Source organism: Hemibagrus wyckioides, linkage group LG06, assembly GCF_019097595.1.
Source record: "Hemibagrus wyckioides isolate EC202008001 linkage group LG06, SWU_Hwy_1.0, whole genome shotgun sequence".
NCBI classification, from domain to species: domain Eukaryota; kingdom Metazoa; phylum Chordata; class Actinopteri; order Siluriformes; family Bagridae; genus Hemibagrus; species Hemibagrus wyckioides.
In genome coordinates, this window is record NC_080715.1 from 12,420,423 (window position 1) to 12,704,886 (window position 284,464).

Here is a 284,464-nt window from a genome sequence, read left to right on the forward strand (position 1 = left end):
GGACTACTGGAAGCTATATGTATATACAATAACAACAGCAAAACGACCTGCTGTATATGGTTCATCTGCCTGAAAAAGGTAGAACATGCAGTTCCTGATCTTATTATAGCTCAGAAAAAGGGCAACACATGCCAAAAAAAGATACATATCACATATAAACCTCATTCGAAAAGGTCATCTGAGATATAAGCAATACTGTATAATTTTTTAATTATGCAAAGAATAAACTGGGTTACTGGTAATCCAGTGGTCGGGTTAATGGGTTATACTGATGGGTTATTTAAACAGGAGTGATGCCTGCTGATAGGATTCCTCTCTCAATTCTGAGTGCAGGTTCCTGTACGTGTCCCAGTAGGTTTTCTCACTGTCCTTCAGTTTTCTCCCATATCTGGAAAGCAAGGTACTGGGCAGATACTCTAAACTGCCCCTTGTTGAGAATGTGTGTGCATGTACATGTCCCATTCAAGGTGAATTCCATCTCACACTCAGGGTTTTTGTGATAATCTCCAGATCCTGATGAAAGCAGTCTTATTGGAGATTGGAAGAGTTAAGGACAAGAAAATCCTTGTCATTCCCATGCTTTTGAGTGTAACCACATAGCCTTACAGTTTGGCTCAAACTGTACAGCCATCCACTGTCACAGCTTATTTCATTTTCCTTGTGGATTTGTGGACACTCCACAAATCAGATAATAATAATAAGAAACAAGATAATTTGATTTCCTTCTTACTTGTCTGCCCTTTCCATTCTAAGTCTAGACAAAAGGCAATGAGTTTGCCTGAGAGATTTCAACACTCCTCTCTCTCTAGATGCCACTCACAGTGCTTGGGAATTAAAGCATCAGGTCAAATGTGGACCCTTTGCTCTGACTCCACCTTCTCAGCAGCAGTAATTACTGATTCTGACAGACACAGTATTGGTCCAGCTGAAGCAGCATGGCTAAGCTGTGGCTTAGATCTGAGCACTTCTTCTTGAGATCCCAAAACATCAGAGGAGTCTTTCATTTTACTAATTAAAAAGATGTAAATTAGGGCTGTAGCACAAGCAGTCTGAATCCTAACTTTGCATTAACTGTAGAAAATATTACCAGGACTACTGGTTTTATTATTATGGTGTGTGTATGTGTGTGTGTGTGTGTGACTGACTGTGACTGTGACTGGCATTGCATCCAGAGAGTAAGCCTGCCTGTGTTCACTGCACATGATAAAACATTCACAACTGAATGAATGAATGAATGAATGAATGAATTAATTAATTAATTAATATATTCAGTATTTCATAGTAAAAAAATAATATGGATATGCTTTTGAAAACAGGTTATTCTATAATTTAGGTCACAGCCAAAATCGTAAGGTCACTGCCTATAACCACACACACACACACACACACACGCACACACACAGTTAATTTTGTAATTTTTTTCTTTTTTATAGTTCTGTATTCTTTCTTATAGTTTTTGCTTACTTTAAAGTTATTATAGTTTCTTCATAATATAAGAAGATATTATGATGGTGTTAAGAACCAGGATTATTAAGTTAAGTGGAATGTACCTGTTTTGGCATCTGACAAAAAAATATATATATACATACAGTATATATACACTATATTGCCAAAAGTATTCGCTCACCTGCCTTGACTCGCATATGAACTTAAGTGACATCCCATTCCTAATCCATAGGGTTCAATATGACGTCAGTCCACCCTTTGCAGCTATAACAGCTTCAACTCTTCTGGGAAGGCTGTCCACAAGGTTTAGGAGTGTGTTTATGGGAATTTTTGACCATTCTTCCAGAAGTGCATTTGTGAGGTCACACACTGATGTTGGACGAGAAGGCCTGGCTCTCAGTCTCCGCTCTAATTCATCCCAAAGGTGTTCTATCGGGTTGAGGTCAGGACTCTCAGGCCAGTCAAGTTCATCCACACCAGACTCTGTCATCCATGTCTTTATGGACCTTGCTTTGTGCACTGGTGCACAGTCATGTTGGAAGAGGAAGGGGTCAGCTCCAAACTGTTCCCACAAAGTTGGGAGCATGGAATTTTCCAAAATGTCTTGGTATGCTGAAGCATTCAGAGTTCCTTTCACTGGAACTAAGGGGCCAAGCCCAGCTCCTGAAAAACAACCCCACACCATAATCCCCCCTCCACCAAACTTTACACTTGGCACAATGCAGTCAGACAAGTACCGTTCTCCTGGCAACCGCCAAACCCAGACTCGTCCATCAGATTGCCAGATGGAGAAGCGCGATTCGTCACTCCAGAGAACGCGTCTCCACTGCTCTAGAGTCCAGTGGCGGCGTGCTTTACACCACTGCATCCGACGCTTTGCATTGCACTTGGTGATGTATGGCTTGGATGCAGCTGCTCGGCCATGGAAACCCATTCCATGAAGCTCTCTGCGCACTGTTCTTGAGCTAATCTGAAGGCCACATGAAGTTTGGAGGTCTGTAGCGATTGACTCTGCAGAAAGTTGGCGACCTCTTCGCACTATGCGCCTCAGCATCCGCTGACCCCGCTCCGTCAGTTTACGTGGCCTACCACTTTGTGGCTGAGTTGCTGTCGTTCCCAAACACTTCCACGTTCTTATAATACAGCTGACAGTTGACTGTGGAATATTTAGGAGCGAGGAAATTTCACGACTGGATTTGTTGCACAGGCGGCATCCTATCACAGTTCCATGCTGGAATTCACTGAGCTCCTGAGAGCGACCCATTCTTTCACAAATGTTTGTAAAAACAGTCTGCATGCCTAGGTGCTTGATTTTATACACCTGTGGCCATGGAAGTGATTGGAACACCTGATTCTGATTATTTGGATGGGTGAGCGAATACCTTTGGCAATATAGTGTATATATATATATATATATATATATATATATATATATATATATATATATATATATATATATATATATATATATAGCAGAAGAACAGGACATGCTGACATGTCAGAGTTAGAAATAATGATTTGGATGGAAATGATAAATGTTTTCTTCAAACTTTGCCTTCATCAATTGCAGCAATTACAAACTGGGCATTCTAGCAGTCAATGTTTCAAGATAATCTGATGAGATTTCACCCCATGCTTCCTGGAGCATCTCCCACTAGATGGATCGGATTGATGGAGTCTTCCTCCCTAGCTGAAATATGCAAGTGATCCCAACGGTAGTGTATATATATTAATAAGAAGAATAAATAAATAACAACAAAAAAGTGCCTGACTGCATAACTGTTGTGGGAGAATTGCCTTTCAATATACAATATACGCATAAATTTCTGCAAAAAGTATTGTGCCTATAATCTGGCAGTGTGATACCTGTCTTTTTTTTAAACTTACATTAATTCACTGTCGCAAAATTGGCTTCAAATATAGGTAACACTGATAAAAACTGACACCTTCATGTTTCATGCCAGTTCGAGATGTCCTTAAAGTACAGACCCTAATACACTGAATCCCAAAACATTCCGTTAGAAGACTGATATCCTGTTCGAACTTAATAACACCACAGCTAATCCAGACTAAATGACATCTGAAACCTTCCTCTTATCCGTGAGGTCATGGCTGTCTGGTTCTGTTGGACAGTGTGATACATACCCAGAAAACATGCTGATTGCTCAGTCTCTTCCATGCCAACACCACGACTGAACTCTGCTTTCACCACATGTACAGACTAATTAGATCTTCAAGATGTGACATTACTAAGCATTATGCCAACTCAAGCTGACATAGAAACAGATGTTGCAATTATCAAGTTTACAATTTTAATACTGGGTTTGAGGTGCCTGAAGACAGAATATAAGTTTGACAAACTGTTTGTGGAAGAACTTCTGACAGTAAAAGTGACTTTGCTCACTGTTTGTGTTGATTTCATCAGCTTCTGTCCAGTCAAATTGGAGTTTGTTAAATGATGATCCGGTGTTTTGTTTTGTTTTTTTTCCCTGAACCGACAATCTGTTTCTACCAAAGCCACCAATGTAACTGAATCTCATCACCTGCTGCACTATGCACATGCTTAAAGGTTGACAATAGAAGTATTTATAAATGTGAAATAATTCATATGAACAGATGACTCACAATACAAAGCTGTCATGTAGGCATCCTAATAGAAGCAGACGTGTCTAGACAGTGTACTTTCTGCTTGAACAAATCAACAGAAAATAATGATATCATTTGCTGATTTTATTTTATTTATTTATTTATTTTTGGTTAAGGGCACAAACTCAGTGTGCATTGGAAACCTTAGAAAAGGATAACAATCATCTACTTTTTTCTTTCTCTTAGTCTTCATTACATGTTATTAAGCTTCATTATTTACTACTTTTAGATTAGTCACTTTCCAAGTATGCTAAATATTTGACTTGGCAGGACACTAAAGGCTTTACTTGCCTGGTGGGGTAGCTAGTAAATTTAATGTTTGTCCATTGCTGTAGTAAAAAAAAAGAAGCAGAATCACATTCTGGAGCTAAAAATAAAGTGATCAACTTCATATGAAGTTCAATCGTGTAATGTGCTGTTTGTTATTATTTCTGACTGATTTCTGTTTTTTAGCTCTTATATGTTATTTTTGGATTATTTATTTGGATCTGCCTTTTTAAAAAGTGACAATAATAAATAAATAAAAACACCGATCAGGCATAACATTATGAACACTGACAGGTGAAGTGAATAACACTGATTATCTCCTCATCATGGCACCTGTTAGTGGGTGGGATATATTAGGCAGCAAGTGAACATTTTGTCCTCAAAGTTGATGTGTTAGAAGCAGGAAAAATGGGCAAGTGTAAGGATTTGATGAAGGGCCAGATTGTGATGGCTAGACCACTGAATCAGAGCATTTCCAAAGCTGCAGCTCCTGTGGGGTGTTCCCGGTCTGCAGTGGTCAGTATCTATCAAAAGTTGCCCAAGGAAAGAACAGTGGTGAACCGGTGACAGGGTCATGGGCGGTCAAGGCTCATTGATGCACGTGGGGAGCGAAGGCTGGCCCGTGTGATCAAACTGCGGATGAAGTTAATGGTTCTGATAGAAAGTTCAGAAGGGTCAGAGCAGTTTTGGTAGCAAAAGCGGGACAAACACAATATTAGGCAGGTGGTCATAATGTTATGCCTGGTCAGTGTAAGTGAGTAAATAAGTGGATAGATAAATAGATAAATAAATAAATAAATGAGCAAATTAATTAATAGCTTAATATCAACCTGTTGGCTACTCCTTCTGTATCTTTGCATAAACGCCTGCTCTTTTCCAGTTTGGTGTCTTGCTCTAGTCTGTGTGTTAACCTGTATCCTTTTGACCCCTCTGCACATCATTTGGTATTTTGACTCTCTCTCAGTGTGTCTTTGGATTGTTTCCTTTTTTTTTTCCAATAAAGCCTTTGAGTTTATCCTGGATCCACCTTGGGTCACATTGTCTGACAGGAGGACGTTCATATTTCAAAAAGAGAAACTACTCAATTAATAGCAGACATTGTAGCTGAAAATATGTTCAATGTCATGAATAATAATCATCAGTACATCTGGTGTGATCCTAGGTTTAGTCCACTGGGCCTCAGTTAATGATAGAAACTAGTTAGATGACTCATCCTCACCATTAGTCTGCCACCTTGTTGCTCACTGCATTTCACTTCGAAGCTTTAGAAACAGCTTCCAACAAGAACAAAAATAATAATTAATTAGGAATTGGATAATGTCTAACCAATCAGAGTAACAAAGGATAATTAAAACCAAGCATCCTGCCTCAGCATGCTGGATCTGAAACCAGCAAACCCCATAATTTTCAAGAATAAAGCTACCTAAACTCTCTCTCAATAATGCAGGAAAGTGTTTCAGAAATTGTACCTTAAGAAACATCAAGACGCAGAAAGGACAGCTAAGCTAATCAGGAATGTGTTTGATCAAAGATCTATTTAGATATCTACTGTTCTTTCAGGTCTTCGTCCAGCCATTCAAATAACTGTAATCACTGGTGTTTGCTTTTAATTTGATGAAGCCCTGTTCATCTTTTTGACAGCTTCTCTAAAAGCTCATTGGCATGCCCTGCTGAATTCTGCCATCTCAGCCTGAATACCAACCAGCTCTAGCTCATGGATCCAGCACCGGCTTTTCCTTCAGCCCCTGGTTCAGAAGCAATTAAAAGCAAGAAATTGTGAATTAACTCATAGTAATGGGGACAAATGAAGCCAAGGTGCACTGACACTGCAATTTGCACAGTTCAGCTGCTCTCATTAATGAGACACAGTAGGTCATTTGCAGTGCTTCAGAGTGCTTCTGGTAGAGAAACAAGACTGCATGAGTGGCATTTTCCACATACTTACTGCTGGGGACAATACCTCATTCATATGGGACTCAGTGGGGGGACACCAAATGTGTCTAGGTTGCATGATTTATCCAAGAATTGTAGTATAGCGGTGAAGAAACAAGTAGCTTTGCTGTTTCACAGCTCCAGGGTCAAATTAAAATTTTATAAACAAGCATACACAGAACAACATGAGGTGAAATGCTTTTTCGTCTTAAAAAGATAATCAACATAGAACAAAAATAGACCAGGAATAGAATTACAATAAACTAGAATTTAACTATAATGTAAATAGTTTGAAAAAATGTAAGGAAATATCTAAAAAATTGTAATTTTTGCCAAATATATGCAAAATATGCCTCTGGACTGTGGTTCAGATTTTGTCATTTCTCTGTAGTTTTTCTGTGGTCCATTTGAGCTTCTTCTCATTTCTCTGGATTCCTTCCACCCTCCCAAAACAACACACTTGTAGAAAGATTTCCTACTGTAAATTGCCTCTAGGTGTGATTGTGAGATGTTCTGTGATGGACTGATATAATATTCAGGGTATATTCCCAATGTATTATTTCCAGGTTCTCTATTTTCTCTGGAATCTCTGGTTTCACTGCAACTCTGACCAGGATAAAGCAGTTACTGAAAAAGAGAAGACTTAAACCATGTAAGTTTCTACATAGTTGTTTGTTTTTGTTACAATGTGCTATGACGTGACTGACAAAAACTTCTTCGCATAAATTGTTTCTGCATATGATTCTAATTACACGTGTAAAATAAAGTCAACACGAATGACGCTTAATAAAAATGAACAGATAATACATTATGAATCTCTCGTATACACCATTGTAGCACCGTAGGCAGTCTGGAGCGCACAGCTAGAATTGCACAACGCACCCCATTATCGTAAGGCTAGATAGAGAAATGCACTGATGATTCTGAACTGTGCAACACACAACAGTTCATTAATTTTAATCAGTGAAATGTTCAGAAGACTAATGAGAGCTGAGGAGAAAGCTCACTGCCAGTTTCACTTCACTGTGCTGTGTGTATGCGTCTATATTTGTCACTACAAACCAGTTGATTGCAATATTGTTTTTCTTATGAAACTCATTTGGATAACATGTTTGATGTTCCTCAAAGGTTAGAAAAGTTCTAACAACCTCGATTTGTAAGCGTTAATAATGGAATGTGGCACAGAGTGGCACGCAAAGTTAACTAACTAATGTGAAAAATGTGAGAGATTTCACAGCCGTTTTATTTCGGACCGTCCTTCGGTCATCGAAAGCTCTTGGCGAGTGACTCTCACATATGCAAATGGAAACTAATTAACAAGGCATGCACAAATTTTTCTCCAACTTTTCCATGTTTGTGACACACTCACATCGGTATATAAGGGCAAAGAAACACAGAATAAAACCCAAATCATCTTTTACCACATCAATTTGGCAATGATTCTAAAGGTATTTGTTAAAGAATAACATTTTTATTGTTTATGGTTATGTTTAATGTTCCACAAGACACGTTAATTCCTGTTATAACTAACGTTATAGCAACTACAAACAGTCCTTTTCTCTTTTGAAGTTAATGAAGCACAGCTTGTCATGTTACAGAGAAACCAGACCTCTGTCTTGAGGACATTCCAGTGTCTGGAAACTAAAAGGAACCATTTTTTTTCTGAAGCTCTGACACTAGAGACTCCTTTTATGGATGTTTTCCTTTGTTAAGTGACAGCAATTTTAGATGCTGTGAGCATCTGTCATAAGTCTCTGTGAATTAGCTGCTACTATAGAAACAATGTTTATAAAACTTTGTCCGAGTGTTATAGACAATTATTTGAAATCTTCTCACCAGGTCCAGTCCATATATTGTATGAATCTACAAATTGGTAGATGTCACACCAACTTTAGCAGTCACTTAAATTCTTCTATCTCCCAGAAATCAGACACAGTGTAGGTGATGTTAACAATAACAACAAAATTTTAAAGTATCCGTCATCCAATTATGACTGTAGGGATGGTTAAAACAAAACCATTATCTTTTCTGTGGCATGTGCTTGATAGAGCTGAATAAAAATGACTTCAGAAGAGCTTTTGTGAATAAATGATGCAAGTCTTTTCCCCAGTACCTTTCAAAACAGAGTTACACCCATGCACTGATTGATTCATGTCTGCTTTGATAAACAAACACGAGTTAGTCATAGTCTACGGCTGGTTTGCAGAGGGCCTCTGAAACTCATTTTGATTTAAAGCTTGAACCTGTGAACACCCTTGAGCCATATCAATCAGTTCAGTGGGGTGATGTTGGGGTTGTATTTGGCCAACGGAGAAAGAAGAGAGAGAAGTTAAGGAGAAACTGTTCAATAATATATCAGAGACTCGTGAGAATACTCTTCAACTCCTCAACACCCCGTCCTTTCCTCTCCTTTACCCTCACCTTCCCTTCTCTCCTCCTCTCTTCCACTTGCCCTCTCTCGTCCTTTGCTCTGATGGATTATCCAGGCCTTTCCCTCAATTATTCAGCACAGGGGACTCAGATGGGATGCTGCACCAGTTTCTGGAACAGGTCATGTGTACTCCATCGTTTCTTTCTTCTTCACAGACAGGAATAACAAACTGCATCACAGGTATGAAACATAGCGTGTAGATTATTAAAAAGTGGATGAACCTGACAATCAATTGATTTTTACCAACATGTTGACCGATTTTTTTATGCCATGCAATATTAAGAGAGACCACAGAGACTGAATTTGAAATTCTAATTGAAGCAGGGATGATCTACTAAATATCAAGAGCTATAAACTGGACCATCTGAATAATGTGTGTTTACTACTACTAGACATCATCATCATCATCATCATCATCATCATCAACAACAGCAACAACAAAACAATCAACAATAAAGTTCACAGGATTTATGAGCTAAACATATTGTTGTGAAAAAGCTTAGGGAGGCTGTCAACAGCCTCAGAGCTCCACAAGAAAGGTTAAATTATAGATTTTATTACAGGCAAGTATAGTTTAACTCAGGACATGCTTCATTTTTAGATTAAATTCCTAATTCCTCTTTATTTACATATTAATGGAGTAAAAGGTGAGTGAGAACCACAGAATTAACATGCTCTACAAATGAGCTCAGAATCTCATCACAAGCAAATCAGACTGAACTTGAATCTTGCAGCATAGGGCTTCCCAAATTATCCTTAATGAACCTGAAAGCAAGATGGGGGAGTTCCAAATATTCCTTCTAAGAATCTATATTGTACATTTAGCATATAGCGCTCAGAGAGAAAACAGTAAGACACACATTTTACAGTACAGTGAAGCAAATAATGGTCTTTGTGCTTTCTGGTTTTATTTCAGGCACTATCAGTCTTTACTACTGCCACTGCATATTAATAAAACCTGTTTATTTATATGGTTAAGATAAATTGACCTTATTTTTCATTGGATGATGCAAACTAAAAGATCATTGCTTATCTAGTGTTGTAATGGTCAGTCATGTTTCCACGCAAGTCTTTGGAAAGAAGCCACTCCTGAACTGTAAAAGCTAGGTGAAAAAAAATGATCAACTCACAAGCAGCTACAGAGAGAGAGAGAGAGAGAGAGAGAGAGAACAAAGTCATCAGGAAGTTCTCCCTTCATACCACTGATTCACCAAAGCGTAAAGATTAATTCAAGAACAAGGAAGAAATACAATCACTGTTTGAGATTTCTCAGACTTCCTTATAAATATACCTTATACACCTTAATATGAACCATAATATCACATGAAACATCACAGATCCTAAATGCAACTTGATCTATCTGCCACAAGCAGTCATGATGCATTTCATGTCCTTCTTTCCCTATTTCATGGTTCATAGGGTATTCATACAGCTTCTTACCTACCTCCGAGTGAGATGACTTACTCTGACAAGATGAAATATTTCCCACTTCCATATTTCCCTTTTTTGTGCAGGAATTTGTGTACTGCAACAACACCATGACATTGATGACATATTTACTATGCTCCATGCACTCTTGTAAAAAAGAAGGCTACACTTATCCCTCTAAGAAATGCATTAATTCGTAATGCAAGGGTATTCAGCTAAAATTTCTGAGGGTCCAGCCACACACACTACATTTCCATTTTCACAAAAGTCTAGATATGTAACTATAAAATATCTTTTGGTAAAAATTATTTTAAAAATGCTTAACCATTAGTTCATAGCTATAAATGGGATAATATGAAGTTGTTTTGTTTTGCAATGATAGTTCATGTCACCACTGATCTTGAGATCTGTGAATAAACACCTAGTTCTTTCTCCACTACATTTTTAAAAATCCTCTTTTTCTTCATCAGCTTTTCTTTCGGAACATGCCATGTCATCACTTCACTAATCAGACCAGAAAGGGGAAAATCTGTGAATATAATTGCAAACTCTTCCCCTTCTCCATGAGCTGCTCTCAGCTAAATAATTGCCAGCGGTTTCTTAGTAGATGATCCCTGCTCTAACAGTACCCTTAAAGTGTGTAGAACCCTACAACTGTGTGACTTTCAAGTAGGAAGCCAAAAGTGTTTAAGAATTTAAAGTATCTCGCAATAAACACTTGAAGAGTGTTTTTTCCTCTGTGTTTTAATACACTCTGTGCAAGCTAGCATACCGACTGTGGTGCTGCTTCATCAGATTCCTATTGATTAACCATACAGCAATTCCTATTTAAAAGTATCCTTCACACACAAATGTTAATTTCAGTAATAATGAGGACGCATTAGTGATGAGTATTCATTTAGGAACAGTGGTGAGAGGCGATAAAAATCCCAGCAAATCTCTCCTACACTGATTAGCTAAAGACTTCTAATCACCTCACTGCAGTTATCACTTTCTAATCTAAACCACAGACAGCCGCAACTCACCCAAGGTCAAAGAGATGGACTGCAGAACTTTTAATCAACACCTTTAATTGACTACGGCCAATGACTAAACTGAACATAATTAATGAGATCATTGTAAAGCATATATGGGTAATAATGACAGAATGCTTGGGTTATACTTGTATTATATCAGTTGTTACTTAAATCTATTTTAATTCATAGTCATTGTTCATGGTCATTGTGTGGGCCATTGCACATGTAAACAACGTCAAAGAAGGACAAACACAATAACACAGACACTAGTCAGAAAGCCGAAGAATAAATGCTCAAAATTGCATGAAACTATAGGCAAGACTTTGCAATGAAATACTGAGCGAGCAGGCTACAATTAGACAAATAAATTGAGCATCCGAACAAAAACAAAAAACAAAAATTACAAGTAGAATGAATGACAGGTAAATTGGGACAAAACGTTTTTATAGGAGCTCATAATTTCCTTCTTTACTTTGGGTGAAGAAATTGAAGCTTATATCAAATTTTATTTAGACGGATAGTTGCACTTTTACTTGAGTAAAAGCTTTTACCCTCTCTATTACAGTCCTCAATGTCATCATACAAAGACTGAAGTAACCCAAAGCTTGCAGAATAGCAAAAACTGCACAAAGCACTTAGTTGAATATGAAGACCCATATAAAATATTTATATAAAACTGAGAATATGTCTGCCTTCACTTGCCTGTGTTTCAGAGATTAGCAGTCAAAGTGGTATTTCTGTAGGTTACAAGTATGAATATCTTACACTAAAGTTAAAAGAAGCCTCAGAAGCCATTCAGAGAGCTCTTTAAAGCAAATGATAGGCTCTGACACAGCTCTTGAGAGCAGCATTATTCTATTCTATCAGCTGAGTGCACAGGGAGTTATGTAAAGCACTTATGTTAACTGATATCTGGCAGATAAGTGTCCCTTTTCTCAGAGAAACAATAGTCAATGAGGTGTTCATGATTCTACTGATTTTTTATTTTTTTGCAATTTGGCTACTAATGACTGATCTCAGTTTCATTCAGTGTTGCCCATGGTAATTTTTGCTCCAATTTTGCCCCATTTCTGAAATGTTAGAGTAATATTTTCCATGAAAACAACAATATCTTAAACAGTAAATATCCCAAACCTATTTAGCTTTACACACTGGGCTAAAATGTCTGTAAGAAATTTACTGTGATGAACTTTCCTGAAGGAAAACTTTATAATAGAAATTTTAAGTCGTACATATTGCATCATTTGCATCCTGTTGGAAAAAAGTAATAAAGTAATAATAGGGGGGGAAAAAACTACTTACCAGAAGTATTTATATTTCAATATGGACAATGGTACAGCTAAATAAATTCCTAATGTTATCTGAGTAATTAAAATGTGAAGTGTTAGTGTGAATGCTCATACATTTTGGGTGGGTGATAGACAGTAGTAGAAGCAGAGAATTTGTCGGTTCATTATGTCACTCATGGGTCATTCATGTCACAGGAATAACTTTAATAAGCACAGGAATTAAAATACCCAGTTCCTAAAATGCCAGTAATAGTAGGACAATGACAATGGTCAATTCTGATCGGATTCGTTTTTGCCTCCAGCAATAAACATTGTCAGTGTTTCCTGTTTTACTACAGCAGCTGGTGGCTAATAAACTGTGATCAAACAAACGAATGGCTGCATTCAATTGATGTCTGAGGCAGTTAGATATGGAGAAGTTGTAATAACGACTTTGTTGACTTTTTTAAAAACATGCATTCACAGTCCACTTTATTAGGAACACCTGCACATTCATATCATTATCTCATCAGCCAGTCATGTGGCAGCAGTGCGTGTGGAGGAGCTACTTTAGGTCCACTCCTCTCAGCTAAGAACAGGAATCTGAGGTCAATATGGACATGAACTCACCCAATCCAGTCTTTAAATTATATAGTTTTGGTGAGTATAGACAACTAGACTATACTAGTCAACTATATCCCATGATGGCCTCAGATTCCGCTCAAGTGGTTAAGGCTCTGGGTCGTTGACCAGAAGATCAGGGGTTCAAGCCCCAGCACCGCCAAGTTGCCACTGTTGGGCCCTTGAGCAAGGCCCTTAACCCTCTCTGCTCCAGGGGCGCCGTATCATGGCTGACCCTGTGCTCTGACCCCAACCTCCAAGGATGGGATATGCGAAGAAAGAATTTCACTGTGCTGTAATGTATATGTGACAAATAAAGGCTGTTTCATTTCCTGTCTTTGGCTGAGTCCATTGTCCATCCACTTGAAGTTTTGAAGTGTTGTGCATTCTGACATGGTTTTCTGATCATCACATTTGCAATGAGTGATTATTTGAGCTACCTGTCAGTTCAAACCAGTTTGGTCTCCTCTGGTCACTCTCAACAACAAGGTATTTCACGCTGCAGACCCTGTGCACTATTGTGTAAAGGCTCTGAAAGATCACAGACGATCAGAAGTTTCTAAAATATGAAAAGATAACAGATAAATGCCACAGATAAAGTCACAGAGATCACATTTTAACAGAAATGCATTATCCATTATCCACAACTGATTATCCATTGTGCTGCCTTTACATGGCTGAATGAATAATGGCATAAATGAGCAGGTCTGCTGGTGTTTCTTTAAAAGTGACTGGTAAATGCATGTAATCAGCTGTGTTTATGGGTTTTATGTTAATCACCCATAAATATTATTATTATTGTTATTGTTATTATTATTATTATTATTATTATTATTATTATTATTATTATTATTATTATTATTAGGGTATGTGCATGCATTGTATATTCCTATCACACTCACTAAATCAACTAACATACTGTTAAAAAGTGAAAACTGGTGCTTTTACAAATGACATGAAGTAAGAAGCAGATGATACAAACAGTTAGGACAGGAAGATAAAGATTCTCTGGAGGCACCTTAAAGCCCAAACAAACAGTATCTTTTGCTACCAGGCTGTCATTGTTTTAGTCAAATTGTTCTGGGATCTGGCAACCCTGTAACATCTCTAGCACTGAGCATCCTCAGGTCATGACTTTATTGAGCAATAAATAAATGAGCAATTTATAATTTTCGATGCTCTGCTGCCTGCAAAGTGAATTGTAATTTTAGTGAAAACAATGACAAACCTTTATTGTACCAACTTACCCCACCACCTCTACTGAGACCATGTCTGCCTTTTAATAAATTTGTCTGAATTTTAATAAATACAGGAAGGGCTTAGCATCTCCAGTTTGTTTCAGGGATACAAGAAATGTAATAAAAAGAACTCAGATCAGTTATAAGGTAACAATGAAATGACAAGATTTTACAAAATCTTTGAAACCTTAAATACATGAATTAAGTTAAGTTATTAAGTTATGACCCTATTTTCTCCTTGAGGTTTGGTTGATGTGATTTGGTCATAGTTTGTACACATCTGACCTTGAAACAGTGGCTGATTTAACCGCAGTACTTTCACTAGTCAGGGTCACTGCTTAGGCACTTTGCCATCTCTTCTGCATCTCTTAGTTTTGTTTATTGTTTGTTTTGACTTGGTGCATTCACACATTTGCTGGTACGAAACCTCATGTATGTTTGCATTTGTGACTGATTAAAATCACTGCTTATTGATGTTATGATTCTGTATTTCATTTTTCTGCCAATAAATTTTCATTCTAGTATACCCAGTTATGTCATCTTCCCTTTATACTACAGCCAGGTAATATAACAACAACTATTTAAGACACTGGGGCTATAAAACTATATGTAAAAGCCTGTTTATGAACCAGCAGAATACTGTATTGTTTTAGCCTCGGAAATATAAAACACATGCCGATCCTTGCCTTGTGCCTTGCCTTGAATCAGTAACCAGGGTAATGTTGTTGTTTTTTCAGCTGCTCCCTGTTTGGGGTCACCACAGTGGATCATTTGGCCCAAGTGTTTTAATGTGGCACAGGTTTTACGCCATCTTTCCTGGTGCAACCCTACCATTTAATCCGGGCTTGGGACTGGCACTGAGAGAGTTAACTCACCCTGCCTGGGAATCGAACTCAGACCGTGGCAATGAGAGTGCGGGATCCTGCCGCTGGACCACCAGGAGGCTAGTAACTTGAGTGATAATCGTTAAAAAGATGTGACATGGAAAAAATCAAATCAAAAGCCTCTATCAAAAGAAAAAATAATCTACGATTAAGCTTTTATTACATTTTGGACATATGTAATGCGATACATAGACTGGGACTGAAGTGATGTTTAACAGTGATATTTATATGCTGTATGTGTTGAATTATGTCTGTAGTGTTTTCACAGATGTTAATATTTATTCATTAAACTTTTTTACAGTGTTGCACAGTGTCCAGCTGGAACACTAAACAGAAAGAGTATAAGTGCTAATTTACACAGTAGGAGTACATTCAACAATGAGAGCTCCGTGATACTTTTTAATTTAGTTGAACTGAATGAGATAAGGATAAGAGAGAGAGAGAGAGAGAGAGAGAGAGAGAGAGAGAGACAGACAGACAGACAGACATCTGGATGAGACAAATGGAAAACAATCAATTGTATTGTTTCTAAGACTCCATATAAAGGCTGTGAAGCTATTTATATTGCTAATGTATTATGGGAATGAGAATCATAAGCAATTAAAGTGCTATTAGTAAAAGTGTCATGTTGTTAGTGCTAAAAGTAATGCTTTTAAAATGAACATTTGTAAATAAATAAATAAATAAACAAACAATGTTGAAGTGAAAAACAATATAAAAAATGTAAAAGGCTTTATATCAGGTAGACATTCCTGCTCTAGTAAGCAATAAACTGATGGGCAAGAGATTTTACTCTGATTACAGGACAGCACTTCTATAGGGCATGCAAATTCCTACATTCCCACTGTAAAAAACAATAAAAGGCACAAAATAAAGACGAATCATCGTGAGATATACTGCGAATAGATTGAAAAGTATTACTAGTACTTTCAGCACAAGAAGCTTATCAATACACAGAGCAAATGCAATTCTGCATGGGATTTGCACCCAGTCTCTGAATCCAATCAGTGTGTGGACAGCCACTTATTGCTCTTCAGGGGGCAAAAGGAAATGGTTAAGCACAGAGACTGCAATGAACTGACTTATGTCGACAGATTTCAATAAGGCTAACTGGAATCCCTCGCGGAGGTCTTTCAAATTAATAGTCCGGGTGAGGAGTCAGAGCAATCCTTTTCCCGGAGCTGTCAGCAAAAGGGCTGCTGCATCTGAATAATGGATGTGCTGCGCTGTACGGTGGAAGGAGAGAAGAGCTCAGGCAGACAGCACAGCTCGCAGAGGCCTGATCCAGCTGCGCATCTGTGACCTTCATGAACTGCTGCCACTGCAGCCATGTGCTCACCAGTGCCTGTGTTGCCCTCCAAGAAAGGAGACTCTTTACATTCAGGGTAATAATGTCTTGAAGGAATTGATGCATCCACATCCAGACATATAGGCTTTAGGAGATTTATTTTGCTGAGTTAAAGTCAGGAGAACAACAGTAATTATCTGAGACTACATAGTGCAGTCTTTAGTCTGTAATTGAAGTGCGGAAATTCTGCATGTCATATCTGATGTCTTACCGTATGTGTCCTCTTGTATTTGTTTCACTGACCGATTGCCGGAACCAAGGGGCACGTTGTTTTTCTGATGTGCAAGAAGCCTACATGGTCTCACAAAACTATAACATTGTGTATAAAAAAATGACAAGAAGCTTGCGGCCAAAAAAGTTTGCAATATTCTTAACATTTTCCTACAACTTAACCCTTTCATGCATAGTGTCATCCCCTCACATAGACAGTCAGTTCAAATATTCCTAGAAAGAAGATGTAAATCACCTAAGATCACTTAAGAGCATGATTTTTAAATTATTGCAAACTTCTTTAGCTATTTAGATAATATGTCTCAGTGTCTACTAAATTTCTATATAAAAAACATAACAACAAAACAATGGTGCCAGACTCAAATTACTTAGACTAGGGTTGTTTATTCTTCCTTGCTTTATATAAAAATCATAAACCGAGATCATTTTCTATGTTCAGAAATAATCAATTCTATAGATTTATTTTTATTCAACCTTACATATATTAGACCTGAATGTTACAAACTGTAGACATAAAAATATTTCATTTTTGTATTAGTTCGGGTATACTGTTTTAGCCTCTCTCTTTTTTTTTTTTACTCAACCAGTATCTAATTACTTTTTAAAATGTAATAATATTTAGACAGAATCTAAATTCATGTGTGAAAATAATTAATAATTTATTAAAAAATAATTTCAATTTTAATTGTATAACACTTTTAACAATGGACGTTGCCAGAAAGCAGCTTTACACTAATACATACATTCAGGACAGGAACTCTAAATTCCAAATTTCATCCCTAATGAGCAAGCCAGAGGCAATGGCTTAAATCCAACCACATCCAGCTAGAAAATTACAAATTTCTCATGAGATCAGTTTAGTGCAGTGAGTATTGTTCAGCCAAGCTTAACACTGTGCCAATTAATAGATGCACCGTATTGTGTAAATTGTTCTGTAGCATTTTTTTCTTCAATCCTAATGGGTTGTCATTGTTTTGACTTCATATATTTGGTTATCATGTTCATATTACACCACCAAGAAAAGTGCAGCACCAATTAGCTATCTAGTTAATACCACTAACCAGATTGTATCTGCATTTGTCAGTCAGAATATTTTGAGGTTTTAGGCTTCAGGCGGGATCTCAGGTGTCACTCTTTATCAGCCACAATGATAAAGCCACAGCCACACAAACATATCCGACCGTAGTTCTTCCGCCATGGGAGAGATATGAATCTAGAGACATCTGTTATCACAAACCACTGTATGCAACCTGATCCAGCTCCCAGGCAGTGTTTGCTCTGATCAGACATCCTCTTCACACACCGCTGAGAGCTTTAAGTTATGGCCACTACGGGCACAGCAGGAAAAGCAATAGCTTCCTATTTCTATACAGCTGTCCTTCTCTGCCTGTAGCTACTCATCTAGTGTCTGTGTCTTTCATTTATTCTTTTTTCCCCCCTGTCACTGACAGGCTGTTAACAGAGGAGTGGGTCCTAGTCCTCAATGGAGCAGAGGTTAAAAGAAAACTTTACAAGGGTTAAGAGCAGCTACTGAAGTATTCTACTGAGGACACTCACTAATTAAAGAGGTCAGGCAGTGGAGGACATCTTGTTGTAGAAAAGGTTACATAGCTAATGATAATTGAAACTACAACAAGATTGACTGTTCAAAATAGCTAGGACAAACATTCTGTTTCAAACAATTTTTCATCTCCATAACTAATTTTCCTTCTTCTTCCTCTTTTGGCTTTTCCCTTCAGGGGTTGCCACAGCGACCTGTCCAGTGTGTACCCCTGCCTTTCGCCCTATGTGTGCTGGGACAGGCTCCAGCAGACCCCTGAGACCCTAATTAGGAATAAGCTGGTATAGACAATGGATGGATGGATGGATGGGTTGCCACAGCGAATCATCTCTCTCCACCTATCCCTATCTTCTGCATCCTCAACACTTACACCCACTAGCTTCATATCCTCATTTATTTCATCCATATACCTCCTCTTTGGCCTTCCTCTTTGCCTCCTGCCTGGCAGCTCCATGTCCAACATTCTCCTACTAATATACTCACTCTCCCTCCTCTGAACATGTCCAAACCATCGTAATCTGTCCTCCCTAACTTTGTCCCCCAAACGTCCAACATGAGCCGTCCCTCTGATGTATTCGTTCCCCATAACTTATTTTCCAATTTAAACTAATTCTCAAATGCACAGACAGCTGTTTTTATAATTATTTTGTTGTTGTTGGGTTTCAGAGCTGAGTTCAAACCTGTGCCATTTTGGTCAAAAGCCAAGTTTCCTAACTACTATGATTCTTGGACAAAACAGAGTGAGAGCTTCTTGTAGGGCATATACCTCCGCAAATGTCTATGTAAAGGTTACAATTCATTATTAAAGGGCATCTATTATTCAGTAAAATGGGACGTGTGTGGTGCTTTCACAGAACTGGATCACCTTACACCCATCAATCAGAACAGAATAATGTTGTAAGAAGCTACAGAAGTGGTTACTCATGCATAAGCAAGTCAAAATGCAATTAATTGAAGCTCCAAATGACAAAATATTGTTCAATTTCACAGCAATTATAGGAATAAACATTTTTATACTTCGGGAACCGGTTTGTACAACACCCACTACCTCAACATATATTTTTGTTTGTTTGTTTTTTTTTTTTTGCACAGCATATATTGTATATTTATACTAAAACTGGAAATAATTGCGCATATCTGCATTTTACTCATAAAAGTCATACTGTATATGTATTAACATACTCTATTTTCTACATATATTTTCCCCTTTCTTGATTGTATAGTTAAATCCTCTTTTTAGTATGATCCTATTCTTAGTCTATTCCATTTGATCCTATTTTTATGACACAAACAAAGCATTTCACTGCATTTTGTACTGTATATGATTGAGTAAATCTGACTAGTAAAATTTTAATTTGAAGTTTATAAAGTTCATTATTTCTATATAATTTAATATAAAATGTTCATCCATTAGGATTCTTTATCGGAAATAACACATTTTCTATAAATGTGTTCATGTACTCCATACATACATTTCTCTGAGTCCTAAACTTTAATTAGAAGCAGTTTAAAGAAGGCTACATGTCATCTTCATAAGGCCTTTGTGACATAACTGATATAGCACCTTCATAAAAATCTCATTAATAAATAAAAACTAATTTAATTCACACATGACACTGTCATAAGCATTCCCATAACCATAACAACATAAATGTAAAACTCAGTTAATGAATATATATTAACTTCACATCAAAATGGACTAAATCTGTCTTTATGTCAGTTGATGTCATTTGGAATTCTGTTTTAAATGATTGTGTTGGTTTATGTCTGTTGTCATAAGGGTATTGTGTAGGCACCTTATGAACACTGCTCCTAAGTAAAATGTACCTCTGCACAATTTCTCCTTCTTTTTAAACTTTCTTTAGATTTAAGGCTTGATGTTGGAAATAAATAAATAAATAAATAGATAGATAGATAGATAGATAGATAGATAGATAGATAGATAGATAGATAGATAGATAGATAGATAGATAGATAGATAGATAGATAGATAGATAGATAAATAAATAAATAAATAAATAAATAAATGTAAAAAGAAAAGCATCTCTTTCTGTTTTCCCAATACCTAAGAAGGATGCAACATTTTTCATTCGACAAGATAGTTGCATCTACAAGAGCTCATTTACGTTACCAGATTAGCGTGAAGTCAGAAAGCAATAATGTTTCCAGGGTTTCATATAACCGTTTTGTCCTGAGTGTGTTCTACAATCTGGATTTCGAATCCCCGTGTGGAGATAAAAGATAAGCCATCCTTGTAAGCACCCAGCACATACAAGGTTTAACTGGCAACAAAGAAAAGCACAGATGCGCTTAGATAAATGTGATTAAACACATGGCACAACACATCAGTAAAATCCAGCCAGTAGCAGTTAAAAGAAAGCTGTTGAGTCGGCACTAACGCGCTTGATGCCACACATGGAGGACGAATCCTCACTGCTGAACCTGCAGAAACACACCTCACAGTTTACAGCTACAAGACAACTTGCGCATATATGGCGCCTGTGTCTTATTCTGTTCAACCGTATTCATATTATTCATGCGTGTCAGTGTCAAGTGAATCATCTATATATTCATTTATACTCTAAAAATCATAGTTGTGTTTTTCTCACCTTTCCTACTTACAGATGATTCTCTGTGACACTCCTACTAGTCATTAACATTCATAAAGTGAACTCCCAATGTTCATTAATATTTATTAGCTTGCTAATAGCTTTCTCACTAAAGAGAGAAGAATTTGACATTTTTTTTAAATCAGTGTCAGATAACTTGTTGCTGTTTCCAACCTAAGCGATAATTTGTTGATTTGTTATTTAATATTAGGAAACAATGAGCTATATTGCTTGATAACCTGAGTAGTTAGTGCTGCCCTGGAGAGAAATGGTTTCAGGAGAGTAGGGAGTAGAGTAGGACAATCTTCAAAAAATGAACAAAGGACAATATGATGATAAATTATTATTTTTTAATTTGTGCAAAGCTTGATAAAAATGTTGTATACTAGTCATAGATCGCAGCATTTCGTCACACCCACAACAAAGAAAATCCTCCCAGCAGAGGTCCCCACTGCCATCAATAGATTATTATTACAATAATTACATATTATATAAACCCCTATTGTGCATTAAAGTCTGATCTGGGTTACTGTGTGTGTCATGATATTTCTGATGTCTATTTTTTTTTGACACTGTTTTCTAATTTTGTTTTTTGGACTCTCACTTTCCGTTTCTGGAAATAACAGATACATTTTGACCTGGTTTATACATTTAGGTTTCAACTGTGGGATATAGATTTTGTAAATAAGTGCTCTCATCACAAAGGGGAACTAATTATAGTGCTCCAAGTCTATGAAAGTCACTGCTGCCGAAGCCTTCCTTATTCACATGAAACTTTACGCAGGAAGCTATTTGAATGAAGCATGTTACTTAGCATGAACAGCGAAGAGCAGATCACCACAGTCCACCTGCAGATAAGCCACAGTTCGCTGACCATTGTTTATAACTGGACCATGAAGCGGTTCTCTGGACTGCTCCCAGGCTTTAAAACAGCTTTCACACTTCAAACATAACAAAATCCTGGGGCAAAAGGCTAGAGTCTTTGTTTGAAATATCAGATAGATTTTGTCTGATCTCTATTTTTAATGTGATCCCTACTGTCATGGAGGCCCAGGATTGTGGATGCAAAATCTAGCCAATAATAAAACCAAATTTTTATAAAGCATGCATAAATATCCAGTAAAACAGAGTGATAGAAACTTTGAAGCATATCAACATGCTAATCAGTGACAGACCACAGGCATTGTGCGATAAGAGTATAAACTTCTCACAGGAAATAAGATGGCTGTGAAAATATGTTGCCTCAGTTAGAGCAGTTTTTTTTTTTGTTCCTGTTTATGCAGTTTATTTTTATTTGGGTTTGCACCAGCCTACATAATTTTCTAATGAATTAAGTTTCTAAAATATAAACAAACTAGTTTAAACCACCATGACCCTGACCAAGCAGCTACTAATGATGTATCAATAAACACAACACAACATGCAAATGCAGCAATTCAGGTTAACTTTAATAAATGTGGTCTTTATCTGACTGTATGACAAAATTGTGGGGTCCAAATTAAATAAAATGATTATTTGTTTAGAAAACATTGTCTGTTCATTTCAAATAATATATTCGTTTTCAGTCGCATCCCACAATGAAGAGAGTCCAGTGAGGAAATCTGTTGATGCTCGGCTTTAGTTAGAGACACAGCTTCGAACTGCTCTTTTGAAATTAGACCAGTCCCCCTCATGTTGCTGCAAGGTAAAATTCACTTTAGTGTCAATAGGAATGCTGCACATAGACTGAATCCCCTTCTCAGTAATTGAATTGATCCAATTAAACCTCCCTGATAGGAGTTTATCTCCTGGGCAGTAACAAGCACACAAGACACTTTCAGTATGAAACAGAATAGAAGAAAGAGCCTGATTTCTTATATTCAACCACATACCTGAGATCAAAAATGTAGGGGTAGATGGGATATCTTGAAGGATAGAGCCCTACTTCTGAACTATCTGACTGTCTGCTTTATCCAAGGACCCGGTCCTAGAGGAATGCACAATGTTTCCAGTGTCTCTTCTGCTCATTTTATCATGTCAATATTACTAAAAGTCAAGCTTTGCTGACCCAGTTTAGCTGCTCAGTCAGAGAAGCTTATCCATGATAGTGTGTATCAGTCCCTTCAAATGCCCCCCATCCTGGTTTCCATTTCAGTAGTAGATTGCTTTGACGGTTTCCTGCTGCGGGTGGCAGCAATACGCTGATGTTCAATATTTCACTGCACATCCTGTCATAGTCCTCTCCCTCACCATCTCTAACCTGCCATCACATCTTTGATCTCTTTAACACTCTCACCACCCACATGTCTGGCACATAGAAAAACATGTTGCCTTCCTTAAACAAAGCGGCATACATTTGACATACTTAGGTGTTAATACCAAGTTTAAACCGTATGTTACTTTCTCAAACTTCTGGAAGGACATACATCTTGGGGCGCAGGGAAGAATTCAAAATTTGTTCCTCTGATCCCAAAATGTGTATTATGTGCCCGTTGGAAACATGTGTTGGAATCAAACAGAATCAAAATAAACTTCCATAAACTTCCCTTGTTCTGTTTGAATAGGCAGGAACATGGGCTGCTGTACATTTTATTAAATACACAGATTAAATGCACATACTTACACATACGCAGAGAGCAAAGATGGCCAAGGCAACGTAAAGAAAAACAACACTGCAAAATGCATGAAGTGTGTGGGCACTGTGAACGTGTCAAAAAAAAAAAATTAAACAGTTGGTTTACACCAATGTGCAGCACTGCTTCAGTGGACCAGTTCGATGTTGAGCTTGGGTTACTGTCTGTATGGGGATTCTGTGCATGTTCTCCCAGTGTATGCACAGTGGATGGACAGTGTATGGGTTTCCTAAGGGTTTTCTGGTTTTCTTCCAAAAACAGCAGGTGAATTAATTGCTCTCAACTGCAAATATATATATGAATGTGTGTGTGTGTGTGTGTGTGTGTGTGTGTTGGATTCTGGTTTAGGATCTACCACAACCTTAACCAAGATCGAGAGGTTGCTGAAAATGGTTGAAATTGATGGATGGATGGATGGATGGATGAATAGATGGATGCATGGATGGATGGATGATTAATGAATGAATGAATGAATGAATGAATGAAATATCAGTATATCATGCTGGAAGAAGCATTATATAACCTATAGAATCAGTAAGCAGCAATGCTTCCTTAAGAACCTTGGTGGAATGATCCTGTTACTGAAGACACTTCGAGATATCACACCATGGAAGAGATGGACACAATGTTCATTATGTTTTCCAGTCAGTCCTGGTGCTGGCCGTCCTGACTAATTTCTTGAAATCCCCCTAAAAAAAACACAGATGCAATTAAGTTATTATACTGTTGTCTTGGCAATAGACTACTAACTATAAATGAATATATTTCCTCTGTCATACAGAAAGATCAATCACCCTACACACCATAAAAGTAATCTCAGAGCTCCATTCTCTTTAATAACATATACGTACATATGCACTCAGGTCCATAACGATGGATGAAGTTTAAGGCATCTAATCAGTGTAGTAGTTTTTAGTATGCTATCTTTATTTTATGTATAACAAGGACACACTGGAAAAAAAAACTTGTGTACCAACACTCTATAGCATAGTAGTCTGTTTTTTGACACTGCATAAATGTGTGATATATTATTGGTATTTGGTTCTGTTTTCCTCAAATCAAAAGAGAAAAAATAATCTAAGAAATAGCCCTTAGAAAAGCCTCATAGTGAAATATAAACTTCACTTCTTATTGGTTCACAGCCAAGTTTTGTAGATGCACAAATAATGCTTATTAAATCTATGTCAACAGCAATGTTAAAATTAAAAGGTGTGAAGTTAATCAAGTCCAATTCAAACAAACTTTCATACTCAAGATTCAAGATTCAAGAAGCTTTATTGTCATTTCAACCACATATAGCTGACGCAGTACATAGTGAAATGAAACAACGTTTCTCCAGGACCTGGTGCTACATAAACATACAACAACAAAGTTCAACATAAAAACACCACCACAGAGCTAGGACAGAAGTTTGTCTTAACCACGTAAAGTGCACAGTGTGCAGCTAGGTGCAAACAGAGCATAGACAAGACAGTGCAAAAGACAATAAATACAAGAAAGACAACACAAAAGAACACAGGACACTTAGCGCCGAAAAGAAAGAAAAGAACGTGTACTGGCGTGCCGAAAAGAAAGAAAAGAACATGTGTACTGGAATGTAAGTGAAATAAGATAAGATAAAGTGAAATGATGTAAAAAAAGTATTGTGCAAAAATATTGTGCAAAAATACACAGCAGCGGTTGAGGTAGTGCAAATAGAAATAAACATAAATATGACTATAGCAGCGGATGACAGGTTGAGGTAGTGCAATAAGTAATGAACAATATAAATTATGTGTGTGCATGTCCACACAGTCAAGAGAGAGTGTGTGTGTATCTGTGTGTGAGAAAGACAGAGAGTTGATATACAGTTCAGTCCTGAGTGAGAGTGTGTGTGTGCATGTGTGTGTGTGTGTGAGAGAGAGTGTAGAACAGTTCAGTCCAGGGTGTTGAGGAGCCTGATGGCTTGAGGAAAGAAACTGTTAGACAGTCTGGTTGTGAGGGCCCGAATGCTCCGGTACCTCTTTCCAGATGGCAGGAGGGTGAAGTGTGTGTGTGAGGGGTATGTGGGGTCGTCTACAATGCTGTTGGCTTTGTGGATGCAGCGTGCGGTGTAAATGTCCGCGATAGAGGGGAGAGAGACTCCGATGATCTTCTCAGCTGTCCTCACTACCCGCTGAAGGGTCTTGCGATCCGAGACGGTGCAGTTCCCAAACCAGGCAGTGATGCAGCTGCTCAGGATGCTCTCGATGGTCCCTCTGTAGAACACAGTCAGGATGGGGGAAGTGAGATGGGCTTTCCTCAGCCTCCTCTGAAAGTAGAGGCACTGCTGGGCTTTCTTGGTGATGGAGCTGGTGTTGAGTGACCAGGTGAAGTTCTCCACCAGATGGACACCAAGGAATTTGGTGCTCTTGACGATCTCCACCGAGGATCCGTCGATGGACAGTGGAGAGTGGTCACTGTGCTCTCCTGAAGTCAACAACCATCTCTTTGGTCTTGTCAACGTTCAGGGAGAGGTTGTTGGCTCTGCACCAGGCTGTTAGATGTTGCACCTCCTCTCTGTATGCTGACTCATCGTTCTTGCTGATGAGACCCACCACGGTTGTGTCATCAGCGAACTTGACGATGTGGTTGGAGCTGTGCATTGCTGCACAGTCATGAGTCAGCAGAGTGAACAGCAATGGACTGAGCACACAGCCCTGAGGAGCTCCAGTGTTCAGTGTGGTGGTGCTGGAGATACTGCTCCCGATCCGGACTGACTGAGGTCTCCCAGTCAGGAAATCCAGGATCCAGTTGCAGAGAGGGGTGTTCAGGCCCAGGAGACTCAGCTTCTCAATCAGCTGCTGAGGGATGATTGTGTTGAATGCTGAACTGAAATCTATGAACAGCATTCGAACGTAGGAGTCTTTACAGTCCAGGTGTGTGATGGCCAGATGGAGGGTTGTGGTGATGGCGTCGTCCGTGGAGCGGTTAGGATGATATGCAAACTGCAAGGGGTCCAGCGAGGGTGGTAGCTGGGATTTGATGTGCCACATGACGAGCCTCTCAAAGCATTTCATCACGATTGGTGTGAGTGCGACGGGACGGTAGTCATTGAGGCAGGAAACCGTAGACTTCTTTGGCACAGGGACGATGGTCGTTGTCTTGAGGCACGTAGGGATGATGGAGCTGCTCAGCGAGATGTTGAAGATGTCAGTGAAGACATCTGCTAGCTGCTCTGCACACTCCCTAAGAACTTTGCCAGGAATGTTGTCTGGTCCAGCAGACTTCCGTGGGTTAACTCTGCATAGAGTTCTCCTCACATCAGCCGTGGTGAGACAGAGCACTGGGTCATTAGGAGGAGGGATGGTCTTCCTCGCTGTTATGTTGTTCTGTGCCTCAAACCGATCGTAGAAGTCGTTCAGAGCATCTGGAAGGGAGGCATCACTGTCACAGGCAGGTGAAGTTGTCCTGTAGTTGGTGATCGCCTGGATGCCCTACCACATGCGCCGGGAGTCTCTGCTGTTCTGGAAGTGGCCGTGGATTCTCTGGGCGTGTGCACGCTTCGCCTCTCTGATCGCTCGGGATAGTTTGGCCCTTGCTATTTTTATGGCCGCCCTGTCCCCTGATCTGAAGGCAGAGTCTCTCGACTTCAGGATAGCACGCACTTTTGCAGTCATCCACGGCTTCTGGTTGGAGCGTGTTGTGATGGTCTTGGAGACGGTCACGTCATCGATGCACTTCCCGATGTAGCCGGACACAGATGCCGTGTACTCCTCCAAGTCAATAGAGTCGCCGTTGGTTGCAGCCTCCCTAAACATGTCCCAGTCAGTGCACTCAAAACAGTCCTGAAGAGCAGAGATGGCTCCTGCTGGCCAGGTCTTAACCTGTTTCAGAACCGGTTTAGAGCGTCTGACGAGTGGTCTGTATGCTGGAATCAACATAACAGAGATGTGGTCTGAGTAGCCGAGGTGGGGACGGGGCTCTGCACGATACGCGCCGGGAATGTTTGAATAAACAACATCCAGCATGTTCGTCCCTCTCGTAGCAAAGTCCACATGCTGATGGAATTTAGGGAGCACTGTTCTGAGATTTGCATGATTGAAATCTCCGGCGATGATAAACAGTCCGTCGGGGTGAGCATTCTGCAGCTCGCTAATAGCTCTGTACAGCTCACACAGAGCTCAAATTACTAAAGATTACTAAAAAATTAAAGTCTAGATTTAATGTGTACTTAATAATACATTCTTATTTCTTGTTTACGCACACATCTGATATATTCACAAGGCATAAGCGAAGAAGGAAAATAAGACGTAAAGCAAATGGTTTCAGTGAGATCGATCGGATACTGGTTTTCAGACTTCGTTTTGCTCTGACCTACACCACTCCGTCCATGTAACAGTCAGCTGAGATGATCTCTGTTGCTCCAACTATGCAAAATTCCCTTCCAAGGTAAAGTTTGGCATAGTCCATTAAAATGGAAAAACAATCACGAGATGGTTGGTTATGAGGTGTAGAGCATTTATTGCGCACTATGGAGCAAAACACTAAAAGTCTTCATTCCTCCCATCTGAGGTAAGACAATTCCAGGAAAAGAGTACAATGTGGACATGGCTGAACTGTGAGCTTCTGTCTACAGTGAAGTAAATAGTCATAATCTCTTATGCTCAAAAAAATAAAAAAGAGAGCTATAAATCTAACAGTGAATGGCTTAGATGACAAACTGAATTATCAATTTTAAAAAGTAATAAATTACAACAGTAGTCAATAAACAATTACATTACAAGGGTTCAGTAAGTGCCAAGACTCTTGGTCAAGTTGGCATATGAGCATATGCTCCACTTTTATAGCGTTCATAACCAGTCATATGAAAGACTTTTCCTTAGTGAACTGTCATTAGGAAAAAATGATCAGGATGCTGAAAACATATTTTATTTTTCCGGCTTGGCATTTACGTTCCAGTGTAGTCCAAAACAATCAAGTCGATACACTGTGTTCCTAAAATCCAGATGAATGATTCTGGGGGCTGAACATAGACAGCATGTTTCTGAAATATGGAGTATAAAAATTCTTCAATTATTTTTGAGGGGGATTCTTTTCTTCGTTATCCGGACTGGTCGATAGGATATTTTCTAGGTTAATCACGTAACTTTCCGCACTGCTACCAGTGTTACAGTTCATAAAAAGGGCATTTATTCTATGAGCATTAATTAATGTTTAGCAATTATATTAATGTTTGGTGGCTATTCTGGTAACTGCAAAGACACAACGCAGCTATATCTGCATATGCGTGAGTTTGATATATTCTCAAAAGAAAACCCCAGTAAAAATAGCCACTGCTATCAGCACTCTCACTGTCAGTGGAATTAAGGCAATGTTGTTGCATGAAGCACTAATTGCTTGACTTCCTGATAATCAATTCATAATTAGTGTTATGATCAGGATATTTTAATCTGGATAAATAGGCAGCTTCTGAAGCAGACCATCGCTCCGCTGTCCTCTTGGGACATTTTGAATGCACCACTGGGCAATCTGCAGCACTGGCAGAACATGACTAAAAGCGTCCCAGCTCATCTAAAGCACATCAGCTGTAATGAAAAATCTCTGTTGCAGATGCTGAGTGAATTGGCCTCAGTACCTCGGCACTGTCAGACACCAATCATCAGGTCAGTCAGCAAATGTGTGTATTGATGAACTCTTACAAGTGTGTCCTGATCAATGACTGAAGCTCGCTGCTCATGGAGACAAAATACAAAACACCCATTTCAGCTTTGTAGCACAGGGACTAAAATAGCATCGCTCAGATTTCTAAGTATTATAACCAAGTGAACAGCCTGCTAAATGGACCATACACACATTATCATCTTACTGGATAATTATAACTGGATTTATTATTCACTGGCCATCCAATAGGCATCTGCACCTGAATTATGACACTGAACCTTAAAGAGACATATAAACACTAATGCAAAATGCACTGTTATTAATACAGAGTCAATTAATTTGGCACAAAATTGCAAAAAATTTGTTCTGACAATTATGCACTGTTCAGCAGCAATACTAATGGATTAGATCAGGAGTGTCCAGTGTAATCTGGACACAGCCAGTGAGGGTGCATGCTTTCATTCCTACAAAGCAGAAGCCACATCTGAGACTACTGAAAGCCAAGACTAACTGATTAAACTATCAGGTCTGGCTCCTGCTTGATTGGAATGAAAACCTGCACCCACACCAGCCCTGTCTAGATAAGATCCCCTGGATCAGAATGTATGATACACATTAATGGGTGATTGCAGTTAAGCTCTGTGTCATAAGACACATTGCTATGTCATAAATATATCAGGGCAAATGTCATTTGTTGTCATTTGTGAGCTGTCAGGTGCAGTTGTATTGTACTGCATCGTTACACTGACTCATGCTGACAATGCTGTCCTGAGTAACCCTATAAACATAAAACGGTGATCTTATGACATCTTGCGTCACATGTCAAGTTACACTGAGAATGCATGCTTTGTTGCGTTATAAATTACATTATAACAAGTATTATTTCGTGCTTGACACAATGTTAGGTCCATTCTGAACCCAAAGATATCACTTGACTTACAGAACTTCATGCATTCTTATGTTAAATATCACTTCATATGTTAAATAACAAAGTATGATGTGTGTCACTTTCTCATCTTTGTTCCACATATAGAGAAAGTCACAAAAAACTCAAATATCACCTTTTCTCACAAATTTTCCCATCATTGTATTATGCAGGATTTATGTAATGCTTATAAAGGGCCTGTATAGTTATCCTCCAGATAAAATGCTCCCAAGGTGTCATATGATAGTTTTCCTTAAGTATGTATTGTTATAAAGAATACACTTAGCAATAATTAGCCTGAGAAAACAGGCTGTCACGAAATCAAGCATTGTTAACGACAACACAGCACTCTTCTATCACAGGAGATAATCTTTCATGATGACTCACGATGACATCTTCCATAACACCTTAACATTTGGTTCACATAAGGCGTCACTATTAAAGCTATCACAGATTGTGATATAAAAAGACAGAAAATTTGCATATAGAGAGGCAGCATATTTGTGCGTTTGTGTATATTTGAGTGTCTCTGTGTGAAACTGTTGCTATTTATATCATGTTTAGTAGCTACAGGCAACAACCACCATCTGTATTAAGCACAGTGAGATGCTGGCATTAGCCAACACAACCAGCGAGAAGAGAAAAAAATATCAGCACATACAAGCACACAAACACAAAAAAAAACAGTATTAATGATTAAGAAACAAAACGTATTGTGATTGTTAGATGACAAATCAATATAAAAGACTTTAGTGATTCATTACACTGCAACCATTCACAACAGATTAATTATCTGAATATTGTTTACAAATGTTGCGAGAAAAGAGTACACAGATGCATGCACTGTTGGCAGAACATTATCATATCACAGTAATACCTCCTGTATTCAATGATTCCTGCAATGCACAAGCTGCAGAGTCGCAATCCGTCTACAGCTAGACCATTCGCTTAACGCATGGGCTATTTATACAGTGCCTGCTATTAATAGCGCTGTCCCTCGTGCTCACACTGCTGAGCTCTCCTACTGCAGGCCTGCGGCATGCTCTGTTCACTCACACACACACACACAGACACACACACACACAAACACACTGCAGCAGTACTCTCTATATAAAGAAATGAGAAAAATGAAAGGACAGGGATAACGAATGGAGAAAACAAGCGAGGCTAAGCAAAGATTTGGAGTGTTGCTAAAGGATGCTGCATATGCTTTGACTAGAACCTCTTCAGCATTTTTTAGCCTCTTATAGAATCAGTGGAATAGCTCAGGTATCCCACTGACAGCACTTCATTACCCACAGGATTCTCCAAGCCTTCTCTATGCCTTTCTGAGCATCTCAGCTAAGGCTTGCCACACTTCTGCATCCTTGATCTCCCCCCTGAGGGAATGAATTTACCTCCATTTGGAAGTGCAACCACATCTCTTTCGAGCAAGAGCTGCTGCTCAGGACCTGCCTGCATCGTGAACAAAAAGTCAAACACTCAGAATGCCAAGAGTGAAAACAAGAGCCAACACTCACACATGATCTAACTGCCACATTAGTATGTCAGGTCTGTAGTCCAACAAACCAGTGGAACACAGAGCATAGATGTCAGTATACATAATTCATCAGGCCGATGTTATGGAGATATATTTATTGAAATATCTAAAATATACAGTATTTCATAGTTTAATTGGGATGCATGAATTTTACTTCCTATTCTCAAAATATTAAGCTGGTCTATACCCAGTGCTGATACCCAAAGCTAATCCAGTACCTTTTAATAACTGAGCTAGGAATCATGTTATGTTAAACAGCATCAAAATCTTGGAAAGTTATTTATAGGTATATATTTATTATTTATTTGTCATATGTTCTTAGTTTATTGTTCAGCAAGTCATGTACATAGTTAGTCCTCCCTGTTGCTCTTGTGTTGTTGTTTCGACACCAAGTTTACCCTTAGAGATTAATTTAATTATATACTGTATTACTCTCCATCTCTGTTTTCGCATGTCAGTAAAACAATTTGGGATAGTCAGCATTGTATCTGTTTACAGTATAAAATATGAAAGTAGATCAGAAAATATTGATTAGAAATTTAACTGTCATTATTTATTTATTCATACATTCATTTATTTTCAGTAGCAGCTTCATCCTGGTTAAGGTTACAGTAGATCCAGGGTTACAGTGGATCCAGAGATGTAGAAGTAGAAGTAGTCCCTCCCACACACACACACACACACACACACACTAACATGCTCATTGAACCCAAGGAGCAATTTTGCATAGACAACCTACCTACTGGCATGTGTGGGAGGTGGGAAGAGAAAAGAGAACCAAGAAGAAACCCATGCAGACATTGTGAGAACATACAAAACTTCACACAGACAGTAACCCAAGCTCAGGACTAAACCTGGGTCCCCGGAGCTAAGAGGCGGCAACAGAACCTGCCATCAGTGTCTGCCTTATGATAACTGTATCATCAATACACACCAGCAGAATTAACTGTAACAGTGCAATGTTATACTACTGGTTAACAAATGGAAGACAAAGCCAAGCCATTAGTGGATCCATTAGAGCCAACCCATTGATTTCATTTCAAGGCTTATGGTGTTTGAGGAACTGACAGCTCCAATGTTTCCCAAGCTAACTTAAGAAACCTCTGTATGACTAGTGAAGCTTCAGAATTACAGCTTCCTTCTTTATTTACATTAATGTTGACAAAAAGATGCGCTATATACTTACCTAAGGCTCAACTGCCCACTCTCCTAATTAGTGTTGTCAGTATTTAAATATTTAAGGAAAAATCATGTGAATACACTGCATTGGTTTGACATTCCAGACATCTTGGTTTTTTTTAGGTTTTTTTAATCATCAGTTTGGGGAAGGTTATTTGGGGAAGTTTTAATATGACAAAAAGCAATGCAGAGAAAGGTGTTGTAATGGCAGGAAGCAGGGGAGGGTGCGAGGGTGTGGCACAATGACCATTCTTTATTTAAGAAGAAATACAGGACAAACACATATGCATATATTTTTAGTGTAATATATATTGTGTTTATACAAGTATATACAAGCTATTATAGTATACTTTATATCAGATCAGATTGTACATTATGATCTTGAATTTTCTAAACTATGTGATCAAACCTTAAACGCAAATGGCAATTTGTTGCCTGTTAAAATTATGCCATCTGGTGGCAATTGTGAAAATACCCAAAAGATTTACACTAGCTCTCTACCAGCAATAATCTACCACTGGCAAATACCACATTAACATATTACTATTACATATCATTGCAGCAATGGAGAAGGGGAGAGAAAGATGAACAAGGTTTTAAACAACAGGTGATTTTGGAGAGCCCCTGTCTGAGCACTGACCTGCTTCTATAGATATATATATAAAAGTTTGTCACTGTTAGCCAGACTCTGAAGTCAACATTAAGATTGAGACTGGGCTGGGATTAGCATTTATTTATCATTATTCATTCAAGATTGCACTAAATCCAAGCTCCTGTTTTGCATAATTTATATGAATTAAGCAAATTTCCAGGTTCCAGGCACCAAACATGTTAGAGCACATATAGCTATAGTGTATTAGTGAGAAACAAACTATCCAAAGACACATTTTAAGTACATGCTTAATCCAATCTCTACACAAGAGTGGACAAAAGAGTACTTGCGCAATAGAGTAAGGGGGTTTGGATCAGTTGTTGAGCTCTGCATGCACTAATAATGTAACAGATATTTAAAGTTAGAAGCGAAAGCATTTGAATTGTATCTCTCTTAGGAAAATAAAAAGAAGTGAAGAAATTATTTTTAATAATGTAAGTAGAGCCTATTAGTACTATACATTAATATTTTGTTTTCCTCATGTGGTTTATGTCAATTTTATATAGAATTTCAAATCAAACTGTGCTGTATTCCATATACTCCATATATGATGCTGTGTTACTGAAAGTTATCAAAGATAGCATGTCCTGTGTGTGTGTGTGTGTGTGTGCGCTCCCCTGTAAAATGAAGTTTTGTTTTAGAAACAGAGTGTAGTGTGTAAAGAGAACACAAAAATTTAAGCATTAAAGAAAGAGGAAATAGACTTATTCAGTTTAAGCTAAATTTAGGACACATTATGCACTATGTAGTAGGTCAGAGGAATAGGAACAGATCATTTTAGCATGAGGTTAAGTAAGAGGATATTTATAAATTTCAGCCTCCAGAAGGGGTGTGAATTTAGATGGGCGTGACTGTGTGACTGAAATCTGTATATATGTGTATATATATATATATTGCCAAAAGTATTCGCTCACCTGCCTTGACTCGCATATGAACTTAAGTGACATCCCATTCCTAATCCATAGGGTTCAATATGATGTCGGTCCACCCTTTTCAGCTATAACAGCTTCAACTCTTCTGGGAAGGCTGTCCACAAGGTTTAGGAGTGTGTTTATGGGAATTTTTGACCATTCTTCCAGAAGCGCATTTGTGAGGTCACACACTGATGTTGGACGAGAAGGCCTGGCTCTCAGTCTCCGCTCTAATTCATCCCAAAGGTGTTCTATCAGGTTGAGGTCAGGACTCTGTGCAGGCCAGTCAAGTTCATCCACACCAGACTCTGTCATCCATGTCTTTATGGACCTTGCTTTGTGCACTGGTGCACAGTCATGTTGGAAGAGGAAGGGGCCAGCTCCAAACTGTTCCCACAAAGTTGGGAGCATGGAATTGTCCAAAATGTCTTAGTATGCTGAAGCATTCAGAGTTCCTTTCACTGGAACTAAGGGGCCAAGCCCAGCTCCTGAAAAACAACCCCACACCATAATCCCCCCTCCACCAAACTTTACACTTGGCACAATGCAGTCAGACAAGTACCGTTCTCCTGGCAACCGCCAAACCCAGACTCGTCCATCAGATTGCCAGATGGAGAAGCACGATTCGTCACTCCAGAGAACGCGTCTCCACTGCTCTAGAGTCCAGTGGCGGCGTGCTTTACACCACTGCATCCGACGCTTTGCATTGCACTTGGTGATGTATGGCTTGGATGCAGCTGCTCGGCCATGGAAACCCATTCCATGAAGCTCTCTGCGCACTGTTCTTGAGCTAATCTGAAGGCCACATGAAGTTTGGAGGTCTGTAGCGACTGACTCTGCAGAAAGTTGGCGACCTCTTTGCACTATGCGCCTCAGCATCCGCTGACCCCGCTCAGTCAGATGGCCTACCACTTCGTGGCTGAGTTTCTGTCGTTCCCAAACACTTCCACGTTCTTATAATACAGCTGAAAGTTGACTGTGGAATATTTAGGAGCGAAGAAATTTCACGACTGGATTTGTTGCACAGGTGGCATCCTATCACAGTTCCACGCTGGAATTCACTGAGCTCCTGAGAGTGACCCATTCTTTCACAAATGTTTGTAAAAACAGTCTGCATGCCTAGGTGCTTGATTTTATACACCTGTGGCCATGGAAGTGATTGGAACACCTGATTCTGATTATTTGGATGGGTGAGCGAATACTTTTGGCAATATAGTGTATAATATATATATATATATATATATATATATATATATATATATATATATATATATATATATATATATGTATACAGTATCTAAAAGTGAGTACACCCCTCACATTTACCCAAAAGCCATACTTGAGTAAAAGTACAGGTATTTTGTTAGAAAATGACTCAAGTAAAAGTTAAAGTCAACCATTATAATTCTACTTGAGTAAAAGTCTTAAAGCATCTGAAATAAACTGTACTTAAGTATCAAAAGTAATATTTTCATGAATGTACTCAAGTATGGAAAGTAAAAGTAGAAGTAGATTAATAAAAAAGCAAGACTGTAATAATTTGGAGAATTATGAATTTTATTCTGTATTGCTTTCTTTCTTAAACTTCTCACCAAAAAAATGAGACTTACATGAAAGAAAGAAGAGGCCTTTAGAACTGTATTGTAATGAAGTATACAGTATCAGTGTTTCCATACATGTGCACTTATAACTAAGGCCATGTCCACTCGTAGGTGGGGATTTTTAAGAAGGGAGGTTTTTCTGTGTTTTGACCTTTCGTCCACATGCTAATGCAGTCTGAGGTCGTGGAAAACGGAGCTTTCGGAAAACTCCTTCCAAAGTGAAGATTTTCCAAAACTCACCGTTTTCAGTGGTGTTGTGTGGACAGGGGAAACTGAGATTTTGATGATTTGACGTCATTCTCTGTGTGCCGGTCTCCTTCATTTGATGTCAGCTTCGTTTATGAAGATTTTTTTGCAATAGCAGACTTATGTCAGATGTAAACTACTGAGTGTGTTAACGTTGTTTACTTGACTTTATCCATGTGTGCACATACACGCACAGTTACTCACACATTATGCTCATGAACAGAGGGCTGGAATGTAATACGAAGCTCACTGCTGCTGCATACAAAACTCCAACAACACACACAGCGATGGCAGTTCTGGACGAGACCCGGTCGGAACCGGTAATAATGTTTTGTCTAGGCATGCTCCTGACAGCACTTAACAGGTCGTTTTGCGTTTTCATGTGGATAAAGATATTTTTAATACGTAGGTCATGTGGACAGAATTACAAAAAAACAAAGTTGAAAAATCTCAATTTTTAAAAATACCCAGCTACATGTGGACATCGACTCCAGTACATCTGATTAAATGCACATTATCATCTAGTACTGCTAATATTATGAAAAGCAGCTACGCTAATGCTGTTCCTTTGTTTCCCTTCTTCTACCCATCCTGAGGCGTACAGAGACTGCGCCGGCTCCAGTGGCATCCGGAGATGGACCAGCTCCAGCCGGGTTGTGCTTGTGAGGATTGGGATATTCAAGCAGCACTGTGGACAACAACCTCCTTATTGATTTACATAACATTATACACATGCTGTATCGGCATCACACAATTGTCACCCAAATGAGGATGGGTTCCCTTTTGAGTCTGGTTCCTCTCAAGGTTTCTTCCTCATACCATCTAAGGGAGTTTTTCCTTGCCACAGTCACCTCAGTCACCTCAGGCTTGCTCACTTGGGATAACATCTAGGACTGTCTGTCTGTTTGTCTGTTTATATATTTGTTGTTTTCTTATGTTGTTTCTCATGTAAAGCTGCTTTGAGACAATGCTCTTTGTTAAAAGCGCTATACGAAATAAATTGAATTGAATCACTAACCACAAACTTCCTTTACCACAAATTTGGACTTTTTGTAGAAAGTAACGAAAATGCCGAACAGAAAATGTATCGGAGTAAAAGTATCGAATAAAAAAGTAGTGAAGTAAAAGTTGACAGAAATATATAAAAACTCGAGTAAAGTACAAAAAGTCTCAAAAAATACTTAAGTACTGTAACGAAGTAATTTTACTTCATTACATTACACCACTGTAAAGTAGTGAGTGTACAGCCTGTATAACAGTGTAAATTTGCTGTCCCCTCAAAATAACTCATCCACACATCCATTAATGTCTAAACCGTTGGCAACAAAAGTGAGTAGAGCAACAATTCTTTTTTTCAGATCCTCAGAGAGTTCTTTGCCATGAGCATGGGTGTCGCTAGGCCATTTTTAGGCCATCTTTAGTCCCCCTAACATTTCTACTCAGCCCTCCTAAAATTCTGCAATTGTCCATAAACTGTGCACAAATTCGCCTCAGTCCCCTTTAAATTGAACATGAAAACGGCGGCAGACTTCGGCTTGTCCCGTCTTTCAGCACGGACTGAAAATCCACAGACTGCGGTGTCTCAGAGAGAGGTTCAGAGGATAAGTGTGTGTGTGTGTGTGTGTGTGTGTGTGTGATCAGGAAGACTCATATTTGGCTTGTTCAGTACTCAAATGTTATACACATCTATGCAATACAGTGGAATGCTACAATAAGTTTACCATCCTACCCTGTTTATTTTATTTGATTTTATTTATTTATTTATTTATTTATTTATTTTTTTTTTAGTTTTTACTATTATACTCTCATTGGGGGCTAAGCCCCCCTTAAATGAAAATCCTAGAATCGCCCCTGGCCATGAGGTGCCATGTTGAACTTCCAGTGACGAGAGTGTGAGAGCGATAACACCCAATTTTAACACAACTGCTCCCCATTCACACCTGAGACCTTGTAACACTAACGAGTCACATGACACCGGGGAGGGTAAATGGCTAATTGGGCCCAATTTTGGACATTTCCACTTAGGGGTGTACTCACTTTTGTTGCCAACAGTTTAGACATTAATGGCTGTGTTGTTATTTTAAGGGGACAGCAAATTTACACTGTTATACAGGCTGTACACTCACGACTCTACATTGTAGCAGAGTGTCATTTCTTCAGTGTTGTCACATGAAAAGATATAATAAAATATTTACAAAAATGTGAGGGGTGTACTCACTTTTGTGAGATCCTGTATATATACGATTATATAATCAATTCCAGTGGGGATTTTTGTAAGATCAACAGACATTTAATGTCTTTAAAAAGGGTTTTAATGTAGCAGTGTTTAATCTAGCCATGGGGGTCACAGTCCAGTGACTTCTGTGCCGGTCCCAAGCCCGGATAAATAGAGAGGGTTGCGTCAGGAAGGGCATCCGGCGTAAAACATTGCCAAATTTAACCATGCGAATCGTCAGTACTCTAAATTTCATACCGGATCGGTCGAGGCCCGGGTTAACAACGACCGCCATCGGCGCCATTGACCTACAGGGTGCTGGTGGACATTGGGCTACTGTTGGTCGAAGAAGTAGAGAAGGAAGGAGAGTGCGTAGACAGAGAGAGAAGAGGAAAGGTAAGAGTTTAGGACTGAGAATAGGAACTCTGAATGTTGGTACTATGACAGGGAAAGGTAGAGAGCTGGCTGATATGATGGAGAGAAGGAAGATGGATATACTGTGTGTACAGGAGACCAGGTGGAAGGGTAGCAAGGCTCGTAGTATAGGAGCAGGATTCAAACTGTTTTATTATGGTATGGATAGTAAGAGAAATGGGGTAGGTGTGGTCCTGAAGGAGGAGTTTGTGAGGAATGTTCTGGAGGTGAAGAGAGTGTCAGACAGGGTGATGAGTCTGAAGTTAGAGGTTGAAGGGGTGATGTTGAATGTTGTTAGTGGTTATGCCCCACAGGTAGGTTGTGAGTTAGAGGAGAAAGAGAGATTCTGGAGTGAATTAGATGAGGTGATAGAGAATATTCCAACATTTAGACAAAAGTTGAGGCAGGCTCTGGGTGGTCAGGTAGTGCTGCCAGATGACTGGGAAACTACAGCAGAAGTGATCAGGGAGACAGGAAGAAAGGTGCTGGGTGTGTCATCTGGAAGGAGGAAAGAAGATAAGGAGACTTGGTGGTGGAATGAGGAAGTTCAGGATAGTATTCAGAGGAAGAGGTTAGCCAAGAAGAAGTGGGACATGGACAGGACTGAAGAGAATAGACAGGAATACAAGGAGTTACAGCACAGAGTGAAGAGGGAGGTGTCTAAGGCCAAGCAGAAGGCGTATGACGAGTTGTACACTAGGTTAGACACTAAAGATGGAGAGAAGGACTTGTACAGGTTAGCTAGGCAGAGGGATCAAGATGGGAAGGATGTACAGCAAGTTAGAGTTATTAAGGATAGAGATGGAAAGGTGCTCACAAGTGAGGAGAGTGTACGGAGGAGATGGAAGGAGTACTTTGAAGAGCTGATGAATGAGGAAAATGAGAGGGAACAAAGAGTAGAAGGGGTGAACTCTGTGGAACAGGAAGTAGATAAGATTAGAAAGGATGAAGTCAGGAAGGCTTTGAAGAGGATGAAAAGTGGAAAGGCAGTTGGTCCTGACGACATCTCGGTGGAGGTCTGGAAGTGTCTAGGAGAGGCAGCAGTGGAATTTTTAACTAGTTTGTTTAACAGGGTTTTAGAGAGTGAGAAGATGCCTGAGGAATGGAGAAGAAGTGTATTAGTGCCGATCTTTAAGAATAAGGGTGACATGCAGAGTTGCAGCAACTATAGGGGGATAAAGTTGATGAGCCATACGATGAAGCTATGGAAAGAGTAGTGGAAGCTAGGTTAAGGAAGGTAGTGGAAATTTGTGAGCAGCAGTATGGCTTCATGCTCAGAAAGAGCACAACAGATGCAATTTTTGCTCTGAGAATGTTGATGGGGAAGTTTAGGGATGGTCAGAGAGAGTTGTACTGTGTGTATGTAGACTTGGAGAAAGCGTATGACAGGGTGCCAAGAGAAGAGCTGTGGTACTGTATGAGGAAGTCAGGAGTAGCAGAGAAGTATGTCAGAGTGGTGCTGGACATGTATAAGAGGAACAGGACAGTGGTGAGGTGTGCTGTAGGTCAGACAGAGGAGTTCAGAGTGGAGGTGGGACTGCATCAGGGATCGGCTCTGAGCCCCTTCCTGTTTGCTATGGTGATGGCCCAGTTGTCAGAGGAGGTCAGACAGGAGTCTCCTTGGACAATGATGTTTGCAGATGACATTGTGATCTGTAGTGAGAGCAGGGAGCAGGTGGAGGAAAACCTGGAGAGGTGGAGGTTTGCGCTGGAGAGAAGAGGAATGAAAGTCAGTTGTAGTAAGACTGGGTACATGTGTGTGAATGACAGGGAGGGAAGTAGAACAGTAAGATTACAGGGTGAAGAGGTGAAGAAGGTACAGGAGTTTAAGTACTTGGGGTCAACAGTCCAGAGTAATGGAGAGTATGGGAAAGAGGTAAAGAAGCGAGTGCAGGCAGGTTGGAATGGGTGGAGAAAGGTGTTGGGAGTTCTGTGTGACAGAAAAATTTCAGCGAGAATCAAGGGGAAGGTGTTCAAGACAGTGGTGAGACCGGCCATGCTGTATGGTTTAGAGGCAGTGTCACTGAGACAGAGACAGGAGTCAGAGCTGGAGGTAGCAGAGCTGAAGATGTTGAGGTTCTCTTTGGGAGTGACGAGGTTGGGCAGGATTAGGAACGAGTACATCAGAGGGACAGCTCATGTTGAATTTTTGGGGGACAAAGTTAGAGAGGCCAGGTTAAGATGGCTTTGACATGTCCAGAGGAGGGACAGTGAGTATATTGGTAGGAGAATGTTGGACATGGAGCTGCCAGGCAGGAGGAAAAGATGAAGGCCAAAGAGGAGGTATATGGATGAAATAAATGAGGATATGAAGCTACTGGGTGTAAGTGTTGAGGATGCAGAAGATAGGGATAGATGGAGAGAGATGATTCGCTGTGGCGACCCCTGAAGGGAAAAGCCGAAAGAAGAAGAAGAATGTAGAAGTGTTTAAAACTGCAGAGGACAGGACAAGTTTCTTTAATTTTATTATCTTTCTTTTTAGAAGCCATACAAACATTTATGGAAAGCTAGTTATTAAAATATCAACTTTAACAAAAGTAAAATTGTTCCATTTCCATGGAATGATCCTGCTAAAATGTAATCCTTTTCCAATTAACTGTATTCATAAAGAAGAAATAGACAAAAGTTTGACAGCCCACAAATAGAAGATTTTGAAAAAGGAAAACATTAATAAAAGATGAGATGATAAGTTGATGAGTAGCTTGTACAAGAACTGATATCCACGATAGGGGGTAATGAGGAAAAGAGCACAAAGAAAGAATTTAGCATAACTATTAGAAATTATTTAAAAATTTTAGATCGTTAAGCATTAATAGGCTACATGGGTTACAAAAATGTGGTCTATGAATGGTTTGTTTGATGCAGTGTGTAGGAGGAACTTCTGCTAATTGTATAACAGGAGCAAAAACATGGCCCTTTTCACCCAGTGTTGTCTATGATCACAATTTGTTTCCGTGTGATGGGAGAAAAATTAGGAACTGCAGAAAACCACAACATTTATTTCAAGATACTGATTAACACTATTATCAAAATGATGTACCTGTTTTTATGGGGACTGCAATTTTAAAACAGCATAAATTCTAACTGCATGCGACTGTGAAGACAATGGCGAGAGTCATAAACGATGCATCCTGTATTTATTAATTTTTCACTCTAAACATGGTAGATAGTTTTCATCTTTATTATTTATCTATGAGATAAGGAAGATGGTTCCTTCTTTTTACTTCCTCCACAAAAATAACTGAACATACAGTATATTAACATATACATTATGTAAGGCATATTAATGTCAGCTATGAGAAGGGATCTGTTCATAGGCTCACTGTAATTGTGAAGCTGAAGATTGCAAAATCATCATCGTCTTTAACTGTACAGATTTCATTAAGTCAGTGCACGCTAGCTTCTGTAGCACTGCAGCTTCAATGCCTTCGAACTGTAGAGAAATACCATGCACTAAGGGCTGAGTATTCAGAGCCAGCTGAATATTAATATTTGTGACAATGTCCATTGTTAAAAGTGCCTTTCTTTCTTTCTTTCTTTCTTTCTTTCTTTTCCATTCATGTAAGTAAAAAGAATACATGAAAATGCAATACAAATAGTGACATTCTTTAGGACAGGCTTATATGGAAGGCATATTATGAAGGTACACTATTAAAAGTCATTAGGATGCCTATGAATATATAGATTGTAATATAATTGAAATCCCTGCCTGAAAGATTTTGTGCCAGTCTGCTTTAAATTTTCTGAAGGCAAGGATGCTTGCAAGTGTCTTAATTGTTGCTCAGGTCAAAAAGTTTTTTTTGTTAAATGTACATAGCTTCCTTCAATACCTCACAACGCAGCTTTACATTCAACCAGTGAAATGTCAAACATCATTCCCTGCACACTGTTTCTGAAGCTCATCCTGAACATTGTTCAGTAGCTTAAGAGTGTGGCTTTGTGGTTGTGTTTGGTTGTTTAACAGTCTGAAATTGTACACTTTCTTTTTCTTTCACTTCTCTGTGACGTTTCCCTCCCATCTGTTGTTAAGGGTGAAGGCTCCTTCACTTCCTTTTTGGCTGCATTTCTACATTTTTCATGTTGCCTGCTAAAGTAACAGTCATTTGTGACAGGAAGTGAGCACTGCATGTGAACTTCTGTCTTAAACGAGTAATTCCAGCATCTGTAAGTAAGAAGTTTATAGCTGTATATATTTTCGTTATATAAGTTTGATATATCTGGGTGTGAATACTGAGTGATAGTAGCTTAAGTGCTTTCATGTTATTTTCTTTTTGTTTTAGATAGGAATTAGATAATAATTCCTAGATATTATATAGTGGTTGAGTTCTGAGTTCTCTGTCCACTTAATAATAACTGTGTGACATTCTCTTCACTCACAGCCTTTATATATATATATATATATATATATATATATATATCTATGTATATGTATATACATATATATATATATATATATATATATATATATATATATATACATATATATATACATATATATATATATATATATATATATATATATATATATATTTTTCTCATCCAGATGTCTCTGTCTCTCTCCTTCTCTCTCTCTCGCTCTCTCTCTCTCATCGTATTATACATTACATACACATCTCATGTTCAGGTTTTTTTGTTTGTTTGATTGTCTTACCAGTAAAATGTATGTTCACCAAGGCTATATATAAAATAGTTTAATTGGCAGATGTTTGTGGTGTCTTGTTTATTGGTGGTGATTGTGGCTCAACATGTCATTCGGTGATGGAAAATGATCAATGGAAATTACGACAATAGAAGAAATATCAAGCTATAAATGTCTGACCAGCTTCCTGTTCACACTTGCGATGTGCAGAGCAGAACTTTATAACGCCCTTCTTTGCAAAATGCAGTTCTGACACTTCCTACATGCAATAGTGTGTTGCAAAATCATTGGTTACCTCCTTATTTAGAATTATAATCTCCTTGCAAGGAAATTTTTAAAATATATATTTATATATATATATATATATTTTTTTTTTTATGAGGAATTGGAAAAGTTTTTAAATGATTCGTTGCTTTCTGTGTTGATCTCCACAGAAACTTATGTAGTTAAGTAGTGGATATATTTTTTTTACATTTCATATTCTCATATCCCTTCTTTCTGTCTGTTGCTTCCTCTTACACACTGACAACCACAAAAAATATCAGTTAACAGCTGCTAAGCTCAGTCCAAGTCCAGATGTTTTTATAATGTAATAATAATAATAATAATAATAATAATAATAATAATAATAACAATAATGGCATTTATCAAAGGATGGTGCTGGTTGTATCATAACCTTACTTCTACACCACCTTCAGTCAAATATTTTAAAGTGTTTCTACAGCATATGATTTTATTGTAGCAATAATCATTTATTAATGAGGTGTAATAGCTAATTATTCTGTTAGAAAGGTTGGTTTGAGCCAGCTGAATGTCAAATGAAAGAGTTACATGTGATGTTTATGAGGTGTTTGGTACCTTAAAGGAGAAGTTCACTTCCAGAACAAAAATCTACAAATAATTTACTCACCCCTGGTCATCCAGGATGGTCATGTCTTTCTTTTTTCAGTCGTAAAGAAATGATTTTTTTTTGAGGAAAACATTTGAGGATTTTTCTCCAAATAGTGGACTTCAATGGTGCCTGCGAGTTTGAACTTCCAAAATGCAGCTTAAATGCAGCTTCAAAGGGCTCTAAACATCTTATCTAGCCAAACCATCGGTCATTTTCTTAGAAAAATAAAAAAAATTGTATACTTTTTAACCACAGAAGCTCATCTAGCACTAGCTCTGGGACGCACTTCCATGACGCTCTGTACTATGTAATCACGTCGAAAGGTCACGTGTGACCTAGGTGGATTTTTGTTCTGGAAGTGAACTTCTCCTTTAAGATTTGCACATTTAAATTGGAATTTTGGAAAATAGATATAATGGGATTTTAATCTTCGTTATGATATTATCATTACTTTATCTGCTGTTTAAATGTAATATAATTAATGAACTAGTGCAGTTTTTCAATGTTATCATAAATATTATTATCAGCCTCAAGTTGCTGTACCTTATGTTAAGAATAGGGCTGGGCAAGTTAACGCGTTATTATTGCGTTAACTCATTAATTTATTAACGCTGACAATTATTTTATCGCGCATTAACGCAGTTTTTATTATTTTGTAAATTATTTTAAAAGTCTGTTGCTCAGCGGCTCTGAATACACACACAGACAAACCATGGGTGACGGGAGGGGTGGGATCTTGATCCGTATTGGCTTGGGATAAACGTTATGACGCATCTCAACCAATGAGAGCATTTGGGATAAGCATAAGACTGGCGTGGGGCTGAAAGGAAGCGGAAAAGAAATAGAACGGGCGAACAAACACGGAGAAAGGCACGGAACACAGAGAGAGAGAGAGAGAGAGAGAGAGAGAGAGAGAGAGAGAGAGAGCGTTAACGCACGTTAACTCATGACAATCGTGATAAATCGCGATTAAAAATTTTAATCGTTGCCCAGCCCTAGTTAAGAAGTGATGGATTATTATAAAGCACAAGAATCTTATCCAATAATAAATTACATTATGATTTTTTATGAAATAATAAGAAAGTGTTCTTCACTAAAGCAAGTTTTGTAAATAGTTAAATGCACCTTTGTTGGGAAGAGGGGGTTTTTTTTCAGTGTAGAACGTGGACTGTTAAAGATCTGTAAATTGCTGTTGTTGTATCATTAATATTAAAAAATGTGATGTTTTCCATCAGAAAATGCCACAGGCATCGAAGATCATTCTCCTGCTGTTATTTGGACAATATGGTAAAGTTAAATTGATATGAACATGAATGAGATAGTTGTGCATAATGCATTATTTGTTTGAACTAACTGGGGAAATGCATATTATTTTATGTCAAGAACACCTGTTTGATTTCTTTATCCATGTCTTTTTTTTGTACCAGTCCACTCTCAGGAGGAATGTATAAAATCAGTAGTGGTGTCATGTAACGACTGCATTAAATCTGGACCAGGATGCACCTGGTGCAAGAAGTTGGTGAGTAACACCAAGGTGTTTTAGGATAAGTTTTAGGATTCTGCTCAGAGGGCATAAAATGAAATATAATAAAAATATTATTTTTTTACAGAAATTTCTACCTTAGTCTGACTAAAATGCATTACGATCATGAAGAGCTACAAAACAACCTCATCACTGATCATTTTATCAAAGCTCCAATCATGTATGCCATGACAGTCCAAGCCCAATCAGTTTCTGGAGCCAGTCAGTGTAGTACTACATAACAATGCTCTAGAAATCCACATGGAGCACAGTTATTTCACTGCCACAGTTATTTCACTGATTACAAGCTACTTTAAATGGCATGGATCTTGCATTAAACATGGCTCTTGATGTTTTCCTAACACAGAATTTCACCAAGCCAGGAGAGCAGGAAGCAGTACGATGTGATACCCAGAAGAAGCTTATAGAGAAAGGCTGCCCAGTAGGGGATATAATCAACCCATTGAGTGACTCGAGAAACATTCAGAACAAACCACTGAAAAATGCTACGGGGGATAATAAAACACCAGTTCAGTTGCAACCCCAAGAAATTGAAGTCGATCTGCGACCAGGTATGTTTTCTTAAATGATAGAAAAATATATAGATCTACTTGAAGACAGGGCCATCCTATTGCTGAAAAGGGATGTAGGCAGTGTGATTATCTGGAGTTATCTGAAGGTATGTTAATTAAAGAACGAAAAACTTAACACTACAGTAAACTCTTGCAATAAATTTTGTTTTTTCAGGACATGCCTACACATTTGAGGTCAAATTTAAAAGGGCAGTGGGTTACCCTGTTGATCTGTACTATCTAATGGATTTGTCCTACTCAATGGGTGATGACTTGAATAATGTGAAAAACCTGGGAATACAGATACTTGAGAAGCTGCAGAGCATAACTGGAAATGCAAGAATAGGTAAAAGAACATATGCTGAGTACAGTAAAAGAAGACTTCACCCTGTAACACATTAAATATGTCTACATTAAAATGTATGTGATGTAGTTAACAACTTTGGTGCTGTATTTTTAATTCAAGTTGTGTGACAAGTTGTGGAAGTAATCTGCTGCACTCCCATCACAGGAAGACATTGATAGAGAAGTTGCAATGGAGATTAGTAGGAAGAAAGTTTTCTCAGACATAAGGGATAACCCTTAAGTTTCGCTTGTAGCTCCTAATCCTAAAGAGCTTCTTTTCTCATTAATTTCTCACCATTTCCCAGCAAACTTGGGAAATTTCGCATTATCCAACATATAAACAGTGGGGACCGAGGATACTGGACCCAAAGTCCCAGAATACAATGCAGATATATGACACAGTTGCTTTAATTTATAATGAGTCTCAGCTCAGCTCATCAGCAATTCACAAGTTGACAAGAACGATAGTCTTTACAATTGAGGATGTGACAGATGTAGAGCTGCTGCACTAAAGTGGTGTCAGAAACCATTAAACACATGAAAACTGAACAACACACAGACGGACATGCAAAACATTTAATCTAAAATGGTCAATTCAGAATTTCATTTCAAAATGAAACTGAATGAATGAGAATTAAAACATTAATTCTAATGTTGTTCAGGGTGGAATCTTCTTTTTACATGACTATATCTGTTTTAATCTTAAGATACCTGATGCATTAACATGTCATTTCTTCATGCAGGCTTTGGCTCATTTGTTGATAAAACGGTTCTTCCATTCACGGACACAGCAGAGGAGAAGTTAAAAAAGCCTTGTCCAGCCGCCGAAGAGAAATGTCAGCCAGCATTTGGCTTTCAGCATGTCCTTAGTCTAACAAATAATAAGGAAACATTCACTACTTTAGTCTCCCAACAGAATATATCTGGCAATTTGGACATCCCGGAGGGAGGTCTTGATGCCATGATGCAAGTTGTCACTTGTGTGGTGAGACATCACTTATAATACTTTTTTATGTTTCAGTAATGTATACAATTACTTCATGTGTGTCAGGCCTTCATTTGGTCAAAACAGGACAATTTCTACACATACACACACCTGTAAGTTACAGTCAATTTTCCAGTCATTCAGTCAGCCAATCATGTGGCATCATTGTAATGCCTAAAAGCACGCAGATACAGGATAACCATGAGATAACCAGCTTTATGTATTTTGGAGTTCATATGTACCAGCTTTACACACAGTTAAGAAGTGATTTTGGCCCATGTACTTCTTGCCAGATTTGCTCCAGGTTGGTTGGGGGATGTTCGTTGGCTGCTGTAGGACATTTATCTTTTGTTATTCATTCATTCATTCATTCATTCATTCATTCATTCATTCGTTTGTTTGTTTGTTTGTTTATTTATAAATTCTTTTTATCATGCACAGGATCAGATTGGCTGGGGAAACAGCACACGGCTGCTGGTGCTGGCCACTGATGCTGGGTTCCACATGGCAGGTGATGGGAAACTTGCTGGCATCCTGGAACCCAACCAAGAGACTTGTCAGCTGAATAAAAACAACTTGTATAGCAAGAGCAACACCTGGGTATGACTGAATACTTCTAAAGTAGTGGAGATAGTGGAAAATAGAGATTTTTGAAAGCTACACTGCTTACTTGAAAGTATTTCCTTAAATAAAATAGGCATTTTGATTTAACTGTCTCTGTCAGGATTACCCATCTGTTGGTCAGATTGCAAGGAAGTTGGAAGAGCAAAATGTGCAACCTATTTTTGCTGTAACCGAAGATGTGTCACAGATATATAAAGTGAGTGTTATTCTCTTACTTTTTAATTGACTTAATGATGCATATTAATATTAGCAATTTCCTTTGTGATTATAAGAATATTTGTGATATAAGGATGTTTTCTTCTCAAGGAGCTGAGTAAACTAATTCCTAAATCAGAAGTTGGAGTACTAAGTAAAGATTCAAACAATGTGGTAAATCTAATTGTGGAAGCATACAATGTAAGGCATGTTTCTTTTTACAAACCTTCACATAGAACTAGTGACATTTCTTTGCAATAACTATATATAACTATATATAGATAGAGTTAGTGTATTCCTGGATTCATCTGTATTTATTTAATAGAAATAAACTGCAAGCAAGTGCATTTTTGTTTGCATTTTTCTGATAATATTATTTTTACAGAAACTCTCCTCTAATATAATTATAAGCCATGATGGACTCCCAGAAGGCATATCAGTAACATTCACATCTAATTGTCCTGAAGGACAAAAGTCTAGTGATAAGGGGATATGCAATAATGTCGCCATTGGTCAGGAGGTAACGTAACACACAGCACACACACCAGCATACAGGGTATTAATAAATCTCTCATTTAATTTAGTAAAAAATTCACATGTAAAAGTGAAGCCCAATTACCTTTAGTGTACGTATTGCACATGCATCATGAATTATGAACATCCAAAAGTATATCATGTCATATCCTGCTTAGCAGTGTCCTTGTTTTTTTTTCCTCTTCAGGTGATTTTCGTTGTGACTGTAAAGGCAGCACAGTGCCTTGAGAAAGCGACTTTCAACATAAGTCTTTTGGGGTTCAATGAAAAACTAAAGGTTGAGGTTAAAACACGATGTGAGTGTGAATGCGACAATAAGGCTATCACGCATGAGTACTGTAATAACCAGGGCAAAGTTGACTGTGGCATGTGCAGGTATGGGAAGACTTTTCTTCTGTTGTTCCATTTGTTGTTGTTTTTGGTGGTGGTGACATTTTTGTTCTTGCTGGGTCTGCTATTTTACAATTAGTGTAATGCACAATTAATCTCATTCACATTTACCTCATTTAGCTGATGCTTTAGTACACATCAAGATGCTTGTGTTAAACATGGTACATGGTAGCTTTGGTGGGAAACCAAATTTGAATTTTTTAGTTGACGAAAAAGTAAAAGTACAGGAACAGACAGCTTAACAGTAAATGAAAGTAAATAACACTTTATATGTGGTTGCTTTATTACACATATCCTTTGCTTGCAAAAACTACATCAAGTCAGTGAGCCACTGACAACCACAAACTGATATAGCATTCTAATTTTGTGATGCTTGTCCAGGCTTGTACTTCTACAGCTTCATTCAGGTGTTCTTTGTTTTGCTTTCACTTCAGTTTCCTCTTCAGGATGTGAAATGCATGCTCAATTGGGTTTGTTGATTTACTTGGCCAGTCTAAAACCCACTTTGTTGTATTGGCAGTGTGGTCTTATAGTCTGTATGCATAATGAAATTCCATCCCAAAAAGATTGGATGCATTTCCCTGTAAATTATCAGGCAAAATCTTTCTGAAGTCTAATGCTACCATCATGAATTACATCATCAATAATAATCAGTGAACCCAGGATCATGTTTACTTTTGAAAAAGATACGCCTCCCTGTCTCCTCCCTACTAGTCAACAACTCCTAAACTCACACCTGCTTACCATCCCTATCTTATTCACAATGTACAAAATAAATGACACAACAGCATTTATATGTAGTACGTTATGGTTCTCTCTTACCACAGCTGCAATTCTGGTTACCTGGGGCAGCGGTGTGAGTGCAAATTGGGCGAGAAAGATGAGGCCGCCCTGAAGGCTCAGTGCCACAAAGATAACGGGACAGAGTGTGAGGGCCGTGGAGACTGCGAGTGTGGATTGTGCAAGTGCCATCAAACCGAGGGGGGCAAATCCTACTATGGTCTTCACTGTGAATGCGACGATGAACACTGCGAAAAGTACCAAAACAAACTGTGTGGAGGTACTGATACACACACATACATGCCATAAGAGGTTTCACACCCAGCACTGCAAACATGCATTCACAATGAGTTTATGAATTTTCCTCAGGTAATGGGGATTGCAGGTGTGGAGAATGTAAATGCCATGCAGGCTATGAAGGAACAGCCTGTCAGTGCAGGAAATCTGATGAAAGTTGCCTGACAGGAGAAACCGTGTGTCATGGACGTGGTAAATGTGTGTGCAACCAGTGTATTTGTCAGAGGGGATACAAAGGACTCAGGTGTGACAATTGTCCCACTTGTGAATTACCATGCCAAGAGTCGGGGTAAGAGAAACATCAGACTACTGACAACATCTAAGGCTCCTTCACAGCCTTTCAGCCTTTTACATATTAAAAGCATAACACTTGACTTGGATAGTAGGGATCTTTGATGTCCTTTCCTTTTACTTTCATCTGGGTGAATTTTTTTTTTTCTGTCTATATACTTTTAATAGGAACAGTGTTGGATTATAAAAGAGTAGAATAGATTAGAATGATATGACATCTTTTTACATGTTGCTGAAAATTTTGTAGAACATCTACAGTGGACTATCTAAATAGGATATCACTGTTCTATGGTGTTTAATCATTCAGATTAGTTTCAGATGTTGAACAACAGTAAGTCAAGATTCATGAACTGGACCCATCTATGGACCTTCATTATTTCTACAAATGTTTCATGCATTCATTTCAAATACTGTTATTAACATCCCCGTATTAAACATTAGGCGCTGTGTTGAATGCATGGCATTTGGAACAGGGCCATTTGAGAAGAACTGCTCAGCGTCCTGCAAACACCTTCAAGTTTCAGTCGAGGAAAAACTGGCAAGAAAGGAGTGTCTAGTGAAGGACAGCCTGGGTTGCCGTATCGTCTTCTCAATGACTGAGCTAGACGGATTTGACAAATATTCTGTGAAAGTCCTCAAGGACAGGGGTAAATCTAATCAGTGACTGTGATCATGTTTGTAATTGTGGCTTATTATCATCAAATGGTGGCTATTACATTTTCCAAGAATGATGTGCAAAATGTTAAGCAGCTGTCTGTCACTAATACTTAATTAACACTTTACTATTTAATATCCAAAAGCTATATCCAGCTGTCTACCATTAATATAGCTTCAACAGTATTCAGCATCAGTAGTAAAGTCTATTCTCTTTTTATTTTCATGCTGTGAATCCCTACGAGCTGTACTTTATGTGTGTAATATGAGTTTATTATTATTATATTTACTATTACCAGAATGTTTCACATTTCTTGACATTTCCACATTTCTTTAGTACAGTGATTGTAGTTCAATTTTTAAATGCAGCTCAACCTATGATATTCTTTGTAATAACACTAAATAGACTTTGACTGAATGTCTCTACCTTTTCCTGTATTGTCATATGCCAAGATGTCATTTTATAATCTATGTACAATGTTGTATATTAGAATGTCCGCAGGGGCCGAATGTTGCACTCATCGTGGGCTCATCTCTTGCTGGTGTGGCACTGATTGGACTTTTACTCCTCATCATCATTAAAGCAATATTTTATTTAAAAGACCTCAAAGAGTGGAGGAGGTTTGAAAAGGAAGCGCAGCGCCGTCAATGGGCAAAAGTATGTTGTATTTTTTGGGTTGTATAATGCTTATTAATGGTACAACAACAACAACAACAACAACAACAACAACAACAACAACAATAATAATAATAATAATAATAATAATAATAATAATAATAATAATAATCTCTCTCTCTCTCTCTCTCTCTCTCTCTCTACAGAGTGAAAATCCATTATTCCAGAAGGCAACCACAACTGTGGCAAATCCAGCATTTACTGGAGACTCTTAAGGTAGTAGTGGATCACTGAAGGAAAACCAAGATGTTAATAATAATAATAATCCACTGTAAATGTATTACACATTACTAATCTAATACTTAAGTATGCTCTTCCAGTCCACATTTTTGCACCATCCACTATGCTGGATAATTAACACTGTTGCTTGAACACCTGACCACAGTAATCAGGGTTCTGTAGCCCATGGGACTTGGATTGGGATCCTCTGAGGATTGATCTGTGGCTGTGAAATTGTATTTCGCTCATGTGTTATCGCATATTCAGCATATCCATATTTAGTGTTTTAATCATGCATTGCTAAACTGCAATTCAGTATTAGTTCCATGTATATAATTGACAGCTATGACTTTTATGTATGATCTCTTGTGTGTACTAGTAATTTCATGTGTGTGTAAAGCAAAATTATTATTAAATAAAATGTCCGAGTCGAAAGATGGTTGGCGTTTCAGCTCCAGCGGAGAAGGGTTGTTGTTCTTAGATGATAGAATTCAGAAAGTCATAAGATTCTTTACACCATGACACTTTACTCCAGTAAACTCAAAGTTTAATATTTAGTTATTCCTCTTAGCACATATTATCCAGTAACTGTTATGAATTAGCCAGTGAAAACTAATCAGAAAGGTGAGGAATTTACTAGATTAAAAACATACATATACTAATGAATTAATTTGCCTTCTGCTACTTTTGCGGAAATAAAGTGTTTGTTAGGTTTACATTCTACATTGATGATCACATCTCAGTTCAAAACACACAAAAAGAGAGGCATGAAGCTAATGAGTGAATTCTGTAATGAAAGGGGAGAGGGTCTCTGAGGCACCAGTGACCAGAACTCAGCAATGAGCCCTGCCCTGGCAGTCCTCCACAGCAGAACTCTTTAATGAATCTGAGGATCAGGAGAGGAGCAGTGGTGTACTGGAGGCTGAAGTTCACAAACAGGGAGTGAAACTAGCTGAGCCTCTGCTGCCAAGGAGACACACACACGCACACACATTCACTGTCCCAGAAACAGGTAGGATGATTTTCATATCATATTGGGAAAAAGAAATTATAGGTCCAAAAAAATGGGTTAGCATGTTTTAGTACAATTAGCAATCGCTATGGTAAACCGTTTACAACAAATGAAGTCCGTGTATGTGTGAGTACTTATCAGGTTGTGATCATTCTAAGCTTTTGTGTCCAACTTCAAATGGGTGTGTATGTGTGCATTGGTAAGTTCAGAGGTTGCTGGATAACTTGCATGTTATAAATCAGAAAATATACTCTCTCTATGTTTTCCGAAGCACCTCTCATAAACAATGTCATTCACAAGGGATCTAGTGTTGTCATGTTCAGGTTGCTGCATGAGTTAGGCAGAACAAAAGCTGAAGCAAACACACTGCACATCTCACAGATACACAACCAGACCATTTTAAACAAACTGTTTTCCCAACTGAAGCCTGAACCATACATAAAATTCTGAAGAAAGAAAGAAAGAAAGAAAGAAAGAAAGAAAGAAAGAAATATATAAAACTGGGGTGAGTTATTCCTGACTTAATTCCTGAGGCAAATCAGGCAATGGCATGGTGATATAAATGACTAAAATTAGTAAGTTAGTGTATCTTAAACTGGTCTAAGCAAGCCTTGTAATTCTACAGACTTTGCAGAGGAAGCGTAAGAACTCTGATATATCACTAACTGCAGACTTGACCTAGCATTTGAGTGCATTTGTGTATGTGATCACATACTTAAATATAGAATAATTAGAATAGTGTTAATCAGGTTGTAATACCTACATAAACATAATATGTATTCCAATGCACTATAGTTTGCTAATCAGAAATTCTGCAAATACTAATCATAGCTTGAAACTTTGAATGAAGTTCAGGAAGTGTACAGTAGGGGAAGGGATAAACATTCCTGCATTCCATTCAAGATTTAAGCACAAAGCTTTTCTGGGATTTTTTTGTTTGTTTGGTTTGGTTTGGGTTTTTTTCCTTGCCTTCATGGTTGGGCCTCAGGTTGGTAACTGTAAGTATGTAAGCCTTTTACACCTTGAAAGAAAGACATAACTGGTGCTTCAAGGCATCTTATCCAAAATTTCTTCAGAAATGACTGATTCAACCCATATTATTAACTGCCTACGAAGATCCAATCCTGGATCTGAACAAACATTTATTTAAAGAATAAAAATGAAAAAACAAAGGCCTTTTGGCTTTATTGCTAATTGCAATTACTGTAGAGGCTATGAGGCTCCTAGCTGTCAATAAACACACACACACACAATACACACACACCTGTATGCAGATCCCGTACACTAACCATAAAAGGCAAGCATCACCCTGAGTGGTTGGAAAAAGACAGCCAGGCCGAGAGGCAAAGTGCAGGGGCTGTAAAGTAGGGAGTAAGCATTACAGCCACTCCGAAACCATCTGCTCAATCCTGTAGCACTTCTCTTTTGCCTCTCTCTTTCTAGGTAAGTGTCTCTCTGCAGGTGAGTCCACTTCTGTGGTGCTCTCCAAACAACATATTTCTAATAGTTTCTAGTTAGCTTAATGATCACTCACATCTAGAGATACATGCATGATTACATAAGTATCGGATGTGCTGATGGGAATGCACCCTAGAATATTGGAATAGCTATCCTGCATGTGGTTTCAGGTGTTTGTTCAGGAAAACTGAAGAAGACTTTAGAAGTTATTTCCATTTTGTTTAAGGCTACAAAAGGTCACATCAGCACTAACTCAATATTGCAATCATAAAATGACGATCATTATCTATGTGGTGCTTATATGTGGTGCTGAAACTGTTATATTAGTCTCCGTTTTGATATGGTGTCGAATAAAAAACAATACCGCTGTCAGCACTCACAGCTTTTGAACACCATTTGTTAAGGGTGCGGCTATGCTGTAGTGTTACAGAGTCTAACATAGCAAATGGACAACAATTAGCTTTAAAAAAATTAGCTGGGCTATATCTTAAAGAGCTAATACATAACTCTTGTACATTTGGGCTTTCAACATAAACTAATGATGTGTATTTAGGAAGAACTGGAATTTAACGCTTATTTAAAGTCCAGGTGAGAATGATTGAATGACAAGATGGAGGCGGCGGAAGGACATCTAGGTAGCAACCAGACCAGATCGCATCCACTGGCAAACGTAGTAACCTGACAGAAGTATACAAATACTGTTTAACTGTGTATGTGAAATATTACACAAAATGTAGAAGTCAAGCATTTCATCGATCATTACTTCAGCAGCTTGGTCCCTCCCTCATTAGAGAGAGGCTTCCAATGCTACTTTAAGAAGATCAGCCTACTAATGAGTCACTGCAGCCAGGGTAGTATATAGTGGGAAGAGTAATTAAACCATAAAGGTTATCAGAATCCTAAAACTGAACTTGATGGCATTGTTCTTGTGTTACGCAAGATGGAATATATTACATTTTGACCGTACTCCTAGAGTTTAGCTGTAATTTGTGACACCAAAATGTGACATTCTCTAAAACATGAATGGAATCAGTGATTGTTTAGTGTAGTTTGACTAAAAAGCTGTCACACTTTATCAGCGAATAAGCAGTAGGTCTAAATTAGCAAAATCCTTATGCTTGAATTTTAGATCAGATTTTGGAATATATAATCTCATAAAATACAACATAGCTAGATGATGCCAACATTTAAACTTTAAAACCTGGAGGTCAGATATGTCCAAGACAGTACTGGACAGCTGTCTCTTGTGAGCTTCTGACTAATGCTGTGCTGTCACAGTCATTCCACGAACAAAGTGTGACACACCATTTAGAGAACAAGTTGGGCTTTGCTTGTGGTTTTGAGGCCTGAGGGCAGTGTAAGCTAATGTGAGAATAAACAAGAGATGCAGTGTAGGCACTATTAAATTATCTATTACTAAATATATGACACACAACATATTGAAACAGCTGGGTAGTGTGTGCACACAAAAGGGACACACTAAACAAACACAGCAGTAACACTTTACAACTTTCAGTTTATCATCAACTTCACTTCCTGTGAAAGATGTTCACATACTGCAACTTCCTCCTTGTGTGTGGGGTTTTTTTTTTTGTGTGTGTGTGCCAAATTTGAAAAACTTTACTTACATGTGTATTATTTTTATATTTATCATTATACAATTATGATTATATAAACACACCTTTTTTCATCATTTACATCTATCATAATTACATTAAAACAGGTGCAAATGTGGCCTAAATGTGGAAGTTAAAAGGTTATTTCCACACTCGGACCAGTAGCGCATTTTTGCCTGACTCATAAAGTACTAACTGTGCTGTGATATGGAAACAAGCTTAATAAAATTACACATGGCAAAGACATTTCAAGAACAGAGTAATACTAAAGATTACAGCGAATGTTTCACTTCTACTTTAAGATGCTGCACTCTTGGTCATCATCCCACATAGAGACCATAAATACTGGACCTTCCCAGAAACTGAATACCAAGATTAACCCTTGATTCTACAGATAATCTCAGCTGCATACTGTAGATTTGTTCCCTAGAACTGGTGCTGTAATCTCCTGTGCTCATCTTAAGTCACAATATGCTTATACTTAACCTCATTTCAACACACTCGGTATTGTTTGCTGTTACTCTTCTACACCTGTGTACCATAATGATTTAGAATCCCACCATATAACGTCAAAAAGACATTAGGGATCTAAAACTACATAGCTATTGTACAAATGGTATATAAATAAAAACAAATCAGTATTAATATCATGACCTCCAAACAATACAAACAGTTATGGACAGAAATGCTATTGTTAAAAAAAATGACTTAATCACTGTCAAATTAAATGTACTTATTATTTGACTCTCTCTGAGTTCATTTTTACGATCAGTGGAAGCAGGATCATCACTGTGAGGAATGAGAAAGGCCTTACATCCAAGCAATTAAAAACTGCTAGAGTAAAACTTTAGCCTGGAATACTAGTATTTCCACTCATGTTCTTGAACATTCAATTCCTAAAAAAGAGTTCTTATCAGTGTAATGCATTTCTCTCATCCTATCTCAGGTCCCTGATCCTGCAGCTGGCATCATGGCACAAGTCCAAGTAAAGAGCGAAGTTAAAAAGGTCCTCAATAAAACTACACCAGGTCTGCAGATATGGAGAGTGGAGGTGAGGCTTCATACTGCTTAGTCATTACAAAAAAGTTTTTTGTCACTTTAACACATCACTTACAAGATCTCTGTTTTGTCATGCACAGAAAATGGAACTAGTGCCTTGCCCACCTAAAACATATGGACAGTTTTATGAGGGAGACAGCTACTTAATACTACATGTATGTATTTACTGCAAGATATCAGTCAAGTAATAAACATGATTAAACAAAAGCAGTGCAAATCCAGTGAGAATGTCAAATCCTGACTGTGCCATGTCTTTAATCAGACTCAAAAGACCAGCAGCACCTTCACCTATGATATTCACTACTGGCTGGGCAAGGCGACCTCCGTGGATGAGCAGGGGGCTGCGGCCATTTATGCTACCATGATGGATGAGCACCTGGGGGGCATTGCAGTGCAACATCGGGAGACCCAGGGCTATGAGAGCCCTACCTTCCAAGGCTATTTCAAACAAGGCATTATGTAAGGCTTTTCATTGATTAGACTGATTGATGTATTTACATTTATATTTAGCCACTGGATAGGTGCTATTGTACTTAATGACTTGAAAAAGCAGGATGCACCAATAAAAAGAATCTGTAGGGATTTATAACTTCAAAGTCTAATGCAAATGTTTAGACATTTAAATAGTTTAATGAAGAAACCTTAGATGTCTAAAATGCAAGGACATGCTGTAGGCACACTGAAAAGTAGAGTGATCCAATCTGAAAATGAAAATGAGAATTCAAGGCATTCAAGAATTCGTATTAGATAGAATAGTAGAGAAAGTTACATTCTTCAGATACTAAAAAGATGAAGATTTGTGAAGATTCATGCAGATTGCAGCTGATGAATTGCAGTTGGTGGAACTGGGCTGACTGTTGCCGGTGACTGAAATAACCAGCAGTCCCTCGGTTCTATTCTGTAAATTCTCAGATTCAATTTATTGTTCTTCAGTCACAAAGAGAAACTGATATGTTTTATATGCCCTGAATTTAGAAAAAGGTGGGTTGAGAAAAAGAGAAGTTGTAAATCATCCCACTGAAAACAGTCACAAGTAAGATCCAGAAGTATGACCATTGGGGTTTCAAAAACACAGCTATATATAGTATATATCATGATGAACACTCGCACCAGATGACAGTTCAGGGAGTTCTCATTTCCGAGCCATGAATTCTGCTTTTAGATCACTGTGACAGAAAATGTTAAGCTTCAAAATGATTATGTAAAACATAAAACAAACACATTAAGATACTTTATCTTCTTTCCTACAGTTATAAGAAGGGTGGAGTAGCATCGGGGATGAAGCAAGTAGAAACCAACACGTACAATGTTCGCAGACTGCTTCATGTCAAAGGCAAAAAGAATGTGGTTGCAGGGGAGGTGAGATAAGTTCTAAGATCTAAAAACAGGAAGTCAAAAGTTCACAGGGCATGTCGCCAAATGAGTAGACCTAAGTTCATACTACAATTAATCAAAATGTCTTGATGATTCACATATGGCTTTTATTTAACACTGTTTTCACTTATTTACATACATAAAGAAGAACAGGCCAGAAAGAAGAATATTTGAAAATAAAGGAAACAGCTCAGTGATGAATGACTATTAAAGATATACACATAATTATATTTAATCCTCTATTTGATCCAGCAATTGTCATCTAACATATTCAATTAAAATGAAAATGGAGGACGTAATGTGTAAACCTGTTTTGCTCTGTGTTCAGGTGGATATGAGCTGGAATAGCTTTAACAAAGGCGATGTGTTCCTGTTGGACATGGGGAACATCATTATCCAATGGAATGGCCCGAAAAGCAATCGGATGGAGAGGCTAAGGGTAAACAACCACTATTAATTCAGCAAGTAATAAACAATATGTGTTGGCTATATATGTTGGATTTAAACAGTAGAAACAGAAAGAATAGGAAGAACTCAAGTCAAGTAAAGACAATGTTCAATCTCTGGTGTCACAGTGCTAGTGAATTAAATGTTCATGTCCATGTAGGGTATGAATTTGGCGAAAGATATTCGTGACCGAGAAAGAGGGGGTCGAGCTCAGGTGACAGTGGTGGAAGGAGATAACGAGGATGCTTCTGAGGAGGCCATGAAACTGATGAAACAGGTTTTGGGTGAAAAAAGGAACATTAAAGAAGCCATTCCAGATGAGGTGGTGGATGAGAAAATTAAGTCCAGCATCAAACTATTTCAGTAAGTTTATTAAAACAGCACTTTACATTAAAAAATCGATTTTTAAAAATTATCCTATGTAAAGGTCCACTGAGTACACTACTACATAGTTATTATTCCTAATTCCAGACCAATCACTCATTAATGTCAGTGGTTAATAAAGACTTAAATGTCTGTTTCTGATGGTCAGTATTTCAGATGCTGAAGGCAGTTTAGTAGTACAGGAAGTGGCCATGAAACCACTAACGCAAGACCTGCTAAATCCAGAGGTAAGAAATGAATCTTCACCTAACAGAAATGTGTAAAAGTGTTAATGGTTTTTAAAGAGTTTTAAAGGTGATATATGGCATGGAAAGAATTCATCTCAAACTGAGACAGTGGTAGTGTTTATGTCCATGTATGGTATGAATTTGACAGAATATGTCTCTAACTGAGAGAGAAGGAGAGAGCAGTTTATTTGCTATTTGCATAATATTTCAAGGCACGTGTACATTGAAATGCCTTGTCAGTGATATGTAACACGAGATATGTAATAAATAAATAAATAAATTAATTAATTAATTACTTAATTAATTACTTACTTACTTAATTAAATATATACAAAATGCAATATATGTAAAAGTGTCTGTCATCTGGACTTGATAATAATGTTGTCTTTCACAGGATATTAATATTTAATAATATTGTAGACATTATTCTATAACCCACTCCATGCATACATTCTTGACGCCCTCGTTTTTTGTGAGGGTACAGGAAGTAAAACATAATAGTATATGGCAATGTCATATTGTTACTTTGCTGGGGATCTGTCCTATTTTCCGAGCACCTGCACTGACATGACTGGGGCAAAACAATAAATTGCATAACAGAAAATATGCTGGAGCAGCAGGATTTGCCAGCTCACTCTGGCCCTCTTAAGGCAGATACAAAGGCAAAATGGTATTTTATTCAGTTCAGAGAGAACATTGTTTGTATCTTTTGTGACAATCTGATTGTGTTTCACTAGGTCAATAGGGTATTAAATACAATTGACTGGATTGTTCGACATAAAATATCAGATCAGCTTACGTAATATAACATTACATAACATAACTCCTGAAGTTGAAACACTGATGGTAGAATAGCATTCATTAACTAATTAAAACCCAGATTATACAAGTGTAGGACCATTATAGATTTGAGGAATTAATAAATACACGTTGCAAATAAAAACATGTACAGTATAAGGGTTTGTGAGCACCAACAAAATGGCAGAAAAACAGGCAACACATTTATTGTTATCAGCTACGTGTTTGTATATAAAAATATCATAGTGAAATCAAAATTTAAAAAAAAAAAACAGCAAATTAACATTTTAGGGAATTGTAAGCAGCTGATGTGATTGGATATCTCAGTAACACTTCCCACACCTCTTTATGTTGTATTCATTTTAACCCTACCCCTTGTTTTACCATCATTGCCAGATTATGGCCTGTACTTGCACAAAGAGCATAAAAATAGAGCCCAGTATCCAATTGCACAATAGGTTTAAGATTTCGAAAATGTTGTTCTAGTATTTCTCATACAACGGAAGATGTGAAACAATTTGTCAGGACCCTGTGTGTTTCATTTCACAATGTAGTAGTAGGTGTACAAACATATTGAAGAGAAACTACTTGATCAGATTATAGCTGTGTGTTTTTTCACTGTACTTCACCAGCTCAGGGGGAGGGAACAACCCTGTGCAAAGGCCACTCTGATATAAATGCCTCTAACGCTGCATAAAAGTCAAACCCTGTGAATATGTACATGCATTTTCGAGGGTTCCAAGGGCCATAAAGTAATGAGGAGATTGATAAGAGCCCTACCTCAATCAATGATAGTATCATTGTAAAGTTACAAAAGATAGATGGTCTCACAAGATAAGTCTCAGCAGAAAGGAATTGAAACAAACGTACTTCTTCTTCGAAGCAGTGCTGTGGTAGATAAAGTCAAAGTTAAAAACGAACTAGTGGGCATCAGTGAGAAAGAGTAACAAATTAAGAAGCGAGACAGGGAAGCAAAACTAGGTTAAAGGAATAAGCACATTCACATTAAGCACTTAGAGATGTACTTGTGTTTCCTTGTAATGGTTCACACCATAAATGTTGCAAAATATCACAGGAGATCCATATGGTTGACTGAATAAAAGATAAGCATTACCCACCCACGACAATATCAAAAGGTATAAACAATGTCCTTGATTACTGAACTTACATACTACATACTATCTCTTTGACAGGACTGTTATTTGCTGGATCAGGGTGGAATACGTATCTTTATCTGGAAGGGCCGGAAGTCATCCAAAAAGGAGAGGTCAGAATCACTAGAGAAAGCTGAGGTGAGAGACATCATGCCCTTAACATCTAAATTACTGACTCACATACTGTAGTGAGTTTGCAAATTTTATTTTTAAAATGATTTTCCATAGACCACTTAAATACAATCCCATACTATGCTAAGACATATACAACATTTTTTTATTTCCATATATTCAGGCATACAAAAAGGCCAAAGGTTATCCTCCATCCACGTATGTGGAGACAGTAAACGATGGCTCAGAGTCCTCAGTGTTCAAGCAACTCTTCCAGAAATGGACAGTGAAGGGCCAAACTACTGGAATGGGCACAACACATACTGTGGGCAAAATTGGTAAGAAAAACACAGCTTAGATATTGAGCAGAAAATAATATCTAGTGCACAAATCTCACCAAAAAATTCTATATAATCTTTATAATTATTTTTCTCTGTAGCCAAAGTTGAACAGGTAAAGTTTGATGCCACATCAATGCATGCCAGACCCGATCTAGCAGCTCAGCAGAAAATGGTGGATGATGGGTCCGGTGAAGCTGAGGTTAGTAACCACTGAAAAAATATAACTCTAGATTTTGATAAAAGTTGAGTAGCTTAAAAGTAGCTTACATTTATAAACTCTGATTTGAATGTATCACAGGAAGTGTCATCATACTCATTATTACATAAGTGTCATGTGACATTAACAAAAGGGGAAGTGGATGTGTGTTAAGCACTATTGTGAAATCAGTCTAGAAGCAGTTTATACAAGTAGTAATCAAGTCCTTTTTGTCTTTCAGGTATGGAGAATAGAGGACAATGAACTTGCACCTGTGGAGAGAAAGTGGCTGGGGCACTTCTATGGTGGTGACTGCTACCTCATCCTCTATAAATATGAAGTCAACAACAAAATGTACTACATTCTGTACATGTGGCAAGTATGTGTATATGTTACCCCATACCTGTCACAGTGCAATATCCGTTATATTATTTTTGAAATTCAATAGTCAGTCATATTTGTGCAAGTCATTTACAGACTGTACTTGTATTGGATTGTTTCAGGGTCGCCATGCAAGCACGGCAGAACTGACAGCATCTGCATATCAAGCAGTCATTCTGGACCAGAAGTATAATGGGGAACCAGTGCAAGTTCGAGTGCCTATGGGGAAGGAGCCCATGCACCTCATGGCTATTTTCAAGGGCAAGATGGTGATTTATGAAGTGGGTATAAGCCTTTTGGGAGGTTTCAATACCACAGTGACTCATTTTGTCTTAGCACCTCCTCTGATGTGATTGAGAGGAAATCCGAATAAACAACTACATTTGATACATAGTTTTTACATTTTGTTTGTTTGAAGCCATTTATGTTTTTACTTGAACTGGCCATAAATCCCTCAAATCCCTCCGGCAAATAAAAATTGATTACTAACAGGTAATATAATGTTTGCTGGGATTTTATTATAGAGTTATTTAATTGATTGTTTTGAATGTTTCCTTATACATTAATACTGATTAAACAACACACGTGAGAAAATCAAAATCGTCATAGCCTTCAAGCTAGTGTTTTCTTATCCAATTTCCCAATTTTTAGACTGTATATACTGTAGTTTTAATTGTATCCTATGTTCTGTTGATTCATAGGAAGGCAGTGGTAAAGATGGCTCTTCTTCTGGTCCATCAGGACCAAGACTGTTCCACATTCATGGCTCAAATGAGTTCAACACACGTGCAGTCGAGGTTGCTGCTCGCTCTTCTTCACTCAACTCCAATGACGTGTTTGTGCTCAGCACCCCCAACTGTTGCTACCTGTGGTATGGAAAGGTGTGTCGATGCCAACTTTGTCTTAAATACGACTTGATTCTTAGCTCCAACACCCAATTGATCCTAAGTGTAAATGAGTGTGTAAGAAGGTATGTTCAGTGGCTGCGATGAACTGCTGTCTCTTACAGGGTGTTTTAGGGTTCTGATTCACCATGAACCAAAACAGTTATCAAAGATGACTTCATAATAAGCTCTAAGTATAATCATATGACGCTCATTTCCTGTAGGGCTGTAGTGGGGATGAAAGAGAGATGGCTAAATCTCTGGCTGACATCATTTCCAAGAGAGAAAAGCATGTCATAGCAGAGGGTCAGGAACCTGCTGATTTCTGGCTGAACCTTGGCGGAAAATCCCAGTATGCCAGTGGCAAGAGGTAAAATGATATAAAATAGTCAAATATCGGCAGATATTCCTAATATCTGACATTTTAATTAAGCTCTGTTTTCTGTTCTCATGACTAGACTGCAGGATGAAACCAATCAGATCACTCCCCGCCTCTTTGAATGCTCCAATCAGACTGGCACATTCGTTGCAACTGAGATTACAAACTTCAACCAGACTGATTTGGATGAGGATGACATCATGTTGCTAGATTCTTGGGATGAGGTAAGTGGTCCTTTCATTGATAAAAGCCTTTTTCATTCAAAGGTCAGGAGTATGAGTATTTGGTCTTTGAAGAAAATTATTTTTGTAAAAATCCTGTACTTAAAAACTTGTATTTGTGTGCATGTTTGTATACATTTTAGTTTTGTGCATTAACCAAAAATAGCTGAAATATGATAGGGTTGTGATAAAACTTGTGTCATCAGGTTGTAACTGAAAGCTCTTCTCCATTGATCAGATATTCTTGTGGATTGGTAAAGGAGCAAATGAAAAAGAGAAGACGGATGCTGTAGTTACAGCACAAGAGTACCTGAAAAGCCATCCTGCTGGACGTGACCCTGACACACCAATCCTAGTGGTCAAGCAGGGGTTTGAGCCACCGACCTTCACTGGCTGGTTCCTTGCCTGGGACCCTCACATGTGGAGCGTATGCACCTTTGAATATTGTTTAACACTTGCTAAGATGATTTATAAGTTGAACATGATTGAGTTGAGTAATCATCTCAAACTGAAAGTTGCTCTATTTTCTCAGGGTGGAAAGTCCTATGAGGAACTGAAGTCTGAGCTTGGAGATGCAACCGATGTTATTAAGATTACAGTGGTGGGTTATCATGTGTTTTTTCTTTATTAAACTTGTCCAAAACTTGCCTCTGGTAACCATCAGAAACTAAACTGTGTGTTGTAATTTTAGGACCTGACCAACTCTCACACCAACTCAGTGAATTCCGGAAAGGTCCCCCTGTCCCCCACAACACTGCCACAATATCCAGCGGCAAAGCTGGTGAACTGCCTAGTAGAGGAACTGCCTGAAGGTGTCGACCCTTCCAGAAGAGAGGTATTTGCAAGAAATACCCATAACTGAATAAAATCCTACTGCATAATTAGTCATAACCTTTATGCTTTATGTGAGTCATAAAAAACAACAGGACCTGCTGTTATAAACAAATAACCATTAATTAAATAAATAAATAAATAAATAAATAAATAAATAAATAAATAAATAAATAAATAAATATTGAAGGGGTGCTGTCACACTGTCACAAGTTTTGACTAGACCAGTATGTCTAAAATTCTTTATTTCAATATTTCTTTCTTGATGCCCAACAAAACATACATTTACTTATTTTATGACTTACGTTATAGCAACAATAAACAGTCATTTTAACTCCGAATTTCTCCATAATTAATCAAATAAACAGCGCTAGTAATGTTACCAATAAACTGAACAAATAAATCTTTTTAATATTAGCCTTAGTTTATGTGGCACATCTGCCATATAAGTCCCTGTGAATTAGTTATTATGATGGGAACAATAACGTATTAAAATGAGCACAACCTGTAAGTTACCTAGTAAGCGGTGCTACTGTGAGAGCTTCTGTTACAGAAAATGAATAAACACTGAACCCATCAGATTTGAGAATTTAACTGCAGTGTGAAATAAAAATAATTACCCTTCTGACCATGAGATTGCATCCCACTTTGTCTCTGTCCTCAGGAATATCTCTCTGAAGACGACTTCGCTTTAGTCTTGGGTGTTGCACGGATGGATTTCTACTGCATGCCCTTGTGGAAACAAAAGAACCTGAAAAAAGAGAAGGGCCTGTTTTAAGAGAGACAACCAGGAATCCTTTATCAGTATGAATGTCTAATTGCCAGGGCACTGACATCACATAACAGTGTGCCTGACTGCCCCTTTTGTGAAATTATAAATCTGTTTGTTTACATACATTTTATTTTAAGTATCATATAGAAAATTAAGTAACTTAAGCACAAATTTGAAACTAATAAAGTTATTTGACTAGTCTGACTTTTATATAGATTGTTTAACAAGATACATAAGTAACGGCTAGTAATTGAATGAACTATTTAAGAAAAACTATTTGGTTGATAGGCAGCTTTTTCACAGCACTGTCTTTCTTACATTCATGAATTTATGCTGAAATATATGATGAATCTGCATTTTCATTTCAGTCCCTTACATATTTCAAGGACCTATGTCATATCATTGTAATGATTGTTATGCTAAATAAATGTTTAATATACACTAAAGGATATCAATATTTTCCCACACAACTGCCAGGTAAAAATACTACTATAATGGTAATACAAATCATTTTTATGTGATTAATTATAGCGTACTGTGTTTTTTTTTTTTGTTTGTTATATCACAAGCACGCATTCATAGGTTGCACTTGATATCACTTCTTCGATAGTTACACACCCTCATATTACAGTATACAAAAGATTAAAGCTTTATTGTCATTTCAACCACATATAGCTGACGCAGTACATAGTGAAATGAAACAACGTTTCTCCAGGACCTGGTGCTACATAAACATACAACAACAAAGTTCACCATAAAAACACCACCACAGAGCTAGGACAGAAGTTTGTCTTAACCACGTGAAGTGCACAGTGTGCAGCTAGGTGCAAACAGAGCATAGACAAGACAGTGCAAAAGACAATAAATACAAGAAAGACAACACAAAAAACACAGGACACTTAGCGCCGAAAAAAAAGAAAAGAACATGTGTACTGGAATGTAAGTGAAATAAAATAAGATAAAGTGAAATGATGTAAGAAAAGTATTGTGCAAAAATATTGTGCAAAAATACACAGCAGCGGTTGAGGTAGTGCAAATAGAAATAAACATAAATATAACTATAGCAGCGGATGACAGGTTGAGGTAGTGCAATAAGTAACGAACAATATAAATTATGTGTGTGTGTGAGTACACCCCTCACATTTTTGTAAATATTTTCTTATATCTTTTCATGTGACAACACTGAAGAAATGACACTCTGCTACAATGTAAAGTAGTGAGTGTACAGCCTGTATAACAGTGTAAATTTGCTGTCCCCTCAAAATAACTCAACACACCCTAAACTAAACTAAACTAAACCATTGGCAACAAAAGTGAGTACACCCCTAAGTGGAAATGTTCGAATTGGGCCCAAATTGTCAATATTTTGTGTGGCCACCATTATTTTCCAGCACTGCCTTAACCCTCACAAAAGTGTGGCCACCATTATTTTCCAGCACTGCCTTAACCCTCTTGGGCATGGAGTTCACCAGAGCTTCACAGGTTGCCACCGGAGTCCTCTTTCACTCCTCCATGATGATATCACAGAGCTGGTGGATGTTAGAGACCTTGCGCTCCCCCACCTTCCGTTTGAGGATGCCCCATAGATGCTCAATAGGGTTTAGGTCTGCAGACATGCTTGGTCAGTCCATCACCTTTACCCTCAGCTTCTTTAGCAAGGCAGTGGTCATCTTGGAGGTGTGTTTGGGGTCGTTATCATGTTGGAATACTGCCCTGTGGCCCAGTCTCCAAAGGGAGGATCATGCTCTGCTTCAGTATGTCACAGTACATGTTGGCATTCATGGTTCCCTCAGTGAACTGTAGCTCCCCAGTGCTGGCAGCACTCATGCAGGCCCAGACCATGACACTCCCACCACCATGCTTGACTGTAGGCAAGACACACTTGTCTTTGTACTCCTCACCTGGTTGCCGCCACACACGCTTGACACCATCTGAACCAAATACGTTTATTTGAACACACAAATGAATGTGTTTGCATCTGGTGTATAACTATATAATCCTGACGGTCTGTATTGTTTTATTTGTTAATAACATACAGCAGTCATTAAAGGACCCCACACAGGATCGTTACATGCTCTTTTGTACCTAGTTTTGTTATACTTGTAAATTAAATAACACATGCAAACAAATGTACACAGAGTTCATAGACAGTAAGAGCCTACCTAAGTCATGATCATTAAGGCTGTATTTAAGTGTTCAACTAACTGGATTAATGCTTAATGTGATTTCCCGTCTTATTGACTTTTTATTTTGTGTTTTTCATGAAAATAGTTGAATGATCTTACGTATTGTGAATCTTGCTGTTAACTAAAAACAGTGGGGCAGTGGTGGGTTAAGGCTTTGGGTTGTTCATCGGAGGATTGGGGTTCAAGCCACCAAACTCCTCTGCTGGGCAATTGAGCAAGGCCCTTAACCCTCTCTGCTCCAGGGCTGCTGTATCATAGCTGCCCCTGCGCTCTGACCCCAACTTCCTCAGCTGGGATATGTGAAGAAAATTCCACTGTGCTTTAATGTATGTGTGGCCATAATAAAGGCTTCATGCCCTCAGTTTAAAGATTACAAGTAAAAGTGAACTGTACAATAGCGCCATCTGGTGAGATACAGTATAATTTTTTCTAGTAACTGGACTCATACACAGGATCACGTTCTGTAGAAAGTTTTCTGCTGGTGCCTAGGATTTTTCTTATATGTTTTCATTGCACCTTTGAAAATAAATACAACCAGTGGAGAAATGAGCATCTCCAATAGACTTCATTTCTTTATTTTTCATTTCATATAATTACAAAATATATACTGCACTAATAATTATTCTTCAAATTGTTACCGTGACAAAACTCTAATCTTTCATGGTTCAACATTCAGGGAAAAATAATAATAAAAGCAGTAAACACATCATGTTCTTTATGGACAGATGCTTTAATGGCTTAATGAGAGTAATGCTTAATGAGTCTCTGTGCTTCTCTGATCCCTGACATGTAGGCTCCATGGGTGGTGGTGTAGAAGTTCTCATGAGTGGCTTCACCTGCAAACAGCACCTGCAGAGGCTTCAAACACACACCAAATTTCACATGATCACTGATCACTGAGTTGACTATTAACATTAACGTTAACATTTCGTTCTACTGTATATTATACTGCAGCAAGGTTGCATGATACTATTCAATGCCTTAAGACAACAGGAGCCAGATACTTCAGTAAGAAATAGATAACAGAAGAATAGCTCTTTAGTTTGTCCTTCTGGAGGAAACCTTAAATGCTTCATGGTGGACCCTACAATAGTGGTTTCTTTAAAAATAGAAATTTCCAGGAGTTTTCAGGCAGAACCCCTTTCAAATGTTTTCAACTTTATTGATGCCACAGCAGTGCTACAAGAATCTTAGTCAAAAGAGTGGAGGCTGCGATAACAGTAAAAAGGAGTCCAACTTTATCAGATGTCCACATACATTTGGCCATATAGCGTTTGTGCAGCCTCAGACTGTAAGTTGGTATCAAAACCTCTGCAAAAAATCTGAAACCTGTCATTGTATGAGTTTTTTTTTTTTAAACATGTTACTGCTTCTAGGATACAAAGCTCAAATTTCAAACAGTGATGAAATAAATAACAGTGCATTAAATAAAAGGTATTAATGGCAACAGTACTAATAGAAATTTTGATACCGTAATGTCTGAGGCTTTTGCCTGAGGAGGAAGAGGTGTTGCTAGTGCTTTCTGCTTTGACGTGCCGTTCACTCCTTTGGGAATGAATGTATAAGAGCCGTAGACATTGGAGTCATGACCCCACTTTGTGATCAGAACTTTGGACACATCAGGAACATGCCAGCCAGTGAAGGACCTGAGCAATCTTTGGGAAACAAAATGACTATTTATAAGTATACTAGTAACAACAGTCATATTTCTGTAAGATAATTTCACATACTGTACCTCACACAGGTGTCTCCAACCTCACTGTCCGGCAATGTTTCCATATGAAGAGCCTCTCTGCCTGTGATCCAGCCGCAGAGTACTTTAGGGTGACGGGCAACAGCGTCAAAGCCAGAAATCTTTTTAAACCATGTCTCTTTCCAGGTATCTCCTTGTTCGTGACTGCTATAGACTGACTTATCTTCAGGTCCCTCGTCCCATGTAAGTTGGATTCCTGCACAGTCTTCTGGCCAAAATCTTTCATTGAAACACAGGAAGATTTTGTCCACGGTGCCAAAGCCAAGCTTGTCAATAGCATCAAGCTTTGATTTTGGTAAGGCAGGTTCAAACATGGTTCTGGCGTGTTGTTTTAAAACCCCCAGAGATACAGTCACAATCACATGATCAGCATCAAAGATGTGATCATTTTCACAGATCACTTGGACAGCATGGTCCTCTTCTTCGTCCATGTCCCACTTGATGTTTTTCACTGCTGTGTTGTTCAGAATAGTTCCTGAAGGTAGATCATTCAGAAGAAGATCTAAAATTGCTTGATAACCCCTCGGACCTAGGCTATTAAGAAATTCCCCATCCAGTGTGATGTATTCACTTTCCTGAGATGCAGACACTTCATACAGAGAAGATACAGCCTCATCTGTGCATTCATTTCTTTTACACCATTCAAAAATTCTTGATCCATCTTTAGCCTTAGCTAAAGCTGATTCAGCAAAGGACACATCAAGGTAATCTCCCAAAGTAAGGTCACGATACCTGCGTGCCAACACTGTGTCAAATGCCTTGGAGGTGAGCTTTTCAAACAGAGAGGTGACCCCATCAGCAAGTTCATCTGGCAAGTGTTTTCCACCCTCTTTAAAAAAGTAGTCTTGAGAACTCTCAGAACTGTCTCGCAAAGCTTTTTCAGCTAGTAGATTATGTTTTTTTGCTAGTTTGTAAAGGTCATTTCCCTTCTGTCCATGGATCCAGTTTGCACCAAGTTCAATAATGTTCTGTGTAAATGGTTTAGTAGTGCAAACTCTTCCTCCAACCCGCTCTTTAGCTTCGAGGATCTTGACATTCTGAAATCCAGCCTTGATCAAAGTGGCTGCTGCAGCCAAACCTGCAAATCCTGCACCAATCACCACGATCTTGGCATCTTTGGACATGATAATAATTGAAAACTATAAATTCTACTCACATCTAGTTGATTCCTTCAACAGTAAAGGTGTTGTCTTTGCACCAGTTTAATAGCCTTTGTGCTCTTCTGCTGAGTTTATACCGGTTTCACAAGGGGAGAAACCTGCCTTTGTTATGCCATATAGTAGACTGTAGCAAGGTCATGTGACACTATACCACGCCTTAAGTCAACATGATCCATGTACGTCAAAACATCTGCTGTACTGGTTTGCATATATATGTATGTAGCACTGATTATGTTCCTAACAGATTGTTTTTTGCTGCAAATAAGCAGGTTGTGGCTCATCCACCATAAAGTTTGATGTGTTATGTGTTCTGAGATGCTTTTCTGTTCACAGTGGTTGTAAATGGTGTTTGTTTGAGTTAGAATATACTTTATATCAGCTCAGACCACTTTATTCATCTTCCTGTGATCTCTCTCAACAACAAGGTGTTTCAGCCTGAAGACCCTCCGCACACAGGATGTTTTTTTTTTGTTTGTTTGTTTGTTTGTTTGTTTATTTTTTGCAGTTTTCTGTGTAAACCCTGTTTAAATGTAAAGATTGCTGAGTGTGTAAATCACCGAAGATCAGCAGTTTTTTTTTTTATTACTCGCACAGACCTTCTTGTACCTACAACGTTCTGTGTAAATGGTTTAGTAGTGCAAACATTCTGAAATCCAGCCTTGATCAAAGTGGCAGCTGCAGCCAAACCTGAAAATCCTGCACCAATCACCACAATCCTAGTTTCTTCAGACATGACAGATGATTCACTCTTGCTCTGAAAGCAATAAAATGATTGGGTTAAGTTATGATATATATATATATATATATATATATATATATTTCTCAGTGCAGTGTAGGTGGTTAATAATTCAAAAATAAAAAATCTACTCACACCCAGTTAATTCATTCAACAGTAAAGGTCTTGACTCTGCAGCTGTGCTCTTCTGATGAGTTAACACCGGTTGTCTGTCATGAAATATATATATCAGTGGTGGGCCATCAGGGCCAGCAAGGCCTTCTCTGCTGGCCTAAACAGCAGTGATCTGAATAACTGACTTGCATTTTAATATATTTAATATATTTTTCCATGAATGTGTATTAAATTATTCCCAATAGTCTATTCTCTACATTTTATAGCTTTTCTCTCGGTTGCGCTGCTTCCAGTAGTGTATATTTATGATAAGAGTATTTATCCAATCATATTTCAGCCATTGGCTGTCATCATGTGTCGCCAGAGTGAAAATCTGTCTTAAGACCTTCAGAATCAATAGTGCAGGCGCCTGTAACTTAAAATAAGTGGCAATGAAATTGTTCCATTAACCAATCAGATTTCGAGTTGGCGTCACTGGGGCCATCTAGCAGGCATACGATTACGTCAGCAATTTCCCGTCCTTTGATTGGATAATTGGAGTAGTCGAAGGCAGCGAACCACACATATATAGTGTTTCTATATTCGCTGCATCTCATTTCGGATGCTGCGTCTTCCGGAGACTGCAGTTTGCTGCATATGGCATCAAGAATGTCTTTATTGAGAAAGGTAACCATAATAAAATTGACTATTCCTTGTGAGGTGTGAAATACTGTAGACTAATTTCTTTTTTACTTTGTTATTTAACGGTTGATTAGTATCTATTGCCGTGGCGTCCAGGGGCGATTCTAGGATTTTTTATTTTTAAGGGAGGCTCAGCCCCCAATGAGGGTATAATAGTAAAAAATAAATAAATAAAATAAAATAAAGGTTTGACTAACAGGATAGGATGGTAAACTTATTGCAGCATTCCAGTGTATTGCATAGATGTGTATAACATTTGAGTACTGAACAAGCCAAATACGACTCTTCCTGATCACACACACATACATACACACATCCTCTGATCCTCGCTCTGTGACGTTGCAGTCTGTGGATTGAAGAACACGCTGAAAGACGAGGAAGAGCCGAAGTCTGCCGCCGATTTCATATGAAGTTTAAAGGGGACTGAGGCGATCACCAATTTGTGTACAGTTTATGGAGAATCGAAGAATTTTAGGAGGGCTGAGTAGAAAATGGCCTAACGCCCATGATGGTGTCATAATGATGGTATAGAGGTGGATTAATTCAGGAAGGACACCAGTGAAGGCCAAGGTGTGAAATGCACAGCCCGCCACTGATATATATGTATATTGTGTGTGTGTGTGTGTGTGTGTGTGTGTAGCATGAGCAAGCATAATATTATGACCAGGTCAAGTGAACAACGTTGATTATCTCCTCATTATGGCACCTGTTAGTGGGTGGGATATATTAGGCAGCAAGTGAACATTTTGTCCTCAGAGTGTTAGAAGTAGGAAAAATGGGCAAACGTAAGGATTTGAGCGAGTTTGACAAGGGCCAAATTGTGATTGCTAGATGACTGGATCAGATCATCTACAAAATTGTGGGGTGTTCCTGGTCTGCAGTGGTCAGTATCTATCAAAAGTATCCAATAAGTCTTGTTAGCATCCTTTGAGTCCTGTAGGTATCCTTTAAGTTCTGTATGTTGCAAGGTGGGGCCCATGGAGGCCCCACCTCACAGCTTAGAGGACTTAAAGGATCTGCTGCTATCACCTTGGTATATATATATATATATATATATGTATGTATATTTCGCAATGCAGTTAGTTGGTTAATAAATCAAAAATAAACATTCTACTCACACCCACTTAAGTCATTCAACAGTAAAGGTCTTGTCTCTGCAGCTGCTTAACTGCCTTTGTGCTCTTCTGATGAGTTAATACCAGTTTAACAATTGGAGAAACTCACCTTTGTTATACTGTATATTATACTGCAGCAAGGTACCCCAGCCACTGGATGCAGTGCCGGTCCCAAGCTCAGATAAAATGGGAGGGTTGCGCCAGGAAGGGCATCTGGCATGAAACCTGTGCCATGTTGTTGTGTGGACCAGTTGGTCCACTGTGGCGGCTCCTCACACATGTAGGGAGCAGCCGAAAGATCAACAACAGCATACTGCAGCAAGGTCACGTGATACCATTCCACGCCTTACATTTACATTACATTTACATTTCTGGCATTTGGCAGATGCCCTTGTTTATATACTTTGAATATATCTTGGCACACTCTGCCCTAGGCTGACTGTGTAATATTGTTTCTTTATGGTCTCATCTTATGACGATGATATACTTTGTTTTGTCCTAGAAATTCTTTCTGTTCTGTTTTGATGAACATGTGCCGAACAGACACTTGCTGATAGTTTCTTCATCTGTAATTTAGATTATAAACTCACCAAACCATGAGTGAACACATCAAACACCACATCTGTTTCTGCTAACACCATTCGTTTCTTTTACACCATTCAAAAATTCTTGATCCATCTTCTTCATCAGCTAAAGATGATTCAGCAAAGGACATATCAGAGTAATCTCCCAAAGTAAGGTCTTGGTAATTTTGTGGCAAATCTGTGCCAATGCCTTGGAGGTGAGCTTTTCAAACAGAGAGGTGACCCCATCAGCAAGTTCATCTGGCAAGTGTTTTCCACCCTCTTTAAAAAAGTAGTCTTGAGAACTCTCAGAACTGTCTTTCAAAGCTTTTTCAGCTAGTAGATTATGTTTTTTTGCTAGTTTGTAAAGGTAATTTCCCTTCTGTCCATGGATCCAGTTAGCACCAAGTTCAATAATGTTCTGTGTAAATGGTTTAGTAGTGCAAACTCTTCCTCCGACACATTCTTTAGCTTCAAGGATCTTGACATTCTGAAATCCAGCCTTGATCAAGTTGCAGCCAAACCTGAAAATCCTGCACCAACCACCACAATCTTGATATGCGGATATATATACACAAATGTATATATGCCTGTTGTGATATATATATATATATATATATATATATATATATATATATATATATATATATATATATATATATATATCACAACAGGCATTTTATTGCTTTCAGAGCAAGAGTGCATTATCTGTCATCTTATATAATGGTATCACATGACCTTGCTGCCATATAATATAAAGTACAACAAAGGTGAGTTTCTCCACTTGTTAAATGATACATATACATATATTTTACAATACAGTGTAGGTGGTTAGTAATTCAAAAATAAACATTCAACTTACACCCAGTTAATTCATTCAACAGTAAAGGTGTTGTCTCTGCAGTAGTTTAACTGCCTGTCTCTGTGTGGTTCTTTGGCATTTCCTTGATAGAGACAGCGGCAGCAGTGCGGCTCAGGCTTCTTCTCTGAGTGAACCCAAAACACTTATCCAGAACGGCTTATCCAGAACGACGTACAATAGTGCTTTGAAGGCTCTATCAGTGAATACATTAACACTGGTCAATGGGTCGCAGCCTTAGGATGCCATCTGCCTAAAAACTCTGTTGGGAGGAACATATCTGTGTTCCGAGGAATATTTTATTTTTGTTTTTCCCCAAATACAACATACAACAATACATAAAACAAACTGGGAAAATTAGAGCTAGTTTAAGTGTTTCAGGAAGAGGTAGGTCTTCATCCATTCTTTGAAGACGGCCAATGACTCAGCTTTTTGGACATCTAGGGGAAGTTCATTCCACCACCTTGGTGCCTAAACAGAGAAGAGTCTAGATGTATACCTACCTTGTACCCTGAAAGAGTCAACCAATGCTAGTAGATCAGAGGGAGTGTGGTGCAGTGCAAGGAGTAATAAGAGCTTTGAGGTAAGATGGAGCTGGTCCATTCTTTGCTTTGTAGGCAAGCATCATTGTTTTGAATCTGATACGTGCAGCTACCAGAAGCCAGTGGAGGGACAGTAGCAGTGGTGTGGAGTGTGAGAACTTGAAAAGGTTGAAGTCACACAGCTGCATTTTGGTTCATTTGCAGAGGATGAATTGCATTCAGAGGTAGACCTGCCAGTAGAGAGTTGCAGTAGTCCAGTCTTGAAATGACAAGAGACTAAACAAGCACCTGAACAGACTGTGTGGATAAAAAAGGCCGAATCCTTGTTGTACAGAAGAAACCGACATGAGCATGTGACATTAGCAACATGGGAGGAAAAGGACAGTTATTTCTCCAAGGTTACCCCAAGATTGTGATCAGTGGCCGAAGGGATATCACAACATTCTGGCCTGGGCATGAATCAATTGGGATGACCAGCAGTTCAGTTTTGCTGGGATTGAGATCCAGCTGATGAGCCATCTTCCACAATTTTGAGATCTGTGCGGAAGCCATGGTATCTGAGGGAAGGAAGAAGAAGATAAGTTGAGTGTCATTGGTATAGCAGTGGTAAGAGAACCCATGTGAGGATATAACTTTGCCAAGAGAGTGAGTATAGAGGCAGAAATTTTGAAAAAGTATTGATCCTTGTGGAACTCCTGTGGAGAGTCTGAATGGAGCAGATGTCGATTCCCTCCATGTTTCCTGATATGAGCGACCATCCAGCTAGGAAGCAAACCATTCCCATGCTGTTCCTCGATTTCCAAGACTTCTGAGGGTGGACAAGAGAGTCTTGTGGTTGACTGTGTCAAATGCTGCTGAAAGGTTAAGCAGGATGATGACAGGTTACAGCTTGGCCAATCTAGCAGCATGTAGTTTCTCAGTGACAGCCAAAAGGGCAGTCTCTGTGGAATGTGCTGCTTTGAAGCCAGACTGGTTGGGATCTTGGAGGTTGTTCTGCGAGAGACAGTCATTATAAACAATGAGTTCAAGGATTTTAGAAAGAAAGGAGAGAAGTTATACTGATCTGTAGATGCTGATGTCTGGGGGGTCCAGAGCAGGTTTCTTCAGGATGGGGAAAACCCTTGCTCTCTGGAAAGTAGTTGGTACATGGCCAGATGTTATGGATCCATTGATAACTGTGGTGATGAATGGCACTTGTGAGATGGTCTGGAGCGTAGTGGAAGGGATTGGATCCGGTGGGCAGGCAGGTAGTAGGACTTGAGATGAATACTGGATGATTTGCAAAATCTCTTCTGATGCTATGGTTGAGAGATGTGACAATGATGGAGTAGAGGAGTCCTGGCTGTGTAATGTAGGCATAGTTGGGGCAGAAGTGACGGTCTGGCAGCTTCAGGCTTTTCCTTGTAGAAGGTAGTCTTGGTAGAAGTCATGTCCAAAGAGAATTTGGACAGGAGAGCACTGTAAGAGGTGATATCTGCATTGATTTGTGATTTCTTCCACTTCCTCTCTACTAATCATAGTTCTTTCTGATTGCTGCACACCACATCTGACAGCCAAGGAGCAGGACAAGAAGTCTTTCTGGGTTTAGTGGACAGAGGGCAGAGAAGGTCCATGGTTGAGGAAAGAGAGGAGAGAAAATTTCTGTAGCTGAGTCCAAGTGTAGGGTGGAAAAAGAGTCATGGTCAGGAAAAGATGAAAGTGCAGAAAGCTACAGAGGAAGAGGAGATAGAGTGGAGGTGCCAACAGGTAAGAGAGAGATGCTGGAACTTTGTTTAAGGTAGGATAGGGAGAGTGATAGTGAAGGACACCATGTGATGATTGGAGATGTGCAGTGGGGTAGCAGTCATGTCTGTAGCTCGGGAAGGAAGGGTGAAAACCAGATCCAAGACGTTTCCTCTCTTGTGTGTGGGAGGGCAGCTGTTGAATGACAAGGAGAATGAATTTAGAAGATTCAGAAGGCAAGAAGACTGAAGCTTATCAGTTGGGAGATTGAAATCACCAAGGACTGTCAGAGGCATGCGGTCAGAAGGGAAGGCACTGACGAGTGTGTCCATTTGTATGAAGTCTCCTAGCGGAGCAGGAGGGTGGTAGATAATAATGATGAGGTTGATTGGAGAGATAACTAAAACTGCAAGGAATTCACAAAAAGAGATAGTTAGATGAAACAAGGGGAGAGGTGTGAAAAACCATCTCAGTGACAACAGCAGACCTGTACCACTACTGCTGCCTGTTTCTCATGGTGAGTGAGAAAACGGCTTTCCTTACAGCAGACTGGCAATTCCTGAGTCCACCTACCACCACTAATAACTTTAAGTCAACATGAGCCAGGTAATTCAATAAAACAAAACATCTGAACTTGCAGATATATGTACTGTATATAGTTCTGATTATGTTCATAACATAACCCAATGAGTAATTTATTGATGTTTGTTTGATTTTTTTAAGAAACAGGTCACTTGATTAGATGCCCAGTTTGTAGTGTAGCTTACAAATGGAAAATTGATACGCTTTCTATACCTGTGATCCAATTTGCAGTTCTGAAGGGCCAGAACCCTGAACAGATTGGTTTTTCACTGCTCTGTTTAATTCTGTAATGCCTGTTAATCCCAGAAATTAACTGTGAATCTGCTTTACAATGGGAGAGCTCCAAACTGTGCTGAACTCAATCCCTCCCAGACTGAAATTAGAGAATCTTGTTCACAGAATGAACAAGAATCGAACAATACAGAAAGAACGGCCACAGTAGTAAAACATTCATTTAAAGTCCATCAACCAAGAAAGCACAAGCCTCCTCTGGAATCTTCTTCTATGACTGCAATAATAACCACAAAATAATAAAGGTATATTTATTAGCAACTGCTTTGCAAAATCTCAAATTACCAATGACTGCTTCCACTGCCTGAATACAAATGTACAGAAGTCTCTCCTTGTCAATTAATATGTCATGCAGTGCAAACCGGAAGTGTGGGTTAAATAAATGGGGCATTTCCTTGAAAGCCTTTCCTGATGGCAACATCCACATTAATAGGAACACCTATACACCTGCTTATTTCTAAACTTATTTATATTCAGTCAGTCAATATATTCAATATTGATAATATAATTGTTAATATAACAGTCAATATATTCAGCTCTTGGCCTACATTTCCATGATTCTATACATTATGCTGCTGCCGCATGATTGGCTGATTAAATAGCTGCATAAATGTGCAGTTGTTACTAAGAAATTTCTGACAACACTGATTCCTCTGGCCAGAAAACTGCTGCACAGTGAGCTTTACTTCTGCGCTATTATAAAATGAAGATAAATAAATGCGTTAAAAGAGAATGTTAGACAATGAGTACAGACAATCAAATAGCAAATCTACTGATTGTCTTTGTAATGTAATATGCTAATACGACTGCGGTTAAAATGATAGTAATTGTATTGTATGCAACCGACATTCAGCATCAGACCAGCTTTTTCAAATAAATATGACCAGCCAAGGACTCTCTGGTTCAAAGCCCAGGTAAAAACCTTCCCATCAAGTATAATCTCTTATCTGTAGCTATGCTCATAACCCTCATATCTCATGTTTTATTAATGCTAAGAAAACAACAAACATGTAAATAAATATTATCATTCATGTTGATGAACATCATAGCTCAGTGTTCAATTCTAATTTTATCCTCTCCATCCCAAATTTCAATGTGTTTCAGTGTTTTAATGCATCAATATATGGTCAATAAATGGCTGGCATAGATAGCAGCAAATGAATTAATAATAGTCAATACTGTATATTGCAGTTTATTGTTTTTTTTTTCTTTCAAGCATGCTCATTGCAACTTTATGTTCATTCACACCATCAATAAAGTCAATCAAATAGCTATAAATTACATGTAGTATGAAATAGGGTTTACAGGTTCATCCATAGAGGAGATAACTCTAAAGTAACAGATTTGTCTAAACAGATAGAAAACCATAGACCCATAGAAAGTGGTTGAAATATAACTCAGTTAACTTAATATTTACTCATATCTTTTCACCAGGTAGGAAAACACTACATCAGCGTTGGTCCAATGAACAGAGTGTTTAATCAGAGTAATGGTTAATGAGTCTTTCTGCTTCTCTGAGCCCGGACAGATAGGCTCCATGGGTGGTGGTGTAGAAGTTCACATGAGTGGCTTCACCTGCAAACAGCACCTGCAGAGGCTTCAAACACACACATACACAATCATCCATCTTAGTAATGGTCAGAATTATATGAAATGTGTACGTCATTCAGCCAAAGATAGCTACATACAAGTATTTCCAACATTGTAACCCCATGCCATTTTGCTAAATAAAAAAAGCTAAAGTTGTACCTTGCTTTCTTGACTGCAAGAAGGAAGAGGTGCTGCCAGTGCCTCAGACTCTTTCACCCCATTCACGTGGTGAGGAACAAATGTATAGGAGCCTTGTACATGTGGGTCATGACCCCAATTTGTGATCAGAACTTGGGACACATCAGGCACAGACCAGCCAGTGAAGGACCTGAGCAATCTTTGGGGGGAAAAAGTACTATTTATAAGTATACTATTAACAGTAGTCACATTTCTGTAAGATAATTTCAATTTCTGTACCTTACACAGGTGTCTCCAACCTCACTGTCCTCCAGTGTCTCCATATGAAGAGCCTCTCTGCCTGTGATCCAGCCGCAGAGTACTTTAGGGTGACGGGCAACAGCGTCAAAGCCAGAAATCTTTTTAAACCATGTCTCCTTCCAGGCATCCTCTTCGTCTTCACTGCTATAAACTGCCTTATCTTCAGGTCCCTCATCCCATGTAAGTTGGATTCCTGCACAGTCTTCTGGCCAAAATCTTTCACTGAAACACAGGAAGATTTTGTCCACGGTGCCAAAGCCAAGCTTGTCAATAGCATCAAGCTTTGATTTTGGTAAGGCAGGTTCAAACATGGTTCTGGCGTGTTCTTTTAAAACCCCCAGAGATACAGTCACAATCACATGATCAGCTTCAAAGATTTGATCATTTTCACAGATCACTTGGACAGCATGGTCCTCTTCTTCGTCCTTGTCCCACTGGATGCTTTTCACTGCTGTGTTGTTCAGAATAGTTCCTGAAGGTAGATCATTCAGAAGAAGATCTAAAATTGCTTGATAACCCCTCGGACCTAGGCTATTAAAAAACTCCCCACCCCGTGCGATATATTCACTTTCCTGAGATGCAGACACTTCATACAGAGAAGATACAGCCTCATCTGTGCATTCATTTCTTTTACACCATTCAAAAATTCTTGATCCATCTTCTTCATCAGCTAAAGATGATTCAGCAAAGGACACATCAAGGTAATCTCCCAAAGTAAGGTCTTGGTAACTTTCCGGCAACTCTCTGTCGAATGCCTTGGAGGTGAGCTTTTCAAACAGAGAGGTGACCCCATCAGCAAGTTCATCTGGCAAGTGTTTTCCACCCTCTTTAAAAAAGTAGTCTTGAGAACTCTCAGAACTGTCTTTCAAAGCTTTTTCAGCTAGTAGATCATGTTCTTTTGCTAGTTTGTAAAGGTCATTTCCCTTCTGTCCATGGATCCAGTTTGCACCAAGTTCAATAATGTTTTCTGTAAATGGTTTAGTAGTGCAAACTCTTCCTCCAACCCGCTCTTTAGCTTCAAGGATCTTGACATTCTGAAATCCAGCCTTGATCAAAGTGGCTGCTGCAGCCAAACCTGAAAATCCTGCACCAACCACCACAATTTTGGTTTCTTCAGACATGACAGATGATTCACTCTTGCTCTAAAAAGCAATAAAATGATTGTGTTAAGTTATGATATATATATTTCTCAATGCGGTGTAGGCAGTTAATAATTCAAAAATAAAAAATCTACTCACACCCAGTTAATTCATTCAACAGTAAAGGTCTTGTCTCTGCAGCTGTTTAACTGCCTTTGTGCTCTTCTGATGAGTTAATACCGGTTTAACAAGTGGAGAAACTCACCTTTGTTATTCTCTATATTGTACTGCAGCAAGGTCACATGATACCATTCCACGCCTTACATTTACATTACATTTACATTTCTGGCATTTGGCAGACACCCTGATTGACATATTTTGAATATAGCTTGGCATGCCCTGCCCTGGGCTGACTGTGTAATATTTGTTTATGATCTCATCTTATGACGATAATATACTTTGTTTTGTCCTAGAAATTCTTTCTGTTCTGTTTTGATGAACATGTGCCGAACAGACACTTGCTTCTTCTGTAATTTAGATAGCCATTTTACCATTTAACCATTAACCAACTTGCCAAACCACGAGTGAACACGTCAACCACCGCATCTGTTTTCGCTGACGTCTTTCGTTCACCTATAGATGACACTGAATATTACACCTTTCTTCTGTATAAATGCTCCCTGTTCATCTCTGTAAATTTCAAAGGGTTTTGCTATACAAGCACTGTCCCTGTGTGGTTCTTTGGCAAAGGCTCCATTCACATGTCACATGATACAATTCCACGACTTAAGTCAACATGAGCCATGTACGTCAATATGACAAAACATCTGCTGTACTTGTTTGCAGATATGTGTATGTAGCATTGATTATGTTCATAACATAACCCAATGAGTAATGTTTTTTTTGTTTTTGTTTTTTTTTAAGAAACAGGTCACTTGATTTGATGTCCAGTTTGTCGTGTAGCTTACAAATGGAAAATTGATATTGTATCTCCATGATTCTGAAATATCACATGAAGACAGTAGCATCATGCATAAGATTATGATGAATAAATTAATAATGATAAACCCAATTAATTAATAAGTCAATGCAGTATATCTTTCGTTTTCTTTAGAAAAGTCATGCACCTAAACCAAGTTCTAACGATGACTGCAAATACAAATCAACATCAATTACTATTTACATAGTGAGTCAAAAAAAAAAAAAAAAAATGCACAGAATCAGTGAGCAGTTTATTGTCTTTTTCTTTCAAGCATGCTGAGTGCAGGTTTACAATTCAGATACTTGAGTTCATTCACACCATCAGTAAAGTCATTTAAACAGCTATCAATTACATGTAGTATGAATTAGAGCTTACAGGTTCATCCAGAGAGGAGATAACTCTAAAGTAACAGATTTGTCGAAATGGATAGAGAACTGCCATAGAAATTGGCTCAAATATAACTCAGTTAACATCTTATCATCAGGAAGGAAAACATTGCATCAATGTTGGTCCTATGAACAGAGTGTTTAATCAGAGTAATGGTTAATGAGTCTTTCTGCTTCTCTGAGCCCGGACAGATAGGCTCCATGGGTGGTGGTGTAGAAGTTCACATGAGTGGCTTCACCTGCAAACAGCACCTGCAGAGGCTTCAAACACAACTTAGTAAAGGTCAGAATTATATGAAATGTGTACCTCATTCAGCCAAAGATAGCTACATACAAGTATTTCCAACACTGTAACCCTGTGCCATTGTGCTAAATAAAAAAAACCTTAAGTTGTACCTTGCTTTTTGAAACTTGACTGCAAGAAGGAAGAGGTGCTGCCAGTGCCTCATGCTCTTTCACCCCATTCACCCACTGAGGAACAAAGGTATAGGAGCCTTGTACATGTGGGTCATGACCCCACCTGGAGATCAGAACTTGGGACACATCAGGCACAGACCAGCCAGTGAAGGATCTGAGCAATCTTTGATAAAAAAAAAATGTACTATTTATAAGTATACTAGTAACATTAGTCACATTTCTGTAAAATAATTTCAGATTATAATTATAATAATTATAATTATACCTTACACAGGTGTCTCCAACCTCACTGTCCTCCAGTGTTTCCATATGAAGAGCCTCTCTGCCTGTGATCCAGCCGCAGAGTACTGTAGGGTGATGGGCAACAGTGTCAAAACCGCAGATCTTTTTAAACCATGTTTTTTTCCAGGCATCCTCTTCGTCTTCACTGCTATAGACTGCCTTATCTTCAGGTCCCTCATCCCATACAAGTTGGATTCCTGCACAGTCTTCTGGCCAAAATCTTTCACTGAAACACAGGAAGATTTTGTCCACGGTGCCAAAGCCAAGCCTCTCAATAGCATCAAGCTTTGATTTTGGTAAGGCAGGTTCAAACATGGTTCTGGCGTGTTGTTTTAAAACCCCCAGAGATACAGTCACAATCACATGATCAGCATCAAAGATGTGATCGTTTTCACAGATGACTTGGACAGCATGGTCCTCTTCTTCGTCCTTGTCACCCTGGGAGCTTGCTTTCAAGTCCCACTGGATGATTTTTACTGCTGTATTGTTCAGAATAGTTCCTGAAGGCAGGGCTTTCAGAACAATGTCCAAAATTGCCTGATAACCCCCAGGTCCGAGGGAGTTAAAAAAACCTCCCTCAAGAGCAATGTAATAACCAATTTGAGATGCAGACACTTCATATAGAGAGGAAGCAGCCTCATCTGTGCATTCACTTCTTTTACACCATTCAAAAATCTTTGTTCCATCTTCTGAGGTAGCTAAAGGTGATTCAGCAAAGGACACATCAAGATAATCTCCCAAACTTAGGGCTCTATGTTTATCCTCCAGCTCTGACTCAAAGGCTTTTGAGGTGAGTTTACTGAACAGGGAACATACCGGATCAACACGATCAGTTGAAAGCTGTTTCCCACCTTCCATGAAAAAGTAATCACGTGGAGTAACAGAGTGGGGCAAGCACATGATCTTGCTTACTGCTATGGTCTCAACCAGCAAGTCTTGCTCTTTGGCTAACTGGTAGAGGGGATTCCCATCCTGTCCATGGATCCAGTTAGCTCCAAGTTCAATAATGTTCTCTGTAAATGGTTTAGTAGTGCAAACTCTTCCTCCAACACGCTCTTTAGCTTCGAGGATCTTGACATTCTGAAATCCAGCCTTGATCAAAGTGGCTGCTGCAGCCAAGCCTGCAAATCCTGCACCAACCACCGCAATCTTGGCGTCTCTGGATACAGTATTCATGTTAGCTATTCAAGGGAGCTATAGCAGAAAAGGAAATTGAGGTTTAGTCTAAGCGTGTAATGTATTACACTTGACACTTTAGTTATTTGTTTAACTTAAAAATATATGGTACTTACATAAGGTTGCAATGAACAATAGTGTTTGCACTTCTCACAGCGAATAAATCTTCCCACCTCCAAAATGACCTTTGGAATTTAAAGACTGCACCCTAAGCTATATATATATATATATATATATATATAAATAAACTTTATGCTCGTGACATACTCATAGCTAATGATCTACCAGGGTTCCCTTTACACTAGTTTTGGCCATTTTTTTTTGTCTTATGAATTCCTGCGAGTTCCAAGCAGAAGAAAACTCTGGATGAATCAAATAGCTCCAGAGGATGAAGAGTCATATAACAGTGTTTCAGGATCAGGCATCAAAACTGTAAAAGTTCAATGGCAGAAGTTTTCCCATCAATGTCCATCCAATTTCCATCAATTTAGGGATTCACTGGGTTGCCAGATGTCGAGTAATCCTACAAGAACAATAAATAAATAATCTTGATCAGGTTCTTGTCCCATTGCCATTCCCATAGCAACAACACATGGAGGTCCATCATCCAGTAAAAGTTTTCTTTATTCATTTATTTTTCCTTCCAGGTGGGGTTAGCCATGGCAACAGGTTTGAGTAGCAAATATTTATTATGCTATATTGGTGTTATTGTATTGCAATAAATTTGCTTTGAGTTTCGCTGGAATTACTTTTCATTTTTAACGAAATATCCCCACCATATTCAGCAAGTCCTACTTCCGGTCCGTACATTTTCGGTGAAACAAAACGTTCTGCCATGAACGTTCCGGTTATGCGGAATGAAAATATCTGGTTTTTAATTGCTCTTTCTTTTTGCCTGAACACACCATACATTTCTTTTTTCTTTTTTTTCATACAGTGCAGATATTTTTTCCCCTATAAAACAGATGCATACACCTGAAGCTTTTATGCATTAAGTCACCCTGTGAGCCACCATGCGGATGGGTAGTATTACCGAGCAATGACTGCCTCACTGATCACTTTAAATATTTATAAAGTGAAGCGTTCAGTTTGTTTGTTTGTTTGTTAATAATGGTTGTACTTCTGAGAAATCTGCAAAACGTTGTTCCGATTCGTCGTGCCAGGCTGCGAAAAGATGTGGAGATGCTGAAACGCATTTTGGGCGTTCAGAGGTTTGACATGGGCATCGTGTGTGTGGACAACCGCAAAATCCAACACATCAACAACATCTACAGGAGAAAGAACATGCCTACAGATGTGCTTTCATTCCCTTTTTATGAGGTAAAGCCTCCCATAACCAAAACATGCTCGTTTCTCAAATGCCAATGGTGACTTTCCTTAAATAAAAGGCGATTCTTTTCCAAAGGACCTGAGACCAGGGAAGCTCCCATGCGCCCTTCACAGAGATGAGTATAATCTAGGAGATATTTTCTTGGGAGTAGAATATGTAATGCAACAGTGTCAAAAAAGATCCTGGGATTTCTATGGAACCCTCACAGTAAGCATATTCTATGTCATTTTATAATGAGAGAGAGAGAGAGAGAGAGAGAGAGAGAGAGAGAGAGAGAGGATATATAAAGTGTAAACCAGCTTGTCTGTTGTTGTTGTTCTCCACCAGGTAGTTACTGCACATGGAATCTGTCACTTGCTTGGGTACCGACATGAGACTGAGGAGGAGTGGGATGAGGTGATAAAATCACACACACATACGATGAAAAATCTTCCACACAAAGCTTAAGAGGATGTCCTCAGATTCCCAGAGAATTCCTTTTCCATCTTGCTGCAGCAGAACAACCATCATATCAAAGAATTAAAGAGAGACTAGCTGTTATAGGGAAATAATTTGACAAGACAGTGTGCAATAGCATTTACAAATATCAGTTTATCAATAATACTCCCTGCTCGAATGAAAAAGCCACAAGTCTTGGTTCTCACCAAGAAAGATGAACGAAGAGAGCTAACCCCTGTTTACCATTTAATCTACATCACTACATTGATTTATAGTCATGAGCTGTGGCTAATGAGCAACTAAGTCATGAGTAAATTGAGGCTCCTCTTCAAGGTTGTTCGGTGTACTCTCCTTAATGGGATGAGTACAGGAAAGCTATTGCTTTTGTGGCTCCTGATAGAGCTGGATATGTCCAACACTGCACAGTAGCACTGGGGCAGACACAATACCTGCTGAGAGATCATATCTCACAGTTGGCTTGGGATCTTGCAGGAGGAGCTAGAACCTGTTGCTGGGGATAGAGAAATCTGAACTGAACTTCTCAGCCTGCTGCTAACACAACTGAACGAGGAAGCAGATGTGGGGGGAAAAAATTATTAATGAACAGGTCATGCTTTTAAATGGTTACATTTAATGTTGTGGAATGCCCCGTTTATAACAGCTGGTCTTCCACCCCAGATTACATATTACCAAAGAAACTCCCATGTAGGAAAAATACTTGCTGTAACAAGTGGAGACACTGGAGGCTCAAATATTGAAAACCTACCTACAGGACATTTTATTGATTATACACATGTATTTGATAAATAATGGCATATATTTAATCTGTTTATATCAGGGGTGTCCCAGTCTTATCCAAGATGGGCTTTTGTGGGTACAGGTTTACATTTAAATCATGCAGGTGCTACACCTGGTTCCACCCATTTAATCAGTTGAGTTTGGCCTTCTGTGGACTCAGATGTGGCTTCTGCCTCATATTATGTGGCAAATTTTTCATGCACATCCCTCTGAATGTGATGTGCACATGAATATAAACCTGTGACTTAGAAATAGCCTTTTATTGGTCACATATACATTACAGCACAGTGAAATTCTTTCTTCACATATCCCATCCTTGGAGGTTGGGGCACAGAGCGCAGGGTCAGCCATGTAGCAGAGAGGGTTAAGGGCCTTGCTCAAGGGCCCGACCGTGGAAACTTGGCGGTGCTGGGGCTTGAACCCCCCATCTTCCGGTCAACGACCCAGAGCCTTACCCACTTGCGCCACCCCCCCCACTCAGTGACTTAGTGGGAACTACTGTTAAAATTGAGAATTCAAGACATTTGTAAAACACTTGAATAATTAACAGCATGTTAAAGTCGCTGGTCATATTAAGGAACATGACAAGTGGTGCTAAATGTTCTGTAGTTTGTAAATGTTAATTTTTTTTTTTCTATTGACAGATGTTTCAGAAAGAAAATTACATCCTGAGCGAGTTCAACAGACTAACCGGCAGTCATCTTGAGCCTTTAACAAAGAGATGCACAGGAGACGGGTGACACTGGAAAAATGACACTGAGGACACTGGACTTTAAAGCAATGAATAAGACAATCGCCTCCATTGAACTTGCTGTGCTACTAAAACTGACTTAGTTAACATTAAAACAATTGTGAATTCCATTTATAAATAAATTTTATTTTTAAAATGCATGTTAGGAAGCCAATGACTGAACATTAAGCAACTAAAGCATCTATCACTGTTTTATGATATCTGTACCTTAAAATATGACAGAGGTCACTACTGATGATATGGAAAGCACCTGGACAGGTAAAGTAACAACAGAAAGTTTAAGTACATGTTCTGAAGCTTAAGTTACCAGAGAAAGTAAAACAGGAAAAAAATAGAGCCAATGACAACTTGTGGAAATTATAAGGTCATGAAATAAATATTCACATGGTCTGACCTCACAGGAATAGCTTAAAGGCTTAGGTATTGTTTCAGTCTTCTTTCTGAGAAGGATATACTACACAAAATGGCTGTGCAACATCCACAACATAAAGCTCTATGCAGAAGGGGAAGAAATATAACTATTAATCAGAGGGTCTTAAAAGAAAAAGAAAAAAAAAAAAAAGATCTAGTCATTTAACTTGTTAAATTGTATTTATAAAATAGGATTAAAATAACAATAAACAGTCATCAGTAAAGCTGTGAATAGAAATGAACTCCTCTCCCACTCATCGCTATAGGACAAACATATAAAAGCCAACAGGCAAAGTAAATATTGCACCACATTTTCAGCTGCATATAAAACATGAAACAGACACCCGACATCACTCAGACATACAAGAATAAATCTTTATATTCAATAGATTCAATAAAGAATTGTGGAAAACTTGAAAAAGAAACTGCTCAAGAGGGGACATACAGTTCCTGACCCTCAGACATTTTGCTCTAAATTTAATACATGAAGTCTCCTTCTACACTAAGGGACTTTATTAAAGGCAATTAATCAGCAAGTAAACTAGCAAAACAAGAAATGTCTTGAGGCTGAATGTCATAACTTTCAGCAACCCAAAATGCTTTCGGTTTCTTCATTTTATTTACTTTGTTTACTTTTTTTTTCCCATAAACCTTTATATCTACATGGACTTTAAGAACATTAATAATCAGACACTCTAGAAACAGCAAACGGAGTCTGACAGGGGAAAGAAAACAGAAAAAAAAATAGAAGAAAGTGCCTGAAAGAGGTGTGTGTCTGTGTGTGGTCGATCAGTAGTACTGGACGGAGGTGTCATTTCCACCCTAGACTAAGCTCATCCGTTCGTTGCCACAGTGCAGGACTCCAGCTGAAGCCTGATATACGGAGCTACTTATAACGGTTGCAGAACTGTGCGGCTAGCATCAGTGCTTCCTCCTGCTTTCTCGAGCTCTGACAACTCCTCAAATATGTTCCTGAGGACAGTACAGAAATAGTCATAATAGGCATAAACAAAAAATAATAATACACAGGACCATAAACGGTTTAAGCAAAGAAATATTTTAGCCTCTATTTAATTTGCGGTTATTTAATCTGCCCATCAGAACAATGCATAAAATCATGCAGATACGGGTCAAGAGCTTATGTTCATCTCATACATCAGAATGAGGAAAAGTACGATCTCAGAAACGTGTGTAACTCGTAGTATGCACTGAATGCTAGTTAAAATGTTTAACATAGCCTATATAACAGAAATGAATTCATTAACCTTTATGATTTCCATTGAACACAAACGCACTCGGCCACATGTATGCAGGTGTTCCTAATAAAGTGGACGGTGTATGTATATTAACAGTACTTAAGCTGTGGAAATGGCCAGAATACTAGTTCATATGTTGAGTCTACAATAATTAATATGAAGTGTCTTTCCAGGTGGGTGACACAGATAGTCTGGTTACTTGGGCTGGGAGGAGTAGCACATGGAGCTGCAAAAGGAGCTGTGGTGTCACACGCAGCTCCAGATTAGTGATAGCCTTGTGTCGCTGCTCTTAAAGTGAAAACTGTGTTACAATGACAAACACTTTAGGGAAATAATGGGGTGTTTAATCAAAGCCTTACTTGTGCATATAGAAGAATATATATCCACTCCTGTCTCTGTCTCTTTGAACGGTGGACTCCTGTGTACGGGACACATCTAAATCATTGTAGGTGAGCCAGGACTGCTTCTTCATGTCATAAACATCACTTATGTAGTGGCCTGAACAACGGATGTAAAATCATTTTAGCGATGCTGAGACTAAATAGAAGTTAACTACTTCAGTAGCTAGACTTGAAATTGCTGACAATTTATTCTGGGATATCTAAATATATTAAACTGATATTACTAGTATAGTAACCAAACTGCACACAGGTTTCCCCATACCCGATGATGAGCTGGTACCAATGTGACTGACCACGCTGATAAGCCTGAAGGAGTTGGCCAGCTCTCCACTCTGCAGCAAAGAGATTTACAGACATTGGAAACAGCGTCTTATTACAATCATATGTTTGGTTGAATCAAGAGGAGAAATTTTATGTTTGTAAACTGGTTATATACCTCAGCATTTCTTTTCAAAATCTCTGCTTCTGTTTCACTGTATTCCATTTCTAGAGCATCCTCATTTCCAGAGTCATCATCAGAGCACAGAAGATCAGGAAGAGAGTTGTTGAACTCTGGGAAATCCAAAATGTCAGGTAAATTGAAAAAATAATTCAACATGCTAAACAGTGTGCATGCATTCAAGGCCATCTTAACCACAATTTTATATATTCAGTACTCCTTTACCTTGTAAACTGAGCTCTGTTGCTCTCTTCAAATCATCATCCTCCCTCATCTCCCTTGCCTCCTGTCCATACAACATATTAATATTGATTTGTTACTATCTATTTAGGACTTGTATCAAAGACCCAACAGCAAGAGCCATATGAGTGATGAGGTTGAAAAGGATCAAGACATACATGTTCCTGCAGACTCTGAGCAAGGGCCTGCTGTAACTCCTGCTCCTCACGCTCTTGGTCCAAACTGTATTGCTGTGCCCAGTCCAACTCACCCTGGCCACCATCTGGAGTCTGGTTCTCTTTGTTGTCATCCATGGTCAGGTCCAAAGAACCCAGCACATCTGAGTTACACGATCAAATGCATTACAAGTGGTTTTTTGCTCAACAAACCATCCAGCTGCAAGGTGCCAACATCTGTACTTCATAAAGTTTGAAAACCGAACACTACTCACATACCACAAAGCAAAAAGCATTTTTGGCAGCAAAACTGCATAGTCTCTGTACCTCCAGATGCTTTATCTCCTTCTAGAAGATCCAGATGCTGAGTGAGCTCCTGAGCATCTGTATCTCCAAACCCTGTGTCAGGGCTACTGGTTGGTTCATCAATATTGGGGCCAGCATCATGACGACTCATCTCAAGTACTGCAGCCAGCATCTCATCATCATTCATGCCAGTGAATTCTGATTGATCCAGATGACTGCTCTGCTGCACCTAGACATCAAGACAGCCATTTCAATCACCAAAAAGCCAAGACACTTAGAAACAAAAGTTAATGAGTCTACACAACCTGAAAGAAATAACTATACATTACATAACCAAGCATTAATCAAATCACAATGATCCACAGCTACAATCTAGCCCTATATTTAACAGAAAGTATTACACATTTGACTGCCCGCTAGCTCACCTCCTCTGTCCTGTCATCGTCTGCGAGACATTCACTCAGGCGATGTTTGCGGGCAACTTTCCTAGTCAATTCCTCTTCGCTGTCCGAGTCGCATATGATGATTCCTGTGTTTTCACATTTTACTGAACCTTTCCTGTGAAAACAATATCCAAGGTTAAATGTAACAAAATCAATTTAGCATTTGAAGCATTATACAAAAGGGAAAACAAGTACCAGGTTTGTCACCTCACCGTAGCGTAGAGCTGTTCACAGATTGTGACGTTTTCAGTGTTCTAGACCTGCAAAGAAATGGACAGTACATATAATAAAAATTTAAAACGCAAGACACCAATAGAGTAAAATCCAACAGAGTACAAATTTTACATTGCAGCCGTTTTCTCAGAATATTTGTGAAATGTGGCACATGCCTATGGGTAATTAGTAAACTAATTAATGATTGAATTCTCACAGGGCAGTTTGGACTCTCCAGCCCAAGGTGAGAGGGGGCCGTGTATTCTCTGTGCAGTGGGAGAGAAGCGTGAGGTACTTTGGGATGAGAACCTGCTGTCCCAGCTTGCTGTTCAGAGACAGCTGTGCGTTGTAACTGTACCGTTTCAGATGTAGAATCAGCACCCTGAGAAAGAACAAATAAAGACAGCTCAAAGCTTAGTATTCAGGAAGATATACTGAATATCATGTATATAATTATAATATATATAATGTATGTGTGTATATATATATATATATATATATATATATATATATATACACACACATATATACACACACATATATACACACATACATATATATATATATATATATATATATATATATATATACACACACATACATATATATACATATATATACATATATATATATATATATATATATATATATATACACACATATACACATATATATATATATATATATGTATATATATGTATATGTGTGTGTATATATATATATATATATATATGTATGTGTGTATATATGTGTGTGTATATATGTGTGTGTATATATATATATATATATATATATACACACATACACACACATGTATATATATATATATACACATACATACATACATACATATACACACACACACACACACATATATACATACATATACACACACACACATATATATATATATAAATATATAATGTGTGTGTGTATGTATATATATATATATATATATATATATATATATATATATATATATATACATATATATATATATATATATATATATATATATATATATATATATATATATATATATATATATATGTGTGTGTGTGTGTATATATGTATGTGTGTATATGTATGTGTATATATGTATGTGTATATATATATAAATAAGATTTTAAATGATAGTTATATAGTTTACCTGGGGAGTCTACTGAATTTGTGTGTGACCGTTGCAGATTTCCCATTACATTTCTCACATGAGTATTCAATTTCTTCCATCTAAAAAGTAGGCAGAAAAAACAAAGTTTAAAGATAATTCCACAGTACTGGAATATAACACTAAAAAAAATAGTGGGGATGTTCCTACACCATCTTGTAAATTCTCTGATGTAAGTGACAGCATATAATCCTACCCTGAAAAACAGATCCAGCGAATCCTGGATGGATCTTAGAGGAAGGGTTTTCTTTTTACGAGGCAGGTCAATCGAGAGATCATTGAACTGTTCACGTTTTGTTATCGCCTCCCCGCAGCTTTGCATGTGGACAGAGCAATAGCAACATGGAAAATTAATCCACTTCTGTTTTGTTTTGGAAAAGGTCTGGAAAAACTAACTATAAAAAGTCCATCTTAATGCCACACACAAACTGCAAGCACTGCACAGAATAAATGGTCAAAAATAGACTTTGCGGCATTTTAAACTTCATGGCTTTTTACCTTTAGTAAAAGTAGCATGCTTGTTACCTTTAATATTTAGTCTAAGTAAAAGTAGCAAAAACGTAATATACAAATGTTTTCTTCCAAATAGCTATTTAAAAAAAAACTCCCACCTTTTGCAAGTGATGGTGTGTTGCACTTCAAACTCCATGTTGACGGTAACAGGACATGTGTATATGCGTGAGGTATCCACATCCTCCATAAGCCGTGTGCCCTGGGGCTCATCCAAGGCAGAAGAATCGCTCCTACAGCTCTTATTAACCTTTTCTACATCTTCCTTTAGCTGATCCAGACACTGGCTCAGGAACTCATGGGCATCCTAGAAGCAAAGAGTTAACCCTTTGATTTAATATTCTTAATCTGCTTTTCTAAATGTTCTAAGAGCCATAAATGTTTTCTTAATTTGTAGTTAGACGGCAAAATTGCTAGAGACATTAGGAAATGGATAGCAACAAATACCAAGCTATTTCATCACAAAACCCACAGGCCTCTGTCAGACAAGTGATGAACATTTTCACAAATCCACACCATCAAAGGAAAAGCTTCAGAAGATGATCAGTGTTCCAAAAGGCCAAGTCAGAGGCCACATCTGAATCTTATAAAAACCTGTGAAATGAATTAAGTGCTGTGCACAGGACATCCCTCACAATGATAGCTCCGGAGCATTTATCAAGACCTTTAGAGGGACTCCGAGATGATTGTTCAAGAGGAATGGGGCAAAACTAAAGCTGATAACACCCGAGTGTAGTTGTCGTAAAGCTCTGTCTCTGCAACAAGGTAGTAATGTTGGTAATTTGTGGTATCTGAATACTGTTCCAACTAGCAATTACATTTTTTAAACATATGCGTGGTTGCTTTGGAATATACATATTTTTTTTGTTCATACTGATAAGTAAAACTTCATTTGGTGTGTAAATCTGAAGTGGATATATGCACTGGACGCATATTAAATAACCAAAAATATCTGAACACTTTGTATTTCAGGCAAAAGATGTGGCCTTTCATGTCAGCAAATAAATAAATACTTACATTTTGCATGTACCCAGAAAAACGTTCAGCAGTAGAGGAAATGGCATTCTTCACCCTCCTCAGCAAATCTTTCTTCACCTCTGGAGATGAAACGTCTTTTTTCAAAAGCAGTTGAGCAAAGCGCCTAATAGAAAGATAACAATTATAACACAGGATGTCTGAGACAGCCATAGAAAAATGAACAAAGACTATACAAGAGGTACTAACAGTACCTCAGAAGAGCATTCATTGGAACCCGCTTCCATTGGATACCCTGTTTTAACAGGTCATTTGAAAAAGATGGCAGGCTGAACAGTGACTGCAGTATGGCATTCATGTAGCAAGTGTTTCCCAGGTTGGAGAATCTAAGGTAGAGGGATTTGCAAATGATTTAGCAAAGAAACGCAAGAAATCCCAATAATTAATTGATAAAATTAAAGAGCTAAAGGAGACTAACCCTTGCAATGGAGGCTGAGGTTGTGTAAGAGCAGAGGGTCTCAACTTGTTCCATCCTCCATAATCCAGAGACGATCGGACTTTCTTGAAGGGAGTTGAGTGATTGGGCAGCGCCAGGCTTCTTTTAGCTGCAGGTGACTGGTTTGTGCTGGCAGGCCTTTATTGAATGATACCTTATTTAATCTTTCCCCCATTACAATAATACCATGCACTGTAAAGGCTAGCCAGTAATACATGTGACAGTAGAACAATTAAAATAAAGGTCAAATAATATTTACCTATCCAGTAGGGAATGTGTTTGTGTGTAATCTTTAGTTCCTGTTCTGCTGCCATAAAAGGATGATGGTTGAAGGGGTGCAGAGCCAAGGGGAGCTGATTAGGAATAAACATCACAGAAAATAAACATGAAAAACACTGCCAAACAAACTTGCAATGACCATAATGTGGACAAGCACCAACCTGAAGCCCTGTTCTCCTCAGACTGTTTCAGCTTCTCTTTGTAACTGAGGAGAAACTTCCTCGAAGAGTCCGAAATTTTATTGTTGCTGAAAAGAGAAGTTAAAGTTAGGTGTGCAACCCTTACATAATACCAGTATATACTTGTGGAAGCATCTACAGAAGTCACAGCATCAATTTTACATTAAGCATTACAAATTGCCTTCACTAAAATACAAAAACTTACTCAAATTAAAGCAAGAATAAAAAGGTTTATTTAGGTTTTGTGATCCAAAATGTATAAGCACACACACACACACACTACCTAGATGAGTCGTTCTCTTTGGGGTAGTCCTCGGTTAAATCTGTATCAGAGTTCATCAACCTTTTCCTTTTCTCGCTCCTGAAGAAAAACACATCCATGAGCTTGGTTGTGTTAAGTCCTAGTACCATTTAAAAAGAATTATTCAGTTACACATACCCATGATTTAATCAATTTGTTTAGTACAACAAATTACATTTTGCAGAACTAAAATTTCTAACAAAAATCTGAACAGGTAAAGATGGAATTTTCTTAAAGCGTACATCAGTACACACAACAACAACTTCATGCAAAAATGAAGAGAAATGTTCGGCGAATTTGCACTTAACTGAAATCTGAAGAGGTTTTTGGATTTATAAAAAACTAGCATAAGAGCATAGCCTTAGGTAATTCACCCCGGAAAACAATCCATACTAACTTGATACAACATAGTACCACACAGAGCCCAGAAGGTAAATTTACATAAGAAATGTGCAATTTGTTTTCTTTTAAAATACCCATGCATTTTTATTAGGGCTGTCAAAATTAACACGTTATTAATGCGTTAACGCAAATTCATTTTAACGGCACTAATTTTATTAACGTGCGATTAACGCAGCGCGCATTTTCTGTTTGAACCTCGGCCTTGCCCGTAGTCTGGGAAATGGGAGATGCAGCAGCAAACCGAAACTGAGAAAGAAAAGCGTCTTCTTTATATATAAAACGATGTCTGATGGTTCTGTCGACAAGACAAAAGTCTGCATTTATTGTGGATGTGAATTAAGTTATCACCGCAGCACGTCAAGTTTAAAATATCACTTGATGGCGAAGCATACAGCTGAAGCAGAGAGCTCTCCTGCCCCTCGCCAAAGGCAGACAACACTAGATTTTTTTTCAGCAGAGACGTAATGTGAACCTGTGTTGTGTTCTTTTCTTCATGTGTTTGCCATGAACAAATTATTTGATAAACATGTCTATGTTCTTTATGCTCTATATTTAAGGTGGTTTCAGTAATTAATGTAGACTTTGCAGGTTTAGAAGAAGTGATCTGAAAATGTTAACAGGCTTGTGTAAGTAAATAGCTCAGTGCAAAGAAGTAATTGTTTTCTATGTTCTTTTTTTCATATGTTTAATAGACATGAACAAGAAAAATATCTATGACCTTTGAAACATGTCTAGTCTTCATGTTCTATGTTGAGTATGGTTTCACTAATAATAAACATACATTTCAATATTTGTCCATGCCCATGTTGATTAGAGTATTAAAAACTAAAAAAAGTATTAATTTAAGGTACATTTAGAATGGATAAAAATGTGCGATTAAGTTGCGAGTAATCGCGAGTTAACTCGTGACAATCATGCAATTAATTGTGATTAAATATTTTAATCGATTGACAGCCCTAATTTTTATGCATTTCATCTAATGGCAGAATCCTATTGTGTATGCATTTCTATAGAATTGTCAGTTAATGAGGATGAACAATCCAGTGATGAGTTCTGTGATCCACCACAGCAGTGAATGCTGTCCATTTTCCAAACTATGACGGTTATTTCAGTTATCAAATTTAGAATTAAGATAATCCCAAAGCAGCTGGTGGTGTGATGACGGTATAAGAAAATAAAGTGGGAGCTCCCCAGTGGCGGAACAAGAAAAGCATTATTTCAATCGAGAGATTTCAAATCAAAATCTTGACGAATCAAATCCAAAGCCACAGCCATCTGTAGTCAGGAGTCCAAGAAAGCAACATTACTTTCCTGTCAGTAGTGATTGTACTAGCCAGTCATGAGTGTCTATGAGCTCATATATATTTGCATGCAAAAGTTTGATCATCCATCATTAGAGTACACTCTCTGCCTTGAAAGTCAGATAGATAGACAGAAAGACAGACACAGACAGACAGATAGCCTTTTTACAAATATATTTTGTTTATACAAAGTTTCTGCAAGTATTAATAGTTATGTGACAAACTTGAAAATATTTTTAATTGTTTGCTGCAGCAGTAATTACTTCAAAAGTCAATAAGATATGTAATTTGGTCCTTTACATACAACTGCATGCTAAGGACAACAGGTAGCGAGTGTGTTACGCTTCATGAGTAGCAGTTCAAAAAGATGCTGAGGTTGACTTCACGTGTCTACGACAACACAGGTTAGCCTTAAACCTCCCTAATCTGTAGCCGTCATATGATGGGGAAGAGCTAGCTGGAGAGTCGGAATTGGCCAAAATTCAATTAACGAGAAATGTGTAAGGATCCAAAAATAAACAAACTGAAGCAAATTAACAGCAATATAGTTTTCACTTCAGATTGGCTGACATTATTTGCTCTGTACGAAGATAACCCGTGAGCCCTTCAGCAGCCACGGGTGTATTTTTGCGCCTACATTTGCACTGAACATGCTTCACTCAATTCACTCGAGAGAGCACTACGAACCTGTTTTCTGATAATCCACCTCGTACAGGAGTTGATGTGACTCTGCTCGGACTCCCAAGAGGCTTCCGTGGCGTGCTCTCTTCTCTGTTGTCCAAACTCGACCTGCGTGGCGTTATCTTGAGAATTAACAAAAAGAGGAAGACTTATGATAAGCCAGCAGGTAGTGATAGACATGTATTGCCTTCAAAAGACAGTTAATAAAGAAGCAGTACCTGCTTTTCTGATGAAGATAAACCTGGGTCATTCTGGGCTGCTCGGTTCCCAAGAACTAATCCAAAACTAGCACTTCCCTGATTTGACTTATAAGCTAAATGAATGAACAGATTACATTTTAAAAACACACATTTTCTTAATAGAATCTATAACTAAACATAAAAAGGAGTAACAAACTCTAAATCGCACAACACATATTTAAACACACCTGTTTGCTTTCCTTGTTTAATCGTCTCCAGATATTCCTTCAGTTTTTTGGCAACCGTGATGGTCAATCGTTCCAAAATGACAACACTTGAGTCTTTCAGTGTCACCGACAAACGGTTTTGACTGTGGATGGGCCCCAGAACAACATTCTTCACATTGTGGTTCAACTGTGTAAAAAAAAAAATAATAATAATAATAAAAAAATAAACATGTCTATGTACTAAAACTGAGGTAAAATAAGTTTGATGTTATTCACGCTGATAAATCGGTCTGAGATTTGTACCTGGAAATTTTTCGGTGCTCCGCCACTGTTGAACTTCAACACAAGATTGCTTTTGTTGTCTTTCTCGTGGACCTCAAAAACTCCCTCTTTCCATTTAGTTGTGCCCACATCCAGACTGGTGAAGCGGATGCGGACGGCACCACCGCTGCTTAACTTGGGCAATGAAACAGCCATCGGTGCGGCGAGTGAAATGGCTCTGAGGATGAACAGGTGAGTCCAGTGTCTCTAGCAAAACAAAGCCTTAATGATGGAGAGAAAAATGAGCCGAGTTACGAATCCAGAAATCACATTCACATGATGAAGCAAGTTCACTCAAACCTGGGCTGAAGTGATGCGGACAGACGTCTTCGATACAACCTCATACCAGAAACCTTCTTCATTCATGTTAAATAATAAAATTTATACAACATGATGTAGCTCAGATGTCATAATACAAATCTTTTTTGAAGTGATTTCACTGCAAAATGAGACAATTAACTTCCCTATGCTTTTATTTAATGAACCATGAACCTTATAAAGGTGTTATAACTTCACCTGACCTGTGTGTATACATGAAGCTGCTCGTTCAATAAAACTATAAAAAGCGTTTTAACACAAATCCACTATTCACATTATAACACAACGAAGAAACCAAATAACGCCTGCGTTTCCTATTATAAATCTGAAGTAAATATATTTACTACCAAAACAGTATTCTAGACAACTTAGTAAAAATGCTGTCTGATGTCTTGCTAACTCCAGTCCTCGAATAATATTTTGCTATGGGGAGGGGGGGGGTGTTAGCAAAAAGCAAATGTTTGTCAACCAACCAGTGAGAAAATATCCGCGAAGCTATTAATATTCCCACATCCCAGCTTAGTAAAAACAAACAAACAATTCATTCAGAAGTGTCCGTGTTTCAGAGACAGAACTTAAACCCCGTACGAGTGCCTAGCTGCTAGCAGTTAGCGTTAGCGCTCTTGCTAAGTCCATACAGAAGATAGAGAAGTTAGCTTCGAGCTAAGAGGTTCACTGGTGCTTTATCTGCTTGCTAGTAAACTGAGTGCAGGGGGAGCAAAGTGTGCCGGTTCTTTGGAATAGAAATTCTTACATACCTTTTTTCCAGGCTTGAAAAACTCAGGGGAAACTCTTGAACGGAAAAGCAGACCCGAATGACTTTCCCAAATAGTCTAGCTCTTCGCCGTGGACTAAATTTTGCCGGCATGCGGCGGCCCTGTGTGTTATGTTGTTGTTGTAATGGCGGGAATGTGAAAATTCACACCGGAAATAGGCGGCGAGAAGACGTGCCCACTCGTCACGCGAGAACTCGCTCTGTTGCCGCGCATGAGGAAAGTGTCCTACACGACATTGCCAAAAGTTTTCGGACACCCCTCCAGATCATTGAAGTTCCAGTGAAAGGAACTCCAAGGCATTTTTTGGACAATTTCATCCTCCCAACTTTGTGGTGGGAACAGTTTGGGGATGACCCCTTCCTGTTCCAACATGACTGCTCACCAGTGCACAAAGCAAGGTCCATAAAGACATGGATGAGTGAGTTTGGTGTGGAGGAACTTGACTGGTCTGACCTCAACCTGATAGAACATCTTTGGGATGAATTAGAGTGGAGACTGTGAGCCAGGCCAAAATTGGGACGTCTGCATTTACATGCACATGAATTTAATATGGAGTTGACCCGCCCTTTACAGCTATAACAGCTTCAACTCTTCTTGGAAGGCTTTCCATAAGGTTTAGGAGTGCGTTCATGGGAGTTTTTGACCATTCCTCTAGAAGTGCATTTGTGAGGTCAGGCACTGATGTTGGACGAGAAGGTCTGGCTCACAGTTTCCACTCTAATTCATCCCAAAGGTGTTCTATTGGGTTGAGGCCAGACCAGTCAAATTCCTCTACACCAAACTCGTTCATATACTATAGTATAGTATATTACTATAAAGTATTGTTTTGTTTAGTAAGCTATAACTGTGAACAACTGTGAAAAAAAAAAAAAAAAAAAAATATATATATATATATATATATATATATATATATATATATATATATTTATATATATATATATATATAATGGGACATATGGACATACATACAATAATACACCAGTAGGTGCAGATTATTCATTTCAATCCACTTACATTATAGAAACAAAAATGGTGGGTGCTAGCACTTTAAAACTGTAAAGTTTCATCTGTGTCCATAGCTCTAATAGTTCTGGTGAGTATTCATGTTTGTCCTTATCCTTTAGTTTTGCTTTGATTTGGTTTGGTTGGTTGGTTAAAAAGAGAACAGATTAGTATGAAAAGCCTTTGTAATCCATCTGGTCTCAGGTAAACTTCCATTTTTGTATGCTGATGTTTTGTTTTGTTCTTCCAGGGCATGACTATAACTTTTTACCCACTAGATGTCAGTGGAGTTCCCCACCTAAATAAATGTAAACAACCAGAATTAAACTATATGTATTTAAAGGTGCACCATTAAGACAAAATCTGGATACTATACGTATATACATACAATCATTCTAAAATCTATGGTTAGTAACACAGTAGTAATCTATGCACAGTTACAGGAGAACAAGCTGCTGACTCAGTGATGAGTGGAAAAAAAAGAAAGTAGGAGTGGTGAGGATGGAGTGTGAAGGAAAAGGAGGAGGGATGATGGGGTGAAAAGAGACTGCAGAGAGAGGAAGCGTCACTGAGCACACTTAGCACGCTCAGCTTCCCATGTATGGGTGTGTGTGCACTCAGACAGGCTCTCGTTGTTGTTTCTGGGTCTCCAACACAAATTTGGCTTTCTTTTCCCCTGCAACACATAACTGCTTCAGGAAGGTACTTTCCCATTAGGTGAGTACCTTTTGCTGTTTTTCCTTTTCGCTGTTTGTCTTTAGTTTCCATTTGTAAGGATACAAAAATCAGCAACAATTTTCTGTCTGTGATTTAAGGTTCTGAAAACACTTTCTGTTCAAGCAAAGCCATTCTCTGTTCCCCTTAAAATCAGCTGGGATTCAAGTGGAGGTCATTAGGTATACAGGGGAAGTGTACACAGATACACTATGTGATGACATATGATACTGTAGACACAGCACACTAGCTTTCATTCTTGATTTGGAACATGTGAATCACACTGGAAAGTTTTCTGCATGGTTTAATTGTCTCTGATTCAGAAGCTGATTCTATGGCTCTGCACTCTTTTGCTTGGTATGTTAGCTGCATGTGCCCTTGTATTGGTTTCCTTTTTGAATCGAGATAAATTCAGATATGATACTTGTAAAATTTTGCCTAAGAGTGAATCTCCTGTATTTTGAATGTTACTGACTACTGAGTATTTATTTACTTTACCAGTTCCATTCTACAGTATTTAGTTAACATAATTAAATACACACTTAAATATGAAACAGATCACAAGAAAAATAATAGGACTCTGGGGTGTAAACATACACCATACTCTTTGTAATGGGTATGGTGTATGCTCATTCTCCATGAATTCTTCATGTCCATGATTGCTTCTGTGCTAGGTAGTCAGTCTGAGGGTATAGATAGACTGAGTATAGATTAAAGCTGTGATTATGTGTCTTTCCGACAACCATGAAGTCATACTAATTTAATTTTACATTATAGGTGTCATCCAGAATTTACATGACAGTTAATGATGTATGCTAATACCCACAGATACTTCATATTTGGGAAATGGAATGTCCACAGAAAGACTGTAAGTTTGTCCTACTAAAGGCCATCCCATTCATTTTCTCTCCTTTTTGGCATTATTGATCCAAGTACTGTGAAGTGACCATTATTATTTTATGTACATATTTTTTTTTATCACATACCATTTCAGGTTTTCAGAGTAATGCCAACCTTGACATCATGAAGGCTGGAAGTGTCCTGAGAAAGGCAACATCTCGGATGTGGAAAGGACAACGTCACTACAAACTGCAGGACGACTGCAAGACTATCATGTACAAATCCAGCTGGACTCTAAACTCTTATTCAACCAGTAGGTACTCACATAACATGACAAATTTACCTCAGCGAAGATTGTTATTATTATTATTATGCGTGCCAAAAACCATCCTGGCTTACTGCTGGATTTCTAGGGACTAATTTAGATCACTGTGGGCACCAGCTACATATGATCAAAATCAAAATCAAAATATATAGAGATTAAATTTGAGGATTATATCCGCGAATTCAAGTGATTATCAACGTAAAGTAACATGCTATCATTTCATTTATTATAATGCTGTGGACTTATTTTAAACTCATGAACGGAATAAATATTAACCAATGAAAATGTATATACAGCATCGGTTAACTTAATTTATCATTTCTTACAGTTAATGTTAAAGTTCATTGTTAATGTTAAGCAGTGTAATAAGTAACGCTGGTTATGGGAATCTTAATTTAAAGCATTACTTTGAATTGATTTTATTTCATAATTGTAAAATGTAACTTATATCAGGTCCATTAGTATAAAAATATCTGTCAAGTAAGTATTTTGGATTTATTAGCATTTTGCTACTTTAAAATCTTTTAAAAGTATTACTTATCATCTGTCTAATAAAGAAAACTTAAGGTTTTGGCCACTGTGTTACATTTTATAGGGCTCAGTAACATTTCCTTACCATTGTTGAGAACTGAATTTGATAATACTGAAACTGGACAGCAGTGTTCCTATATTGTTGGCAGTTAAAGAGGAACCAATCAACCAACAAATTGTAATGTAAACTGGAGACTGTAAAAACAGTCTGTTTTTACTGTGAACTTTCTTACACCTACCATGGTACAACAATGCTTGCTGTAGTTGATTGCTGTAGTTATACATGCAGCTATAAGCAGTGAAAGTTGGCTCGGGAAGGCGGGTGTGTGGGTAAACTTTTGGACTCCTGATGTAAATGTCCTATTCCCCTAGTCTCTGTAGGGGATGTGGAGGCAGTGCGGGAGGGCCATCAGTCTGAAGTGTTCCTCAGTATGCCAGATGAGTTTCCTCCAGAATGCTGCTTCACGCTGGTGTTTCGTGGCCGCCGTGGGAACCTGGACCTTGTAGCCTCATCAGCTGAAGAAGCTCAGGCTTGGATTCAGGGTATGCAGATGCTCATTGAGAACCTGCAGAACATGGATGAGTGTGAAAAACTTGACCAGTATCCTTTTTATGTACATCCTATACTAATATTTATATAATATGTATATATATAAATTATATATATATATAGTTTTAAAATTCCAAGATTGATTTGAATATGAATATTATCAGACATGTGAAATGATTTTCCTTGAACAACTTGTCTACTCAGATGGGTCTCTGATTTGTTTATGAGAGCAGACAAAAACAAAGATGGAAGGATAAGCTTTAAGGAGGTTCAAAAACTACTTAAGCTCATGAACATAGACATGAATGAGCTCCATGCACATGCTCTTTTCATGGTGAGGAGATATGGCATGCCTAAAGAATGTTGTTGTTGTTGCTCTTTCTGCTGGTCTCTGTTCAGGGTTGCCACAGCAGATCATCTGGTCTACATATTTGATTTGGCACAGATTTTATACTGGATTTTATTCGGGCTTGGGACCGGCACTGAGAATTAACCCCTCTGTGGCTGAATTAGTTTCCCGCCCTGGAATCAAAAGATTTTAAACACGTGTAATTGCTGATATGATGAAGTTTTCTAAGAAGAGATTTAGCATTTCTTTATGATTTATGGAAGGGGTCATGAGTGTCAAAGCTTTTTTATAAAAGTCAGTGTAAAATCTGTGTGAATGGGTTTGCAGATTTTCCATAAAATGACAAGTTTCATTGTTTTACAAAATTCACAAGAGAGTAAAAATCTTGTTTCATGAACAGTACCCAGTATTAAGTGTGACTATAAATGTATAAAAAAAATAAAAAGCTCTGCAATGGGCTCCAGCACATCATCTCGTCATTTACTGGCTGTTATCAATAGTACCTCTTTCTTAATACACTTGGCACATGATTGAGAGAATCTACTCATCTACCTTGAACCTAACAAATGCTTACAGAACTTTGCAAGTTTATTATAGCATAAAAAAGGTCAGTTATCCTTATCTGTGCTTTTTCCTTTGCTCTTGATATAGATGTCTGATATGAGCGAGACAGGCATGCTGGATGCAGAGGAATTTGTCCACTTCTATAAGTTGCTTACAGAGAGGAAGGAAATTCTGGAGTTATTCCAGGAGTACACCAGTAATGGACAGGCACTTTCCCACTGTGACCTGGAGGAGTTCCTGAGAGAGGAGCAGCTGGAGGGCGAGAGGAGTCATGAACATGCGCTTGAGCTGATCCATCGATATGAACCCTCAGATACTGGTACTGACACCCAAGTGCATCTTAGCTTTAGTTTTTGCATGATTTGCTATTGCAAATAAAATAACAATAACAGCAATAATAGTTAAAAAATCAGCATAAACACACTTGCATAACATTTGAAGTCTGTAACCTGTATAATGCATGATGCTAAATATTTCCTGATGTAAGTGCTTAGAGTAAACAGTAGTAATGTTTTCTCTTCCATTAAGCCAGAACACTTTATAATGTATTTAGCTGAAGTGCTTTATTGATTTTTTTTTGTTAAACTTGTCATGAAAGTCTTTTCACTCTTATTCGGAACAGCTAAAACCCAACAAATCATGTCAGTTGATGGATTTCTGATGTACCTGACCTCTGCTGAAGGTTCCATCTTCAACCCAGAACATCAGTGTCTTTATCAGGATATGACACAGCCTCTCAATCATTACTTCATCTCCTCCTCACACAACACATACCTATTAGATGACCAGCTGAAAGGGAGGAGCAGTGTGGAAGCATACATTAAGTAAAACATACCTTATTCACTTAAAGTGGACTATTGGTTGCTGATTATGTTTAAATAACTCCTATAATGAAATGTATCAACCCTTAATACTCAATATTGTTTACGATATTTATAAATGACATGCTATACTTTCACACACACACTTACTGAACACTTGTAATCCTGCTTATCTGTGCAATTATACATCAGTCAATCATGAGGCAGCAGCACAATGCATAATACAGTTAAAGAGCTCCAGTAAACGTTCACATCAAACTTGGGCAAATTAGGCAGCTGAGTATTTCTCTAGATCTAGTAATCTAGTATTTTTCCAGTGTACTGGAAAGAAGGTACTGTAAAGTTTTTGCAAAAAGGTGCCCATGATTTTGGCCCAGCATTACTATCAGCTAATACCAATCTCTCCATTCTCCTCTGACCTCTGTCTTCAAAAAGGTGTTTTCGAGCAACAGAACAACCATTCACTGGATGTTTTTCTCACATTTCTTTACAAACACTAGAGTGTGAAAATCCCAGGAGATCAACAGTTTCTTAAAAATACTTAAAAAATAGCAACTATGCTTTAGTTACCAAGATCTGCCAGGGATTTTTTTTCCCATTCTGGTGTTTGATTACCTGATGCTCTCGACCTGCGTTTACATGATTGTATGCATTATGTTGTTTCCACATGATTAGCTAATAGCATGATTGAGAAGGTATAGTGTATGTGTTCCTATTATAGTAGCCAATTTAACTTAAATTTCCTGCATGTAGGGCTTTGAAACGAGGCTGTCGCTGTGTGGAGGTGGACTGCTGGGATGGTCCAAATGGAGAACCCATTGTTTACCATGGACATACTTTCACTTCCAAGATTCTGTTTAAAGATGTTATCTCTACAGTGGCAAAATATGCCTTTGAGGTGATCTGAGAATTTAGTCAAACCAAGAATACGTTCTGGCACTAGTACAAGCTAGATTAATAATTATTTCAATCTGCCACTGTATTTTAAGGCATCAGAATACCCACTCATTTTGACAATTGAAAACCACTGCAGCGTTGAACAACAGACTGTCATGGCTGAGCATTTAAAGAATATCCTTGGTGACATGCTGCTGAAGATTACAATAGATGGAAAGGTGCCCAGTGTGCTGCCATCTCCAGAGGTGAGCTACAGTTCAGCAACTCTTTTTTTTACCTTGGGACGTTTTTTCTACTTACTGTCTTTTTGGATATCTTATGTAAGCTTCATCTAGAAATTGGTGACATGATATTTAGTAGTGATGCACTCATCTGGTATAAAGTATCAACAATGGGACTGATGTAACGTTCCTTGTGCCATGAATATCTGCTATGTTAACTGATTTTAAACAGATTTTATAAACAGTCAGGACAAAATGTGTTAAAGCAGATTCCTATCACAGCTATGAGGTATCCACATAATGATAACAATAGGTAGCAAAGAGTATTGTATCAGGATCATGTATCATAAGCTTTGTATTGAAAATGACAAAAACCATGCTTTAATGTTCTAATTTATTATAAAGGTTTTCCTCAGTATTATCAACTTAAAGACTTTCACTAAGAAACCTTTGAGAGGCCTGGCACAGAAATCCGAGTTCTTAAAAAAAAAAAAAGTGTTTTGGTCCCAGCATTATTTAACAGTCAGAGTCTATATAAAAATAATTGTTATCATACAAATGTTTTCTCAGGAACTTAAGGGGAAAATCCTGTTGAAAGGAAAGAAGATGGGAGAATTGGAGGAGTGCTCAGATGTAGACAATCTAGAAAGCAGTGATGTGAGTGATGGTGATGATGATAAAGCTGAGGATTTGGACAATCAGGCCACAGAGAGCACGGTAAATAAATCTGCACATTGTCACTGTGAGGTGACATTATATTTATTTGGATATGAAGTTAATCTTATATATATACAGGAAGGATTAAAAGGTTATATTCTTTATATTCTTTATATCTCTGAAGCCAGACACATATTGACACTGGTTGCATGTTTAAACAGTTAAGCATTATATGTGATACAGGGAGAAATGAATGCTTAGTGTTTCATGATACTGATTGAAGAGACCGGGGTACAGTGGTTGTACACTGAACTGTCACAGTGGCCATCTCATAGCTCCTGGACCATGGTTACAGTCTCTGAGGAGTTAGTCTCCTTGTGTCCCAGAAACGTGGCAGTAGGTGGATTGGCCTTTCTAAATTGCCCCAGGTGTGAATGAATATGCATACTGCCCTGTGATGAACTGGTATCTTAGAATAGGCTTCAGATGTCCCTGACCAGTATGAAGTGGTTACTGAAGATGAATGAATCAGTCACTGTTTGGAATATTAAACTATTAAATAGTCAATTTACCAAACAGTCCAAGAAATTATTTTTGACCTTGAGCCATTATAGTCTGCCGTACATTTTAAATGTTGGGTTAATTTTCTATGTACATTTTCAATATAATCTCTGCCTGAAAGTGTATCAAACCGCAGATTTAGAATTATTAGTTTTTTAAGACATCTGTATCCCTAACTTAAAGATTATACCATGCAAGCACAGAGCTGTGCAGTAGCTGATGTTTCTTACAGTACTGTTTTTGAACTTGCACACATTCATTAGCACAGAACAGTCATGAATGCACTGATTTTAATGTGGAAATGTTGTATGTTGTTGATCAGAATTCAAAGGAAAATCTATCCAAGGAGCTTTCAGACCTTGTCATATACTGCAAGAATGTTCATTTCAGCAGCTTTGAACACTCACGAAACCACAGCAAGCCTTATGAGATGTCCTCCTTCTCTGAGTCCAAGACCCGCAAACTTATCAAAGAAGCTGGTAGGCTCATAATATTGAAAATAATAATGTTTGTAAGTGCTACTTTACCATTTTATATAGAAAAGTATTGTTAAGTATGAAATTATTCAGTAAATTTATTTGTATCCTTAATAATAATTAAATATCTGGTGTGCTTACAAAATAACTAAATTATAGACAATAACCAACAAGAATGTCATTTAACTCACGTTACACCAATCAGCCATAACTTCAAAACCACATGCCTAAGTTTTTGTGTAGGTCCACCTTGTGCCACCAAAACAGCTCTGACCTTCCACAAGACCTATGAAGGTGTGCTGTGGTATCTGGCACCAATATATTAGAAGCAGATCCATTAGGTCCTGTTAGTTGCAAGGTGGGGCCTCCATGAATTGGACATGTTTGTCCAGCAGATGATCCTCAAACCATTTCTGAACAATGTTTGAAGTATGGCAGGTTGCATTAACCTGCTGAAAGAGCCACTGTTATTAAGGAATACTGTGTACCTGGTATGCAACAATATTTAGGTAGGTGGTTTGTGTCAAACTCACTTTTCCCAACAAAACATTGCCCAGAGCATCACACAGCTTCTTTCCAGCTTGCCTTCTTCCAGTTATTCATCTTGGTGTCATCTCTTCCCCAGGTAAGCAATGCACAAACCCCCAGCCATTCACAGGATATAAAAGAAAACAGACCAGATCATGCCACATTTTTCCATTGCTCCATGGTCCAGTTTTGATGCTCACGTGTCCATTGTAGGTGCTTTTGGCAGTGAACTTGGATCAGCATGGGCACTCAGACCAGTCTGCATCCACACAGCCTGATACACAGCAAATTGCGATGCACTTTGTGTTCTGACACACGTCTATCAGCGCCAGCATTAACTTTTTCAGCAATTTGTTCTACGGTAGCTCCTTAGTTCCCATGTGCATCAAAAAGACTTGTACATGATCCTGTCACTGGTTCGCCAGTTGTCAATTTTTGGACCTCTTTTGGTAGGTATTAACCACTGCATACAGGGAACACTACACAAGACCTGCCATTTTGTAGACGCATTGACCCAGTTCTCTAGCCATCACATTTATATTTACACTTATTGATGGCATTTAGCAGATGCCCTTATCCAGAGCATCTTACAGAATTGCTTTTGAGGTCTCTGTCAATGTCAACGTCAATACTGCTTCACTAGGTCACTGACTAAGAATTCCATCCGTCTGAAACTCTGTCGGGAGGAAATACAGCAAGAAAAGCACACAGAAGTGCTAGTTTATGTTCTTCAGAAAGAAGCATGTCTATAGAAGTATGTCTATAGAAGTCGTTTGAAGACTTGCAGTGACTCAACTGTTTGGACATCTAATTGCCATAACCAAAAACTGTCTTGACCTTTCATATACACTGAGAGATGGTGGGATCATCAGTGCTAGAGTTGCAGAGGAAGCATAATGCATTGTAGGGTGCGATAAGTGCTTTGAGGTAAGTGGATGCTGGTCTTTGGATTTATAGGCAAGCATCAGTCTTTTAAATCTGATGCAGGCAGCTCCCGGAAGCCAGTGAAGGGAGCCTAGCAATGGGGTGGTGTTGCAGAACTTAGGAAGGTTGAACACAAGTCATGCAGTTGCATTCTGGATCATTTGCAGAGGCTGAGTGGTGCTTAGAGGTAATCACAATTCACAATTTGGTCAAACATCAACTTCGAGAACTGACACTTCACTTGCTGCCTAATATATCGCACCCTGTGACAGTTGCTATTGTAATGATATGATCAATGTAATTGACTTCATCTGTCAGTGGTTTTAATGTTATGGATGATCAGTGTATGTAGTTTATTGGTGAATTTTAGCAACTTAGATTTCCTTTATATGTGAATCACAAGAAAACTGGGTTTCTATTCTTTGTTTAATACATGGATTGGTCTTTTCATTAAAAGACATTATTACAAAGCTCTAATTTCTGTTTTTTCCCTTTGACTTTTTATGACATAATGGCATGATTTATCAATGTTATTCATCTGTATAACATCTTAATAAATTAGTTATACTAAGTTAACAACTAGTCAACAAACCGTTTGATCATTTCTATCTATTGTTCCAGGAGGTGACTTTATTCAGCATAACAAAAGGCATTTAAGCAGAGTGTATCCTAGTGGCCTGAGGACAGACTCATCAAATTATTGCCCCCATGAAATGTGGAATGTGGGATGCCAAATTGGTATGACCTCATTCTAAACCCAGCAGACACTGAACTAACTTGAACAATGATATAGCCAAGTAAGAAATAAAACATGTTGTTATGTGTTGTGTGCGTGGAAGTCAAGTATTTTCCAATAACAGCACATATTGAAATGTGTTATCCTTGTACAACGGCCATTTGGAATGACTAACAATTTTTTGTTAGCTAAAGAATATTTTTTGTTAGTTAAAGATATATTTTTGTATTTGTAGATACCAGTGATGTGGAATGTTTGTGAAATAATATCAGATACATTATAGCATCTAAAGTATGAACAGCTTGTGTTCCTAAAGCACTCTAAAGCACAATTGTCAAAGCTGCAACTTTAACTTAATCTGTTTGATCAAGTAAGCTTTGTGAAAGTAAACTAAAAAAAAAAGATATTAATAAGTAGATAATTCTATTAGTGAGTACTGATCTGTACATGTATATGAGCAACGCATATGCATTAAACCGTAATGTGTCTAATCCACAGTGGCATTAAATGTCCAAACAGCAGGGCTGGAGATGGATCTTAATGACGGGCTCTTCAGTCAGAACAACCGCTGTGGATACGTTTTGAAACCCGAGATTTTGCGCAACAGCGAACGTTTCGACCCAGAGTTTCCCGACAACCGAAAGGATTACTGTCCTCTTAGCCTCACTATCCAGGCATTGGACACCCTTACTAATTGACTAATGTTTATTTGTTAACATTTGAGCTTAATCTGAGCTTTATTTTAAAATGTTATTTTCTAGAAATGTTAAGTATGTGAAAATCTGTGCCTCGGTTTAGGTAATAAGCGGCCAGCAACTTCCTAAATTAAGCAAAAAAGATTGGTCCATTGTAGACCCACTGGTAAGGGTAGAGATCTATGGTGTACCTCTCGACCAGACCCAGCAGGAGACCAAACACATTGAGAACAATGGTAAGGGTAAAAAAAAAGGTGATGTCATGCCATTTAAAGAACATTACATTCACTGCATAAAGGAAATTAACTGTGTTTTGTAATTGTTTGGAAATACGTTCTTGCGATTCCAAACTTTTTGATTAGGTTTGTCTGTCAGAGTTTGTGTTAGCATCGATTTTCTCCTGTGTCTCTCATTTGCACAGGATTCAACCCATACTGGAATGAGACATTACAGTTTGTGATCCATACGCCCGAGCTGGCAATAGTACGCTTTGTTGTGGAAGACTATGACATGACATCCAAGAATGATTTTATAGGGCAATACACACTCCCTTTCTCCTGCATTCAACAAGGTAAGGCATACCTTAGCTTGGTGTAAAAAGGTAAATTAGTATAATAATAATAAAAATGTAGTGAATTAGTTAAGTGATTTTACTCTTTTTTTCAGGGTACCGTCATATTCATCTTTTATCAAAAGACGGCACGAGCATTTGCCCATCGTCTTTGTTTGTGCATATTACAATTAAAAAAGCATCTTAGACTATCATATAAAGTATGTAAGTTTGACAAGAAGCATCCTGGAGATGCACTGGAAAATACCTCCACCCACCAGAAGTGTGTCTTTACTAAAGAAATCTGTGCTGTTGCATGTACACACATCCTATTTTATAAATTACTGTATTTAACCTTTTATGCCATTTGTAGTAGAGCTGGGCGATTAATCGTTATTATCGATTAATTCGAATTTATGGTTTATGTCGATGTTGAAAAAACGAAAATCGATTTTCCGATTTCACTTTGGTTTGGCAGAGTGACAATTATTTATTTTATAAAAAGTGATTTAAGTCTGCACTTTGCACTTTACAAATCCCTCATATTTTGTTATATTACTTCATTTTACTGGAATAATTAGAACTTGTAAAGACTGGTGAAAGTTTGCATTTTATAAATCCCCCAAAAAGGTTTTTATTTTGTTGTATTGATTATTGTTTTTCTAAAATAACAAAAAAAAAAACCTTGTTAGCGAAAGTAATTTTGCACTTTGCACTTTTAGTCCAAATTAGCAGTTCATATGTTTGGTTATATTGTTTTTGCTCAAATTAAAAAAATCTATTCTATAGTCTCTAGTGTTTTAAAAAGAATTTAAAAAGTTAGTTTAGTTTTTAAAATCGAATTTTGTTTTAAAAAATTGGATATTCAATTTTTTGGCCATATCGCCCAGCTCTAATTTGTAGTTGCCTTGTGTATATATAGCTAAATGAACAATGACCATAGAAACCATTAGCAGTCAAGTTTTATTGAACTTGCTTTGAGATACATACATATACACACACATACATATATATATATATATATATATATATATATATATATATATATATATATATATATATATATATATATATATATATATATATGCACATACATATACTGAACAATTTAGGGGAACACTTAAATTACACAATGGATCTTAATGTATGAAATATTCATAATCTTTACACATTGTGTAATTCATTGAGAATAAAGAATCCTGCTGTCCGGCTCTCTTTGTATAAATATATTGTCTACCGGTATCTCCTCCATGTTCTTGAAACTGTGCTGGGAGACACACCAAAGCTCCTTGTGACCACACGTGCCATCCTGGAAGAGCTGGATTACCTGTGCATCCTGAATGGGTTACAGGTACTGCCGTTTGCTACAGGTAGTGACAAGGACCCAAACAAAACACAAAACAGTCAGGAAGGTTAAGGATTCCACCTACAAAGACATTCTACTTTGGGGGTTGTCTTTCTGTTGCCTCTCCAGTGCATCTGCTGTCACTTTCATTTGCAACAAAGCAGATGCAACTGATATACAATCACTTATATTGGTATGTTTTTGGTCCACTTGTCCCCTTTGAGGAAACAGTCTCTGCAACGTTCTTCCATGTTTATCACCTAGGTGGTGGAACAAGATGATGCCACCCTTGTCCATAGGACACCCCATCCCAGTCCAATTAAACAACTATCTGGTATTTTGGACTGGTATGCTTCCATCTGACATGTCATCTTTATCAAAACACAAAATCTAAGGGAAATCTTCTGGAAGAACGGTGTTGATCCATCTAATGCAAGATTTGTAAGAAGCACTGTCAGTTTTTACTGATACTGTTTTGAAGGCTTATGATGGCCCAACACCTTACTAAGGGACTTTATGTTGAAACCTGTCTCTCTTTTTCTCTCTGTCATGCCTTGATGCTCAGCTAATAAAAATTCCAGAAATGCTTATCAAACATTATTCTCAAGTATTGCAACTTCTGAGCATCTCTCAGCCATCTTGCCAGCATGCCATCTTTTCTAACACAACATGGAAGAGTTCAAAAAGAAAAAAAAAGTACACAGGAAAGATTCAGGGGCGATTAATGGTCTACACGATCGTGTTTTTGAGGAGAAGAGAGGTGGGAGGCACATGTTCTTACTTTTGTGATGATATGAAGGCAGAGGTGCAACACGTTCTACAGCAAATAAGCCGGCCTCAAAAACATGGAATGGGTTAGTAATATTATCCCATCTCAAGTGTATTTCTAATGCATTATAGAATGATTCTTTTAAACATACATTGTTATTTCATTAATCGATCATGTTAATGAGGTTTCCTTTTAAAACCTTTTTGTAGCAGTTTGTGTGTCAATACTAAATGGTTAAATATTAGCTGTACCACAGTCATTTTGAACACATTGTTCCTATGGGGTTAGCTTTGTGTCAAAATAAATTTAAGAAAAATTCTGGAATAAATAATCAAACTGGTAGGCACAGTAGTACATAACTATGAGGAAATAATTTATAATAAACATGTATGATATATAAAAAAGGTATTTAATTACTATAAAGTGCAATTATGTTTGTTATGAAATAGTCCTTTGCTGTTTTTTAATAAAAATTAATTTTCAAATTATTAAATTGTTCTTTTATAGCATGTACTTAATATATTTTATATTATTCCATAATGCCTTTTTTATAATGTAGATTAATGTCAAATGTTTTTTTTTTTCTGTTCTCTGCTTAGGAATGAATGCAGCAGGGATATATTTTGTATGTAGTCTAAAGCCATTTCATTTAGAGTCATTCACTTTGGTCAAATGAAACAGGTTTATTTATAGCACAAAGTAATATTATGCCTTGCACATGATGTTCACAATGTTCCCCCAAACCATATTAGAAAACAGAGTTTGTTTGTTGATATAATTCATGCCAACACTGCCAGAGGGTCACTGTAGAAATTATAAAGCACTGTTATTTCCCTGCTTACACTCTCAAAGATTACATTTCATCTGTTTCTTTCTCTCCCTCAGTGACATCTTTACTATCTGTGTGTCCCTTGTTTTTTGGCCCAAGCCGGGCCTTCTGCAGTGGGACACTGGATATGTTAGGGTCTTTAGCTACACCACTCTGCATAGACTTGTCAGGATGGTGCCTCCGTAAATGCTTCACCACTTGGAACTTTTGCTTGGCGCGATAGGAGCAGTAGAGACAGCAGAAAGGCAGCTGATTGGTGTGGCTGAGGAAGTGGTGCCGGAGTCCAGCTGGCCAGCGAAAGCCTCTCTGGCACTCGGAGCATACGTAGGGCCGCTCGTCGCTGTGCCTCTTCTGGTGTGTCTTGAGTAGGAAGCGGGTCTTAAAAGCTTTGCCACACTTTTCACAGATGAAGGAGCGTGTGTCACGATGCCGTGTCTCTCGATGGACTCGTAGTGCATCGGCACGGTTTGTGCGGTACTCACATTCCTCACATGCGTACGATTTGGCTCCTTGGGATCATGAAGGGTTAAAAACATGATGAATAGTTTTATTGATTAATTGGCAGATTCAAAACATACTATAAAATTTCACATTTCATAGAACGATATTATACATACCTGAATGTTTTGTCATATGATACTTCAGCTGATTAACCCATTTGCATTTATACCCACATTCTGGACAGAGATATTTGCGCTCATCCTGGTGAATCCTCATGTGATACTAAAACAAAAGCAGTAAAAGAATAATATTTTTTCTAAGTTCTTCCAGAACACTGTATTAGTCCCTAAAGCTTGTTCGTTGCAATGTTGCTGAAAAGCAGAACTTGATAACTGCTGATTTTTTCCTGTGTGATAACAGAGGTTCATACCTTTAGACGAGAAGGATCTGCACACGTGTAGCTGCACTTCTCACAACGGTATGGTTTCTCTCCTGTGTGAATGCGAATGTGCCAGGTGATTTTCTGTCTGTTCCGAGTGGAAAAGTCACATTCAGTGCACTTGTAAAGACAGGTTCCTCCATGTGACCGGACATGTTGGTCAAACACCAACTGATGGAAGCAAGAAAAGCCACAGATATCACACTTGAGAATTTTTCCTTCATCGTGTCCACTCTCATGTTCATCCAAGATGTGCTGGATGAGCGACAGCTTCTTTGCTGTGGTAAAAGGGCAGTCTGGGCATTGATGGGTGACAGAGGCCTTGCTGTGCTTTTCAGGGTCAAGCTGAGTGTGAGAGTCAGTTTCTAGTAAAGTGGCTCTCTCATTTTCAGGATGTTTACTCTGCAAATGAGCTTTGAGGTCAGCGTCACTGTCACAGCTGAAACTACACTGAGTGCAGCAGAGGGTTTTGGCAGTCTGGTGTGTTCTCTTACAGTGCTGTTTCAAGGCAATTTCAGAGCTGAAGGAGTAATCACACTGGCTGCATCTGTGGCTCAGTTCACCCGTGTGGCAGCTGAGGGTGTGGCGGCTAATGTCTGTTGGGTTGTAGCCTTTGTAGTCACACAGAGAGCAAAAGTGGGTGGCTTGCTTGTCGTGAATGCGCTGGCGATGCAGCCGTAGCTTGGAAGAGGTTCCAAAAGTCTGATTACACAGCTCACATCGATGCCTGCCTATACCTGTGTGCATGGACTCATGGGCATCCAGACGGTGACGGCGTGCTGTGCTGAAATCACAGAAGCGACAGCAAAATGGGCGAACGCCCTCATGCTTTAGTGCAACATGCTGACTCATGCGCCGTTCCTGTTTGCAGGTGAAACAGCAAAGCTTGCAACAAAGTTGAGTTTGTTTGCCACGTTTCTGACTCTTATCTTTACCATGAGCAAGGATGTGTTGACTCAGTGATTTCTCTGACCTGGCCACAAAAGAACACTGCGGGCACTGGATCTCCCCAGGTTTTAAACAACCCCGTTTCTCATGGCTTGTTAATGCTCTTTTCTGCTGGCAAACAAATGGACAGTTTGAACAGGAAAAGCGTTTTAAAGTCTTTATTTTCGCTCCTGAGTCACCTTGGTTTTCTCCATCTCCTTGTTCCAGCTCCTGGTCTCTGTCACTTTGCTCTTCATCTTCCTCAGGGACTGCTTCGTTTACAGATAGGTTTCTTTTAGGTGTGCTTCTGGAGCAGGCTGTGCAATGGTAAGGTGTTACAGCTTTACCACTACATGAAAATGAACATTTTCTGCAGGTGAACTTACTATCCTCTTCCTGGTAATCGCAGGAGTCATGAATTGCCAAACACTTGGAATCAGCTGGAGAAGAATTATTCTGTGAATTTTTCTCTTCTTGGACAGTCTTTGCTCTTCTATTTGCTGTAGCTGTTTCCACATTTTCCTCACATTGATCTGTTGCTGTGACAGTAGATACCAGACAGCTGGTAACATTTTGATTATGCGTTTCATACATTTCCTGTACATTTTCATTGTCTTTTGAAGTGGTAAGTTTTCTCTTCTTCTTCTTCTGCAGTGCATGGCACTTTCTGAGACGATGGGTGTTAAATGAGCGCAATTGTTTAAAGTGTAAACCGCAGTCCTGGCATTGAAGCGCTGCTTTCATCACCTGGCAGCTTGATCTGCAGTGGCGTGCTAAGGCTGCATGCTTACGTGTCACATATGAGCAGTGATCACACCGGTAGACATTATCCTGGGTCTGGATTACCAACATCTGCACTCGACCCTCCAGAATTAGAGCTTTGGCTTGGTCTTTGTCCTGCTTCCTCAGAACCTGGAGCAGAGTCTCTGAACATGCTGCCTCAGCTAATGGAGTATCTGAGGAAGCTGCTTGTTGAGCAGCTGAGGTCTGGGATTGGTGGGTTAACATTTCATTTCCATGGATTATTGCTTGGTCTTCGATAACACTGCCTTCCTCACAGTCTGATACACCATTATCTTCCTCTGTACTTACAGGTTCGTTAAGGATCTCAGGGGCTTCGGATGTGGTGGGGGATTTTGGGGAGTCACCAGCTGGGATATTTGTGGGTGTGGTTTTCATCGTTTCTGGATGTCCTCCATCTGCATTTTCAGTGTTTGTTAATAAGGTTAAGTGGACAGATGGTTGATCTTCAGTGACATTGTTTATCTCCTCCTGGTGTTCTATATTATTTACATTTTCTGTACCATTTGTTGTTTCACAGCTGTTGGGAATTTGGGAACTGACAACATCAGTCATATTTTGTGACTCTGCCTGCTTTGTGTTTTTTGAATCACTAAAAGAATCCACTTGTCCTCCAGAGTACTCTTCAACTGCAGAGTAGAAATTCTGAATCACATCCACAGAACTGTTTTGTCTTTCTTTCTCTGCATATGTTTCTAGCCACTTCACATCCCCAGGAATGTACCCATGAGTCTTCCGCTTGTGCAGAAACAGTGCAGTATTGCTGAAGGTGTCGTAGGAGCAGAGAGCGCAGCGAAACACCCTGGTTCGTGTGTGTTTGCAGTTTTCATGGTTGTGTAGAGCTTGTCGGTACTTTGTGGTGTATGTACAGAACTTGCACTGGAAAAGAGGAAGCTGGGGGTCTTCACCAACTGCGTGTTTGACCTGCATGTGCTTGAGCAGTTCAGTCTTTCGCTTGCAGGAGTAAGCACAAACCTCACAGATAAGGGTTTTTGCTTGGTGACGGAGCTTGTGGCTGTTCAGCTGGTCAATACGGTGACAGCGATACATGCACTGGTTACACTTGTACCTACGAGAGAGTGTAAAAATCATGCTTTCACTATAGAACAATTTAGAGCGAGTTTCTTCACGTTTTCAACTGCATTCAATTAAAACCGTGTTCAGTTTTTAATGATACTAATCCCTTTTTAAGGCATATTTATCAACAACTGCAAAAACATCAATTGTTTCCAAAAGGACACACACACACACACACACACACACATATGCAAGATCTAGTTTCCTAGATATTCCTTTTTTTGTCTTCATTATTTTAACAATAAAGCAATAAAGTTCTTAATAAAATGTCCATATGGATTTGTAATCTGGAATTAAGTGTTTCCATATTACATTACAAAGTTTCATAAACATGCACTTTACTTAAGGCACTCACTCATGGCATTTTAAATGTCTGTAATGTTTTCATAACCATAAATAAATCTCACAGCTTTAAAATGAAGTTCATTGTCAGTTATAAATAAGTTTTTAACAGCACATCTGTATATTAATTTACAAAGGATTATCAACACGGTAGTAATGATTTATGAATATTAATAGATGGTGTAGTATATAATCAGGCATAACATTATACCTAATATTGTGTTAGTTTTTGCTGACTTTTGCTGCCAAAACAGCCCTGACCCATCGAGGCATTGACTCCACTAGATCCCTGAAGGTGTGCTGTGGTATCTGGCACCAAGATGTTAGCAGCAGATCCTTTATCCTTGATAGATACTGACCACTGCAGACCGGGAACACCCCACAAGAGATGATGCTCTGATCCAGTCGTCTAGCTATCACAATTTGGCCCTTGGCAACCTTACGCTTGCCCATTTTTCCTTCTTCTAACGCATCAAGTTTGAGAACAAAATGTTTACTTGCTGCCTAATATATCCCACCCACTAATAGGTGCCATGATGGGGAGATAATCAGTGTTATTCACTTCACCTGGCGGTGCTCATAATGTTATGCCTGATCGGTGTATTTGGATATTCATACATAAATCAACATCAATAACAACAGAAAACAAACAAGGCCAGTACACACCTGAGATCACCAGTGTGTTTGCGCATGTGGACATTCAGGTAGTGCTTCCATTTGGTAACATATCCACATTCTGAACACATGTACTGCTTGTCTTCAGAGTGCGTCAGCATGTGTTTGGAGAGATAAGTCTCATCCCGGCATTTAAATTCACACAGTGAACATTTGTGTGGCTTTTCACCTGCAAAAGATTAAACAAAAATGCACTTACATATATTGCATCAGTAACACACAGGAAATCTTTCAGCTAAATAACAATCCTAAACCTCATGCGTTCGAAGAGGAGAAACAAGTAGTACACTTTCTTAGACACTGAATATAAAAGGTCAACTTACCAGTATGTACCAACATGTGTCTTTTAAGGACTCTTTTGTGAGCAGTCATAAAGCTGCACTCTGGGCATTTGTGTGTTTTCTCATTGGCATGAAGATGCCCTACATGCTGGTCAAACTCCACTGGATTAAAAGAGGTGAAAGAACAGAAGCTACATCTGAGCTGCATCTCTCCAGTATGGCCCTGTCTTTTGTGCTGCTGAAAACGGCTTTTGTTGGAACATGAGAAGTCGCACTGTGTGCAGTGAAAGGCTTGATGCGTGCGAAAATGAACCTCCATATCTTCTTTGCTCCCAAAAAGTGCACAGCATGCATGATGATGACATTCTATGGCCTTGAGGCCATGCACATCCAGTGCATGCTTCTGAAGCAGCTTCTTATCTGTGGATTGAAAGGAGCACCCTTGGTGGAAGCATGGCAGAGGCTGCCCTTTCTGTGAGATATGATGGGACTTCATATGACTTTTTAATGCCTGACTCTTGGTAAAGCTCTTTTGGCAGGTAGGGCATGTATAGAGATCTTCAGGAGCATCCTTTTCTCCTTGATGTCCATGCACGCTGGTGATGTGGCGATGCAGGGTGTTACGTTCCACGGCAGCATAATCACACAGCTGACATCGATGCAGCTTCTTACCGGATTCCCTCAGCATGTGAATACGCAGCTTGCTTTTGCTGGTAAAGTAGTGCTTGCATGTGGGACACTGCAGACTGGGGTCGGGAAAATGAAGCCGCATGTGTTCCATCAGGTGAGAGCGCGTCTTAAAGCAGCGGCGGCATTCTGTACATATATGAGTGCGAAACATGTGCTCTGTGCCCTCTGCCACATGATCTACAACATAACACACAGACTTGGATGGTTTGTATACATTACACCACATGCTTTTATAAGGTTATTACAATTTTTATAAATGATAACAAGCATTATTAACCTGATCCGAAAATAAACCTGATTATTTTCCAATATTACCTCACCCCAATGGTTTCTATTCCTCATATATCAGCAACTTGCCCAAAATTACAATGCTGTGTTAATTAAAGAATGACATGTTGTACAGTACAATCTAATTAATAGTTACATTTAAAGTTGTGAAATGTAAATGAATCTCAGTTCTTGCATTACAGCAGCTATAAACAGTTACTCCCTCACCAGCCTCTCTTCTTTTCTCTCATTAAGGTAATAAGACCAAGAGACACTGGAGACTCTTCAGAGAAAACTTCACCATATCAATGATCAATAGCGCATATTCTTTTCATTCATTCATGTGCAGAGTCCACAATACAATTCCCTGTGTCATGGAACACACTAAGAACACACTAAGAATTCAACAGTGCTGAGTGCTGTGTGGTATACAGTAAAAATAACACAGAACTTATTTTATTTCATTTTTTTACGAGAGTAGAAAGGATTTCTCACCATGTACGGTCCCCACAGTTGTTTTCCCCTTACGAACTGATGCTTTATTCCTTTTGCACTGCTTTTTGGCTTGAGGACCTGGACTTTCAGGATCAGCTTCCTCATCTTGAGACAAAACTGGAGAAGTATTTTTTTGGATTGTTCTCTTTTTGCGAGACTTTTTATTGCACACGGTGTCATTTACGTCTTTCTTCTCGTTATCTGAGGCAATAAGGCAGACGTCATAAACTAAACATCAGTGACCAAGATTTTTAAAAAATCAGGTGCCTACGATTTTTGCACAAATTACACAAATACTGACTGTAGCCCATTTGTTGGTATTCACAGTTTCACAACCAATGGTTGCCCTTCTCATTAAAGTTAAACTGTCCATTCAGAAAGGTCAGATAGGCTACAGCCCGTAAATTTATGCCTATGAAGGGATCTATATGGTCATTAGCTGTACCTAATAAACTGCTTTAAGTCTTTTAATGGCTTTGACCTCATGTGTTTCTTACCCTTGTTCGAAGTCTCCATCCCAGTCTCATTCTGTACCTCATCACACATGTCTAGATTTTTCTCTTCCATCTTACTTTAGCTGTGAAACCCCAGCTGGTAAATATCTTTTAAAAGATATTTCTCACTCCATTAGTGTGCTAAATTATCTCTCAGACTCTTCGATACAAATAAATCCATCTCAGAGCGATCTACTGAAATGACCTGCAATAAAAAAAAAAATATGTTCATTAGACTGATAACCCTGCATTAGGTTAAAAAACAATAAACTGGTGTTACTTTCATTGGGATCTAATTTCAGCAGACTACAGAAGTAGGATCACTTTTTTAGTCCATGTGGTGTGTTTATATACATCGATCAGGCATAACATTATGAGCACTGACAGGTGAAGTGAATAACACTGATGATCTGCTCATCATGGCACCTGTTAGTGGGTGGGATATATTAGGCAGCAAGTGAACACTTTGTCCTCAAAGTTGATGTGTTAGAAGCAGGAAAAATGAACAAGCGTAAGGATTTGAGCGAGTTTGACGAAGGACCAAATTGTGATGGCTAGACCACTGGATCAGAGCATCTCCAAAACTGCAGCTCTTGTGGAGTCTGCGGTGGTCAATATCTATCAAAAGTGGTCCAAAGAAGGGACAGTGGTAAACGGGCGACAGGGTCCTGGGCGGCCAAGGCTTATTGATGGACGTGGGGAGCGAAGGCTGGCCCGTGTGATCTGATCCAACAGATGAGCTACTGTTGCTCAAACTGCTGAAGAAGTTAATGCTGGTTCTGAGAGATAGGGGTCAGGATACACAGTGCATGACGGGTCAGGGCTGTTTTGGCAGCAAAAGGTGAGACCAACACAATATTAGAGAGGTAGTCATAATGTTATGCCTGGTCAGTGTACCACTGAGTGCAAATGTTTGCATACCCTTATGATAAAATGAAAGGCACAAAGAAGTGTCATTTTAACAGCAAGGCTAATTGACAAATGGTTTTTCTTTGACAGGTATTGAACCTAGTCATAGATTACAATGCAAATTTTGAAGCATAATCTATCTAAGACTAAATGAGGATTGAGACTGGACTTCTGAAGTGTCTGAATTCAAGTTGTATTCCCACCTCACACTGATCCCTGTTCCCTGATCACGAGAAAGTGGTTATAGATGATCAATAAGCAATAAGATTTTTCAATTTCAGTAATATTTGCAAAATGTCTTCTTGTTACTTTTTGCCCTGTGTTTTTGTTTTCTGTTGTCTTTTGTTTTAAGGACACAAGGATTTCTTAAAGATGTTATCCGAAATAAAGATTTCCTTTATGATACATATATATTTGCCCTGAAATATTTGTGTTAACTAACAATTATAATAAATAACTGTATCGTTTCAACGCATTTAATTTGATTAGACATGGCCTGGCTGTAAATTGTATGGTGTATTCTATCGAAACAGAATTGAGACCTACTGCTTGACGGTTTCAGCCTTTTTCTCTCCGGAAAACAATGCATTTTTTCCCCCCTAAAGGCTAACGTTAGGACAGTTTACGTTTTAGCTAAGACAGCTAGCCCCTCGTTGAAGCATGGGCATTATCGCATTATATACTTTAATCGAAAATATATTTATAAAAATTAATCAAACAAATAAATATTACATGTCAGTTAAGCTGCGGTCAAAACTGTAGTAGCTAGCATACAAGCGCTTACCTGTTAGTGATGAAAATTTGGTGTGAGCGGCGCCACAATAAGCTTCCGCTATATTGTTAAAACTGTGTCTAAAATAACAGTTTCATGTAAAAGAAGAAGAGGTTCGTATTTTTATACAGAAAATACCTTGCACTGTATTCTCTTTAAAATAAAATAAATAAATAAACAAAAAATCTATTCTGCAGAACATGGAACTATTTAGGTGGCAGACGTTGCAAGCGGAAATATTTTCCTGAACAACGGATGTGTCATGGAGGTCGCCATGTGACTCGTCCTCCAGATTTGTCCAATGAGGAGGCACTAGTGTGGTGTAACAGGGACTTATTGTGTATCTGTAATTCAATGGATGTGCGAATACTCTAAAATGATTTGAAGTAATGAATAAGGTGCAAATGATCCGGTGAAATGGCAGTCTTATTAATGTAAGTGATTTATTTCATGTGTCATTTGTTCAAACCGAGATACATTTCAGGAAAAGCCCTCTCAAGCCCTCTATTTCATTTTATAATTGTGTTAGTTAATGTGTGTTGTATCCCAATGTTTTTCAGAATACACAGTGCTCCTGATTGCTGAGTGAGGAATTCTGCACAGCCAAATAATGACCCTTTCAGATTTTCTGGGAGCTTTGAAGGACAACCCTTATTTTGGGGCTGGTTTTGGACTAGTAGGTGTGGGCACAGCACTGGCAGTTGCAAGAAAGGGGGCCCAGATTGGCATGGTGTTCTTCAGGCGGCATTACATGATCACCCTTGAGGTTCCCAGTAGAGATAAGAGTTACCACTGGTTGTTGAGCTGGATTACCAAACATGCCAAGCATACACAGCATCTCAGTGTGGAGACCTCATACATGCAGCATGAGAGTGGACGGGTCCACACACAGTTTGATTTCCACCCAAGTCCTGGAAATCACATCATTTGGTAAGACATCACATTTGTCAGAGGTGTTGTCTATGTTAACCTAATATTATCCACAGAATTTCAAGGCATTTATGAATATATTACTGAAAGGAGACAAATCCAGTAGTAGATTCCTGCAATAAAAGCTCAAAACACCTGTATCTACACCTGTATCTGCATCATCTGTTATATACTGCTTCTATTATTTCTATATTACTGTATTACTTATAATACCTGTACATTTTATTGTTTTTCCTGCTCTAAGACACAGCTCAGGAAGAAAGGTTAATTAGCTGATTTGTTAGAAGCATGTATAGAAGGAAAGGGAAAGCACAAACATGCAAGGCAGTGGGTTTCCAGATCTACAGATCATTACTTAATTAACCATCCTGGCTGTTTGACAATGAAAAGAATGCATTAATAATGTATCATTATTACCCCTTTTTGTATTAGGTATGGCAGAAAATGGATAAGAGTGGAGAGGACCAGAGAGAAGCAGATGGTAGATTTGCACACAGGAACACCTTGGGAGTCTGTTACCTTTACAGCCTTTGGCAGGGATCGGCAAATCTTCTTCAACATCCTGCAGGAAGGTAGGAAGAGTCATCCAGAAGATCTAAGATGTAGTTTAGTTGCTTCATGTTCTAGGAATCACATTCTAGTATGGGAGGGCATCAGCACTACATGGTTTCTATTTCTATGACATTCTTTGAGATAATCCCAAAGCTCCTTGATTGTTGAAGATTTGTTGATTACCAGACACATAGCATGTCCCACCTCTAAAGGAATTCACTGAGTTGTCTTGTATTGTCTTGTTGTTGCAGCAGAAAACGCTTGCTTTTGCTGCAGCTTTTTATTTTCCCAAAAATTTTTGATGCAACTTGCAAAGTTTTTTTGTGTTTTTTGGCACAAAATGACTTGAATAGCAAAACGTGCAAGCACAGGATAAAAAAAAAAGACTACAATCATTGAAGAAACATTATTTCTAGGATGGCTATGTTTGTGTTTGAAGACGGCTTTGGTTAAATGTGCATTGTGATGTTATAATGACACATCTTGGCCCAAGTCTGCAGAAAATCTGCGCTAATATTTGTAAAATCGCAAGCTTCTGAGAATATCACTGTTTTTGATTTTGCATTCATTTCTTTGATCACAAAGCAATTAAATTCTTGAGGGATTGACTTCGAATAGTGTTCTCATTGGATAAATCTATGCATCAAATCACATACAGGCTGCAGTAACCCATTTCTGTTATTTAAGAACTGGGCCATATTTTATAAACTGTCAAAGTTATAAAAGTTATCCGTCAAAATTATTGGCACAGTTATTGCTTCTATACCTGTCAATAGGGACCTTGATAATGAATCAGGTCTTTATGTTTAATAACCAGACTATTGCCTGATATGTTGTTTGTAGCAAGAGAGCTGGCTCTGAAGCAGGAAGAAGGACGCACTGTCATGTACACCGCTATGGGTGCAGAGTGGAGGCCTTTCGGCTTCCCACGTCGTCGGCGCCCTTTGTCCTCTGTGGTCCTGGAGAATGGAGTAACTGAGAGGATTGTGGATGATGTAAAGGAATTTATTAGTAATCCAAAATGGTATACTGACAGAGGTATGCCATCACAGTTACCTTTTAGCATTACATTTACCTGTTAGCTCGAATATGTTAGTAAGCTTCAGTCTGTAAATCCTTAATCCTTGATTTTTTTTTTTTTGTAGGGATCCCATACAGAAGAGGATATTTATTATATGGCCCTCCTGGCTGTGGAAAGAGCAGCTTCATGTAAGACTAATGACATTCTGTAATGACTGTTACCAGAGTAAAATATGTTCTTGGACTATATATATATATATATATATATAAATACGAATACGAATAAACCTTGAATACAATATACTATATAAATATACTTACCATATCATCCAACTTTAGCTTAAAAGTTGATGTTTAGGTAGGCAGGTAGGTGTGTGCATGTTTAATATACAGCATGTGTGTGTTTGACTGTTTTGGTTGAATTTTTCAGCACGGCCCTCGCTGGCGAATTGGGTTACAGTATCTGTTTGATGAGTCTGAGTGACCGCAGTCTTTCTGATGACCGGCTGAATCACTTGCTGAGTGTGGCTCCACAGCAGAGCATCATTCTGCTGGAGGATGTGGACGCTGCTTTTGTCAGCCGGGAGCTGCTCCCAACTGAGAGTATGTCTGCCAAAGATTTTTATATATATATATATATATATATATAAATATTAAATTACTGTTTTTGTATGTCTGAATGTCTAATCTGCCAACATTTTTCACTAAAGGCAGTTGAGTCCATTTTGAAAGGAATAAATTGACTGAAATAGAAAATAATTTCAAAGCTTAAATCATACATTACGCACAGGTATTGTTAGTTTATTTGTGACTACAAGACTAGGAGCTGTCCATGAGCACCATTTCCTGGTACTGTTTTGCTTGTAATGTCTTTCTCTTTTACTTACTGTTCCCAGACCCAATGGCCTACCAGGGCATGGGGAGACTCACATTTAGCGGACTTCTTAATTCACTGGATGGAGTTGCTTCTTCAGAAGCTAGAATTGTCTTCATGACTACTAATTTTATTGAGAGGTAAGGATCGATTACTTAACATTATCCAGTGTTTTAGTAAAAATAAAGCTTTACATTAGGATTACTTTAATGAAAATTATTTTCTACACTAGTTTAGGAAATCATATAATTTGTGCATGACTAAATACATCTACCTACTCTGTCCATGACCTCATGAATTAGCATTAATTGATTTAAGTCATGTATTTTGGTGGCTGTTGATGTGTTTTACTGGATGGAATAAACCATTGTTTCTTCTTTGGCTTACGTGACTAAAATATTGATTGTCACTTGCTGTTGCCAAATAATGATACTTAAGAAATCCTTTATGTACACTGTCACTGCTTTTTCTGTGTTATAAGGCAGTGAAGCTTGCCATTGCTTTCCTTTCATTTTGTTTGGTTAAAGTTGATTATTGTCCTATAACAACGTGCCTTAATATTTGAAAAATGATGTGGACAGTAGTGTTGATTTTCTGACTTTTCTGTCTGTACAGATTTGACAAAATGTTTTGAATTATTAATATCATGAATGTGTTTGTTCTAATATGTTATTTTATCATGTCCACTATATCCGCAGTCTAATTATCAACAGATTATAAATGTTATTTAACTAAAAAAAAAATCTAAACTCCTTGATATGTTGAAGTTTTCTGTAAGAAGATGTTTATTTAACATTTATGTAACTTCATTGTCAGTGCTTTGTAAAGGCTTCAGGACAAATGTATACCTTTTAGCAGAAAGCAGGAAAGCCTTAAAAGTAATTGTTTATTAGAATTATTTGTTTACTTTCCCATTATTCTTGGTATAGAAACAGTAACTGGAAAAAGAAGGCAGTGATAATATCGTAACAGGACTAGAAGCACGATCAGATTAAAAAAGTGTCATGTGAACATGTCAATCGGATGGAATTTGCCACATCCAATTAAAATTTCAGTCGGATGGTAAGGGGTGGTCTAAACCATTTTTAGTCCGATCGAGAGGACATGTAACCCTTGATCGGATGGAATATGTTCCTGGAAAGTTCTGCGCATGTGCAATGACATGACATACGGACGTTGATACGAATGACGTATGACGTACGGATGTTTTCGTGGACTGTGCGCATGTCAAAAGATCTAATCCGATTCTAATCATGTGTCATGTAAACGCGCATAACAATCTGATTACTTTATACCGCATTCATGTAAACGCTGCGATCGGATTCGTCAGTCTGATTGAATTCAGTCCGATCTGATTAAACAGTGTCCATGTAAACGCACCTAGTGTGAATGAATCTTAACCTTTTATGCTTTCTTTTTTTCTTTCTTTCCCTCATGCACTAAAGACTTGATCCAGCTCTTATAAGACCTGGGCGTGTGGATCTGAAGCAGTATGTTGGACATTGTACACATTATCAGCTCACTCAGATGTTCCGGAGGTTCTACCCAAAGGAGGCTGCAGCTGAGGGGGAAAGATTCGCAGCATGTGCACTGGCAGCACACGCAAACCTCAGCGCAGCTCAAGTGCAGGGACATTTCATGCTTTATAAAATGGACCCTGCTGGTGCTATAGACAATGTTGCAAAGATTTAAGGGTCCTTGGAGGGTAATGGCAGCAATGACATGATGTACAAGTGAAATCATGTGTAAACTGGACAAAGCAGACTTCAATAAATGCCAAACAGGAAGTGAATTCTGATGCTGTGTGGCCATTTTGACAACATAACATTAAGTCTGTTGGAATTTTTATTGTGATTATGGCATAAAAGTATGGAATTTTTAGCACTAGTAAAATTTTAAGCAACAAATTATATGAGGCAGATGAAAGAGTGCATCTGTATATATTATTATTATTATTATTATTATTATTATTATTATTATTATTATTAATGTTTGCTGGTGGCCTCAGTGTCCTTTAAGTATCCTTCTTATATTTATTTGCTAATAAGTAATAATAGTAATAGTCAAAATGTTATAATTTAAACTGGATTTGTATTATCACAATGCAATTTTTATTAGCCATAAAAATATCTTTGTAGAGACTAAGTGATGGTATGAAACCATAAATGTGAATAAGGGGAACTGGTCAAAATGTTTATAGTGCTGCAAAATGTTTCCGGACACCGTGATCTAAAGAATCAAACATCGAACATTTCAATACTGACTTCCTGTCATGGCTCAGAAGTGTGTAAGACCTTAATCCTTATATAAGACCTACTTCTCCTTATAAATATGTTATTTAACTTAAAAGAAAAAAATCTAGAAAACTCCTTGATATGTTGGAGTTTTCTGTAAAGAGAGGTTTCTAACTCTTCATTACCACACCATTCTTACACAACTCTTCTTAATCACATGAGTTACTACAAAAAAAAACCCCAAAGATGTGGCCATTAAAACAGATATATACCTTCTCTCTGTAATTAGCACAAACATGCATGAAGTAATATTCTTTTTAATGTACACATTTACGACATAAAGCCCAGTCTGAAGTACGTAGTAAATCAAATGTTTTTAAAATATTAAATGTATTTATTTTTTAATATTTAAAAAAAATTAAAAAGTATTTTATTACTATGGCTTATATTTACGAACATCTAGATCCAAAAATGATGTTGGATCAGATAATTATTTCTCAGCATGTTTTGCTGAAGTCCACATTCATGTTTACTTGATCTTTCACATACTCACCAGCCATGATAAAACTGAACCTGTAAATATCACTCATGGTTACAAAGGTCTTTCCTACTGCCTGTATATACGTTCATTTGTGGTTCAGTAAAATGTGCTTTAATTTAACACAATTTTAAATGCCCCATATGGGTTTTATTATTTTATAGAAATAATAAAAATCAACACTGTAAACTGTAATCTTTTCATATGTAAACAAAAAAATGCCTGAAAATGCCGTAATATAAAATTGCTTTTTATTTTACTGAGTGCACAGTACTTGAAATAATAGTTTGATAGTTTGATCAATCATCCATATGCAAGTTAAATTCAGAATCAGAACAGGTACAGCAAAGGGTCAGCAAAGAGCACTTAACAGTACTAGGAATTTGTCTTGGTGTCAGGTGCAAACATATACAATCAAATCAAATGTACACAATTTTAGAATAACGCTAGAATAAGTTAAATAAATACTGTACAAAGTGAATTGAGCTGTAAGGCACTAGAAATGTAGATTTATTAACCTGTTTGTCATTTTCAAGGTGCAAATGTGGTGTAATTTAATTTTTATTGGTATGTGGTCATGTGGGAAACTGCAGTGTATGCAGATTATGTCAATACATAAGACTCAACAGGTATCAAAGTTCAAGTGTGCTCCTAAGCTACAGTGTTATAGCGGTCTGTTGTGTGTTCTGTTAAGCAAAGAGTTAACAGTCCAGAGGGTTGGTCCTTCCTCCTTCTTGATGCAAAGTGAAACATGAGCTGCTGTTTTGATCTTCAGTTCCTACACTACTAATGGCAGGACGTCTAGCTCTGCGTTCAGCTGAGGCACCAGCTTTTTGTGTGTTCCTTAGGTCCACCACAACAAGTCTGGACTTAAAGAGAGATGCAGGAGGAAATGCTACAGCTTCTGCACCTCCTGGGAGCATCAGGACGGAAGCTAACCTCCCCGAGGTCTCTCTTCCCACAGTACTGTACAGGCTGATCATTCAAGGGTACTACAATAACATGCATGAACTGCAGGTACAGTATGCTCAGTGATATAGGCTCTGATGTGGAGGCACTGCTGTGTGATTTATTGTGTTCTGGTGGTCATCTTGATACTTGGCACTGTTCGTAAATGATTAATATTTGCAAAGTGAATAGAAAACTAAAAAAGTGAAAGATGTTCTGTGCATCTTGTGATGCTGAAGATAAGCCTAATGCTTTTTGTGTTTCTTTGTTTTGTAATTTCCCTAGTTAATTGACAAGCAGCGTTATGGCCCTATCTATAAAGTAAGAGGTGGCGATAAGCATACAATTGCACTGAATAGTGTGGAGCTGCTGGAGGAGCTGATGAGGAAAGATGATAAATTCCCTACCAGAGGAGACATGGCTCTCTGGACTGAATACCGAGATATGCACGGTTATGGTTATGGTCCTGTCACTGAGTAAGCCACATTGTGTTTCTTTAGGTTTGCTTGAGTGTGTTTGTTGCATGATTTTGCTGTTTCCATTTCATTTTTAATGCGTAATCTAATAAATCTGATTTAATTATGATCTGAGTAGATTACTCTATTAGTGGACGGACTGCAACAGACCTAGCCAAGCCTCGGATTTAACTAACAGAGACAGTCTGTCTGTCCGGCGCTGAGACCTCCGGGCAACGGCGTCACATTGTTTACTAGTGATGTATCGTTCGTGAATGAGTCGGTTCTTTGAATCGACTCTCTTTGACTCGGAGAGTAGCGGTAGTAATGTCGATTCATCCTAGTGTCTCGAATCTTTTGATTCAAGTCAGCAAAAAATCGTTCAGATTCATTCACTGATATGTTTAGTGAGCCTTTCTGTAAAATACATCATTACACCAGTAGATGGAGCCAGTTCGTCTTTTTAGATGTTATAAGTTATAATTATTTCTTTTATTCAGTACATTCATTTAAAAATGGAGAGTTTTCGATTTATTATTTATTAAAATTGGCATGTTCAGTCCACAAAGTGAAGGTCTGGTGAATTTATTTTCAAGAAAGACATTTCAGGCTAGCTTTGAGTGGACACAAATGAAAATACGAATGTAATTTGGGGAAAAATATTCCACTTGAAAACGACCCAAATGCTATATATAAAATGGTCAGTATATAATGGTATCATATCAGGGAGGTATTGACCATTTTATGCACAGTTTACATCCCTACATCTGGACTTCCTGAATCATTCATATACACTTCTTCTTTTTCTACTACAAATTTCTGATAGGTTCTTTAAAGCAAATGATAGAAACATGTTGTGTTTTTTTCCCTGCTAGGGAAGGAGAGGAATGGTACAAACTCAGATCCGTGCTGAACAAGCGTATGCTACATCCAAAGGACTCTGTGAAGTATGAGAATGTGGTTAATGAGGTGGTCACAGATTTTATCAAACGGATATGCCACCTACGCCAGATGAGCTCCACTGGAGACCTGATACCCAACATGTCCAATGAGCTGTATCGTTTCAGTCTAGAAGGTATGGCCTGTCAGGTTTTAAATATAACTGCCCAACAATTATATCTAGTCTGCTTTTATTATATAGATTGCTCATTTAATTGTGTTTTATGTTGTATGTGATAATAAAAATGTAAAATGAGACATATGCCTGCTTCTTAGGAATTTCCCGCATATTGTTTGAGACTCGTATTGGCTGTCTTGAAAATGAGATTCCACCAGAGACTCAAAACTTCATCAACTCCATTGCCCAGATGTTCACTTATACAATGGCTGTGAGTGTGTTACCCAAGTGGACTCGCAATTATTTGCCATTCTGGAGGCATTACACAAGTGGTTGGGACGGAATCTTCAGATTCGGTGAGATGATGAAGACACTGCTGTAACAATTAGTTTTCCCTCTCTCTTCCTGTCCATCTTCTCTGGTACATATGTATGATTTCTTTTACGTTAGTAGTAGTCTATTACCTCTTCTGTGGGCGTATTTAAAATGAGAGAAATATCTACATGGTTTGAAATAGCCGGCCAGTTAATTAACAGGAAGATGGAGGACATTCAGAAGCGCCTGGATGCAGGTCAGGAAGTTGCAGGAGGGTATCTCACCTACTTGCTTTCCAACACTAACATGAGTGAAAAGGATGTGTACGGCAGTGTTACTGAGCTGCTTCTGGCAGGAGTGGACACAGTAAGAATAACAGCACACTACTATATAAGTTTGCTGATTAGCAATAATAAAGCGATAATAAAGAATAAAACAAAATGAAATGTTCTGTCTCTTAAGACATCCAACACTATGATGTGGGCCTTGCACCTGCTGTCACAAGATCCAAAGGCACAGGACACACTGTACCAGGAAGTTAACAGTGTCATCAAGGGGGACAAAATTCCAACAGCTGAGGACATTAACAGAATGCCCTACCTCAAGGCTGTCATCAAAGAGACTCTAAGGTGGAGAGAAGAAAAACATTTATAAGTACATGCTTATTGTATTTAAGTATCATATAGTGTATAGCTGCATGGTATGCAGTTAGTTCTTTTTCACTGTATTTCACCAAAGACAAATGCAGAAGTATACTTATATCATGGGCAGTGCAGATATTTAACTTTAATCTACATGTGTAATTTATCTTGTTACTTATTCTGTATAAATGGATTATTTTATCTTTTATATTAAGACTATTTTATAATTATGTCTAGAATGTACCCAGTTGTTCCCATGAACGCACGCCTTCTATCAGAAAAAGATGTGATTATCGGAGGACACTTCTTCCCTAAGAAGGTACTGTTTTTTCCCTTAACTATTTTAATTCTAAACTCTGTTTTCCTCCATGTATCACTGTTTAACTAATCATCCACTCTAACAGACCACATTTATAATGCATCATTATGCAATCGGTCATGATGAGACGACATTTCCCGAACCAAAAGTCTTCAAGCCTGAGCGTTGGTTACGGGACGGGAGGGAGCGTCCCAGCCCATTTGGATCCATTCCATTTGGATTTGGAGTGAGAGGATGTCTTGGCAAACGTATTGCTGAACTGGAGATGCACTTGGCTCTGGCAAGGGTAAGAAACTAGGACCTTACTGGATGATATAATGAATGTTATCCATCTGTTTGTTTAATAGAAGTTATTCAGCTTTTACAATGGACATGTAAAATCTACACCACCCCCTAAAATGGGCTTTAGTCATACAGGCAATCATAGATAGTGCCAAATACCAATCTATTTAGGCACAAAACACTGAATAACTGTAAGTGGGCTGTGCACAGTTGAGCCGCTTTCAGTTTAATCTGGACCTGGGCCATTTTTGCAAGGAAGAGGAATAAAATTGCCAAATTAAGATATACTTAGCTGGTAGACACTTGCCCATAAATGAATGAGCAAGCAGAAATTTTTTCCCCTCTAAAACATTTTCATGTGTTTTTCACTCAAATTTAGTTCAGTGCTATATCACATTAAAGGTGGAAAATATCTGAAATTATTTATATCTGTGTAAACTTTGCATGTCTACTGTATATTAGTGTACATTTTTTAAAAATGATTTGATGTTTTATCTGATATCTGAAGGGTTAACATTTTGCACTTTGTTATTATTTTCTAGATAATAAAGCTGTTCGAAGTCAAGCTGGATCCCAATGTGGGAGAGGTCAAAGCTCTCAGTCGTATTGTGCTTGTGGCAGACAAAACAGTCAATTTTCATTTTCTGGAGCGGAAACAAGTAACCACTGAAAGCTGCTCTGAGCTTTAAAATCCACCAAACATCTATACACCCACTATAAAAACACTTTTTATGAAAACTCTTTCTCCAAAGAGGTGTCGTGGTGTCTCACTGTAGCACCATGATCCTGCCATATTGGTAAACTAGGAAGCACAGAGACTCTTCTGTCACCTGTAAGGAACCCAGTCTCCATCATTCTACCAGTCCTTCTATAAACTCTGTCATCTCACTGGTGTGTCTTTATGTATTGATGTGAATGAAAAACAGCTAGAGCATGAATTTATTCATTTCTATTTGTATGTAAAGACAATTTAATTTAATAAGTATTCTTGAAAGAAATTTAATACGTTTTCAGTGTGGATATAAAAAACAGATTAAAAAAAATTAATCAATGCTCAATTAGAAATATTATGTAAAATATTATACAAGATTGTATTTGATATTGATATTCTTTCAATATGCTGTACTATAAACAGCCATGAACACATAATGTGAACAGTTTGTTATTGTGTCTGAGCATAACATTAATTGAACTTATGGATTAATAATTATTTCACCAGGTGTTCACTTAGATATACAAATTCCAGAATAATTTTTACAGGACATGCATTTTGTATGTCTGATATTTATTTCACACACACACACACACACACAGAGAGAGAGAGAGAGAGAGAGAGATATTGTTTAACACCATTCTTACAGATCCTTTACATTCTTTTTAAATGTAGTGGTCTATTTTGGCACAAAACGTGTGAAAATCTGTTGAACCCAACACCCTACCCTGTAATCCCAACACACAAGTTAATTAAGTTAATGTTAAAAAAACACGAACGAAGCTTAACATATAAAAAGTTAAAGTGTGCCCTATAATCCACTTTGTTTTTATAACAGCCTTTATAGAAGGGTTGATGATCCATAGAGTAGTTGCCATTCCTTGCTTTTGCCGCTTACTGAAACACAAGCTGCACACTACAGCTTCCAACTCCATTAATGGCGGGACGTTTGGCTTTGTGTAGGACTGAGACAAAGGCTATTCATGTGTTCCTTCATCCTATAACAGCAAGTCTTGGCATTCAGAGAAGTGCAGGAGGAAATTCTACAGCCTCTGTCCCTTCAGGGAGCATCAGGACTGAGGCTGACCTCCCTGAGGTCACTTTTCCCACAATGCTGTACAGGCTGGTCATTCAAGGGTACTACAATCACATGCATGAGCTGCAGGTATAGTAGGTTAATGTGCTGTACATGTGGGGGCATTTCACTGCTGTGTGGTTTATTTGTGTTCTGGTAGTCATCATGATACTTGGCATAACTTTGAAAACAAAACTGTAACAAAATGAAAGATGTTCTGTGCATCTTCTGATGCTGAAGATCTAATGACATACATAAAAGCTTAATGATTTTTTTCGTTGTTTTATAATTTTCTTAGTTATATGAGAAGCAGCTTTATGGCCCGATGTATAAAGTAAGAGGTGGCAACAAGCATACAATTGCACTGAATAGTGTGGAGCTGCTGGAGGAGCTGATGAGGAAAGATGATAAATTCCCTATGAGAGAAGACATGGCACTCTGGACTGAATACCGAGATATGCACGGTTTGGGTTATGGTCCTCTCACTGAGTAAGCCACATTGTGTTTCTTTAGGTGTGCATGAGTTGTACGTTTCTGCTGTTTCCATTTCATTTTAAGGCATAATCTATAAACCTGATTTAATTATGAGCTGAGTAGATTAGTCTATTCGTGGACGGGCTGCTACAGGCCTAGCCAAGCATTGGCGCTGAGACCTGGGGCAATGGCGTCATATTGTTTATTAGTGGTGATTCAAGTCAAAAAGATTCATTCAGATTCATTCAGTGATTCTTTCAGTGACCCTTTCTGTAAAACACATCATTACACCAGTAAATGGGGCCAGTGTGGTTTTTTAGACATTATAATTAAGTCATTATTTTATTCAGTATTTTAGTCAGTGCAGGCTAGTTTTGATTGGTCACAAACAAGAACCCAAATGTAATTTAGGGGAAAAAAGGTTGATTTAGAGATGCCCTTGAAAACTAACCAACTGCTAAAAATTATTATTATTATTATTATTATTATTATTATTATTATTATTATTATTTTAAATGACAGTATATTACAATCAGAGAGGTATTGACCATTCTATGTGCTGTTTCAATAGGTTACTACTGAAAGCAAAATTCTCAAAATACATGCATTTATATCATACAAAGCTACAAAACTGCATATAATTGCACATACATATTTGTAACTGAAACTGTGATCTACGTCACACTAGTACATTTTAATCACTGTGCTAACACTGTTAATAAATACTCTAAGAATGGCTGTAAAATCCACCCTCTAGAAAGAAAAATCTTTCACAGTTTACAGTGCAAGGACTTAGGCAAAGTCCTGATCACTTGTTAATGAGTCACATCCCTGTCTACCTCTGGGCTTCCTGATTCATTCATAGACACGTCTCCTAGTTTACCAACAATGATCTACCAACAATTTTCATTTATGCAAATTTTGATAGTTTCTTTAAAGCAAATGATAGAAATATGTTGTGTTTTTTCCCTGCTAGGAAAGGAGAGAAATGGTACAAGCTCAGATCTGTGCTGAATAAGCGTATGCTGCATCCGAAGGACTCTATGAAGTATGATAATATGGTTAATGAGGTGGTCACAGATTTTATCAAACGGATATGCCATGTACGCCAGATGAGCTCCACTGGAGACCTGATACCCAACATGTCCAAAGAGCTGTATCATTTCAGTCTAGAAGGTATGGCCTGTCAGGTCTTAAATATAACAATTATATCTAGTCTGATTTTATTATATAGATTGCTCATTTAATTATGTGTTTTATTTTTATGTGTGATAATAAAAATGTAAAATGAGACATATGCCTGCTTCTTCAGGAATTTCCCGCATATTGTTTGAGACTCGTATTGGCTGTCTTGAAAATAAGATTCCAACAGAGACTCAAAACTTCATCAACTCCATTACCCAGATGTTCAATTATACAATGGCCGTGGCTTTGTTACCCAAGTGGACTCGTAATTATTTGCCATTCTGGCGGCTTTTAACAAGCGGTTGGGACGGAATCTTCAAATTTGGTGAGATGATGAAGACACTGTTGTAACACTTAGTGTTTTCCCTCTCTCTTCCTGTCCATCTTCTATGGTACATATGTATGATCTAAAAAATAGTTGTATTCTATCTGTGTGTGTGTTTAAATTGAGAGAAATATCTGCATGGCTTTGAATAGGCAGCAAGTTAATTGACAGGAAGATGGAGGACATTCAGAAGCGCCTGGATGCAGGTCAGGAAGTTGCAGGAGGGTATCTCAGCTACTTGCTTTCCAATACTAACATGAGTGAAAAGGATGTGTACGGCAGTGTTACTGAGCTGCTTCTGGCAGGAGTGGACACAGTAAGAATAACAGCACACTATTATATAACTTTGCTAATTAGCAGAAAACCTAATGTGATAAGAAGTATAATAAAGAATAAAACAAAATGAAATGTTCTGTCTTTTAAGACATCCAACACTATGATGTGGGCCTTGCACCTGCTGTCACAAGATCCAAAGGCACAGGACACACTGTACCAGGAAGTTAACAGTGTCATCAAGGGGGACAAAATTCCAACAGCTGAGGACATTAACAGAATGCCCTACCTCAAGGCTGTCATCAAAGAGACTCTAAGGTGGAGAGAAGAAAAACATTTATAAATACATGCTTATTGTATTTAAGCACCATATAGTCTATACCTGCATGGTAGGCAGTTAGTTAAGGCCTTTGTCAATGTATTTCACCAATGGAGAGGTTTATTATATCATATCATATAATAATATCATTTCATGGGTAGTGCGGATAATTACATTAATCTAAATGTGTAATTTATCTGTTACCTATTCTGTATAAATGGATTATTTTATCCTTCGCATTAAGACTATTTTATAATTATGTCTAGAATGTACCCAGTTCTTCCCGTGAACGCACGCCTTCTATCAGAAAAAGACGTGATTATCGGAGGACACTTATTCCCTAAGAAGGTACTGTTTTTTCCCTTAACTACCTTAATTCTAAAATGTAATGTCCTCCATATATCACTGTTTAACTAATCATGCTCTCTAATGAACAGACCACATTTATAATGCATCATTATGCAATCGGTCGTGATGAGAAGATATTTCCCGAACCAAGAGTCTTCAAGCCTGAGCGTTGGTTACGGGACAGGATGGAGCGTCCCAGCCCATTTGGATCCATTCCGTTTGGGTTTGGAGTGAGAGGGTGTCTTGGTAAACGTATTGCTGAACTGGAGATGCACTTGGCTCTGGCAAGGGTAAGAAACTAGGACCTTACTGGATGATATAATGAATGTTATCCATCTGTTTATTTAATGGTAGCTATACAGCAGTTACAATGTCATAGAGGGAATAATAGATAGCTCCATATACCAATCTATTTTGACACAAAACATACGATGACCTTTTGATTGACTTCAAGTGGGCTGTGCACAGGGGAGCCACTCTCAGTTTGATCTGGACCTGGGCCTTTATGCAAGAAAGAGGAATAAAATTGCCGAATCAAGATATGCTATGTTGGTAGACACTTGTCCATAAATGACTGAGCAAGCAGAAATTTTCATTTCAAGTTATTTCATATTTTTTGCCTCTAAAACATTTTCATGTGTTTTTCACTCAAATTTAGTTCAGTGCTATATCACATTAAAGGTGGAAAAATATCTGAAATTATTTATCTTGATTATATTTTTCATATTTAAATTTTGATGTTTTATCTGACATCTGAAGTGTTTCAATTTTGCACTTTGTATTTATTTTCTAGATAATAAAGCTGTTTGAAGTGAAGCTGGATCCCAATGTGGGAGAGGTCAAAGCTCTCAGTCGTATTGTGCTTGTGGCAGACAAAACAGTCAATTTTCATTTTCTGGAGCGGAAACAAGTAACCACTGAAAGCTGCTCTGAGCTTTAAAATCCACCAAACATCTATACACCCACTATAAAAACACTTTTTATGAAAACTCTTTCTCCAAAGAGATGTCGTGGTGTCTCACTGTAGCACCATGATCCTGCCATATTGGTAAACTAGGCAGCACAGAGACTCTTCTGTCACCTGTAAGGAACCCAGTCTCCATCATTCTACCAGTCTTTCTATAAACTCTGTCATCTCACTGGTGTGTGTTTTTATATACTGATGCAAATGAAAAACACATAGAGCATGAATTTTAGTCATTTCTATTTGCATGTAAAGACAATTTTATTTAGTAAGTATTCTTGAAGGAAATGAAATACAACAGCTTTTTCACATTTTAAGTGTGAATATAAAAACATTAGATTAAAAATGAATAAATAAATTGATGCTCATTTAGAAATATTATATAAAATATTATACGATATTGTATTTGATATTGATATTCAGAACGATGTATTATAAACAGAATAAATGGAATAAATAAGCTTTCAGGTAATTCAAAGTTTAAAAATCATTATTAAAAGGCATAAGATCACAGTAAACTATATATATAGTAAAATATATCTTACGGTAATTATTTAGGATTTTTTTGGAACCAAGTACAACAGCATGACAAGTGGTCATTAAGAAAATACACAAAATGGTATGAAGTGAAGCTGTTTTCCTTTTAGTCTAGACTGTAGATTCCTGCCACCTTTCAGTGGCTTTCTAGATTTTTATTTTATTTATTTATTTTTATTTATTTTTCAGATTGGGCTGATATTTCTCACCCCACATTCATTAATGCATCCCTAACATGTTATCAGCAGTGATTGTGAAAGCAGACCTGACACACAATTGTGTTTGTAATGAACATGAATGAGAAAATTATTTACTCCATCCTTGGAATAGAACTAGTCTATATTCCAAGTATTTTCTACTAAACTATAAGTTCAAGCGTATATTTTCTAATGAAAGTACAAATTACATGAAGGGAGAGATTACGGAACTAAAGTATACTCGAGCAAAAGGTTTGTAATTTTTACCATGTTTGCTATTTAGATATGAATCCAATATGTTAATACAGACTAGCAATTTCTAAAACTTAAAAAATCAAAAATAAAAAAGTAGAAATTATAAATGCAGCTGTGTGTGTGTGTGAGAGAGAGAGAGAGAGAGAGAGAGAGAGAGAGAGAGAGATTGTTCAACATCATTCTTACAGATCCTACTTTCTATTTAAATGTAATGTTGTTATCTTTTTTTGGCTTAATTTAGAAATGTAAGGTGACTCACTGATCTGTTTGTCTACTAAGAACTGCACTGTAATCCCAACACAAAGTTAATGTTAAACCAATCATTAGAAAACTTAACATATCAAAGTTCAAGGGTGCCCAATAAACCACTGTGTTGTTATAACAGCCTTTGTAGAAGCGTTGACGATCCATAGAGTAGTCCTTCCTTGCTGTACACTACAGCTTCCAACTCCCTAAATGGCGGGACTTTTGGCTTTGTGTAGGACTGAGACAAAGAGTATTCATGTGTTCCTTCGACCTTTAACAGCAAGTCTGGGCAGTCAGAGAAGTGCAGGAGGAAATTCTACAGCCTCTGTCCCTTCAGGGAGCATCAGGACTGAGGCTGACCTCCCTGAGGTCACTTTTCCCACAATGCTGTACAGGCTGGTCATTCAAGGGTACTACAATCACATGCATGAGCTGCAGGTATGGTAGGTTAATGTGCTGTACATGTGGGGCTATTTCACTGCTGTGTGGTTTATTTGCTGTGTTGGTAGTCACCGTGATACTTTACACTGTTTGTGAGTGATTAATATTTAAAGTGTGAAAACAAAACTGTAGAAAACTTAAAAAGATGATCTGTGTATTTTAGAATTGTTTGATTTGTCTCCTATAGTGAAGATCTAATGGCATTTACAAAAGCCTAATTATTTTTTTGTAATTTCTCTAGTTATACGAAAAGCAGCTTTATGGCCCCATGTTCAAAGTAAGAGGTGGCGAAAAGCATAAAATTGCACTGAATAGTGTGGAGCTGCTGGAGGAACTGATGAGGAAAGATGATAAATTCCCTACCAGAGGAGACAAGCTTTGGATGGAATACAGAGATATGCACGGTTTGGGTTATGGTCCTGCCACTGCGTAAGCCACACTGTGTTTCTTTGTGTCTGCATAATTTAGACTTACTCTAATAAACCTGATTTAATCAGGAGCTGAGTCGATTAATCTGTTCCCAGGCAGTGCTGCAACAGGCCCAGCCAAATATTGGATTTTCTCTCCAGTGACCACCCGGCTGTTCTGTGTAAAGACCTTAGGCAATGACGTCACATTGTTTCCTAGTGTTGTGTTGTTTGTGACTGAGTCAGATCTTTGAATTGCCTTTTAGTGACTTGTAGCTTTTGGCCCATTTACTGACAGCTCGAAAGATAAAATTGTAGATTTGGATTATAATGTGATAATACAATTGCACTTTGTATTTGGGAAGTTTTTTCTGCACTATTATGCAAAATGTTACATACAAATGCTATACATACAAACAAGTCAGCTTGATTTGAGGAGTACTGTATGTGTTGATTTAGAGATGCACTTGCAGTACTAAACAATTGTTAAAAATAGTTTTTTAAATAGTGATTTTTTTAAAAATAGTATGCTTCAGATATGCTTCAGGTTTTAAAAATAGTATGCTTCAAATAAAAATAAGACACTGAAATTGAACAAGTTTCAGTTTTGCAAAATTCTTTAAAGCAAATGATAGAAATATGTTGCCTTTCTACCCCACTAGAGAAGGAGAGGAATGGTACAAACTCAGATCCGTGCTGAACAAGCGTATGCTACATCCAAAGGACTCTGTGAAGTATGAGAATGTGGTTAATGAGGTGGTCACAGATTTTATCAAACGGATATGCCACCTACGCCAGATGAGCTCCACTGGAGACCTGATACCCAACATGTCCAATGAGCTGTATCGTTTCAGTCTAGAAGGTATGGCCTGTCAGGTATTAATTATACTTGCACAACCATTATATTGAACTAACTTGTAAAAAAGTTATCAGCCATAACATTAAAACCACCTGCCCAATATTGTGGTTGCCATTGTGCTGCCAAAACAGCTCTGACCCATTAAGCCTTGGACTTCACAAGACCTGTGAAGACATTAGCTTTTCTCCTGATTTCAACATCCCACTTCTTAATAGATACTATTGCAATGGTTATTCCCTTCATCTGTGAGTGGTATTAATGTCATGGCTGATCATTGTATATAGATCACTCATATAATAGTTGTATGTTTTTTTTATGTTGTATGTCATGAAATGTAAAATGAGACATATGCCTGCTTCTTCAGGAATTTCCCGCATATTGTTTGAGACTCGTATTGGCTGTCTTGAAAATGAGATTCCACCAGAGACTCAAAACTTCATCAACTCCATTGCCCAGATGTTCACTTATACTATGGCTGTGAGTGTGTTACCCAAGTGGACTCGCAATTATTTGCCATTCTGGCGGCATTACGCAAGAGGTTGGGACGGAATCTTCAAATTTGGTGAGATGATTTTTGTTCTTTCTCCTGTCCCACTATATATATATATATATATATATATATATATATATATATATATATATATATATATATATATTAATCTAGATGTCAGTTACTTATTCTGTGAGTATATTTAAAATAAAAGAAACATCTGCATGGCTTTGAATAGCCAGCACTTTAATTGACAGGAAGTTGGAGGACATTCAGAAGCGCCTGGATGCAGGTCAGGAAGTTGCAGGAGGGTATCTCACCTACTTGCTTTCCAACACTAACATGATAAAGAAGGATGTGTACGGCAGTGTTACTGAGCTGCTTCTGGCAGGAGTGGACACAGTAAGAATAACAGCACACTATTATATAAGTTTGCTAATTAGCAGAAAACCTAATGTGATTAAAAGTATAATAAAGAATAAAACAAAATGAAATGTTCTGTCTTTTAAGACATCCAACACTATGATGTGGGCCTTGTACCTGCTGTCACAAGATCCAAAGGCACAGGACACACTGTACCAGGAAGTTAACAGTGTCATCAAGGGGGACAAAATTCCAACAGCTGAGGACATTAACAGAATGCCCTACCTCAAGGCTGTCATCAAAGAGACTCTAAGGTGGAGAGAAGAAAAACATTTATAAATACATGCTTATTGTATTTAAGCACCATATAGTCTATACCCTGCATGGTAGGCAGTTAGTTAAACCTTTTTTTACTGCATTTCACCAAAGACAAAATGCAGAGGTATAATTATATCATATTGTGGGCAGTTAGAATATTTAACATTAATGTGAACATGTCATTTATCTGTTACATATTCTATATAAATGCATTATTTTATCCATTATATTAAAACTATTTTATAATTACGTCTAGAATGTACCCAGTTGTTCCCATTAATGCTCGCCTTCTATCAGAAAAAGACGTGATTATTGGAGGACACTTTTTCCCTAAGGAGGTAATTTTATTTTTCTAAACTGTATTGTCTTCCATAAATCACTGCTTAACTAATCATTCACTCTAATGAACAGACCTTGTTTTTAATACATCATTATGCAATCGGTCATGATGAGACGATATTTCCTGAACCAAAAGTCTTCGAGCCTGAGCGTTGGTTAAGGGACGGGAGGGAGCGTCCCAAACCATTCGGCTCCATTCCGTTTGGGTTTGGAGTGAGAGGGTGTCTTGGCAAACGTATTGCTGAACTGGAGATGCACTTGGCTCTGGCAAGGGTAAGAAACCTTAGGACCTTACTGGATGATATATGAAATGTTACCCATCTGTTTATTTAATAGCAGTTACAATGGTCATATTAAATTGAGTTATAGTTATTCAGCAGCTACAATGGACATATAAAGTCTACCCCCACCACAACCCACACCCTTCTCCAAAATAATGGGCTCTAGTTATAGAGAGAATTATACATAGTCCCATTATTTTGCCTCAAAACTTATGGGAACCTGTAGAATAATTTGAAAACAGTTGACATCCACTGTGTACATATTTTTAGGTTTTATTATTTTTTTCTGATATCTGAAACATTTAATGGTTGTATTATATTTGGATTTTCTAGATTATAAAGCTGTTTGAAGTGAAGTTGGATCCCAGTGTTGGAGAGGTCAAAGCTCTCAGTCGTATTGTGCTTGTGGCAGACAAAACAGTCAATTTTCATTTTCTGGAGCGGACAAAGGTAACCAATTAAAGCTGCCCCAAGCCACCAAATAAGTCACTGAAGAACTCCATACACCCTGCATAAGACTCTTTCTAAAGACCCTTTTTTTTCCAAAGATACACTATACATGTGCACAGTGCCTTGATATCTTACTGTAGCACCGTGATGCTGCCATATTGGTAAAGTAGGCAGCTGAATAGAGTGTGCAGAGACTGTTCTGTCACCTGTAAGAATATCCATCACAGTCATTCTACCAGTCATTATGTAAGTAAGCTCTGTAATCTCATTGGTGTATGTATGTACCTATGTATGTTTGTATGTATGTATTCATGCATGCATGTATTGATGCAAAAGAAAAAAACACTGCACACAGAGCATATATTTTAGTTATTTCTATTAGTACGTAAAGTTCTATTTCAAAAAATAATTAATAATAATAATGATAAATAATAATTATTCTAGAAAGAAATTAATTACTGCAACTTTTCACTTTTTTAGTGTGTATATAAAAATCAAAAAGCATCAATGGTATGGTATGCTCATTTGGAAATAGTGTATAAATTATTAAGAATATTTAACAGTTTGAAACACATGCACACACTGGTATATATACTGTAAATCATTTTATTTTTTCATTGCACTTTATGAGAAATAACTTAATAAAGTCCAGTGAAGCTCCACCTTATCAGAGATGCAGTATAAAGTCTGCATCATGATTAAAGGCCCTGGGTACCTTGTTTGGATACACAGTATCATGGACTCCATGAAGTACAAAGAGATTTTAAATGTAAATGGCAAGCCAATGATTAAATCATACATCCAAATCTATACAGAAATGCTTAAATGACCACAGAGCTAAACATTTGTCAAGTCTATTCATACTGACCAAACCTGTTTTAACCCACTATTAAACTGTGAGGAAAGCTGAAGAGGAGAGTCCACAAGAGAGAACTGACAACCCTGCAGGATCTGGAGAGAATGTGTACCCACACATGGACTGAGGTCCTGTCCAGTGTTCCCAGGATAGCTATAACATATGACCACCTGCCTAATATTGTGTTGGTCCCCTTTTTGCTGAGAAAACTGCCCTGACCCATCGAGGCATGTACTCCACTAGATCCCTGAAGGTGTTCTGTGGTATCTGGTACCAAGATGTTAGCAACAGCTCCTTTAAGTCCTGTAAGTTGCAAGGTGGGGTCTCCAAGGGTGGAACCATTCAAGAACCATTTTTGCTTTGTGGCACAGCATATTATCCTGTTGAAAGAGGCCACAGCCATGTTAAGAAGTATGTTATTACTTCTTAATGTTTTAGAAATCAAGAAAAGAAATCAGAAGAACTAGGTATGGAATAAAGCATCAATTAAAACAGAAGAAAGATCTTCTCTAGATGTGAAACTTGTCTGACTCTGCAACATAGCATAGATCAACAGGGAGTGTATAAGGGCTTGTGTAAAAGTACAACAGAGGTCATTCTGTGCGCTGAAACTTTCATGTCTCACCATATCATTCAGCTTAATTGATCATTTGCAAATTCCTTTTAACATAAACATATGCAAAGGGACCTCTGAAACCCGAACTCTTCCCTATCTTTCTCACTTGTTCGACAGGTGGCCAAAGTTTATTCATGGCCTCTTTGGTGCTTTGTGTTAAATCTTAAAAAATTAAGATTTTGTTTTCTTTGAGAATGGCCACAGTTCTTGCATCTCTCCAGATTTTATCCCATGCAATAAAAGTGAGAAAGATATGGAAGAGTTCGAGTTCCAGAAACTGTATAAAGAGTGACGGCTGGAGTGAGCTCCCCTACAGAGTGAACCCAGTCAGTGGGTAGAAGAAGATGTGGTCTTATATGTCAGGAAAACCTTTGCTGAATAAGTCCAGTTTTCAGCTTTGCCCAACACCTGGTTGTCTAATGTTTAGACAGAGACCTCAAGAGGCCTACAAGCCACAGGATCTTGCACCCACTGGATTGGTGATGATCTTGGGGTACAGTAAGGCTGGAATTGGGCACATTCATCTTTGTGAAGAGCACATAAATCAAGCCACGTACAAGGATGTCCTGAAAGTAAACTTGCTTCCTTTTGCTCTGGCAATGTTCAGCAACTCTGAGGAATTGGTTTGTCCAGCAGGACAATGCTCCATGCTACACAGCCAAGTCAATCAAGGTGTGGATGGTGGACCACCACATCAAAACACGGTCATATGGCCAGCCCAATCTCCAGACCTGAACCCCATTGAAAGCCTCTGGAAGGTGATCGAAGAAGATGGATTGTCACAGGCCATCAGACACTGATTTTCTTGATTTTTTTTTGTGCATCAGATGTGTTATAAAATCACCCAAAAGCAATGTGAAAGATTTGTGAAGAGCATGCCAAGATGCATAAAAGATGCTCTGATTGATAATCAGGGTTATTCTACCAAATATTGATTATCTTAAACTTTTCCTAAGTTAAAACATTATTGTGTTGTTTAAAATGAATGAGCTTGTTTTCTTTGCATTAACTGAGTTCTGAAACACTGCATCTTTTTTTTTTTTTTGCTATTTTGACCAGTTGCCATTTTCTGCAAATAAATGCTCTAAATGACAATATGTTCGTTTGGAATTTGGGAGACATGTTGTCAGTTTATGAAATGTTCATTTTACTCAAACACATACGTATAAATTGCCAAACTAGACAAACCTATTTTGTAGTGGTCTCAGTTTGATAATAAATGTCATTTTCCAGAAACTCAAGCCTGTGCACTGAGTGACTCCGGAATTAAAAACAAAGCAAACAAAAAAAATAATTGAGTGACATTATAAGTATTTTGCGTTCTTTTAAATTATTCAACCTCACCAAAATGCCCCAAAAGCATACCCCATACACATACCCCTACAACCCGAAAAAAACAACAAATAAAAATAAAAATAAATAAAGTAACAGGACGCGGCAGAAGAAGATGTACTTCCTCTTTCGTCCAGACGTTAGCAGTAGTGCTGTAGGTGATATGGAACAAACCCGCCATCACAACCGAAGAAGAAAATGCCCGTTGTTAGCTTGTTTGCCTCAAGCTAAGGTGTCGCGAAAAACATAAACAAAACCCTAATTTTATGTGGATCCGGTCATTTTGGCATTCAGCTAAGGTAATAACTGCAGCAGGGTATTGTGAGGCGTCCAGTGAGTAAGCCAGGTAACGTTGATTGCGACGTAGTAGTCAGTTAGCTACCAGTGCTTGATATAAAGGTGGATTACTTGTAAGTAACCTCAAATGGCTAGCTAGCTAACTGTTCTTTTACCTTCTCTTTTACTCCAGGTTGAGGTTTATCGTGAAAGACGGCAGACGTGTTCACCTGAAAGATCTTCATAAACTTTACTCCGGATTACATCCTCGGGGATTCATAATGTTCATGAACTAAGCGATAGACAGTTACACTTGAGATTAAAATCTAGCCCTGCACTTTAGAATACAGTCAGGATATATGTGTTCATTTGTCCAGAATGAATCCTAATAATGTCTTTGGTAGACAGCAAGGTGCTTTCCAGACACCCAGTAATGTCAGTCAGAGTAGTGGCCTGTTCCAGTCACTATGTCAGCAGGGTGGCACGGCACCTAACATTGGCTTTGGGCAGAAGACACCATTTGGCCAACCTTCAGCTTTTAGCCAACCATCAGTTTTTGCTCAAGGGTCTGCACAAACATCTGTTTTTGGCCAAACATCATCATTTGGTCAGTCAACCTCTTTTGGTCAAAGTGGTGGGTTAGGACAGTCGTCTTCGTTCTCCTCCACTTCTCAAGCACCGGCTTTCGGACAGCCAGCTTTGAGTCAGACAACACTTGGATTTGGAGCACCTCCTTCTTCAACTGGACAGAGTCAGACTCCAGCATTTGGTCAAGTGCAGGCATTTGGCCAGACTTCTGGATTCGGTCAGACTGCTGGATTTGGACAAACCACATCTGGATTTGGCATTTCCTCCAGTAACTCGCAACTGCCTAGTAATTCCATCAGCACCGGAGGATCTCAGCCATCTTTTGGACAGCCATCTGCATTTGCTACCACCAGCTCTGCTGTTAGTGGTCAGAGCAACACACAGACTAGTGCGTATGGGACAAAATTTAACTTTAAGCCTCCAAATGAAAATGTCTTCAAACCTATATTTAGTGTGAGTCCAGTACCTCCCAGTGTCCAACCTGTTCCAGCTCCTCAGCCTTTTGGTGTATCTAAGCCAGTCACATGTGGTTCAGACAGCAGTAATTCTGGTAGTTCTGGTGTTTCTATTTTCACCAGTGTAAAACCAAGCACTCTAGGGTTCAGTTTCTCCCAGCCCGGAGCAGTACCTTCTGCCTCGGTTACAAGTGCTAACATGCCTCAGAGTACAGGTGGCATGACTGGTGCAAACACTCTCCAGTTCACATTTTCTCAACCTGCCAATCCCTCAGGCAGCAGCAGCATTGCCACTGCTGCTCAATCCACCAGCATTTCCAGCAGTCCTGCATTTAGTTTCTCTGCAAAAGTTGTTCAGCCCCAGACAGTTTTTGGCCAACCTTCATTTGCGTTTAGTGGTTCAAAGCCTGAAGAGAGTCCAGAAATGAGAAATGAAGAGAGCTCAGCAGATGCAGCTCTTGGAAGTCTTGGGAAGGGCATAAAACGTAAAGAAGAGCCCAATGATCCGAATGCTAGTCAGGTCAAAAGTTCCAAAGTTGAGGATGTGCAAGGTGAATCTGTAGGCCCTAGACATCCATCCAAGCGGCCCATTAATAGAAGTAGAGGAGCTGCAGGTGGACTGTTTAAGAATGCACTGAGTGGACTAATGAGGGCATCAGTCAACAAGAAAGAAGAGCGAACCATTGACAGGGCTGCTGTGGAGAGACCAGATCCCCCAGTTCCAGATGTGGATGTTCCACTTACTCCACCCAGACCTCTGGCTCCCATAAGACATGTTCTGGAAAAAGGAGAGAAGCCAGGTAATGCTTCGTTTTGTATTTGTATCTCTCTTGATCAAGCCAGTTTTCCAGCGTATAAGTTGAGGTGCTATCTGAACCCTAGTCGTGCCAGCACTTCTTCCAGAGTTAAAATTAGTCTGTTTATATCTTTGCAGCTTCTGAGCCTGAAGTAGCGACAAGTACCCCATCTCGAAGAGCTGAACGTGGGGAGAGCACTGATAGCCTGTCTAGTCTCTCTCCTTCTGAATTCACTGTCATACAGTGCAAGGGAATCCCACCCAACCTCAACAAGAAAGACCTAGTCAAAAAACATTTTGGCCGCTTCGGGAAAATGCAACGAGTGTTCTGCAGACCTGAAAAAAATCTTGTCATTGTCCATTACTATGATCATGTAAGTTCTGTTATAATCAAATGCATTTGAATATTCATATCAAACATGCATATAACATTTAAATGTATACAGCATTATGGGCTATCAGTTTGTAATGCTAGTATTCACTTCTCTTACAGGCATCTGCATCAATGGCAAAAAAGAAGGGGAAGATTTTCCAGGGGACTGAAATCCAGATATTTTGGCAAAGAAAGAAACAAAGTCAGTACATTATCTGTGTTTGGTAGCTCAATTTGCTGATTTCATTACATGATTACATGAAAGAGTCCTTTTCATTTTATGAATATTCTATAATTCTGAAATCTGTAAAATTGAAATAATAATCTATTCAGACCCGGGCACAAAAAAGAGAGAGCAACCTTCAGAGGTCACGGACGTGGTTAGTGCAGGAGATGTGTCAAGGCCAGAGAGCTCTCAGCTTACCACATTGAGAAAGCCAGTTCCCAGACCTCCTGCTGTCAGCACTACACTTGTTAAGGGGTAAACACTCAAATTATCTTGTTGTTAGAGTATTCTTGAAATATTTGTATAGTTTTGTGTGAATTTGATACCAACAGCCCAGTCAAATTAACATTAATAATAATAAAAATAATATTTCTAATGAACCTGCAAAGCTGCATACACAACTTACTATTCACCGAGTTCTCACTTAGAACTCCCCTAGTTTTGTTTTTAACAATTTTATCTAGCTTGTCTTAGTTTGACCTTTACATAAAGCTTGCTTTCTTGCTCCTGCCTTGTGACATATCCACTGGCTCTTGTTGTTTTTTGTTTAGTTTTTTTTTTTTTTTTTTTTTTTTTAAGTTGAAGTATGCTTTTTCTTCATTCAGATCTCCTGTCAAGAAATCCTCTGTAGCTAAAACCCTCCAGTTTGATAGTGACCCCCAACAGGATGTGGGCTCAGAAGGTCAGAGTACAGATCGACCAGTGATCATCATGCCATCAGCGCTTCAGCCTCTGATTGGTCAAATAGCTGAAACAGCAGAAGAAAAGTACCGCCTTCTTGAGCAGAGAGACAAGATTCTTCGCCAGTGTAAATATATGTTCTTATTCACCTGCATGCCTTTTCTGTTTTACATGCAACTAAAGGGTTTTTGTTTTGTTTTTTTAAGTGAGGTCAAAGAGAACTGACTTGGACATGTCCAAAGTGTTCGTGGGCACATGTCCGGATATGTGCCCAGAGAAGGAGCGCTACATGAGAGAAACTCGTAACCAACTCAGCGTTTTTGAACTTGTTCCTGATACAGAAAAGGTTTCTCCTCAGATCATTTTTCCAGTCGAGTTATAAAATACTTAGCTCCTATTATGATATTTTAAATCACTCTCCTCGGGTTAAACGTCTTCATGAACACTGTACTATCAAGTTGGCAGTTAGTTTGTTTAAGCCAACATAGGACATCCTGAAACATGGCCATAACATGGTGCCATAACAGAGAAGATAGGAACACTTTATTTATAATTTCATCGATTGAATTGAATCTGTTCTGCTTTACAGGTGGACCACTCTGCTGCCATTAAAGAATACAGCAGGTCATCTGCTGACCAGGAGGAGCCTCTCCCGCATGAGCTACGGCCTCTGCCAGTGCTTACCATGACAATGCACTATCTGGTCACTCAGATAATGGACCAGGGCGAGGGTAACTACCGAGATTGGTACGATTTTGTCTGGAACAGAACCAGAGGAATTCGCAAGGTCTGCTTCACTGCTTATATATCTACATATGTATATACAAATGTATTTCATATATGTGTATATATAAAATTTGTGGTGGTATTAAAAGCTGTACTCTAGACATGTCTTTGTCATGTGTCTTCGCAGGATATTACACAGCAGCACCTCTGTGACCCGATGACTGTATCTCTAATAGAGAAATGCGCTCGCTTCCACATCCACTGTGCTCACCATCTCTGCCAGGAACCTATGATGTCCTTCGATGCAAAAATTAATAATGAGAACATGACAAAGTGCCTCCAGAGTTTGAAAGAGATGTACCAGGACCTGGCTACCAAAAATGTGTACTGCCCCAATGAGGCAGAGTTTCGCCAGTACAGTGTTCTGCTCAAACTCAATGATGGTGATATTCTTCGGTAGGCTTCTAGATAGATTAATTAAATGTATTACAGTTAAACTAAGGCTTGATGTCATTTTGTTTCCGTAATAGTTGGACAAATGTATTTTGGTCATACTTTGTATGATGCGTATAATATGATGATATAACCAAATTTGTTTTTGTTGTTTTTCCTGAAAGTGAGGTTCAGCAATTTCGCAAAGAGGTCCGGGATTCTGTGGAGGTGAAGTTTGCAGTCCAAGCTTTTGCAGCCCATAACAGCAACAACTTTGTCAGATTCTTCAAACTGGTGAAAGCAGCATCCTATCTTTCTGGTTGCATTCTCCACAGATACTTTAACCAAGTGAGTGCTGTTTAAACAAATAAGTTGTATGCTAATAAGTGAACTGTCAAGTATTTAGAGTATTTTACAAATACTATGTTGGCAATTAAAAGGATAAGAAAGACTGAAGAAATGATTCAATAAAAGAACATCCTCATGATGTAAAAGTTGTATCAAGATGAATGAATTTTGATTCCAGGTGTAGAAAATTCTCAGACTAAATTGTTACCTCTTACTGTGAGTAAGATTGCATGAATTTTGTTTGATATATCTGCTAGTGATGGTGAAAGAAAATTGTAATGTATTCCTTTCAGGTTTTTAATATTTTATGGACAAAATGAGTATTGGGGATATTTTATTTAATTAGAAAAAAAATCAGAAATCACCGTATCACTGCCAGCATAACCATAGAAAGATGGTGTCTAATATTGTCTACAAGCTTTTCTTCATCTTGGGGTTTTCATTCCAACCAAACAGGAGCAACACTTAGTAGTTGATCAAAATGAACTGGTGTAATCAGGTGTGATTCCTGATAGGTTGGGTAAAAACTTGCAGCACCCACCCTCAGACAAGACGATCTCTTGGATTCACTTACGGTTGATTTATTTGTAATTTTATTTTATTATTTTAGGTAAGATGTGCTGCACTGAAAGCCTTGAATATAGCCTACACAGTGGGTTCTCAGAGGTCCACCACTTTCCCTGTGGAGGACTTGGTCCGAATGCTTATGTTTCGCAATGCTTCTGAAGCCACAGACTTTCTGCAGCTTTATGGGCTTAACGTTGCTGATGGGTAATGACCTCTATATTCTTAACATTTTCCTTCCTGTCTGGGAAGATTTAACAATTTAGCATGTGCTCTTAGTTTTGAAGTTTAATTTAAATTTCCATGTACATGTGGCGATGCAAGTGTTTTAGACAGATGGATTTTCTTTGTGTAATTTCTCTAGCATGGTTGAGCTGAGCCGTACTGCCTACCAGGAGCCGGATTTACCCATTCCTCCTAAGAGGTCAGTTGACATTGAGAAGAAGAAGAGTGTGCTGGTTGGGGAGATTGTGAATGGAGGCCCACTGCCCAATCCACCACAGCACACACCAGTCTGCAGCTTTGACTCAAGCAATAAATACAGGGGAGATTTAGCTTCCTTGGAGTCATTGCCTGCTGCCCAAAAAGGTAAGTTAGCCTATCATGTTGTAGTAATCAAACAGTGATCTTGTATTGAATCAAGGTTACTTTGATGAAAACCTGTCATATTTACTCCTAAAGAAGCATAAAAGCTTGCTTCTGCATTCACTACTTACTGATAGATATTAAAGAATTGTTATAAGAAGTGATAAAACCTTCATATAAAAGATTTGAAAATATTTTTTTCTCTGTAACCCATCTATGTGTCTAGGATTTTTTGTTCTCTACAAATACATAGTGCATTTGCATACAGGATGCTCTAGGATATGTAATGTGGATGATAACCTATTGCCAGACATTTAATGAGCATATTAGATGTTCATTTTTTTGCACATGATTACTGAAAGGCAAAGCTCCCAAATTTGTACATTATATAATGAATGCATGTTAAGTCTAACACCATGTCTGTAGCCATATGACTTTACAGAGTGGGTTAATTACCTTCTCTCATATTCTGAAGTAAAACCCCTGGTTGAACTGGATCCAAGACCTCAGCTCAAACCCAAATTGCTGTCAGAGCCAAGGTTGTTTATGGAGACCCCTGCAGCAGTGGACGTAGCCCAGCATGAAGACACACAGGAGACTGGAGAGTCCGCACAACATATTGTACCAGTGCTCCCAGTAAACCCCCAGCTCATGTTCCAGCCCATTGCTCAACCTATTGCTCAGCCCCAGCCTGTCAAACCTCCCTCTCCAAAGAGAGAACCAGCCTACTCAGACCAGGTGAGGTCAGGTGATGAGGTTTCAGGATCCTTTCAACCAGTTATTATACTAAAAAGATTTTATTAATAAATGCATGTATATTTAAACAGTCATCAGCATCATTATGTACTTTTTGCAGGATTTAATGGCTGAAGTGGAGTCTGTGGTGGAGGAGGTCTTGACGGATGAAGTCTTAGACATAGCTAAAGCTGGGGCTCAGTACGTCTCTGCAGCTCTCAGGTGGGTACACTTTTGGCCACAAATGTCTTAAATATATTCCAGTCATAAATGACAGGTGGATTTGGATTTATTGGCAGTATTGATACCTGATTCCCAATGAGTTACTTTAAACTAATGTGCATTTGATTAGACATTGCGATATGTTAGTACCCTTTTACACTCTTTTGCTTGTCTACAGTGTGAGTGAGAGTGAGGTTCAGACAATCATCAGTGACATTGTGGCTCAGATGCTCAGAGAAGTGTCTACATCAGAGATCAAGGCTGAGACGGAGCGAATCGCTGAGGAGAAACGCAAGCTGGAGGAAGACAGGTGTGTGTATTGCCATTTCTTCTCTTTGATTTAAAGTCTAATGGAATTGAATTGCTATAAAACACATAACTCCTAAGCATGGACTCATAACATTATTAAAACATTTTTATAGATGCCCAACATGTATACCATTTTTTACTGATGCCATATAGCGCATACTACTTGCCAGCTTCTGTACCTATTGTTTTTTATTCCAGGAGGAGAAAGGAACGAGAGGCTTTCCTGGACAAGCTGAGCTCAGAGCTGTGTGCTGAAATCAGCGAGGAGGTCCTTGCCCACTGCACCCGGGAAATGGCTGATATGGAAATAAAGTTGGTCTAAACATGTTAATTTGATATTAGATAATAGAACTGATAGTATTTTGCTTTTCAAAATGGTCAACATTCTGTAATAACACACCATATGGCCAAAAGTTTGTGGACATCTGACCAGCACATGCATATTGTGGGTCTTCTCCAAACGGTTGCCACAAAGTTGGAAGCAAACAATTGTATAGAATATCCTTGTATGATGTAGCATAACAATTTCCCTTCAGTGAAATTAAAAGGCCCAAACATTTTCCAGCATGACGATGCCACTGTGCACAAAGCGAGGTCCATAAGACATAGATTGCCAAGGTTGAAGTGGATGAAATCGAACAGACTTCAACCAAAGTTAACACATTTCGGATGAACTAGATTGCTGACTGCACCTATGGAATAGTGGAGCATATTATAGCATTCATCATGTTCAAATATGGATGTAATGGCCAGGTGTCCACAAAATTTTGGCCATATACTCTACTTTTCTTTGTGTGAAATTTGTTCATGTAACATACAAATTTTAATCCTACAGACTTGCACTGAAGGAGAAGGCTGCATGTGTTGCTCGATGCACAGAGGAGGTGTGTAACAGCTTAGTGGAGGAGACACTGGATAAGGAGATTGAATGCCTGGTCAGAGAGGTGGTGAATGCACAGTTACGGCAGATACGCAAGTTTATTAAGAGGTGTGTAATATACTGTTGTATCAGTCAATATGACATGACTGGTTTTGTATCAAGAAAATTCAGATAATTATGTGTGTGGGTCCTCATGTGTTTAGGTGGCGTGATGTGGTAGCAGTACGTAGACAGTTGAAGAGGCAGATGCGTGGATTCCCAGCAGCCCCATGCTGTGTTGATCCTCGTTTCAAGCTGAAAGCTTTGGTCCCAAGTGCTCCATCCTTCCCATCTATGGACACACTTGCTCGAGGTCTCATCAACCTGGGCAATGCAGGAAACATGGTAGTGTCCTGCACAAGGTAACCTTACCATTTCTATCATAAGGCTTGCAAATGTTTAGGTTAGTTTTGTAACTATTAACCACATTGTAATTCTAACTAATGACAGGTTACTAAAAACGAGGAATGACACCATTCGCCAAATGCGAGTAGAATACTATTACAGTTTGCTTTTAAGGTAAGAACCTGTGCTAGGGTACATGTATCAAAAATAATTGCAGACTGATTTTAAAGGTAATCAGACTGATCAATACTTTGTTTTTGTTTTTTTTATTACTTCAGTGAGCGTGTGTGGTCTCCTCTCGACCTGCCGACTCTGGTGGCTGAAAGCACCCCTAATCCACCTGACCGAATCTTCTGGAAAGCCACTCTTCTGTTACCCAGTGACCAGGACAGTAACATGAGCAGGTAAGAGACACTATGTAGCAGCTATTGTTTTTTTTAACCCTGGCACATTGGAGTTCAAAGCAGTATATAGAAAAATGTTTAAAATGCTTTTGTTCTTTAATGACTTTCCTTTAGCACACTGACCAAATGGCTGGAAGTTAAGCTTGGTGGTGGAGAGAGGCTAGAAGAAGGCATGGAAGACTCAGAAGGGCAACTCAAAACTCTGGTCATCAGTAACAGCTTGAGAGATGTTGAACAAAAGACCCACAAAGTTCACATCTGCATAAAGGTGACATCTATCATATGAAACCAGTGTATCTTTGTCTGTTAATTTTAGTTTTCTATAAACTAGTAAATGGCACAAGCATTCAACTAATACTTTACTTGGTATGCAACCAATTTTTCAGTGAATTGTGTATTTGTACTTCCAAAAAGATTTTTCAGTTATAATGGGAATCCATAGTGCAGCGTAGCTGCTTGTATACCACGTTGTTAAACATGTATTAAAGTAATAACAATAATAAGCATTATTATGATGATGATGATTATTATTATTATTATTATTATAGTTTTAAAGAGAAACTGTGTCTACAGGTAAGCCATGGGCCTCTGAGCGAGGAGGGGCAGAGCCTGCTGGAGGAGCAGAATCAGCTCCTTGGTACCAGCTCCCTGATGATGCTACTGCCCCCTCTACCCTGCACTGGGCTTGATGAGGAGGACGTACCCCTTCTCTCTGCCCTCCTCCAGCTAAAGCAGGTTCAGCAGGCCAGCGGTTGGCACACTGCACTGCCCCTGGTACTGCTCATACCTGACCAGCTTGAAGGAGCAGTTAGTGACCAGAAGTTAGAAGAAGGTATACAACGACTGAAGCTGAAATAGAATCACCTTGTTTTCTAAGCTTGTAATGCCTATTATTATTTTATCATTTTTTGATCAATTTCAAATGGAGTTATCACTTTCATTTTACAGTACTTATGTTGAAGACATTAGTTCAAGATGGGCTTATATCAGAATACATCTTTATCCATCTCTCGGGGAGCGTGACTGATCTGCAAGGATCCAAGCAGGTCAGTGTCTATTACACTACTACTAATCCTGTTTAACACATTCATAATGAAAAATCAAAATATATTGTTGCTTTAAAACTAAAGCTTGAATTATTATATATAGATACATTCTGTGGAGAAGTTTCTTTCTTTCTGTCTTTCTAATGGTTTTTCTTTCTTTCTAATGTTTTTTTCTTTTTCTTTTTAGCTTAGTGAAGCAGTGCGCTGGCTGATTGCTCACTCTCCAGCCTCTACAGTCCTCTCCTCTCAGCCTCTGCTCCAGTTTGTAGAAGGAGGGTTGTGTCGCGAATTTCACAGCAGGTTCCTTCATGACAAGCAGGAGAGGGTACAGGCAGCTCTGCCATCCCAGGAACCAGAGGTTGTCATCCAACTATATAACAGCGTGCTAGTCTATCTGGCAGATGTGGTCAGCTCCGAGAGGCTCATTGGAATCTCCTGGCCCCCACCCGAATTCTCTTTGCCTGAGAACAGAAAGCTTGTGCCACATCTAGACTGGAATTCCCCACAGCACCTGGACTGGATGAAAAGAGCAATACTCAGCCTGCAGATCCCCGAGTGGAAATGTCCCCCTCATAGTGGTATGTTTGTTAAAAAATTTGTAGAATTTATAGATTCCTTGTAAAACTGAAAGCACAATATTGTATCAACTCTGTATGGTGCGTTCTTTGGGGCATAAATATGTGTTTTGAAATAATACACAGTATAACAAGTATATAACAGTATAACAAGTATTTCTCTTTCATCAGCTCCATGGCCCCATTTGTGCACATCCATATTTGAGTATGTGTCCCAGATCCCCAGCTCTGTCCAAAGCCAGCCTCTCCTCATGTCACATCTAGAGCACCTGCTAGCAAGAGTACGTGCTCAACACCTGCAGCAGTGTGACAGGATTTCCTCTAATCACATACCCTGGGATGACATTTTGATCCTCTGCATAGAACATCGACTGAAAGATTGGCACATAGCAGAGAGTCCAGTAGCGGCAGGTGAGGACCCTGAGTAACATGTACTGTAATGCAGTTTGAAAATAGACCGAATTGCTCTTTTAAATGTACATTTTCAGAGCTGTTTACCCTGTCAAGGTGTACCATGTCTTTCTGTCTGTTATAGATGCTTTCACTGACAAAGGAGAGATTTTGGTGTATTATTACAAAGAGCAGCTTAAAGGTTTTCTTCCTCCTGAGAGTTGGGTAGCGGCAGTGAAAAGCACTCACACGGAGAAAAGGCAGAACACAGTACGGTAAGTATCTGAGAGAAGGGAGGCACAGAATAACGTCCTCCATTTAACTACCAAGAGCATTAAAACCCCCACACTTTCAACTTTCTACTTTTACTTTCAGTATTATTTTAAATCCTAATATATATCAAGATGTCATGAGTGTATAATCTCTAGCTGTTAATTCTGCATAGTCAAAAGGAAGTCATTCTCTCCATAGGGAGAATCTTTTCTGCCATATTGCCCCATGTTTAACACATGAATTACATTCTCTAATATACAGTGGGCTTAAATCATTTGTACAAAATTAACTTGTTTTCTCTCAGGTCCAATCTGCGCTCCACACTCCCTCTGACCCCAGCACGGTTCCCCAGACAGAGACTGTTCCAGAGTCAGATGGAGACAGAGGAAAAGCCGTCTGTTTTAGACATCTCCCACACTCCTTCACCTCAGGAGCTGCTGCCCCAACGACTGCTCTCCGGCATTCAACAAGAGAAGGCTCAAAGTCAGAGGTTAGTTATTTTTATTCTAGATAAATTAAATGGAAATTACGAGAAGATACATTTACAAATGGTTTTATGAACATTTAGAAATGGTTGATGTCCAACGTTTGGATAAAAGCAATGATATTTCTGTTGTATGTTCAGGTTTGAAGAACAGCTGCAGCAGTGGTTAGCTCTGGAACCTCTGGACTCTGTCTCCATACCTCTGTTTGTGCCTTCCACACTGCTATCCATGCCTGAGATTCTTGTTCCCAAACAGTGCCCCAGAGCATCCGCTCCCTCCAGAATACAGGTGCTTAGCTTTGTTTTGCTTCCTTATTATTGCCCTTACTGCAGTACCTAGCCTTCTGTGTTGTTGGAGACTCTCCATCATCCATTTTTAGTTTTAGTCACCACAAATTGATATAACATTTAATTAAAGTTCATTTTGGAATAGTCTTCCATGCACTGTAGTTTCATAAAACAGTCAAAATTCCTTGTTTAATTGGCATCACGGACATTATCAAAATTTCAAATCAAATTAAAATTTTATTGGTCACATACATAATCGTACACAGTATGATAGGCAGTGAAATGCTTACACAACTGTTTTGACCCTTGAAAAGGAAAAAGGAACAAGGTCGGAAAAAAAGACGAGGATAAAATGTAAAATATAAAAACTACAATTTTTCAGAGTAGGTAAAAAAATAAAATATAAATAAATACAGAATATGTACATAAAATATAGAATATGTATAAAAAAATTATTAGCTCTCATCTGTTATTTCCTCTCTCGTTTATTTATTTATTTTACATTTCCTTCATCAATAATCAGTGTAACGTCATAAATGTTCATTTTGAACCAGTATTCTGTATACTATTGTTTAATATTCCTTGCATAATCAGTGTCACTGACTTTATGAACCATGCATATTAAAAAGAAAACACCGTTACAGTAGTCCCTATTTATTTTGTGTGGTGTTGCATGTAAATTGTACCCCATAGCACAGTATCCTACTTTTCTTTTCTTTCCTTTTTCTTTTTTACATAATCTGTCTGTTTTAGGAACCACAAACAGAAGACCCTGCTGAGGTGCCTTCCACTTACAGTAGAAGGGGAACTGTGTCTCTAACCCAACGACTGAAAGAGCTCAATAGACTGGTATTAGCAAACCGGGAAGAGGAGCTGGCCTGCAATCTCAAACTAAACAGCCTACTGGAAATTGTCGAAGACTGATCAAAACTCTCCTGCTATTTTTATAACACTGGTTCTGCATGATTGGTCAATATTTGTTACATACTGATAACGTATTGTGTTTGAAGGTTCTGTCAGGGTTTGAGAACGATTGGAAGATCTTTATAATACTATAGATCCTTATAATGCAATGAATTGAAAGTATTAGACCCCCCCCCCCTTTTTCTTTCTTTTATAAATATGGTGTATTTTTGTTTTTACACACCATTCATTTCAAGAAATCTTTAATAAAATAAACATCTGAAATGTCCAGATCCTGGTAATGACCCTGGCATGATTGTGTATAAACATTTGTGTGAATCTAAGCTATGTTTGTTTGTGCTGGTGATGTAAAATACTGTTCATTGCTATGATTAAAGCATCATTTTGAGATTTAGGGAATGTATTTTTGCATTTAAACATATTGAAATAAAGTCGTTTTAACATGTTTTGCTGATTCCCAGTGTTTGTGTGTATTTTCTGTATGATTGTTTTGGCTTTACCTTTAGATACAGCTGTGTGTCGATGTAAATAAAAAAAAAATTGAATACCACGCCCATTTCCCCGCCTTTGATGATTATGATTGGCTGATCAGTCCTCTGGTCAGGTCTCTCCATGGCGAAACTCTCTCGGACGGCGCCACTAAGCATTATGGGAAATGTGGTCTGAAGTTGTCCATTAAGCAGGCGGTTTTATGTTACCTGTAAAAGGTTAATGAACTACATTACCCAAAAAACTATTAGAGCGAGGGAGGAACGACGATGTCGGACGAAATTTGACTCGCAGTACTTCAACTCATGGAGAGCTTTAACCACGCAGTGCAAAGATGACCGAAGGGACGTAAGTAGTGTGTTTTATTATATATGGCAATATATGTAAAAATAAATCAATAAAAACTCTCCAAGCTGTGTATAAACGCCTACCTATAGTGTATATATATGTATATAATTATGAATTAATCTTAAAACTATATATATAGTTTTAAAATTAATTAATTAATTAATTCATTCATACATACATACATACATACATGCATAGATTTATTTATTAATTATTACATTTATTTTTAAATGTAGACAAATGCATTATGTTATTATGTTCATTAATTTTTTGCACATAAACTACTCTCACTGTGTCTATGTACATATGCACCTTTCTCTCAGGTGTGTGCGGAGAAGAGGGGGTCCCTATAAGACTCCCGCAGTGACAGACCTGACTCGCTGGAGGCTCAGTAATGTGGAAGGAAGGCAGACATGGAAGTACCTGAAGGATGAAGACACTGAGGAGAGGGAGCAGAACTTCTTGGAGGCTCACTCTCTGGGTCTTGACACAGTACGCAGCTAGAACCACCACTAGTTTCTTTCATAGTTTGTTTATTCAGATGAATGTAATGTTTAAACCTTTACAGAAGCTAAAGGTGATGTAATTTTGGAAATTATTTATATACACTCACCCTCCACTTACACTATATTGCACAATACACTATATTGCCAAAAGTTTTGTGGTATGCCTCCAAATCATTGAATTCAGGGTTTGGGTTTGGCCCCTTAGTTCCAGTGAAAGGAACTCTCAATGCTTCAGTATACCAAGACAATTTCATGCTCCCAACTTTGTGGGAACAGTTTGGGGATGACCCCTTCCTGTTCCAACATGACTGTACACCAGTGCACAAAGCAAGTGCCATAAAGACATGGATGAGAGAGTTTGGAGTGGAGGAACTTCCTGACCTCGATCTGATAGGGATGAATTAGAGCGGAGTCTGCGAGCCATTCCAAAACTGGGATGTCTGTGTTTACATGCACGTGAATTTAATATGGAGTTGGCCAACCCTTTGCAGCTATAACAGATTCAACTCTTTCCACAAGGTTTAGGAGTGTGTTTATTGGAATTTTTGACCATTTCACTAGAAGCACATTTGTGAGGTCAGGCACTGATGTTGGACGAGAAGGTCTGGCTCACAGTCTCCACTCTAATTCATCCCAAAGGTGTTCTATCAGGTTGAGGTCAGGACTGTGTAGGCCAGTCAAGTTCCTCCACACCAAATTCACTCATCCACTGGTGTTCATGTTGGAACAGGAAGGGCTCATCCCCAGACTGTTCCCACCACAAAGCTGGGAGCATGAAATTGTCCAAAATGTCTTGGTATGCTGAATCATTGAGTTTCTTTCACAGGAACTAAGTATCCAAGCCCAGCGTCTGAAAAACAACACCTGAATTCAAGAATTTGGAGGGGTGTCCCAAAACCTTTGGCAATATAGTGTATCTGATCAGCCTATCATGTGGCAGCAGCGCAATGCATAAAATCATACATGTATAGATCAAAAGCTTCAGTTGCTGTTCACATTAAACATCAGACTGGAGAAAAAGCATGATCTCTGTGACTTTGATCATTGCAAGATTTTTGGTGTCTAATGAGCAGGTTTCAGTATTTTAGAAACTGCTGATCTGAGATTATTGATCAGTTCAGGGCCTCACTTTAAAAGCCAAAACCAGTGATGCTACAGATAACAATAAGAAAACTATTTTTAGCCTTCCTTTTTTTTTATATACAAGCTAGTTTCACCTATATTATCTAAATCTCTATTTAGATTTCTGTAAAGCTGCTTTGTGACAATGTCCATTGTTAAAGGAAGTATATTAATAAAGCTGAATTAAACTGAATGAATACTAAGAACAATGTTTAACATTTATTTAATACTAGTGAGACTAGTGCAGCTATTATTTGAAATAACAAGCAAAAGCTTATAATTCACAGCAACCTGAAACAGATGCTTGACTTTGATTGTACTTCTTCTTCCCATCAGAGTAAGTTTGTTCCAGACTCCCCTGCAGCTCACACAGTGGTTGAAGCCGCTCAGAAGGGGATGGAGTTTTACAGCCATCTCCAGGCTGAGGATGGCCACTGGGCTGGAGACTATGGAGGGCCACTATTCTTGCTTCCTGGTACCACATAGTAAAAATGTTATGGAGGAATATGTTCTCACATATGTCCTCTAAAACATCATGTAATCATGTGATGAATGTGTCTTTTTCCTGCAGGTCTCCTCATAACCTGTCATGTTGCTAAAATCCCTCTACCAGAAGCCTGGAAGAAGGAGATGGTGAGGTATCTACGTTCAGTGCAGCTGCCAGACGGTGGTTGGGGTCTGTAAGTTTGACTTCCTTACATGTTCTGGTTATGAGTTCGAAATACAAATCATCAATCTGACTGGTAAAAAATAAAAATGGTGAAGAATGTAGTCATTTTTTGCTACTTTTTCTGTATCTTCATAAAACCTTTATAAAACAACATAGAAATTAGAGTGGATTGAATGGCACTATTATTCATGATATTTATTATATCGAATAATGAACGAATATCATTAATCATGTCTCGGACATTTAATCAAAATAAATCTGTGTCTAATTTTGAACTGAATAATGAGCCAGTGAATAAAGTGTAATTTTTCCAGGCATGTAGAAGACAAGTCGACTGTGTTTGGCACAGCTCTCAATTACACCACACTGCGAATCTTAGGAGTTGGGCCTGATGACCCAGATATGGTGCGGGCGAGGAACAACCTACAAACCAAAGGTCTGGCTTTAGCTCTTAACTATAAAGCAAACTGTAGCATGTTGACTTTAAAAAAGTGCACAAATGCATCTTTCATTTTTTATGATTATTCTAACAGGAGGTGCTGTTGGTATACCGTCCTGGGGAAAGTTCTGGTTGGCTATCCTCAATGTGTACAGTTGGGAAGGGATGAACACGCTCTTTCCGGAAATGTGGTACAGATGCATTAGATAATTGTCCTTAATTACCTATGATGACATATGGTACTGCACACCTAAAGACATCCATCTAGTTAAGGTGTCCTTTTAATTTAAAATGATTTCAGGTTGTTTCCTGCTTGGATGCCGGCGCACCCGTCCACTCTGTGGTGCCACTGCAGGCAGGTTTACCTTCCAATGAGCTACTGTTATGCTGTCAGATTGTCTGCGCAGGAGGACTCACTGGTGCTCAGCCTGAGACAGGTACAGCTACACAACCACATCAGCAGGGGGAGCCTTTTAATAACACTAAACGTCTTTGTTGAAAGTGAGATCTTGATAGATTTTACGTCACGTCACTTCTTTATCCAGTTTGTTTGAGTCTAACGACTTTTAGGTGTTTATTTATTTATTTATTTATTTTAAAAATCCACTAGCTAGAAATGTTACAAGGTTATGTAACAGAACGATACAAAATATTTCTCATAGTTTACTTTAAACTTCTTAAACAATAATGTCAAAAAGATATATGTCCTGCCTGTCGTCGATGAATGCCGGGGGGTGATGAACACAAATACTTGTGTAATAAGTCATTTCGTCAGAAATTGAGTCATCAGTGTACACAATATACTGATTTATGAGCTAGGAAGCTAACTGAAACACACACACACACAGTCTGCCAAGTACATAAATGTAAATGTAATATAAAAGCAAATTTGGTGAATACAAATAGACAAGAGCCATATCTTGTTCAGTAATTTGTCTGAAAGCATATTACTCTGCTGTTACTTTGAAACTAATAAGAAATATAGTTATGAACATGAGGAACATACAGCAATACTGTTTACATACTAGTATTAGTAGCACCAGTATTGCTGGAATGCAAGGCTAACAGCTCCTCAGAGACTAGAACTGAAGTACTGTTTTACCTTTTACAAGAAATCCAGAAAAAACCTCATTTGTTTTATTTGACCTACTGTTTATCACATGCTACGGGATTAATGAATTAACTAAACATTATGATGTGCTATTACAGGAACTATACGTCCAGGATTATTCAACTATTAACTGGCCAGCTCAAAGAAACAACGTTGCTGCATCAGACATGTACACCCCTCACAGCACTCTGCTCACTGCCGCCTACTGTAAGTGTAGCTTTATTTCTGTAATATAATCTTGCTTTTTAATGAAATAGTCTAATTGTGCTGTAATTCATAGCCTTCCTGAACCTGTATGAGGCTTATCACAGTACTGCTCTGAGAGATAAAGCTGTGAAAGAGCTGTACGATCACATCCAAGCAGACGATCGCTTTACAAAGTGCATTAGCATCGGACCGGTAAGCTACATGTTGGTTTTGTTAGATATTTTTTTAATGATAGATAACAGAGGTTCACTGTTTTATGTTGCAAATAAATCTGTTCAATCTCATTGATACCTGTTGATAACACACACAAATGTATATATGTCATTTTGAACTGATATACCTATCCTTTCATTGCACTCTTGCAACTTGCACAATGAAGTTAAAAGGCTCTGTCCTTTATTTATGACATTTTAAGGCATGGGTCTTTGTTTTCCTTCTGGATACGTGTACTAGACTTAAATTTAGCATGTTTACTTTAAGGATGTTGTTTTATTTTTACCTTAGATGTTAGCAAATTTTGTTGAAATATCTAAAATATACAGCTCTGGGAAAAAAAAGAGAGAGCACTGCCCAATCTCCAGATTTGAACACTATTAAAAACCTCTGGAATGTCATCAAGAGGAAGATGGATGGTCACAAACCATCATGGAAAGCTGAGCTGTTTGCTTTTTTGCAAAAAGAGTGGTATAAAGTTAGCCAACAGCAATGTGAAAAACTGGTGGACGCATGCAAATCGGGGTTATTCCACCAAATACTGAGTTCTTAATGTTATTTAGCCAAAGCATCAACACTATTTGTTTACAAATTATTTGCATTTTGTTTTATTTGAGTTATTAAAGCTCTGCAAATACTTTCCTTTAAATATACACTCTAAATAACAATAGATATATTTTGATTTTAGGAGAAATATTGTCAGCAGTTCACAAAAAATGAAACAAAACTGTTCATCTCACCAATACATGAACCTGGAAGAAAAAAACATAAGAAACTGATTATTTTGCAGTGGGCTCTTATTTTTTTCCAGAGCTGTATATCTTTAATTTAAATGATGAGAATTGTTTGGGACATGCAGTGACAGCCAAAAACAAGATGTTTCCAAGATGTCTGGACCAACCTGCCAGCTGAATTTCGTTCAGTGTACTTAAGAGAATTGATGCAGTTGTAAACACAAAGACCGGTTTAACTGTTTACTTCTCTCAGTAGCACATGCGTGGTACTGCAAAATAGCCTATCACTGGCAACATGTTACTATCGCATTAAAGCATTATTTTCAATATCCCCACTGCATTCTCAGATCTCAAAAACCATTAATATGTTGGTGCGCTGGTATGTTGATGGACCCTCTTCAGCTGCCTTCCAGGAGCATGTGGCAAGGATCCCAGACTACCTCTGGTTAGTCATAAACAAGTCTAGAATACTCCCTATGCTATCCTGATATTAAAGGTATAAACAATATTTTCTGTGTATAATTTTTTTCCCAGGCTTGGTCTTGATGGCTTAAAGATGCAGGTTTGTCTCTGCTTTATCATTTTAGTTTTTTGCCACTTAGTTATCTACCTGGTCCTGTTCATGTTCCATGTATTGGCATTTTCCACAGGGAACCAATGGATCTCAGCTCTGGGACACAGCCTTTGCAGTCCAAGCATTTCTTGAGGTATTTAGAACATGTTTGAACTGTCTGTATGCAATGCCATATAGCATTGTTTATTAGTGATACTGTCCTTGAGGCATTAAAATGTAAGCAACATGTAAGATTTAACAGTGGAAATGCAAGACTTGTAAACATTTAAACATTACACCCTCCTGTTTTGTAAAGGCAGGCGCACAGAATGACCCCAAGTTTACACAGTGTTTAATGAAGGCCCACCAGTTTTTTGATCTAACTCAGGTAAGAGCAGTACATACATAATAGTTACGGCATAATGCCTTCACCGTACATGCAAAAACAGATCATATTACTGTGCATTTTATCAAAACATTTATAATTAATCTGACACTCTTACCTGGTTGTGTGTAAGGTGCTATGCATTTGAAAGTTATTATTATTAGTACACTACCAGTCAAAAGTATGGACACACCTTTTAATTCAATGTTTTTTGTTTAGGGATTTATTTTCTGTATTCTAGAACAATGCTGGGTAAAACTATGAAATAACACACATGGACTTAAGTATTCCATATGTAATGACAAAAGACAACAGTCAGTTGTTATTTTAAGACACGAAGGTCAGGTGTTCTGGAATAGTTCTTGCAAGAACAGTATTGTCAAGTGCATTCGCAAAACCCATCAAGCACCATGATGAAACTGGCTCACATGAAGTCCATCCCAGTAAAGCAAGACCAAAACTGACCTCTGCTGCAGAGGAGAAGTTCATTTAGAGTTACCAGCCTCAGAAATCACCAATTAACAGCACCTCAGATTAGAGCCGTTATGAAGGCTTTACAGAGCATCAGTAGCAGACATATCTCAATATCAACTGTTCAAACGAGATTATTGTGTATTTCGGCCGCCTTCAGCATTGTTTTACAATGTAGAAAGAAATAAACATCAGGAAAGACCATGGAATTAAAAGGTGTGTCCAAACTTTTGACTGGTAGTATATATTATTATTAATATTGTTGTTATTAGTAGTAGTAGTAATTATAGAAATAGTATTAGTAGTAGTAGGTGTAACAGTAGTGTGATGCTAATATTAGGGTGATGGTCATGTTGGTGTACTGTACTGTATTTGAAACATTTTTTTTATTATTTCAGGTTAAAGAAAATCCTCCAGACTACAAGAAATATTACAGACAAATGAACAAGGTACCGATAGCTCACATTCACTTTTAACCTTTAAAATTACTTTTGGGTTTTTTTGAAACTAAATATTAATTGTGTGCACGTGTATGAATCAGGGAGGCTTTCCCTTCAGCACACGTGACTGTGGTTGGATCGTGGCTGACTGCACAGCGGAGGGCCTGAAGTCAGTGATGTTACTGCAGGAGCAGTGCAGCTTTATCACAGAGCACATTCCCTCACAAAGACTCTTTGATGCAGTCAACGTGGTACAGCCATAAGACAACATGTCAGCATGTGTTTTGTTTTTCTGGGTCTACTGCTGAAGTCTCTGTAATGTTTGCTGTGTGTTTTAGCTCTTAAGCATGAGAAATTCTGATGGTGGCTTTGCCACATATGAGACCAAACGTGGAGGAAAACTTCTGGAGCTGCTCAACCCATCAGAGGTGTTTGGTGAGCAAATGTTTTGAGAAAGCCACATTGGTAGAATCATGACCCTACTTAATATATATACTTAATATAATGATCTATTGTAATATCTAATATCTTTTTCCACAGATATTAGTTTTATCATTTTATGTCATATATAGTGAATTGTCACCCCTATAGTTTGATGGCTCTTTTGAATAGTTTATGAATTATGTAATTAATTATTTGAATATGTTTAATGATTTGTTTACTGTGTCCTGGCACAGGTGATATCATGATCGACTACACCTATGTGGAGTGCACATCAGCTGTGATGCAAGCTCTGAAGCACTTCCATCATGCTTATCCAGAGCATAGAGCACAGGAGATTAGGTACCTCTAGTCCCCTCTATGACTATCTAAAGAAATTCAAAGCTCTTCCATGACTTAAGATGAATTATGTGTCATTATAGGAGTACGCTTCAGCAGGGACTTGACTATTGCAGAAGGCTGCAGAGACCTGATGGTTCATGGGAAGGGTAGGCCTTAGAGCTGCAAAATGATTTGTGCAAAATGATTGGTTGTTCAGTTTACTTAAAGTTTTTAATCAAAGTAAATGCTGACTCCCTGTAATAGGATTCTATATTTAATTCTATACCAAATTCAGAAGGCAAATTAAATAGACAATCCTCTAATATATGATATGGCCAGGAGCAGGGATTCTTAAATCTGAGAAGTGAGGCTATGATTAACTTAAAAATAAATAAATAAAACCGTATATATAAATATAAAGGCTTACTACAATTTATATTACTTTTTTTATTTTACTTTATCTTTCCTCTTGCTGAACAAAATTGCTGTTAATTACAGATAAATGCTTATAATACATAAATAGTAAATATAATAAATATAATAACTCTTGGCTATGCTTCAGGGACCTCACTTGAAGACTATAGTATAAATGCATGGTGTAATACCGCACACTCTATGCTACATTCATCTTTATTGTCATTGGAACCTGTGGCATGTCCAACGAAATTAGGTGCTTTACACATATTACACAGGATACACAAATTACACTTTACACACTTAACATAAATTACAAAAGAAACAATTACTCATATTGCACCAAAATATTGCACAAGGGAGTTGCATATATTGCACTTTACCCATATTGCATATGAAAAGACAAATATTGCCCAAGATTTACCCATATTGCACATGAGAAGACAAATATTGCCCAAGATTTACCCATATTGCATATGAGAAGACAAATATTGCCCAATATTTACCCATATTGCACATGAGAAGACAAATATTGCCCAAGATTTACCCATATTGCACATGAGAAGACAAATATTGCCCAATATTTACCCATATTGCACATGAGAAGACAAATATTGTCCAATATTTACCCATATTGCATATGAGAAGACAAATATTGCCCAATATTTACCCATATTGCATATGAGAAGACAAATATTGCCCAATATTTACCCATATTGCATATGAGAAGACAAATATTGCCCAATATTTACCCATATTGCATATGAGAAGACAAATATTGCCCAAGATTTACCCATATTGCACATGAGAAGACAAAAATTGTCCAAGATTTACCCGTATTGCACAAGAGAAGACAAATATTGCCCAAGATTTACCCATCAGCTCTCAGCCTGAGTACGGGATCACCACAAGGCTGTGTGTTAAGCCCTTTGCTTTTTTCACTTTTTCACTTTATACACATGACTGCATCCCTACCCACTCCAGTAACATGTTATTGTTTGGTTTGTGGATACTTTTCAGGTCATGGGGTGTGTGCTTTACATATGCAGTATGGTTCGGACTGGAGGCGTTTGCATGCATGGGCCATAATTTCCAGGATGGATATGATGGGTATGATACTGATATCTATAAAGCGTTTGTCTAGAAGTCAGTAGTTCACTGAGTTATGTGAGTCATGTTCCTTTTCTGTGTTTCAGACTGGTTTGTGCTGAAGTGAGGCGTGCCTGTGACTTCCTGCTCTCTAAGCAGATGGATGACGGAGGTTGGGGAGAGGACTTTGAGTCGTGTGAGCAGAGGTGCTATATACAAAGCAAAAATTCCCAGATCCATAATACCTGCTGGGCTCTGCTGGGCCTGATGGCTGTCAGGTACTGTGTGGTCAGCATGGTCTTAAGGTCACAAACCTGTAGGGTTCCACATCTTTCCAGAAACTATATTACATTTGTCTCATCTCTCATGTTTTTACTGGTTTTATATACAACAGGTACCCTGATTGCAAGGTCATTGAGCATGGAATACAGGTTTTGATTGACAAGCAGCTTCCCAATGGAGACTGGCCACAAGTGAGTTCTTCTTTTCTCTGTGTTTAATGCTACAATAAAGATCGAAATGTTTTACACTAAAATATAAAGATGTTTTCAAACTGAAATATATAAAAGTCTATAAACACAAATAAAAAGTAATTGATTTAATTGATCATTGTCTGTTGTACTATCAGCTGTTCCTGCATATAGAAAATGGTTCATGATGAAGATATAGACCAATTATCGACTGATAGTGAAATATTATCAGCATGTCTGACTGAAAAATCAAAAAATAATGTAGGGGAAGCAATCAAATTATGACATAACTGGCCATTATTAATTAACTAATCATTAATTGTTAAGCTTAATTGTTAAATTTTAGTCGAATACCCCTGATGTTGACATTTTGTCACCATTTTCAGGAAAACATCTCTGGCGTTTTCAACAAGAGCTGTGCCATCAGTTACACATCCTATAGAAACATGTTTCCAGTTTGGACTCTGGGCCGTTTCATGCGTCTCTACCCCTCAAGCTCACTTGCTCGGAAACTGGGAGGCACTGGAAGATAATCTGTGAAGTGTTTAATTTTATTTACTGACTAAAAGTAAAAATTTAATTCTCATTCAAACCGATATGATGCTTTTAAGGCTGACCAGTCAGTAATGCTCTCTTGTGATTGCAGATGATTTGCTTTTAAATCATTACATGGTTAAATAGTATTTAACTGAATTTTTTGGGGTTCGCTCAGAGAAAATCCTGAGTCGCGCTGCTATATATATATATATATATATATACAGTATATATATATATATATATATATATATATATATATATATATATATATATATATATATATATATATATATACGTTGCACACACACATCCTCACACTGTTAACTGTGAATAGGTATATACACACTGTCACTGATGCATGCACACACACTCGAGAGAGTGACACCTATCAAGTGTTTAAAAATTTTTTCCCCAAAACCGTATAACATACACACGTTTACATATGGGAGGCCCATTATTTTGTAATAGAATGTTATGAGTTATTTCGATATTATGTTTTTACTCAAATTTGTACATGAAGATGAGATTATATACAAAGCTCTGATTTACGCTCATATAGTTCAAGTGAATTAACCTAATATTTAGATAAGAACTCAATAATAAATATGACAGCAATGCTTTGCTGTGATTTCCACCACTCAAAAAAAAAAAAATTATGGCCCATGGCAATTCTTCACAGAGCACTGATAATCCCCAGACCCCACTTCGAGATACAACGCTGTAGATATTTGCCTAAGTTCTTATTTGTTTTAAAGCGTATGGAGTGTGTACAAAGATTTAGTCATCATTCTTCCTCACCTTTCCCCCATTCAGCTCCTTTAGATAAGCAACATAGTATGACTTTTTTTTTTCCTTTTTTTAATTAGTCATTTGTTTTTGTTTTTACTTTCCAAAAGTATTGGAACTTGAAGGCATTTGGGTTTAAAACCAAGAGACAGTAGATCTAATTTTCGAGTTTTAACTTCCTGATTTTCACATCTGATAATGTTAAACTCAGAACATGGCTCCTTTTGTTTGAAACCACCCCTTTTCTAAGTGACCATGTTATTGGAACATGTGACTGACTGGTTTTTCTTGTTGGCAAAATGTCCTCAGTGTGGAGCAAAAACTAAATAATAGGAATTACTATTCTGATATTTTTGGAGGGGACTGTATGTGAAATATACTGTAAGTTCTGTTTTTGTCTTGCTGCTGTTGTGAGGAATTAGTTTTGAGTACAAGTCTACTAGGCACGGAATGGTATTTCCTTTCAGTTGAATGATTTATTGTAGTTATCACTGCAGTAAGTGCTCTCCCCAACTTGCTTTCATATCAGCATGTTCAACTTTCCATGGGTTTGGCTCTTCACTCATAACCAGTGATTGGGACACACCCATCACCTCTACTTCAATGAGGTCAAGTTTCAAAGTAACATTCCAGTGCAAGAAACAAAGTAAATACCTTTGTGTGAGCTTCAGATATGTTCAAGCATTACTTCAAGTACTAGGAATAGTTTTAGTTTTGGGACAAAAGAGATTTACACAACGGAAGCGTTAGTTCCTCAAACATACTGGTGTTTGTGTGTGTGCGTGTGTGTGTGTGTGTGCGTGTGTGTGCGTGTGTGTGCGTGTGCGTGTGTGTGTGTGTGGGCATAATGTTAATGTTTCTATTACTTTATCCAATTTGTCAATCCAATATATGAAATTTATATAAATAAACAGTTCAATTTAAAGCCTTGCAAAGCTCAGTAAAACCTTGTCAAGCTTTACAAATCCTTTATATGTTTTGGAGATCTAGCAAGTGTTGACATTTTACCTAGAACCAGTTTGGCAGCCTGTCACAATGAGAAGGTGGTGTGATCTTGTTTGGACTGTAAGCTGACAAGGGTGTTTCAAACCGGCTTGATCTGCCCTCTTTCATTTTTTTCATGGCCTGTAATTATAAAGTTTGTACTTATTTACTATATATATTGCTTCATTTACTTTCAGTAATATTGATATGGTATCTACACATCATACAATTGTTACAGTTACACAAGGTACACAGATACGAAGTAGACAGTACTGAATAAAACTACACTTTCATATATTTAATATCATATATCCTTTGTTTGAGCTTTGCCAAACCGTATTCTATCTACTTATTTATTTATTTTTTGAAAAATATTGTATGCTTGATATAACACAGTCCTGTCAAGAGAGGAAACTCCCTGCTGAGGAAGTCAAACCCATGTTACACCCACAAGCAGTGCTCCCATTGGTAGGATTTAGATATGAGGAGTCACCCATAGGTAAAGCACTCAGGCTTTCTTTAAAGAGACATTCAACATCAAGAGGCTGCCTGGTGTATTACTGAACCCTTTCCTTATTGTAGACGACTTTGAGGTAAGTTAGTCTTGGTCAATCTCCTCACTGTATTATTTGCAATTACGTATTGATTGGAATGATCCTATCTATTATGAGACTGTAGACTCAAACCAGTTTGACAAAAACATTGCTGTGAAGCTGCTAGTCACAGCTAGTCAGCAACTACCTTAGGTGTGTTACATCAGCACAAAAGTGTTCTGGCTGATTCATGTTTTCCGTGTGTTGAGATAAGCATCTGGGCCGTCTTAGTAATTGAATAGAGATTGTTTTTAAAAAGCTTTGATGTAAACCATTCAATGTGGGTTTTTTTTTGTCAAGAAGATGCCACAGTCAACTGCAGTGTTTAGCAATGTGATGTTATGATGATGTATATCATTTGCATCATTATTTGCAAATGTGCTGCAGCCAGCAAGATCTTTTCAGTGTAAGGACAGCTAACAAAAAGCAGTGCTGCATGTCACCAGTGTCATGACTTCATTATGGAGCATTATAAGGATAATATGGATTATTCATTGTGTTTTACATTTTAAAAGGCACTTAGTATCTCTAATAAACATATTAATATTACATGTTAGCCGTTCAAAACAAGAGGCATAAAACAGGCCTCAGGTAATAGCCAGTTTCCCTTCTCACTCAGTTAATGAGATAATAGAAAAAAATAGAAGAGAAAAAATTATGATCTCAACCCGACCTCACAGTGGTATGCTATTGATAGTGTAATCCCACCTCATGGCCAATGTTCCCAGGCTCCAGATCCACTGCAAACCTGATCAGGATAAAGCAGTTTCTTCAATTGAGGAAGTGATTAAGAATATCACACTGATATCTTCAATTCTTTATGGCATTCAAAGGACAATTCCCACTAAACAATCTCCAAAATTATAAAATATTTTATTGTTAGTGCTCCTAACTGCAGTTCAGGGAACAACAAGAGATTCTGGTGGTCATTACCGAAATATTTATATTATACTGACGGTATTCCACAGTGCATCTGAACTGTTATTTCATCTCTTTTTCTAGGGTTCTCAAACTCTTAACAACCAGAGTGCTCTTTAACTGTAAACTGTCATTAATCCTCCAGGAAAGACTTTTCATTTATGAAAATAATACAACAATTCAAGGGTCAGTATTTAATTGTGTACAATGATATCTTTGCTATTTAATGAAGCCATAGAGCATTTTATTCCTGGACTTTCCTGACAGAATATGTTAGGTCTGACTTGACGATTTTATCTGTTTTTATAGATCAGCCTATAAATAAGTTAATATTTAAATAGATTAATAACTATACACTCTATATAATTCAATCATAAATGTAATAACTGTGTTGGGTTGTGAGTTGCATAAGATAATATTTGTAGGCCTTGTTGTTACGTAATCTTATGTAATTAGGGCTAAATTGAGATAAATAGAGACTATATCGAATTTATTAAAATGACATGTGATCATCACTAAATGTGTTTTTGCCCATGTTGTGTGTGTGTGTGTGTGTGTGTGTGTGTTTTACAGAAGAAAATTCCACAGTTATGAACCCAAATTTTCCACAGCAGCCTGGACAACCTTGTCCCAATCCAAATGCTCCTTATGGTAACATACCTTACCAACCTCAACATCCAAACCAGCCAGGTTATGGTGGCCCAGGACCCTATCCAGCAGGGCCATACAATCCTTCCATGGGCCCAGGATCATTTCCAGGAGGACCATGCAATCCCCCAATGGGCCAAGGATCCTTCCCAGGAGGGCCATGCAATCCTCCCATGGGCCAAGGAGCATATCCAGCAGGGCCATACAACCCTTCTATGGGCCCAGGGTTCGGTCCAGGAGGGCAGAATTTCGGTTGTAACCAGGGGCCAGGATATGGACCTGGGTACGGGCATGGGCATGGGCACGGTCACGGCCATGGTCATAAACATGGACATGGTCATGGGCATGGTCATGGCAAACATGGGAAGAAACATGGAAAGGGTGGCAAGGTGAGAACATAGATCTGGTATAATATAAATAAACACAAAATTAAAATTAGATTAACGAGGAGATGTGTGACTAATTCAGCATTTTTTGATATTGTTCATAATGAGTGCCATTTTTCCCCACAGCATTCTGGGAGCAGCTCTGACTCTGATTAGAGCATGAAGATGTTTCATAAACAAATCTACAGATTTCTAGCTATATAAATAATACATTGTATGGTTGAAATAAAAGGGTTTACATTACTTATGTGTATAATGTTATTCATCCTTTGTCCAACTTTATTATTATTATTTTTTTTTAATTGCATTAAATTAGTAGATGCATGTAAATGAACTGAGTTAACATAACAGCTTATAAGAGTTTTTCAAATTTTCCTGCACTGTCATTCAAATTCCTAATTTGGCTTTACTATCTATTATGGCATGTGTCTTTTTAATTTAATAGAAGTGTTCCTATTTATGATACACAGAAATACAGTTTAAAGCCAATTAAAATACATTATTGAAATATGATTCTTTAAATAAAAAAAAAGACCTGGTGTGACCTCCTGATGGAGAGAGAAAGAGCAAGTGGATCTGCCTAAAGTGCAAGTTATGATGGACCCCAAGTCAAAAAAATCGATAAAATCTCAAAATGCTTTTTTTAAATTTGTTTTATTGTTTATTTTAGCTTTGTATAGTACCAAGAAAAACACTGCAGGTTTTATTAAGTATGTTTTGGTTATCAGGTCTTCCTTCACTGGAAACCTTAATATAGATTGTGGAGATACATCACATGTTATTTGTACAGTTTAATAGACCTATGTGTTATTTGATTGTTTTGATATGTTCACAAATTGTGGAAAATATAGTCAAAATAAAGCAAACTCTTGTTATCTGGAACTGTATGTACAATATGGATAAACTGTCTGATTCATTTTATTTTGTTAATGAGAAAATTCTTTTTAAATCTAAAATCATATTTTGGAAGAAGAATTTATCAAATAAAATTAAATATGATACCCTGCACTGGGAAAACAAAAAATCCAGGCACAATAATAACTGAATTTACACATAGGGACCAGTTTAAATACTACTTTCCATACTACTGCTGTTTTATTACTGGATAATAATAATAGTGACTGTTTTTATGTTTTGATTCAAAAACAGTCTCATGATAATTTTTCATGAGCCCCTTGTTTGTCCTAAGCACTGCCTACTGTTCTTGAGGAAAATCCTCTTAGTCTTGCATGTCTTCTGCATATATGACCCTTTTCCAACAGAGGCTATATGATTTTATATGATCTTTTTACACTTATGACAACTGGGGGACTCGTACACAACTTTGACAAAAGATGCAAACATTTATTGAATATCAGATGGGCAACACTGGTGTAAATTTTTATTATTCTGACTTCTGGGAAACGTTTACATACACTATATTGCCAAAGGTTTTGGGACACCTGCCTTTACACGCACATTGATTTAAATATGGAGTTGGCCTATCCTATGCAGCTATAACTCTTCTAGGAAGGCTTTCCACAAGGTTTAGGAGTGTGTTTATGGGAATTTTTTACCATTCCACTAAAAGCTCATTTGTGAGGTCAGGTACTGATGCTGGACAAGAAGGTCTGTCTCGCTGTCTCTGCTCTAATTCATCCCAAAGGTGTTCTATCAGGTTGAGGTCAGGACTCTGTGAAGTTCCTCCAAACCAAACTTGCGTATCCATGTCTTTATGGACCTTGCTTTGTGCACTGGTGCACAGTCATGTTGGAACAGGAAGGGGTCATCCCCAAACTGTTCCCACAAAGTTGGGAGCATGAAATTGTCCAAAATGTCTTGGTATGGCTGAAGTATTAAGAGTTCCTTTCCCTGGAACTAAGGGGCCAAGACCAACCCCTGAATTCAATGATTTGGAGGGGTGTCCCAAAACTTTTGCCAATATAGTGTGTGAAACACCATCATGATTGTTTCTTAAGTTATAAAATAAGGTTGTATTGACCGCCAAACGGCCACCAGATGTCGCTGTGGTTGTTTCAATTGAGTCTATCAAACACATTTATGGCAACATTATTTAATTACAACTACAGTATTGACATGAAAAGAACATAATAGAGTGCTGCAGGTATTAGTCCTTAAACCCGAGAATAAGTAAGCACTCCCGGTTCAAATCGTCCCGAAGTCAATGGGGTTTTGATTATATGTCTGTGGTTAACATGTTACAAGATAACACAAAGGGGAAACAGGAAAAACAGCCTTGTTGTGTTTATACTCGCTTATTTGCAAACTATCCCAACTCACACAAATTCAATCACAAAGAGCGCAGAGGATCCGTATCAGGATTATTTGTAAACGAAGATTGAAGAAGTGGCGATGACGCTGAAGTCATGCGACCGCGGTGTAGTTTGTTTTTAGACATACATATTTCTTTTTTAGATGCACAAAACTTATAAGAATCATAATCACTGGTCACAGAGAAAATTTTATGCTCCATCAATCTTCCTTTTTTTTTTTTGGCGTGATGCCAACTTCCGTGTTGGCTTAAAATATGTTTTTAGGCTTAAAAAGAAAACATCATACTTTATTCCCGTGACACTGCCGTCATCAGCAGAAGGAGAAATGATTAGTGCGCATGCGCAATGACGTACAACCAGCGACACCGGTGTGTGTGACATTAATTGAGTGGAAGACGTAAGTGGAAGATATAAAGTAAGTGTACTTTAGCTATCCATTCGTAGTTTTTGGTCTGTTATTTAATTTATTGTGTTTTTAAGACATTTTTTATTAAGTGTATGAATTTTGTTTGGGCTGCTTCCGGGTTAGACTGTGTTTTTTTTTATCAAGCAAAGAAAATAATATCTGTGGATAGTAAGTAAGAATTATTATATAATCAATAATCTATGGCTACAGAAAGAGACCCCAGAAATACCTAAATATAGTGACGTAAAGAAATGTACATGTTTTGGAAATGGTGTCTTTATCAACAAGATGATCAACAGTGCAGCAGGTTTTTCTCAGGTGTGCTCAGGTATGCACTTTTTCTGGTCATGGAAATGGGTGTTGTCTGTTTGCTGGGTAAAAGGTCTTTCTGAGGCTAAAAGTCATACTGCAAAGTATTCATTAAAAGGGAAAATAGTTGCCCCTGTTGTCATAAAACAGTAATCCTCAGAGACTGAAGATGGATCAGAAGCAATAGGCTGTTTTTCAGTCACTCCAGCGTACCAGAGATGTGATGTTTATCTTTGTGTGATGTTGGATTTTGAAGTTTTTGACCAGCTTTGCTTTCTGGCTTGCCTTTCATACAATTTCACATCATACGTAATTTGGTATAGTGGTTTGTGCTTCTCATATACAGTAGAATTTCTGATGGTATAATGAATATAGAATGTTGGTGTTATATATATCTATACATCTTTCCAAAATTTTTTGAAGAGAACTATTTATTTCTTGTGTGTTGGAACTTTTTACTGACATTACATTATTTCCACATTATTTCCACATTATTTCCACATTGACTCACCCAACTAATCATTGACGTACCCTGATATGTCGTAATATCTTTGTGATATTGACAAACATTATGTGTTTAACATCAAGAAAGAAGGAGTATCGGACTGGCAACAGCATGAACCCCAACTATCCACATGGTCCTTATCCTCCCATCCATGGCACATGCCCACCACCACCATATCCAGGGTGGAGTGGTCCCTGTAATCCACCAGTGAACCCAGGATTTTTTCCAGGAGGACATGGGCCTCATCATTTGCATAGACCTCACCATGGTCCTTGGCCTCATCACGGCCATGGGCATCATCATGGGCATCATCATGGCCCTGGGCATCACCCTGGGCATCATCATGGCCCTGGGCATCACCCTGGGCATCATCATGGCCCTGGGCGTCACCATGGGCATCATCACGGCCATGGGCATTGCTAACATGGTAAAAACTAAATTGCATGGTAAGGATAGGATGGGCAAAGTGATGTATTTTTTTAAATAATAATACAAAGGTGGCTATTAACATATCAAAGTTGTTTGTAATTCATATTAAAATATTGTACTCATAACAGAACCTATGGCAGCCATCTGTGATGACTGAAGAGTCCCTTCATGTGGAACAAACTCCCTGACCTTCTTTGATCGTCTGCTGAATTGCTTGCTTTACATTAAAAAAAGAGAAAATTATTAATAATCACTCTGAAATGTTTTCCTCTTGTATGCATGTAACAATGTGACTACATGAGATGATTGATTGGAATTGATTAAAATAAAACTGAAAATAAAATGTTATTTCATGTCCTTGTCTTGATTCATTCAAAATGAATAAAAATGTCTATTAAATAAAAGGGAAGGACACAGGAGGATCTTATACAAGGAAAAAGATTTACAGGCTGAAGTAAAGGGATGAAATATGACAGTGACAGGGGTTGTGTGATGCCGAGACAACCATGGCATGTTTTGTACCTCTATACAGCAATTTTTATTATGTTTGATGTGAAATGTCCTTTAAACAAGTTTGCTCATGTCATTAGGAACTAACAGCTATCCCCTCACAAGCATTTTTTTTCTCTTTCCTGAAGACAAACTCAACAACAGCTGTTCAACCTGAACAGGAGGTACCTAGAAGGAGCAAGGTTAAAAATAATCCAGAAGAAAGTAATAGAAATTGTATAATCCTGTACTAATTTCTTTTGGAACCCTTTAGTATTTTTTTGACAAGGTGTCCGAGCTGTGCTGTTACAGAAAATTCATCAACACCCTCTGAGTGTATTGATATAATGCTCCACATAGTGAAGTAGTCTAATTCATTAATAGCATTCAAAAAACTAGAAAAAATTTCAATTTATTGCTTTTTATTCATTTAATTACACTGATAAGGCACAACACTATGAGCACTGACAGGTAAAGTGAATAACACTGATGATCTCCTCATCATGGCACCTGTTAGTGGGTGGGATATATTAAGCAGTAAGTGAATATTTTGTCCTCAAAGTTGATGTGTTAGAAGCAGGAAAAATGGGCCTGCATAGCCACAGAACAGTCAGGGTGCCCATGCTGACCCCTGTGCACCGCCAAAAGCGCCAACAATGGGCATCAGAACTGGACCACGGAGCAAAGGAAGAAGGTGGCCTGGTCTGATGAATCACATTCTCTTTTACATTATGTGGATGGCTGGGTGCGTGTGCGTCGCTTACCTGGGGAACACATGGCATCAGGATGCATAATGGGAAGAAGGCAAGCCGGCGGAGGCAGTGTCATGTTCGGGACAATGTTCTGCTGGGAAACCTTGGGTCCTGCCATCCATGTGGATATTACTTTGACATGTAACACCTACCTAAGAATTGTTGCAGACCATGTACACCCTTTCATGGAAACGGTATTCCCTGATGGCTGTGGCCTTTTTCAGCATGATAATGCGCCGTGCCACAAAGCAAAAATGGTTCAGGAATGGTTTGATAAGCACAACAACCTCTAAATTCCTCAGATCTCAAAACAATTGAGCATCTGTGGGATGTGCTGGACAAACAAGTCCGATCCATAGAGGCCCCACCCCACCTCGCAACTTAAAGGATCTGCTGCTAACATCTTGGTGCCAGACACCACAGCACACCTTTCAGGGATCTAGTAACGTCCATGCCTCGAACATAAGGCAGGTGGTCATAATGTTATGGCTGATCGGTGTGGATGGAATGGATACAGGACTTTTATTTTGAATACAGAGCTGCCATGTTTCGTTTTTTAAATGGCTTTAGCTGTTTCTAGCTTAGCAGTAGCGTTATGTGGGCTGTCAAAGCCGGTATTTAGATAATAGTCAATGAATGGATGATCCAGTTGTAACAGAGCGCATGTATTCGGGCTTTCCGATTTATCGTGTGAGGTATGAAAGTTAAAAGTGCAGCTTCACACCGGGCAGAAGAGGAAAATCAGGACGAGACGGGGGCAGTAATTACGGCTGCAGTAAGGCGATGGCTGCTGGATGCTGGAGGCTGTGTGTGTCGCTTTGGTCTTTCTGTTTTCTGCTCATCTACACACACTGTCACACATGTAGTCACAAAGTGCCCTTGTCCTCAGAGGTAAGAACACTTCATTTCACGCCTTCTAGCTGTTGATTTCTTTTTTGCATATAAATTCTACTAAGCTTATGTCTAAGCTTATTAGCTGGCCCTTTATGCCTCCTGATCTCAGGATACACTACACACTTCCCTTCACACTTTTCCCATTTCTCTGCTGTGATACCGTCCTGTTGATCAGGTTCCCCTCTGTATCACTCCCCCAGCTGATACTGCATCCACTTACACTGTATTGCCAAAGGTTTTGGGACACCCCTCCAAATCATTGAATTCAGGGGTTGGGCTTGGCCCCTTAGTTCCCATGAAAGGAACTCTTAATGCTTCAGCATACCAAGACCATTTCATGCTCCCGTAAAGACATGGATGAGTGAGTTTGGTGTGGAGGAACTTGACAGAGACCTGTCCTCAATCCGATAGAACACTTTTAGGATGAATTGGAGCGGAGACCTTCTCATCCAACATCAGTGCCTGACATGACAAATGTGTTTCTAGAGGAATGGTCAAAAATTCCCATAAATGCACTCCTAAACCTTGTGGAAAGCCTTCCTAGAAGAGTTGAAGCTGTTAAGGCTAACTCCATATTAAATTCATGTGCATGTAAAGGCAGATGTCCCAGTTTTGGAATGCCTCGCAGTCTCCGCTCTAATTCATCCCAAAGGTGTTCTATCAGGTTGAGGTCAGGACTCTGTGAAGTTCCTGCACACCAAACTCGCTCATGTCTTTATGCACCTTGCTTTATGCACTGGTGTGCAGTCATGTTGGAACAGGAAGGGGTCATCCCCAAACTGTTTACACAAAGTTGGGAGCATGAAATTGTCCAAAATGTCTTTGTATGCTGAAGCATTAAGAGTTCCTTTCACTGGAACTAAGGGGCCAAGCCCAACACCTGAATGATTTGGAGGGGTGTCCCAAAACTTTTGGCAATATTGTGAGTAGATATCAATTTTGAATATGTCTACCCTCTTTATACTCATTGGCCCTTCACCAAACCTTATTTTAACAAGAAGAATCTACAACAAAAGTCAAAATTGTAGGTGTTTTTGTGTTTCCATGCACAATTTCGCATTAATCCTGTTCTAACTCTTCATCTCTGATCACATTACCATGTCATTCCTGTGTTGCACCTGGTCAGAGATGGCCATGTGTAAGTAAGTTTCGATTACATATGAAATGGGCAACTGAGTGCAGATAAGCTCGATGTGTCAAAGTTTCACTAGTTCTAATTTCAGTGAAATGTAAACATATCCAGGTGGGAGACAATGTTGAAAACTTCGCAGTCTTGGAAAGCTCCTCTTGAGAGCCATATGAAGAGTCTGCCCAAGTTACTTTACAGGATTTGGTCAAATATATTGTGCATTTCTTTCTGATAGTGTTTAAAGACTCATCTCTGTTAGCATGTAACAGGATAAAGTTACCATGCACTGCTCCCATTGAGGGCTGTAGTCTTCCTCTAGTATTTTGTCCAGCTTGAAAGGGCTCAAATGTCCTACTTTACCCTGTCGACGAATATTTACCCTAAAAGTACAACCAATTGTGTTTTATTCATTACCTATATTGGATATTTGTGTTAATATTTACAGATCCGGTTGTGCTGTGGTCTGATTTTTGTTGAATTTGGTCTGTTTTGGAAACATTCACACGAAACATACCACAATTACAGCAGAACATCATGTCTTACTATTTTTTTCTGTGCTTTCAGGTGATACATGGCGTCTACCTGAGGTCTCCGAGGCTGACAAAAAGAAGCTCGGAAAAGGAGTTAAAGATCGAGATAGTTTATGACTCCAGCTTGGATGTGTAAGTGGTACATCTGTAAAATATGAGAATTTGTGTCTGTGTGACTGTACAGTAACTCTACTGTGTGTCTGTTTCCCTACCAGGTTAGATAAGGACAAGAGCAGTCTTGTGAAGGTACGTCTCAGTGCGTGCCGTCACAACTGTATTGAATTCCTCGTGATGGGGGATAAGGTTTGATTTAACATGTAAATAATATATGTGATCTCTTTTGTTTTATCTAAAGGAGAAACTTTTCCCACAAGCCATTGATTATCTCCAGAAGGCTTTCAGGGTGCGTAGGGAGGCAGGTCCTGTGTTACTAAGCAGGTAAATATTTTTCCATCCACATTATGGACTGCTTATGATCAGTCTCATATATATGCGCATGGGGACGTGTGTACTGTACTGCCATATTATAATAATATTGATCTTGTTTAGACAATGTGCAACAAATCAATATCTGCGGAAAAAAGACGAACCTCACCGATATTGCCAAGAAGCTTGTGCAAATATCACAAAATGTGGACCAGTTATTGTGCCTGAGCAACATTTACAGGTTCGTTATATACCTCAATTAGGAATTTCTCTGCCGTGTGTGTGTGCGCGCGCTAATCCTTCTTAGGATACCGTTATGTGCAGCTGAAACTCACATTGACCTTTCAGTCCAGATAGGCACACCTCTTCTGATGAAATAAAAAACAGTTGCCACATTTCTTTTTTTTTCTCCCAATAGCTTGTCAACCGTCTTTCTCTCTAATGCAATTCCATGTACTGTTTTATACCGCAGTGTAGTATAATAAGTTCTTCAGTATAATTTGTCAGAAGGTTCTGATTCATTTTCAGCAGATCTGCCAGTATTACAAACACAATGTAAAATAATCACAGGATTATTCTAGTGCACTCTTTCTAAAATGTTACCATTTTTATAGTAACATCTTACACGGGGACACATTAAAACATGTAAAGAGTGTTCTGTTCTGAGACGTTTATGAAGCATTTTGGGAAGGAATCTCCAGGCTGTGTAATTGCTTTGTAAGGCATTTCCTTTAGTTTCTGACACCGGAAATCTTTGGTCAATGCAGTTTCTTGGTAACATGACAAACTGCATCATTTTTTTTTTTTTTTACTTCAAGAAAGAAATGAAACTGAGGCTGGAGAGAGAACTGAAATGATAATGGGAACTTGCAGACATTCAAAAGCATTAAATGTTCCTTTTAACAGATTTGACAGGATTTATAGTGGAATTGCTGTGGGATAAGAGGAATAAAAACACAGCACAAGTACACTGTTATGGGAAAACATTGGAGGACAGGGCAGTGAGATGTGGCCATCCATAGACTGATTTGTTGTATTACTTTTTATGTCATGCAGCAATGCAGAGTGTGCAGTGAGACCGGGAAGTCATGTGGCCCAAATGGACCCCCAGATGGTGAGGGTGTTAAAGGGGCAGATTTTGTGTTGTATGTGAGTGGGGTGACCACAGAGCGTTGTGGCCAAGAAAACATTGTGGCCTATGCAGCATACTGCCAGTTGGAGGCAGAACTAGACAGGTAAACACACCTAGCTGGCCTGTTTTATTTATAATGTTATTATAAAATTGTTAATTATTAGTCTGAAATGTTGTGTGAAAGAAATGACTTTTCTCTGATGTTGTTGCAACTACAGTATGTGACACTTACTCTACAAAAGTGAACTATTATGTCCTTATTGTTCTTGTGTTATACTACTTATATTAGGAGTGGCTTAATATAAAATATAAATTTAGATACCGCTAACACAGGCCTTATTGTGCTCTGTGTATTTGGGGGAGTAGTAGCTGATAATTAAATGCTATCTGCTGTTTTATCCTGCCCTCTTTTCATTCTAGGCCCATTGCTGGATATGCCAATTTGTGTCCAAATATGATCTCAACCCAGCCTCAGGAGTTCGAGGGCATGCTCTCCACGGTCAAGCACGAGATTATACATGCCTTGGTGAGCACAGGATTATCTGCCTCATAGTTAGCCCATACTAATTCTGTACTACACTCTTTACTCATCATTCCCATTGATGTATTCAGTCATTGTGTATTATGCATGCAGGGTTTTTCAGCTGGGCTCTTTGCCTTTTACCATGATGATGATGGGAAGCCTCTGACTCCACGCTTTGCAAGCGGCTTACCAGCATTTAATGAAAGGTAAAATGTATTCTCTGTAAGTGTGCATTAGGTTTCTGTATCGGTCAGCATGGTCTTGTTTGCTATGAAAATTTTTGACATTGACCAGCTGGCTTTTGTTTCCAGTTTGGGTCTATATCAGTGGAGTGATAAAGTCATAAAGAGAGCGACACGAACGTGGGACATCCGCGGAGGTCAAATGATCCAACATGAGGTCCACCTGATGGTCACCCCACGAGTTGTGGTCAGTGTTTTAATGCTTTTTTTTTTTTATTTTATTTTAAATATAAGAAACAGTTTTTAACACCCATTACTGTTTTAGGAACCTTTGCAGGATCTCAGCTTCTTTTTATGTTCTGGCAGGAAGAAGCTCGGAGACATTTCCACTGCTCTAGTCTCGAGGGTATGGAGCTGGAAAACCAAGGGGGCATGGGCACAGAGCTAAACCACTGGGAAAAGCGCTTACTAGAGGTAAAGAAGAAATTGAATTATTTATATAGCACAAAATGTTTTATATTTAAAATATTAAAGAAGAATCAGAAAAGATTAGTAAAAAGAAAATTGATTTTGAAGGATTAGGTCTGTTGGATTAGTGGCTTGAAAGCACAGTAGGGACACTTCAAACACACATGAAATTCAGCTCATTTTTTAAAGAAAATTGTTAAGAGTGCTTTCCTGGCTCATTAAACAATTAGTAAACTTTTTTTTTTTCTTTTTTTTTTTAAACCAAGTTCTACCTCAGAGGTGTCCAGTCTTATCCAGAAAGGGCTGGTGTGGGAGCAGGAAGCAGCAATAGGCAGCTTCTGCTTGGTTGGAATGAAACCTTGCATCCACACTGGATAAAATTCTTCATAGTTTCCAGGTTCTATTTTAGGTACTCTTGTACCGGTAAACAAAGTATTAACGATAAAGCACCATAATAAAACAATCCACAATGATTAATGAGTAAATATAAAAACAAATAATACAAAAATGTACTTCTATTACAACTACTGCAACTAGGCTTGGCTAACAAAGTATATTTTCCCCCTGGATTTAAAAAAGTAACATCAGGACTTCATTTTTTCATAAATTTTACTATAAACTTTTAAACATTATGCCTTTTCGCATTCTAGTTTCTATCAAAGTGGTTTCCTCGTGTCATCTCAGGGAGTTTTTCTTCCTTCTGGCATGGCAATTAGCGATCTTAATCTATATCCAGTCTATATCTGTAAAGCTGCTTTGTGGCATGGCCTATGGTTTAAAACCTTATACTAATAAACTGAATTGAAAATTGAATTGATGGTTATTTACTTATCTCGTTTTGTTTTACTTCAACAGAATGAAGCGATGACTGGATCTCATACACAGAACAGAGTTTTTTCCAGGATAACGCTGGCTATAATGGAAGATACAGGGTGAGTATAAATATAGGTGTGTTATAGTGCGGAGCCTCACTGTACTGTGAGCAGTATGTTTTGGAGGTGCAGTGGTGGCATATTTTATGTGCTTAGTCATTTGTTATGGATAATGGACCGTTATCCAAGACTTAAGACAAGGCTTCAGAAAGAGAATTCAGGCTTGACTCTTCTGTGTTAGGTGGTACAGAGCCAATTACAGCATGGCAGAAAACTTGGAATGGGGCAAAGGTTTGGGTTGTGACTTTGTGACGAAAAGCTGCAAATACTGGATCGACCAGCAACGCAAGATGTAAGTTATACCTAAAGTATATCTGTGTTTTAGATCATTGTGTTACTTCTGATGCAGGTTTTTCTTATATTGCACTGCCCATTAGATATACTGTACAAGCGGACCTGCTTGTAGTTCTTGGTTTTGTTTTTTGTTTTAGTTTATAGTGCTGTTACTTTGTAAGAATATTCATATTCATCAATATTCAATTTCATGATTCTGTGACATTTTTCTTTTGTATTCAAAGCACTTAAAATTGTTGGCCAGAACTTTGACTTCAGTAGATAGACAGCTAGCTAAAAGATTGTAGATCGGAGGTTTTATCGTGAATTTGTTTTGTGTGCAGGAGTCCAACACCGACCCCATACTGTGACTCGGTGCGAGGCTCGCCTCTACAGCTCTCCTGCAGGCAGGACCAGCTGGCAGTGGCTGTGTGCAACCTGCAGAAGTATCCTCGGCCTCTGCCTCAAGAATATCGGGTAAAATTCAAATCATGCAGCAACATTTGGGCGATTATACCACAGAGGCATACACAAGAGTTCATGAAGTATGATCAATAGTGCTGCAACAGATTTTTGTTTACACCAAACTTACTTTTGATCTTCACTGTTTCCCATTAGCAGAGTTTTCCTAGGAAAGCTTTTTAAAAATTGTGTTGAGTTTTTCATCTGTGTGCTGCTCTCTACAGTATTTTGACAGTATACCCGGAGTGGCTGAAGAGGATTTGTCCTTTTATGGAGGATCAGTGGAGATTGCAGATTTTTGCCCCTTCAGTCAGGAGTTCAGCTGGCATCTGAGTGGAGAATACCAACGCAGCTCTTTCTGCAGAATTCAGGAAAACCAGCCAGGTGAGACACCAGCCTTTGCCTTTCCTCACCATCATGTGCACATGGGATCATGGGTACTAAAAACATTTTCCATTATACATGGTTCTGATATACAGGCTTTCTTGAACTTTCTATTATCACAACCAGATGGTGAAGTTGTAGCATTTTAAAGTTTGGTGACAAACTAATTAGATTACAAATTGAATTGGTTAGGCATGGGCCTCTTTCACTATAGCGTGAATCTAAATAATATATTTATGGTTAGAGGTGGCAAAGCATATTATTTCACCAAAGGTATATGGACCTCAATCTCACTGAACGCCTTGAGGAACACCGCCTCCTCACCCCAACGTCTATTTCTGACCTCCGTAGTGCTCTTGTGAATGATTGATTACAAATAATAATCCAAAATCTATTGGTCCAAGTCTGGAATTGGTTATTAAAAAAATCACATTTGGGTGTGGCGGTCAGGTGTCCACAAACATTTGGCCATATATCGTAGTTAATTGGTATTAACTGTCTCATTCACTGATGCTGTCACAACATACATAATCAGATCAAGCACAGTAGTAATAAGGACAGTAGTAAGACAAGCAGCAAATAATTTCAATACTGCTAATAAAGATAACCTCGTCCTTTTGTATACCTTTTGTTTAGGTAAAGTTTTTATTTTTTGTTTCACTGCAGACTCATCCAGGAATTTTGCGGCTGAAGAATATGGTCCTGACTCTGTTTGTCTGTACCAAAAGTCAGCTTTTGTCATGGATCAGTGCGATAGACACATGACCTACCCAGACTGGGGAAGTGGCTGCTATAAGGTGTGTCAGATTAAGTAAACATCATTACAAATTTTTTTTCCCATTAGTTTTAAATGATTTTTCCTAAATTATTGAGATATTGATATAATATATTAAGAATGTATTTATCAAAAAGAATAATTGTGAAACATTCAGCAGTTTTCAGTGCTGGTTGTTTTGTTTCCACAGATATCATGCTCAGCAGAGGGCTTAAAGGTATGGGTGCAGGATCAGAGCTTCCTATGTGTCCATGCTGGCCAGGTGCTTGACGTGAATGTGTGGATGAATGAGTGGGTGTACACTGGGCAGCTTATCTGCCCTTCCTGCTCAAACTTCTGCAACAAGTGCCCTCACAAGCCCCCACCATTCAACACTACTCGCACTGTTCGCATAGGTACACTTGGATTCCTTTTTACTTCCTGATCCAAACCTGGCATTTATTCAGCTTTACTGGTCATTAACTGTAATGACCGAGAATAATGTTATGACCTGCTTTGTTTCTCCCAGACCCTTGCTCCAGCTCTTCTGGCACGGTGGTGACATTGTGGCGGCTCCTGCTCAACCTCCTTCCTTTGCTGGCAGGCTTCATGCTGTGTGTAAGGAATTGAAATTGGTCAGTGTAATGGGAATGCAGGAAGCCCTGGGCATCCTACTGCTGCAGGCTTCCTGCTGAGATTCTTTTATTAGCAGGGAAGGCAGTGCTCAGAGTTACTGTATTGGTGTACACTGTCATCTTTCCTGTGAATAAGAAGGCCATAGTCGAAAGTTGGTTGGAAAAAGCCATTGACTGCACTTTGCTCCGTCTTGATATCAAGTGCCAGTCAGAGGTATTTGAGACCAGAAGCCATAGTCGAACAAGCAGGCGTGCAGCAGGTGACCTTAAAAAAATGCTGGTGCTAATCTGTGTCGTCTTCTACATATCTTTGGTGGACAGTGAAGTCAATGAAGGTGATTTTATTTTTAATTTGTTTTAAAATGCCAGTGCTTACTGGATGTGGATCAGTGAATGTGAATGTGTGTGGTGTGTCTATATAAAGTGGCTCAGACAAATCTAGGAGAAACCTCCTAAAGGTAAAAGGTCCAAACTCTCTTCATTTTAATGGTAACATTTGTATTGGCATGTACTGTAAGAAAAGGGAAAAAAAAGCTACAAGTAGCTCATAATTTCACTTTTTATAGATATTTACTATGAAGGTTTTTGTATTTATTTGAGTAAACAGCGTCCTAAATTGTGTCCTAGGCTTTTTAATTGTACATTTTTATTAAGCAAAGACTGTCAAACTGGTTATTATAACAACCAATGCACTAATTTAAAACACATAATAGGGGTGCACCAGGCCAGTTTTACAGTGTCATCATGTTGGTCATGTTCGTTCTTCTCCTCAGTTAGTAAATATGACTTTTGGAATAAGGCTTTTTTTTGTTTTTTCTTAATACTTTATCATGAATGTTTGTGATTATTGTCACTTTCATTCCAAAAATTGCATTGTCATTGTCGACATTCTCTCGAAACAAAGATCAGTTCAGTTACTTATTTATTCAATTGTTATTATTATTATTAATATTAAATTTCATGTAGAATACAATAGAATGCTTTTTAATATTTGTTAGCCAGACCAGGTTAGTCATGTTGAAAGGACCAGCACAACATGCAGTAAGTTTTTAGCTTGTTTTGTAATCTGCAGTGGCAGTCTCTGGAAGTTCTTTAATGAAGATCTTTTAACATTTTAAGTTTTGTTTTTAGCTTATAACACTACAGTATGCTTATCACTTGAGTGACTGCCAGATATCTGATTATTGGGTAAAGACAAAACACTGTGCAAAAGCATTTAATAATCTAGAAATGTTTTGTTTCACTGAGAATCTGCATTTCCTTTCTATTTTAATACTACAAAAGCATTTATAGTTCAGCGTGCACATATAACATTCAGGGGTAAACAGCATGATAGTGCTGACGAAGAGAATAAAAAGCATTGTTGGTGTTTATTTTGCAATACTTATGCATTTCAAAACTTAGATTTCAGTCATTTATATTAAGGTCTGTTGTATAATATATGTATTTATTTGACTTAACTTAGAGTGATTTTCTTAGCTTAGGTAATAAAACATTTCAGTTAATTAAAAGTTTTTTCCACTAACAGAATATCAAATGTGGCAGCTTGCAGTAATCAAACAATGTTACCAACATATTGTTATTGCACAGTGTACACCGATCAGGCATAACATTATGAGCACCTACAGGTGAAGTGAATGACTGATTATCTCCTCATCATGGCACCTGTTAGTGGGTGGGATATATTAGGCAGCGAGTGAACATTTTGTCCTCAAAGTTGATGTGTTAGAAGCAGGAAAAATGAGCAAGTGTAAGGATTTGAGCGAGTTTGACAAGGTCCAAATTATGATGGCTTAGATGACTGGATCAGAGCATCTCCAAAACTGCAGCTCTTGTGGGGTGTTCCCGGTCTGCAGTGGTCAGTATCTATCAAAAGTGGTCCAAGGAAGGAACAGTGGTGAACCGGTGACAGGGTCATGGGCGGCCAAGGATTATTGAGCGAAGGCTGGCCCGTGTGATCCGATCCAACAGACGAGCTACTGTTGCTCAAATTGCTGAAGTTAATGCTGGTTCTCATAGAAAGGTGTGAGAATACACAGTGCATGATGGATAAGGGCTGTTTTGGCAGCAAAAGGGGGACCAACACAAAATTAGGCAGGTGGTCATAATGTTATGCCTGGTCAGTGACCTGTGCTAGGACTCTGCATAATGTGTGTTCAAGCATCAATAACCTGTTTTGCTAACTTTTTTTTAAATTCATGCCTGTGCCGAGGGTTCATTTGAATACAAACAGTTTTTTAATTGCTCTATGAATAACTACAAAATAAATCTAGCTCCGGTTCAATGGAATAGAACTGCTTTTTATGTAAATGCAATGTAGTTGTTTTTTAACTGTGTGGTTTATACACTAATCTGTAACTGAACAAGCCTTACAGTCCCCAAAGTCTATTCCTACTGAAGCCAGAAATGAGTATAATGCATCAAAATTCCTCTTCTCTCTCTCTCTCTCGCTCTCTAATTTATTTCCACTACTTGAAGGTGGAGTGGAATTGGGGTCTGTGTCACTCTGTGTCTATGCTTCATTTCACTGTTGGACTGAAAAGCTGTTTTTCATTGCAGGTTTAAAGAGCATTACAATTGTAAACATGACAAGATATCACAGATACTGAGGTGGCTATGACATAAACTGATATGTTGTACCTGATTAACTCGTATTTGCATAAATTGTTAACAGTAGGTATTAGACTTCAGGTTACTTTGTTTACATTAAATAATGGCTTATCTGTAAGCAAAGAAAAAACATTTTAGGGTTGGTTTGTTTTTTTTTGTTTTTTTTGTTGCCAAGATTCAGTTGGTCCTCATGTGACACTCATTTACTCTACCACACCTTTTATTTATGTTTAGATTCATAGTTCACATTAATAATAATTAATATATTATTTCTTTTCCGTAATATCCATACTCTACTGGATTTAGTTGATTTTAGATTATTTTTCCCTTTTGTATCTTATTAATCCAGAGGACATTTATGCTTATTATTATTATTATTTAATTTCAAGTCTGTTTTAGTTACAGATACAATTGAAGTCCTTTCACTAGACACAGATAACACATGGCTTGTACTAAATCTTGTCATACTAAATGTGGACAAGTCTTCTGGCCTGTGGCCTAATCATTGTCGGATATACACACCCCCTACCTCATAATCAGTTATTTTTATGTGTGACATTGCAGTGGAGATTTTTTTTTAAGTAATAATTCAAGTGCAGATAGATAAATGGGTGTTTTATAGGGTGACACATTTGTGACAGACCAAAGACAATTCTATGCATAATGCTTGATGATTCTCATACAAAGAGTCGTTCTTGGCTATCCTGTTGTCTTTTTTTTTTTTTTTTTTTTTCCATGTATTAGAAATTGCATTTGCATTTCTTCTCCACAATTGTATTACACACTGCATACTGTAGAACAAATGACACTGTTCCCACATTTTTCTTCTTCTTTTTTTTTTTGAATAAATATTTAATGTTATATTAAAGAGAAGTTTGTGACTAATTACTTCTGCATGATTTTTATCAGCTAATAGATAATAGCTTTAAAAAAAATTATAATAATAAAAAATAAATAAATAAATAAATACAGCCATAATTAGAAGAAATCTATCAATTATTAGAATCATCACCAAATATTTATTATAGTTGAAAGAAAGGTACACTACATTGTCAAAAGTTTTGGAACACCCCTCCAAATCACTGAATTCAGGTGTGTGGTGTTTTTTTTTTTTTTTTTTCAGGGGTTAGGCTTGACCCCCTAGTTCCAGTAAAAGGAACTGTTAATGCTTCAGCATACCAAGACATTTTGGACAATTTCATGCTCCCAACGTTGTGGGAATTGTTTGGTGATGACCCCTTCCTGTTCCAACATGACTGCACACCAGTGCACAAAGCAAGGTCCATAAAGTCATGGATGTTCAAGTTTGGTGTGGAGGAACTTGACTGGCCTGCACAGAGTCCTGACCTCAACCTGATAGAACACCTTTGGGATGAATTAGAGTGGAGACTGCAAGCCAGGCCAAAACTTTGACGTCTGCCTTTACATGCACATGAATTTAATATGGAGGTGGCCCATCCTTTACAGCTATAACAGCATCAGCTCTTCTGGGAAGGCTTTCCACAAGGTTTTGGAGTGTGTCTATGGGAAATTTTGACCATTCCTCTAGAAGCGCATTTGTGAGGTCAGGCAATGATGCTGGACGAGAGAGTTCATTCATCGCAAAGGTGTTCTATCAGGACTCTCTGAAGTTGCTCCACACCAAACTCGCTCATCCATGTCTTTATTGGAACAGGTTGGGAGCATGAAATTATCCAAAATGTCTTGGTATGCTGAAGCATTAAGAGTTCCTTTCACTGGAACTAAGGGGCCGAGTCCAACCCCTTGAAAAACTACACCTGAATTCAATGTTTTGGAGGGGGGGTCCCAAAACCTTTAGCAATGTAAGTGTAGTTAATCTGGTTCAATAACACAACCCTACCCTGAGAAAACCATAGTTGTATCCTAAATACTAAATAGGGCACTACATGAAGCCCTTATTCCTATCCTAGGTAGGGCACTAAAGTAGGGTAGTGTGGAGCATTTGAACGTTACCCCATGTCACGTGATCCGAATAGACACCTTGTGTTCTGTCATGGTAGAGCAGGGCTGGAAAAGAGCATAAACAATATTTTCCTCACAAGTGTATTGATTATATTCGAGATTTTTATGCGTGTAGAATGAAGGCGTCGATACGTGTGAATAAGTCAGACTGTGTTTCGCCAACGGGAGTGGTTCATAAATGTTTTGGTTGACAGTTAAATGGCTTGTTTTAGCGTTAGCTCCAAGCTCATATCTGTCTAATCTCTGCTAGTCCCTTCTGTCAGAGGCCACATCTAGCTAGCACAGCTAAGCTAAGCCGAGCTAAGCTAAGCTAACGACAATGCAAGTGGAAACAGCGGGAATGCGAATTTCTGAAAGTGAAGGCAAGCTCGATGTTCACACGCAGAGCTCATTCAGGACGACCTCCAAAAGTTGGCAGTACAGGTGAGTTTTTAGGTTTTCTAACTGGTTTTGTGATGGCGGTGCTGGCTGGACATTAGCAACCTGACGTGCCATGACTAAGTCTACACGTGAAATTAATCACCTGTTATCAGCAGGGTGTGTCGGAATAGTGTCCCGCTTTTTATCGTTGCAGAAAGGGTTAATTATTCCTATTGTGGAAAGCTATCTGCCTTGTTTGCTTGTTCTTCTTACAAGTGTGTCTTACAGGCATAGGTTCCCAACCCTGGTCCTGAAGAACCCCAGTGTCCTGCACACTTTGTGTGTGTGTGTGTGTGTGTGTGTTTGTGTGTTGGTGTTGGAGCAAACCCTGAATTGTACAGGAAACCTGTGCGTAAGGAGACTTGTATTTAGATGTAAATAATTAATGATGTATTAGTGAACTATAAACTACACTGACCAGGCATAACATTATGACCACCTGCCTAATATAGTGATGGTCCCCCTTTTGCTGCCCAAACAGCCCTGACCCATCATGCACTGTGTATTCTCACACCTTTCTATCAGAACCAGCATTATCTTCTTCAGCAATTTGAGCAACAGTAGCTCGTCTGTTTAATCGGGTCACATGGGCCAGCCTTCCCTCTCCATGTGCATCAGTGATCCTTGGCTGCCCATGACCCTGTCCCTGGTTCACCACTGTTCCTTTCTTGGACCACTTTTGATAGATACTGACCACTGCAGACCGGCCAGCCTTCCCTCTCCATGTGCATCAGTGACCCTTGGCCGCCCATGACCCTGTCCCTGGTTCACCACTGTTCCTTCCTTGGACTACTTTTGATAGATACTGACCACTGCAGACCGGGAATGCCTGCAAGAGCTGATATCTGATCCACTCGTCTAGCCATCACAGTTTGGCTCTTTATCAGACTCTCTCAAATCCTTACACTTGCCCATTTTTCCTGCTTCTAACACATTAACTTTGAGGACAAAATGTTCACTTGCTGCCTAATATATCCCACCCACTAACAGGTGCCATGATGAGGAGATAATCAGTGTTATTTACTTCACCTGTCACTGCTCATACTGTTATGGCTGATCGGTGTATCTTTTGGCCCATATTTACACTATATTACCAAACGTTTCTGGACATATGACCATCACACCCATATGTGTTTTTTCCCTAAACTGTTGCTGCAATATTGGAAACACAGAATTGTACAGGATGTCTCTGTATTCTCTAGTTTCTATCTGAGCTAACAGCCTGTCGGTGCCCCTGTGCACTATGTAAGCTCCATTAATACATGATATGTCAAGGTTGGGTTGGAAAAACTCTAAAAATGTAAACTTGTGTCCTGCACAGAGCTTTGACCTTAACACTACTACGCACCTTTAACTGGAATACTGACTCCTTGCTCATCATCTTTTTCTGGCCTCACTAATGTTATTGATCCCAAATCCCCACAGCCATGCTCTAAAATCTAGCAAAAGAAACCTTGTGGTCAGATGTCCACATACCTTTGTCCATCTAGTGTATTATTATATTATAGCCAGGGCATATTATGAACTTTGTTGCTTTTTTTATAATTAACAGAAAGGTGATTATTGTATTAATATCTGTCACTGATTAAAAGAAATTGCTAAAAGTATTTTTTACTGTTGTGGATTTGTTTTTTAAATGATGTACTTTTATTATACTTGCTTTTTAATTATATTTTAACTCTTATTATTTCAGAAAGTGCTGTTATTTAACGTGTTACTTGCTTTTTTCCTCTTATCCATTTTTTTTTGTAGTGATCACATGGAAAATGTAGCTGGATATTTAATGAAGTACACAAATCTTGTAACAGGATGGCAGTATCGGTGAGTACCTGCCTGACATGATCATCAAACAGACCACAGCTTTCCAGTCCTTCTCCATGAGCACCACTGACTTGGCTTTTTGTGTTGTTTCTAGATTCTTTGTATTGAACAACGAGGCAGGGCTGCTGGAGTACTTCGTGAATGAGCAATCACGGCACCAGAAGCCAAGGGGCACATTGCCTTTAGCAGGCGCAGTCATTTCCCCGAGCGATGAGGACTCGCACACCTTCACTGTCAATGCCATCAGCGGGGAGCAGTACAAACTCAGAGGTGTCTCTCTTTTTCTCTCCTTTTCTTTTAGCTATGAAAGAACTGTGTGAAAAATAACTACACACGGACAAACATTCATTCATTCAAAAATAACCACACACGAATGAGGCAGAGCTGTGACAGAGGACACTCCATGACATCCAACAAAGACGGAATAAAAAGAATAGAGTTTTGTGATACCTGGATGAAATCCCAGACAAGGGCAGGTGTGATGTACAAGCCTGCATACACCACACTGTACAAAGCCACAACGTCTGTATTGCACAAAAGATGCCCTTTTTCTTCAAAACATGTTTTCATTTGACGTATAATAGTGCCAGTACTTACAGCTTATGTCAGCCGTATTACTTCTTAGTCAGCAGATTTTGCACAGCTCGTTAAGTGCAAGGCTGCACACATGAGTGAAGCAGTACTGGAAAATTCAATACTTCCTCTCACTAGCTCAACAACTGATGCACATCAGATTCTTCTACATTAAGTGACTTATATATAGGAATCATATTGCTGCCATTGCTTCGAATAAATTATTAACATGCTTTTTTCTCACGTATTTTTGCTCTTATAGCCTGTATAGATTCAGTGTGTAATGAGCCCCTTATTAATGCTACTTTCAGCTACTGATGCTAAAGAGAGACAGCACTGGGTGAGCAGGCTGCAGATCTGCACACAGCACCACACTGAAGCCATGGGCAAGGTGAGGAAAAAGTAGAGTATGTTTTCCAAAAACACACTACAACTTGGCTCAGAAACATTTTGGCTTATTCAATATATATATATTGAATATATATATATTGAATATATATATATATATATATATATATATATATATATATATATATATATATATATATATATATATATATATATATATATAATTACACTATATTGCCAAAAGTATTCACTCACCCATCCAAATAATCAGAATCAGGTGTTCCAATCACTTCCATGGCCACAGGTGTATAAAATCAAGCACCTAGGCATGCAGACTGTTTTTACAAACATTTGTGAAAGTATGGGTCGCTCTCAGGAGCTCAGTGAATTCCAGCGTGGAACTGTGATAGGATGCCACCTGTGCAACAAATCCAGTCGTGAAATTTCCTCGCTCCTAAATATTCCATAGTCAACTGTCAGCTGTTTTATAAGAACGTGGAAGTGTTTGGGAACGATAGAAACTCAGCCACGAAGTGGTAGGCCACGTAATCTGACTGAGCGGGGTCAGCAGATGCTGAGGCGCATAGTGCGAAGAGGTCGCCAACTTTCTGCAGAGTCAATCGCTACAGACCTCCAAACTTCATGTGGCCTTCAGATTAGCTCAAGAACAATGCGCAGAGAGCCTCATGGAATGGGTTTCCATGGCCGAGCAGCTGCATCCAAGCCATACATCACCAAGTGCAGTGCAAAGCGTCGGATGCAGTGGTGTAAAGCACGCCGCCACTGGACTCTAGAGCAGTGGAGACGCGTTCTCTGGAGTGACGAATCGCGCTTCTCCATCTGGCAATCTGATGGACGAGTCTGGGTTTGGCAGTTGCCAGGAGAACGGTACTTGTCTGACTGCTTTGTGCCAAGTGTAAAGTTTGGTGGAGGGGGGATTATGGTGTGGGGTTGTTTTTCAGGAGCTGGGCTTGGCCCCAGTGTGTGACCTCACAAATGCGCTTCTGGAAGAATGGTCAAAAATTCCCATAAACACACTCCTAAACCTTGTGGACAGCCTTCCCAGAAGAGTTGAAGCTGTTATAGCTGCAAAGGGTGGACCGACGTCATATTGAACCCTATGGAATAGGAATGGGATGACACTCAAGTTCATATGCGAGTCAAGGCAGGTGAGCGAATACTTTTGGCAATATAGTGTGTATATATATATATATATATATATATATATATATATATATATATATAATGTTAATGGCAGAATTTTTGTTTGAGCCTGTACAAGGTCTGCTTGTTCGTTTTCCTATTTGCATGTGTGTGCATGCGCACTGGCCAGTTTTATGCACTTTGCTTTCATTCTGAAGACTAACCCACCACTAAAGACTCGCAGTCTGTCCGCGGCCTCTCAGGGCAGTTCCAGTTCTCCTGCGTCCCAGCGCAAAATCAGCCATAACACCGGCTCCCTGTTGGGTCTGTCTCAGTTTCACCGTGGCTCCTCCAACTACTCGAGCAAGCGTTCTGTGCTGCGTGACCACCTGGTGGAGGCTCGTGAGGTGAGACCATATTTATGTAGTTTACACCATTCTAGAGTGAAAAGGTCATACTTTAGCATGCTTATGGCTATGATAATATGCTGTGGAGAACATTAAGTGATGCATCCCATCTACAAAACCTGGGACCATAGTTTACTATGCATGAATTCCTCCCTTGTAAGTTTGCAGACTAACAATGTGCAAGTCTTTTAGTAAAGTTGTGTCAATGTTTGTTGTGTAGATGATGACCCAGGCACAGGACCAGCACAGAGACCTGGTACAGTGCATTGAGGGCCTGCCGGCCAGCCACAATCCCTCTCCACTGGACCAGGACCTCCTGCTGCTCAAAGCCACCTCTCTGGCCACAATGACTTGCCTTAGTGACTGCCTTCACATCCTGCAGCTTCAACAAGTGGCCCGGCACAGAGTTCCTCTCGGAGGTACTAACATTGTTTTAACAGTGCACACACACTCTGCGGGGTGATGAACGTGTGACCATGAACTACATCAAAATATATGATACATCCATGACTTTGACATGTATATAGAATGGAGTACAAGGGTATCCAAGTATTTGTTTTCTTTACAATTTCTTATGAATTGCATCTGTTCCAACGATTGTAATGTATCAGAGGTTGGAATATAAAAAAAATGTATAAATAATTTTTTTTTTTTTTTTTACATGGTAACTGATACTTTACATAGCAACCTTCAACATACATTCTAGTCTGTATTTTAAATCATGCACATGCTTTCCATATGTATGTTGGGCAAAATGTTATCAAATGCAAAAACTTCAGATTCAAGTCCATATTAGTCCATTTAATTTTTTTGAATAATGAAAAAATTAAATAATGCAGTGGTGTTTAAGGACTAAACAGCTCTCTTGTTTGAGGTTTTGTGCACAGAAGTTACTAAATACCTTAAATAAGACTGGTTCTCTAATATTAAGAAATCACTGCCCTATAGAGCTTAATCATTAGCTGATTGGGTGTGTTGAGAAACCCTAAAGAGCTGTGCACCCCTGATCCTCTCTGTTGACTTATTAAATTTTGTATTTGGTCAAAGCTTTTACAGTAACTCGAAATACCTGGCATGGTGACAGAAAGCCTCCCTGCACAACTTGAGTGTTTTATAGTGACACACATTAAAGAAACAACACTGATTTACATTTTTACTGTACACGTATCGTGTGTCGCTGGTAGCAAATCAGTTAATCCAAGGTCATGTTCTTGTAGTATTTATGACCTGTGGCCCTGGCCAGGGAGTGGAATAAAGTTGCATAATGAATGAGGAACAGTATCTCCCTCTGATAGGCCAGTGCAGGAAACTAGAGCTTTGGGGGCGTCACCCATGTGTGCCGCTCGCCAGCTTCCTCAAACTATGCTCCTGTGCTGCTGTCATGAAACCGTGTTACTAATGCATAAAGTGATCTTCTGTCAAAGTAGCCAGTTTTCCTCAATTGACATGAGTGAGCAGCTTATTTTGCTGCACAAGTCCACCAAATAATAATATCTGGCACAGTGGCTAGGGACGCTACGAGATGGGTCCTGGTGGTTTTGTATGTCTGCACACCTTCTACACAGAACTGAATTTGATCCACTTGCCAAGCATACATATTTTATAGCTCTCTGAAAGAAAAGGAACATACGAATTGGCCAGCAGTCAGTGGGGTGTATCAGTATTTTAGCTGCTGTGTAGATCCAGTAAGATTAAGAGGTCAGGATTCCCTTATAAGATTCTACTGATTATAACGAAGCAGAAGTTGTGAGAATCTTCTTCCTCGCAGAAAAGCAACAGATCTGCATCGTGCAGTTCTGTATGCAGATGCTGACCCCTGGGCTCGGGTTGCGAATGTGAACTTCAGGACAGTTGGGAGGGGATCGGACACCTGCGGTTCTAGTTGTGGCTGAGGCTGTTGTTGGCCCATTGCCACTGCATGTAGGGTCTGGTGACATGAGCAGCTTTGAACAAGGCTCCGTTTGCCCCGCAGGGCCGACCATCGAATGGCTGGAACCCAAACTGCCGGACGCGCTGAAGAATGGTGGGACTCTGGCTAGCATCACCAAAGACAGCACCAAAATGCAGGGCACAGCTGTAGAACCTGCTGAAATGGACTCCTGTGACATTGCCGGGGTAATAAAGGCTTTAAATCTTATGCCATTTCTGACATTCTGCTATTTCCAATTATTTATATTCAGCTACAGTATTCTTTTTTTGGCTACAGCAAACAATGTCTCTAGCAACACCAGTATGTGCGTGTGTTTTATGATTTAATGTTATAGTGGTACAATTTGGATTATGTTCAAGGATTAGATTAAACCTCCCACTACTATCCCTGTCTTCTTATTTGCAGCTGCTCTTTGAATGAGTTTGTCTTGGAATTAAACTTACATTAGTCTTGTCAGAAAGATGAAACTTGGGTGGAGAGGCTTGTGGTTAAATGGAGCAGCCTGTTACTGGAAAAGAAATACAATAGACACAGACACGCTCCAGCCTCTTGCTTTAAATTGGTTATATCAGTTGGACCGAAAGTCGATATAAGGCAGACATTCTATATAACTGTGTGTTTTGTTTTTGAAGCCATGCATTGAGCTGCATGGTTTAATTTGCTTTTTGGTCAGGCATTGCGGCAATGTAAACAAATTCTGTATTCGGAGGAATGGAGTACTGTCTGTCTTTTTCATTTTTAGCCTCTAAATTTGTCCTAATGAAATCCACAAGTGTAGTTTAAACATTCTGCTTACTGTTAGTTGTTTCTGCTATTAAGTCTTAATGAGCAAGGTGACCGGGCTATTCTGGGTATGGATATGATTATCCTCTTACGACAGACTTTCTCGTATGAAAGTGAGTTTAATTTATTATGAAAGCACTTCCAAGAAATAAACGCACATTTCTGCCAAGTGAATTAGTTGATGATTCATACAGTATGAATCAACATGAAATTTTTTTCTTCTGTTATATTATGTAGGTATTAGGGTGATTAGATGTACATTCTTTCACTTAATGCTGGAGCTTAGTATTTTAGTTACGTCACGGGTCCGAGTGCCATTGCACACCTGATCGCAAAAACCTAGTCGTACCTATTTCTTGCCAAATGAATGGACACCAGTCGATTCCAGATTTGTCATAAAGTCATCATGAACATCTGGAATTGAAGGGTGTGGGCAAGAGCTGTATTTGGAACATTTCCTGCAGTCAACTTTGTTACAGGAAATGGAGTCAATATACTAGCCTTAGGCCAAGTTACTGCCTGAGCCATTTCTATCAGGATGTGTCACATTTGGTCATAGAAAAACTGTAGTAAATCCTAGTATGCATACCTAAGTGTCAAGAAGTGGATTACATGCATGTAAATTGGATTGATTTTGGCTTAAATTTTTACACTAGTAAACAGACAAGACTACTGTGAGGTACAAGGGATTAAGCAAAGAAATCACTGTGTCGTAAGCCAGAACACGAGACGGGTCTAGCTTGAAATTTCAATGAATGTGGAAATCTTTGGCCTTTTATGCAAATGAGGAGCGTTTTCTTGACTGTAACTTGATATTTTACGAGTATCTGAAACAACACTTTTCTGTAGGAATGCCTAAAAGGTGGAAGAAAGGAAAGCATACTTTTCAGTATATCATAGGATTTGAAAATTTGCCAGCAACATTAAAAATAAGGTTAATATAGTCTGTCTTTTATTCTATATTGTGAAACACCTTTAGAGAATCTTATCACCATATGAAGTATCTGCTTTCCAACAAAAATTTGATTGTTTACAATAGCATTAATAAGTGTTAATGTATATTTTAGGAGCAGGAAGACATTGATACGGAAGAGGAGCAAGAAGACACTTTTCCAGCTGAGGAAGAGGACTTGGGAGCAGTAGAGGAAGAGCGTAGTGTCATCCTGCATCTTCTCTCTCAGCTCAAACTGGGCATGGACCTTACCAGAGTAAGCCACCTAACCAAACTCTATCAAGCATAAACAAATTCTGTCCGTTCATTCCTTTTTAAGTAAATGCATACAGTTATGATTAGCAGAATTCATGAGAAGTAATTTGTTATTGATAATAATATGCATCATACTTCAAAGCAATTAAAACAGTGAGTAAATTACATACAGAATGCACATGTATAACACAGACATGTTCACTTGTGATTAAATGCAAGTTCAAATCAAGTCTCAAGTCTTTAAGCATGAGTGTTTAATTCCTAAATCAACAGATTCTTATCATATGGGAACGAGTATATAGGAACTTTAGCTGTTTGTCAGTGATAAAGAACAGTATTGCTCACAATAAAGGAAAAATGTTAATACTTATTTTAATTGAAGAAAAGTCATTAAGAACATTAAGGTCTGACATGACAATCTAGATCTTGACATCTTTTAAAACCATTTGTCTGTAAACAAAAAAATAACAGTGAACAATGGACCTCAGAAGACCATACAGGGTTCCCCTCCTGCCAGCCAAAAACAGGAATCGGAGGCTATAGTGGGCACAGGATCACTGAAACTTGACAGTTGAAGACTGGAAAAAGACCAGGGAATTTTGTGCTAATCTTTAGCTGTCCTATTTTAGTGAGTCAGTGCCTGTGGTTTTGGTCAGGAATGGGCATTGTGGGGAAGGCCAAGATAAATAAATAAAATAAAACAAACTTTTTCACACACACCAGGTCTGGGTAATCATGGAAAGATTTATAGTTACTACTGATGCATCCAAGTCAAGAGTCATAAAAGGAGTCCTAAAGGATGAATTGTAAGTCAAGTCTGTTTTTAATGCAATTTATTTAAGTCTCAAACTCAAGGGCCCTGGTGTAAAACATTTATTAATGTAAACATAATAGTAGGGTAGACTGAGGAAAGTTAAGGACTGAGTTTTGAGGTAAGTGGTTGTCCGACTACATTCTATAGATAAGGTGCTACACTGGAGAAAGCATTGTTGCTAAGGCAATGGACATTAAATGGGATAGAGGGATAGTGCAGGAGAATCTTTTAAGTTTGTTAATAAGGAGAGAGATGACATGTTTGACATGCTGTGAAATGTCAAAACTGAATAAACTAGCACCATATCACCTGCTGTTTTGTAGTGTATAATGATACCTTGTATATTTTGTTCACATTTAAATATTGCGGTATTGCACTCCCTCTATAAAGGTGGTCCTTCCTACATTTATCCTGGAGAAGCGCTCTCTGCTGGAGATGTATGCAGACTTCATGTCACACCCAGACCTTTTTGTGGCCATCACAGATGGCACCAGTCCTATGGACCGTATGATCAGATTTGTGGAATATTACCTCACTTCCTTCCACGAGGGCCGCAAGGGTGCGATTGCCAAGAAGCCCTACAACCCAATCATTGGCGAAACATTCCACTGCTCCTGGAGAGTGCCAAAGACGGCAGTGTCTCAAGGAAGCGTTCAGAAAGAGAGCTCCAGTGCATCAGACTGCTATAATGTGAGATTTGTGGCCGAGCAGGTGTCCCACCATCCACCCGTCTCTGGCTTCTATGCTGAATGCCAGGAGAGGCAGATGTGCGTAAACACGCATGTGTGGACCAAAAGCAAGTTCATGGGCATGTCTATCGGTGTTTCCATGATTGGAGAGGGTAAGGCAGTTTGCCTGATGTTCTCTGTTGTACTGTTTCTCTTTTATTCATTATATTATATATATATTATATTCATTCAATTTTTATTCATTTTATGATGTTTTTATGAGCCCAGATGTTTACAAATATATATATATATATATATATATATATATATATATATAGCTTTTGTTTTTATAGTGAGTGAAAATATCTTGAATGTAGTTAAATAAATCTATCAAGTGTTTCCTTGTATAAGATTACAATAAACCAAATATAAGATTATAGTATTTCTAGACATTTGTATTAATTTAGCACAAAATAGTTTTACAACTGTCAAACATTTGTTTCTTATTTGCTTGAAAATAATCTAGAAATGGTTTAATAAGCTTATATTTGGTTTGTTAAAATCTTATAAGAAAGACTATATAAATCTGGCTATATTCAAGATAGTGATTTTTGTAGTTGTCGATTTAATAACTTGAAGACGTTCAAATGCTTTAGCATTAAAACCGATGAAAAAATATTTAAACTGACATTTAAGCTTTTTCCAGTTCTCTGACAGACAGACAGACAGACAGACAGACAGACAGACAGACAGAATAGCTCTCAAATGGTAAAATTAGTTCATGTTAAGAATTAGTTCTACCTTTGTGTACCAGGGCTGGTTTTATTCTTTGTTAGTCTCTGCATGCTCAATTGAATATTATATTTTGCAGTGTTCTGGTATCCATTGTGTGTGTTGGGGCTGGGTTTTTTTTTTCAGGTAATCTGCACCTGTTGGAGCATGGCGAAGAGTACACATTCACTCTGCCGTCGGCCTATGCCCGCTCGATCCTCACTGTGCCCTGGGTGGAGCTGGGCGGAAAGGTGACCGTGAACTGCGCCAAGACAGGCTATAGTGCAGCAATCACCTTCCAAACCAAGCCTTTCTATGGGGGCAAGCTGCATAGGTCAGTGACTCGAGGTCACATTACACTTTAATTGACTCTGCTGTCAGTCTGCATTACAGTGTGCTGTCTGCAGTAAGCTAAAGGGCAAAGCTAAATGGGTAAAAACCCTGTGAAAAGAGCTGTGTGATGTGAGTCACCGTGAACACATAATTCCTCAGTATTTTATTGTGTCTTTTCCTGTAAGTATATATTACTCATAATTTTTACTTGGTATTGGACAATTCATTTGAGCGCATTTTAAATTTCATTTTCTTGTACTGTAAGGTTGTAACAGGGCAGTATATAAAACAGCACCTCACACCGTAACAGAACACTAAATTGGAGTTGTGATAGAAATATAGTTATTGTTTGTTAGACTAATGCCTGACAAGACAGACCTAGTTTCCCATCTTCTTGCTTATACTGCTTGCTAATTTACACTGCCCTCTCTCTGTCTCTCTCTCGCTCGCTCGCTCGCTCTCTCTCTCTCTCTCTCTCTCTCTTGCTCTCTCTCTCTCTCTCTCTCTCTCTCTCTCTCACTGACATACTTTGCCTGTGTTTTATTTTTGAGTGGCACATGTTTCCGTTGTGAAAGCTGAGCATGCCGATTGTAATAAGATCTGTGTTTTTGTTATGCAGAGTGAACGCAGAGGTGAAGCACAACCCCACCAACTCTGTAGTGTGTCGCGTACAGGGGGAGTGGAATGGTGTGCTCGAGTTTACCTACAGCAACGGCGAGACACGCGTCATAGATGTCCTCAAGCTACCCATCACCAGGAAACGAGTGCGGCCCAAAGAGCAGCAAGGACATTACGAGTCAAGGTGAGGATTATTTGTCTGGATTTATCTTTCACACAATGTTTCATTTTCATGATTTTATTTATGAATTACATTATATTACATAATATATTGCATACATACATTACCAGTCAAAAGTTTGGACACACCTTTTAATTCAGTGTTTTTTGTTTAGGGATTTATTTTCTACATTCTAGAACAATACTGGAGATTTCAAAACTATGAAATAACACACATGGACTTAAGTAATCCATATATAATGACAACAAAAACAGTCAGTTGTTATTTTAAGACACGAAGGTCAGGTGTTCTGGAATAGTTCTTGCAAGAACAGTATTGTCAAGTGCATTCGCAAAACCCATCAAGCACCATGATGAAACTGGCTCACATGAAGACCATCCCAGGAAAGCAAGACCAAAACTGACCTCTGCTGCAGAGGAGAAGTTCATTTAGAGTTACCAGCCTCAGAAATCACCAATTAACAGCACCTCAGATTAGAGCCGTTATGAAGGCTTTACAGAGCATCAGTAGCAGACATATCTCAATATCAACTGTTCAAACGACATTATTGTGTATTTTGGCCGCCTCCAGCATTGTTTTACAATGTAGAAAGAAATAAACACCAGGAAAGACCATGGAATTAGAAGGTGTGTCCAAACTTTTGACTGGTAGTGTGTATGTATGTGTTTATATATGAATACTGCTACATGCATATAACATATGGACATTTGCTTTTCTAGTTCATCAGTAATCATCGATTATTAAACATAAGCATAGTGGAGAAATTGAAAATGCCTAATCGTTTTTCTTCTCTAGTTTGGTTGGAAATTTGTGAATGAGGATCATCTGTCCTATACTCATTGTGTAATTTGCATTATTATTATTGTTATTATTATTATTACTATTATTATTGCATTATAAAGCAATATCTATACGCAGCTAGTGGATACCTAGTTGCAACCGGTGTTTTTGTGAATTTTAGCGATATGATAGTTTTGTTCTCTACACAAAATATTAGTTAGTGAGAGTTAGTGAGAGCTTACAACCATAATAGCCTTGGGTGAAGCCTTTATATTCATCTTGAAGAGTATCACACTGTGGGATTTTAGCAGATATTAAATGACTGTAAAGACAAGTTCCTTTTTGAAGAAAGTTACCTAAATCGTAGTAAAGGTGACACACTTAATTTGTGCAAGGTCTGTGTTTTCATAACATTGTTAATATTATAACATCATAATATTATAAGAGTAGCAGATTTAAAAATGCAAACTACTTTACAAATTGTAATTCATGACACAATTGGTGACCTTAATATTTAGGCTTACTATGTAGTATGCTGTAAGCTTGGGACACACCTTTCTCGTTCAGCATGTATTATTAGGTACTTATAGCCGTGAAATTAATATGCATCGTGAAAAATAAAATGGCACAAGCCACATTTTTCTGCTAAGTATCATTCAATAACTGTTTAATGAATAAAATTCCTTTGATAGTGTGAAAATGATTTTTATTGTATTTATAATTTTGTGTATTTTATTCTGTGTACCTGTTGTCTCTCACTTGTCTCATACTGTTGTGTATTTGCACTTTATGTAGGCTTGTGTACTGTACTATTGTGCTACGGTCCTGGGGAAATGATATTTAATTTCAACGCTTACCAGATATATAGGGGAATAACACTTGACTCAAATACTGCTGTCTCATCTCACACCGAATAGAAATGCCATGTGCAGAATCTCCATCTGTTTGACCATGCCATATTTGCACATCTTCCAGGCGACTGTGGCAGCATGTGACGGAGTCCTTGCTACAGAAAGACATGGAAAAGGCCACAGAGCACAAGCGCTTCCTGGAGGAGAGACAGAGGAAAGAGGAAAGACACCGCATCGAAACCGAGACGCCATGGAGGACCAAATACTTTGAAAGAAAAGTAAACATGCTCATCGACACACACAGCCAAATCTATTAGTTACAGAATCTCTCAATTTCTAAACTAAAAAGTTCTTTTGTGTGGTGTGCAGTGTGTAATGACATGAATCATACCAAATGCAAGACTGAATGCAGTTTTCCATTTAAAATGATGGAAGTAACTTGATCAGTGTTCATTTTATAAATAGATCTACATTGGTGGTTTTGCTTCCCCTAGATGTTTATTCAGTCTGTTATGAAAATCGTGCACTGAACGATTGGAGTCTTTAACATGAGAAGACTGTTGTTTTAAGATGGATTATTTATTGAAGTGAAATGTACTTAAAAATGAACCTAAGCATGTTTCCCCCTCCTTCTTCTTTTGCCCAGGGTGAAGGCTGGGTGTATCACAAACCACTGTGTAAAAGTGTTCCAGCACAGAGCTCCTCACCTGCAGTGCTTCAGTCTAACCCGTGACCACCACTCCAACCCTAATCCCTCACCTGCAAGAACCTGACCCCCTCAGGGCTGTCTGTGGGGTCTATGCTCTCTCTTAGAAATTAAGAGACACACACACACACACACACACACACACACACACACACACACACTGACTATACTTACACACATACTCAAAGACTCCCTTCCTTATGATTCCTTAATAATGTTATGGATATAATGCTTTGTGGATAGACTGCCTGAATCGGATCATATTCAGCATCCCTTGATTTGGGTATAATATCACAGTGAATCATTCTGATCCACAAAGGATCCCAGTGTGCACAGGCATCTTTTGTTGATGTTGCCTTAACGGGAGTTGTGAATAGCATGAGAATGTGTTAATGATGTCTGACAGATGTTTAAGTGAGGACTGTGTTTGAGGATGCTTTATTAACTTCTCTTGATCTTATTATAGAATGCTGTTATCTGGCCAGATTATGGCCAAACCTCCCCCCCCCAAAATGTAAGGAGTTTATTTGATGTATTATGATTTTGATATCATCAGAGAGATCTTCAAAGTTTTGTGCGGGAGCATCTAGATGTTTGACTAAATGACGAGCAGTAGCTCATTGTTTTTCATCAGAGCTGGATTCCACAAAGCATCTGGAGCCATGATGAAAGCAAATTTGCTGGTTTGGCCTTTGTTTTGTGCTACAGTGGTTAGCCAAGTGTTTGGAGGGAGGTGTTGAGAGCTGTATTAGTTTTGGTAAGGCTTCTTTCTCTCTCTTGCTCGACCTTTCCTCTCTATCCGTTTCATCATAGCTCAGGTGGGGGCTCGCTCTGACTTCAAAACAGCACTCTCTTGTTTTGAAAGCACACACAAATTTATTGGCTTTGATTATAGGATTTTAAACAACTTCAAACATCATATGAATCCATCGATTAGCAGTCTCCATTAGTCTTCTCTACTGCTATCTGTGAATATGTGAAACTATCATACAGTATTACTGCAATTTGATCAGAAAAATCTCAAATCACATGCAGTGAATGCTCTGTAGTTTTCCTTTCTCTTTTATGTAACTCTACCTCTCGAACTGAAACTCTTCAGTCTGAAAGGCAATCAGATATCAACCACAGATAGCTTAATGTGAAAGATGCAGTGGATATCTAGTTTTTGAGCCATAGAAGCCAGCAGATATTATAATGATGGAAAACTTAAATAACCTAAGATATTAAGTGTGTGGAGTTTTCCTGAAACCAAGCTCATTTACTTTAAATGCTGCATTTTTACTTCTAATTGATGGCAGTTTAAGTGAGCATGTGTTGATCAGAGCACAAGCAAAAAGAGCCTCTCGTATGAAAGCGCTACTTTTAACCCTGGTTGGTCTTGCTGAGAAACTTGTGGTGCCTTATTTGTGTTGGTCTTCCTCCTGTTCATGCCTGCAAACACATTCTTTATGAAACACATTATGAGTAGGTACGCATCTTCTCCCATTTTCCCAGCATCTTGGCAAGGACACCCAGAATGTTTGCTCTCTGCTCTGTATGGTTTGTGTTTTAATTCTCACACTTGGCTTTCCACTCAGGAGGCTGCTCTTCAGAATACAGATTCCTTACCAAGTTACAGGACACTTTCAGTGGAGAATCTCCCCTGAAAATGTCCCAACCAAGACGTGATCTGTGTCTGCAAACAGGCCTCAAGTGTGTATCTAGCTGAGCTGTGAACTGCACTGATGTTTTAATTATCCTTCTGGTAGCCTGAGAAAAGAAATGAATGAACTAATAAAATTGATACTGTATTAGCAGAAGGGTTTGTTTCTTTCTTTATCACACTTATCACTTTATCAATTGTCAATTTCAAACAACACCAGAAACAAAATCTTAACACACAATGTTACCGTATATAAAACTTTTATATGAGTATATGCTCTGTACAGTTGTGACACCAGTTCACAGTAATGAAAGGACAAAATGGCTCAATAAATGTGTCCTTATTTTTTGGGTTCAATTCACAAACCTTTTTCTAACTATCATTTTACTCAGTGCATGATCTGTCTTATATAAGATCACAGATATTCACCATCTCTTCAGAATACATGAAGACAATTGAACTATTACGTATACAAATAGCTTAGATTTCCAAAGAGCATCATAACATTAAGATCTTTCTGTTAGGTTAGTATAGTCTAGGCGATTCTGCCATTTTCATAGAAAAGTCAAGATTACTCATTGTCTCTTGACTCTAGAAATAAGGCCTGTCTTCAATTGTGTTCACTTTCTAATCAATGGTTTAATTTACCAAAAGAATAAAAAATACTTTTTGTTCTTTCCAGAAACTGCATCTGTTGATTAGGTAAATTCGTGATGAAAGTCTGGTCCAAGCTCTTCCCATAACCTCTTGGCAGATGAGTGTGTGACCACTTTAAGTGAGTTAGACAATATGGCTAGCAGCAACTGAAGCAGGCAAGCAGTAATTAAATGTGCAATATAACAATGATCCTAACCAAAAGGAACTCAAACCTCAAGTTTGTGGCAGATTTCAAAGCAGCTATGAATTGTTTCCATAAAGACAGGCCTATGTGCACAGATCAATTTAGAGCAACAATAAAATGCTTTCTGATTTTCCTTCATCTGAAAAAAAAAAAAAAAAGTTCTTCCCACTTGCTTGCGTGTTGGGTCTTTAAAACGTATGTTTGCTTCAGGGCTTGTGGTTAATCGAATTGAAGCCCCTCCCAAAGCCAAGCTCATGGGATGACCGCATTGTTGTTAAAAGCAAGCGACTCAGAGGGCAATGGAAAAACTCAAATGAGAAAATGATGTGTGGTAAACAGTTTTTGGAAAACATTTTTTTGCCAGTAGAAGTAGAGCACACACTTCTGCCAGCACAGCATGGACCCTTTCCTTGATGCTGTGTTAACTCTGTCTCTCAGGAATCTCTGATATGCCAAAATCAAAATTCTGTATACGCTCTACAAACTAAATATCAAAAGTCCTTAAAATGCTCCTTATAAAGGTACTCCACATAGACTCTGCTTCGGGGCAAATAACTTCTGCACGGGTAATAAGAGGTTATGGGAACATCATGAACTCAGAAGCCAGTGCTTATATTATCTTGCTTATCCTTTAGTCCTTCTTCAGTGGTGCATTATGTTCATTAATTCCAAAAACAAAAAGCTAATATTTAAAAATAATAAGAACCCAATGAGGGAGACCAGCTCCACATATTGAACCAATATATATTACAAAAACAAGTCTGGTTTGCAGGGCTTTGGGGAGGAGGAGGAGTGGTCACACTTCACTCAATGGCCTTAAGGAGGTTGAGGCTTGAGCATCGACTGTGGCTTGTGGTTGGGACGGGCATGCTGGCGACGTGCCAGTGTCATTCTCCGTGCAGTTAGAGGGGAGAGGGGAGTCCTGCTGCTCAGTGGAACTGGGGATGGAGACAAAGACTGTGCTGCTCTCCAGTTCTTCCTGTGCCACAGTGTTAAAGCGCTCCAGCACACAGTGTGCAGTCAAACGTGCCTCTGGGTCATGGTCCCAGCATTCTGTTATGGTGGCACTTAGCATCTGCATTCCCTGTAATGACAGAGCAGAAAGATTCCTTGACGTTTTTTAGAGAATCTCAACATGAAGCTCTTCAATCAAATGTCATCATTTCTGTACCTAATAAGACTACAATGCTCCTACTGAACACATTTAGTACTGTTTGATGTTATGGTATACACTTGTACAGAAGTAATAATATATTATCTTTTTATCCACTCTCATGGTTTGTTTCTCATGTCATCTCAGTCCATGTCAGTGTCCTCCTGCTTTATCATTGGTTTTACATCAACAACATTTACTTTAAACTTTAATACCAAATAAATCAATAATTATAGTTCTGAGCTCTTGTTGGAAACATACGTACACAGTTCAGTTTAAAACATTCACTTTTCACTTTAATGATATTCTTATGTGAATGCTTAACTGTGATTCTAATATCATTTTGATTTGCTACTTTTCCTTTTCAGTAACTATGATTTGGGCACAATGTCTGCTTTTTATGTCAGTACACTGTATTGCCAAAAGTTCTGGGACACCAATCCAAATCATTGAATTCAGGTTTTGTTTTTCAGGGGTTGGGCTCGGCCCCTTAGTTCCAGTGAAAGGAATTCTTAATGCTTCAGCATACTAAGACATTTTGGACAATTTCATGCTCCCAACTTTGTGGGAACAGTTTGGGGATGCCCCTTCCTATCTTTTCCAACAGAACTGTGCACCAGTGCACAAAGCAAGGTCCATAAAGACATGGATGAGCGAGTTTCGTGAGGAGGAACTTGACTGGTTTGCACAGAGTCCTGACCACGAACACGATAGAACACCTTTGGGATGAATTAGAGTGCCTTTCTCTGCTTTTTACCTCTGTGGTGTTACCAACGTCAACGTGAGTATAATGTGATATAAAAAATATTTTATTAGAGCAGTACTTTTGTAACACGTACCGGATGTATTGTCCAGCTGAGCGGGATGTCGGGTCGTCCTCTGTCCCTCAGCACCAGATCCCTCATGCTGTCCACACACGGCTGATCACATACCTTCGACCCAAATGGAGGCTCGTAGCTCTTCACCTCTGCCCAAGCAACATTCATTTATTTATTTATTCCTTTTTAACATTACATGACTTATACTTGTTAGAGTAATTGCTGAACACTCAATAAACAGTAATTATAATGCTCATACAGCATATAATAGGAATTTCTGATTTGTTAGAATTTGACAAAACAAGTCCATTATTTCATGGATTTTGTTATATCATCTAGCAGAAGCCAGTAACGGGATTAATGTTTTGCAAATGACTTGACACTGTGCAGCCCTATAGGGTGACTGTCTGGGTTTCGTGCCTCTTACCTCCTATAGCATCACAGCGAGAGGCCATTTCCCACATCACCAGGGCCATGGAATACACATCCATCTGTTTGAAGGACTCCAAATCCTCCAAATTCACTCGAGATTCAAGGACCTCAGGGGCCATGTAACGTGCCGTTCCAACCTTAGAAGTAAAGATCAGCTCAGTTAAATAAGGCAACTGCAGGAGGGTAAGAGATTTGTTTTATTATATTTAAGAAATAAAACCTTATGTTTAATAATACCTAATTAAACCATAATAATAACAATTAAACCAAGATGATTTGTATTTATTTAGGACTTAATAGAGCAGCAATTATAAACAAGTAAAAGTAAATGCTTGGAAAGATTCAGTACTTGAAAGTAGAGGAATAATTTTCAGAGTGACTGGAACAAACAAATGATATGCAATGTAATATACAAATATTATGAATACCTTGTACAGTATGTATATCATTACTATGTTTCTGCAATTTTAAGCTCAATTCTGCAAATCTCCAAAATATGGCATGTGTTTCTTATTATTACTTTTAAGTAATGTATAATACAAAATCCAAAAGCGTATAGATTATCCTGTGGTATAGGATGGGTGGACTGTACGGATAGACTGTCTGATCTAATATTCTGTGATTGCTCTAAACAAGTAGGCTCACTGCTGCAGACTAAACCTGGGCTCACTGCAGTCTTTTGTCATGTAGTCATGTTGGTTTGTGGCAAACTGCAGTACTCTGATGAACAACACAATGCAGATTAGGCATGTTGCTGACTCTGCTCCGCTCTGCACTACATCAAAGCTGACTTTTCCACCCATGTAGAAATGCAGTGATTTTGGTGGCATTTTTATAGTCATGCGTTTGTAATTACATATCTTTTGACCAGTGTATTATTAAGCTTGAGTTATATTATCATCATCTTGACGTGTAGCTTAATACTGATCTTCCTGAAATATCAAGTTTTTCAGAGAGCAGAATGTTTGCCTCCCAGACTAAAATCGGTCCTGGGAAACTCCAGATAGAGGCAGCGGCAGCGATTGTAATGATTCTATTCTATGCATTTGTAACAATTTGTAATGTTCGGTTTACTGGGCTGCTCACAAAGGATGCAGTATGAAAAATGTGAAACCCTTTGTAGTAATGCAGTGTAATAACCGTTTATAACTATTTGACCGTTTGTGCCATTGTAACATCATTTTGGTCTTCCTCACCTGACCACTGTTAGCAAAGTCATCCACAGTGAGAGAAATGTCCAGTCTCAGTGCCAGGCCAAAATCACACAGAGCACACTCGTTGTTGCTCTTCATCACAATGTTGCTGCTCTTCAAGTCCCGGTGTGCGGTGGGCACCTTGGGCGTCCCACATGGCGTTGTGTCATTGTGCAGATGTGCTAGACCTCGTGCCACTGAGGATGCCATTGCACACAGCTGACTCCAGCTCAGCACATGGTTCACTAGGTAGTCCTGCAGATTACCCAGAGCATGATAAGCCATGATGAGCCAGTACTGTCTCTGAGGGGCACTAGCTGTACCTCCACGCTGCTCTGCAGTCAGAAACTGCACAACGTTCTCGTGCTTCAGGTTGGGGTCGGAGAAGATGGCCCTCTCGTTGCGCCAGGAGGCATATTCCACAGCTGGAAAGATTTTTACCGCCACAGTTTCATACTGGCCACATTCGCTATGGTTAAGCCGTGCTCGCCAGACCTCAGCAAATCGTCCCTTACCAACCAAGGCCTCCAGCTGGATAGGTAGATGCTCTGTGTTGTGGTTTAGACTATTGGCACAGCTTGACGATATTTCTGAATTGGCATCTTCACCAAGGGAAAGAAGCTTGCCATGGTAGTCGCTGGTGTTGGCTTCACCAGCACATGCCTCTGGTGGGTCCAGTGACTGGTAATGTGTGCGTTTTGGTGCCCAGTCTTTGGGTTGTTTGCTGAGGTGGCGTGTGCGGTAGAGGTAGAATGCCATTGTGGCAATCACAGCTACTAGAAGTGGAGGAACCAGGCTTATCACCACTACTGGAATCACATCTTTAATCCTTAGCTTTGAGAACCCTAGAGAGAAATGTTTACAGAATGTCAGAACCTTTTTTTCCCTTTTCTTTCTTTGTAGAGTTAAGCAAGTTTAGGGGAAAAAGATTAAATTAAAGTATCTATTATTATTATTATTATTATTATTATTATTATTATTATTACCACCATTTGCTCCCTTCTCAAAGATGAGCTTGTCATTGCAGTCATGCTCCCGGATGCAGCTGCAGAGAAACAGTATACTGTTCTCAGAGGGCACTGAATTCATTACACACTCTGTGGAGCTGGTGTTAGACAGAACGATGTTCTCCAGTGCATGCTGAGGATTGTGGCACAGAGTTTGCACGCTCACACTCTCGTTCTCCTTTTTCCTGGGAACAACATGCACACACATACACACATAACTAAAGGGGTTATGAGGCGCAGCCGAAGAATCCAAGGTCCTTCTTAGTTTATCATAGAAACTATACTCAAATCTTATTATAGTATGTAATAGTTCTCACAAATGTAAACCATGATTGTTTGTCATTTTGGGGACTAATAGCTTTAAAAACAAATAAAAGTAAATGTTTGAGGATTCAGGCAGTGTGAGCAGGTATTAAAGACAAGTGTGTGTGTGTGTATGATCGTGGTATGATGATGTGCTGAATGTAAAACTAAATTTTGAAGTAGAATGTATAAGTTGATATATAAGTTGAGGTACAAAATGAAAAAGAAAAGTGTTTAGTTTAGCTTCTTTTTGTCAAAAGCATGCACTTACACATATAAATAAATAAAAGTGTGCTACAATACACAGCTGAATGTTTAAGGAAGCCAGTTTCTTCTAGGTTTAATGTATATAAGATAGATAGATAGATCAAATAGATGTTTTTTTTAGAACTTAGGAATGCTCTTTGACAGCAAAAAATGTGAATATCAAGTGATCAGGGAATCCCTGCTCAGGAGTTTTCTTTGTACTTCTTGCCAAAGTCAGCTCTATTCTGAATGTTATAAATGTGTTTGTTATATATCCTGTATTCCTGGGGAGTTTTTATCTGAGTCTTTTATTCAAGCCATGTTTTTTTGTGCTCCCCTGAGTGCTGGCTATCTCTCGCTACCCAGCCAGATTCTACTACATGGTCAATCAGAGGTCAGTTCTATAAACTTCCCAGAAAAACTTTCTCAGGTGCCAAACTGGGCGGATCTAGTTTAGCGGAAATCTTTATAAACAGAGCCTATTATCATAGCAATGGTCCAGAGAGGCATACCTCAGCTAAAAGTTGTCATATTAGAGCACACACTATCATTATCCTCTTAAACATATACATTTTAATACAACCTCTTATGCCAATATAAAGATTTAAGCTATCACAATGTATAGCTTGATTTCAAACTAAGGTTATATTGTGTACCACTGTATGACAAAAATTTAGAACTGAGACTTGTGGGTTGTGTCTGTGGGATGACATGAATCATAAGCAACGTCCGAGAATTCAACCACATCTCCAGACTCAGCTGTGGCCCACTCACACTTCAGCACAGTGGGAACTTGTAAAGGCTTGGCTTTAGTGACGTTGCATTCTATAAATAAAAAAAAGTGGCATAGGGCATATTTACCATATAGCCACGCAGACCTCCTCGGCATGGGTACAAAAGGAGCTGAAGTTGCAGTTGCTCATGCAGATGTTGTCTTCACACACAGGGCTGGACTGGTCACACCACTTACAAAGGTTAGTTGTTATGTGAGTGAAAGCACTGGCCTGAAATACTAAAAATGTACACAAATAAAGATTTGTATTAAACAAAGATAGCATGCTTTCACACTTGATTAGCGGCATAATTATTGGCAGCAGTGAAAAAGGAATTGTATGTGGTTGACGTGTCTTTTTCTAATAAGAAATATAACAATTTCCATTTGTCAGAAGTACATTATACATTTAGAGATACATTTATACCACAGAGAAATACAAAAATATGGTCAAAGGCAATAACGTAAATATATATTTTGAACCTAATAATAATTTTGAATTATATTAATAAAATCATGTAGCCTAAATTAGTCCACACAAGCCAATACAAGAATTTAAAGTAGCTTTAAATGTTCTGTAGGAGTCTAAGATCCTCTTCATAGTGGTAGACATTAGACAAAAGGCTCAGTGCTCTTCTCTACTGTAGATGTTTCACCATGTGTTATTTATGGGGTGTTGTTAACAAAATTCTGTACATCATACAGTATATCAAAATTTTGCCTCTAGATGAAAATAGCATTAAACCTTATTACAAGGCAGGATTTATTTGCAAATCAATAAGAATTAATATAAAATTTTTTGAATAATCTACCTATATCTATAATCTATCTATCTATCTATCTATCTATCTATCTATCTATCTATCTATCTATCTATCTATCTATCTATCTATCTATCTATCTATCTATCTATCATATAAAAAACTTACAAATCACACATTGAATGATTTTTTTTAATAGGGTGTGTGCTACATTTTGCAATATTAGATTTATAATGACAGTGATAACAGGTGATAACAGTCAACAGTTGAAATCAGGATTAAAAAGATTCAGCCCTTTTTGGGAAGTGCTACACCCCATGTGGAGAACACAGAGAGCTAAAGGATTTGGATGATATACAGTGTATATTGTGTGCTGGAATAGGTTTGGTTTAGTTTTCAGCGTGTGTGTATATGTGTGTTTTGAGGGCGGAGGGGTTCTGAGTGCCTGTGTTATGTCGGGTGTGGGGAGCATTCCTTCCCACGCATCTTCCTTCCGCTATCCTTATGCTGCCACATCACAACAATATTAATTGTTGATTGAAACCAGATGACGGGTGAGCTTGTTTCACTCAGAGAGTGTGGTGATCTAATAGGACTGACTAAACATGAAAAGAAGCAGTGCTGATATTTCACAAAGGCTTCCAGATGTTCCCTGATGCCAACCATCAAAATATATATGAGTGAGAGAGAGAGAAAGAGAGAGAGAGAGACAAAGGAAAAGAGAAAACTAAAAGACTGGTTAAGCAACAAAAAAAGTCTCCTCTCCAAACTATAAAGTAATTAAAATCAGCAGTTGACTGCTCCAGAAATAAATTAAAGCCATAAGTGTTCACTCTGGCCAAGTTTGAAGAACAACCCCTCTGTACTTATGGGAAATCCAAAGGCCACATGCTCACAGGAGGCCCAGAGATGTTGGCCTGTAATTGTTTGGTTTGCAGTTAAACACACTTTTCGTCTTTATTCCATCCTTATAGTTCACAACTTACTCCAATTCAGTTTATTAATATTCAGAATAGCATACTGTCACGTCTTTTAACGTACTAGCTGTGTTACAATCTTTTTTTGTTGAACACAGAAGCTAAACAGCACAGATCTGCAAAGAGATCATGCAGCATAATGTGCTAAGCACTAGAAGTTAGAAGAGATTTCTTTTTGGTTTGCAGCCTTGTTCTCACTATTGCTCAATTTCTCCAGTGCACCTGATCCAACAAACCAAACGGCCTGATACTCGACTTCTAAGACGAACGGGAGGTGTGCTTTAAAAATGAAACACACTAAACTGTTTAGTACAGCTCAGGAGCTTTTCCTTCTTCTCAGTCTTTTCAGTGTAGTAATCACATTCTGCCACTGTGTGGCATAAAGACCACCATTTAAATAGCCTTCAAAGCATTTTGTGAATAAATTTATAACAGCAGAATCAAAACAACACTCGTTGGCCCTGTCACATGCATATGATATACAGATGTCTTCAAGATTTCCTCTTAAGCTCCAGAGCCAAAAATGATCCAATGTATTTTGGAGCAAAATATGAACTTATGAACTGATGAGCTCTTCCAAGATCATGAGAGAGAGAGAGGAATTAATTATTAAATTAATTTAAGGGACTGTTCTTACAACTGCCAATTTAATACCTAATATCTCATGCCAAACAATAAATATCTGTTTATCCTGCTTACGATCATTTGGATTTTTGCCCCAAGTTACCACAAAAGACGGACACTTTTTGGATGCCTTGGAAGAGAAAGACTACAGTCCCTGTCTCTGTCATCAAAGCTCTTTTGAGACCGGGGTGACTTAGAGTCCTTCAGCATCTTGTTCTTTGCTGTAACTGGGACAATTTGAGCATTGTGTGAAATGATGATGGCAGGGCTGAGGAGAGACTGTCACATCACACTCTCTGTGTCTTTTTGTCTTTCTGTGTGTTGTTTAAATTCATTAGAGCTGGCACCACTTTATCGCATGTGCTCTTTGTCTTCTTTCATAACCACCTAATTTATCTTCATTAGGCATCGTTTTCAACAACAGTTAGAGGGCTGTGTGAATAAATAAAGAGCTTATGATTTTGTTCTCTTCAAAACACTGTATTGATTTATAACTGCTGTTAGAACTAAAACTGTGCACACAAGCACAAACCATTTAAGGAAGCCTCTGCTATACAGCAAAGATTATCCGGAACCTCAAGATAGAGTTCCTGATAGAGATTTCCATTGAATTTTACCTCGACATTTTATATGTACACAGTATATTACAATTTTTTTTTGTCTTGACAGAATAAATCCTGTTCTTAAATAATATTTAGAGCATACAGTTATTATAACAAGCTAATCAGTTAATCAGAGTACATCTTGTAGCAATGATTAATAATAAATTACCACCATTTATTAGCAATAGATTTAAGATAAATAATACATGTAAATGAAAGTGTAGAACAACTGAACGGTTTATTGTACTTTGACAAGTATAAAAGTATACTATGAAGATCTTTAGTAACAGTGCTGATTATATTCTGGGTATAATTTACCTTCACCCATATGAAGTATGATACCCTTTATCAAGAATTGAATTTGTTTTGTTTTGTTTGTTTGTTTGTTTGTTAATTTCTTTTTAATATTTTTTTCCCATCTTGGCAGGATGATAGATCAAACTGTGACATACTGTTAAACCAAACTGATTGACAAAGTCCACAAAACTAAAGGTAACTCTGTATCTCTCTCTCTCTCTCATACACACACACACACACACACACACACACAATGCTTATCTACCCAATATGAAACCTAGTGCATCATGGATTCATAAACTCTATTCCACATATGCTTTTCATATCAAGCAGTGCACATAACAAACTTAAGTACATATGCCTGTCCTGAAAGAAGAGATATTTCTTACACAGTTTCTTAAGTTCTCACACTTCATCTTCACAGTTTGACTGGGTATAGGAACGAATGTATTTTTCTTTCTTTGTATTTTTTCTTCCAGTCAGTTTCAGACTGAGACGTCCAGTGTCTCATAAACACTAGGCTATGTCAATCTAATTGTAAGCAGCACATCAAAATAGTAGTAAATAGTATGTCAAAATACTACGCCGCCATGTAAATTACTTGCAGCCAAGCAAAAGCAAATCCAAATCTTATACCTACCTAAAACTGTACAGTGTTTACCTCATACTAATGTATTAGTCTCTAGGCTGTTTGGTATAGTAGTATGCAGTTTTGGACGAGTCTCTCGACTCGTATGTGGCTGGCTGCGAGTAATATGAACACAAAAGAAAGTGGAGATGGCTATAAGAAACTCTGCTTTTCTACTCACGGAGCGACAGAAGGACACATATGAAAGCCGTGAATCTCCAGCCCCCGAGCTCCATCGTTTTCCCCCAAACACAGTCTCAAGACAGTAAGATTCTTCTTTGACCTTCCTCGCTATCAGAGACAAAGGAAAGTTCGCATGTATAGAAGTTTTAGAGGCTGCCCTGTGCGCTGTAAGAGCTGAGCCGCTTGGACCGACGCGTTTCTGGCCTCGGAGGCGGATCCAGATGTTTTCAATCCAGCTGTGGCAAGCGGCCCGCCCAGGAACTGCAGTTTATTCATGCAGACCAGTTGTCTGTTCAAGAGCCTATCAATCTACTAATAAGCTTTATTAGCAGGAGATAAAATCATAAGGAATTAAATGTAATTATAAGAAGAATTTGATTGATATCGGCTACACAGAATATACCTATAAACTGATTAGATATAGGCCTATAGATTGAGTGATGGTGACTGTGAACTCTATCAGGTTCTTTGTACAAAATAATGCTAAAAATAATATAAAAAAGTCAAAATATACATAACAAACAATATTGTGAATACACAGATATATACACAATTAGAATGTATTGATTATTGAATCAAATATATACAGTAAATGTTGGTTTCATTCATGCTAAAGCATTGTAGCCCTAATCAGTGCTTCATAGAGAAGGACCAATTTCAAATAGTTGTTAAACACACGCACACACACACACACACACACACGAACGCACGCACGCGCGCGCTTTATTATTGGGCATATTATTGTATCCTATAATTAACACAATTTGATGCTTAGTTTAATGGTAAGATTTTATGTTTTAACTAAGCGTTAGATTTAACAAGTCCACCGATAATAATAATTAATAAACAAACAAACAAACAAACAAACAAACAACAACAACAACAACAACAACAACAACAATAATAATAATAATAATAATAATAATAATCCGGAAATGACACGTATTATTATTATTATTATTATTATATTTATTATTATTATTATTATTGGCTGTTTTCAGTTAGTCTTCCACTTAAGTTTCTGAGGTGTGAGATGCGCATGCGCGTGTGGTCATCTACACCACAGTCAGGATGATGGCGGATTCGGGAAGTGAGGATATAGCTGTGGTGGGAAACACCGACTTGACACCTTCAGCATTAGAAAACAACATTAAAAACACGGTAAAATCAATGTAGTGTCTTTGATTGTATTTTCAGCGGGGGAGTGTGAGAGAGCAGGCTGAGTTTGGAGAGCAGGCCGTTTGTGAGTCCTCGGGGTCGCCTGATCTCTGACTTACAGCTGGCGGATCTCTCTCTGTATATCTCTCTCTCTCTTTTTCTCTCTCTCACTCAGAAATCACAAGCTGCCAGCGTCGTTACTGAGCTTCTTGGCTTTCATTAATGGATGGAAGATGCGATGTACTGATCTGTTTTCTGTTATTATGATGATCTTTTAGTTCCGATTTGATAAACCTCTGTCATAACATTGCAGTTAGCAAGCCAGTTCACTTGGCTAGCTGGCTAACTTAGCACTAAAGAGTTTTAGCACTAAACCTTACCACGACCTAAATGTACCCGTTCTCCTTAGTTAATACGTATATTTAATTTGTTTAAGAGCTGAAAAAAAATATTCACGCAAAGTTATACATTTACTTAGGAGGTGTATTGATTTGGCCAGTGTGTCACGTGACCTGCCGTCTGTTCAAGGCCAGATAATTGGCACTTGAGTTAGATTTACAGTCATCCTTATAGCTGAATAGGAATCAGATTCATGTGATCATGTATACAGCCTAATAATCCATTAAATAGAGTTATAATAACTATGCAGACCTTCGGGATAGATTTAGTTTTTTTTCCTATGGGAATGTGCGCTCCTAAGCTGAATCAGATTGTAAACACTGTTGAGGTGAGCATGGCATTAAACTATATTTTTCCACACAGACATCAGATGTGAACTGAATGAATGAAGTTGGCACAGCATTTGAAACTTCTCAGACATTCAGCAAAGGTGCAGAACAGGCACCCAGAAAAACAACAACAACAACAACTATATTTATTGTGCTGTCATTCCCCAGACACTGTCTTTGTATAATGTGTTCATTTCATCTTATGTTTAATCACAAGACCATCCTTGTTTGCAGAATGTTATGCAAATATAAAATGACCAGCAAAATGTTTGCAGTTCACCTTCCTGGTTCCTTCCTGGTGTCCATTTAATAATTACACTTGGATGATGGGTTATTTGTTGTGATGGGTTAATTTTAAACCCAGGCAGTGTTACTATAACTTTCAGCATGCGGTTAACTTATCCAGCTTCTTTGGACACACCTGATTTGTAATTCCCAGTCTAATCCCAGTACAAACCCCCATCCCCCCACACCAAGAAAAAAAAGGAAATGACCAGTGACATTTCTGCAGCATCAGCAACACAGTAAAGCTGTGTCAGTGGACATGAACTTATAACAACAACTGTTCCAAGTGCAATACAATTAGGCAGTGTACAGTGGCTCAGTGACTGTGGTGTATACATGTTCTCCCTGTGCTTTGGGGGTTTTCTCCTCCTGTTCATGGTGTATGAGTGTGTTTATGTTTATGCCCCGCTAAGGGTTGGCATCCTGTCCCGGTCATCCCTCACCTTATTCCTGGGATCCAGCTCCAGGATCCCTGTGAAACTTTGTAGGATAAGTGTCACGGAAAATGAATGTACAAGACAATAATTTAGATGCACGTGTTTCCTCTCCCTTTCAATTCAGTTCAATTCAATTCAGTTCATTTATTTGACATTGTCTCAAAGCAGCATTACAGTAGTATAGAAACATAGAGGGAAAAAAATGAAATGAAAGTTAAGTTACTATTTTATCCCTAGTGAGCAAGCCTGAGGCAACAGTAACAAAGAAAAAACTCCCTGAGATGATATGAGGAAGAAACCTTGAGAGGAACCAGGCTCAGAAGGGAACCTCATCCTCGTTTGGGTGATACTAGACAGTAAATAATGTAAATTTAAATAATGTCCTTTCTACAAAAGCAACCAAGAGCGGAACTATTAGGTCAGTATAGTTCATTATAGACTTAACACTAATTTCTTTGCTGTTGCAAGCTGACAGATGCTGAGGCAGTTCAGTGATAGTCTCCTTGTGGGTTTTTTGAAGTAGACATACACTGTTGATCATGCTGAATTTAAGTTGAGTTTCTTTCCACAGATGGTTGAAAAAGGGGCAAATCTTTTGAAGAGGATGGAGATTAGTGTAACTGAAGCAGAGAAAAGAACAGGGAAGAATTCTGTGAGCATGCAGGAGACCTACACTGTATACCTCATTGAAACGAGGTACGTTACTTCAGTCACCCACCTATCATCCTCACACATTCTGACTGTATTTCAGGCTGACCATTTCACTTTACAAACCGGATTAATTACAAAGACAAAATTCTACATGTACTGTAAATGTCTATAGTGGAGTTGAAAAAATAAAACATTAATTTACAGAAGACTCTATGAAAGTTGTTAAACAACCCCAGTAACATTTCTGTGTCAGATTACTGTGTCATCCTATACACTGATCAGGCATAACATTATGACCACCTGCCTAATTTTATGTTGGTCCCCCTTTTTGCTCCCAAAACAGTCTTGACCCATCATGCACTGTGTATTCTGACAACTTTCTATCAGTACCAGCATTAACTTCTTCCACAGTTTGAGCAACAGTAGCTCGTCTATTGGATCGGATCACACGGGCCAGCCTTCGCTCCCAATGTGCATCAGTGAGTCTTGGCCTCCCATGACCCTGTCACTGGGTCACCACTGTTCCTTCCATGGACCACTTTTGATAGATACTGACCACTGCATACCGGGCATGGCCACAAGAGCTGCAGTTTTGGAGATGCTCTGATCCAGTCTAGCCATCACAATTTGGCCCTTGTCAAACTTGCTCAAATCCTTACGCTTGCCCATTTTTCCTGCTTCTAACACATCAACTTTGAGCACAAAATGTTCACTTGCTGCCTAATATATCCCACCCACTAACAGGTGCCATGATGAGGAGATAATCAGTCTTATTCACTTCACCTGGCACTGCTCATAATTTTATGCCTGATCGGTGTATACCAGCAATAGAGTCAGTGTTAATGTTCTGCTTAGAATCATCTACTGTATCAACAAAATAATATCTGCTCAGTGGTGTTTCATTTCCTCTGGTGGACAAAGTAGAATGGATGGATTACATTTAGCAATTGTATACATTTGACTATAGGCCTAAACTAGTTTATTGTTAGGTAATTATATTGTGGGTATAAAAAATTCTGTAAAAAAAAAAAAAAAGTGTGAAACCACATGGCACTCACAAGAGTAACATGAATGGGTCTCATTTACTGAGGTGGATATGAAGAGATTTATTTGTAAATCATTAGCACGAGCATTTACCCAGGAAATTTGGTATTCATGTAATTTCAGGAAACCAATGGTATCCTACTTGTGCATGAGTGTGTGTAAACATGCACATAAAAAGGGTAACTAACTCAGATTACATCATTTGCATGGTTTATTGCACTTTTAGATTTGGAAAAATAAACTCTTTATTACGCTTGCAGGATTTAGCAGATGTCCTTATTCAGAGTGATTTATAGAAGAGCTTCTTTGGAGTTTCTATAAAAACACAATCTCATGCTAGTTCACTCGGTCAGAGACTGTAACGTTAAAACATTTTTTGAAACCAGCTATTATATATGATTAGATAGATACTTTATTCATCCCAAAGGGAAAATTAAGTATGTGAGATAACGCAAACCAATAAATTAAGAGGAAAAAAAAAAGCTAATCATTAAGTTGTGATAAAAGAAATAGAGTTAATCTGCCTGTGCATAACTATAAATTGTAAATAAATGCCTCAGTTGAAGGAAGCTTTAGCATTGGATGATTATTATTATTATTATTATTATTATTATTATTAACAAAATTGGCACAGAAGTGAGTCAAAATAACTTCCATTTCTGTATTTATTTCTATTGTTGTTTTTTTTGAGTCAAAATAACTTTCCTTTCTATTTGTCAGGCTTTTGATTGTTCATGTTGTGTTCCCTGCTGTCTATACAGTCGATCATTTATGGAGTTTTTTGGTCATCACTACATGCAAACAATGCATTCGGACCATGCTTTGCACTTTACGGGTGTTCAACATACTTTCATGAATATAAAGAAAAAGGAAACCCTTTATTTTAAAGCATTATCATAAATGCATACTATTTTATATTTTTGTTAAGGTTTCTATCTCTGCATATTTAATATACACACAAAAACACTTGGATGGAAACCTCCCAGTAAGCTCCCAGAGAAACGACAGGGTGGTGCAAAGCCAAACTTGACCTACAGCCGAAGTGTGAATAATAACATTGGGCTGGAGAGGCGTTCCAATGTCATGCAAAGCTTTATTGTTTACACATATCATCCTCTCTCTCTGTGTGACTCGGACTGTCTGTCGCTTATGGTCAGGCTCAACAGTGCTGTACGGCTCTCACACACAGGCATGTGCTCCTGGTTAGGAACTCTGTAGGACAATGGTTCTTCTATTTTATTTTCCTTTTCAAGTTGTCAGAAGGCTCTGTGCTGAAAACCAAGACGTGCCTTTTTTTTTTTTTGACATGGCTGCCGAGTCAGCACTTTGGATAGTCACACGTTGACACGGCTGTGTTTACTTCAGGGCTGTAGACTCATCCTTGCCTGTCACGTGACACGTGTTCATAATCACATTTGCATTATTATTGTTTATCTAGTTCACTTTTGTCTTTCAGTAGTGTCCCTTTCAATATCAGAAACCGAAACAGTTGTATCAGAGGCTCCTGTTGAGTCTTTGTATTAATAGAAATGCAGAATATATCACTGTTGCTTCTCTTTAAAAGAAAACATTGGAAAAAAAATTCCTCTTATGGCCTTCTAAGTTCAATACACTGAGCTGTATTGTTATGGAGGCCCATAAAAGGAAACACATGTTATGCAAATACACACACACACACATATAGCTTGTATTTACTTATGCCGAACTACAAAGAGAGCGTTACTGGACTGGACTTTGGGGGACTGGGTTTTTGTGGAGAAGGCCTCCCAGTGAGTGTATATGTTCTGCTTTTCTACTCCACGTTATTAACACAGCACCCCTTATGTGCAGTTTCCCTCATATACCTGTCCCCCTCTCTCTTATCCCTATATTTGAGATATAGTTAAGACCAAAACCAAAGACAGAAATCAAAATAGCCAAGACGAAACTGTTGATGCATTTTACAGTTACAGCTAGGCTTGTGGTTTTCCACTGCATTACTCTAGTAATGGTCTACTAGCCTTAATATTACTAAACCTTAACATTAGCTCCCTTTAAATGAGTAAAGTTATTGTTCGAAGACATGGCACAATTAAACATGTAATATTTGTTTGTATAAGATCTCTGTATTCATGCAAGTCAGAGATTCTTTCTTAATGCAGAAAAATAAACCAACCATAAGAGGGTTTGTTCCTGGTTGATTGCATACTCCCAGTGCCATTGTCCACTTGAAGAATGCGCATGGATTCAATAATGTTAAAATACTCATTAATTCATTATACACATGATCTTCTGGTGTAATTTTGCTTTGGAATTACACAATAAAAGTCTTGTTGTGTTCCTTGGTATACAGGCCAGTGGATGCTCCATCTGAAGGAACCACTCCTGTCCCTGAATCTCTGTGGAGGCGCTACAGCGAATTTGAGCTTCTAAGAAACTATTTGTTAGTCACCTATCCATTCCTAGTTGTCCCGCCTTTGCCTGAGAAACGGGTAAGTGAAGCTTCATGCTTGAATGCATGCAGACATTTTTGGCTGATTGGGGCTGATTGTGTTTATTGTTGTTGCAGGCTGAATTTGTGTGGCACAAACTGTCTGCAGACAACATGGATCCGGACTTTGTCGAACGGAGAAGAGTGGGGCTAGAGAACTTCCTGCTCCGGGTTGCCTCCCACCCCGTTCTGTCCACTGACAAGATCTTCTACTCTTTCCTCACCGAGGTAACATGGAAAAATTTAACCAAGGATCTAGCTTATCTTATAGCATACAGCGGGGGTCCCCAACCACCGGTACCATTTGGTACCAGGCCACAGAAACAATAACCTTATTTTATTTATATAACTTAAAATTATATGTATTTTATTTTTAAAAATTGCCACTTCTGCCCGCCCCTCACTCCCACATTTGACGCAGCCGCAGGTTTTTCCATACATCAATAATGCCGAGTTCACACTGCATGATTTTAGCCCTGATTTTTTAATTGCTGACAGGTTTTGTGAAATCGCTGAAAAATGCCCGCAATCTGAGGCAAATCGGAGCTCGTGCACGCGAGTGATAATCACATAGTGTGAATTACCAAAGGCGCGATCTGAGAGAATCGCCGAAGAGTCGTGAAACATTTCGCATACTAAATATCTGGACCTGTCAGCGAGTCAAAATCGTGCAGTGTGAAAGGAGTTCTGACTAAAAAAAAAACATCGGCGATGACCTACAGCAAATAAGAGAGTGAAATACAGGGCAGCGGTCAGTTCGGGGAGGAGTTATAGACCACAATATCAGCAAGCATGCCTTCAGTTATAGCACAATATTATAATTTATTAGTGTTTATAGGTTTTTATAAAAATGTCTTAAATATAGATATATCAGAATAAATAAGCTTTACAATTACACCAAACAGAAATAAAGCAAAAACATTTGCTTGACCAGCCGCAGCAGCACATTGCAAAATTATTCATTTGGTCAATTTTGCAGAACACAATCCTTGTTCCACGCATTGACCTTTTGGGTCGCAAACTTTTTGCGGAGTTCCATTTCCAGTTTCGCACGAGAACTCTGATCTCACGTGTGATCTTGCGTTATTTCCTTATTAGTTCTTGGGTCCGTTTGGTTGTGAAACGCAGTTTGCGGACCAGACAGTGTTGTCGGCGATTTTTCCTATTGTGAAGTCATGCAGTGTCACTGATCCATCGTGCAGTGTGAACACAGCAGAGACTGAATGCTCCCCCAGATAGTCATGCAGCATAAAAATCAACATTGATCGGACCACTTTAAAAATCATGCAGTGTGAACTCTAAATATAAATCTAGCTAAAATGAGCTCTCTATCTAACACCCAACCCCCCACTTCCTTAAAGAAACACTTCATTTTTGACTGACCGTATCAGCTGTCGATAGTTGCTTAAAGAACATTTATTCAGATGTGGAAAAAGATTTCAGAAATGTGGACTTCCCTTCTGTAAACCTAAATTTGTATAATGGAGCATGATGGGCTCTTTTATTTTATGATGTGGTCTGCCATTTTATGACTGGTGTTCATGTGCACCCGCTAGTGGGTGTGTGTCGGCCTGTATGTGATGGGGTGAGATGGACTGGTGTCCTGCCCAGGGTGTATTTCAGCCTCATGCCAGTAATAATTTCCAGGAACCATGAACCTGTCCAGGATAAACCAGATGAATGAATATGAATGAATGAGACCCTGAAGATGACTTGCTGACTTGTTTTAAACTAACTTAGATATTTAATTTTTGACAATGGGAAGACAATTTTAATACTCTTATATTAATTGCACTGAATGAATTTCATCCTAAAAACATACCCGTGTTTGTCTCTCTATTTTAAAATTTGTTTTGTTTCCACAGCAAAATTTGATCTTTTGGTTACGTTATCACTGTGTATTGCTATGTGCTCTTATGACCATGGTGGTTTTTGTCAATGTCAAAACTACATCCTCTCTGTCCCACAGGAACAGTGTTGGAAGGAAACTGTATTTGAGACTGGATTTCAGGCAAAGGTATTCCATTAGTGATTTATGTCTGTTTGTCCTCATGCCCTCTCTGAGACTCTTTATAATCTTTGTAGCTGCATTATTTGACCATTTATCTCTCCACCATATGTTTCTAATCATATTTTGACATGCAACAGTGATGCAAAGTTGGCTTTAATATGCATCGTTACTCTTCCATCTCTCTGAGCATGGCTGGAAATGTAAAAGTGTAATGACTCCGGTTAATTAAACGTTATTAAAAAAAAAGTGAAGAAACTTTTATCAGTATCGAGCAGCGTTATCTAAACAACCGCAGCCTGTTTGAGCTGTCAGGACCGGGTCAGAGGGAGCAGCAGTGTTCTTTCTTTCTACACATGAGATTAGGTATATTTGTAAGTGTGTGGATGTAAGTGGCATTCCTTTAAAGGGAGTGTGTAGCCTTTCACAAACAGGTGCACAAACACATACCTCACAAGTGCTGCAATTATTTGTACTTTTCCAGGCAGATTCGAGGTTGAAGGCTTTAAACGCTACATTCAGGGTGAAGAATCCTGACAAGTAAGCAAAGTTTTTTGCCGATCCTCTAAATTCTGTTGTTTTTGTGGGCCTTTCAACTAGGAGTGCCACACTGAATTAAAAAATATGTCTCTGTCTCTATCTCTCTCAGGAGGTTTGCAGATATGAAGCATTATGGAGATGAGCTCCAGTCTGTCATATCACAGCTGCTGCGTGTGCGAGCGGTGAGTACTTGCAGCTGCCACACACACATACTACAGGAAAACTGCATACTAAACCCTGCCTCTCTGCTGGGCTTGGTGGATTTGATAATGTTGCAGTCATGATGAATGCGGTCTTAAGATGCTACTGAATTCTGCATGAGCATAAGTGAAAATTAACCACTGTTGCTGAAACCAAAAATTTACACTAAGCAACTTGAGATATCTGCCAAAAAGACATTAAGACAGCAACATTGTGAATCCCCTGCCTAATGTGCAACAGTGACTCTAATGAATTCAACCTACATTAGAGCATTTTGTACAAAAAACAATGGACGTTTTTTGAAATTGGATGAACGAAAGCTTTTATAAGATTTATTGCAAAAGAAATTGTTAGTTATTATACAGTGAGGAAAGATTTCTCAAAGAAATGCACAGCATGTTTGACAGTAGGAGACTGAGCTGCCAGTACTTTAGCAAGACCCTCCATTAATAGTTCCTCGGATCACGTTGGATGCAGGTGGATGCAGATTTTGGACATCTTTCACTAATATGAGACATGGGGGTCGGCATGAATTTATGAGAGAGATTTTCCATGGGAGAATCTATCAAATAATAATATAATTTTAGTAAATCTGTGATTTCACGATTGCTGAATGACCCTATATTATTACTATGTACAGCTGATGATGAATTTGATCTTTCATGCCAAGGAACAGGGAAGTGTTGGAGCTAGAAGTAGTGCAGAACATTGTTTGGGCAAACGCCTTTCTCATAAAACTGTCATAAAGCATAATTTAACCTTTATAAACACCATTTATAACATAATATACTGGCCTACTCTTTAACCATAGAATCACTAGATCCTTTTTGTCCTATCAGCTTGATCAGTAGTGGTTTCTGATAACAGTCTCACTGAATGCAGCGGAAAACACAGAAAGGTCTGTTTGGTCAGATGTGTTATAAGATGAGATAAGACAGAACTTTATTAACCCTGAAAGAAATTCTTTGACCAGAGTACACTGCTTCAGAGTACACAAGAGAAATAAATATAAAAGATAATAAAAAGTGGGAAATGATGTCACCAACATGTGATGATAAAGGACAGAGGTAACTAAATAGCCAAATGTATGTGGACACCTTTGGGATGAGTTGGAACACTGACTGCACCCCAGGCTCTACATCAGTGCCTGACCTCCCTAATGCTGTTGAGGCTAAATGGGCAAATCCCCATGGCCACTCTATAAAATCTAGTTGTGCTATGTGAATATAGTTTTCGTGTTATTTGCAGAAGTATTGAGTTGAAATCTCTGAAGAAATTAGTGCTTTATTTTAATAGAAATTGTAAAATGTTGATATGTTTGACATTAAACGTATTGTTGAAGGCACTAGGAACCTAATAACCAAAATAAACTTTTCACTTAGAGGGTGGCTGACCGTCTTTATGGGGTATACAAAGTGCATGGAAATTACGGCAGAGTCTTCAGGTAGGTTTCTTGCATATAATGCAACATCTGAGTGGACACTGCTTGATTCTTGCCTGGTTTATTATGACGGTTTATGACAATTTCTGTTCATTGTATCCTCTTTAGTTGGCTTATTTACATTCATTTTAAAACATTTTACAGTCTAAGTAATGAACCTGAATAATTACTGTGTGTGCATTACTATTAAAAAAAATTATAGGACCATTTGAAAAGTAAAAACTAAAATCTTGTAAAAATTTTGAAATCTTTTTGTATAATACTTTTTAATATCAGATCATTGTCTGTGTTACCTGTTTGTTCTGGTCAGTGAGTGGAGCGCTATTGAGAAGGAGATGGGGGATGGACTGCAGAGTGCAGGACATCACATGGATGCGTGAGTTTATTTTACACACACACACACACACACACACACACAGCTTCCTTCTTAATAGGGAGTTGCCGGTACTTTTATGAGCTGTTCTCATGCAGCCTTCAAAGGATTAGTGGAGAGTTGTGTTGCAACAGTTTTGAATGATGCCCTGCAACATGCTAATCTGATTCCCTGACCAGAGCGGTAAAACACATTTGTGGGAATAATTTGAGAATACTTAGGTTTCCAAAAAGGCTTGCCCTACCCTCCCCTCCCTCCATGACCCCTGTAACATGTAACCAGGAAAGTGAGCCCTTGGGAGTGTTGCATTTCACTTTGGCTGGCAATCAGCTAATGTATGTGCAGCTTCCATAGGCAGTAGAGTTTTCAGAGTTTTTGCATCTTTGACTCAGATCTTGGAGCATCTCTCAAGAATCACTCTTTGCTCATGACTCCAGCAAGGCCTCAACTCTTGTTTTTTGTTCTGCGTTGCCATTTTTTCTCTCTGATGGCTTCCAGATTGCAGCACTCAGCTGTGGGGTCAGAGGGCATCCGTGCAGCACTCAGGCAGCTGCCAGTCGGACTGTGTGAGACGGGAAACAGTCCGTCAGTCATCAGGCTTATTTGAAGCCTTTTAGGGCACCCGGGATAATGTTTATTCAGTCACACATCCTTGATTTTGACTGAACTTGATGTGTCCTCATACACCATAATGTTGTTTCTTGTGGTAACGTTTGTCATTATAATGAATTAGATTGGAATGTGATTAAAACATTTTTTTTTCTTACGCAATGCTCTGTTCTCTGCTAAATATGCATAAAAACGTCTGTTTGTAGAGTAAATGAGTAGAATGACAGCAGTTTACGGCACAATTAAACAAATTTAACATAATCTCCTGGCAGGTATGCTGCTTCCGTAGATGACATACTGGAGGAGGAGGAGCACTATGCTGACCAGCTGAAAGAATACCTCTTCTACACCGAGGCTTTAAGGTTTAGTGTATCCAAAATACTAACTTTTATGTAATGTGTTCTGCAGCATATGCTACGTTGCGTCCAAAGCATTATAATATAAGGTGTTTTTCATGCAAGGAAATTGTTTGATAAGCAATCCCAAGATGATAATATGTCTGAGTATCAGTTCTGGCCACACCAGAATCAGGCATTTTACACAAGATGATGGCTCTCATTTTACAATCAGCATAAGCATGTACATAAGCAACAATCGATCTTGGATCACTATCCCAAAGTAAAACCAGGAAACAGAGTGAATACAAAAAAGATGAGTGATCATTCTTTCTCTTAAAGATCTGCTACCCTTCAGTGTGTAGTCCAGATGTTCTAGATTAGACGACAAGGATCACATCACAGCAGCACTGAAAGATTTTCAGGATGTTCCTTCATGCCGGTCTTGTCTCTTTCAATCTGATGATGAAGTGGTATTAACGTGATGGCAGAATACCTCGTATAGAATCAACTGAACATTTTACTATGTACATTTAACATACTATAAAAATATAGTAGGGAAAAAAAAAATGTTTATTTTGAATATCCCGTAATTTTTCATATTCTCTGCCAATCTGAAACCATTTAGATGTGTTTTTCTTTGTTTTGTTTGTTGACTTGGCTTCATATCTCTGCAGGGCTGTGTGCAGGAAGCACGAGCTTTGTCAGTTTGAATTGGAGATGGCTGCCCAGGATCTGGCCTCCAAGAAGCAACAGCGGGAGGAACTGGTTACTGGGGTGAGTCTCCATCATATTAAAGGGGGGAAAAAACAACCTCTGCACTCACAAGCAGTGTCAACACATTGCTGTGAGCTGTAGCATTGGGATTCCCCTTCCAGGCCTAGCTGTTTGCTTTTTTTTTTTTTTTTTTTTGCCTCAGACCAGAGAATTCACCCACAGCATGACTTTTAGGAGCCAGTGGCTTATTCAAATGAAGACTTTTTGTAATCGGTGAAATGTTTTGAGACTTGGAAATCCCAGACAGCTTAGGATGCAGATTTCTTCATAGGTTTGATAGATGAGTTTTCAGTACGAATATGTTTCAACAGTTAGTATTAGGAATAAACAAAACTTCTGTCAGTCAAGTGAGACTTTATCTAGTGTTTACTAGGCAGGATAAAGAAATTCGCTACCCAAAAGGCAACAGCAATTTGGGACTTGTTTTCAACGCGTTGGGCAAAAATGACATCATATCATTATTAAGACTACGAAGAAAACAGGAAAATGACTTGCGAGCTTCTTAATGCACAGAGAGACAAGAAAGTGCATAAACATGTCGCAGAGGATAGAGTCCAGCTGTATTACAGGAAAGGAGACAAGAACAGTTCCTGGTGCAGTAAATGCCTTAACCTCAGGGCTGAAGAAAGGTGTTTTACTGTAGGGTTCCTGGAATTTTAAGCAGCAAGCACATGTCTCACACATACACATGCTAGTGCTGTCAAACTAAACATGCTAATTTTTAGATTGATATATTATTTGACTATATTTAACAAGTTGAAAAATGAATGCAGGTGTGTGTTGTTTACTTCCTGTGGTGGACGACCTACAACATATGACTTGGGATGATGTGCGGACGGCCAAGCCAAACCATCCTGGCTAAAGATTTAGGGGCAGTGGTGGCTCAAGTGGTTGTTCTGGGTCGCTGACCGAAAGATCAGAGGTTCAAGCCCCAGCACCACCAAGTTGCCACTGTTGGGCCCTTGAGCAAGGCCTTTAACCCTCTCTGCTCCAGGGGTGCTGTATCATGGCTGACCCTGCGCTCTGACCCCAACCTCCAAGGATGGGATATGCAAAGAAAGAATTTCACTGTGCTGTAATGTATATGTGACAAATAAAGGCTATTTCTAAGGCTGTTTCTTTTCTAAGATGGATAATGACAAGGGATAACATTTAGGCTGAATGTTTCACTTTAAGATGCCTGATAGATCTTTGGAGAAAACAAAAATAATCTGCAAAGTTTGCAAAGTCTCTGGCATATACCCTCAAAGCAAAGCACCTTGTCGAAACTATCTCTATGGGGCTTTGGCAGTCTGTGTTACTGGTGGGTGAAAAATAAAACCTGTGAGTGAGTAGGTAACCAACATTTTTGGATAATTGGATAGTTAAAATCTTTTGCCCAGTTAACTTAGTAGATGAAGAAATATGCCTTTCAAGCAGTCAGTTTTGAGGGCCTTGACATTTGTATTGAAAATCTGTTGTTTACAGATTAAAACATGTGTTCTAATAAAAAAAATGTTTTGTTGATTCTACATTCTTTAATTACAAGCTTCAGTCTTAAGAAGAAATTACTTAATTAATTAATTAATAGCAATTAATCGCAACAATTTTTGCAGTTAATATCCTTTTTTGATCAACAAGACCTATTATTATTATTATTGTTTTTAATTTTTTTAAAATTTATTTTTATTTATTTTATTTATTTTTTTAAACAATTGCAGTTGCACCTTCAGCACCCCCGCTTCCATCACCCTTGCTTAACTTAGTTTGGTAGTTGGGTAAAGCGACAAACAGGAAGAAAGATTTTACAGGATTGATCTCTGTCAAGAAATTTTTTGGCTGCGTGAAAAAAATTTGAGATAAGAGAATGATGACAAAACACGTGACCAAGCGCAGAAGTAAATGTTATCAATTTGAACAAACGTGATTACGCATAACTACAGTAAGAACAGAGTATGCAAAATATGACACACAATGAATACGTAGACATAATATAAAATTGCAAGTTAAAATAGGTTGTAAAGTGATTATTGAATACTAAAATATGTTGGAAAGTGAGACTAGAAGAGTCTTTTATTTGAAAAGCCATTATAATTTAACCATTATGTATGTAAATATATATATTTTTAAAAATAAGCATTGTCCTTAATTCTGTTGCAGACGATACGGACCTTCTCTCTCAAAGGTATGACCAGCAAGCTGTTTGGCCAGGAGACTCCCGAGCAGAGGGAGGCTAAGCTGAAAATTCTGGAGACCCAGATTGAAGAGGGTGAGGAGATCGTGAAAGAGAGAAACACAGAGTGCGAGTGAGTATTCTGCTCTTTTCCCATGTCTATCTTAATAACCTGGGTATGAGTGGAATTATAGTACAAGCCCTCCCATACTCTTATCTTCAGGAACTCATTTTATTAAAAGCCCTGTAGAGTTCCTTTGGATTTGTTTTTCGTTTGCAAGTTGCTTATGTTTATGCTTAGTTTTCCACACTTGACAGCTGGGAAAGATCTGTATACTCTCAGCAATTTTGTATTTTTCAGCTCAAAAAGATTCTGGATAAGCTTTGCTCTGAATGCATAAATCTGCATAAGACCTGAGGTCAGTATGTGCTGTATTTGCAGAGAGTTTGTGAAGAACGCTTGGGTGGACATTGAGAGGTTCAAAGAGCAGAAAGACCACGACCTCAGAGAAGCTCTCATCAGTTATGCCATCATGCAGATCAGTATGTGTAAAAAGGTGAGCAGTATATTTTCTTTAGTTATTTTAAAAATAAAATTATTGTAAGCAGTTGAAATAAGATGAAGATATAGATATAGATATATATATATATATATATATATATATATATATATATATATATATATATATATATATAGAACACACGAGATAAATCTTTGACTGATTTATTCTCGTTTTTGAAATATAATAGAGCGACAGCGTGCCCTGTTTTGGCTCCAAATGAGAGAAAATAGTGGTCGTGTTTGGAAATGATGTAACCTAAAGGCTTAGTGGCAATATGTGCAAACAGTCTACAAATGATTGTGGCTTTAACCTCTAATTAAGTGGCATCTCATTACATCCAAACCGCTAATTTTTTTTTTCCTCTGTAGGGAATTCAAGTGTGGAATAACGCTAAAGAGTGCTTCAGCAAGATGTGAGCTGCGCTTCAAGCCAAGTTCCAGCACACAGCCATGCAGCTGTACAAACTTCTCAGGGCTGATATCGGATCAGTTTTTATCTTTCACCTCCCAGTGAATACAAGTGGATGGACCAAACTGATCCAAGATCAGCACTTTTGCAGAGGTGCTCGGTTTGTATGAGCCTAAGCAATGATCTTAGGCGTGTTGGAGGCACAGAAACTTTTGAATTTTTGATTCTTCTTCTTTAACACATCAATTAAACTACATTTGCATATATTTTGAAAGCTTTAAAACAAGGCAGAGAGGGGGAAAAGTATTGTTCTATTTATTTAAAATAATGTTACTGCTCTAGAGTATGCCATTTTTCCATACCGAGTACCGACTCATTAGTTATCCAAAATCCTTGTGCAACGAATCATTTTTTTGTTCAGTAACAAGATGGGTGTAAATTTATTTTATGCACATCCCAGAAAATGGGGTTATCATATCATTTTTTATTTCTGATTACAATACAGTTGTTCCTGCAGACATTTTTGTTAACCCTTTTTTTGTATTTTATATATATATATATATATATATATATATATATATATATATATATATATATATATATATATATATATATATAATAAAATCTAATATTGAAAACTTTTGCCCTTGTAACAGTCAGTTGGCTCACTGCTGAATAAATGTAAAGTGCCAAGATTGAGGAGCATTCCATTATTCAGTGATTCCTCGGTTCATATGGCCATTATATTCAAACATGCAAGCGTTTAAACCTAAATTTTATTACATGTACCGAGGACAACAAGGGGTCAAATTCCCCTTTGCAAGTAAAGCAAGCAAGTAAGCTTATTGATGATTATGTCTGTGCTTGCATGGCCTCCAGCTGAAATCTCGGCCCTGATGTTTATCCTAACGTAATTTACGCTTATCATTTGCACTGTCTGCACGCTGCACTGTTCAACACAAACATGTTTATAACTGCTCACCCCCGCCCTCTTTATGCTTCAATTAATAGGAAATATGTATGCCTGCTGTTTATTCCTTATCCAAAACCTTATGGTGCATATTTTTCTTAGTGGCAGCAGTTTCGCTGTGAATGCCAGATTTGTCATTTGGGATGAAGTGTGGGTCGGTCAGAGTTTTTTGCTATAAATCTGGCTGGAGGAACAGGAAGTTGATGCAGGAAAAGGAGGATATAATAATTTCCTCATTTAAAAGTTGTATTTGTTTCTGAGCCTAGCCAGCTCCACCTCTTTAGACCCATTTCATTGTAAAATAATGTCGAAATAATAATAATAATGTTTTCACTACATATATGGGAAATAATTGTAGTAGAAATTGTTGTTTAAAAATTTGTGCATACACTAATAAACTTTTTCTAATATTTGGGATTCTCCTTATATCATGAATTCATGTCTTTTTATATATTGTTTTTATTATTAAGTTCACAAAAGTCATCAAAATACTGTGAAGCAAAACATGGTTTGAATTTTATGTATATTTTAATGACTTTGTGTAGCTAATGGCAGATTCTCAGATGTATGGACTGTTGGAAAAGACAATTGAGTTTGTCTTCTTCCCTTTAAACTGAAAATGTTAAACCTATCCAGATTTAGGAATACATTATTTACTTAACTTGACATTGCTCTGTCAGGATATTATTGTAAAATTAAACCAGAATTTAAAATGATTTTTTATATGTATATATTTACATAGATTTAGTTTCATAATTGGAAGTGCATTAGTAAAGTTTTAACTGTGCCTGTTGTTTAAAAGTGAAAAAAATGAATAAATGCTGCCCTCTTGTGGGCGTTATTTATTTATATATTTATTTTTGTTTTTGTCTAATAGAATGCGACATAACATTAGTTTGCAATGAGCAAAAACTGAAATGGAAACAAAGCATAAAGTTGGACTTGGTGGCTATTTTCTCAGCCAAGTACCAACATTCATCAGTGACCAAGACCGGTGTGTGTAGCATGCAAAAGGTCTTTGTTATGTTGCACTCATCCTTTTTCTAGTTCCCATATTGATGATGAGCAGAGGAACTGAATTCAGGGCGCTAAATAATCAACTCATATTTTTGTTGTTGTTAAACCTTTATTGTTATTAAATCTTCAAAGGAGTCTAGACTAGTTGATTTGACTAGTTACTTGAGTGTGGTTGCTTCATACATGGTTTATTGTGCATGTCAGCTTACAGCAGAACTGATTTCATGCAATAATTCATTCATAATTTGTTGAAATCAACTTTTCTTCAACTTTCAAATGCTTTGTATGTTATGGTTCGGGTGGTCAGTATGGACAGGAAGATGGACAGTGACCGATATCGAAGTTGTTTTGGGAATACTTTCCTCATTGTTTTCATCTTCACTTAGCACTCATAGAGCCTTGCAGTAACTGGCGTATGGGGGCAGATTTGATTGTGACATGGAGCTTTCAGGCGCAGAACCTCTGACTTTATTATTGTTCTTCTGATGCTGTGTAATTGCTTCAGGAAGTGAAATGAAAAACAGTCATGGCTGTGGAGCCCATTTGGAAGAAAAAAACATCTGCTCAGCCTTTTGAAAATGTAGAGGAGTCATCAGCAGGAAGGAGGTAAGTGCAGCAGGCAATGAGTCAGAATTATGAGGAGTTTAGTACTGGAGCCTCACTGGCCAGATATTGAAATTGGCATGAGGCCGAAGTTAATACGTGCCACTTACTTGTCAGTAGCCTGATATTTTAAAACCTCTGTCCAGTAACACTAGTAATTACTACTATAGTAATAATAATTATGGATCAATCGAATACTTGTGAGGGATTTGACCAAAAATGGTTTAAAAATATAAATTTATCTGCTGAACAGAGGATCCCTGGGAACTGTGTGCTGGTATAAATCCACCCCTGATTGTGTGCTGTAAGGATGTTCTGCTTAAGACATTATAACCCATTTGGGTAAAGTAAGTGCTGGCACAGGAATGCTCTAATGCAGGTGAAATGGCCCAAACAGGGGATTTGGGTATTTTCATCATGGTGTTCATTCCAGCTTCACCGGAGTTTACAGTTTAAATGTAGCTTTGTGACTTCCCATGTGCTCTGAGTAGGAGTTATTCTCAACAGGGAGCAGTATCAATGACCGTCCTTAAGCATGGAGTTGGCATTATTTATGAGTGCTGTCTGTTATTGTCTGGTAAGTTGCTCTATGTTATAAACCCTCACTATCTCCAAAGGAGATGACTATGCCAGTCTGGGATGTAAGGAAATGAAAATGAAATGTATCTAACTGTAGTCCTACAGTAAGTAGATCACTGCGAGACCACATGGGTCACTTAGACTGACAAGAAAGAGCAGTGAATGAGCATGACAGAGAGCAGAGTTTTTCTAAGCTACCCCCATATGGTTGGTCATGGTCATGAGGAGAAAACTTTATGGGTACTAACAGGAATACATCAAACAGGAATACATCACTAGTTCTGAAGAAATCTTAGTTGGTATGCCAAGGTTACGTACATATAACCTTTCAGTTTGTTTTCAATATTGTTGGAACAACTTCTTTCTAAGAGGGGCTTAATTCTTTTTTTCATGTATCTGTACATTCTATGATTTGGTGTCAATGAAGTGTTTGTATCCTGCTTGTATTATGTACAGAGACTGGCATTGTAGTGGATAAAAAATATAGGAGATTAGTGTAAGAATGTAATTCTTTAACAAAAATAATAGCTTTTTTTTTCAAAGAGATGACTTGAATAAGAGTCAAATCAAACATTTATATTGTTATAGATACACCAGTGCTGTCAAGTCTATGTTTATACACCGATCAGGCATAACATTATGAGCAGTGAGAGGTGAAGTGAATAACACTGATGATCTCATCATGGCACCTGTTAGTGGGTGGGATATATTAGGCAGCAAGTGAAAATTTTGTCCTCAAAGTTGATGCGTTAGAAGCAGGAAAAATGGGCAAGCGTAAGGATTTGAGTGAGTTTGACGAAGGGCCAAATTGTGATGGCTAGACCACTGAATCAGAGCATCTCCAAAACTGCAGCTCTTGTGGGGTGTTCCCGGTCTGCAGTGGTCAGTATCTATCAAAAGTGGTCCAAGGAAGGAACAGTGGTGAACCGGCGACAGGGTCATGGGCGGCCAAGGATCAACGATGCACGTGGGGAGCGAAGGCTAGCTCGTGTGATCCGATCCAACAGATGAGCTACTGTTGCTGAAATTGCTGAAGAAGTTAATGCTGGTTCTGATAGAAAGGTGTCAGAATACACAGTGCATGACGGGTCAGGGCTGTTTGGGCAGCAAAAGGGGGAACAACACAATATTAGGAATGTGGTCATAATGTTAAGCCTGGTCGGTGCATATTGTTATAGATACACCAGTATCTACACCAGTAGTACACCAGTATAGTGAGGACAGCTGAGAAGATCATCGGAGTCTCTCTTCCCTCTATCACAGACAATGATCCCACACACCACTCACACACACTCTTCACTCTTCTGCCATCCGGAAAGAGGTACCGAAGCATTCGAACCTGCAGAACCAGACTGTTGAACAGTTTCTTCCCTCAGGCAATCAGGTATCTCAACAGAGAACTGAGCTGAACTGGACACACACACACACACACGTACGTACGTGTTCAACCAAGATCTGATCTCAGAGGAGAACTGAACTTGTGCTGGACACGGACACACATACATAACACACACGCACACACAAAAAAAAGAACTGAACTGTGCTGGACAGTCAGACACACACACACACTAAATTGTCCTGTTTGCACACACATGCCACTTTACATTTATATATATTTATATTAATCCTGTTTACGTGTCGCTTTAGTATCTGCAATCACTGTATACACTGTTCTTTGCACACTGTCTTGCTCATTGCACAAAGCCAGCCTATATGTTGTTTGTCTGCACTGTCTTGTCTTGTCTTCCTGTGCACTTCTGTTATATGTCTAGTTCTTAAAGACTGCACCTTAAGTATAGTTTAATTTTTTTAGTTTAATTTTAATTTTTAAATTATAGTTTAATTTTTTTTTTATCTCTGTTTGTCTGCGTCACTGTACTTTGTCTGTGTTCTGTGTAGCACCTCTGGTCTAGGAGGAGCGTTGTTTCACTTCCCTGTGTACTGCATCAGCTATATATGGTTGAAGTGACAATAAAGCTTCTTCGACTTTGACTTGACAGTGCTGTCAAACCTCTGTTTATAAATAGCCTATTTGACAAATACCCATTGATGCCTTTGCATAATTTTGCTGGATAGAAAACTATTTTCTGGACATCTGAAGAGAAAAGAGCCTATAGAGTATATTTGCACAAGGGCAAGTGGCTTTTATGATGAATAAAGAATAGTCTATATTTAAACAGAGATTATTCCACCCCTTGTCCAGTGACCAAACTGCACACAGTCTGAGCTGCATCCTCCGAACTGGACAGCTTGAACATGACCGACAGCCTGTAATTGAAGTGATGAAGCCCCACAATGCAGTGCAAATGGATGTACAATGGGAAAGAGACGGGTTGCATAGCAAACAGCGTCACTCTTACTATGCAAGTGCACTACAGCCTCCTTTTCCAAAACCCACGACACCTACGTCCTAGGTAGTGCACTTCATGAGCAATAGAGGGTGATTTGGAATGCAGCCGTGGAATGTCGCTGCTAGCTTATTCCAGCTAGCCAGTTGCTAATCAATAAGCACAGCAGCAACGAAAACTTTTGCAGGGAGATGGTGACCGCTGATCATATACGACTGCTGGCCATGTAAAAAAATTACAACTAGCCAACATTGCTACCTGTAGAGAATAACCAACACGACCGTGCGGGTGAGTTTTGTGCGGTGTAATGTCAATTTTGTGTAAAGTCGCAGCGTTAGCAAGCTAGTCATCAAAGTGTAACTTGTGTGTTTTAGATAAGGCTAGCAGAGCCGGCTACTGTTTTCATTTCCCAGGCCTGAACAGATACACAGTTAGCATGGCTAGTCGGGAAGCTAGCTATAGCTCATGTCCGGTGGTGATTTATCGGTCTGACTCAGGCATCTAATAACCATCGAGCAGCGACCGTGACATTTGCAGGACCCATTTGACAGCGATGTTTTAGTGTTAATAAACACTTTGATATTCACTGAAGTCCCTTTATGTGGCTATCACTTCTAGATCTCTGCAGTAAACACAAACATCAGTTATGCTCATATTATTTAGCTACGTAGTTAGCTCTCTGTGTGTTTATTTTATTGCTATACCAGTTGTAGGTCATTTGTTTTTTTTTTATAATGCATCAACGCTTTCAGTATATTTTTAATCTCCTCACCAGACATGAAGTATCCTTAGCCACTGCTAGCTAACAGTACAACTTGTTAACCCACTTCACAAGGACATTTCTTATCTAAAAGTTTTATTATTTTATTTTGTCTTGATACAGTTCACAAGGCCTTTATGTAACCGTTGTGCAGCATGGACTTTCCTGCAGTCTTGATAGGAGTCTATAATGAGCTGTCTAGTTTTGATCATTATAATTAGGATCTAATTTCATTATTTTCTTTATTAGATAGCCGAGGACCAAGGACTTGGAGAGAGAAGCTGCCTTCTGGCTCAACCAGATGTGGGGTATGCAGCCGTAACTAAAACAGAATTAACCCTGGCTAAATTTGATATCAGGGAGAGCTATAGAGTTAATCTACACTATATTGGCAAAGGTTTTGGGACACTCCTGCAAATTCTGGTTGAATTCAAGTGTTGTTTTTCAGGGGTTGGGCTTGGCCTCTTAGTTCCAATGAAAGGAACTCTTAATGCTTCAGCATGCATTTGCGCACCAGTGCACAAAGTAAGGTCCATAAAGACATGCATGAGCGAGTATGGTGTGGAGGAACTTCAGTGTCCTGACCTCAACCTGATAGAACACCTTTTTGGATTAATTTGAGCGGAGACTGAGAGCCAGGCCTTCACGTCCAACATCAGTGCCTGACCTCACAAATGCGCTTCTAGAGGAATGGTCAAAAATTCCCATAAACATACTCTTAAACCTTGTAGAAATCCTTCCCAGAAGAGTTGAAGCTGTTATAGCTGCAAAGGGCAGGCCAACTCCATATTACATTCATGTGCGTGTAAAGGCAGATGTCTTACTTCTGGAATGGCTCGCAGTCTCCACTCTAATTCATCCCGAAGGTGTTCTATCAGGTTGAGGTCAGGACTCTGTGAAGTTCCTCAACACCAAACTCGCTCATCCCATGTCTTAATGGACCTTGCTTTGGTCACTGGTGTGCAGTCATGCTGGAACATTGAAGCATTAAGAGTTCCTTTCACTGGAACTAAGGGGCTGAGCCCAACACCTGAATTCAATGATTTGGAGAGGTGTCCCAAAACTTTTGGCAATATAGTGTATATTTTTAATCACCCCAATTTTCATCTTGTAAAATTTTCACAACGTTTGTGGAATGTAAACTTGCACATTTTATTCACTGGATAGTGACTTATTTGTAACTGTGGTCATCAAACACCATCATTTTCCTTGCTCAAACATTTTCTTTATTTGTCCTTCAACATTCAGTCAGGTAAGCAAAAGACTAGTACCCAGCTGTCAAGAAGCAAAGGTCCATGACAGTCAGTTGTTTTTCTGGAGCCACACAGCCACAACCAAGTAACTCAGAAAGATGAACATCGATGACAAGTTGGATGGGATCCTGATTCGATGTGACACTGTGAACATACACCACACAGCGCAAACCTTAGCACCCTCTGGGGTGGAAAAAAGGGGAGGAGGAAACATTGATATGTCTCTTGGAGAAAAAAGTTTGGCCAATCAACCCCTGCTTGCTGATGATGATGATGAGGAAGATGAGGATGACGATCTGGCTGGTGAAACGCTGACCTCACACAACCTCATCTCACATGATGAACTTATGGTTCATGAGGAGACTGTGAAAAACAACGCAGCAGGAGAACAAGAATTCTCTCAGCGGCTTTCCCACAAGCTACCGTACACCTTACAAATGCCTGTGAGTTCACCCTATATTACATATATGTATGTACATCAGTGGTGTATGCTCTTGCATATGTGTTCTTGCACATTTTAAATACTATAACTTTATATTGAAGTGTTTTATTTGTCTTACCGTTTCATGCTGTTTTTTTTTATACTGAGCAAGATTAACCTTTGTGCTGCACTTTAGTCAAGTTTTTGTTTAATTTGTGCCTGGGAGCTGCCTGAATGCAGCTTTATTATTTAGTGTAGTTACATTTTCATTTGTATTTTTCTCAGGTGAATATTAAACAAGAACTAAAGCTGACAGACCCACTAATTCTCAATAAAAAGGACAAGAAACAGGAGAGGGACCTGACAGATTGTCACAAAAAGAAAAAAAGAAAGCAGCGTTCTCCTGCAAAGGTAGCTACATATTCTCTATACTGAATCTAAGAGGAGTGGCTTTTCTGCAAACTGTGTTATAAATACACCGATCAGCCGTAACATTATGAGCACATCTTGGTGCCAGATACCACAGCACACCTTCAAGGATCTAGTGGAGTCCATGCCTCGAAGGGTCAGGGCTGTTTCGGCTGCAAAAGGGGGGCACAATATTAGGCAGGTGGTCATAATGTTATGCCTGATTAGTGTATACAAAGAAATGTGGGAGTTGTATATGAACCAAAATGTGCAGGGGTAAACTTTGAATTAAATCATGTGTCTAATAATCTGTTAGATTCTAACCATTAATGAAGATGGCTCACTGGGACATCAGAACCCGAAGTCACACATCTGTGAGCACTGCAATGCTGCTTTCCGAACAAATTACCATCTACAGAGACACGTCTTTATCCATACGGGTAACACAAGGCACAACTAATGAATGGATGATCATTGCCTTTTAATTACCCTAGTTTTATTTATGAATTTTTTTTTTTTTATTTCTCTACAGGAGAAAAGCCTTTTCAGTGCAGTCAGTGTGACATGCGGTTCATTCAGAAATACCTATTGCAGAGACATGAGAAAATTCACACAGGTAAGGAGAAATCCGAAATCATAATCATGATCAATATTCTATGCAGCAGTTAGAGTAAAATTTGTGTGTTTCTTCTGTAGGAGAAAAGCCATTTCGATGTGACGAGTGTGGAATGAGATTCATCCAAAAATATCATATGGAGAGACACAAGAGGACGCATAGTGGAGAGAAGCCTTATCAGTGTGATTACTGTCACCAGGTTAGAATAATACATCTTGTCTTTTTGGGAGCTTTGACATATGCAGTTTTTAAGTGCATTTTAATGGTGTCTTTAGTGGTGCCTTCTCTTCTTGTAAGACAAGATTTATTCATGTTAGAACAGTATTTGCACGTCGGTGCAGACCAAAATAACTGGTCTGAGACAATCTGAATAAACCCTAGTGTGATTCTTCTGCAGTAAGAAAGCAGTTTGCAGTTTCAGCCTTGCATAATTTAGGTAATATATGAAAGTTTTTTTTTTGGTTTGTTTAATTTCCTGCAGTGAAAAAAACAAACTAAATGGTAAATAAATAAACAAACGTGTTTATTTATTTATTTATTTATAAATTGCAACCAGACAAATAAATGTGGAAATGTCCTTAGGGTTTTTATTTTTGTTTTGTGTCAATGTGTATTGTTAAGATCATGAAATTGAATTAATTATGCTTTTTTATCTGAATGTACACCCTTCCTAATTTTGGACAGAAGCATGTCTTGCTTTAGATAAATCTTGAGCTAAAAATGATTGATAGTGTAATTTAGAAAGTTCTCACCTAGAAATTTTTGGTTCTTTATTCAGTACTTCTCCAGGACTGATCGAGTTTTGAAGCATAGACGTATGTGCCATGAAAATAAAGACAGAAAGGTCCATAAAGCAGCTGCCAAAGATGGCCTTCTACGCAACACAGAAACACTCACATTCTCCTTTCCACCCAAGGAGAGCACTCTACCTAAGAAAAAGCGACAGAAGTCCACTGATAAGAACAGCACCGTTGTCCAAAACCATGCTGTCCCAGACAAAGTTGTGGAGGGTGAAGAGAAGAAGGAAGAGGACAGACTCTGCAAAAATGAATGTCTTCCTCTTTACGATGTTGCCACCAAGGTGAAGGATGAGTATGTAATGACAGAATATTCTGTCGAACTCCCAGATTGTTCTCCAGGAAGCAGGGAACTTACTGGGGAGGCATCTTCTGATGAGATCACTCCTCCAAAGATAGTGCTGAAGAAGATTGCTAGCAAGAAGAATGTAAAGCAGCAGACTCTGGAACACTCACAGCCTTTGTCACCCTTGTCATCATACGAGGAGGGAAAAGTCACAAGATATACATTTGAAATTGTTGATAACAAGGGCCTTTTGGATGTTGAGCCAAGCACTGACTTGGAGACCGTTGATCCACTCCAGGTTGGGCCGACAAAGCCAGCTGGCAGCAGCACAAACTACGATGATGCCATGCAGTTTCTCAAGAAGAAGCGTTACCTCCAGGCGACCACGGCCAATAACAGTCGGGAGTATGCCCTGAACAGCATTTCCTCACAGCCCTCAGTTACTCAGGCAGCCGTGACCACGGTCATAGATGAAACTGTTCCTGCCACAATCCTGTCCGAGACTCAGACTCTGAATGTGGAGATCAAGTCGAGCCATGAGAAGAACGTGCTCCCCGATGAAGTCCTACAGTCCCTCCTGGATCACTACTCCATCAAAGCCAATGGACCATCAGAGATCAGCTTCAGTGTAGCAGACACAGAAGTAACTTCCAGCATCTCCATCAATTCATCTGATGTATCAGAGAGCAGTCCTACTGAGGCCTTGGGCACTAGCTCCCAAGCACCCACTGCAGAGAAGGCTAGTCTTCTTCAAGAGTATTCAAAGTTTCTCCAGCAAGCTTTGGAGAGGACCAGTCAGAATGACAGCTACCTGAATAGCCAGAGCCTAGCCTTTGTGAATGAAGGAGCAAGCCTTGGTGGGCAGCCATTATTTTCTTCAGACAAACAGTTTGGTTCTCCTAGTCGGTTTCGATCAGGTATGAACTCTCCCCTGAGACTGGACAAACCGCACTTTGGTCTTTTAGTTGATTCCCAACACTCATTCTCATTTTCAGGGGATGAAACCAACCCCTCTTCAGTGTCACCAACTGAGGACTTTCTGGAGCAGGTGTCCCCCAAAAAGTCAGACTCTCAGGGCATCACTCAAACGTTTCAGATTGCGACATTTGATCAGAACTTTCGATCACAGTTCCAGACCTCTCGGTCTGGACTGTCTTCGCAATTTAGCGTTTCCAATGGACAGGTCAGCATAAGAAGTCATGGAGGATCAGACTTTCCAGAATTCTCTCTTGTTAACGTTACTGAAACCAGAACTCAAATGAGCTCCTCTCCAGATGCTACAAGCAGCCACACATTTGGCTAAAAAAGCTATTTAAAATTTTACTCGTTTAAAAGCACTTTATGCTCTTGCTCTGCGAATGTAAGCAGCACCACATTGGATGGTCATCTCATGGCAAACATTTGAACTCCAGATGTTCTCTTTGTATTCGGTCGCTGTTTTAATCATGCAGGATGAGAATCATTATAGGAAGTAGTTTTTGTTTTTCAGCACACTCATTTAATGTCTGTATACATGTTAAAAGGCACTTTTCTGTATTTTGTCTGTATTTTTTTTTTTGTTAATTCTATAAGTTCATCTGCACATCACACTGCACAACCAGTCTCTCTAAGAGAGTGAATTTATTTCCTTACAGTTACATACAGATAAGCTCTTAAATTTCCAATGTAATCTCATGAATTCATAATTTTATATAATGAAATGATATAATTCTCAGATATTTTTGCACAACACTATGAAGGTAATATTAATTTTTAAGAAAAGCTCTTAAATTATATTGGAACTAGGTACATCTCTGATACCTTGGTGTATTGTAATCAATACCTTGATTGACACCTTAATTTTCTTTGTACAACAAAAACGTATCCATCCATGGAACTAATAATCCATGACCCTAAGAGATAAAATTCATTTAGGCTTTACTGGGAGAGTATACCTCAAATACAGCATGGGGTAATCAATAAAGATATCGACACTTAAGTACATTCCTCAAGTTGTATTTTTCAATGAAGCCGATGAAGTAGGCATCCCTAAAAAGTTTTTTTTTCCTGCATGTAGTGCCTTTTTGTGTATCTGTGAAATATTAAAAATTTAGTTTTGATCATGATCCTAAGCAAATTAATGATTTTAAATTTAGCTAAATTGTTACATTTGCACTTAGGCCGTATTATGGGCAAAATCAGTGCTCTTTATACCTGGGACTTTCAATTCAACTGGGTACGAATCCCAGCCCTGAATTACAATGTTTTATTGCTCTCTCTCTCTTTTTTTTTCTCCCCCGAAGCACATTTTCCATTGATCTCATTACAATTATGGAGATATTTTATAGGGTCAGAGATTGGTGATGTCTTTATTTGCTCTGTCATTCTATTGTGTGTTTGGTAGTTAACAAGCAAATGTATTAAATTGGGAAATTACAGTTGAGTCATGTAACTTTAATCATTGTCTTTGAAATATGAACTAAAACTTTTGCCTTGTCTATCTCTAAACTGACGTTCATGTATTCACTGCATTGTTTGATGAAACAAATGGTGCATGGCTTTGATCTTTGGTACTTTTATTTAGTATTTATAACCCTAGTTATCGTTAATATACATCTAACAATGAATCACATCAACATCCTGCCTGTTTATAATTTCTATATGTTTTGATTGCTCTCTTTTTTTGGGGGGGGGTTGAAATGTCTTAATCAAGTCCCTAAGCGCTAATTCATGCATGCTGTTTTTTAAAGCCTACAGGGGTGCCATGCTAAATTACAGACCAAATTGGAACTGCAATGTAAAGATATCTTTATTATAAAATGACTTTTATTGCTCATACTTCATTTGAAAACATTCCCTCATTTGATTGTCAGATGCGTGTCGTTATGCATATATGTTTGTATGGATGTACAATGGATATAAAAAGTCTACACACCTTTGTTAAATTAACAGATTATTCTGATGTAAAAAATGAAACCAGTGCCAGATCTTTATTCACACTCAGTGTGAAATTACATTAGACCTTTTTAGGTGTACTTAGCTGTAGAAGTGTGCACACTCCTAAACTAATATTTTGTTGAAGCACATTTTCGATTTTATTACACCACTTAGTCGTTATAGGTAAGAGTCTTTTATCCTGTCACATCTTGACCTGGCAATATTATCCTACTCTGTTGCAAAAACATTCTAGATGCATCAAATTATAAGCTTTAGGACACCCCACATATTTTTAGTTGGATTCAGGTCTAGGCTCTGGCTAGGTCTTTCAAAAAAATTTATTTGGGTCAAGCCATTCCTTTGTTGCTTTGGATGCATGTTTTGGGTCATTTGTCATGCTGAAATTCCCTTACCAGACACTTGAAGATTTTAATACTAAAATTGACATATTATTCATGATTCATGAAGTCCTAGTCCTGCAGAAAAGCAGCCCTAAAGCAGGATGCTGCCACCACCATGCTGCACTGTGGGTATGTTGGACCAAACATACCTTTTGAACTTGGACCATAACATATATTTTCGTGGGATTTGGGGTGATTCAGCTAAACCTGCATGATTTATTTATTTTTTATTTTTTTGGTGAGAAAGGCCTACCCCATAGTCCAGACATGGGAAGAATATGAGACAGTGTTAATCAGTATTTGTCAGAAATTGTTGAGGGACTTTCTTTTCTTGGTGATGTCACAGTGGTGCTCTATTTTCTCTGTTGGTTGATGATGACATTGTTTTGTAAGCTCTTTGTGAACCATGGCATCAGCAGTCAAATGAAACCACAAAGGTATGTAAATCCTACAGAAACAGCCGAGGTTACTCCTATTAATTTTAATTGTGAACTTTAATCCGAATACAGCCAAATGAACAATTGTGAAAGGGTGTGCACGCACATTTTTTTTTAATTAAAAAATTCCCCAAAAACTTATTTTCACTTATTTTTATTGGATGTAATTTCTCACTGGGAGTGTAAATATTTGTAAACATATTTTGGTTTCATTTATTTCGCATCACAAAAATTCTGCCATTTTAACAGAGGTGTGTAGAACCTTTATCTTTAGTTGTATGTATGTACGTTGTACATTTTGAACTGCGCATTATGTTTTGTGTATGCTAAGAGTGAGATAAAGAAAGTTGGAGACATTTGGGATCTCTGTGGATTTTTAAAATGAGTGTACTCTGTTAATTCTGTCTGCATAATCCTGTTGGTTCTGGCTTCAGTGAACACTGCTCATGTTACCTTTGATTCATAGGGTCTAGTTTTTTTTTTTTTTTGTCTCTGTCACTTCCTGGAGTTGAAAATACCACAGCAGGTAATCTGATTTTCTGTCATAAAAAGCTCATAACTCTAGTTCTCATTAAGGATTTAATTTTTCTACTAGATGCATTATTTAAGCAGATTCATATTTCTGCACTCAACAGATATCAGCTTTATATATCATGTACATCTTGAGCACAATTAAAAGTGTTTGTTAGTTTCAAATGAACCAATTTGTCCGTCAAGTCAAAATGAAGTGAGAACACTTTTCATTTACCTTTATATGATATTGTTTGATATTGATATGATTGTATTGTTATTTTCTTTTACTGCTACACACAATTACATTAATTCTGACTCCCACCTCTATACATTGGAATTTATTGGAGCATTTATATTAATGGATATGTTTCTTTTCCCTTGTTTAAAATGATACCAGTTCTGGTATCAGTGATACTGTTCTCAAGCAGTGATGCTTTTTAGTTATAGACATGTCTATTATCAAGTTGATGCCGGGATGCATGTCCACTGTTTTTTTTTATACACTGGTTATATTTTTTTATATTGTAGCCAGTTTAGTTCCATAGAACACCATTCATGTCAGGCAATTTGATGTGTAGAACCTGGAGGGAAACCTTTTTTTTTTGGATTGCATCTCTTGTGTGTGTCCTTTGAAATACAACAGAAGAATTCAGTGGTGTTTCTTCTCATTGTTTTTGAATTTATCCCACTCCTTACCTCATTTTGTGGATAATTATGTTTCACAATTGTTCCGCGTTACTGTAATGTTTGCACTGAAGCTGCAGTACATTCCTGTTCTGGCCGCCATTTGTCAATACACAGAGTCAACACAGAGTCTTTCCTTTTGTCAACATACCTGGCTGAATACCAATGATCTCCCCACATAATGTGTTGAATTCTGAGTGTTATTTATGACCAGATGTAGATTTTAGTCATTTAGTGGATGCACTCAGACCTTGTTTTACATAATCCTCCAAATAATGCCTGTCTGGCCTCCGCATAAAATAAATAAATAAATAAAACCATCCCCATTTGTTTTTGATCGAACAACGCTGTTTGTCCCGATTTGATTTTTGAGATATTTTACATACATTCACCAAGCACTTTAATAGAAGGGCTGGTTTATGTAATTGCTGATCTCCTGGGATTTTCTCCCACAACCATCTTTATAGTTTACTCAGAATGGTGCAATAAAGGAAAAACGTCCATCAAGCAGCAGTTCTGTAGATTGAAAAGCTTTGTTAATGAGAAGGCCCTAGAAAGGCTACAGTAACCCAGACAACCACACTTTACAGTTGTGGTGAGCAGAAAAGCATCTCAGAAATCACAACCTGTTGAACAGTTGGACTACAACAGCATAAGACTAGAGATTGATTTCCACCAAAGAACACTGATTGTATGGTCAGAATCTGGTACCAAAAGTATAAATCCATGGATCCAACCTGCCTGGTGTCAACAGTCCAGTCTGGTGGAGGTGTTGCAATATGTTGGGAAAGTTATTTATTTATTTATTTTATTTGGTACACTGTGGGGTTAATCATGTTTTTGACCATATGCATTCCTTCATAGCCACAATGTACCCATCATCCAATAGCTACTTACAGCATGATAATGGTTGAGAATCAGGTTCTCTCAGTATTCTTCAGTCTTTTCACAGTCACCATATCAGAATCCAATAGATAACCTTTAGGATGTGGTAGAATGGGAGATTTACAGCATGAAAGTGTCCCTGAAAAGTTTGCAGGAGCTGCATGAAACAATCATGTAAACATGAACCGTAATCTAAAAGGAATATATAGGAGAAAGTGAGGCCCTACCTATTTTTGGTATAGGATTAGTATAGCAATTTTGCTATACCAATTCTCAACTATCAGCACACCTGTAGCAGATTTTCAGTGCTCTTGATTGATTGGTTAATGTGTATTTCTGAGAAAATGTGGAAAATCAGGGGCAGTGTTAGGGGTGTTATATTTGAATGGATAGACTATTAATCCTTCATAGAACATACAAAGGTCCCAAAACCTTTGGCTTTGGGACACCCCTCCAAATCATTGAATTCAGGTGTTGTTTTTCAGGGGTTGGCCTTGGCCCCTTAGTTCCAGTGAACTCTTAATGCTTCAGCATACCAAGACATTTTGGACAATTTCATGCTCCCAACTTTTTGTGGGGAACAGTTTGACCCCTTCCTGTTCCAACATGACTGCACACCAGTGCACCAAGCAAGGTCCATAAAGACATGGATGAGTGAGTTTGGTGTGGACCTCAACCTGATAGAACACCTTTGGGATGAATTAGAGCAGAGACTGTGAGCCAGGCCAAAACTGGGACATCTGCCTTTACATGCACATGAATTTAATATGGAGTTAGCCCTCCCTTTGCAGCTATAACAGCATCCACTCTTCTGGGAAGGCTTTCCACAAGGTTTAGGAGTATGTTTATGGGATTTTTTGACCATTCCACTAGAAGCGCATTTGTGCGGTCAGGCACTGATGTTGGGCAAGAAGGCCTGGCTCAAATTTATTCCGAAGATGTTCTATCAGGTTGAGGTCAGGACTCAGTGAAGTTCCTCCACACCGAACTCGCTCATCCATGTCTTTATGGACCTTGCTTTGTGCACTGATGTTGGAACAGGAAGGGGGTCATCCCCAAACTGTTCCCACAAAGCTGGGAGCATAAAATTGTCCAAAATGTCTTGGTATACTGAAGCATTAAGAGTTCCTTTCACTGGAACTAAGGGGCTGAGCCCAACCCCTGAATTCAATGATTTGGAGGAACGTCCCAAAACTTTTGGTAATATAGGTGTAGCTAGGAAAATGCCCAGTCCTAGTTGTTCCACTTTGTCCTACTTAATCTTAAAGGCTCTTCACAGCTTCTAGCAGAAAGTGTTTAGGTGTTTGATGCTCTGTTTGTGACACACCTTTCGCATTGCCCAGCTCCAACGTTTGTTTAATGACGTGCCACTATTGCACACGTAGCATTAAAGATATTTCAGGAGTGAAAGCCATGCCATACACTGTTAGCGGCGACACTGAAGCGCGTTTGAACTGAAGCCATCATGTATTTCGTAGGTTTGGAATATTTCATGTATGTATGACGATTAACACTTGATGGACAGTGGATGGATTAACGTCTTGAAAAACTGGACGTGTAAGTCAAAAACCAGCACACGGTTTATATTTCGTAAAGGCGCCTATTCAGTGTGTATCGAAAGGATTGTGCCTTATATGAGGCTAGAAAATTAAAGACATATTTTAGTGACTTCTGCTGAAACGAAGGGGGGGGGGGGAACAACATTTTTGTATTATGAGGTTTCGTCTTTAGGTACTTCTGACGCGCGCGCGCGCACACACACACACACACGCCTACGATACATGCGTACACACCTGTTGCATCCGGGACCGACAGGTAAGGTATAATAGCTGGTTTTTACCTAGATGACGCTTTCAACTTTTTTTTTTAAAGTATTCTTGTTAATTCGAGGAGCTTTTAGATTTAAGTTACCCACCGTCATGGAGAAGACATGTTTACTTTCACCTAGAGTATGTAATGGCTGATCTCGATTCGTTATAGCTAACAAACATGACTGTAGATAAAAAGCTGTGGCGATGTAGAATATTTATTCATTATGTTGTTAGTTAATAGGTTAAATGCTTGACAACGCTTGCATGCAGTCATGTGACTGTTTCTCAGAAACAGACTAGTTTTAATTCTCTAACAAAATGTTTTCTGTCTTTTTAACTTTCAGCAGGTGCCTTAAGAGACATTTTCTCTCCTCTTGTCTTTTACAGGTGGTAAAGTGACCAGATCTAGTGATATTTCACAGCTTCCTATGAGGAAAATGCTACACTTTTGAGACAGGAGGCAAACATGAGCTCAAACGTCCAGGAGTTATTTCATGAAAATGCCCAGGTAGAGATTTGGCTTCATGTTAATGTACATTCACACCATTTAACAGACACCCTAGATCAGTAGATCAGGGATTAATAATACACTAACATATAGTTAAGTTATAGTTACAGCAAAATAAAGAAATGTATGCTGATCTAAATCCAAGTGTTTGGTGAAGAGGTAGGTCTTTAATTTTTGTTTAAAGACAGCGGGTGGCTCAGTTGTTTGGACAGCCAGTACATTTAGTAATGTTTCTTAGAAAAGAACAGAAGCAGCAGCATAGCTGTGTAAAACTTTTCAGTAATCAGTCCTTGCATTACTCCGGATATACACTGACCTGGCATAACATTATGACCACCTGCCTAATATGGTCTTGGTCCCCCTTTTGCTGCCAAAATAGCCCTGGCCTGTCATGCACTGTGTATTCTGACACCAGCATTAATTTTTTTTTTTTTCTAGCAATTTTAGCTTTTTTCGCTCCCCACGTACGTCATTGAGCCTTGGCCGCCCATGACCCTGTCGCCGGTTCACCACTGTTCCTTCCTTGGTCACTTTTGATAGATACTGTCCACTGCAGACCGGGAACACCCCACAAGAGCTGCAGTTTTGGAGATGCTCTGATCCAGTCATCTAGCCATCACAATTTGACCTTGTACCTTTAGTCGATACTGTACATTTTACCCGGGGAGGTGCATGTGGTCCAAATTTAATTGGCATTCAGTGGTCCTTCAAATGTATACCTTTCAAGGGTACATTATACTATATTTAGATTTTCAGGTGAAAACAAGGTACAAATATACTCATTACTCCCGATGGTTTCACCACAGCATAAAGGAAAAAATATTTATTTCAGTGTTTGTGTTTGTATGCAGGGCTCTCAGATGAATGCTCAGCCATGGTGGAAGGTGAAGCTGTTTGTGTGGGAGCCTGTCCTGTTTGGCACCTGGGATGGTGTCTTCACAACATGCATGATCAACATTTTTGGCGTAGTGCTTTTTCTCCGCACTGGATGGCTTGTAGTGAGTGACATTTTGATGATTTAGCGAGTTTATAAGAAGCAATTTATCTACTAGCTTTAAAATATTTCAATGATGTGAGGGGAAATTACACCTTTTATACTGCTTATGGCATTACATTTTGTCCAGAGTAAAGGTTTTAAATTTTCTGGATGATATTTGAACAGTAAAGACTGACTGTCTTAAGTTGTGGCAAACACAAAGTAATCCAAAGCTTTGTTTCAGGGTAATACTGGGGTGCTGCTGGGCATGCTCCTGGTGTCACTGGTTGTGCTGGTTGCTCTGGTGACAGTTATGTCAGGTGTGGGTGTATGTGAACGGTGTACTGTGGGCAATGGGGGCGTATATTCCATGATCTCCATGGTTCTCGGAGGGAGAGTCGGAGGCACTGTCGGACTCCTCTATGTGTTCGGGCAGGTGAGAAGATCTTGGTGGCACACCTGTGAGGAAGAAGTAGCAGTGTCTTTAACACATGGTGATCTTTTCTCAGTGTGTAGCTGGGGCCATGTACATCACTGGCTTTGCGGAGTCCATAGCCGAGGTGCTGACTGTGCAGAGTGTTTGGGCTGTCCGCGGGATCTCTGTGGCTGTCCTCCTAGCCCTGCTTGGGATTAACTTGGCTGGAGTAAAGTGGATTGTCCGGCTGCAGCTCATCCTGTTGGCCATCCTTGCTGTATCTACTCTGGATTTTATCATTGGAACCTTCAGCCATTTGGATCCAGGTATGTGCGTCATGTTAATAGCAGAAGGAAGCACTGCAGTCGTTTAAATAAATTGAGAGGTTTTTGCACCAACACTGACACAAAGAAGAATCTGGCATCTTCATATATATTGACTCCATGAGCACTTGTTTATAGCTATGTATTTAGAAATGGTGCATCTATAACATTTCTTGATTTTTCTTTTGATCATGATGGCATAATTTAATCCAGTCAAATCTAATTACAAGAAGACTGCCATGCTTTTAAATGGATCCAAAATGCTAAACTTTTTTAGATGTAAATTATTTGACCTCTGCTGTCCTTTACCAAGTTCAGTCCAGTAGGTGTCAGTATGGAGCTGCTATACAGTACCTTAACGTTTCACACTTACACAGTACCTTACTGGGCAGATTGATGGCTTTAATTTGTTCGGATTGTTCGAGTATCAGATGCTCTTTTAGAGACTGTATTATGAGAGCTAGAGCGAGATTTGATTTGAGCTATAGAGCTAGATTTGGTTACTGATGCAGGCTGTCATGAGGTTGAGAAATGAGAATACATTAATTAGATATATAATCAAAATATAAAATGTGAAAATAGAAATTGCTGAAATTCAAAGTAAAAAATGACCTGATGTGGCAAAGTAGAGGATAACTAAAAGTACTCCAGAAAATTAAAATATGTTTTCAGCTGTTAAATAGTTTCCTGGATGTAAACTTTAATGTGTTAACATAAATTTGGGAGGGTCTAATAAAGTGTAAACTATTGTTACACCCACATCAAACAGAAAGCAGAGGTTACTTGGAGTTCTGCGACAGCTCTGCTCTCTGTTTTGTGTCTGGCAGATACATTTGCAGCTTTAAACTGCAGAATAGAAACGGAACAGAAAAGGGACCTCAACCACACCCATGAACACATACACACTTGCATTTCAATGCATTCAATTATTCGCTAATTTTACTCATATTGCCACAGTAAATATGACAGTAAAACTTACTGTGATGTATGCAAATAAACGAAACCTAGCGGTTATGTTTTGGCGAAGCTATTATAAGCCACATAAATTACTTTTCAAGCACAATATCAGATGTCAGAATAATTCATTTGAGATAAGACTGTTTCAATGCGCAACACAAACACAAGGTAGGCGATCATAGGCTAAGCAACTATACATTATATACAGCATACACGATGTCTATTACTTGTTTTTATTATTATTATTATTATTATTATTATTATTATTATTATTATTATTATTATTATTATTATTAACCAGAGTGCTCTATAGCAATTTTAATCTGTTTGAGCCTGGAGTCTCCTTTTCGTATTTTATTGACTAATTCTCTCCTTGCACTGTTTCTCCTGCTGATGTTATACCTTTTATATCTCTTGTGTCGAGGCATCGAACAGACCTTAGTGTTTGTCTTTTATAAACACCTGCCTCACCACTGACTTAGTCCTTGAATGTTTTAAACAGCACTACAGCCTGCTTCTTAAAATAATAATCTCACAGCTTCAGTGCGAAACATCTTACCTACTCAACTACATTTGTTTTAAGTGGGCATCATGAACTGCCAAAACAGCATCATTGCACTGTGACAGATTTTTTACATACCTGGAACTAGAGGAATAAACACCATTCTTCCAGAATATTTCTAACATGTTGATCCAAAATCTCCCATAGGTGTGGAATTGGATTGAGATCTGGTGAGTGTGAGGGCCAGATCATATAATTTTCATCCTGGTCAAGTCACTCGGCTCAATGCAATATAACAACAACTTTGCTGTATTGTATATGTGAATGAAAAAAGCTTCATGGTCTCTGGCTTGATACTGAGAGTTTCACCAGTTCTTACCATGTTAGCATGGGTTTCCTTCTACCTTGCAAAAAATATGCCAGTAGATGAATTGATATATGAATGAATGTGTGCATGGTGCCCAGAGTGTGTTCTCACTTTGCTCCCAATATTCTTGGCAATTCTCCAGATCCACTGTAGCAGTAACCAGATATTTGATTTATTTTTTTTAAAAAGAAAGCCATTAGTTAGTTAGTTTATTATTATTTTATATTTAATACTGCTAGATAAGTGCAAATGGAGAAGTGTAAAGTCCCTTTTAATTATTTTAAGACTATTTTAAGCCTTTGTTTTTTTGTTGTTATTTTTAAATTCTCACATATTGGAAAGGCTTCTGATTATTAAATTAACTTGTAAGGGCTCCATGTGTCCGGTGTGATGTTTACTCAGAAGTCTTGTGTGCAGGAAGGGCCTGAGCCCTAAAGGATGGGGCCAGTATGTACTCTCACACTGGATCTTCAGGAAGTCCATCCCAGCTCTTCCTGTTCTCTTGATTACTAACTTCCTGTTCAGAATTGTGAAAAGACTTCCATAAATATGATTTAGTTCCCCTCTACATTTCTCTGTCTCTGTCTCTCTCTCCCTGTCTTTCTCTGTGTGGGTTGAACTGTAGTGAAAGCTGAGCAGTAGGGGAAAAAAACCTACGGAAGTTGGATTTAAAGCAGTGCTGAAATCTTTGAATTTGAGAAGTGCTGTCCACGGCTACTGTTGCTGCTGTTGCCCACTTGCACATGTCCCTCTCTTCTAGTTAACTCTCTTAGCAGCTGGGCCTGAGACCAGAACATACTTTTGGTTGGTATGGGGAATACAATTTTCCTGGTTTGTACAGGTTTTTCCAATTAGGCTGTATGGTAGTAGAGTGATCTCACTGCTGGCGGGGCTCCAGTTTGTTCTGTGGCCCACGTCGGGCGCCACATGGATCGGCCTACCTGCCAGTGTCAGGAAAAGGGAGCCGCTGCGCCTGTGTTTACAATTCGATAACCACTTTAATCAGACAGTCAAGGCCAACCCGGACACAGCAGAGACTAAGCAGCTTCTACTGATCCTGTTATACAGAAGTCAGACCTCTTAGTTAATGGCCCTAAAAGCATAGAAATTAACGTTTAGTCTGTAAAACGCTCTATGACCATAACCTGTCACTGTATAATACTAATTCTGCAACTTGCATTGATCAACTTAGTCACAATTATATTGCATAATACTTATAATGGTATGGCTAGAAAAGATATGATGTTATGAGTGGTGTCCTCCTGAGATTTCTTCTCCATTTCATGCCATTGCAATGAGCACACGTATTCAAGAGGCCAGTTTGAGGGGAAAAAATGATCCCCTATTCTGCCCCATTTTGTATGATTTTTATGAAGTGATTTATTTGCAGAGAAGGGATTTTTTATTGCTTTGGTGTTACTGACTTTCCCAATACTTCCATACCTTATTTTATACCTTATCAAATGAAATTATAAAATCCGAAACAAATCTGGAAAATGTATCAAAACTCTCAGTTCAGCATGAGAAATTGAGTTGGACAGAGGGTTTTCTTTTCTTTTCTTTCTTTCTTTCTTTCTTTCTTTCTTTCTTTCTTTCTTTCTTTCTTTCTTTCTTTCTTTCTTTCTTTCTTTCTTTCTTTCTTTCTTAAATATGTACATTGGGTATATTTAAATTATTTTATGACTTTTATTTTCCTCCTCAGTGTCAATGATGTATTCAGTTTTGGCCAGAGTTATGTTTTGGTTGTATTTTATTTGTGAATCTCCTCTCTGGTATGCAGAATGTGCTTCTGCAATGAAACTTGCATGACTCTTGCAACGCCCCGGTTTGGACAGGAAACATGTATGCGCTCATGGTTTTGGGTTAAGGGTGTTAACCGGGCTCACCCACATATTTGGCCTGGGACAAAAGAACAGGCAGGAAGGAGATCTGAGCTATTTGCTTAAAGCCTCCAAATCATCACTTCCAACTTCTGATGAGAAGGGCTCCGACTATAAATAGCTGTATGTAGTCTGACAGCTCTGTTATCAATTGTGTGCGTGCGTGCATGTGTGTGTGTGTGGCTAAAGTCTGCATCTGTGCGAGTTATCATACTCTGAATGTCATGGCCACCAGGATGTACTGTTACCCAACTTAATCCTTTTCAGTAAGATTATTTACAGCATGAGATTTGATTTGATCCAGTGATGACTTGCCAGAGTTTAATATAGCTTTAGCAACAAACATGTATGTAATATATGGGCATTTCAATCAACTAAATTTGCAATTTGCACATCTTTAAATAATATAATTATATAATCAAAATTGCCAGTAATTTAATTTATTATTTAGCACTTTAATTACTGTGCTAAATAAATACATTTAATTTACATGTTCATATATTTTGACAATATATGTTTTCAAAATTATTCATCACAATAAAAAAAAATGTTTCTATTCAACTGCATTCGACCTTAGAAACGATCATCTTTATAGCAATATTCAGTATTAATGTTGTTTATTAATATATTGTATGTGATATGGATTTAAATCTAGGCCAGTGGTTTTCTAAATAGCATTACACTTTGTTTTGTAAATTCATAACATTTTGTGTGATGCATTGCAATAAATGATGTAGAAAATAATCTTACTCTTTAGCGCCTCCTCTTAGGAAGAGAAGTCTTTTTCTGGTACATATTTCACCTATTTTTTTTTTCAGCTATATTTTTCCTGTTTCCTATAAGACCATTAAAATAAAATGCAAATCAGGTGTGTATTCTAGAAAAACTGGATAAGGATGCATGGCTGATGTTTTCATATATATTATATAAAATACTTCAGAATTTACTGCAGCCACAAGAAAGGTGGCTTCATTATATAATACATCATTATATAATACTTTCTTCCTTTTTTTTTTTATATCTTAATTCTATTCTCTTACTGGTGCTGGATCTGGTGCTTACTCTTTTCTAAGAGCTGTGCCTTGGAAGTCTAGGAACAGGCAGGGCTTCTGAAAGGGTGGTGACTTCCTTTTTGAAAAACATGTCATTAATCCAAGAGAACACATTCTTTCCCATCACAAGATAACCGAGAGGGAAATGGTCCATGCACTTTCATGGCCAAGTTCTACAAATTGCTCTCACTCTCTGGGTGCATAGTCTGTACAGGTGAGGTTTATCACATTCTGTGCGTGTGTAAGTGTAAATAAGAGAGCTGCACTTTTTTTTAATATAATTATAGCACATGGTAACAATTGTGCTCCATTCAGAAACACAAGGTCTTAAGTCCTGTTGTCCATTTTTATTCATTCTCTAATCTTAAAGGGTTCAAGTGATTTTCTTTGTTCCAGGGCATTCGTTTTTGTGTGTTGCACTTGTATTGCACACAAACAGGCACCAGTGTTGCCTCTTCTGCTCAGCACAACAGTGATATCTCTAACCGCAGCTCAACAAATCTTCTTCTAGAGCCTGTTTGCGGCTTGTTTGGTTAGCCTGAGAACACACCCAGAGTTCAGTCCAACATTTACCCAGTCATGTCCGCAGCGAGGGCCTTTTGAACACTGCATTTGCACACATCTTGGCGGGAGACTCTGTCCTCCCCCTGACACTTACATAAAGTCCTGGTGTGGTCAGACACCAACACACACACACACGCACACACACAAACAAACACACACACACACACACACTCGGAGCCCTGCCCATGCTGACAGAAGAGTCCAGTTCCAGCTGGTCAGACATTTCACATCACAGAATGAAAAATCTACCATAGGTTTTATAACGTCCTAAGACATGCACATTTATTTTTAATATCTAATCGGTGTCATGTTCCCATTAAAGACCCAGTCACATCTTGCACAAAGATTTTTTTAAACACAACAATTACCGTAAAAATTCCTATTTGGGAAATCAAGTGCAGACTTTTAGAGTTTGAATTCAAGATATATAAATAAAACCAAATCCCTTGGTTTTTCCAAGCCAATTGCTGTGTTCCAGTAAATTGTTGTAGGGTATGACAGCATGCCTTTTTAACATCAATGCCATTGTTAAGCATATTTTGTACAATAGTGTAAGCTTTTGCCATGGAACACTTAGTAATGTTTAAGGATGTGATTACCGAATATGTCTGTAATGATTGTTCAGTGCTGACATTTTTCTGGCCTGATGTGTATTTTCAGAGCATGGATTTGTTGGATATTCTGAAGAGCTTTTATGGACAAACACTCTGCCTGACTACACAGCTGGAGAAACTTTCTTTACTGTGTTTGGTGTTTTCTTTCCTGCTGCTACAGGTAATCATCTTTGGCTATTTAGCACATATATAAAAAAAAATGTGCAAAAGTCATCATTAAATTCCAACCTGATGTCCTATAGAAGGTTTATAGTTATGGTAAGCTTTGGAAAGCTTTCTGTAAGATGTTTATTTGTGATTTACAGAAAGAGTCTTGGGTGTCAGCAGGGTTTTAATTCACAGGAGAGTTCACAGGACATTTGAAGTTTCTCTATAACATGACAAGCTCAAAAAAAGACTATGAAATAAACATTATTTAATTTTACATTTTATTTAATTATTCATTATTTAATTACAAAAAAAAACTAATGGGGTGGTAAAAGTAACAGTGCTTTGTGTGGGACTACAGTACACCTCCCCACTGTAGATTATTGTCTGTAACAGCACCTCCTGTTGCATTCTGTTTCTTACTTATTATAATTCAATAATTAATTGAAGTGCATAGATTATAAGAAAACTGTGGTGACTGATAAGGAAAAAGTTATTCTAATTTTTAAGGTGAAGGGTCAGAATATCAAAATAGTAAAGTTTGACTTGCTCTGTGTGTAGTAACTCTGTGTGTTGTGTTATAGGTGTGATGGCGGGGTTCAACATGAGTTCAGATCTTCATAAGCCAGAGCACAGCATACCTTTGGGGACCCTTGCAGCTGTGTTCACCTCGTATGCGATTCACCATTTATAGACACCTTATCTATATAACTTTCAGTAAATATTGTAATACTTGTGCCCCTCAACTACATTCAATATTCCTATGTTGAACAGACTCTCATATTGTTCCAGTGTTTGTTTATTAAGCTTTCAGTTTCAGTACATGTCAGTGTAGGACTGTGATATTGCTGGATTTTGCAGGTGGTTCCTGTACCTCGTTTTTGTATTCTTGCTGGGAGCCATCTGTACCAGAGACGGTCTACGCTATGATTTCTTAATAGCAGAAAAGGTAATATCACTAATGTTGCTACCTTGTTATCAGAGGTCTACGTTTTTTTCTGGCATCACTCTAAAAGCATTCCAACACAACTATCCACAGGTTTAATGCAGAAAATGTGCATCCAAGTGATGCTTTTGCATGTACATGTTTGTTTTCCTCTGCTTTACTCCGAAACACATAAATATCAACATCTATATCAATAATAATAGCCTTAAAGGCAGATGAAGGGGGGGGGTGTGTGTGGAGGACATGGTTTACCTGAGTGCAAACACTCGCAGATTGCACTCCATAGTAACATTTAAAAACATAATATGTTAGTTGTATCGCACTGTAAGATTTGTAACTCAGAAGGGTTGCTGAGTTCATGCTGCATGTGGTGTAGATGCCATGGGAGCAAATGGTACGAAACTAATAGTTGAGAAATGCTGGGGTGTGATCCTCACAGGCCTCGCGCTCACTGGCAGAACCACAGCTGCTCAGTGGGGGGATTTGCAAAGGGGTGAACACCCTGCTTAAGCTTCTCATGTATCCGAAACAAGACAGCAGAACTGTCTGTAAAGTGGTAACATGTATAATATTTGACCTTGCCTTTTCTCGCCTAGACATTTTTGTACACAGTTCAATTCTTTCTTTTTTTTTTTTCAGTGTATTGTTTTTTGCCTCTCTTCCTCTGTGTTTGATATTAACCCCCGGCTCCCAGGTCTCCTTGGTGGGTTTCCTGTTCCTGTTGGGCCTCTATGTCTCCTCCCTGGCCTCTTGCATGGGTGGTCTGTACGGAGCACCCAGGGTCCTGCAGTGCATCGCCCAAGAGAGAGTTATCCCAGCTCTGTCTTTCCTGGGACATGGGGTGCGTATGTGAAAATCACACAGTGATGACAAACATATGAGCTCAGAGCTTAAAGCTATATCCAAAGCTGCTTTGTGACAATGTCCATTGTTTTACATGCTTTTTAAATTAAACTGAAATTTTTTATAAAACGTACTACTAGCATACACTGTAGGTTGGATAGCAACAAGGAAAGGAACTAGAGTAACAGCTCTTCTATACTGTTGTGTGTTGTGGCTGTGGTTTTGACAGTCACATTCCTTTGAGGAATATGATGGAGTATATATGATGTATGCTTCCTCACAGCCTTTACTTTAGATTATTTATTATCTTTTTTGTAACAGTTTCTGTGACATGATTAATGGATTCGATGAGACGTGACTAGTGCAGTAATAAGTGCATTCACGGATGATATTCTTTATATTTATAATTATTTTTTCATATAATTTGACTGTTGTTAGACAATACTATCAGAGTTACATAAGGCTGCTTGGTTTTGTAAATGTTTGTTTTTAATATTTCTCTGTTTATTTCATGACCTGTACTCTTGAAGCTTAATTACTGCTACTTTGAATGTGTCTGTGAAGGCAGAACAGATAGTACCCACAAAAAGGAGGAGCCCATAATTATAGAGCAATTGAGTGTGACGGGCCAGCCTGGCACATTGTGGCTTGGGAAGAAATATTGCACACCCTTTCCATTGCCCTAACTTTGTCTGGGTCTTCTGTGTGCACTGAAAGCAGGCCTGAGACATCTTGCCTCAAATCAGAGCCCTAGAACAAATGCAGGAAGTAAAGTCAGGGCCAGCCCAGGTTGGCCTGGCTCCCTGCCATGCAGTACCATGCCGACAATCACAACCTGAATCACAGAGTATGGGAGAGAGAGAGAGAGAGAGAGAGAGATGGTAGAAAATGTGTGGCTTTAGGAGGGACCATTTGGGTCAAAGTTCAGGGAAGATGTTTTCTCTGAGTTGTTGTAGTTGGATGTTTCCACTCTGTTATTATGCAACATGCAGAGTTTTAAAAAATGAAAACAGAGAGGATGGAATGTGATGTTTAGATGATTTTATGAGATTGGTTTAAATGCCTCACAGTTAACAATGTGGATGTGCCTGTTCTATTTTGACCCTGATGCTTAAAAAACAAACTGGCACTACTGTAAGAACTATAACTCCTGTGATCCTTTGTTGCATTGTTTCTTCCATTGTCTTTAATGAGTTTAAATCAGTATATACACTAATCATTGTATGCACTGCATGTTAATTCTCTAACCACTTTCTGTCTAACAGAAGGGTCCAAATAAAACTCCAGTAGCAGCCATCTGTCTAACAAGCTTAATCTCCATGGCCTTCATCTTCATTGGTCAGGTCAACATACTGGCTCCTATTGTTACCATTAACTTCATGCTGACCTACAGCATCATCGACTACTCCTATTTCAGCGTAGCCATGAGCTACAAGCTACAAGTTAAGGAAAGAAGGCCTCTTATTGAAAAGCCCTGCGCTAGAAAATCACTAGTAACAACCAATCACCCATGTTATGGCAGCAATGGCACTCTGAGCAAGCGCAGCAATGGCACACTGCTTGAGTTCACTAAAGACATGGACCAGATATTTACATTGCCTGGTGCAGACAGTACAGAGGAAGAGAAAGCTTCCAATCATGTAGCCAAGGTCTGGGGCAGGAAGGCAAAAGTTCCTGCTAAAGAAACACTGAGCAGTAGTTTTGGACTGGACTTGAACAGCAACAGCCCATCAGAGAAGGAAAAGGATGAGAAAGCGTTTGAACAAAACATTGGCCCAGATGATGAGACCAGCAGTCAGACAGGGCTTATCGAGTCTGAGCCAGGAGGGAAGAGGAAACTGTCTCTGCCTACTCAAAGTCCTATTGAACTCAATCAGATATCAGGGGAGACATCAGACACCAATGGTGAGTGATGATGCTCTGTCCACAGTCAGCACACAGTGTTTACATAGTGGTAAAGCACTAGATTTATTAAAGCATCTTTCTTTATAGACACAAAACCTAAACTGGAGGGATCGGATATTCGACCAGTCTCGAATTCATGTTATGCCAAGTTCTGCAATCACTGGGTTTCCTTAATTGGTGTAAGTACAAGCATGAAAAGTAGTCAAATCTATTTTGTTTCACCAACTATGAGAATTTCTTTTACGAATAAACAATTAATTAAATGTCAATGTGTTTTCTATTCTCTAGGCTCTGTGCTCCATTTTGATAATGTTTGTCATCCAGTGGGTATATGCCTTGGTGAATATTAGTGTTGCCCTCCTCCTTTATCTCTACATAGGAAACACAAGTCCAGGTTTACCAACAGGTAATTATCTTGATTACTTGAATATGTAAATCATATAAGGAAGCACACTTATTGAAATGTTTTTTCCAACATTGAGGTCAGAATTAGGATTGTACATATTTAGTATTTTCACATTAACAAAAACATTCCAGTGCATTTATTTTTGTCTCTCCCTAACAGAAATAGAATAACTGTCTGTTATGTAGAGACTGATTGCATTTGGTCCTGGGCAAAGCACAGCCTGTTGTGCAGCTGTTGGGTGGGATATTTGGAATAGTTTAATGCTGAATTCTGCACCGGTGTGATATATAATCTCTCCAATCCCATGCTATTGTAGGAGGTTGCCTGTCTGTGTTATATTGTAGTTTGTGTAATGTTTTTTTTTGGTGCTTTAAATTCAGCTCATTGTATAAAATCTTTTGTACTTGTATGTTTGATTTATTTATTTTTTTTCAAGCTACAGGACAAAAATGTTTCAACAATACACACCACACAATAGCATCTACATAGAGTTGTGTTTTTAGGCAGCTTTTTCCCCATGGTGCAGATTTATTTGTATATGTTATATTAGCAAATAACATGTGCACTCACACCCACACAATCTCCTCTGAAAGTACGGGAATGGATATACAAAAATACACGTTCCTGAGGATGCTAAACTTAGGGTATTTGTTTTCACTACAAATTCTATAATAATTAATAACCGGAATATAATTATGCAAGCAATGAAATAAACGTTAAAATGGAACATTTAGTATATTTGTATGATTTTAGGTTTTTGTTAATTTTTTTAAAAAAAAACATAACAAAAGAGAATATCAGTTTTTTCAAGAGCTCCATTGAACCGAAAAATGTAGATCTTAATGTCATAGGACATATTCCATGTATGCTGTTTAAAATTGCAGCAATGTAAAATAATGTATCACACCCAGATATATAGTGCCTACAGTTTTGCATTTTGACAAGGTAAATGTTTTGACTCGGTCTATATATATATATATATATATATATATATATATATATATATATATATATATATATATATATATATATATATTAGGAAAATGATGAAAATGACTATTAGGAAATTCAATCATCACTTTTAATCATCACTTGATTACACATTTTTGGGTGTGTATCTGTGCATCTTTATTACGAACATGGCATGAAGACACAATTTGCAACTTGGAATACAAGTACAATATAATTTCAGGAATTGGTAGAGATCTGTTTCATGAAGCAATGGTATTTTCTTCCAGTCAAACAAAAAGATGGAAATGCTATCAACCTCTGGAACTGATGCATGATTACAGCATCACAATGATTTCAGGGGGAAAAAAACAACTATGCCATATTGTAGAAGGATATTCACCCATCAAAATGTTAAATCTGTCCAGATGAAAAGATTTTAAGTAAAAGTAGAGAATGGCATGTTTGATATCTGTTGTTATTTTGGGGAATATATTAATAAGTCAATGTGATTAAAGGTAACTAGAGCAAACCAATCAATTGGTTAAAACCACCATTCTTCATATGTGGTGAAAAATGCTCACCTCACTCATGTACATATGTGCACATACACACATGCATACATACATACATGCATACACACATACATGCACACATGCACGCATTCTCACCTTGGAGCAATCTGCCCACCAACATGTTTTTGGGAGGTAGGAGGAATGCAGAGTGTCTGGACAGTAACCCAGACCATGACACTCAAAAAAATGTTTATAGATTAAAAATACCTCATGTTCTACTTTTGCCTCACATTCACCAAACCAGATAATTTGAAATAAAGTTCAGTATGACACTGAAATAAAATGTAGGTCTTGTCATTTCTTAATGTCTTTACTTTTAGATTATTTTATTTTTGTTCTTTTGTTAACAGGTATAGCAGCACGTTTCAGCTTTTACCGCTGGATAAAGAGTTCTCTGAGCAGCCTGAGCAGGTACATGATGTTGGTTTTTTTTCCCTTAGCTCTTAGTGTCTTAATTTTGATTGATGACTTTGTCCTTTGGCTAAGCTTTTTAAGAGATTTCCTGCTCCAAGTTTGGCAAATGAGAGTGGAGAAAACCTTTGACATTGTAACAGACTTATACTTGGTTGATGCACAGTTTACCTTGATAACAATAACTGTCCTCAATTAGGCCACAACAAGTGCTTCAAGACCAGATTGTGGTGACACCATCTTTGTCAGCAGTTGACATGGAAACCAGGCAGTTGACGGAGGAAAACACAGACTTTGCCTTGCGAGACCGCTATCACCATTCGTCCATCATCACCACCAAAGAAGAGATGGTTCATCCTCAGCTCCATTAACCAGCCTCATTCTCCTTAGACTGGCCCTGATATAATCCAGATGATTTAGGATAAATTTACAATAATTATTGACAATAAGTGTCAGTAGCTGGTCTTTGATTGGCACTTCTCCTCAGAAGTGTCTTCATGACTACTTGTTTGAAAACTGTATAAATACACATTGTTTTGATGGCTATAATCCCTTGAGAGGGGTCTGACTTGGATGATGTAACAATGTGGATGATGCTTGTGCCTGATTAGAAGTATCACAATTTGCCAGCTGAATTTATGTTGTCCAATTGAACTTTTCAATTATTCATCTTCAGTATATTGCTTATTCTAGTAGGGATTGTGGGGGAGCCTGTACAGGGAACACTATTTATTTATGAGGCATGAGAACACAATGTTTGGGAAGCAAAGAGTCTTTTACATGCTTATTCACACAGATAGGGGCAGTCTAGCTACCTGTGTGAAATTCCAAACAGACAGTATCCTAAGCCCAGGACTGAACCAGGAAGCTGTGAAGTATGGCATTTCTTTCAGTATACCATGACTGTGTTCTCACCTGGGAAATCAGAAGGATGTGAAATGACAATTTATAAGAAGTGCAATAGAAACTAGAATTCAACATTATTATAATTATAGTATGTGAAATTCTTTATAGGCCACATGTTATTTATATTTAAATAGATGGGTGTTTGTACAGTATGGCAGATAAAGATAGAAATATGTTACTCATTTGCAGTCTTCAGCTGCATGTTAAATTACAGAGACATATTTTTGTAATGTTTGCTAATCAAAAATAACCTGTAATGGCCTTATAAACATAACTGAAACTATGCAAATTAAGCATACGCAAAGAAAATGATCATGTTTCAAAATCATATACCCACTCCACATCTTTGGTTATGCACACTCTGACTATGTTTCTGCAGTAAAACTCGCCTTGTTAAGAAAATTGCAGGGTTTCTGTCAGAAGTGCTCTTAAAATTGATCTAAAATACAATGTTAGTCATTTGAATTGGTTGAAAGTAATATTTCACTTATAGAATCACATTCTCTGTATTAGCTCCCAAATGAAACATTATTAATAACTAATAAAGTACTTCAATTATATAACAGTCCGGGTGCTATGAACACGGTGATCCATTAATTCCAAAGAAATCTACGCAGTTACTTTGGAGATATCGTGAAGATCAGTATCGCGATACCGCTTTCACTCGGTATATCGCGCCAGCCTGAGTGTGGAAGGGGCGGAGTCTCAGCCGCCCGGCCCGGGATGTGAGATACGGACTTGTGTTGTGGAGAAATAAAAACCACTCTCAACTCAAGCGTGAACTTTTTTTTTTAGCAACATTTCAGCCTTTTACACATGGAGACCTGACGAAAGACACGCTTTCCGATGGTGACCCGGATCACTTCGCCGTGTTATTTATTATTAAGTCTTCAACATTTCTGTCGTTTTTCTCTTCATCATGGAAGCGCGTGCTGCAGGGCGCACTCGCGGTCTAATGTTCGTGGTAGTTTTGTTTCTGTTGAAACCAACTGCTGGGGGGTTTACGGTCAGCCCTTTGGTGACTGAAACTTATTTATCTGCCGACACTGAGGATTCAGATCAATCCACCGATGTACCAACTTCCTCTAGAGCAGTGATCAGCGAGAGGACAGCGAGGTTTGGATACACTTCCAGATCAGAAATCTCAGATCTCCATCCGAGTGTTTCAGAGAGGGAATCTCCTCACACTGGTAAGAGTCAGCAGCATGCCTGCTCCACACTGTAGCTCCTAGAGATCTACATCACAAATAGTGATAGGAAAAGTAGGGAGTGTGTGATTCAGGGAATTTTCAGGGGAAATGACATGATAGAACATTTGAAAAGAAAGCACTTCTACAGAACAGTGGCAATAACAAAGCACGGATCCTATTCTCCGTTAATCCTATATACACAGCAGGCCAGGAGCAAGAGGGTCACAAAAACATTTTGCCAGAACACCTTCAAGTATTAAAACTTATGATCAGAGTATATTTTAATAAATGTAATGAATCTGTTCAAATAGTAAGACTTAATGTATTAGGACAATATAGTAGATATTATTACTATATGCACCATATTTATCTATTTAGGCTATTTGAGGATTTTCCTGGAATTTCCATCCACAATAAATAAAGAAAGACATCTGAGTCATATTAACGCAGCATTTTTCCTAGTGTTTACAATTAAACTGCAATTTGATCTTTTAATGTTTTAAGTTGTTGTGCTTTATACTAGAAAATAAACAACTTCCTGAAATAATGTGACTGTTCATGTGACCCATTCAAGTTTATATGAACAGTCAGTCAAGCAACATAAGGCAATGATTAGATATATGACGATTTCACTGAATCTACCATATGATGCAATACAATTCTGTTATTATATTTGGCCACTTTTGTTCAGAATGTCTACAGTTAATTCACAGATGATAATGACCTAGAGAAGGACCACAAGTATCAGAGTAATGGACAAATCATCTTCCTAGCTTCATAAATATTTTCCACGTTGTACATGATGTTTGTTGCATGGCTTAATTTAAATTACTTGATTTATTCATCCAAATCTTTAAATCATTACACCTCTGGTAGATATAAATCTCCACAATCATCATGTCATTCTAAACAAACAAATAAATAAATAAAAACCTTAATTATCCTTAATTATCAGAGTTCCTTAATTATCAGAGATTCTGGGGCCCACTTTCAGTACCACGGAACTAACAAGTCTGTTATGTATTTAAGTGGGGACCTTATGTGAAAACATCTTCAGTATAGAAAGCATTTCAGTCCAAGTATTAATATTATTTAAATTTTTAGTAAAATTATCACAAACATCAATAATATTATGGGCTACTTGCTCATCCTAATAAATACCTAGGCCTATAAAGGCCTGTCCTGTAAATGCTCACAGGCTGATGTCTAGATAAATTCCTCTGATTGGGATGAACTCCATCCTCAGTCCAATCTTAGTTTTGCATCCAACTAAATAGAACAAGAATGTGTGTGTGTGTGTTGTGGGGTGCAATATTCAGTAAGGCTATTTATTTATGTGGTGTTAAATGAAAAAAAAATTTTAACAGCTTTAAGTAATACTTTTGCCATCCTCTCCACTTATGCAGTGGCACTAGAAAGCTACAGAGATTGGGAATAGCTTGTCTTGATTCAAGAGCAATTACTGCAATTACAGTAACATGAAAAATGTCATAGAAATATGATTAATATATAGGACAGTATAAGTAGTTACTATACATACTAACAGCACAAGATCCGATTTTTTTGGACAACTAATGGATGCCCGTAGATCTGGTCAGATGCAGTAGCACATTGCTCAGTACGGCAAATCAATCTTTCCCAAAAGTGTATTAGTGTTACTCTTACATGCTGAGATATTAATAATTTGACCAAAGTTTTCCATTGCTTACATTAAAGGATATATATAGGATATATTAAATTATAAAGCCCTGGGTTTATTTAATGGTTAATGAGCATCTTTTTATGCAAGTTATCCTTCCATTTCAGCACTATGACATAATTGGATTAACCTTTCATGGACCAGGTTGTTCAGTGTTGTAGCCTATTTCATATTTGAATTGAAAATCAATCAATCAATCAGTCAATCAATCAATCAGTCAATCAAATGAAAGTCATATTTCTTTTTAGTTTTTATTATGTGAGCCTTCTGTGTATTGATCCCTGTTCACTATTTGTCAGTTCACAAGTTTTGTGCACTTCCCATGAGGAGATCCTGCTTGAACTCTTTAACAGTTCTAACAGTTTACTGCAGAAATTCAAGGATTTAATTTCTTAGAGGAGAAAAGAAAGATGCTGATGGTCTTACGCAAACACCCCTGTATCCTTATGCCTATTAATAATCATCTTTAGCAAGTAAGAAAGTAACTTAAACCACTAAATTAAAACTTTTTTAACTAATTGAACCAGACAGTAAGGTATAAAGTCCCCCTTTTTGCCCAGGATACTTTCTGTAATTGTTGACAAGGGTTTGATTAATTTCCTGCTTAGATGCTGTATACATATTGTAAACTGTGATATTCTCTTGGGCAAGACTTTGTGATTGTTGATTACATTGTTATCAGTGTATAAACTTCATGTAGAGAGTGACAGTATTGTATCATGCACTGTGCTAGGTCAGCGCAAGGAAGGAAACGGCTATTTCCAATGAGTCAGGTCACATCCATTTATAGGGCTCAAGCTTTTGTTAGCTTAGATGGGTTTGGCTGCCAATTGTTCTCCACCCAAAATCATTACATCCGCAGTTACTTCTGAAAACATTTTCTGTAACAGTTCCTGAGATTCTCAGTGATTGAACATTTTATACCCTAATTGAAGTGGGCTACATTAACAGTTAAAAACCGTGTTTATATTGTACTGAAAAATTTACTGAAAGAAGAAGTAATCTAATTGTGAACATTTATGATGCAACATTGTTTTGATGCTTCATAAAATGCTCTATACAATTTGTTTTAATTTTTTCCAGCCACTGATCAGAGTTCTTTGACTGAGGTCACGGAGCGCTGGGCAACAGAAAACGGATCAGATATGTCCATTGAATTGCTGGACTCCAGCCCTGCATTAAGCGCTAACACAGTGAGTGAGTGGGAAGATCCTTCTACAATAGCCAATATCACAAATGCCTATACAGTAACAGAGGGGTGGCTACCTGCACGTGAGTTCAGCACTGTGAGAGAGCTCACTGTGACAAAGCTGACTGAGTCAGATCAAATAGACCAGGATACTACAGAATCTGGTTCAATCATCTTCAAGCAGGAACACACAGGCCAGGATACTAAAGAATCTGGTTCAGTCATCTTCAAGCAGAAACACACAGACCAGGATACTACAGAATCTGGTTCAATCATCTTCAAGCAGGAACACACAGGCCAGGATACTAAAGAATCTGGTTCAATCATCTTCAAGCAGAAACACACAGACCAGGATACTACAGAATCTGGTTCAATCATCTTCAAGCAGGAACACACAGGCCAGGATACTAAAGAATCTGGTTCAAGCACCTTCAAGCAGAAACACACAGACCAGGATACTACAGAATCTGGTTCAAGCACCTTCAAGCAGAAACACACAGACCAGGATACTACAGCTATTGGTTCAAGCACCTTCAGGCAGAAACACACAGACCAGGATACTAGAGAATCAGGCTCAAGCACCTTCAAGCAGAAAAACACAGACCAGGATACTACAGCAATTGGTTTAAGCACCTTCAAGCAGAAACACACAGACCAGGATACTACAGAATCTGGTTCAAGCACCTTCAAGCAGAAGCACACAGACCAGGATACTACAGCAATTGGTTTAAGCACCTTCAAGCAGAAACACACAGACCAGGATACTACAGCAATTGGTTTAAGCACCTTCAAGCAGAAACACACAGACCAGGATACTACAGAATCTGGTTCAAGCACCTTCAAGCAGAAACACACAGACCAGGATACTACAGCAATTGGTTTAAGCACCTTCAAGCAGAAACACACAGACCAGGATACTACAGAATCTGGTTCAAGCACCTTCAAGCAGAAACACACAGACCAAGATACTACAGCAATTGGTTTAAGCACCTTCAAGCAGAAACACAAAGACCAGGATACTACAGAATCTGGTTCAAGCACCTTCAAGCAGAAACACACAGACCAGGATACTACAGCAATTGGTTTAAGCACCTTCAAGCAGAAACACACAGACCAGGATACTACAGAATCTGGTTCAAGCACCTTCAAGCAGAAACACACAGACCAGGGTACTACAGAATCTGGTTCAAGCACCTTCAGGCAGAAACACACAGACCAGGATACTACAGAATCTGGTTCAAGCACCTTCAGGCAGAAACACACAGACCAAGATACTACAGAATCTGGTTCAAGCACCTTCAAGCAGAAACACACAGACCAGGATACTACAGAATCTGGTTCAAGCACCTTCAAGCAGAAACACACAGACCAGGATACTACAGCAATTGGTTTAAGCACCTTCAAGCAGAAACACACAGACCAGGATACTACAGAATCTGGTTCAAGCACCTTCAAGCAGAAACACACAGACCAGGGTACTACAGAATCTGGTTCAAGCACCTTCAGGCAGAAACACACAGACCAGGATACTACAGAATCTGGTTCAAGCACCTTCAGGCAGAAACACACAGACCAAGATACTACAGAATCTGGTTCAAGCACCTTCAGGCAGAAATACACAGACCAGGATACTACAGAATCTGGTTCAAGCACCTTCAATCAGAAATACACAGACCAGGATACTACAGAATCTGGTTCAAGCACCTTCAATCAGAAATACACAGACCAGGATACTACAGAATCTGGTTCAAGCACCTTTAGGCAGAAACGTGCAGACCAAGATACTACAGAATCTGGTTCAAGCACCTTCAGGCAGAAACACACAGACCAGGATACTACAGAATCTGGTTCAAGCACCTTCAGGCAGAAACACACAGACCAGGATACTACAGAATCTGGTTCAAGCACCTTCAGGCAGAAACACACAGACCAGGATACTACAGAATCTGGTTCAAGCACCTTCAGGCAGAAACACACAGACCAGGATACTACAGAATCTGGTTCAAGCACCTTCAATCAGAAATACACAGACCAGGATACTACAGAATCTGGTTCAAGCACCTTCAAGCAGAAATACACAGACCAAGATACTACAGAATCTGGTTCAAGCACCTTCAGGCAGAAACACACAGACCAGGATACTACAGAATCTAGTTCAAGCACCTTCAGGCAGAAACACACAGACCAGGATACTACAGAATCTGGTTCAAGTACCTTCAATCAGAAATACACAGACCAGGATACTACAGAATCTGGTTCAAGCACCTTTAGGCAGAAACGTGCAGACCAAGATACTACAGAATCTGGTTCAAGCACCTTCAGGCAGAAACACACAGACCAGGATACTACAGAATCTGGTTCAAGCACCTTCAGGCAGAAACACACAGACCAAGATACTACAGAATCTGGTTCAAGCACCTTCAAGCAGAAATACACAGACCAGGATACTACAGAATCTGGTTCAAGCACCTTCAATCAGAAATACACAGACCAGGATACTACAGAATCTGGTTCAAGCACCTTCAAGCAGAAACACACAGACCAGGATACTACAGAATCTGGTTCAAGCACCTTTAGGCAGAAACGTGCAGACCAGGATGCTACAGAATCTGGTTCAAGCACCTTCAATCAGAAATACACAGACCAGGATACTACAGAATCTGGTTCAAGCACCTTCAATCAGAGATACACAGACCAGGATACTACAGTATTTGGTTCAAACACTGATAGCACCTACATCTCCAGTACAGTAAGCCATGCTGGAGGGCACACTCTGCTGTCCATCACATCCAACAGCACCTCTCCATATGTAGGAGACACCAGCTTCAGCTCCTCAGAGATAGCTCCGAATGCTGTCACTCGGCAGGTGGACGAGACAAGGGTTACTAAGCATATGGAGTACACTGAGAATACCGAGTCTGGCCGTAGTGAGGCAACGCCAGAGGATGTTCCTACAAATGCCACCCAGAAGGAAGTCTTTGAGGTCTCTCATGGTTCCCAGACTACCCAGTCTCACACAAGAGAGCCCACTGTAACAGGATCAGATTTTGATTCGATGCCTAAGACTAGCAATCCCAGCTCTACTCCTCCTCTTACAGTTATCAATAGCTCTGACAGTGATATGGACACCACAGCCAGTTCTTCCACAAACCAGAGCTTCTATACAGACAGCAGTTCACCTTCATCCTTCATCCCTCCATCTGTGGTGCCAGATGATACTCATACCAATGTGACTGAGCAGGATGGTGAGACCACTGAGACTTTTACAGGTTCTGTGAGTACCAGTACAGTTAAGAAACCAGATGAGCCCAGGACATTTATGGGAGAAACTACTATTCCTGGCCTGACTACTGTACCTTCCACACTCTGGGAATTGACTACCAGTGTGCATGAGACCCAGTCCACTCACCACACCCTCTTCTCCCAAACCGATAGTCCTCCAGAACCCACAGAGGAGCTGAGCACAGCTACAAGACCTTTGACCCACAAGCCACCATTTACAGAGGAGAACACTCATAAGGCTAGCACTGTCCCTGACACTAGCACAACACTAACTAGCAAAGGCACCACAGCACCACTTACAACACAGCAGTTTCAAGCCAGCACCACTGAAGAGGTTTACAGTATGCCACACAGTACCCTCTCTGTCACAGAGACCACTAAGAAGACCACAACCACCACAGAACAGCAAAACCCCACGACTGGAACAGCTACTCCCTCTCTGTCTGGCAGTTCATCTCAATCTGGAGCTGGAGCTACTGATGTGAGCACACTGCACATTGAGACCAGCACTGCTACACCAGGCAGCACCTCAGCAGACAGCCAGCACACTACTACATCCTATAAGAGCACTCCAACCATAAGCACTGTGGTAATAACCACAGCAAAGCGCTCTGAGACTGAAGCCACAACCACGCAAATGCCCACGAAGTCAAGCCTGACTCCTGGTATGTTTGTTCAAGCTACGTATGCTTACATTGTTTAACTAGATATTTTAGGTTTAGCGATATCCTTTATGATTCTTTTTGTATTTCAGTAAAATGCATGCTATATGCATAAAGACTGGTTAAACTATAGTGCCTTGCAAAGTGAAACGTTTTTAAAAAAAATCTTGCCCTATTAGTTCAAATGATTCAACAGGTTTCTCCTACTATTGACTTGATGCAAAACAGTTCTTTTTAACACATTCAGTATGAACTTGTGTTTTAAGCTGTCTGCTGTGCTTTTTTTCCAGGTCATATGTGTAGGCCTCAAATCTGTGCAAATGGAGGCAAATGTGTGACAACTTTGGGTGGCTACAGATGCGAGTGTCTACCTGCTTGGAGAGGAGAAAACTGCACTGAGGGTGAGAAGCTCAGACATGGAGACACATGCATAGTAGTGTTTGACATTGAACAAGGTCCAGGCTATTCACTTAAACTCAGAAGCCCTAAGCTGTACCCTAAATTGTGGAGAAAATGTGGAGAGACATCCTGACATTAGACTTCCATTATAATTGAGGTTTTTTAAGTATACAGATTTTCTCCATGCAGGAAAATGTTTCATAGTACTTGCCTATGGATATAACATAGATTATAGAGATTAATGTCGATAAATGCTTAAGTAGTCCTTTAATCTGTAATTGTTCTAATGAAGGAAAAATTGTCAGCTCAACCTTCAAGTAGTTTTTACCTGTTTGTACAGTGCACTCTGTCATAAAAGCTGCATTTTACTTATTCCTGCCCCGTACACTTAATTCATGTCAATACAGTTGTAGAATGTTCATTACATGGCTCATGTGTGCTAAAGTTAAAATGTGAACAGGCCATGTGGTTACTTGAGATGGAAAGTGTCTGAGTGATGGCACATGTTATGTTTTTATATTGTTCTACAGATGTGGATGAGTGTGTGAGCAGCCCATGCCCTCAAGACTCACTGTGTGTGAACACCAGGGGCTCGTTCAGCTGTGACTGTGCCCTGGGTTATGACTTGCAAGATGGACGAAGCTGTACACAAAGTAGGTGGTTAAACTTTGATCCTTATAGAAAGCAGGCAAAATGGGACCTCTAACAGTAACATAAGCCTTGAACTGGTTATACTCAAACAGTTCAGAATTACTGGTTAGGGGTGCACATGATATAATGCCTATGATTTCCTGCAAGTGTTTTGCGTGAGTGTTTATTTTTTTGTAATTCTGCCCCACAGCAAAGACGTTCTTAGGGATTTTCAGTATGAATAATTCTCTGCATGACTCGCACAGAGAGATCTTACAGTTGGTACGTACAGAGAACACACCTGTGATAACACACCTGTCTTATATTCACATACTACATTTATGCATTCGTTATGTATTTTCACAACAGCAGGTGGTGCTAATTAAACATGTAGAATGCATGGGTTGACAAATTACTGTGACCTTTTTGGGAGAATCTGTTTTATAGCAATACAGGGACACAGAAGACCTTTGTTTAAAAAAAGAGTAAAAAATAAATATGCATATTCCAATATTTTGCTGTTAATAGCCAAAATGATTGAACTATTACAAAAGGATGAACTATTACAAAGCTCAAGCCATGACTTAAATTAATCTAGCTTTATTTATTTATTTATTTATTTATTTATGACAAACCTTTATTTTTATATTTAATCTAACAGTCTACCATTTAGATTTACTTTCACTTCATTTAAATAAATGACATTTAATATCAGTATTTCTTCAAAAATGCATGGATTATAATTAGGGCCTCTTTTATATTTTCATTAATTAGACAGTCAAAGAAATTCTGAATAATTTCACATAATTTGATATACTACATTGTAAAGTTTTAGAAATGTTTAATCATTTTAATTTGGTACATTTTGTTTGTGTTTCAATGCATGTTCACTGAACATGGTTATGAACTGGCAGATATTCATGCTGTTTTTTGTAATATATTTATATTAACAGTTGAATGCCTCACTGTCCAGCCTGCGTGGTTATAGACGTTCAACTCTGCGGTAAGTTTACATTTATGTTACAGTTATTAAATATCCAGTTGTAATGCTATAATATTAAATATACTGTTATTCAGATGGAATGTTATGTAGACTATCACTTAAGACAAAAATTGACAATTTAAGTTGAATTAATATATAAACTATATGACCAAAGGTATGTGGACATTTGACCATTAAACCCATATATGCTTTTTGGACACCCAATTTCAGATTTAGTCACCCATTTCTGTTATAATAACTTGGAGCATGGCTTTGGGCATCATCATGCTGGAACATTTTTGGACCCCTTTAGTTCCCGTGAAGGAAAACTGTAATGTTACATCATACAAAGTCATTCTATACAATTGCATGCTTGCAAGTTTGTGGCAACAGTTTCGGGAAGAATCGCATGATTGTGATGTTTAGGTGTCCACATATGTTTGGCCATATGGTATGCAAAACTATCCACATTTGAGAGAATAACAGCTATTTCAGACATAGTTTTTGCTAGCTTACACAAAAATGTCATTGTATTATAGCAGCTATAGTTTTATTTATCAGTCAAACATGACATAATTGTTTTTGTGTGCAGGCATTGGGACGGGTTGCACATAATGGCTGTGAACATGTTCACTATGTCTGCTAATGTGACCAGCACTGACATCTTCAGCAGGATCCAAATGTCTATAACAAACTGCAACAAACCACAGTCCCACTGCTCTTTAAAGCATCAACACCAGCTCACTTATCAAGGTACAGTAACCCTATAAACAACAGTCAGTCAAAGTTACATTTGTTTTGCTTTGGTTTTGCCCTCTGCAAATTCATTCAGTTTTTTTTTAGATTGTATTAAACAGTATTGACGGAGCAGTAAAAAAATCAAGGATATATTTACCAACTTTTATCACCGTCACTGCTCTGTTCTTTCAGTGGGGAGTCTGTGCTCAGCCCAGCAGAACAGATGTGACACTCAGTATGCTGTATGCAATGATAGTGATGGAACCCCATACTGTCAGTGCCATGAAGGATACTTCAAAAAGAACCCAGAGGACAGCACATGTAGAGGTAGGAGCCAGAGACTTGTTTGGAAACATCTTAGACAAGCATGTGATATCTTTATTCCCAACAGCACTATAACATATTTGACCAAATTTTTATTTTTCTGATATTTTCCTCTTTTCAGACTGTGGTGATGGCTTTAGACTTGTTAATGGAACTTGTATAGAGTAAGTATTTATATATATATATCCATATATCTATAGTTCTGAAAAATGTAGAAGCTGAAAGATGTAAAGGGTACCATTGTAATGAGATAATGTGATTAACATTGATTATCTGTCAGTGGTTTTAATGTTATGGCTGATCAGTGTATGTAATATTAGTGTACCAACATTCACATGATTTGATTTTTGATTTTGATGCTTGTGTATTTCAGATGTCCGTTTGGATTTGGGGGATTCAACTGCAATAACTGTGAGTATCTTTTAATATTTCCCTAGGCTTTAGATATTCCTTCTTTGTCACTTAGTATTAATATCTTGTATACTGTGGCTAATCACATGCTTTTTGGTAATTTGATTCACAAACACTTTAAATGGCATAAATAAACTTAATCTGTATAAAACTAAAAAACACAAAGGGCTTTTGCATGTTTACCTGACTAACTGCTGCTTTTATCCAAAGCTCTTGCTAAACCTTTTATTCTTTCGTACAGTTTATGGGCTGATAGCAAAGGTAGTTTCTCCTGCTGCTGGGGGGTTGTTGCTCATCGTTGTCATTGCTCTCATCGTTACCTGCTGCAGGTATGTATGATTATTTAAAAAATAATAATTTAGTAGGTATACTACTAATACAAACTCTGTACAATACAAAAGCTGTAAAAGGTATATTATGTAGCTTATTCTGTGTTTACATATTTTCTGTGCTTTATTAATAATGTATAGTTTACGAATAATTACCTTTACAAATGATCTTCTTTTACAGGAAGGACAAGAATGACATTAACAAAATCATCTTCAAAAGCGGGGATCTTCAAATGTCTCCATATGGTGATTTTCCCAAAAGTAGTCGTGTATCAATGGAGTGGGGCAGGGAGACCATTGAGATGCAAGAAAATGGCAGTACCAAGAATCTCTTGCAGATGACGGATATCTATTACTCTGTACGTATCAAAATAACTACTACTACTACTGCTATTAAATCAGTTATCGTCTTTGTCATATTGAACAGGCTTTTTTGGATTATAGAACTGATTTTTAAGTGCATTTAGGTTACATCCCATAAATGACATTTTATGTATTTATTTTTTCAGCCAGCTCTGCGGAACGCTGATCTGGATAGGAATGGGTTTTATCCATTCTCAGGCCTGCCTGGTTCACGGCACTCCTGCATTTACCCAGCACAGTGGAACCCATCATTTATCAGTGACGACTCACGGCGGAGGGATTATTTTTGACCTCACACACTGCCTTGGACTGAATCATCAGTGCTCTCATAAAGAATGTAGCAAAGGCTCCAGAGCAGGATGGAGCTGAGCATGGATAGGGAAAACACTGACCACTAAGTAGCCTATGAATGTGAAAATGAGCTGGCAGGAAAGAAATCAAAATCATTTCATCCGCTTCTTAGAACTGTGAAATAATCACAAGCGGAACTGTGCTCAATATAAATGCTGTTAGCCAATCCAGTGTTGCACTTCACTCTCTCAACACAGACGTTTTATGTTTCAAATGGAATAAGCCATAGAGCTAACACATTAAACGTAAAGCAAATGATATGTCTGCTAGGGTTGTGTAAATGTGTGCATATGTCTGTACAAGCTTATTGTATTTAAGCCTGAGAGGTTTGTAGGAGAATTCTTTAAAAAGCTGGTCGATTGTACAAATGGTATTTTGCTGTAGACCTTTTTATGGGTAGATGTAGCAACACAATGTAGGTCCTTACATTAACATTCATTTAAGGATATGTGGCGAACTAGAATGCACTTGGTGCTATTTCTTTGTATAATGTAGGTGATGGCCCGATACCCATGATACCACAATGAACATTGCAACATTCTTATTTATTCAATTAACTTAATGTCATCATAAATATGCATTTCAGTTATGAAGTTATATCATTTCTTACATCATGATCTATGGAACAACCTGTGTGTGTGTGGGCCAAATATCTGTTATTTTGCATACTTGTGTTTATAAGGTGTATTATATTTTCGTCAATAACTTGCATTTTTAATGACTGAAGTATTCTTTTATGTCTACCAGTATTTTCTTTTCTCCCCTGTGGATGGTCACTTAAATCTGGCGTTTTAGTCAGACATATTTAAATAAAGAAGCAGTAATGATAAATGCCTTGTTTTTTTGTGACCTTTCGATTGACAGACATTTACATAGATTTGTGGCATTTTCCAAACAGATGTGGATGTTATGCTCAGGATCAGCATGTTAGATGATGAAACATATCTTTACCAAGAGCACAGGAACAGAAAATGTGCGGATAGTTGATTCTTTTTGTAATTCTTTGCTCAGGTACGATGGCTTCACTCATTCAACATTATGACCAGCCTCATCAGCTAGCTTTATGCAGTATTGCTGAATTGATGGATGGACCAGTGGTCAGCGGATGGATTCCGCAAATTTGCAATGACAATGTGTGCTATATTAGAGGTGATAAAGGCCACTCAGAATTTTACTGTGGCCCACATGTAGCTTGGTTAGCATACAAGTTACCATAGACCTAAGGCAATATCCATACCTTTTAAAGAGACGTGTACTATTATTAGACTTTCACAGAGTGAATGAAATATATATTTCAGATACAAGAAGAAGATGTACTAGATCATATGAGGGAGGAAAGGAAGGGAGTTACTAAACAAAACAAGCATCAGAATTATAAGTTGAGAATTAAGACAACAAGTAAGTCATAACACTTTCATTTACAAGCCCCCAGTATTAGAGTCAATGTCTCCGCCAAATGGAAGGCCCAAACCTTATTGCCCTACTGTTGCAATAATATGCACTTTCCAGATCAGTGAGCTAACTTTACCAAGCTTAATATGCGCCAGAGGAAAAACTGGATAAAGTCCAATAACTCCTGCTATACATGTGGCTAAATGCAAAGTAAATCACCTCACAGTGTCCATGCCTTTTAACTCAGTTATCAAAAGTAAACTGTATTACACAACATGTAAACATTTTAGTTAAATAATAAACTGCTTTATGCACAGTTTAATTAGTTAACTTATGATGATAAGATTTTTGCTCCAAGATGCTTTCGGGAGTCTCAGAATGGTCTTCTTCTGTTTTGAAGCATGTTTTTCTACATGCAATTAAAATACAAAACAAACCAATCTTGTTATAAGCATTATAAAACCATAAA

The 284,464-nt window shown here is 38.3% G+C and overlaps 22 protein-coding genes across 37 annotated transcripts; 16 read left to right on the forward strand and 6 right to left on the reverse strand.

Annotated features, from left to right (window-relative positions):
* The first annotated feature begins 42,884 nt into the window (after positions 1-42,884).
* Positions 42,885-52,893, forward strand: itgb2 (integrin, beta 2). The gene is made up of 17 exons (XM_058392663.1): positions 42,885-43,007; positions 45,610-45,661; positions 45,802-45,893; positions 46,264-46,468; positions 46,644-46,814; positions 47,557-47,798; positions 48,240-48,398; positions 48,523-48,618; positions 48,729-48,818; positions 49,003-49,137; positions 49,339-49,526; positions 50,369-50,601; positions 50,691-50,907; positions 51,351-51,556; positions 52,055-52,221; positions 52,386-52,455; positions 52,560-52,893. The coding sequence occupies exons 2-16, from the start codon at positions 45,613-45,615 to the stop codon at positions 52,452-52,454; spliced, it is 2,319 nt and encodes a 772-aa protein (XP_058248646.1). The 5' UTR covers positions 42,885-43,007; positions 45,610-45,612; the 3' UTR covers position 52,455; positions 52,560-52,893.
* A 1,097-nt stretch (positions 52,894-53,990) lies between these two features.
* Positions 53,991-66,604, forward strand: vil1 (villin 1). 2 transcript variants are annotated; one of them, XM_058392661.1, is made up of 20 exons: positions 53,991-54,913; positions 57,491-57,595; positions 57,684-57,758; positions 57,866-58,062; positions 58,854-58,962; positions 59,306-59,416; positions 59,585-59,787; positions 59,957-60,035; positions 62,027-62,125; positions 62,283-62,436; positions 62,538-62,638; positions 62,877-63,014; positions 63,139-63,297; positions 63,718-63,897; positions 64,125-64,270; positions 64,359-64,503; positions 64,739-64,927; positions 65,033-65,101; positions 65,192-65,335; positions 65,996-66,604. In XM_058392661.1, exons 2-20 carry the CDS (start codon positions 57,515-57,517, stop codon positions 66,107-66,109), a joined length of 2,493 nt encoding a protein of 830 aa, XP_058248644.1. In that variant the 5' UTR covers positions 53,991-54,913; positions 57,491-57,514; the 3' UTR covers positions 66,110-66,604. The 2 variants fall into 2 exon arrangements, with proteins under 2 accessions (XP_058248644.1, XP_058248645.1); XM_058392662.1 differs by having other exon boundaries at positions 57,507-57,595.
* Positions 66,605-68,877: 2,273 nt separating this feature from the next.
* LOC131353759 (spermine oxidase-like) lies at positions 68,878-71,935 on the reverse strand. The gene is made up of 3 exons (XM_058390820.1): positions 70,025-71,935; positions 69,761-69,944; positions 68,878-69,147 (listed from the first exon to the last, which is right to left on the reverse strand). Exons 1-3 carry the CDS (start codon positions 71,164-71,166, stop codon positions 69,028-69,030), a joined length of 1,446 nt encoding a protein of 481 aa, XP_058246803.1. The 5' UTR covers positions 71,167-71,935; the 3' UTR covers positions 68,878-69,027.
* A 7,656-nt stretch (positions 71,936-79,591) lies between these two features.
* LOC131353946 (spermine oxidase-like) lies at positions 79,592-81,763 on the reverse strand. Its single transcript, XM_058391106.1, has 4 exons — positions 81,676-81,763; positions 80,415-81,577; positions 80,157-80,334; positions 79,592-80,004 (listed from the first exon to the last, which is right to left on the reverse strand). Exons 2-4 carry the CDS (start codon positions 81,554-81,556, stop codon positions 79,885-79,887), a joined length of 1,440 nt encoding a protein of 479 aa, XP_058247089.1. The 5' UTR covers positions 81,557-81,577; positions 81,676-81,763; the 3' UTR covers positions 79,592-79,884.
* Positions 81,764-82,733: 970 nt separating this feature from the next.
* On the reverse strand, positions 82,734-85,577 carry LOC131354711 (spermine oxidase-like). The gene is made up of 4 exons (XM_058392668.1): positions 84,874-85,577; positions 83,565-84,775; positions 83,279-83,462; positions 82,734-83,143 (listed from the first exon to the last, which is right to left on the reverse strand). Exons 2-4 carry the CDS (start codon positions 84,755-84,757, stop codon positions 83,024-83,026), a joined length of 1,497 nt encoding a protein of 498 aa, XP_058248651.1. The 5' UTR covers positions 84,758-84,775; positions 84,874-85,577; the 3' UTR covers positions 82,734-83,023.
* Positions 85,578-85,583: 6 nt separating this feature from the next.
* ybey (ybeY metalloendoribonuclease) lies at positions 85,584-88,214 on the forward strand. The gene is made up of 4 exons (XM_058392669.1): positions 85,584-86,077; positions 86,163-86,294; positions 86,415-86,483; positions 87,968-88,214. Exons 1-4 carry the CDS (start codon positions 85,868-85,870, stop codon positions 88,061-88,063), a joined length of 507 nt encoding a protein of 168 aa, XP_058248652.1. The 5' UTR covers positions 85,584-85,867; the 3' UTR covers positions 88,064-88,214.
* Positions 88,202-100,196, reverse strand: usp37 (ubiquitin specific peptidase 37). The gene is made up of 24 exons (XM_058392667.1): positions 100,034-100,196; positions 98,940-99,179; positions 98,658-98,823; positions 98,449-98,543; positions 98,237-98,352; positions 95,829-95,906; positions 95,528-95,613; positions 95,347-95,440; positions 95,070-95,225; positions 94,846-94,977; positions 94,634-94,757; positions 93,718-93,923; positions 93,303-93,420; positions 93,089-93,168; positions 92,156-92,320; positions 91,938-91,985; positions 91,708-91,840; positions 91,304-91,511; positions 90,980-91,140; positions 90,807-90,867; positions 90,579-90,694; positions 90,405-90,474; positions 90,101-90,239; positions 88,202-89,457 (listed from the first exon to the last, which is right to left on the reverse strand). The coding sequence occupies exons 2-24, from the start codon at positions 99,111-99,113 to the stop codon at positions 89,376-89,378; spliced, it is 2,808 nt and encodes a 935-aa protein (XP_058248650.1). The 5' UTR covers positions 99,114-99,179; positions 100,034-100,196; the 3' UTR covers positions 88,202-89,375.
* Positions 100,197-101,605: 1,409 nt separating this feature from the next.
* Positions 101,606-112,243, forward strand: plcd4b (phospholipase C, delta 4b). Of its 3 annotated transcripts, XM_058392306.1 has the most exons (17): positions 101,606-101,770; positions 101,869-102,124; positions 102,596-102,635; positions 102,762-102,920; positions 103,836-104,064; positions 104,218-104,347; positions 105,014-105,245; positions 105,549-105,750; positions 106,501-106,645; positions 106,737-106,889; positions 107,436-107,582; positions 108,406-108,562; positions 110,633-110,749; positions 111,246-111,421; positions 111,546-111,678; positions 111,864-112,013; positions 112,109-112,243. In XM_058392306.1, exons 3-17 carry the CDS (start codon positions 102,614-102,616, stop codon positions 112,198-112,200), a joined length of 2,244 nt encoding a protein of 747 aa, XP_058248289.1. In that variant the 5' UTR covers positions 101,606-101,770; positions 101,869-102,124; positions 102,596-102,613; the 3' UTR covers positions 112,201-112,243. The 3 variants fall into 3 exon arrangements, with proteins under 3 accessions (XP_058248289.1, XP_058248288.1, XP_058248287.1); XM_058392305.1 differs by lacking the exon at positions 101,869-102,124 and having other exon boundaries at positions 102,545-102,635; XM_058392304.1 differs by lacking the exon at positions 101,869-102,124 and having other exon boundaries at positions 101,607-101,770.
* A 2,525-nt stretch (positions 112,244-114,768) lies between these two features.
* znf142 (zinc finger protein 142) lies at positions 114,769-123,691 on the reverse strand. 2 transcript variants are annotated; one of them, XM_058392307.1, is made up of 8 exons: positions 123,558-123,691; positions 121,868-122,069; positions 121,371-121,571; positions 119,961-120,785; positions 119,629-119,806; positions 115,807-118,612; positions 115,553-115,658; positions 114,769-115,444 (listed from the first exon to the last, which is right to left on the reverse strand). In XM_058392307.1, exons 2-8 carry the CDS (start codon positions 121,935-121,937, stop codon positions 114,960-114,962), a joined length of 4,671 nt encoding a protein of 1,556 aa, XP_058248290.1. In that variant the 5' UTR covers positions 121,938-122,069; positions 123,558-123,691; the 3' UTR covers positions 114,769-114,959. The 2 variants fall into 2 exon arrangements, with proteins under 2 accessions (XP_058248290.1, XP_058248291.1); XM_058392308.1 differs by lacking the exon at positions 123,558-123,691 and adding an exon at positions 123,320-123,537.
* Positions 123,692-123,804: 113 nt separating this feature from the next.
* Positions 123,805-128,843, forward strand: LOC131354545 (mitochondrial chaperone BCS1). Its single transcript, XM_058392309.1, has 8 exons — positions 123,805-123,979; positions 124,106-124,475; positions 124,908-125,047; positions 125,871-126,065; positions 126,173-126,236; positions 126,478-126,650; positions 126,944-127,061; positions 128,367-128,843. Exons 2-8 carry the CDS (start codon positions 124,156-124,158, stop codon positions 128,611-128,613), a joined length of 1,257 nt encoding a protein of 418 aa, XP_058248292.1. The 5' UTR covers positions 123,805-123,979; positions 124,106-124,155; the 3' UTR covers positions 128,614-128,843.
* Positions 128,844-130,395: 1,552 nt separating this feature from the next.
* LOC131354798 (sterol 26-hydroxylase, mitochondrial-like) lies at positions 130,396-134,655 on the forward strand. Its single transcript, XM_058392833.1, has 9 exons — positions 130,396-130,710; positions 130,927-131,117; positions 131,972-132,171; positions 132,312-132,509; positions 132,671-132,834; positions 132,931-133,097; positions 133,347-133,428; positions 133,514-133,714; positions 134,253-134,655. Exons 1-9 carry the CDS (start codon positions 130,483-130,485, stop codon positions 134,397-134,399), a joined length of 1,578 nt encoding a protein of 525 aa, XP_058248816.1. The 5' UTR covers positions 130,396-130,482; the 3' UTR covers positions 134,400-134,655.
* A 270-nt stretch (positions 134,656-134,925) lies between these two features.
* On the forward strand, positions 134,926-140,476 carry LOC131354799 (sterol 26-hydroxylase, mitochondrial-like). Its single transcript, XM_058392834.1, has 9 exons — positions 134,926-135,587; positions 135,796-135,986; positions 136,948-137,147; positions 137,284-137,481; positions 137,634-137,797; positions 137,906-138,072; positions 138,340-138,421; positions 138,511-138,711; positions 139,215-140,476. The coding sequence occupies exons 1-9, from the start codon at positions 135,360-135,362 to the stop codon at positions 139,359-139,361; spliced, it is 1,578 nt and encodes a 525-aa protein (XP_058248817.1). The 5' UTR covers positions 134,926-135,359; the 3' UTR covers positions 139,362-140,476.
* A 194-nt stretch (positions 140,477-140,670) lies between these two features.
* On the forward strand, positions 140,671-147,115 carry LOC131354800 (sterol 26-hydroxylase, mitochondrial-like). Of its 2 annotated transcripts, none has more exons than XM_058392835.1 (9): positions 140,671-141,058; positions 141,303-141,490; positions 142,131-142,330; positions 142,692-142,889; positions 143,056-143,219; positions 143,328-143,494; positions 143,755-143,836; positions 143,910-144,110; positions 144,452-147,114. In XM_058392835.1, the coding sequence occupies exons 1-9, from the start codon at positions 140,831-140,833 to the stop codon at positions 144,578-144,580; spliced, it is 1,557 nt and encodes a 518-aa protein (XP_058248818.1). In that variant the 5' UTR covers positions 140,671-140,830; the 3' UTR covers positions 144,581-147,114. The 2 variants fall into 2 exon arrangements, with proteins under 2 accessions (XP_058248818.1, XP_058248819.1); XM_058392836.1 differs by having other exon boundaries at positions 140,927-141,063; positions 144,452-147,115.
* Positions 147,116-147,534: 419 nt separating this feature from the next.
* mcm3ap (minichromosome maintenance complex component 3 associated protein) lies at positions 147,535-160,527 on the forward strand. 2 transcript variants are annotated; one of them, XM_058392829.1, is made up of 29 exons: positions 147,535-147,671; positions 147,842-149,491; positions 149,626-149,861; positions 149,981-150,062; positions 150,194-150,341; positions 150,692-150,894; positions 150,974-151,113; positions 151,357-151,554; positions 151,681-151,949; positions 152,111-152,273; positions 152,884-153,044; positions 153,202-153,425; positions 153,898-154,160; positions 154,279-154,379; positions 154,558-154,689; positions 154,887-155,000; positions 155,524-155,676; positions 155,772-155,969; positions 156,058-156,126; positions 156,231-156,356; positions 156,471-156,624; positions 156,930-157,188; positions 157,305-157,402; positions 157,590-157,980; positions 158,149-158,388; positions 158,513-158,642; positions 158,945-159,130; positions 159,266-159,413; positions 160,166-160,527. In XM_058392829.1, the coding sequence occupies exons 2-29, from the start codon at positions 148,027-148,029 to the stop codon at positions 160,334-160,336; spliced, it is 6,222 nt and encodes a 2,073-aa protein (XP_058248812.1). In that variant the 5' UTR covers positions 147,535-147,671; positions 147,842-148,026; the 3' UTR covers positions 160,337-160,527. The 2 variants fall into 2 exon arrangements, with proteins under 2 accessions (XP_058248812.1, XP_058248810.1); XM_058392827.1 differs by having other exon boundaries at positions 147,549-147,718.
* Positions 160,528-161,026: 499 nt separating this feature from the next.
* On the forward strand, positions 161,027-174,763 carry lss (lanosterol synthase (2,3-oxidosqualene-lanosterol cyclase)). Of its 3 annotated transcripts, none has more exons than XM_058392831.1 (24): positions 161,027-161,173; positions 161,497-161,665; positions 163,138-163,276; positions 163,373-163,481; positions 163,786-163,907; positions 164,005-164,101; positions 164,212-164,347; positions 165,120-165,228; positions 165,302-165,420; positions 166,523-166,620; positions 166,710-166,737; positions 166,826-166,882; positions 167,045-167,116; positions 167,983-168,033; positions 168,126-168,275; positions 168,363-168,459; positions 168,702-168,807; positions 168,888-168,953; positions 170,221-170,310; positions 170,397-170,567; positions 170,684-170,762; positions 171,146-172,463; positions 173,463-173,659; positions 174,662-174,763. In XM_058392831.1, the coding sequence occupies exons 1-22, from the start codon at positions 161,160-161,162 to the stop codon at positions 171,290-171,292; spliced, it is 2,226 nt and encodes a 741-aa protein (XP_058248814.1). In that variant the 5' UTR covers positions 161,027-161,159; the 3' UTR covers positions 171,293-172,463; positions 173,463-173,659; positions 174,662-174,763. The 3 variants fall into 3 exon arrangements, with proteins under 3 accessions (XP_058248814.1, XP_058248815.1, XP_058248813.1); XM_058392832.1 differs by having other exon boundaries at positions 171,146-171,295; XM_058392830.1 differs by having other exon boundaries at positions 171,146-173,659.
* A 6,438-nt stretch (positions 174,764-181,201) lies between these two features.
* Positions 181,202-192,921, forward strand: lmln (leishmanolysin-like (metallopeptidase M8 family)). The gene is made up of 17 exons (XM_058393697.1): positions 181,202-181,665; positions 183,362-183,459; positions 183,543-183,573; positions 183,683-183,765; positions 183,877-183,994; positions 184,810-184,988; positions 185,306-185,411; positions 185,520-185,614; positions 185,720-185,837; positions 185,957-186,064; positions 186,914-186,990; positions 187,172-187,282; positions 187,608-187,740; positions 187,950-188,109; positions 188,776-188,906; positions 189,075-189,279; positions 189,393-192,921. The coding sequence occupies exons 1-17, from the start codon at positions 181,558-181,560 to the stop codon at positions 189,491-189,493; spliced, it is 1,962 nt and encodes a 653-aa protein (XP_058249680.1). The 5' UTR covers positions 181,202-181,557; the 3' UTR covers positions 189,494-192,921.
* A 1,163-nt stretch (positions 192,922-194,084) lies between these two features.
* On the forward strand, positions 194,085-210,244 carry osbpl11 (oxysterol binding protein-like 11). 3 transcript variants are annotated; one of them, XM_058391640.1, is made up of 13 exons: positions 194,085-194,514; positions 196,264-196,332; positions 196,427-196,602; positions 197,217-197,296; positions 198,615-198,803; positions 199,024-199,222; positions 200,776-200,918; positions 202,584-202,724; positions 203,928-204,378; positions 205,124-205,310; positions 205,929-206,111; positions 207,864-208,017; positions 208,386-210,244. In XM_058391640.1, the coding sequence occupies exons 1-13, from the start codon at positions 194,411-194,413 to the stop codon at positions 208,470-208,472; spliced, it is 2,163 nt and encodes a 720-aa protein (XP_058247623.1). In that variant the 5' UTR covers positions 194,085-194,410; the 3' UTR covers positions 208,473-210,244. The 3 variants fall into 3 exon arrangements, with proteins under 3 accessions (XP_058247623.1, XP_058247624.1, XP_058247625.1); XM_058391641.1 differs by having other exon boundaries at positions 198,660-198,803; XM_058391642.1 differs by having other exon boundaries at positions 198,732-198,803.
* On the reverse strand, positions 210,236-221,141 carry tgfbr2l (transforming growth factor beta receptor-like). 2 transcript variants are annotated; one of them, XM_058391645.1, is made up of 7 exons: positions 220,923-221,141; positions 216,942-217,092; positions 215,514-215,716; positions 214,528-215,369; positions 213,327-213,468; positions 212,921-213,048; positions 210,236-212,012 (listed from the first exon to the last, which is right to left on the reverse strand). In XM_058391645.1, exons 1-7 carry the CDS (start codon positions 220,975-220,977, stop codon positions 211,725-211,727), a joined length of 1,809 nt encoding a protein of 602 aa, XP_058247628.1. In that variant the 5' UTR covers positions 220,978-221,141; the 3' UTR covers positions 210,236-211,724. The 2 variants fall into 2 exon arrangements, with proteins under 2 accessions (XP_058247628.1, XP_058247627.1); XM_058391644.1 differs by having other exon boundaries at positions 215,511-215,716.
* An 815-nt stretch (positions 221,142-221,956) lies between these two features.
* snx4 (sorting nexin 4) lies at positions 221,957-238,500 on the forward strand. 2 transcript variants are annotated; one of them, XM_058392802.1, is made up of 15 exons: positions 221,987-222,085; positions 223,770-223,950; positions 224,104-224,228; positions 227,560-227,698; positions 227,776-227,925; positions 229,667-229,714; positions 230,190-230,245; positions 230,355-230,427; positions 231,829-231,890; positions 232,198-232,263; positions 233,142-233,231; positions 233,882-233,981; positions 236,121-236,266; positions 236,576-236,690; positions 237,065-238,500. In XM_058392802.1, the coding sequence occupies exons 3-15, from the start codon at positions 224,104-224,106 to the stop codon at positions 237,110-237,112; spliced, it is 1,218 nt and encodes a 405-aa protein (XP_058248785.1). In that variant the 5' UTR covers positions 221,987-222,085; positions 223,770-223,950; the 3' UTR covers positions 237,113-238,500. The 2 variants fall into 2 exon arrangements, with proteins under 2 accessions (XP_058248783.1, XP_058248785.1); XM_058392800.1 differs by lacking the exon at positions 223,770-223,950 and having other exon boundaries at positions 221,957-222,085.
* Positions 238,501-242,670: 4,170 nt separating this feature from the next.
* On the forward strand, positions 242,671-251,750 carry znf148 (zinc finger protein 148). Its single transcript, XM_058393090.1, has 8 exons — positions 242,671-242,909; positions 243,631-243,689; positions 244,630-245,077; positions 245,341-245,466; positions 245,780-245,903; positions 245,996-246,079; positions 246,160-246,278; positions 246,858-251,750. Exons 3-8 carry the CDS (start codon positions 244,733-244,735, stop codon positions 248,463-248,465), a joined length of 2,406 nt encoding a protein of 801 aa, XP_058249073.1. The 5' UTR covers positions 242,671-242,909; positions 243,631-243,689; positions 244,630-244,732; the 3' UTR covers positions 248,466-251,750.
* A 2,638-nt stretch (positions 251,751-254,388) lies between these two features.
* Positions 254,389-270,622, forward strand: slc12a8 (solute carrier family 12 member 8). Of its 4 annotated transcripts, none has more exons than XM_058392337.1 (14): positions 254,390-254,555; positions 255,197-255,317; positions 256,169-256,315; positions 256,538-256,729; positions 256,803-257,034; positions 263,014-263,127; positions 263,699-263,786; positions 263,976-264,063; positions 264,755-264,901; positions 266,169-266,808; positions 266,896-266,987; positions 267,097-267,214; positions 269,088-269,148; positions 269,348-270,622. In XM_058392337.1, exons 2-14 carry the CDS (start codon positions 255,276-255,278, stop codon positions 269,517-269,519), a joined length of 2,133 nt encoding a protein of 710 aa, XP_058248320.1. In that variant the 5' UTR covers positions 254,390-254,555; positions 255,197-255,275; the 3' UTR covers positions 269,520-270,622. The 4 variants fall into 4 exon arrangements, with proteins under 4 accessions (XP_058248323.1, XP_058248320.1, XP_058248321.1 ...); XM_058392338.1 differs by lacking the exon at positions 254,390-254,555 and adding an exon at positions 254,659-254,813; XM_058392339.1 differs by lacking the exon at positions 254,390-254,555 and adding an exon at positions 254,920-254,947.
* A 155-nt stretch (positions 270,623-270,777) lies between these two features.
* heg1 (heart development protein with EGF-like domains 1) lies at positions 270,778-283,434 on the forward strand. The gene is made up of 13 exons (XM_058392336.1): positions 270,778-271,244; positions 274,027-278,079; positions 278,367-278,477; positions 279,006-279,128; positions 279,317-279,387; positions 280,059-280,108; positions 280,680-280,840; positions 281,018-281,152; positions 281,271-281,313; positions 281,523-281,560; positions 281,802-281,889; positions 282,071-282,248; positions 282,399-283,434. The coding sequence occupies exons 1-13, from the start codon at positions 270,974-270,976 to the stop codon at positions 282,540-282,542; spliced, it is 5,466 nt and encodes a 1,821-aa protein (XP_058248319.1). The 5' UTR covers positions 270,778-270,973; the 3' UTR covers positions 282,543-283,434.
* The last annotated feature ends 1,030 nt before the right edge of the window (positions 283,435-284,464 follow it).

Bases quoted from the DNA above. Each gene is read 5' to 3' on its own strand.
- znf142 (XM_058392307.1), bottom strand. From the start codon at position 121,937: ATGGAAGAGAAAAATCTAGACATGTGTGATGAGGTACAGAATGAGACT. The intron at 120,786-121,370 runs GTGAGAAATCCT...GTTATGTTGTAG, and splicing joins AACTGTGGGGACCGTACATG to ATCATGTGGCAGAGGGCACA. The intron at 115,659-115,806 runs GTATGAACCTCT...CTTTTGTTTTAG, and splicing joins CAGATCCTTCTCGTCTAAAG to TATCACATGAGGATTCACCA.
- tgfbr2l (XM_058391644.1), bottom strand. From the start codon at position 220,977: ATGGAGCTCGGGGGCTGGAGATTCACGGCTTTCATATGTGTCCTTCTG. The intron at 215,370-215,510 runs GTAATAATAATA...ATTTCTCTCTAG, and splicing joins TGAGAAGGGAGCAAATGGTG to GGTTCTCAAAGCTAAGGATT. The intron at 212,013-212,920 runs GTACGTGTTACA...CTGTCATTACAG, and splicing joins TCAGCTGGACAATACATCCG to GGAATGCAGATGCTAAGTGC.
- plcd4b (XM_058392306.1), top strand. From the start codon at position 102,614: ATGGAATGTCCACAGAAAGACT. The intron at 106,646-106,736 runs GTGATCTGAGAA...CTGTATTTTAAG, and splicing joins TGGCAAAATATGCCTTTGAG to GCATCAGAATACCCACTCAT. The intron at 106,890-107,435 runs GTGAGCTACAGT...ATGTTTTCTCAG, and splicing joins GTGTGCTGCCATCTCCAGAG to GAACTTAAGGGGAAAATCCT.
- LOC131354799 (XM_058392834.1), top strand. From the start codon at position 135,360: ATGGCGGGACGTTTGGCTTTGTGTAGGACTGAGACAAAGGCTATTCAT. The intron at 137,798-137,905 runs GTAAGAATAACA...CTGTCTTTTAAG, and splicing joins TTCTGGCAGGAGTGGACACA to ACATCCAACACTATGATGTG. The intron at 138,422-138,510 runs GTACTGTTTTTT...TCTAATGAACAG, and splicing joins GACACTTATTCCCTAAGAAG to ACCACATTTATAATGCATCA.
- snx4 (XM_058392800.1), top strand. From the start codon at position 221,996: ATGATGGCGGATTCGGGAAGTGAGGATATAGCTGTGGTGGGAAACACC. The intron at 224,229-227,559 runs GTACGTTACTTC...CTTGGTATACAG, and splicing joins GTATACCTCATTGAAACGAG to GCCAGTGGATGCTCCATCTG. The intron at 227,699-227,775 runs GTAAGTGAAGCT...TTGTTGTTGCAG, and splicing joins CGCCTTTGCCTGAGAAACGG to GCTGAATTTGTGTGGCACAA.
- LOC131354800 (XM_058392835.1), top strand. From the start codon at position 140,831: ATGGCGGGACTTTTGGCTTTGTGTAGGACTGAGACAAAGAGTATTCAT. The intron at 141,059-141,302 runs GTATGGTAGGTT...TAATTTCTCTAG, and splicing joins ATCACATGCATGAGCTGCAG to TTATACGAAAAGCAGCTTTA. The intron at 144,111-144,451 runs GTAAGAAACCTT...TGGATTTTCTAG, and splicing joins TGCACTTGGCTCTGGCAAGG to ATTATAAAGCTGTTTGAAGT.
- lss (XM_058392830.1), top strand. The intron at 168,034-168,125 runs GTACCGATAGCT...TGTATGAATCAG, and splicing joins ATTACAGACAAATGAACAAG to GGAGGCTTTCCCTTCAGCAC. The intron at 170,568-170,683 runs GTACTGTGTGGT...TATATACAACAG, and splicing joins CTGGGCCTGATGGCTGTCAG to GTACCCTGATTGCAAGGTCA.
- LOC131354545 (XM_058392309.1), top strand. From the start codon at position 124,156: ATGACCCTTTCAGATTTTCTGGGAGCTTTGAAGGACAACCCTTATTTT. The intron at 125,048-125,870 runs GTAGGAAGAGTC...TGTTGTTTGTAG, and splicing joins CTTCAACATCCTGCAGGAAG to CAAGAGAGCTGGCTCTGAAG. The intron at 126,066-126,172 runs GTATGCCATCAC...TTTTTTTTGTAG, and splicing joins AAAATGGTATACTGACAGAG to GGATCCCATACAGAAGAGGA.
- osbpl11 (XM_058391640.1), top strand. From the start codon at position 194,411: ATGCAAGTGGAAACAGCGGGAATGCGAATTTCTGAAAGTGAAGGCAAG. The intron at 196,603-197,216 runs GTGTCTCTCTTT...TGCTACTTTCAG, and splicing joins GGAGCAGTACAAACTCAGAG to CTACTGATGCTAAAGAGAGA. The intron at 198,804-199,023 runs GTGAGACCATAT...TTTGTTGTGTAG, and splicing joins ACCTGGTGGAGGCTCGTGAG to ATGATGACCCAGGCACAGGA.
- mcm3ap (XM_058392829.1), top strand. From the start codon at position 148,027: ATGAATCCTAATAATGTCTTTGGTAGACAGCAAGGTGCTTTCCAGACA. The intron at 149,492-149,625 runs GTAATGCTTCGT...ATATCTTTGCAG, and splicing joins GGAAAAAGGAGAGAAGCCAG to CTTCTGAGCCTGAAGTAGCG. The intron at 151,950-152,110 runs GTAGGCTTCTAG...TTTTCCTGAAAG, and splicing joins AATGATGGTGATATTCTTCG to TGAGGTTCAGCAATTTCGCA.
- itgb2 (XM_058392663.1), top strand. From the start codon at position 45,613: ATGCCACAGGCATCGAAGATCATTCTCCTGCTGTTATTTGGACAATAT. The intron at 46,469-46,643 runs GTATGTTTTCTT...TTGTTTTTTCAG, and splicing joins TGAAGTCGATCTGCGACCAG to GACATGCCTACACATTTGAG. The intron at 48,619-48,728 runs GTGAGTGTTATT...TTTCTTCTCAAG, and splicing joins ATGTGTCACAGATATATAAA to GAGCTGAGTAAACTAATTCC.
- ybey (XM_058392669.1), top strand. From the start codon at position 85,868: ATGGTTGTACTTCTGAGAAATCTGCAAAACGTTGTTCCGATTCGTCGT. The intron at 86,078-86,162 runs GTAAAGCCTCCC...TCTTTTCCAAAG, and splicing joins TTTCATTCCCTTTTTATGAG to GACCTGAGACCAGGGAAGCT. The intron at 86,295-86,414 runs GTAAGCATATTC...GTTCTCCACCAG, and splicing joins ATTTCTATGGAACCCTCACA to GTAGTTACTGCACATGGAAT.
- slc12a8 (XM_058392337.1), top strand. From the start codon at position 255,276: ATGAGCTCAAACGTCCAGGAGTTATTTCATGAAAATGCCCAG. The intron at 263,128-263,698 runs GTAATCATCTTT...GTTGTGTTATAG, and splicing joins TTTCTTTCCTGCTGCTACAG to GTGTGATGGCGGGGTTCAAC. The intron at 269,149-269,347 runs GTACATGATGTT...GTCCTCAATTAG, and splicing joins TCTCTGAGCAGCCTGAGCAG to GCCACAACAAGTGCTTCAAG.
- heg1 (XM_058392336.1), top strand. From the start codon at position 270,974: ATGGAAGCGCGTGCTGCAGGGCGCACTCGCGGTCTAATGTTCGTGGTA. The intron at 278,080-278,366 runs GTATGTTTGTTC...CTTTTTTTCCAG, and splicing joins GAAGTCAAGCCTGACTCCTG to GTCATATGTGTAGGCCTCAA. The intron at 281,314-281,522 runs GTAAGTATTTAT...TGTGTATTTCAG, and splicing joins GTTAATGGAACTTGTATAGA to ATGTCCGTTTGGATTTGGGG.
- usp37 (XM_058392667.1), bottom strand. From the start codon at position 99,113: ATGGCTGTTTCATTGCCCAAGTTAAGCAGCGGTGGTGCCGTCCGCATC. The intron at 95,614-95,828 runs GTAGTGTGTGTG...TTCTCTTTTCAG, and splicing joins AAAGAGAACGACTCATCTAG to CAACAATAAAATTTCGGACT. The intron at 91,512-91,707 runs GTGAGCTAGCGG...CTTGATGTCTAG, and splicing joins ACGATGACAGGACAGAGGAG to GTGCAGCAGAGCAGTCATCT.
- znf148 (XM_058393090.1), top strand. From the start codon at position 244,733: ATGAACATCGATGACAAGTTGGATGGGATCCTGATTCGATGTGACACT. The intron at 245,467-245,779 runs GTAGCTACATAT...ATAATCTGTTAG, and splicing joins AGCAGCGTTCTCCTGCAAAG to ATTCTAACCATTAATGAAGA. The intron at 245,904-245,995 runs GTAACACAAGGC...ATTTCTCTACAG, and splicing joins ACACGTCTTTATCCATACGG to GAGAAAAGCCTTTTCAGTGC.
- lmln (XM_058393697.1), top strand. From the start codon at position 181,558: ATGGCTGCTGGATGCTGGAGGCTGTGTGTGTCGCTTTGGTCTTTCTGT. The intron at 183,995-184,809 runs GTTCGTTATATA...TATGTCATGCAG, and splicing joins TGCCTGAGCAACATTTACAG to CAATGCAGAGTGTGCAGTGA. The intron at 184,989-185,305 runs GTAAACACACCT...TTTTCATTCTAG, and splicing joins TTGGAGGCAGAACTAGACAG to GCCCATTGCTGGATATGCCA.
- LOC131353946 (XM_058391106.1), bottom strand. From the start codon at position 81,556: ATGTCTGAAGAAACCAAAATTGTGGTGGTTGGTGCAGGATTTTCAGGT. The intron at 80,335-80,414 runs GTACAGAAATTG...TTCCCCCCAAAG, and splicing joins GTTGGAGACACCTGTGTAAG to ATTGCTCAGGTCCTTCACTG. The intron at 80,005-80,156 runs GTACAACTTTAG...GTGTGTTTGAAG, and splicing joins CTTGCAGTCAAGAAAGCAAG to CCTCTGCAGGTGCTGTTTGC.
- vil1 (XM_058392661.1), top strand. From the start codon at position 57,515: ATGGCACAAGTCCAAGTAAAGAGCGAAGTTAAAAAGGTCCTCAATAAA. The intron at 62,126-62,282 runs GTGAGAGACATC...CCATATATTCAG, and splicing joins AATCACTAGAGAAAGCTGAG to GCATACAAAAAGGCCAAAGG. The intron at 65,336-65,995 runs GTATTTGCAAGA...CTCTGTCCTCAG, and splicing joins TCGACCCTTCCAGAAGAGAG to GAATATCTCTCTGAAGACGA.
- LOC131353759 (XM_058390820.1), bottom strand. From the start codon at position 71,166: ATGTCCAAAGATGCCAAGATCGTGGTGATTGGTGCAGGATTTGCAGGT. The intron at 69,945-70,024 runs GTACAGTATGTG...TGTTTCCCAAAG, and splicing joins GTTGGAGACACCTGTGTGAG to ATTGCTCAGGTCCTTCACTG. The intron at 69,148-69,760 runs GTATCAAAATTT...GTGTGTTTGAAG, and splicing joins CAAAAGCCTCAGACATTACG to CCTCTGCAGGTGCTGTTTGC.
- LOC131354711 (XM_058392668.1), bottom strand. From the start codon at position 84,757: ATGAATACTGTATCCAGAGACGCCAAGATTGCGGTGGTTGGTGCAGGA. The intron at 83,463-83,564 runs GTATAATTATAA...TTTTTATCAAAG, and splicing joins GTTGGAGACACCTGTGTAAG to ATTGCTCAGATCCTTCACTG. The intron at 83,144-83,278 runs GTACAACTTAAG...TTGTGTTTGAAG, and splicing joins GTCAAGTTTCAAAAAGCAAG to CCTCTGCAGGTGCTGTTTGC.
- LOC131354798 (XM_058392833.1), top strand. From the start codon at position 130,483: ATGGCAGGACGTCTAGCTCTGCGTTCAGCTGAGGCACCAGCTTTTTGT. The intron at 133,429-133,513 runs GTACTGTTTTTT...CCACTCTAACAG, and splicing joins GACACTTCTTCCCTAAGAAG to ACCACATTTATAATGCATCA. The intron at 133,715-134,252 runs GTAAGAAACTAG...ATTATTTTCTAG, and splicing joins TGCACTTGGCTCTGGCAAGG to ATAATAAAGCTGTTCGAAGT.